Genomic DNA, 270,786 nt, shown 5'->3' on the forward strand with positions numbered 1-270,786 from the left:
AAGTGAGATTCCGATGTACCGTATTTTCCGCACTTTTTTTCATAGGTTGGCTGTTCCTGCGACTTATACTCCAGAGCGACTTATAAATGAAAATAATGTTTATGTTACATAAACACTGGACACCTTTTCTGTTCATGTTTATTTTTCATGTAGCTGAATAACCATTGTGTTAGCATATCTTACATATTACCTTTTATTGTTAGAACTTGCCTTCTGTTTTGGTCAAGTTGTTTGTAAAATAAATTACCTGCAAAAAGTGCGACTTATGTATGTTTTTTTTTTCTACCTAATTATGCATTTTTGGCCTTGTGCGACTTATACTCCGGAGCAACTTATAGTCCAGAAAATACAGTATATGGAATTGTTTGCTTTAGTGAATGCATCCATACTTTCACTGCTGCACCATTGGTGATTAATCCCTTCAGTCTTTAACTAATCTTTCTGCTAACCTGGCAAACTCTTTTCAACAAATAAGCCTCAACCTGCTGTCTTGTCATCATTTCCTCTCCATCCATCCCTGTATTCATCTTGCTTTGAACCTTCTATCAAGGATGAGAACAGATCGATGGCAGCTCTATGTGTGTGAGTCACTGCTGTCGGCTTCCCTAATGAGCCTCAAACAGTTGGGGGGGGGGGTTAGCTTATTATGGAGATGAGGAGATCCAGTTTGGCCAAAAGGTGACAGATCTCCCTAATGGGAACCCTCTCCGTTCTCCGATAGTTCCACCCAACTCAAGTTATCCAACTCCTCTTTAGGTTTATTACCTGGTAATGAGAAGTATAATGAAGTGGCTTGTATGCAACACAGGAGCAGTGGTCTCCTTCATCTTGTAATAGCCCTGGAGGGGTCAGTCGTCTTCCATATCATCACTGTTCAGCTTCCATTTGGTTCTTCTGGAGATGGCGCCTCCATTGTGTGCTTAGATGTATGTAATGCATTTCCCCATAGAAAGGTTTACTTCTACTTTAAAAGACAGCAACTTCTAGACTGCACGTGGTTCTCCATATTTATTTTTTGACTATTCAATCTGTTTTTCAATGGGTGGACCATGGTGAGTTAACCTTAGGTAAATAAGTTCCCCTGATTGTGTAATATCGAGCGCTATAGCCTCGATGACTCCTTGGGGGTGCGTGTGCTCAATAAGCTTCAGCGTGACCCCCACTGTTTCAACGTCACTCTCATTGGGTATCACCTCATTAAAGGAGAAAAGATGGTTCTGAAAGCTGCCTCGTTAGGACTGTATTCAGCATTTGATCTTCTGAGGTCCGGGGGATGTAATATGCAGCGTATGTGTCCTACTGTTCCAATGCCTAGCATGGAAAACACTTCAAATGCCAGGTGCCAACATGTACTCATTTTTCTTACTCATTTTATATGCTTGTATGATACGCTTCTGTAATCACATCATCATTCTGTATGCATTCGATGAACAAGTAAACCACCCACACATACATAATAAAGATAATTAAACTCTGTCTGTGGTGTCCCAACTCTAAAAAACAACAACACTACATACTGATTGACCGAAGCACGGATGCTTTATTTGGGCACTTTTTGGCTGTATGATGGCCGAAACGTGTGTGAAAACTGAGACATATTTTTGGTATTACTTCATCAAAAAACAAATCCTACGAAAAACGGGGTGTACAAAAAACAAAGGTCCTCTGTATAAATTTGTAGAACTCAAATATCAATATGCTATTGACTGCAATATGGATACACACTATGCAAAGAACAGACATTCAAAGCAGTAAAACTCCACCGCCATTTTACGCAAAACTCAAAGTTGAGACATTTTTTACGATACATAAGGAGTATTTTGGAAGTTATATGAATTTTGCTGAAATTGCTGTATAACGCAGTTGTGCTGTTCCGCTCAAAAACTCTTTGAGGAAGAGAAAATTCTCTACTTAGCAAGCAGAGTAACAACAAATCTCACATTGAATTTACCATAGAAACCACAGGCGGCTTAATATTCCACATATACCATGCTTACTCACGGTGTGTGGAAGTGGTAAAACATCACACAGCGACTTAATATGTGCATACAAAAGACAAGACACTACCAACAAATAATGCAGAATAACCAACAACTACATGAGCTCTAAATATGTAAAATATTTACAACAACAGCACAGTGAAGCATGCTGGGAAACAGGAAGTACTGTTTATACATTCACACACGTCACCAATATAGTACCTGGGCGACAGTTGGGCACCAAAAGCAACGTATTTAATCTTCTCAGATGGCTAAGATAAGAACTTTATTGATCCTACATGTTAGTAATAACTCACATTACATCCACGATAGAGTACAAAGTTGTGCCTTTCACTAAAAAATAAATTAAAATAACATAAATCACGGCACAAGAAACACATATGTATTGTTATATAAAATATGTAATACATTAATTATGTACTCAAAATGGCTGGGGTAGCCAATACTTATACTTTAGTATAATTTTAGTATAATTTTACTCAAGAAAAATATGTCATGTGACACATGTTGGTATCGGTTGGAGTTGGATAATATCGCCATGTCGTTTATTGCCAAAAAAGCCAAGATCAGACATCTCTCGTTCTTTGGTTTAAGCAGTGGTGCCGTAATTCCGAATATCAGGCATAAAAAGCGACTTTGGCACTTCAGAGGCTGTTCAAGAGCCAAATCAAATTCCTCTCACCGCAGCTAGATCAAATAACTCAGACAATTTATTGAAAATTATTAATAAAATGCTCCACTCTCCTGTAATTGCAGCACCCAAGGTTACTGCCTCGCAGGGATGTTTAGCGTCATAGCTGAACTCGCCGTGTGAAGTGGTCCCGATGATTAGCCCCTGTTAGCGTCGAGTCTCATCTACCTCTCTGTGTTATCCCTTAGCATTAGTCTAATGGGCCAGGAAACACAGATAATGACTCTCAGCACAGATTAGCATCTGCCTCTGCTGCCTCCGCCACCATTCAACCTCACACACACACACACACTCATTCTGTGCATGTGGACATTTGTAGGCAATTAGCTGGTGATTGTGTAGTCCCAAATGCAACAAATACGGATAAATGACTTGCACCCTTGCTCATGAGCGTTTTTTTCATGAACAGACAAAACACATTTTTACAACTAAAAAGATGATGTGTTGACCTATTTAATTCACACACATATTTGTGCTTCGTCTAAATCAACAGCCCTCGGTGTTACTACTGCTGTGCACTCGTAGGAACTCCGAAAATAGTGTGTGTGGTTTTGTGTGTTTATGTGCACAAGAGCTTGGAGAAGGCCCAAGGCTTTGGCTGTGATGTTGTCAGAAGAAGCAGGCATGTGTGGGATGCAATGCAAATGAGCTTGTCTGCGTGTTTCCCTCGCTGTGTGTTATGTGTGCATGTGTGCATGATGAATGAAGGATTCCGTACGTATGCATGGAAGTCCCTCCCCATCCCCTGCAGGGCCATGGAGTGGGCCGGAGGGAGGGGGCTTTTTCTGCTCTGTCTGAAGTCTAGCCGTCAACAAGGAGGCCTCTTCACGTGCGGCAAGCTGGTGATAGATAGTCACTTATGCTGCAGCTGACAGCCAATCTGGCATCTGTGATTATAAAGCCTTCACCTCTCCATGTGTCCCTCTATTGCTATCCCACCCCCTCTTGCTCAAACATCAAAATCCAATTTTTGTCACAGGGCATTGAACGGGGTTATAACTGTGTGTGTGTGTGTGCATTTGTTAGAGTGGACAGCACAAGTGTACAAGCATGTACCGAATACCGTCATTATTCTTCCTACTCAAAATGACCTTTAGGAAGTGGATTTTGGTGCCTTCTTCTTCCGTAATGATACTGCGGTCCATTAGCAGCTCCTCTTGACTACTTCCACTCTCTGCCTGCTCTCACTGATTCATTTTGCAGATTACGGTTTACACCCCACCTCCTTCATTCCCTTTACATTTTAGCTGAATACAGTGTAAATTCTATGGTCAAACATAATCCATTTTGGGGCGTTCCTGAACCGCTGTAGTGACATTCGGGTGTTCAGCCTAATCACCACCGAATTTGGTACACAATTTTCAAGATCTGACGAGCTTGTTTATGTAAAATCTGAGCAAAATTGTTTGAAAAATATAGCCATCATCAAGAAAAATATCTGCAGACGCACGGGTGGGACTGAGCACCATGTCTAATCATGATAAATCTTTACGAATGTCTGTATTACATGTATGTATGCTAGCTATGTCTTCCCATTTTATCCCTGCAGTGGTTCGCAATTTTGCATGCCCATGGTGTGCCAATGAAAAAATTGGTCAAATTTGTGGCACACAAAATTTGTGTGTAATAGTCATGAACGCACCACAACATCAATATCTTGTAAGTCCCCTGCAAATAGAGGAATTCATGAAGCTGGTGTGATGCCTGCTGTTGCATGGCGTCTTGCAGGTCATGGCAGGTCCAAATACAGTAAAGTCTCGTTATTTCGATATTGTCGGGAGTCAGAAAAAATATCGATATAACCGGACTGTCGATATATCCGATCCTGCGCTGAACTGCATTAAAAGTGGGCAATAATGCACTCGACATTGTTCTATAGTATAGAATAATGTCGAGCAGCTTAAATCAATCTTTGCTTAAGGATTTCAATACCAAAAAAGAACACGGCGAACGGCTGCTTCCAGTCAACTTTATTTTTCACACTTCCACCACCAGAGCACAGCACACACACCGATTCCCGCACTTCCTGGTTCACAGGTCATGCTCAACCCGCCCCACATAGCTGGCCAAACACATGCCTGCAACAGAAGAACCAACGAACGCCAGCATGTACATATGAAAAACAGTGATTATTGCAAGCGATTAAAAGATATCTGAATACAACACAATTAAATACATGTATTTGTACGCTTGTGTCTTCGTTGGAATAGGTGTGTATGCTATGTCAGTTGGTTCTTCTGTTGCAGGCATGTGTTTGGCCAGCTATGTGGGGCGGGTTGAGCATGACCTGTGAACCAGGAAGTGCGGGAATCGGTGTGTGTGCTGCGCTCTGGTGGTGGAAGTGTGAAAAATAAAGTTGACTGGAAGCAGCCGTTCGCCGTGTTCTTTTTTGGTATTGAAATCCTTAAGCAAAGATTGATTTAAGATGCTTTTGTATCGATATAAGCAGACCAAATTGGCTGGCGGGAGATGAAAAGGGCATCGTAGTAACCAGATTATCATAATAACCGGGTATCGTACTAACAGAACTAATTATATCATAAAAGACTAGAAATTTGCCGGGAAATGAAAATAGTATCGTAATAAGCAGTAATTCGTTATAACCGATATCGATATAACGAGACTTTACTGTAATGCCAACGGGGCATGTTGCGCTTACTATTGTCATGTACTAGATGTGTGCAAAACATGTCTGTATTTTCATTGCTACCCCTTTTTTACCCACACTCCCCCTCTGTCTTGTCTCTTTTTCTCTATCCCCTCCTGCTCCGGTCTGGCCGCTCCAAATTTGCATAGCAATAAACATCAAATAAAGTCAAATAAAATCTTTGGAATCTTTGGAAAAAGAGTATCTTACAAATGTTATTTGGTGGACAAAATCAGTTTATCATGTAAGGGAATCCAGTGTCACGTTCACGCTTGCGGGCTATGCGATGCGAACCCCAGGATGCAGAGAGCAGGACCAAAAGTGCAGATAAAGGGTTGAGTTCAATGCAAATACGGCAGCAGCAGGATAACACAACAGCCACTACAAACCAAAGACAATTCGCAATGAAGCCACACCCAAAAGCACGCACCTGAACTAAATAGGGATAATGAAATTAGAAGCAGGTGCGTGAAAAGAGCAGGATCAAGGAAAACGGAAGGGAACGACAAAGGAAGTGGTTACCAAAATAAGGGCATGGAAACCGGAACAGAGGCAAAGAAGGAAACTAAGAGAGCTGTCACGAGGGCGTCGCCAGCCAATCACAGGGCACATATAGACAAACAACCATTCACACTCACATTCATACCTATGGACAATTTGGAGTCAAAAACTATTTTTTTCATTCATTCATTCATTCATTTTCCACCGCTTTTTCCTCACGAGGGTCGCGGGGGGTGCTGGAGCCTATCCCAGCTGTCTCCGGGCGAGAGGCGGGGTACACCCTGGACTGGTCGCCAGCCAATCACAGGGCACATATAGACAAACAACCATTCATACTCACATTCATGGACAATTTGGAGTCGAAAACTACTTTTTTATTAAAAAAAAAATATATATATAAAAATACAGTTGAAGTGAGTTCTGTACCTTGCTAAAGACCAATTTGGCTGTTCCCGACAGTTTTCTCCGCCAACTCGTCCCCGTTTTCATTATCCTTTGTGAAATTAGAACTGATTGAAGATTGTCGGTGGGGCGTGTAGGACGTTGTTGGTGCTTTAGTCATCTATCGGCCAGTCATTTTCTGTCTCATTATCTTAGGCTATCACCCTCCATCATCTTAAAGTTTTAATTCTCATCTAAAACTGTCCGTCCTGCAATTTCTAGATCACTATCTGTCTTTCTGTGTGACACCTATAATAAAGACACACAAAGTGTATCTATAAGGCCAGTATAGAAACCCCTCTGAGACCATGACACAGACATCCATATAAGCTGTGGGCCACACATAGGCGGCTGTTTGTATGTGTTTGATACCATATGTGAGAATAGAGGCTTTTATCGTCTGTTCTGTGTTTTATGTGTGTTAGTCTCTTGCAAGAACAATCTCACTTGATCCTGAGGGAGTCTGGTGTACATTTAATGAGCCCTTGCTGGCATAGAACAAATACATCCCGCAGAAAACAGCAGTATTTTGCTTTCTGCACTATCTTGGATCAGCCAAGTGTGACGATGTGGCTCAAGAAAGCTCAGGCGTAAGGCGCTATTTTCTTCCTCAACAGTATTTTTATTTCCCTCAAATGATGTCTAACAATCTATTTTTTTAAATGAGAGTCCCTCCCAAGTATTACAGCATGTTTACATAGAGTTAAGCGCAAAATCGGTCATGTTCAATCTTTGTTGAGTTGCTTGTTGAGTTGTTCACTCTTTGCATTTCACTTCCAAGCGCATTATCCTGTCTGGTTTGTCAAGGGAACATAACGATGACACTGATTATCACAATAAATGGATAAAAGCATGCTCTTCTACCATGCCTTTTTACACCACAAGGCTGTTTAAGGTCCCATTATGCCCATCTCTGCCCACCAATGATGATAAAAGAGGTTGTTTGCAAGTGAGTGATAATGCATTCTGATGGATGTGTGTGCATGCATGGACATTGTGTTTTGGACCCATTTCTCAGTGTAAGAGCAAAACCAAAAAAAAAAAAAAAAACTGAAATCACACAGAAAGAGCTGAACTAATCCCTGCAAATATTGTAATGTTTGAAACGAGATGCGACATTTTCGCTTTTATTTTGTATGTGTTGCTATCAGAGTGTAATTAGTGAGATGAAAGATGCTGCTTTACGCACTGTGGTGTCTGACAGCCTGTTTTGTTTTGTCCCGAGAGTATGATTGCTGCCATCTTTAATTAAAGCCCCTGCAATAATGGCTGTCACAAGGGCTGCAAATAATCGGCATTATTGTGCACAACCAGGGAAAAGGACTTCAATATAACAAAGTTTAGCGGATCCGTTTGGGCAAGAGGGAACATTTTTCAAACTCCATGTCACATTTTTTTCAAAATCAATCTTTGTAAAATTCAAATTTAATTCTTACAACTAATTATGAGTGACATATGTTTCTGGGTGGGCTGCTCAAAACAGCAACTCATAAAGAATTGTGCCCTATGTGATTGGATGGCGACCAGTCCAGGGTGTACCCCGCCTCTCGCCCAAAGACAGCTGGGATAGGCTCCAGCATACCCACGAATCTAGTGAGGGTAAGCAGTATAGAAAATGAATGACTGTGCTCAGCTCTTTGTATTTTTTATTTTTGTCCCTATCAACCATTGCAATAAATTCCATTACTGGTTCTATGTTTATCATAGCTATTTTCTTATTTAACATAGTTGATACCTTTCTATGTTGGCATCCCTAAAAATGAAAGAAAAAGCAACACTGAGCTCAAGCATTGCGCAACATCATGAATGACAGCTTTTTTCGAAAATTTGGGAACACGCAAACAAGACGCATTCCTGCTGTGAGACATCAAATACCGAGTCACCCCGAAGCAGGTGAGAAAAAAAGGAGTTGAGTCATCTGACAACGTGTTTGTAGCCACAATGATTGACAACCTGCAGCTGAATAGGAGAATAAAGTAGCAGAATTCGCCCACTCACTTATCAGTCCCTGGTGGTGTAAAGGTACAGCTGCTGCTTTTAAAGCAGGGTGCAAGTTTGATCCCATTTTTTTTAAATTATACTTTTAATTTGTTATTTCATGGGCATTTTTTCAAATACAAATTTGGTTTGGCCCCCAATTTGGCCAGTGGTGGTGCTGGCCTCAACTATAAAATATGTCTTGCCTTATAAATTCTAGGGGCCCCTGTCAGTAATGGGCCCCTAGAATCACTTTTCTCCCATTTACGGGGTCCCTGACTGTAACCTCACCATCACACTCCACACACTGTACAAAATGTGCCCACTTGCAAATATATGCATAAGTTCCACACCATCACGCATGTGCAAACCGACTCACACACACACAGAGATGCTCCATATTCCCAGCATATCACACACCAATTATAAGGCCATCATAGCGGTGATAAAAATTCTCCCGTTCGCGCTGCACCCTCAGCGGGGTGCATCGTCTCCCTGTATGCCATCCCATACCTGCTCCCCATTCCTCCCCTTAGGCCCGACGAGACACACACACACTAATTGGATTAGCCGTGACAGTAATGCACTGCTGGGTCCCTGCAGCACAAACACACACTAATAAATTGTGCAGGGAGAGAATTAACGCTTTCTCTATCATTTACAGGAGATTATGAGTGGCAGAATTAAGTAAGTATGGGAGCTCTTTGACGAGGGAGCGGATGCTTGCTGACCTTGGAGCTATTGAAGCTGTACAGAAGCCTCATGCTGGACAGTCCAACATAATAATTAGCCCAGAGACAAAGTGGTACACCAGTAGACAGGCCAATAATTATGGTTGCTATTAATAATGAGAGTAATAACAGCACTCGTAATTATGACATTCATAATCATAATGATGTGAATCATGTTCAGCACTTAAATGTGTGTGTGTGGAAGTGTGTGTGTGTGTAAATAACATGAATGTGATTCATTATCTGGAGCATGTGTTTATGATTTAATACTATTAGATTGCCGGATTATCATTTATGCGATATTGGGTTCATGTTTTTGCCCCCTTACCTTTGGTAAATGTGAAAGGTGCAGAAACAAGTGCCCAGAGGGAACCCTCTTCCTGCCTGGAGGCTGGAAACAAGGAAAACAGACATACTATATTTATTGTGATGAATTTATTTATTATCGTCCCAGGCTTAGTGCCCATGAGACTTTTTTTTCTTAATTGATTCTCCATGGGGGCTGCATGGCAGCGAGTGGTTAGCGTGGAGACATCACAGCTAGGAGACCAGGGTTCAATTCCACCCTCGGCCATCTCTGTGTGGAGTTTGCATGTTCTCCCCGTGCATGCGTGGGTTTTCTCCGGGTATTCCGGTTTCCTCCCACATTCCAAAAACATGCTAGGTTAATTGGCGACTCCAAATTGTCCATAGGTACGAATGTGAGTGTGAATGGTTGTTTGTCTATACGTATGTGCCCTGTGATTGGCTGGCTCGCCTAAAGAATGATTATTTGTCTATATGTGCCCTGTGATTGGCTGGCTCGCCTAAAAAATGGTTGTTTGTCTATATGTGCCCTGTGATTGGCTGGCTCGCCCGAAAGGTTAATTGGCGACTCCAAATTGTCCATAGGTATGAATGTGAGTGTGAATGGTTGTTTGTCTATATGTGCCTTGTGATTGGCTGGCGGCCAGTCTAGGGTGTACCCCGCCTCTCGCCCGAAGACAGCTCGTCCGAAGGCTCCAGCGACCCTTGTAAGGAAAAGCGGTAGAAAATGAATGAATGAATGATTCTCCATGAATGAGGAAGTATTGGTAATGGACGACAGGCAAAAAAAGGCAGTCGACAGTTGTCATGTTTTGTTTCTTGATTTGCTCAAATACCATATAAACCAATCCGGAGCATCCCAGACATTAACAATGGATGACATATCGGGTGAGTACTGCTTACCCCTACAGAGCCTTGCAACATGGGGCCGTGCATTATCATGTTGCAACCTGAGGTGATGCTTGTGGATGAATGAGACAACATTTGGCTAGCAAAAAGTGTTGGGTTTATATTGTTATTGAGTGTAACAAAGAGCCGGAAAAACAAACACAAATTCACTCCAGCAAAATTCCACACTACCGTGTCCTTTCACAGGCTTTCATTCTTTCGGAACTCACACAGAGGCACGCTCAAGCGGATTTTATCAAAGAATAAATACAGAAAAAAAATGAAAGAGAGCGCTCACACATCCAGAAAATGAGCACCACATGACGGCTTCACACTTTAATTGCAGCCCATCATCAAGCCCTCATCAACTCAGGTATAATTTCAATCATACTTCGGTAATTTTTCTTCAGTAGAGGTCAGAGAACACGCTGTTCCTAATTTACATGGAGCTCTTCCCCCCCGCAGTGTTGCCAGTCGACCTTTTGCAGGCGTTTCTTCTCCTTGCTTTGGCTTGACCTTTTTGCCGGTTGCTGTCTGTGCTTTGGCCATTCGTTTGGTCCCAAGGTAATGTCTCACATTTACGCCCGCTGACTTATTTATTGCCGGTAGCTTGCGGGCATGAGCTCACTCAGAAAGTGCAGACAAAGCACATTTTGCTCCTAATTTGGTCCCCACTCACAGGGGATATTCTCTTTGTGGATGCTCCTCTTGCATGATGATAAAAGCTCATCACTACAAATATTCCTCTCATATTCGCTGAGAACATACATAGAATGAGTCTGACCTCTTCTATTTAAGTGCAGTAATCCTGCAGGATGAATCTTGTACTGAGAAGGAAATGTACAATTACAAGGATTTTGTGCGGAACGACCTACTAAATAGGAGACGTCCAATTTCACCTCGCTCAACTCTATTTTCCCTTTTAATCCAGTGATTCACGCTTCTGTTTTGACTGACTGACAGGCAGGCTAAGTGGCGTATGATTGAAGTTCATTGCAGCAGATTTTGGAACCTCTGTTCATATTTGCCACAGGCTTTTTTATCCACCGCTCGCTGCTGAGCTGAATTCATTAGCGTGTGCACTCTAGGTGGCAGCATCCTTCGTACGGCTGGCTACAAATACCACCATTTTGCCAAACTGAAAGTTTGCCTCAGGGCCGTAGTTCAGTTCAAGACTTTCTTGACTTTGATGTCGGAGAGACTATTTTTTTTTCTGCAGTTGATCCAAGTCTTGACTGCTTGAGCTGAACAACCGTCATAAACAACTCAGCAGAAATGGTGCCAAAGAGTCATTTAGAGGAACAGTATCTAATCATCGGAGCTTAGAATCGTTGCTGGGAAATCATGGTGATATTAATCCAGCTTGCACTAAGGTGAATACCTTCTCAACCCTAAAATCGCCTGATTTAGTGGTTTATAATACTGGGGAAGCGTGCAGGCCTCACAGCTAGGAGACCCGAGTTCAATTCCACCCTCAGCCATCTACGTGTGGAGTTTGCATGTTCTCCCTGTGCATGCGTAAGTTTTCCCAGAGGTTAATTGGCGACTCCAAATTGTCCATAGGTATGAATGTGAGTGTGAATGGTTGTTTGTCTATATGTGCCCTGTGATTGGCTGGCGACCAGTCCAGGGTGTACCCTGCCTCTCGTCTGAAGACAGCTGGGATAGACTCCAACACCCCCCCCCAACCCCCCTGACCCTCGTGAGGATAAGCGGTAGAAAATGAATTAATAACATGTATTTATCCGCCTTGTACTGTATCATTCCGTGTTGCCATTTTTTATTGAGTGCAACCGCTAAAATAACCCGTCTTGGCTGCACGGCGGGCGAGTGGTTAGTGCGCAGACCTCACAGCGAGTTCAATCCCACCTATGGTCATCTCTGTTTGGAGTTTGCATGTTCTCCTCGTGCATGTGTGGGTTTTCTCCGGGTACTCCGTTTTCCTCCCACATTCCAAAAACATGCTAGGTTAATTAGCGACTCCAAATTGTCCATAGGTATGAATGTGAGTGTGAATGGTTGTTTGTCTATATGTGCCCTGTGATTGGCTGGCGACCAGTCCAGGGTGTACCCCGCCTCTCGCCCGAAGACAGCTGGGATAGGCTCCAGCACCCCCCGCGACCCTCGTGAGGATAAGCGGTAGAAAATGAATGAATGAATTTACTGATTTTACTGATTTTTTTACTGATTTGAGATTTATACTCAGCAAGAATATAAACACAATTAGCATTCAAAGACATATTTCCTGTGTTAGATGTGTACTTTACTATTGAAAGATTCATAATTTAAAAAATTGGCAGTTGTGGTGGAGTAAGAGCTATTGATGTCCCCACATTGACCCCAATGCTATGCCAATTGTCATCGTCTTTGGATTAATTATATCCATTGATGCTGGAGCCTATCCCAGCTGTTTTCGGGCGAGAAGTGGAGTACACCCTGGACTGGTCGCCAGCCAATCACAGGGCACATATAGACAAACAACCATTCATACTCGCATTCATATGGACATTTTGGAGTCAATGAACCTAGCATGTTTTTGGAGTGTGAAAACTCCACAGAGATCCCTGAGCTGGGAATCAAACCCATGTCTCCTACCTGTGTGGCGCTAACCACTCGACTAACATGCATCCTGATCCCAGAAACAAACAATTTATACCCCAAAAAAAATAAAAATACAAAAAGCACCTATAAATGGAATATAATATCTGGTGTGACCAAGCAGAATGCCTGTCTGCATTATCACTACAATACCCATAAGCCCCAGGGTTTACGCTGTCAGCCAACCAATTAGCTCCAAATGTTCCTGTCAGCCAATTATACTGGAATAATGAAACCCACCTCTCGCCCGCATGCACTTATCTATACTCCAATGTTCATATACTGTCTGCATTCTTCCACATGCACACAAGCTACCGGGCTGCATCAGTCTGCATTGTGCGCGTGAGTGCGTGAGATGATAAAATAGCCATCTGCCACAGGCAAGCATGTGTGAATCCCAAATGAAGACGAGTGGCTGCTTCAGTAAATTGTAAATGAATGGGAATTTGGAGGTGGGAGGCAGCGTGTGCATTTGTGCCTCCAGGCTAGCCATCTTTCAGCATATGCACTTATGAAGCACCTCACACTCACTGAAATAAAGAAACATCTACCAATTACTCCCTCTCTCTTAGTTTAATCCCCTGTTGCTCCTTTCGGCTCTTTTCTTTTATTTCTCTCTTTGAAGACGATGCAGGAGGAAGTGGGTCAGCAGAGAGCAACGTCAGCTGTTTGCGAATATTTGCACTGTGTGGAAATGAGATGTGTGTGTGTGTGTGTGTTGCAGAAAGAGATTTGTATTGTGTTTGATGTGAGTAAGGCCCATGCTGATGTTCATTAAGGTGCTCTCCAAGGGTCTTGCACATTCATGATCAAATTCTGATGAAGGCCCGGCCCTAATACTTGATGGCAATTTAAGCACTCGAGCCTGAGACTATTTAGAGCTACTCCATAAAAACGGAAGGTCTGCTATTCAAAGGCATGTTTCTTGCCTCCTTTGACACCGCAAATGAAACATTTGATTACAAAGAAGTGATTCCCATTTTATTCGCTTGTCTGCCGTTTTATCGAGTGGAAGGGAAATTACATATTTGAAGCAGTGAAGTTCCACGTGGTTATAGAAGTGACATTTTAACAAAGAACCTTGGAATGAAACATGGTTGAAATCACTTGAATTTAAAGTACGGCTCTTTGTGGCGTCTCTTACATTTCATCCCCGATTCAATGCGTGTGTGTACATTAGGGTCGGGTGATATTTTTGATGTACATATATACCGGTATAGATTCTTCCAATGATAGAAAATAACGTAAACGCTAATATATACGATGATTCAAATGCTGTTTACTCAGCAGACCGCTCAATTGGCTGACTTTCCTCTTACAGAGCATGAATGTAAGCTAACGGGTTAGCTTATGTGGTTGTGTATACACGACTTGGACTCGATGAGTATATTTTCACCATGTATTTGTGTTTTATCCTAGCATCCCAGCAAATTCAAAATTGTTTCTCACCTTCTGCTGGCACTCACAAATACCTTTGGCCCCATGGCGGGTTATTTAGTAGTCACACTCAATAAAAATTGCACGGACAGTGAGTCAGCATCATGTAGGATACAGGGTAAACATTGATGATATGATCTTATAAAGCCAATACTGCTGACTTACGAGTGGGTGCAGGCAGCAGAAGGCAGTTGATCATTGTGATCAGTCTTGGGGGGTCACAATCCTTTGTTTGCTACATTGTTTCCCACCATCTGTGGGTACCAAACTTTTCAGAGTCAGACATTTGACTTGAAGCCGTGTACCCCGTATGGATACCCCGTATCCGTTCAAGGTCAACAATGGTGTCATGACAGCTTTGCTGATACTCTTTTTCTTTTTTTTTACCTTTGAACTTTTATATTATTTGAACTTGACTTTTATCTAATGGTTATTTTATACCCTATACCTTTTGTTTTGGCTCTTAACCAAATGTTTTTATATTTTTACACATGCTTATTTTAGTTTTTATTAATGTTCTTATTATGTCATTATTTCTATATATACTTTCTATATTCTTATTTTTTATGGTTTTATATTTTTTATCCCATATATCCAGTGTTTCCTCAGTGGGGGCTCTCGCGCTGGGGGCTGGGGGTGTCTCCTCTCGTGGGGCTTACCGACTGGGGTGACTGGGAGCTCTGTGGCAGTGCCCCACTGCAGCACTGTAGGTCCCATGCCTACCTTTTGGTGTGGTGGGCCCCTGAGTTGCGGCATTATGGCCTGGGCTGTGGGCAGCCCCCTGCGCTTCCTGGTTCCTCTGTACTCAGGCAAACAAACGAGTGTGTGTGTATATGTGTCTTGTTGTTGTCTTTCTTTTTTAACATGTAAAGCACATTCTATGTAAGAAAAGTGCTCTGCAAATAAAGTTTGATTGATTGATTGATTGATTGCTGGGATGTATGTCTTATCACAGTAAGGTGTTGCTTGCTGTGGTGGTGTCAGTTATCACTGCTGCATGTTTGCATTCATTTGGGCAGCGTTGACTATTTACTACAATATATACCGTAGATGCGCATATAGTTACACATCCTGCATTGTGTGTGTACGTGTGGTTGAGATAGTCTCGCTCAGACACAAAGAGGCTAATGTATGTATGGAAGGGCCTCTGTGTCCCACTCTTATGGAAATACAGTCCAGCTCACTGTCACCATACACCTTGCTAATGCATGCTGCTAAAGCCCGAATGGACCATTATGCATCTGCAAAAGTGGGAGGGTCAAGAGACCCCCAATGGAAATTGGCATGGGGGAAGCTGGGATGCATTAATTCAACTTAGGTCTAGCGAGCCTCTCAAATCCCATGTGCTCATTCCACAATGCATGCACACCAATACACACCTGCACCTATGCATATATTTACCTAAAAAGTCTCACTATGCGCACATCGGGACGTATATACTTTATGAAGGGTATATATGAATGACGACCTCTGCATTCAATGCACACACACACACACCCATATATATAGTTTTAAGATACATATACACAACAACATAGCACAACACAATGAGAAAAAATTTGATGATGATGGACATTTGTTAAATGTCCTTGACCAGAAACTCTGTTTCCGTTTGCATTCAATGCTAAATGGAGCTACATAATAGAGCTCAGCTTCTTTGTGGGCCTTAGCTAATGTTGTTCTTCTTAAACCCACACATTATTGAGACCAAATCAACACCGTGGTTATTCAGTATTCAGTGGTTATTAAGCAAAGCCTTTATCCCAACAGTCAACGCTTATTGAGGCGTTTGATCAGTGGAGTAAATATTAAACGAAGCACCGCGAATGGTGCACGTTCACAGTGTCGTTTGCTTATAGCAAAATAAATGAAAGCTCTCACATGAATCGCCTTGGAGAACTATATATATACATGCATATATATATGTGAGTGAATATACTATGTGACGGTCTATAAATTATAGCATCACTGGGGATACTTTCTGTTTCCCAACATGCTTTGCTGTACAGTTTTTGTAAATGGCTGGAAAGTACATGCTTAGTAGTAGTTGGTTGTTATTCTGCATTATACGTAGGTAGTGTCTTGACTGTTTTTATCCACCTGTTGCGTTACGGTGTGTACTTTTTTAGCCACCATTAGTAGGATAGGTATGTGACATATCACGATATGAGGCGAATAAGCGATGTACACTACGCTTGAGGACCATCTTGTGGCTCAAATGTGACATGACGCAATTGTCATTGAATGATAATCTATATATAATATAGTCAAAAAAAAGGTTGAAAGCTGTAAAAACCCCTCCCTAATGCAATCTCATCCCTGACCATTATCGCCAGGAAAGTAGAGCGTGGAAACAACAAGGGAGGGGAACTTTTTTCAGTCTATCACGTCGGACATGCCAAGGCTGAATACGACATGTCTCTTGTAATGCGGGCGGCAGTGACCAAAGGGGTAGAGCAGGTCATCAGAAGGTTGACGGTTCGATCCTCACTCCCTCCACACAGTCACTGTTGTTGTGTCCCTGCGCAAAACACTTCACCCACCTTGCCTCCAGTGCTGCCCACACTGGTGTATAAATGTGAATGATGTTTGGTGGTGGTCGGATAGGCCATAGAGCAGCTGTGCCTACAGATGTAGTTTACCATCAGTATGTGACTCAGTGATGATGATTGATTAATGGCTTCACTTTATGGTGCAGCGCTTAAAAAATTCTCTATAAAATCTAATCCATTATTATTTCAATATGTTTTGAGTAATCGTAGACCATTATGTGATTCACCTGTATTGCTACACACGCTGTACACTGTCTACTACTACTAAAGTATAGTTTCATTTCTAAAGTATTGTCCCTTGCGAAGATACACTGTACTACAAATGGTTGCTGAAATGTGCAGGGTGTCGTCAATGGCCACTTTGTGCTGGTAAGTGTGATAAGCATAAACAGTACTCACAGCACTGTGTTGCTCCATTGCTGTTACCGTCACATGCAATAAAAGCCCAGGTCTTCAATTTTTCAGCAACGTTTTCAAAAACCTCCACTTTCAATGCAATTTTTAGGCAGCGCAATGCCGTTAGCATTTAAATGAACACCATTTTTATCCGTCTTCAGTTAAAAACAGTCAGACCCCTTATCTCCGACTCTGAATCCCATGATGCACTGAGTTCCATCCCATAATCTACACTGGCCACATGCCTTAACAGATCAATGCTGTGATTAGACTAGAATGGCTCCGACTCCGTCTCTTGTCTTCTCCCTCTTTGGTCCTCTATGCTCTCCAGTGCCACCTAATCTCTCCGACTTAATCAAATTGCCAGTTAGAGGTACGGGCTAGAGCTCAAGGTTGCAGGGGGGGGATGGGGGTGGGAGCTATAGTGAGGAAGAGGAAGAGGAATGAACACAAGCAGCTTCAGAAAAAAGGGAATTGTGTTATAATGGATGTGGGGCTATATTCTCTGGCAGCATCTCGGTGCTCGGTTCTCGTGGTGGTAATACCATCGCACCTTACACCCCCCCCCTTAATATAACCTTGTGCTATCTTTGTCCGTCTCTCTTCTTGGTCACATGTCCTATCCTTTCATTTTTTTAATGTGCTTTTGCCCCCCTCAGAGACAAACTACCTCTTCCAACTCCTGTCCCCTGTTCTTTCTGTTGCATACATTTACATGCAGAGTCATCAGCATGTATTAATTGACATTTTTCATCTGCCCCCCCCCCCTTTTTTTCCCCCTCCTATCGACTGCCAGTGAGCGTCACCAAGGCAACGGCAATAGGCCCACCTGTCTATGCATGGCAGAATGGTGGGTTTTACTGGTCTGCATCTCTAAAACACACACGTTCACAGCAATCCTTTGACCTGACAGGACCCGAAGCAGCCACTAAGGGAATAGATAATAACCACAAAAAAAAAAATCTTAAAGGTGGTCTGCAATATGGGCATTTAAGCCAATTTAAGGAATTAATGAGCATTTTACGATCCCTCAGGGCAGAAAAGGTTTTTCCACAATGGTGACTTGCCCTATGACGACATACGTATCTTCCTTCGGTTCCTTGTATCCATATGGCTTTTGATATACACAGCAATTAAGTAGAAGAGACATCTCGAGATGAGAACAGTGTTGGCTAGCGGTACACTATGTTCCCATGGACAGATGGTATGGAATTCTTTTTATCTTGGATTTCTCTGTGCTGCGGATCATTTTCTTTCTTCTCTTTGTTTGCATCGTCATTCCTTTTCATCACTGTGTTGCTTCGTATGTGTGTATGTGTGTACATACTGTACATACACTTTGCAACTAATTCTTGTATTTGTGACAATTGTACATGTGACTTCAATGAAGAAGTACATAACATTGGGCAATGAATTGAAATAAATGCAGTCAATACTGTATGTATATTTCTTATATATATTTATATATGTATATATTAGGGATGATTAAAATATTTATATATTTCATTATTCACATTTTGTCCAGGGCTGCATGGTGCAGGAGTGGTTACGCACAGGCCTCACAGCTATGAGACCTGGGTTCAATTCCACCCTTGGCCATGTCTGTGTGGAGTTTGTTTTAAAAAGTATACCTTTTAAAGTTTATAGTACACCTATCATAATGAGACTGATTTGAAAAGGTTTGGAAAATCACCCACCAACTAAGTGAAATGAAAACACGGTCTTACCAAAATAAATATTGACAGCTTATGAAAAAAAATAAGTGGTCAAGTACAGCCAATAGTTGAAAGAACTAGAACTGCGCCCACATACTGTAGTGCAGTCAAGCTGTATGTAGCTTATATTTCACTTCCAATTACTCTTTTACAGAGACTTAAACATAGAGTATACAGACACACTTTTCGCACTTTTCTTGGTCTGCCGACTTCAGCAAGGTGAAAGTATGACACCGTAGCTGTGGTCAGTTTGGACCAACACAGCGGTTCAAGCACAAATGCTAAGAAAAAGCTGATTAATAATAACGATAATAAGCCCTCCAAATTGCTTTAATGAGCAGCTCATACAGACATGTTTCGATTGTGGTTCATCTGCTGAGACATTGCTGCGTTTTCTCAAACTACGAAGTGGGCCAAGGGTTAACAAACATGACTTAAAATAACTTAAATAACTTGATTTAAATGGCTGCATGGCGGAAGAGTAGTTAGCGTGCAGGCCTTACAGCTAGGAGACCCGAGTTCGATTCCACCCTCTGGTTTCTGGTTCGATTCATCTCTGTGTGGAGTTAGCATGTTCTCCCCGTGCATGCGTGGGTTTTCTCCGGGTACTCCGGTTTCCTCCCACATTCCAAAAACATGCTAGGTTAATTAGCGACTCCAAATTGTCCATAGGTATGAATGTGAGTGTGAATGGTTGTTTGTCTATATGTGCCCTGGGATTGGCTGGCGACCAGTCCAGGGTGTACCCTGCCTCTCGTCCAAAGACAGCTGGGATAGGCTCCAGCACTCCCGCGACTCTCGTGAAGATAAGCAGTAGAAAATGAATGAATGAATGAACTTCACCTAAAATAAATAGTGGCCATAAAAATAATTGCCATTTGTACAACTTGTTATTATCGTGTTAACTTTGTATATACACTGTATAGTCAGTCAATATGTTCTAATAATAATTTAGCACAGCAGAAAAGGTGTCACGGCAGCGATATGTGTCCTTTGCACATTTGCGATGAATGCGCCCCCCTTTTTGGAACAAATTAATCACCCACTGTACCACCGTCCTGTGTTTAACATCATTCATTCATTCATTCATTCATTTTCTACCGCTTATCCTCACGAGGGTCGCGGGGGTGCTGGAGCCTATCCCAGCTGTCTTCAGGCGAGAGGCGGGGTACACCCTGGACTGGTCACCAGCCAATCACAGGGCACATATAGACAAACAACCATTCACACTCACATTCATACCTATGGACAATTTGGAGTCACCAATTAACCTAGCATGTTTTTGGAATGTGGGAGGAAACCGGAGTACCCGGAGAAAACCCATGCATGCACGGGGAGAACTCCACATTAATACCAGAAAACAATTTTTAGAGCCTTTTTCTTCTTGATGCCTTAGTCAAATTCATACATTTATTTTTATTTGGGCTTTTCTTTTCCCCCACAACTTCACATTCTACTTGCTGTCACATGAGTGTACATTATTTTGTGTTCCAGGGATGACTTCAATAGTCAAATTAGGTTAAAAAGTCTATGTTAAAAAAGTCAGTGACAAAATAGTCTATATCCAAACTCATCCAATTCCTCACTAATGATGTGCCAGGCATTGATGCCAGCCAGCCAGTGAAGTCGTGCCAAACGTGAAGGCAGACAACGCAGAGGAAGGATGAAGGATCAAGCAGAGTGGTTGAAACATGTTAACGCACATTTGTGTTTTTTTCGGGTGTGTTGTCAGTGTGTCTCGGAGTCGAGTAATGAGGACGCAGACGTGCTGGAACTGTCACCATTCACTCTAGTTCAATATCCTCTTTTTTTGTGAGCTTTATTTAAACTTGTACTCGCTGCCTTGAACATACATTTATTTTTTTTTAGTCTACATTTGTTTTAGAACTGGGCGGCATGGCGGTCGAGTGGTTAGCACGCAGACCTCACAGCTAGGAGACCAGGGTTCAATTCCACCCTCGGCCATCTCTGTGTGGAGTTTGCATGTTCTCCCCGTGCATGCGTGGATTTTCTCCGGGTACTCCGGTTTCCTCCCACATTCCAAAAACATGCTAGGTTAATTGGCGACTCCAAATTGTCCATAGGTATGAATGTGAGTGTGAATGGTTGTTTGTCTATATGTGCCCTGTGATTGGCTGGCGACCAGTCCAGGGTGTACCCCGCCTCTCGCCCGAAGACAGCTGGGATAGGCTCCAGCACCCCCCGCGACCCTTATGAGGAAAAAACGGTAGAAAATGAATGAATGAATGTTTTAGAACTAAAAGTTCTTTATTTTTGGACCAAAGTCAAACCTTTTGGACAATGATGTGCTTCTGGCTTTGTGGCAACAGTTTGGGGAATGCCCTTTACAGTTCAAGAATGACTGGGATGAAGAAGAATATTCTTCATCCATTGCTCACGCTGCATTAAATGAAGAAGGGCGGAGCTGACAAAACAGATAATAGGGCGGCTGCAGCAACACCTTGTAAACACAGAGATGCTAAATTGATGAACACTGCAATTTCCGCCATGGGCGGGAATTAATGCCCCAAGCAGGGGAGATCCGGGTTTGTGATTATGGAGATATGCTTGGGAGCATATCCTGCCTTAATGTCTGCTAAAAATGCATTTATTTTGGTTGTAAAGAAATGTGACAAAAGCAGTATGAGAAAGGTTTAGATTAAGTCGGCCTTGTTCTTCTTTCCCTCAGGACCAACCTCAATTATTTCAATTAAAGTGTCACCTGTTAGTCGGACTGCTCCAGGTGATGTTTTATCATGTTGAGCCAATACTGACGATCCCTGAACCCGGAGCACCAGCGGAATTCATTTCAATCATCTCCACTGTGCTCGAATGAAGCCAGGGACTGAGACAATCCCCTAGCACATACTACCCCCACCTCTACCCAAATACACAGTCTTACCTCACCACCTCCTCCTTCCGCCTCCCTCTTGTGTCCCCCACTTTAATTAGCTCCAGATTAAATTAAAAGCTATATGTTGGCGTTAATTGATTTATCTTGCAGGGTCTATAATTACAGGTTCTCAATGGAGAGATCGGCACTGCGATGCCAGAGGCTTTCCTTGCCTCTTTGTCTACGCAAGTGTGTGTGTGTGTGTGTGTGTGTGCACGCACCGTTCAGTCGCCCCGTATTTGTGTGCACGCGTGATCGCTGCCGTAAGCATAATGAGCATTGTTTGAGCCAGTCAGAGGTTAGCGAGCAGGCGCCGCTCGACGAGCAAGCGAATAAAAGATGATGCAAATAGATGCCGTCTCTCCCCATAATGAAACACAATTACGGCTTTATTAGAAGATGTAATTACTTTGTTAGAGCGTCTCAATTTGTCCTTGTTGTGGACCGTTTAAGCCATTACACAATGTACATGCTCATCCATACTTGACCTGCTTTGTAATGTGTGACACTCATTCAGTTATCGTTGTTGAGAGTTGTTTGTATGACTCGCTAAGACGTGCAATCAGAGCACACACAAACACATGCTTCGCAGCCTAAAGACACGCAACATCTTTCGATACACTGGCACAATGTCATAAGATCCTACAAAGTTACATACTGTCCCTCCACCAAGGTCAATTAATGCTAATCATGACCATCTGACTTGAAAATGATCATTTCCTACAGTCCTATCGATGGTAACACAGCAGTAACCTGCTCTCAAACAAGAAGCAATTAAGCCAAACCCAACCCAACTAGCTATCAAACCCAATGCAACCAACAATCCAACCCAACTTGACTAGCAATCAAACCAGCCATCATACCTAAGCCACCAAAACCAATGGCTAAACTAAATCTAACTAGTAATAAAACCCAACCCAACACAAGCAACGATGACACACTACCCAACTCGCAATCAAACCCGATCAAGGTTAACTCAGCAAGCAATGAAACCTAACCCAACAAGCAATGATACATAACACAACACAAAGTCAAGCTACCAATCCTACCCGATGCTAACGGGGATCAAACCAAACTCATTCATTCATTCATTTTCTACCGCTTATTCTCACAAGGGTTGCGGGGGTGATGGAGCCTATCCCAGGGCACATATAGACAAACAACCATTCACACTCACATTCATACCTATGGATAATTTGGAGTCGCCAATTAACCTAGCATGTTTTTGGAATGTGGGAGGAAACCGGAGTACCCGGAGAAAACCCACGCATGCACGGGGAGAACATGCAAACTCCACACAGAGATGGCCGAGGGTGGAGTTTCCTCGCTGTGAGACCTGCTTGCTAACCACTTTACCATGTGCAGCCCCAAACCAATATCCACTATGAATTTAAACCCTACCCAACTCGCCATCAAACACAATCAAATAAGTAGTCAAACCCAACAAAGCAGAGCTCAAGCCCAATTTTACCAAGGATTTTACCCACAAACCCAACAAGCGAGCATGGTGAACCCAACAATGGTCAAACCCAATTAAACTGTACACGACCACAAGTCAAACCCAACTAGCAATAAAACCTAACCCAATAATAAACATATAATTAAATAACAACTCTATGACAGTGTCAATCAAAACCAGACATGAGTATTTCTATAAAGGCACAATTTTTGATTTAGCTCATACGTATCTTGGATCTCAATAGATTCAATTGAATTCATGTTCTTCTGTCCAGTCCACTGCATACATCCCAATGCAGAGTTCTGGTCATGTGTCAAGTCTAGCCTACTTGGCTGTATGGAATTAGTCTACTGGGGCTGGAGCATATGTCAAGAAGGGCTGGACATCTGGGTCAGCATGGTGGCAAGTGGTAAGAAAGAAAAGATCATGAATGAGGTGGTAGAGAATAAAGAGGAGAGACTGGAAGACGAAGAACTGGTGAGGAGAGTAAGGGAGAGAGGAAGATGGATAGCGAGTGTGAGATGAAAAGAGACATGGCTCATCTGCTTTTGCTCTTTGGCTGCTGCAAGATTGCAGGATTTCCTAGATCAGCCAAGTGTGGAAGTGAATTTTTCCATCGCTTGTCTCCCTCTCACCCCTCCCCGCTTGCCCTCACCCCAAACCTCCAGCTCTCTAGTGTACTTTCTCCCACACGGTCTTTGTCCCCCCTGGTTTCGTTTCCTGTCACAGAGCGATGGATTAACTTTCTATTTGATATGAGATTATGGTTCCTGATCCTCTTTGTGCTATCTGTCTGGGCCCTATAGTCCATATCACTCCCATATCTGTGATTTTGGAGAATCTCTTGGAAATTAGAACATGAAATCCTTGAAAGAGGGTTAGATGTTTGAAAATGAGTACACACATCACATATCAGCATTTTTTACAACAGTACATCTTCTCAAAGGACAATGCCCTGACTTAGAGACCAGAGAGGCAAGGTTTTTACTATCAATTGTTTTTTGGAGGTGGTCAGCACTGAAAATCCAATCTCAGTAACAGGACAGCAATAGCAACATTTTCAGCGCCATTGTGGGAAATTTTGGATAGTTTGATCCAAAAGTGCCCAACCGTCTTGTGTACTTAATACAAGTCACTAGCTTGTTCAGCGCACTGTTGAACGGATCACATGAAAACCAAGGCATATGAAAACCGAGGTTTCACTGCATATGAATATTCATTCATTAATTCATTAATTTTCTACCGCTATTATTCTCACAAGGATGCTGGAGCCTATCCCAGCTGTCTTTGAGCGAGAGGCGGGTTACACCCTGGACTGGTGGCCTGCCAGCCAAACAACCATTCACACTCACATTCATACCTATGGACAATTTGGAGTGGCCAATTAACCTAGCATGTTTTTGGAATGTGGGAGGAAACCGGAGTACCCGGAGAAAACCCACGCATGCCCGGGGAAATGGCCAAGAGTGGAATTGAACTCAGGTCTTCTAGCTGTGAGGCATGCGCGCTAACCACTCGTCCGCCGTGCAGCCCTGCATATGAATTTACATAATAATAATATACATATATACATAAACCAGGCTGGTGGGATGCCCGGAGACAAGTGGTGTGTTTATATTGTTTAGATTTAGATCATCACCATCAGCCACACATCTCCTCATTCAAATCAATAGAGTTTGCAGGGATGCATGCATTTGTTTCATAGAATGGGAATGGGGAAAGGGCTTCACAGCAGTAGGCAGTTACATGTTGTTACATTCCGATTGAAGTGACTACCATTCTGCGTGAAATCCATCAGCTAAGCTCCATTAGGTCTCTCCAAAACGCTCCAATTTTCTCGGCCAGTGAGTTCCTCAAACCTTGATGACAATAAGCAGGTTTCTTTTTGAATGCCCAAGTAGCCTTTTTCCTAAAGTATTCTTTGATGTGACTGTGGGGAAGTGGTTTTTTTAATGGGCTTTTAACCCTTGAGGGTAATTTAGGGTTTGTGCGTTGAGTGAATGAAAATGGGAGAATTTCTGGAGATGGTGTAAAAGGGAACATGTCCTGGACACTTGAATAAATACACCTACACAATGCAGTGAGGTCCAGTACAAGGAGAAAAAATGCATTAAGAAAGATAATGCTCAGTTTTGATATATTATTGATTATATTATTGATATTAAACTACCGGCTGAGTGGTTAGCGTGGAGACCCGAGTTCGATTCCACCCTCGAGCATCTCTGTGTGAAGTTTGCATGTTCTCCCTGTGCATGCATGGGTTTTCTCCGGGTATTCCGGTTTTCTCCCACATTCTATAAACATGCTAGGTTAATTGGCAACTACAAATTGTCCATAGGTATGAATGTGAGTGTGAATGGTTGTTTGTCCCAATAGACTTCTACACCACTATGTACATCTGTGTAATACTTGCTTTTATAGTCAGTATAGTTACTGACTCCATTCACTGTGCAATGTCTGATCAACCTCCATGTGCAATATTAAGGGCTTTAAATGCAATATACTAAGTTCTATGTGAAGTATTTCCATAATGCCTCATATTAACTCTCTAGCAAGATCTCAGTGTATAGATTGGTCATATATCTCATCTCGTTTCATATTATCTACATACTGTATTGTATATACGTAACTCTGGGGAAACTATTGATTTTGTTAATCCTTGGGTTGTTTATATTGTTTATTTTTCTATATTGTGTATTTTGTACTGCTTAACTGATTCTGTACTCTTGCTGCTGTGCAATGCAAATTTCCCCACTGAGGGACGAATAAAGGCATATCTTATCTTATCTTATCTTGTCTATATGTGCCCTGTTTTTGGCTGGCGACCAGTCCAGGGTGTACCCAGGCTCTCCATAGGCTCCAGCACGCCCGCGATTCTCGTGAGCATAAGCGATAGAAAATGAATGAATGAATGAAACAGATGATAAAACAGAAAACCCCATTTTTCCAAACTCTACTATGCAATGCAGTACAGCTGAATCACTACAACCACATTAAAGTTAACCTATGCTGTGTGGGTCTAAAATTCATATATAAAACCTCTTGAGTCGACCCTCCATTTACACAGTCATCTTGGACAGCAAACTCACCTTCTCCCAACACCTTAAAGCAGCCACTAAAAGAGCTTTTCACCACCTCAAGAACATCGCCCGCCTTCGCCCCTTTCTTTCCCTGCAGCTGAAATCTTCATTCATCATTTATCATTCATCGCCTTATGCATTGACAACTATAACAGTGTGCTTTATGGCACACCCATCAATATCCTTAACAAACTCCAATACATTCAAAATTCCTTCTCCTCACTTGAACTCATTCATAAGACCACATCACTCCTCCCTTTCAGAACCTCCACCGACTCTCTATCGCTTATCGTATACAATTCAAATTTCTCATACTCATCCATAAAGCACTCCACAACCAGGCCTCCTCCGCTCCTTAGATGCAAACCTCCTCGCTGTCTGCAGGACCAAGCACCAAAAAGAGAACCAGCTCAGTACTGCATGTATGGGACATATGGACATATACATATATATGTATATATGTGTGTTTATACATACATATATTATAGTACACACAATGCCCTGAGTATCCTTGGCCGAGAAGAGCATCACCGTGCTGAAACAACCTCCCTAGATACACCTGACCTTGCTCCATGTGACTTTTTTTCTTTTCTCCAAGCTCAAGGGGGTTATCAAGGGGACCTGTTTTGAAGATGTGGAGGCCATCAAGAGGGCTGTAACAACGGAGCTGACGGGGATTCCAGAAGAATCCTTCCAGCAGTGCATTGAAGCGTGTCAGAGAAGGATGGAAAAGTGCATTAGACTTGAGGGGGTGGGGGTTACTTTGAAGGTGAAAGCATGTAAACTGTTGTTTGGACTTGAAACCAAGCTATGGCGGCTTTATTGTTAACTCTTTAGGTACCAGAGTTACTATTTCAAAATGTTGCATCTTGGAAATGGTTAGAGGTAAAGGTATAATGTAAAAAAGAAAAATAATCAGTATGGCCCAAAATTTGTGATGGGAGTAAATCGCCACCATCCCATCTTATTCCTCTTTCCCAGCCAACTTCCATTCCTCACTCTCCTCTTCCTCCAGATGTATGGACAGCAGATTATGAGACCGGCTCTCACAGCAGTGTGTTACGCCCCATCATTTGTTAAAAGACCTATGATTAATTGCATGTTATTAACTTAACTGAGATTGTTCTCCAGATACATAGCGGTCAATAATCTCACATTCCTTGCTAATGGCCCACTATTCATAATGTGCCATTTTACTCTCATCTCTCCTTAATGTATTCCTTCCTTGTGGAAATTCCCCTAACTTGGGGATGAAAGAAATTGACCAAATAGTTTAGTTATCTTGATGATGATTGGTGATTTTGCCATAATATAACCAGTCCTTTACCTATTGAATCATGCCAATAGTATGAAGTATTTTTAATAGAATCTGATTTTGAATTTGTGTATTCATTTACTCCATCCACACACTTACGTCTCTATTACTCCTCTTTTTCCCATACTATGTCTTTTTGTGTCTTTCTTTTTGTATCCATCTGCCCAAACAAAGGCAGCGCTCACATTGGCATTGTCCTTGCTGAAGCACAACCATAAATTACTCTGCAACGACATAAACAAAATTCCTTGCCGGATGTCTGCTTGTGAAAACCCTCTCTCTTTCATCAATTAGCACGGAGGGGAGGCTGTCTGCCGCTGTTTACCAACAGAAAGACAGAGACACAGACGTATTGTTTAGTTGTGTAGCAACTGTGCTCCAATATGCTTCAGCTGATGTTTTTACCTGTTTGGATAGCCATCGCCACAGCAGGCGGCCACGGTAATAATGCTGTGTTGACATTAGCCCAGGTGGCAATATGTCAGCCTGGCATCACCGCATCCTAATTGCGGCTGCTATTGTTGTATAATTAATGTTTAATCAGGAAGCTTGCTTCAGTAGTGATGAGGTCGTTAAGAGCACCACACACACACACACACTTTAAACAAATGTTACTTTATGAAGGTAAATCATTGGGGTTTTTTTTCCTTCATCTCCTGGCCCCTTTATTTCTTTGTACTGTATAGTGTGTAGAGACAACATGCAAACTGTTCTAGTTTGACTATATCTAGGACAGGGGTCTCAAACTAGTGTAAATTCTACCTGGGGGCTGCTGGCTGGAGATAGGGTCTGGATGAGTAGGGCTCACAAACAAATTTTATGCAGAATAGTTACAGCTTTACATGTAGAAAACAATGCATGTGAATGGTGAATGGTCACCCATGAAAAAGAGATGTTCATCTCAAGAGGTTTTTAGTCTGGTAAAATAAATAATTGATAATATCTAGAACTTTCTGCATATTCAAATTCAACAGTATCTTTATGTAAATGCTGGCACTCACAACTTTCTTTGGCCCCATGGCGGGTTATTTTAGCAGTTGCACTCCATAACAATTGGCAATATGGAATGATACAGTACAAGGCGAATAAATGAATAAATACTTCATACTATACTTCATAATATTTCATTCATTCATATTCTACCGCTTATCCTCACGAGGGTCGCGGTGGGGGGGTTTGGGGGTGCTGGGCTGGAGCCTATCCCAGCTGTCTTCAGACGAGAGGTGGGGTACACCCTGGACTGGTGGCCAGCCAATCATAGGGCACATATAGACAAACAACCATTCACACTCACATTCATACCTTTAGACAATTTGGAGTCGCCAATTAACCTAGCATGTTTTTGGAATGTGGGAGGAAACCGGAGTACCCGGAGAAAACCTGTGCATGCACGGGGAGAACATGCAAACTCCACACAGAGATGGCCGAGGGTGGAATTGAACTCGGGTCTCCTAACTGTGAGGCCTGCATGCTAACCACTCGTCAGCCGTGCAGCCATAAATTCATTTGTTATGTGCAATATTGTACAAAAAATTAGTCTGTAGAAAAAGTAAAGCAAAATATTGTCCAAAAATGAATTATACGGAATTTGGGTGTACAAAAACATGTATTTCACTGTATTCCACTTTGCCTTGATTTGCTATTGTTGTGCTTATTCCTGAAATTGAATTCTTTCAAGTTGTTATTGCTGTTACATTGGCATACACTGGACAGTCTGTGATTGCATTTTAATGGGGACAGAGATGTTTTTAATCATCATTTACACTGACAGAAATGATTGGATTTGCCTGTCAACTTGTCCTGTATGTTGCTTATAGGTATCCATATATTTTTCTTCCAAGTATAGCAACTCTATCTTATTTTCTAATGATCTCTAACATGTTATTTGAAGACAGATCAGCCATTCCCTTACCCAGTCAGATATCAGCCGGATGAAGGAAGGGAGGAGACAATTCATGTGGAGGTGTAAGGTCATTGGAGATTGTGTGTGTGTGTGTGTGTGTGTGTAGGGCATAAAGAGCAGTTGGGGGGGTTGTGATGCAGAGAGCAGACAGGAGCGTGCAGCTGGAAGAGGCAGAAATGAACAGAGGCGTGAAATTGGGACTGTACCCTCCACCACCCACATCCCCCCTTTAATCTCCTGCCCAGCGCCTTCCCGTGTCCCCTCCACTCTGTTCCACCAAGGAAAGGAGCGTGTCTGCCCTGAGTCTAGCCATGTGTATGCTTGTGTGGCTACCCTCATGCGGTGCTTGTACTTGCTATGCCCAAGTGATGCATTGTCACTCCCCCCATGTAGGCATTATTAACACACATATTTGCCCACACACACAAGCGTAGCACACCTCACCATCCGTGCTCCTTCCCTGGAGTGGTCATAACTCACCTTAATTGTATTTAGTAGGTGGCGCTCAGACACAGAGTGCATGATGAAACTGTGAGAGAGCAGTAAGTGGAGTGAGGGCAAGGCACTGAGAGGAGGGAAATCCTCAACCTATTGGCCCCTGCAAAGCACACTATGCATTCATGGTACGTTGAAACTCACCCTTGGCTTGGATAAAATACACATGGGTCAATTGCAAAAGTACTATACTCATGTACGCATAATGTATGCAAATGACCATATCTGTCTGCACACTTATTTATACAGGTGTTTTTGCATGCTGTGCAACCGCATGCTGGACCGCATGGGAACTACATTATATGCACAATGGCCACTTCAGGTCATAGTTCAAAATATTAGATACAGCTCTCAGTATGATGATGCACTGCACTGCCCTTTTGCACCACCCAAACTACAACCACAGGAATACAACTTTACTGGATCCGACTGGATTAGATTGAGCAGGTCTACCTAAAATGACTATGGTTAGACTATGACTATGTTTTGTGAGTGTAAGTGGATAAAGAAGAAGATTCTAGAAGAGTGGAGGTTTGCCCTGGAAAGGAGAGCGAAGAAGATTAGCCACAGCAAGATGGTGTACATGTGTGTGAATGAGAGGGACCCAAGTGGAAGAGTGAGGTTACAGTGAGAAGAGATACAGAAGGTGGAGAAAAGTATGTACAAAAGAATGGAGAAAAGTACTTGGGGTCAACAATTCGGAACAACGGAGATTGTGAAAAGGAGGTGAAGAAGCGTGTGCAGGCAGGATGGAACTGGTGGAGAAAAGTGTCAGGCGTGATGTGTGATAGAAGAGTTTCATCCAAAAAGAAAGGAAAGGTATACAAAACTGTGGTGAGACCAGCCATGTTGTTTGGTCTACAGACAGTACCACCGAGGAAAAGACAGGTAGCAGAGATGAGGATGCTGAGGTTCTCATTGGGAGTGACCAGGATGGATAGGATCAGGCACGAGTACATCAGAGGGACATTTTAGAGATCTTGGAGATAAAGTCAGAGAGGCCAGACTGAGATGGTTGAGACATGTCCAGAGGAGAGATAGTGAATATATTGGTGGAAGGATGCTGCGTTTAGAGTTGCCAGGTAGGAGGCATAAAGGAAGATCAATGAGGAGGTTTATGGATATAATGAAGGAGGACATATTGTGCTATATATATATACACTTACTAAATACATGCTAAATACTATATATATATATATATATATATATATATATATATATATGGTCATTTACAATCACAGTAATAAACATATTATTAAATGAGTGCCACCCTGACACTTCCAATCAAATGTTAGTATTACTATCTTGTTGACTGGTGTGTGCACACACATCTAAGATCACCATTGCCCCTCAATCAAGTGATTTCCGACTCTTCCACAAATATAGTCACACACTTAGCATATGTCTATATACACACATGCTTGCGTTTCTCTCCGTGGACAGCTTTGTTAATCAGTGTCGTAGTAAATCAGGAGCCCGGGGTGCAATGATGGGTGGCATAATAAGCCATGTGACGGGTGAGAATGTTTGTGTGTTGACTTAGATGCAGCTTACGCAGTATTTCTAGATTATCCAAATCATTGTCATATTTCACTTGGATTGACAAACACCACTTAAAGTGTACAGTTTCAAGGTTATCCAACTGTGGTGTTTTTATGAATCGATAAAAAGAGAAAGTAAAAGTAAAAATCTACACATACAGTCGCCTTTGTTACAATAATAATGAGAGTGCTGATAATAAAGCGGCACTAATTACATCTTGCTTATATTATTCCCAAGCCTCTTTTCGCTATGTTTTCATCTTATCTCCTCCTCCTCTTCCTCCCGTCATCCCCCAAGTATCAACATCTTCATAAAACCTCATTAAAACAATAGATGGAGTTATAATAAATTACAACATGAAAAATAAAGCAGGGAGTCAAGGTTAATTGTGAAAAGACCTAAAGCGGCCAACAGCAAAAGTCCTTTAAGAGAACAGATTGAAGAACTAAATGTTTATGTAAAAATTCCCTGATGATTGACGTTCAGGCTGTCAATCACAGCTGACTTGCTCAAATGCCCATGCTCGTCGAACCTAGTGAACCTAGTGTCTTGCTGTAAGTAATGTCCTTCTTCCTTCACAGTGCTCAAGCGTGACAAAAAGTGTGCATAATTTCCTTGTTTGTTTTTCTTTACAATGGATAACTTATTTTTACACTTGTATGTTAAGTGTTTCCAGTAGAGTTGGTAACAGATTGACTCTGGATTTATTATTATTATTATTATTATTATTATTATTATTATTATTATTATTATTATTATTATTATTATTATTATTATTATATTAAGAATATCGCCTCATACTTCGGTATGGGACAAAAATTTTACATATTTTTAAAAAATAAAAATAATATTAAAAAATAATAATGGAAACATTTAAATTAAATTATATCATAAAGGCAGTAGGTGAACAAATGTGACAGTTAGTGATTGTAAAAGTACCAGATTGGGGGGGAGGGGATTTAATAAGCTTTGCTTCTTCTTGCTCTTTTTGGACATATGGAACTGTCAATTGATTATGTGATGCACTCAATTGTAATCTGATGCATGTTCAAATGAAATTAAACCATTACCATTACCAAGAATAGTTGGAAAATACAAACGGATTGAGTTCAACTTCCTAATCTCCACTATCAATTGGATAATAACATTGCTCCTAAATGATAAAGCTCCATTTCATGAATAAACACATAAGTTGTGGGAGCTTAAATGGCAAAGGGAGGTACTTCCCATCAGACTATTAGGGTTGATAGTAAAAAAAGCAGCCAATTGACTTTCCATTGCAGCCCACACGACCAAGAGGAATACAGCAAACTTCAGCTTTATCTCTTCCTACTTTCCTCAGTAGCCAAAAGAAGGGAGGTAATTCTTATGGGGTGCGACTTCACACCATCAATTTGTCTTTTACTGCTGCCTCCCTCTTGTCTTGTCTCAACTGCCACCGTTTCCTCCTTCCCTCTGCACATGGTGCAAGGTGATGGAGGTGTGTGTGGAGTGGGGGGGGGCACGCCTCAGGGATTATACAGCCTGCCTGCATGAAAGATTCATGATGCAAGTGTGTGTGTGTGTGTGTGTGAGTGTGCCCGCGTGTGTCAGGCATGGCTGCAAAAAGGGAACACAGACAGAGGGGGGAAAGGGAAGAAAGTGGGGGTATAGTATGTACACCATGTGAGACAAATAGGTTGTGCACAGCAGGGCTTACTCTCCAGGTTGTGATTATACCACTGAGCTCTTTGCACAAATGCACACACGCAGCGTCTTACTTAACTGGAAATACCACTGACAAAATGCATGCGGTAAAACACGTCTTCATTTTATTTAATGAGCATGCTTTCCATGTTGGGCATTCATTGCACACATTTGGACTTCTGCATTTTGGCCATCACATTAGTGAACACAACAAGTTCAGTGCCTACCTTAGAGGTTGAAGAGGCTGCATTAGTCCACCCCATGCTTACGCTGGTTGCCAGATACATGATGAAAAAACTGCTACCAGTCTCAGTAACAAGTCCTATTTTATATACTTTGGTCTGCAACATCCAACCTTCAGAAGCCCAGACCAAGTCCAAGCTACAGCGACCATATTTAAATTGGAATACTGTTTGCTTTTTGATGCAGTGATTTTTTGTACTTTATAATGGTGAAGTTTATTAGGTTATGGACTGTTTTCTGGCACTTCTCGGTCAATTGTCCTGATGAAAGGACAAATATTCCCACAGAAACAATCCAAAATCTCAGAACAGCGTTACACCTGGAAAGGAGGAACAAACTGTATTTATTCACTTTCTACTACCTGTGTGTATAACAGCTACATGTGTAAGTCAGAGTATATTACTCTAAATGGAACATATTGGCAAAAATGAAGGTTATAGTCTAAATGTTTTTTGTAAGAACAAGACAAATTCTCCATAATGTTCCACTGGTTCCAATGGTTTAGGGAACAACAACATTCATTCATTCATTTTCTACCGCATTCATTACAACCATTCCCACTCACATTCATACCTATGGATAATTTGGAGTCGCCAATTAACCTAGCATGTTTTTGGAATGTGGGAGGAAACCGGAGTACCCGGAGAAAACCCACACATGCACAGGGAGAACACGCAAACTCCACACAGAGATGGCAGAGGGTGGAATTGAACTTGGGTATCCAAGCTGTGAGGCCTGCGTGATAACCACTCGAACGCCGTGCAGCCCAGAACAAGAACATTCATTCATTCATTTTCTACCGCTTTTTCTTCACGAGGGTCGCAGGGGTGCTGGAGCCTATCCCAGCTGTCTTCGGGCGAGAGGCGGGGTACACCCTGGACTGGTCGCCAGCCAATCACAGGGCACATATAGACAAACAACCATTCACACTCACATTCATACCTATGGATAATTTGGAGTCACCAATTAACCTAGCATGTTTTTGGAATGTGGGAGGAAACCGGAATACCCGGAGAAAACCAACGCATGCACAGGGAGAACATGCAAACTCTTCACAGAGATGGCCGATGGGTCGAATTGAACTTGGGTATCCTAGCTATGTGGCCTGCGCGCTAACCACTCGTCCGCCGTGCAGCCCAGAACAAGAACATATAATGATATACTGGAACACTATAGGTAGGGTCTGGGTGAGATTGAATCTCATCAAGTATTCCACAATAACATCGATTCAACCATCCATTTTTATACTGGAGCCTATCCCAGCCGGGTGAGAGGCGAGGTAGACCCTGAACTGGTCGCCAGCCAATCACAGGGCACATATAGACACACTCACATTCATACCTATGAACAATTTGGAGTCACCAATTAAACTGTTTAACGTGTTTTTGGAATGTGGGAGGAAACCTGAAAAAACCCATGCAACCGATCAAACTTTTTTGTGCTTCTGGCTTCCCAGCATGCTTTGCAGCACTAGTTTTGTAAAGTTATGTATATGTAGAGTGAATGTAGTTGCTTTAAACTATCATTAAGTCTTACAACTGGTTCCACAATGCAGTATGTAAAATAGAACAACAAAGTCTTCTGCCAGAATAGTTCCCATTCATAAAACAATCGCTTCTCCCTTGATCTTGCTTTCATTTTCTCCACTGGGTGCATGCCAAGAAAGACGTTCTGGCAGAACGAGCAGCATTCGGAAGAAGCGTGCCATTGTGCCAAGGGTCTGTTGGTCCAGGACAACTCAATTCTTGTGTATGTGAACTGATGGAAGAAAGGATGTGTTTAATGTGTATGTGTTTATCAAAACCATCATTAGGTAACATAATGGTCCCTTCCAGGCTTGTCCTCCCTTTCTCGCATCTTCAAACACTTTTTTATTATGGCTGCCTTTGATTGAATTTCAGACTAGAGAGGTGGACAGCGGGCTAGAGAGGCGACTAGACAACGAGGGTTAGCACGGAGAAAGAGATGGATGAGGACGAGCTGGTAATATGTGAACAAGGGCAGATGAAGGAGAGACAGACAGACAAATGGAATGAGAGAAAGGCTTTAAATGAGAGATGTACAGAAAATAAGAGAAAAGTAGCCTCTAGGGGAGCATACTGTTTGGATGGTCCACCCCCCTCCTCACTGCAGCGGCGAATGGGAGAGACCGAGTCGCCACTATTCCAGTGACCTTGCAGGTCAGCTGGAGGAAAGCAGCATTAATCAAACTGACATGCAAGCTGAGGCTGCTGATAGCATATAGGCAGCAACACGCACAACAAACCCCCTCACACACACACACACACCTACATCTACCATCTTATTCCTTTCTTTCCATCTTTCATTCTATTTCTCTCTCTTTTTCCTTTAGCCCTTTGCATCGCCCCAAAGCCTCTGTGGAGCTGGTGTTACAAACAACGAATTAACCCATCACCACCCTGCCTTAATGGACTTCTAAATATCAAATCTTGCCTCTGGTTATGCCACCAACATTTGCATGGAATTAAATCAGTTGCCTTCAGGCCACTCGCAGATAGTTTAATATCGATTTGCTTCTTTCTGTGTGTGTCAATGCTTGCTTTTGTGGAAAAAGCTGGTCGGGAATAATAAAAGATTGATGCTTTTTGAAGGCGTGTGTATATAATGAATGTGCCAAGGGATGTGAAAACTGATATACAGCGCTTGATGACTGATGTTGGCCTTTCTGCGTTGCCTCGACTGGGCCCTTTTTCCTAATGGAAGGCATACATACTGAACAGTATAAATATGTACTAGAGAACCAATTTTTATTGTGTAAAGTATTTACACTAGTAGTGTTCTGGGGGAAAGATGCTAAATATTTGAACAGTGTAATGATCACTATTGTAGTAAATAGACCTCAACAACATTATATTTTTCCTCACGTGGGTCGCAGAGGTATGCTGGAACCTATCCCACCTGACTTTGGGCAAGAGGCGGGGTACACCCTAGTATAAATTTGATATATATTGGTAAAAATGTATGAAAAAACAGAATTGAATTGTACAGGTTTTTACTGGGGCGGCACGGCGGTCGTGTAGTTAGCGCACAGACCTCACAGCTAGGAGACCAGGGTTCAATCCCACCCTTGGCCATCTCTGTGTGGAGTTTGCATGTTCTCCTCATGCATGCGTGGGTTTTCTCCAGGTACTCCGGTTTCCTCCCACATTCCAAAAACATGCTAGGTTAATTGGCGACTCCAAATTGTCCATAGGTATAAATGTGAGTGTGAATGGTTGTTTGTCTATATGTGCCCTGTGATTGGCTGGCAACCAGTCCAGGGTGTGCCCTGCCTCTCGCCCAAAGACAGCTGGGATAGGCCCCAGCAACCCCCGCGACCCTCGTGAGGAAAAGCGGTAGAAAATGAATGAATGAAAGGTTTTTACTGATTTGAGATTTATACTCAGCAAGAATATAAACACAACACTTACACATCACCCAGCATCCTTCACACATTTGGTCCTCAAGGAATTTGTGACAGCATGCAATCTCAGCCAGGCGGTTAAAAATAAAGCAAGGGTGTACGTGGTGACGGTCCACTATGTCAGTCAATACAAAGTAATCGATACAACCCGCAGACACTCACTGGATGAGGTGTGTATTTTATTGTGTGTGTAATACAGAAGAAAGAGACAGGTGAGTGTGTTTGTGTGTGTCCAGGCTCGGGGGTTTGTTAGTAGGGGGTGGAGGAACAAGGGGTGGTTAGAAGAGGCTGACCGCTTGTCTGCACTGATGATAGTATTGATCTGGTGAAGATCACCTGAAGGTCGAGATATGTTGTCTCTGTTTGGACTGGCCTCTGTGCTTGCCACACTGCAGCCTACACAGTACGTATTGGCTTTGAATCCAGCAGATCCTGTGAAATTACCTTTTTTTTTTGATTGACAGTTGTGCTACCTTCATTCTCTCTAAGTCATTAGCACAACGATGAAACAGAAAGCAGACTTGTTAGACTCTTAATTAGTCATTTGAATCCATAAAGGCAATCAATTAAGCTTAAGTGTGCAATAAATCTGATTAAGCAGTCAGTTCCCAAAACACCATAAAATCCATGCAGGTCTTATACCCTGGTAATGAGTTTGCAAATAGGGAGGGGAAGGGGGCTAATAAGTAATGGTGCTCACTCACACAAACACACAAAACGTGCTGTCTGTTTGGGAGAAGTACAAGTGAGGCTTAATGTGTCTTATGTGTCTTAATGTCTGGAGAATGTAACTAAATAAAGCCAGGTCATTAGGAAAGTGGACTTATAATTAATATATTAAAACAATACTCAAGTTCAGAAACACAGTAACTAACATTTGAAATAAAACATAGAAACGTGATGTTTACTGAAGCACTGTATCATTCCTCATTATTCCCTGACACCCTCCCTCCATCCTCACTACCTTTGCTCCTCCCTCCCTTGCTGGCCTTTACTTGCTTGCTTGTCTCAGGGGAAATTACCACAGCTCCAAATCGCTGTCCTATACTGCGCTACACACACACATATGGATAAGCAAACAGACACACGTTGATAGTGCTGGCATGGCCTTGTGCAAGCACACGTGCCCCCACCGCATCACACATACACACACACAGCTGTGTGTTACCCTACCTCACCCTTGCGATGCTGTTTATTCTTCCTATTGTGTTTCCACCCATAATATGCTGCACGGTATTACACTGAGGATTATAAACATTTACACTGCATTTGTTGGGGAAGGGTCTGATCTAATAGTAATGTATTGAGTTTATATGAACGACACAACAGTTGCTGCATGCATTGTGTGCATAAATGTGTGGGAGAATTATATTGGATCTTCTCTATTGCGGCGTGATGCGATATTTATTCTGAGTGACAGTAAATAAAAACCTCTCTGGCCTTTTATCTTGCCTTGTAATTCTGCAGAGAGGCTTTATAAACAGTAAGCAACTCAGTAGTCGCATTTGATGATAGGACATAATAGGAATAGTTCAATTAAATGATTCATTGATTGTTAGGAATTCTGTCGATTGTGTGCTACTGTTAAGTCAAAATGGAGTGCACTACCTGGTTCCGACCAGCAGAGATGCTGTCTATTCAGTCTCAAATATTTATGGTCTGAAGAACAACTTCATGCATCCAACAGGACATTAAAACTCCTCTTAGCAACACGCTCAATACAACAGTACCATCAAAGAAGGAATTCAGAACATTCCGACACAGATTCTCCCATCACGATGAAAATCGGATTTAAAAAATGAAAGTTGATCTCAACATACAGTGCTTGAATATACGTACAGCAGTGTGGCTAATTTATGGACAAGTTGTAATCTCTGACATCTCCTTTACTTCAGAACTACTACTACTTGTTTAAATACTGTGTCAGTATACTGTGTGACTACTGAATACTCATGAGTCAGTGAGGAAACGGTAGCTCTGTCATTGGCAGGAGCCAATCATGACCTATCAGTGAACTCACAATGAGCTTGTCAACCCATTGGAAATCGAAGGAGGTCATTACTCAATATAACAGTCTGACTCACAGTGGCATCTTACAGAGAACACTAAACTCATCACACAGTAACTCAAAGGGGTAGGAAATCTAGAGTATACAAGATTAAAATGAAAAACAATAACAATTTAAATGTTTTCCCTTAATGCAATTAGTCCAAGTAAAGCATTTCATTGGTGCTTGCTGGGGCTCTGCAATGATGTCAGCCTCCCTCTGGGCTCAGACAGCATCCATTTATCCATCACTTGTCCTCCGATGAAATGCTTTGCTCAGGATGAAACATTTTTTTTCTTTAAAACTTATACTGTATATTACTAAGCTACATTTTGAGTGTTAAGTTGCTGTGTGATGAGTTTTGTGTTAGATGACACTGTGATTGAACGCGTACATTTGTCACTGACAAAGAAAACATTATACCAAGCAACTATCATCATGAATGGTATCGAGGGAGACATCAGCAAATTTCACAACAGTGAGCAGCTACAGATTGAAGTGTGATGTTGACCATAGAACATAAACCTGAAATTATTGCAACTTATTTTATTGTATTATTTTATATATTATTGTAGCTTTAAGATTGAACTGACGTATTTGTGTCATGTGACCACTGACCAGAAGAGCGATGACTTCATGCTGGAGTCAACTGGCATATCAACAACATGTGTTAATTGACAAATTTGTATTAAACTACAGTACTGTACTTGTTATATTTCAAGCACTATTTACATATTACTCTATTTTTACACTTTTCTTGGTACATGTGTATTTCAATCATTGTCATAAATACCAGACATTTGATTGAGTTCAGAATTGTAACCTTTATGATCAGGACTGAAGTTGATCAAAGGATGTCCTCCAAAGAGGTGGTTGTTGTCACAAAGCTAGTCACTTGCAATATTTTTTTATTGCTTCCTGGTACTTTTTATACCTTTCCTGTTGGGTTTATCCAGGCTCCATTGGCTGAGACATCTGACATCTAAGTGCACTATGTTCATTTTCCCATCATTAACAGTTGTGATGACAAATGCGGACCAACTAAGACAACAAAGGCGGTAGATGTATAAAACTGGTGTTGGTACTTTTTATACCTTTCCTGTTGGGTTTATCCAGGCTCCATTGGCTGGGTATTGGGGCATTGCTTCTTGTGTAGCGATCAAGATCAGTCAATTTTTGTTGTTTCCAATGAGAAGAAGTGGACCAAATGAAGGTTCATCCAGCAACATAATGCATACCAGCCTGTGGTCTTTTGTGATATACATTTTGACTTTAACAAAAGCAGAGGCTCTAGGGATTTTTTTGTGCAATTTTTCTGCTCACGTTTTATGAGCCTCTGTGATTGTTAATGTTTCTAGATAGGGATACTTTCCCCCACGGGAAATGTGTTAAATGACAAAACCTTGGACAGAACATGTGTATTAAATATGCATGCGACCACTGAAGACATACAGTAGCTCAGGGTGTGCATCTGCAATATGAGGCCAATGAGACCAATGTGTGTGGGGTTGGAGGGGGGGGGGGGGTTGGTGGATGCACATACATGCTTGTGAGAATGAGTGCAGACTTTGGCAGGAGGTTTGCAATAAGCCCAGGATTGTAAAAGAAAAAAAACTGTGAGTGAGGCAGTGCTTTGTCTTCAAGCGGAAGAAGTGAATGAACTTGTGACTCTTTTTTTCTTATCAGAATGTCTGGCAAATCTTTCCAGTCGGCTTGCTTCTGTCAGCAGCCTGCCTAAATGTGAAAGCAATTAGGGAAATTGGTAGAGTGAAAGAAACATCACAGAGGCTCCAAAAGGTATGGATGAAGAGGATGACTGAAAACTTCCATGCAAAAACAGCAAAGCTACACTGTTCCTATTAGGTGTGTAACGGTACGTCAAAGCCATGGTTTGCTTTGTGCCTGGTTTTATGTACAGAAGGGCCAAATTGGATGAAATGAAATGAAATGAAACGTGAAGGATGTACTCACTAAAGTCAGATAGTGTATATTGGGGATGTCTGATATGCCGATATTGTCTGACTCTCAATTTCTGATACCGATATCAGCAGATAACGATATGTGTAACATGACATATCTCCTGTGGTGGAATGAACAGAAATGAGTTTTATATAGCATTTTTTCTTTAAATCAGTTTTAATGATCTGGAAAAAAATCTGGTTGATACTGATATCAACCGATATTGCATTTTTATGCTGATATATGGAGCTACTTATAGAGTTGAATTGGTCATTTCTTTCTTCGGACAACATAAAAGCTTCTAGTTCAGTGGTGGGCAAACTTTTTGGACTCACAGGCCGCAATGATTTAACTAAATGGACGGGGGGGCCAGACTGTATATTTTACATGCCTGGAATTATTGTATCTGTAAAAGTGAGCACTTTGAGATCATTTATTTGATGTAAAGTTATTATTATTCATTCATTCATTTTCTACCGCTTATCCTCACGAGGGTCGCGGGGGTGCTGGAGCCTATCCCAGCTGTCTTCGGGCGAGAGGTGGGGTACACCCTGGACTGGTCGCCAGCCAATCACAGGGCGCATATATAGACAAACAACCATTCACACTCACATTCATACCTATGGACAATTTGGAGTCGCTAATTAACCTAGCATGTTTTTGGAATGTGGGAGGAAACCGGAGTACCCGGAGAAAACCCACGCATGCACGGGGAGAACATACAAACTCCACACAGAGATGGCTGTGGAATTGAACCCGGGTCTCCTGGCTGTGAGGTCTGCTAACCACACACCCGCCGTGCAGCCCTAAATTATTATTATTATTATTGTTGTTGTTGTTATTGTTATTATTCTTATGTGCTTGTGTCCCTTTTTTTCAGAAGCACTTTGTAAACAACAGACCACATTGAATAACAAAATTGATAAAACAGCTACTTAAACCATCAAACGGTTGGCACAAGCCATGATGCCAGGTTGTATGTTAAGTTTAAATGAAATACTTTGGAAAGGACCAAGTATTCAAACATTTGATGGGCCGGATGTGGCCCCCGGGCCATAATTTGCCCACTCCTGTTCTAGTTGAATAAAATAAACACCATTTTCAGTGGAACTGCTGATTCCTTGATTGAGTTTTTTCTAATTTTTTGTTTGTTTATTTATGTTTAGTCAATACCATTGATTCCAGTTAATTCCCATGGAAAGTATGAGACTGATGTTGGGAAGTGCAACTAAAGGTTACTCGTATAACAGCTTAAGTGGTTTACACGAACTCCAGAATAAACTACATATGCTCAAGACATTTTTTTCTGATGACACTCCCCGATGCTCTCACCCTTCTTAACCCCAAATATGGAACATCTGCTTTTTCCATTCTGTTGGTTCTGGCTGTCTCAAAAGCTTTGGGCATTTTGCCTTGAAACAGAGAGGAAAAAAAACTTTTGGCCAGGGCCCCTTGCTTTCTCATTAGTAGTCTCTTGTAGTGTGAAGGAGACCTCAGCTTTTCTAAGCAAGTACTCACTGGTCAGCCGTCCCCTTTGTAGACCGCAGACCTGACCTGTTTTGTGTGTGTGTGTGTGTGTGCATAGTCTGCACACAGACGTCATTTCCATGAGAAAGGAGTGTAGAGAATGGACAGGGGCCACATCTTCTCTCTCCGGGATGTGTGCAGATGCGATTGAGGGGGCGAAAGGGCAACTTCATCCATCATGTCGTGAATAGGCAGGAATTATCGCCTCATGTCTTTGTACAGCACCTGATCAAGTCATTCTTGACAAAAACGATATGAAAAGCTGCTAAATAAAGTTCACGATGAAAGAATATTTTAATTCTATCACGTTATATACGGAGAGGAAAATAACATCTGTTCACATACTACACTAGTACTATATTTTGTCCTTTAATATGTTATTTATTACTAATCTAAATTGCTGTTAATACATTTTCTGTCTCTTTCTTCCCTTTAGACATTTTAGCAATTAAGTGTGAGGCGACTATCACAGTTTCACATATGGTAATACACGATGTCTTGTTACACTGACATATTATTTCATATACACATCAAAGCAGTGAAATGGGCTTTTGAGCCAGCATGTGTCGATTTCCCCAAACAACCATTAGCATTCATTATTGTCTTTTTGCACATCTGACATCTAAGTGCACTATGTTCATTTTCCCATCATTAACAGTTGTGATGACAAATGCGGACCAACTAAGACAACAAAGGCGGTAGATGTAAAACTGGTGTTAGCAATCATGCTGCTACTGTACTGCATTTTCACGCCATGATAAATATCTCAGAAAATATTACAGTCCTGACAGTATCTGGTGAGACACAGCACAATATTACATTGGTATTAACATTATCTATTCTATGCTACCGTTTCATATAAATGAAAATAAGGATGAGATTCTCTGTTCTGATATTTTTCCCTTACATTTAAAAATGAACATGACATGTGAGCCATAACAGACCTGCTTTAGTTACATTAATTAATAGAGTATTAATCCATCAGCAGTTTAGAAAATGCAATGTGACTCACATTCACTTCCATGCATTAAGTTCAAATAACACGATAATGATAATGCTAGTACTGTAGCTCATATAGCTATGCTAATATTGCTAATGTTCATGTGCTCCTGTCCAACTCCTTGATGCTACATTGTTTTATGTGATATATAGCATTAGACATTGGTATTATAGTATATATGTAAAAAAAAAGGTCAAAACGTGCACAATAATGCCTGTGGGAAACACTACTTTGTTGACAAACTCATTATCATCAAAGCTACAGACATACAAAATGACATGTTCCCCATTAGTAAGGTAGCAGTCTAAATTCCAGGTTCAAGTTTAAATTTTCACAGCTGCTATACATCATTGTGGGCCTTAAAAATATTGAACAACAGTCGCGGTTAAATTTAAGTGAGTGTTGATTGTTTCACATCTTTTTTTTTCAAATACAAACGCTACTGCGTCCTGAATGTAATCCTACTGGATGAAATCTTGTGCTGCTTGGCCATCCTCGCTGGAATTTTTTGGGGGCGTCTATTTCAAAGGAGGCGGAGTTACGTTGCGTCCTCTGATTGGCTGATGGTGAGTGGCGTATCCATAGCCGCTTCCTGGTCTGACTGCTCTCCGGGGGAGGAGAGAAGCGACACTGCGGTGTTTGCTAGTCTGATCAAAATGGCTGCGAGACCACTGACGCCGAGAGCTCACTGAACGCCTACAATGACTGTGCTCTCCGCTGTCTGGACTCTCACAGAATGTATTTTCCCGGAGTCGCTTCTCACTTTGCATTCGCGGTAGCCGGCGCGTCACAAGTCGTCCCGCTGGCGACCTAAAACAAAACCTTTCTTGTTTGCACTTTAAAACAAGTTGGCCAGCTGGCTTTCGGACAGCGGTCTGCTAACGGACAAAAACCTGCACGGTTCTTTTTTTTCCTTCAAATTGTAACCTCAACCAGCTAACATTGGCTACAACAATTTAGTTGGCTTTCAAAGACATTTTTATTTCATCGTCGTTTATCATCGTTTATTTTTGTTGTGGGTGCTGACTGCGGTCTCCCCTTCCCCGCCCCTTTACTGTATCGCAACGACGTTTTAGCATTTAATATTTTGGACAAGTGCATTCTTCTTTTTAATGTTTCGAACCAGCTATACATTACTACATTGTGTTTTTGTATATGTGGCTGAGGAGGGAGCGTTGTTTACCTTGCTGCTGTCACCAAGCTGCGACAGCGGCGGAGTCTTGACTGAATCTCCTTCACTGCTTTACGGGTAACTTTGGAGAGAAGGACACCTAGGAATGAATACAAGCTGCCAAAGCCGTGGTTAACGCAAGGTAACTTTGCTTTATTTTTTATAATCACTGTTTCTAACTTCTGAATTTGTCATGCATATACTACTGTGTTGGTATTATACAGGTCCTTGAATTTGCTGCAAAATGTGCATAAATGCATGATGCCTAATGTTAGTTGCAGAATTTGTCCTTGCAATAACGTCATGCATCTTTCATTTTATGAGCATTATATATTTGTTCCGAGATAGTAGACGTGAAACTTTTGTGTTATATCATAGCTCTGCCGTGATTGGTTGGAGTGGGATTGGAACACTGTGCACATGCGAGAGTGTCATGTCAAGCTTTCTTTGACATGCGTGCGTTTGTAATAATAAAGGTTATCTATATCTGGCCATTGACTGTAATGGTATGATGGCCTTCATGTTTTATAAAAACAAATGCATGTTTAAATTCTTGATGTGTCTGTCAGTGGTATGGTGCAGCACTGTATATCTTGTGCGTTCCTCTACACACATTCCAAGTACATTATTTAACATCCTGTCTCTTCCTCTTGTGACTTTCCATGCATTGCGTTCCCCCTTTTCCTACATTCAAGTTCACCTCTGCAGACGTTAAAGTACATCTCCTAATATCTCTTCTACATGTCCTAATTGAAGTACATAATTTCCTGTTCAATTTCAACCTCCCCCTCTTTTCCTTCCCCTTCCCTCTGTCATCTTCTGTCAGAACTGTCTTATCTCAATCGTCACACACCAGTGGTGTGAATAAATGAAAAATTGGTGTGAGAATCGGTTGCACACATACAGTACATGTGTGCCGGTATTTCTCGCCGCATTACCTTTCTAGTTGTCTAGTCTGCAGGAATTTTTGACCAGGCTTCAAGTCCTGACAGTTGGTTAATGCCCTGCTGTTGCTAATCAGGTCATGAGGTGCCTCCCGCATGCCCAACTGGCTCACATACCCCACCCCACCAATACCCCTTCTCATACAGACACACACACACACACACACACACACACACTAGGCTTTTTCTTCCAGAGGGTCAAGTGGCCTTCCTTCTCGGCATCCACCCATCTTTTACAAAGACTGAGAAGCAGCACATAAAAGGTTGGCTGTGAAAAGATGTTGCAGGGTCCTGCTGCTGTCAGAGAATAGGGGGGAGGACATGGAGATAAAGCTTGTTAGGGAGAGGGAGTCTGTAATGTAAGTCCCTTACAGTCTGGCATTTAAGCATGCCCATCTGTGTGAGAGGGCCGCCCAGGTAGATAAAAAAAACCGTCTGCTTTTATGATTAATGATCGTGGCTTAAATTTAGCGGCCGTGACTGCCATAGGATCTTTAAAGTATGTCAGGCCCCTTTTTATGGCATTTTCAATGATTGGTATAAATACGTGACATATAAATCCATACATATAAATCCATGAGTCTGTAGGTCGTCATTGTCTCTAGTACTTGTTTTTTTATATTTTTTACATTCAGCAACTTGGAAATACACTTAAAAGTACTCTCTGAATAAGGCTTAATTTCTTTCACTGTGACAAATTTCTTGCTTCTTGCCTTCTGTGGAAATTTGTAAACTATCCAGCGGGAGAGCACAGATTAATTAATTAATCTGTGCCAACACGTGCAAATGTGCACTTAAGACATTTGAGTTTAAAATGAGCTCTGTGTCAATAGTGTATACAATTGATTTTATTTTTTGGCAGCAGAGTAGCGCTGTAGGCTGTTTGGAGATGAATTGTTTTTTTTTTTGTACTAAAGGCTCCTCAACAAACCCACTCCATCTGCTGTGTCTTATCAGTGTATTTCCCCCCATTGTCTGACCTTTAACAGATAATACACTGCAGCATGTCTGGTCATTACGTTGCTACCTTTCAGAATATCCCACAGGTCTGCTGTTCAGTTGTGACAGTGGGTTAGAACAGGGTTGAGGTCATCATATAATGAGCATAATTGGCTAAAAGAATGAGTAATATTTTCGAACCCCCCAGTTTTTGTATGATTCAGTTTTTTATAAAATTTTGTCTTGGTTCTCATACAATGTCTCAGTTAGCGTACAATATTGTGCGTAACAAACAGTGGCATTTTACCCTTTGGTGTTTTGAATCTTGTGGTATTAATTAAGATGTGGAAGGACGACTCTCACGATTGCTTGTTTATTCAGCCATCTTGCATCACACACCCAACACCAAATCTTGTGATTCTTACTTGGTACAATACTGGGGCGTCCTGTAAGGTGCATTTATTTGGCAAACTCAAATGAGAGAGCTACACAAAGTAGTCATCATTCTGGGCACTCGAGTGCCCAAAGAAACAATCCAATATGTTGGTGACTCGGTCCGGATGTGTTATTAATACACTGTGGGACTGTGTTTGTAACATGTAAACGTACCTGTTATTATGCTCTCAACTGGAAATCGGAACAGGGAACATTGTCCCCACCTCTCTGATCACCAGTTGACTCTGTAGTTATTTGCTAAATAAGTCTCTGCTTTTTTTATTGACGATGGCTGCAAAATAAGTGACAGGACTCCGGTACAAATGGTGGGAAACACTATTGAATTAAAAAAGGTCCCACAGTTCTTAGGTTATACATTTAGTGTTTTTGGCATATTTAGCCACTTTCCTAAGAGGCTTCACGTTTCAGTGAACAAAAAGTTCCTTCAGTCCCATCTCAGAGTTTTTGTGTTGGCTCCGGTAAATCCCACTTAGTTGTACTTCAGAAAAGTGGCTTATGTCGTCTATCCCCTTTCCCCCCATCATTGACCTTATCCCAGAGCTGACCGTGGTGGTTACTGAGCCTGTGATTATGAAGGCTTTCAAACAACTGGCACAGACCTGATAGAGAAAATGTGCAACACCACTGCAGGGTGCTGCTCCAGTCAGGGGGTGCATTGGCAGCAGAATCAGCTGGATTCAATTTGTGGCTGCAAAACGCCATTAACCTCGTCCTCTACCTCACGCCTGGCTTTTTTCAAGTATGGGGGCGGGGGAGGATTGAGTACCAGGACATTGTGATAATTGACCATAAAGTAATGGGATGTACACGATGTTGTTGCTAATAGTAACAGTAAATATGAGAAGAACCCAGTTCAAAAGTTCTAACACCCTTCGACCCGTCATTCAAATGTATGGATTTAGACAGCTTTGTGCATAGATTTTCAGCTAATGATCTAAAGTAATACCATGACAAAATGTTGGGCTCCCACTATGGATGTCCTGATCTGCATTTTTGGCTTCCAATCCATTTTTTAAAATGATTTGTTAATAATCCTGTAATATGATATTTGTTACATGATAGCTAGATTGGCCAGATCTCATGGTGGAGGCAAATATTATCTGATCTTCAAAATACAGTGGATCGACAGCCAATCCCTCTTGTCCCAAGTTCTTGCCCATATGAAAATGTTTTCTACTGTGTTTACCATGACTACATGTCAAAAACTACATATGGACTACATTCAGGGAATACCTGAATACCAGGCAGTGCCTGCATTGCATTGCATTACAAGCTCTGTGTTAAGTCCTGCTGCAAATATAGGTTTTGTAGCTATTACAGTGTAGTACCTTCCATATAAAATCCTGTATTTGACTTTGAATATAATAGAATTTCTTAAATGGCTGTACCTAAATTTAACTTTAACAACAACAGGGTTAAAATCTAGTTTAGTTTTAGCATCTGTTTTACAGCTCACCCTTCCTCAACGTGTGCGCCAAAGGAGGGGGCAGGGACATAGGGGGCCCAACAGGGGTAAGCCAGGTCAGCTTTGAATGGGTGGAGGGTAAGGAGGGGGCTGAGACCTGGCAAGCTGCTGCCTGTGAGTCTTGGCATGCCTCCAGGGGAATGTTCACTGTGTGGAGGTTTATTTGGGGCCCCAGTGCCCTCCCTCGCCTCCATGTTGGCTAATTGGAGAGACACTGTGGGAAGGCGAATGGCATCGCATGGAAGCTGAAGGGAGTATGCAGGGCATCCAGTTTAAATGTTCCCTTCTTCACTCCCAAACCAACATTAGACAGCCTTACTTATTATGTAACAGGACTTGAGCCCTACAGCACGTCCAAAGCCTACAGTTAAAGCCATGTAAATAGCACTAGCGTACACCAGCTGGTCTTATGCGTACATTGGGATTAGAGTTACAGAGATTGTTTGTTTACTGTTTGCTTTGTTTTATTGCCAACACTACCACAATGGACTAGAAATGCATTCCACCAGGCACACTCTGATTTTCTTTTTTTTATGATACTTCATATGTTTACAATATGTATTGTTAAACAAAACTGTCAAAACTAGTTCAAATAATAACGTCAACTCTGTCAGGTTGTGGGAACAAGCACCACATCTATCTTCTCCTTGGTGTTTATTATTGCTGACACCATTGTCAAGTTGTGAATTGTTGACTGACATTTTGGTGTGTGCAATGTCAGGAAGCTGTGTCAAAGTAACCTTGATAAGTGTATCCCAGCTGATTATCTCATTTGTCTTGGCGCACATCCTGTTTGTCATCTTTGGATGTCGTTGGGCTCTCTCGATTCTGACAGTTTCACACTGCTATCAGTCTTCCCACTATGTTAATTGATGCACATTCAACACATTCCAAACATGTTTATGTGTACAACTAAAAGATTGTATTGCTAAACTGTGTTTGAGTACTTCAGTACTGTATGTCTGATATGACTCTTGACCTAGATATGAATATGTGATGTTGATGTGTGAAAGGCTGTCTCCTTTCAAGCAAAAAAAAAAATTTTAAACAAAAGAACATATGGCAATTTACTAAAATCTACTATGGGTTAATTATAATTTTTACTTTTGTTATTGTTTTCTTTAAAAAATAGAAGTACATTTGTAGAACATACTGTGCGCCATTCTGCAAAGTCAAACACCGAGCATTCAAGAAAAGACAAACGTGCAAAAATGATTTGACAGCTCATCGACTTCAGTCCGCAATTCAGAAAGTCACGGCATCTGCAGCAAGTTGTCTCGCTCGGTCTCGAGCAGTTTTCTTAATGAGCTGCCACCGTGTTAAAGTCTCAGATCGACTCGCCTGCTTCCTCAGCAAAGACACAGCTCGTTTTGCAGAGACAAACCTCAAAGCTGTTATTTATAGAACCACTCTTTAACTCTCTTGCTATCTCGATGTTGGGCTTTATTTCTCTGCTTTGGCTTTTCCTTCATCACCACTCTTCACCCACCTTCAGTCAAGTCCAGTCTGTAGCAATAAAGCATCTTCGTGCTTATGTTTGCACACACCCGCTGATGACCAAGCTGGTATGTGTAGAATTCTTGTAAAACAGTGTTTGAAGGACCCTGCCACCACCAACAACATTTCTATGCTGACTTGAACGCTCACCCTCGCATCACTGTGTATAGAAGCAAAGCTATAATAATCCCACAGGTTACCACTCTTCCTGTCCATGTTTATTAGTGATAATTCTTCAAAGACTCCTGTGGGTTACAAAAATGCCACAAGAGACTGGCATGGATGAAAAGTAACGGTGGTGGCAATAGGTTTACCACATTGTGTAGCCATGGCCAGATCTTATTGCTTCACTGCTGAGATGATGCTCTTCCTCAGCCATTACCCTCCCTGCTTTGTGATTGGTGCTGTGGTCTGTGCTTGACAGCCATTCAGCACATGTCAAGCTTTGTGTCGTTCTTGTGGCATCAAACCCTTTTAAGTTTTCTTTGTCTTCCCCTTCACAGCTGTGCAGCTCTTTGCCTCACTTTTCTATGCATTGTTTCGCTTCATACTGCCATCTTTTCCCTCATATTTCGATGGTTATTAGGAATCAAGGCACGTGGATCGTTCTGTGCTTTCCAGCCTCTCTTTGCTCTCTCTCCCTCTGTCTGCCAGCCTCAATCCTTTTTCTTCCTCCTATGAGGATTCTTTTTTTCTCCCACTTCCAGTCTTGTCTCCTTTTTTGCCATGTCTGGTTCTCGGGCTTTCGTTCTTAATTGGTGTTGTTCTGTCTGCTTTCATCCTCCGCCTGTTTTTTCCCCTCCTCTCATCCGCCCACCCCATTCGATCAGTCTTTTTCCATCTACCCCCGTCCCCCTTTCTCTTCCCCGGCATCTCTGACAGAAAGACAGACACCAGATACACTTGCTACCAATCGGCTTTCTACACCAAGCTTTCTCTCTTTTTATGGGCCTGACTTTGTGAGGCTACACCCTCATGACTCCTGCAAAGTGTGTTCTTATTGTTGTCTTGATTACAGTTGTGTTTTGAACATATTTATTTTCCTTTCTTAAATATGAACATATCTGAGGTCCCACAATTGCTTGTGTTCAGTCTTAGAGAGTACACTGTGCATAGTTAGTTAATTAAGAAGGAGCAAACAATACTGGGTCACCACTGATGAGATACTTGTGTCAGCAGTACTAAGGGAGAATCGGATAGACAGGTATAAGATATGTGAGGAAGTCTGCCTGGGCTTTTACTTTGTCAGCTAAAAAGCCAAGTGTCCCTACTGTCACATTTAAAAGAAAAACACCTGCAATAAAGTCCAGCAGTTTTCTCTCAGACATGCTCTATAATTAGTTTTTGCACAAGCAGCATATTGAAATCGGCAACGCTGTATCTCAAGTAGCACATCATTTAAAACATGTAGTGATTGGACAGATTGCAGCAGTGGATCTGTGATTGACAGCATTGGAATGGGCTCTAAATATTAGGTGCTTTGTGTCAGAAATCAAGTATAACATTTGATTACAGTTAGCATCATTAAAAGGACCTTCTTAGCCCTGTCTTCCATCTTTAGCATTGCTATTTCACTATGGACTATGCTCCCAAAGGTTAGGGTGATCTCTTATGCTTGCTATGTAGCATTACCTACAGGCACAAACCAGTTTATACCAGCGATGGTAAACTCAATTCCTTTTATTGACTCAAGTTTTTATGAGTCGCTCACTAAAATTAATTGAGTACTCGATTCACTGGGGTCGGATGTCACAGCGCGCATGCACAAAAAACAAAACCTCACATGGAGATGCCCATAGACATACAGTGTATATATATACATATATATATATATATATATATATATATACTAACTAAGCAAAAATCTAATTGAGAGGTTTGTGATGTGTTAGGACCTGGCAGATCTGCCCCTTAAACAATGCAAGAAAATGGACTAAACTTTAGAAAGTGTGCAAAGTTATTGAAGGCTGGTTTTGTGCAGATCCGTTGTTTTTTCAACTGGGTTAATGCATTTATACAAATGCAGTTAGAGTAAAAGTTCAGCAATTAAAGCCACATTAGCTGTTTTCCTTTTTAATTTAGCTTGTGGCAGTAGGGTAAGTGAACGAGTTAGTAGAGATGAATACCCACTGTTAAATTCATTAAAACTGGCGACAATCAATAATCAAAAACCTGATAAGCATACCAAAAGAATAATGATAGTAATGTGATGACAAATGAGTTGTACAGAGATGTATAATAAATTGGATACGAAAAGAGAAAAAGACCCACTGTGCACAAACATACTCACTGAAGTCTTCATAGCCCCCAGCTCATGCCTCCAATAGTTTCCTGGAGCTGTCACTAAAACTGAGCCAAAGGAAATACAGGCAGAGATTAAGCAATTTACATTGTGTGGCCTGCAGGTGAGCAATATGGCGAGTTTGACTCATACCCGCTACGATAAGATCTCAGCGGGGCTCTTACTTTGTTGACCTTAACACTGTCGTCCCTGGAGGACTGTCAGTACTCAACCATCTTGCATGTCATGTTGATACTTTCACAATGTATTATACTTTTCACTTTCTTGATATGTCACTTTAATTCTTGTTTGTGTCTTTTTGTATTGTCATGTCCCCTTTTCACTCTTTTCTCTTTTCACTGTTTGTCTTGGGGGGGGACCTGCCAAGTAGATTCACATATGAAGTGAGTGTTGTTGATGGAAACTTTTTTTTTTTTTGCCTGATCCGTTGCACAGTTTTGCTCTGGCTTGAAGTAAATTCCAGAGGATTCAAGTTCATATCTGCAATGCATACACAGATGTTGTGCATCAATGTTACACATGTCTACATCTATATATGTGTCAAATCTGTTTACGTTGCAGTTGTTTACGAGGCAAAAGCCTGGAATTCTTGCCTCTCATGACTGACTCATCCATTTTGTGTTTTACAGCTGAGAGAAGCCAGCAACACAAGAAAGAGAACCATTTGATGGAAGAAAAGAGAAAGAAAAAGCAAGAAGAAAAGATCAAGAAGGACATCGCTCAGAAAACGGTAGGGATGAAAATATTTAGCTTTATTGAAGTTATAAATACAGCACACATCTCCTTTTTATCTTATAAGTAAACACCACACCACATTAAGAATGAGATAACATTATTGAGACACACGGATAATGTAGAATTATGGATTTCCAACCTTGATAAGTTTAGGGAAGGCCCCTTTCTGCTCTAGCATGGGAATTGGATGCTGCAGAGGGGGATTTTTCTTTCTGGAGCTTTTTGTCCCTATCCCCTTCACTGTAGATTGAAATCTAATTCACTGTCGATGTTACATTTTCACATTTCCTATATTTATTTCATGGAAGTCCCATTTTTGTCTCCCTTTGCAGGCTACGGAACAGAAACCCAAAGGTGAGTATACCTATTACCACCCAATACTATTTTACCACTGCATGCAGGATGACACACAGTAGCACTCAGCCTTTTGGGTTTACACACATCCCTGACAGACACACTGTGTGTGGACATGCATGTGCAGCTGTGTGCTCCACGTCCTTACGTCTGAAAAACACACACATAGAGCAGAGCTAATGCAGTGGAGTGAAATGCAGAGTGACGTCTGGTGTGCCCGCAGCAGCAGGCAGTGGAGCGTGAGGGCACCCTGACATAACACAGAGTGTTGTGGGTAGAAAGGGGGGAGGGGAAGTGGTAAAGGGAAAAAGGCACAAGGGGAGAAAAGACGTTCAGCTATAATGCCTCAGGGCTGAAAAAGCAGTGTCCTCACTTACCCTTGGTAGTATATTTAAATACAGACATAGGCATTTGTATTGTATTTTTGGCATAGTATGAGTAAAGACAATGTACAAGTAAACTGAATCATAGCATTCTGGAGCATTTGTAGGATTGATTGCCCTCCTTCCCCTAGTTTGAGAACCATTGTGGTCATCTGGGTGTCATTTTAATGAGGGTCATAACAGCCGGTCTTGACCTCTGAACTGCCCATTTTGTTGTCAGCACCCCTCACCACCTCCTTCCATCACAGCTTCACTGCTCTCCAAATTCTCTGCACAACGCCAACATCCTTCTGATTTAGATGACATTTTTAAACACTTTTAAACTTGTGGATTACAAGAAGCAAAATCCTTTTTAATTATTCTGAAGTAGAAGCCAAGAGTTCTATTCCGTCATGATGCATTAATGGATCCTACAGCTCAGTCTTCTTTTGACAATCATTGAGCTGTGCAAGTTCTCTCAGCTTTAGACATATAAGAGTTGTTCCATAAATGACCTTCTTAGCGTTATTGTATGTCTGATGTTATTGTAAGAGCTGATATTCACACATTCTTTTTTTTTAAGCCAGTAAAATTCAAGTGAACTGTATTATGTGTATTTGTCTGACTGCAGCACAAAGAAATGCAGAAGGGTGACGGTAGGAACAGTCAAAGTTGTGAATAGGGACATGGCTGAAGTGATGGAGTTGAGAGGTTATAGAACACAATGAGGCAGTAAGCACTTGCTTACTGAGATAGAAAGGATTGTTATATCTTCAGGAAGAAGGCTAAAGAAGGTAGGATTGCTGTGGAGACTAATCACTCAATAAACCACCTCTGATTTTGCTCATAACCTTATATCTCTTCGAGGGAAGGCATTATGGACTAGAATGAGTTGTTTTCATGTGTGGAACAGAATAGAGGTCTGTCTATACGTTTGTGTGTGTGTGTGTGTGTGTGTGTGCAGGGAGGTTGCAATCAGTATGCAGAAGTGATTTGTGTCTTTCCATCCATATCGGTAAATTCAGAAATTCATAGACACGTACAGATGCACGCCACCTTCCCCCATCACATCTTTTCTGCTTACCGCTCTTCAGGCCTTTTTAGTCTCCAAGCATTTCAATTTGTTTGTGGTAATCGATCTCGGCCCAACTCGTTCATATGTATGAAAATGAGATAAAGCTCCAGCACAGTGGAATTAACTTCTCTGCCCCCCATTAGGCATAGAGCTGCACACCCACATAGACCTCCATCCAGCAGGCAGCCTCATACTGCCCTGTTCAACCCCCCCATGCGTGTACACACGCACAGGATGGACCACTGATACAGGGCCCCACATCCTTTGTCCTATTCCCCATTACCTCCAAAGATATGCTGATTATTCACCCCATGCACACACACAGCTTCATCACAATCTCTCAATACCACCACTGCAATCACAATCAAGTCTGACTGTTTCACATTGTCCCCCCAACGGAACAAAAGCATGCTCCCACCAAGAGTAGGAGAACACAAAGTCAAATCACATGTACCAAATGAAGCCATAAGATGTGCACATTCCAGTGTATTAAGCAGTGTGCTTAGATTCCAGATTTGCAAAACCGAAAATATTTCAGCTGTGGTGGGATTTAGCATGCTTTTAAACTGTCAAGAATCACAATTATGCAAATGCATTGTCCAAGCAAAAGGCTACCCAAAAGCTATTTATGAAGCAGGTGCTGCAGTTCCCAAACTCTATTTTTGCTCCTTGTCAGGTCTGGCACTGCCATGCCAAAATACCAAAAAAAAAGAAACAAAAACATACATTTGGAATAACTCAGTTGATGTTTCGCAACATTAAAGTATTGGTTTGTGAAACGAGCAGCATATGGTTCCCAAAAGTTGTGGTGAAACTCCAAATCGTATCAATCTCAGGGCTTTGGTGATATATAATGCGTATCATTGGCCCATCCCATCCAGTCCTCTACACCCTCTGCATGTCATCCTCTTGTTTCATCTCATCCACGCAGAAACATCATTAACAGAGTGATAACAGCATTAATGCTTATCAAAGTGAGAGACGCACATAAACACAAGTGGAGCGCATGTTTCCGTATTGGATTAATTTGCAATTTCATATGCTATTAATTGCGTCAACACAACATGGGAATTTCATGAATCACAATCCAATTAGAGGGTAATTTATTTAAGCATCGGAACAGCTCTTCACTTCACTTAGCCACATTTATAAACACCCAAAAGAATTAATAGTGTATTGCTCGTGAATTACGTCCTGTGGATTTATGACTGTCTAGCATAATTGTTTTCCCGCTACCTCACCCCCCGTATACTTACCTCGCATGTGTGTAGAGTGTTGGAGGAGAGTGGGAGATGAAGGGAGAGCCCGGGGTCAGAGCAACAGGAAACAAGAGGGCCACACAGACCTAAACAATGCTTTGCTCTTTGTCTATTCATACAGCAGAATCACTCACAAGCTGCTGACAAGAGAGGCCATTTGATGCCTTTGGACCTTCCCTCCCCCATTTCATCTTCGCTTTCCTCCCCCACATAGTGAGATGCTTGTTGTCAAAAATCTGGCAGATTATTAATAACATGTGGCTGAGCTGCCATGAGTGACAGTTGTGCTGTGCTTTGAGGCCAAGATGTTTGCATACATGTTTATGCAGGTCAAAGGCTGTGATTGTGTTTGCATCAAGGACCCTTTTCACTCTTAGCATAAGCAAAAAATATCATTGGTCAATTTCGATTAAGTTGCAGCATTTTTATCATAAAAGACAGCAGCCCTCAGACGTTTTTTTTCACCGCAAAATGTTGTCACGTTTAATGTCACGGCATCTTGTGACACCTCTGTATATAGTAAATCAAAGCAAATTTTTGTACCGGTTACAGTATTATTATTGTACAGTATTTGTGTTTTATTGTACAGCATTTATGGATGCCAAGTGGGTTACATCGTGGTTGTCTTTTCTAGTTAGCCGGGTATCTGTGGCTTCTGAAAAAGTCTACAAACCGATCATTTGAATTTAAGGTCTTAAAATTGGTCTTGTAAAAGTTGTATTCTTTACAGTCTTAGAGTTTTTCAATTTGACTTGTTGAAACTTGCATCAACCCTAAATTAGTCCTTTCCTATTAATGAACATTAATGGACATTTAATTATTTTTTAATGGGAATATAACCTTACAGTATTATTCACTCGTCACATATTTATATATATTGGCTATAAACAAGCTCTTTGTGCTCTTTACTCTGTCGTAGTCTAAAAATTAGCTTAGTTTCACTGTTTACATTTTTGCAATTGTATGCATGTTGTGTACACAAACCAAATAAGCACTCTTAACAGTAGCTCCCACTCCTACCACATACAAGAGGTAAACAACCATGACCCATGAGAGAGAAAGGGGAGCCTGGCATTGGGATAAGATGGGGGTGAGGAGGGGGGCACTAATTAGATGGAGAAGATGGAGAGGAGGCATGGTATGAGAGAAGGTCACATGAGGCCACAAGAGGCAAATGGAGGTGCGGGGAGGCAACAGACAGTCTCTATGGTAACTGCCTTTTATATAGAAAGGGTGAGGGGTGAGAATGTTTTTGCTTTAATGTGGTGTGAGTGTGTTAGGGAGTTTTTCCCTATCAATACAAGCAGATGGGACCTAAGAGAGACTCCCACCGCCATGTAGTCTATAAACTCACAACATATAAAATGAAATAGTAAATACAAAACAAGTGATTACTACATACAATATGCAGTATAATAGAACAAATGTGGTTTAACCTTCATTTAAAGAGGCGATTTAATAGCGCTGTTAAACATACGTTAGACTGGAACCATTCAGTAGTTTTTATTTTAACCAGCTGCATTACTGTAAAATGCGCAGCATTTATAACATTTTGTACATCAATATAAACCCCTCTTTACATTATCTCTTCTTGGCTTGGGGGGATGGCACCATTGTGTAGGGCGTATAGGCCCGTACGTGCTGTCCATCCCCCACTACTACAAACATGGCTGCATAATGAAGTGATTCTGCAGACAATAGACAGAAGAGCGATGGGAACCTGCACTGCCTGGCACACTAGACTTCAGTGACTCTGTGCCACACAGTGCCATGTATGCTTGCCTTTTGTCCTCCATATTAACTTGCTCTAAAGCTGCCCAGCCCTCCATTGACCATTTAGCATGGACAAGGGCTTTCTGCACATCCTCAGCTTCATTCGATTGTTCGTCACTATCAGGCATTCCTAAATAAGTATGCACATTTACTCCCTTCAAAGAGTCTAGTTGTTTGTTTTGTCTGTATCATACGATAATAATACGATAATCCCATTTTATTCTTTGGACTAAACATGTTTATCTCTGAAGCTCCCAGTTAAACTGCAAATTCCTTTAATCCCTTCATTCATATAATACAGTCTTTTGTGCTGCATTTGTTATAATACAGGCTGATATTAGTAGCACACCAAAAGCTGTGCGGCTTCATGATTTATTAAAGCGTAATTTATGATTTGAGCCATGCGCTGCCCACAGAGCATGAATATTGCTGTTGCTAAATAAATAAGACATTGACCCAAATCAACAAAGGGAGTGTAGCAAAGCACACCTGTAATCTTTGAGGTCTCGTATCCTCCATCCACAGAGAGGCTGAACTAGCTGCTTTTGTTCAATCAGATGCAATACGCTTGTAACCACTTTAATTTAGTGTTCGAATCTCATTCCCTTTCACTGGTAGTAAGTGTAATGAGCATACTCTTCACATTGCACATTTAATCTTTCATAGGCATGCTCTTATCTGAGGGATTTCCCTACGAGTCTACTTTTTTGTGTGGTCTTTTTATGTGAAGATCAACCTCTTTAAAGAACTTGCCCACCTCATGAATTAAGAAAAGATCTGTCTCCCTCAAAATTAAAAGCACGTCTTGGTTAATATATTTCTGTTTGATCAGGGCAAAAGGGGGCTATTTCTCTCACAGGTACTGTTTATTCACTTAACATATTCGGGCTACTTAAATTCCACAAAGGAGCTTACCTTCACAAAGACACACACCAGACGAGTTATATTGGGGGGTTTTATCACATTATAGTTAATATAAATTATACATTCTTACATCCCCAAGTCGAACGCAAAGCCTGATGTGTTAAATAAAATTCATGGCTTTATTCTTGAGAAAAATCAACCTATGAAAACAGCATTGTAAAAGGCATATAAACACAATATACATCACCATGTCTTGCAGCTCTGCAGTCTTGTGTAGGTATATCACAGTACAGCTCCCATCATCATCATTATGCTTTATAACTTCTAGAAGTGCGTCAAAAAGATCACTACTACAAAATCTCGCCAAAGCGCTCATGATTGTCCCCACACTGTTAAAACAGGTACAGTACATCTATCATAGTCTAGAGGCAAGTTGGGAAGACTTAGCAGGGCCACACTGCGTGTGACCCTGCGATCCATGATGGGGTCTAATTTTTTTGTCAGGGGGCGCATTCTCGGGGACGGGCAATAGAAACTGTGAATGTAAGTGCCTGTCTCCTTTCAAATAGATACCTCCTTCAAATAAACACCTGGAGTAGAGTAAATAAACGTCCCTTTTACCAGTTTCCAGTTTACCCGATTATGTTTTTTAATACCTATTCATGAAATAAAAAAAATCCTGCAAGACTAGGAGAGACCATACTTCTCTTGCTCCTCGTTGTGATTCACAGGCTACTGCACTGTGGGAGGGGTTCAGGGTCGGCGTGAGTCCAACATGATAACAAGGTTTGAAATGTTTCAGTCCTCAAAAAGGTTGCGTGGTTTCTTGTTTTGTCACTGCAGTCTCCTGCACCACACAGCAGTGGGCGGGATCAGGATGGATGAAGGCTCAGAGGGCTGAGACAGAAATAATGGAGAGAGAGAGAGCGAGAGCAGGTGGGTTATGGAGTTGCTGTGATGGAAAGACAGAGGAGAGGGGGTGGTTGCAAATGCAAAAGGAGAAGACGGGGGAGAAGAGGATAGAAGAGGGGGGCAGGGAAGCATGTTTTCACCATCCTGTCGTCTGATTGGCTTGGGGCAGCGTCAGGCGGGCTGAGCAGAATTTAATCAGAGATGTGCGTCAGCGGCTGCAGTTCCAGGCCAACAGCCAGCCCAATACTGCTGTAGGGAGGAAGCGGGGAGGCTCGCTCTCGCAACCTCCCTCCCATCTCTGTCTTTCTGCATGTGTGTTTGAAACCAGAGAGCGAGGGAGGGACCGTGCAAACATATGTGTGCACACTGAATATTTATGTGTTCTACAAGATGTGAAGGCGTTTGAAGGAAACCAACAGAAGAAAGTGGACACTTCCTTGTCTTCCCTCTCAATGTATGAAGTGCATCTTCACGGGATGTAGGCCTACTTGTATTTTGAAGTTGTCTCCCTCCTTGTTACTCTTTCTTTGTGCAGGTAGGCAGTCATCTGGATTAGTTTTTTCTTTGCTGTGAGGGATTTCGACAAGACCTTGGCAGACACAGTGAACGCCTCTGTACTCTTAGCTTACTTGAACTCCAAGTGTGGCTTGTATAGATGTACTTGATTGGCTAACGTACATTTTCCACTCTCTTCTTTTAAAATGCAGCCTTGAAATAAACACGCGTTGTGTCTTTGTCTGTCCTCCCTTGAGTTAAAGCAGTCTCAGCTGTTGTTTCGAATGGTCTTATCTGTCTTGGGACAACAGAAAACATTATCAACTATTTATCACATTCAACGAGCCAGAATGCCAGCAAACTGATATTTTGGTGAAATAGGCAAATCAAGTAGAAAATGAACATGTTTCTGCACCTCAGAGAGGACATTTTGGCTTCATGCAGGTGTTTTGTCACCCGCCTTGATATCCAGTCATTCCAGTAATTGCACCTTTCACGTTACAGCTCCATTAGAATGGCTGGCAAGTTGGTGAGATCTAGGAGAGAATGTTGGAATATGGCCATGCGAGCAACGAAGGGCATTTGCGAGTGTATAGTATCTGTACGAGTGACACCTTTAACAACAAACAGCAATAGACATAAAAGCAAACAAACCTGTTAAACACTACAACAACAGACCAAATTGATTGAGCAGGAATGCACAACATCTCACATTTTAAAAGGCCCTTTTACACGAAGCCCCACAGTATGATACCAAAATAAGTGATATGTGCAATGATTCTGGAACCATCCAGATAGAAGCAGTATCTGTACAACCTAACCGTGAAATTAATACCTTGCTACCTGCGTGTGTCTCTTGTCTGTGTGTGTGCGCGTGCGTGTGTTGGTGTATCCATCCAGTGCCAGAGCCTGCTCCCACTTACCCCAGTCCCGGCACACCCCATCACCTCCACCCTGCCAGCCCAAAGCTGCCCCTCTCCTCCTCATTTTCTTCTGGCAATGACCAGCGCAACTCTTCCAGTAGCCAGCTCCAGAGTTCGACTCCCCCTCAGCCGCAGTGCCAGTTGTCATCTGCCAGTGCTCGCTACCCGCCAAGAGAGGTGCCCCCTCGCTTCCGCCAGCAGGAGCACAAGCAGCTACTGAAGAGAGGCCAGCCTTTACCAGCAGGAGCCTTCAGTGATCTCTCACACTCCTCCTCCTCTTTTTCATCCTTGTCACCTTCATTACCTTACTCACCTTCTACGAGTACCAGCATCACTACCCCACACTCTACGGAGGGCACTACGGGCAAACAACAGCCAGGTTTGTGCATCTTCTTAAGTCTTGCACTACAATTTTGTTTATTTGAAACATGTTAAAGGTGGTGGTTACAAGGGGGTGCCTGGCATTCATGCTGCAATGTTTTCAGTTATAGTTTTATCATGGGAGATGGGTTCCCAAAATAGCCTACACGAAGTGAAATCCGTGAAGTAGCCAGCATCATTTTTTTTGCAATTGTTGCATATGTTTTGAGGCCGTATAAAGCCATGCAGTACACCTTATACACTTTTCTCAGATAACTGTCTCATTAACATTTGCTTGCATTTATCTCATGTTTAAACACTCTCGAAGTAAACATTTTGTTAGAATTTTAATGAACAACCTATTTGGTTGGATTTAAGTGACTCCTATGGCTGTGGCGTTTTTGTGTCCTTGTTGAAGCGTGTTTCCCTGCGTCGTCATCCGTGAGCCAAGGAGTAATTTGTTCAGTACTGAAGCCCCGGGCGTCTTGCAGCCTCATGGCTTCTGCCTTTCTTTGGTGTGTCCGGGGGTCCGATTTGTTTTGCGGTGGCTGGCTCAACTTCAAGTACAGACTTCCCTCAATTGTGGGCAGGGAATTTAAATACAGACATTGCAATACTTCTAAAGCTTTTTAAAAAACCTCAACCTAAAAACCTGTGTTCTGAAGCAGTGCAGTGTCTGTGGATGAATTAACCTCAGGGTTTCTGCATAATGATGTAGGCATTACTTTGTTGGGACACCACTTTTACTGACCTAATGAGGTTACTATGGCTTAAAGGGTTTAGATTGCTTCCTTACTCAAACAGTTCAACACTAGTGTGCACACAAACACATGCACATAATGTTGAGGGTGTGCAGCTGTAGGAAAACTAGAGTAACCTAGTTGTGTCGCTTCAGATGTGTGTCTGCCTGGCAGGCCAGCTGACACTCACACCCGTGCACATATATCAAGCTATTGTGAGGATTTAGTATTTTTGTATGTTTCCCATTGCATTTTTCCAGGCCAGGCCATAAGTGAAGTGTGTGATAATATTCCAGTTGGCACAAACGTGTAACTTAAAAGTCTTAAAGGAACAACACTTATAGATTCTAGGGTATCCCTACCCCTCCTATGCAACCCTCGCACCAGACCCTTCCCCCACCCCTTGTCGTTTCCACTTGAAAAGACATGCCGATCTGTCCAGCTGACTGGGGACCATTAAGTAGTCCAGACCAGATTGGCTGCCCAGCAGCAGGTGCTGAAGTGGGGCCTTTTTAAGACTGTGGGAACTTGAGCTAAACAGCTGTTTTGTAGTGGCCCAGACAGCGTATGTAGTCATAAGTTGTGTTTAAGGACACGCTGCATTGTTTACGTAGGCTAACGTATAGGCTTTGTTCTTAGCTCCTTTGCCAAATGTTTAGTGCAACTGAAGAATTTCTATTAATAAATTTTAGTGCTGGAGGTACCAGTTCATGAACACTACACTTCTTCTAATCTCTACTATTAAATAATGTAAGCGCCTCATAAATATTTTACGTGTATATTTCAAGTCATCAAATAATCACAAAAGTGCTTTCCCAAAGGAAACCAGCATGGTTTACATTGCCGCTTTTCCTCTCATAGACACACACACTCAGAGGCACACAAGTGAAGGCCCTGGTGGCTTCATTAATCCAGCCTCCGTCAGCGAAACCAGAGAAGTCACCATCGCTGTGGTTTTTTTCTTCACCCGGTAGAGGTAAACAGACATGAATGATGAGTTTTAAACCCTCGTGTAACCGTTCCCCCTTCTTCCGGCAAAACAAATGTATGCCTCCTTTGCTCCAAGTGGGCTCTAAGCTCTCCTCAAATAGTAATGGATCAGGCCTATTATGTTATAGAAGATTAGTAACATCCACTTTACTCCTTCTATGCCCCACACTTTGACCGATCTAACCCCTGTTTTACTCGGTGCAAACTGCCATAAACTATAGGTGATTTTTGTATTTCATTTTCTTTTCTTTTTGTCTTTTCTGCTAACTGCAAGTGCCAACCTTTCCCCTAGGATCTTCATGCATCAATACGCCTCCATCTCTCTCATCCCTCCTTTCACCTTCCCATTCATTCACTTATATATATATATATATATATATATTTTTTTTTTTTTTTTTTTTATTATTTTTTTACAAACATACACATTTGTCTCCACTTTTTGGGTTTTTTTTACTTCCAAACCTTCATGGTTGGAATGTATTGGGTTCGAAATAAAGCTTGTGTCCTTTCAGATTATGATCAATGTAAAGCCTTCAGAAAATGAGGTGTGCAAATGAGAGAGAAACGCCACAAAGAGGGAACAGTAGCATCAATAGCTATTACTGATACTGTGTCTGCATGTAAGACATATATATAAGCCACTTTGGGTAGTAATTGAAAAGCCCATCTGTGTGGTTATGTCTGGTTGCTTTCTGAGCAGTTTGATTGTGGAGCAGTCTGCCAAGCATCTAATCCGTAGTTTAAGGGGAGTTTCAGTTGTGTTTACTTAACAATTGGACATGTTGGCTTTACTTTTGTCTTTAACTTTCATAATCAACTTGGGCTCTCAAGGTGGTGGGCTCTGCTCACTAATTCACGTACAGATTGCTTTTTTCTGGAATGATGGTATCATTTGTCTCCCGTGTAGCGATTGTGCTAGCATTAGGGAATATGCATGCACCATAGGCCTGATGACCTGAAGTGGCCTGTGAAATGAAGACAAATGTCAAAAGCAACACATAGCAGCATTTGTGTGTACCTGCTCTGCCCAAGCAAAACACACTTTCACTTCATCTGACTTATTTTAAGGAGTGGTTCTTCATCATAATATATATTTTTTGCTTATTGTGGAAGTAATATTCTACGTACCATTAAAGGATGGTGAAAACATTTTACTTTTTAATGTCTTTATGCTCTGGAGGTGGTCGTCCATCGGTTTAATATGTGCTATGTAACATTAAATGCTAAACAACATCTCTACAGTTTGTGTCTTTAATAATACACACAATTTTTCCTCATAATATTCATGGTGCAATTCCCCCTGCATACGCTTGCTTGGCCTGTGTGCTGGTTAGATTAATGATAGGATTTCCTATTGTTTTGAAGTGCATCCTTATGGGGCTGGCTGGCTAGTGTTCTGGGTGTTTGCATGCCGGATCAATAGCTTTTTCATCTCTCTACCTCTTGAATTAAAAAGATCATTGATTAGCTGCCTCCAATTGATTGATTTCCCTCTTATAGCACTGCTTCGATCTATTAGTAGTCTCCCTTCTGTTGCCTTTGGGGCTAATGAGATTTCTTTTGTGCAGTATAAATTACAAAATTGTTGGGGTAAGGGGTGGAGCTTTTGGGTGTCAAATGTTTTTAAACGCATAATAAATAGGTATAGATAGACTTATAGCAAGTGAATGTGCAGTATAATATACCTATACTGGACAGTAGCAGATAGTGAGAAATATTGCGCTTGGAATTTTTTTTTGTGTTGGGGGATGAGGAGGAGCATTCTGTATGATGGATGTGAAGCCATCTTGGTTTGATTCCGATAAATGAGCAGCATTCCACTTGGGCTTTCCTTTAGAGCCCCAGCGAACAAAGCAACGATGCAGACTGATGTGTCCCTACTGTGCTGTGTGTTAGGAGGAGGGAGAAAAATTAAAGAATAAGGAAATGCATTAGGGACACAAAGAAAGGCCAAGGGTGTGTACAGAGAAGCACGATCACAACAAATAAGATGAGTAAGGGTGGGAGTAAAAGAATGTAAAACAGGGAAAATTCTGATGAAAATAGGAACGCTGTCTCGTGTAGGTTTAAGGTTTAAGGTTTAAGAAGTAGGTTCCTGCACCATTTTTCAAATTTTTTCATTCATTTTCTACCGCTTATGCTCACAAGAGTCGCTGTGGAGCCGACCATTTTATTTGTCAAATTTTCTTACTGTATTTGTTCTCATTTGTTTCATTTCTCTTTAGCCATATCCCCCCAGAGTGGTTCTGCTGCCCAGATTTACCATTCGGGAGCCTCCTTGCAAGCTGACAACATTTTCGGTGCCAACAGCTGGAACAAAGGGATTATTGACGGAAGTGACACTGAAGCTTGGCCCTCCATTAGCCACAGCAGTGACCCCAGCCAACCTGCAGCACCAGAATGCCCCTTGGGCTCAGCTAGCTTCAGCACAGACAACGTCAGCGGTGTCACTACCACCAGTAGTACTTTTCTGAGTATGGCCACAAGTGCCACAGGCCAGCCGGCCCACTACACAGCTCTCAAATCTAACAATAACATGATGACAGGACCCGGGTCAGCCAACACGTTATCTAGTAACAGAGGTTGGGGGTCAGATGCCAAACAAGATGGAATGAATGGCGGGCGAGTAGCAACGCCAAATCACTGGGGCTCACCCGGTTTTAATTTGAATCTCAATCCCAGTGCAAACCCATCAGCCTGGCCTGTTCTCGGTCACGAGGGTATTCTTGGATCTAATGGAGTGTCCACGTCATCTCACCCACCAGGCAATGGGAATGGAAACCTGGGGAACGGGAGCATTGGAGGCGCAAGTGCTTGTGGTGGAGGTTGGGTTAGCATGGTTGGTGCTAATGAAAATGAACAGCAGCGCACCTCAACCAATACAAGCTTGTCCTTCAATATGGAAACTAACCGAAACACTGATGGACCAAACCACAGCAAGCAGCAAGCTCAGGAGCCCATGAGCCCTATCCATGGATTAACTGGCTGGGGAGGGCAGTCACCTACTGAATCATCCCAACTTAATGGAGACACAACAGGCAGCTCTGTATGGAGCAGTGCAGAAACCAAGGCAGCTGACTCCCCGAAGGACTCCGGCTGGGACGCAACTTCCTCTGCTGGCCTCTCTGCCTTGGGCCGCCAAGGTAGCGGTGGAGGGAGTAATGGAAGCGGTGGCTGGGGAGACTGGGGAAAATCCTCAGGAAGCGGAGATGCGTCGAAAGCTTGGGACTCTGTTGATGCCGCCAGCTCAGGTTCGGGTCAAGAGCAACAACTTGGCACATGGGGCAAACAGTGTGAAACTGCCCCAGCAAGCGAGGGTAGTGGGGACAGCAGAGATGGCCGATCTCACCACAGAGAGAGGTCGTCAAGCATGGATTGTACCCCTCTCTTACCACGACAGGACTTGGACCCAAGAGTACTAAGTAACACAGGTTGGGGACAGACTCCCATTCGACAGCACACAGTATGGGAGATGGAGGAGGCAAACTCTGATGATGGGAAAAGCAACAGCAGCTCAGACACATTTGAAGGTTCCAGCTCTAATAGTGGTCCTCCTTCTACCAATGGAGGTACCATCAACTCCAACATTGGTGGTACCAATCAGAGGCATGGATCTGAAGGAAAACGTGAAAGTGATGGACCATCAGGTTGGGGAGCCCCTACAACTGGATCTGGATGGGCTGATCCCCCACAGTCTCTGAACGAAGGAGCTAATGGGACCACCAGTGGCTGGGGAGACTCCATGCCTACCAGTGGACCTAAAAATGTAAGCATGACATCTTGGGGCTCTGAAGACAAGTCACCTAATTGGGACAGTGACATGACAAAAAAACAGTCCAGTAATTGGGGGGAGGGCCCACGTAGCTCCCGTGGTTGGGGCACCAGTAATGGGGGCTCCCACTGCTCCAACCCCAGGGATTGGGGAGAACCCGAGATCAAGAATAATGCGTCCCCCAGCAGCATGTGGGAAGGTGAGGGAGGAAATGTGGGTAATGGTGGCTGGAAGGATAGCACTAGAGGAGGAAACAGAGGAGGTGTTAAGCTGACTTCCTCTGTGAGCAGCAGCACTTGGGGAGAGTCCACACGAGCAAATGGCCCGGTGCAGGGCACCTGGGGCTCCTCTAAGCCCAATGAAAGCAGCAGCAGCAGCAGTAGCACTGGTAGCGGAGGAGGAGGTAGCATTGGGTCTTGGGGAGGTCCTGGTTCTGTGAAACAGAACACTTCCAACTGGAGCAATGTTAGCAAACAAGACCAGTGCTTGGAGACCACTGGTTGGGAAGAGCCCTCCCCTCCCTCTGTCCGCAGAAAGGTGGAGATTGATGATGGAACGTCTACCTGGGGTGATCCTAGCGCATACAACAAGACTGTCAACATGTGGGATCGCAATAATCCTAATGGTAACCAAGGAAACAGTGGCCCACCCCCCATTAAGAATGGCGGTATAATCACACCTAATAATAACAACAACAATCATTCTGGAAGTCCTGGCAACAACAATCACCACCACGGCCATCCAATGCACCACCATCCCCACCATGGTAACGCCCCAAGCCATTTGCAACACCACGGAAACAACTATGGGTCACCCAACAATTGTGCCCTGCACCCTGGTTCAGGGCCCCAGGGTAGACCTCCTCTTGCTAACCCAGGTGAGAGAACTGCATTACTGTGTCACCTGACTTTGTATGTCTGCTTTCTTATTGGATATGATCTTGGCAGGTTTAGAATGAGCTGCAATTAATACTAAATGACATGGAGTGTTGCATTGTTGAAGATCTTTTCTACTCGTACTTAGCATTTAAAGATTAGTGATAAGGTTTGTTAGGTATTCCAAGTATTATTTCTTGAAGTGATTTTTTCATAGTGATTATTAAGTGGTTTTTCATATGGTTATTGAGGCATCTTGATGATCATACATGCATCATTAATTCTGCCCAGTTAGCTGAATTTAGTACAGAAGTGTATTTTAATACAAAGACCACTAAGGATGAATTCATGTCAAGCCCAGTTCACTGGACTTATCCCTCTCAATTTGATTGAGTCAAACCACTGCCCCCTTCTGTTAAATAAATGCATTGCATCTCTTGTTACTTTTACTATTCCTTCTAATTGACTCATTGTGTGAATAACATTTTTTCCAAAATAGCATGCCCCTTTGACTTTGAGTGCATTTCATGGTGCAGTGCAGTCTGAGTCACATTTTTAAAAATGAAACTCCTCTCTCTGTTTGCCGTTCACAGGCTGGGGAGAGCTTCCTAATGTACAGCCCAAATCAGAGCCGGCTTGGGGAGAGCCAGCTGCTCCGACATCTGCTGTGGACAACGGCACCTCCGCTTGGGGTAAGCCTCCAGGGGGAGTCGGAGGATGGGGCGATGGTGGCCATGAACCCTCTGGACCCTATGGCAGGGCCAACGGACCCTCCTGCTCTGTACCCTGCAAGCCTGGTAAACATATGCCTTGGTTCACTTTTATGGAAGATAATACACAACACTATGAAGCTTAGTAGACTTGTCAGACTATTTTACTCGTTCTAATTTAGTTTTTTTTACTGTCTTAAAAATAAAATCAGTTCCACTCCTAAGAATAGATTTTAAGTTCGTTATGATGTATAGAGGACAATACAGTGTGCAAAGGAAAACAGTGCCATCAAGTGGTCACATTCAAAACTACATGTACATCCTACATTGAATAATGAATTTCTCTTGAGTTTTTCTTCAATTTTTCAATGTTTTTTACAAAACATCATTTTCTGCTCAGTGCCCAAACCTATGCAAGACACTTGGGGAAGTGGAGGGGAGGAAATGGGCATTACTACAAACCAGTGGGACACTGAAGATGGGGACATGTGGAGCAGCCCCACCTCACAGGAGAGCAGTTCTTCTTGCAATTCCTGGGGCAATGGACCCAAGAAAGGCCCGAGCAAGGTACATGTCCGACTAATTTTGCACACAGACATCATTGTTCATGAAATTATTTCAATGATTGGTTTCCTCAGGTCAAGATGAGTAACAAGCCGGATGAGACGTGGCTCATGAACCGTCTCATCAAACAGCTCACTGACATGGGATTTCCGGTACGAGCCTGATTTACTCTCAAATGAGTAGACTGACCTGCAGCCCTTTTTAAATTTTTGACGGTCCGATGTAATTAATGTGTTATAGAGAGACCCTGCTGAGGAGGCTTTGAAGAGCAACAACATGAATCTTGACCAGGCCATGAGTGAGTTTAGTTTAAATGCTGTAGGATATTTCAAGTAGATGTTTGTTTGATTATAATATGGACAAAAATGTTCTCCAAGGCGCTCTCTTGGAGAAGAAGACTGACCTGGACAAGCGTAGTATCGGCATGTCTGATTACGGCAACAGCCTGAATAAACCTCTGGTGTGTCGACCATCTGGGCTCACTAAAGATCCCTCAGACCGCACTGCCTTTCTTGACAAGGTATTAACTACATCAGCACAAGTTAGAATGTATACTTATTCATGTTTGCTACTGTGATCTGTTGACCATCCTGTTTTACTTCTCTCTTTTCCAGGATGGCGTTCTGTCCGATGATGCCCCACCATCACCGTTTCTGCCTTCCCCCAGCCTGAAGCTCCCCCTGGCCAGCAGTAGCCTTCCTGGGCAGGGTCTGGGACCAGGCAACTCGGGGCTGGCAATGCAAAACTTGAACAACAGACAGGTATTCCTGCCACCCTTAATTACCAATAAACCAATTTGCGTACCATTTCATCCGCAATGTATTGCCTTGACTTACCTTGTTACGTGCTGATTTATACCAGATTGCAGTCGACTCTCGCCACTAGAGCGTCATGTCCTCACTCTTGCGCAGTTAAAAAAAAAAAAAAAAAGATCACTGTTTTGTGGTTTAATGTGGCCTATAATTAGTTTTTAAAAATGCATATTTAATGCACATCCTTTCATGTGATATATAGTCACTGATGGACAGTGTATTATATGTATGTATGTATTATATTATATATTTAAACGCAGATAGGTGAAATATCCTTGCTAAATAAAATAATAGGGGCTCTTTGGAAGGAGTAAAATCTTTGTCTGATCTTCTAGATACCCAGTGGAATGTTTGGCAGCAGCGGGGCAGCACAAAGCCGGGCCATGCAGCAGCCTCCTCAGCCACCAGTGCCACCTCTGAGCTCCTCCCAGCCTAGTCTACGTGCTCAAGTGCCTCAGTTTCTCTCCCCTCAGGTACACAGATACACGTACATACACACACTGAAACTAGTTCTCACATCGGTCCAGTGTTTACAGACCAAAATTAACTTTTAAAGTAATTTACTGTCACGCTGTAACCCGAGGACCCGTGGGGATTCTAAAATTATTACTCTCTGACAGTGTCAATCCAAACTGTTGCAATGAACAAACATCATGTGTTTTTGTTTTAATTGTTGTGAGTCAAAACATCTATTTTTGCTCCTTATTTTTTTCAGGTCCAAGCACAGCTCTTGCAGTTTGCAGCAAAAAACATTGGTCTGAACCCTGCACTTTTAACCTCACCAATAAACCCTCAACAAATGACCCTGTTGTATCAACTTCAGCAACTGCAAATGGTGAGTTGCTTCCCCTGAAGAAGTATTCCCTTCATGTGTTTTCTCTGGCCGTATGCCCCATATACTCTTGGTTCCCTTTTCTTCAGGCATACCAGCGTTTACAAATCCAGCAGCAGATGATGCAGGCGCAACGCAGTGTTTCCGGCCCTATTCGTCAACAAGAGCAGCAAGTGAGTCAACAGTTTACCTTCCCACTCACAAAGTCCTGTGATGATAAATGTGACGAGCTGAAGCAAGACCGCATGACCACATGCAAATGACAGAACATGTATTTATACCATGATAACATTAGTGTGACATCAGTAGTTGCTCAACGGTTGTTTGTGTGTACAGTATTCTCATTGACGGTGTTTCTGCTCTGTCCATCTTCTCCCCAAGGTCGCACGCACAATCACCAACATGCAGCAGCAGATCCAGCAGCACCAGCGTCAGCTCTACCAGGCGCTGCTGATGAAGCAGCAGCAACTTCCCTCTCATTCTGCCTCCTTCTCTTCTTCTTCCGCTGGTCTGCACGGCCCCACCGGAGGGCCCGGATCTGGCAAATCAACCCTGGACCCTTTCACAGGCCCACATCAGGCCCCGGGCCTGGCCGACACACTGCACACCAAAGAGCCGCTGTCCTCGCCTAACGCCTACAGCACCTACCCTCTTTGTAAGTCTTAATAAGTAATAATACATTCAGTATTCTTTATTCAGTCGGTTTATCTGGCAACATTTTTGGTAACAGTAAGTGAAAGGGTTGGTATAATATCTGTTAGCTCGTGCTTCAAACTCCAAACAATAAATAGAGATGATTACTGTGGATAAAGGACTTGTTGCTCAGCAACCGCCTGTTCAACACACTACCATATTTTAACATTTTATTACCGGTACCTCAGACAGTGGCCAACAGCATATGTATTTATTCAAACCTTTATTGGATGTAAAGCATCTTTTAGAGAGGAAGTATTTATTTTTCAAATTTTTTGAACAAATTCTGCCATTTTCTGCACATTGCATCTGTATGTGCTTTTCTCCCAAGCTGTTAAGACTCTCAATTCTTGTGTCTTGTCTGCAGCTGGACTGAATCCAAACATGAATGTAAACTGCATTGAGGTGGGGGGTCTTTCCCTGAAGGAACCCCCTCAGCCCCAGTCCCGCTTGTCCCAATGGACACACTCCAACGCCATGGACAACCTCGGTGGCAACACCTCAAACTTGGAGAACAACCTCAACAAACACGGTGAGTTAAGAAGCATTTAGCAACTTTTTAAATAAAGTACATCAAGTAAAGAATAAACTCAGTATGTGTTTTGCCCCATATGTTAGGTGCCATATCTGCTGCCTCCACTCTGGGCCCCCCAGGGAAGCCCCCCCAGTTGGAGGACTCCTATAGTCCATACAGTCTGATGTCCAACTCAGAGTCGCCTGCCAGCCCCTTGGTGCCTCCAGACAGCTGGGGCCAAGGGAAGAACCCCAATGAAAAGATGACCAACGGGACCAACATTAACTGGCCCCCAGGTTAGGACACATGGAAATGAATAGCAGTGACTTGATTACATACTGTATGTACTCAACACTTTATTTTTGTTTCTTCAGAATTCTGCCCAGGTGTGCCATGGAAAGGCCTTCAGAACATTGACCCTGAGAATGACCCTAACATGACCCCTGGCAGCGTCCCCAGCGGTCCCACTATCAACACCAACATCCATGATGTCAACAGATACCTGCTGCGTGACAGGAATGGAGGTATGCACACCAGATGAGCTCAAACGTTTACGTAGGTTTTTGTTGGCGTCTTAGTTTCAGCCCCATGTTTCTTTTTCAGTAAACATCTGTACGTCATTTGAGTCTGTGTGCTTTCATAGGAATTTATCAGGAATTCATTCAGTTTCAAAGTATACATTAAGAAGACATGATTACTAGTTGCTTCATCTAAATATTACATATCTTTCCATATTGAAGGTAAACTGTCTGATGTGAAGTCCACCTGGTCTTCAGGGCCCGTCTCCCAGAACCAAGGCTCTCTCACTCATGAGCTGTGGAAAGTCCCTCAAGGTCCACGTGGCTCCACTGCCCCTTCCCGCCCTCCTCCAGGCCTCACCAACACAAAGCTGCCATCCTCCACCTGGGGGGGCAACTCACTCGGCCTGGTCCAAGGCTGGAGTGGCTCCTACTCCTCCGGTGAGCACAAATATACTCGCTTTGTTTTTATTGCAGTTGTAGTCATTGTACAGTGTACAAATTGTGCAGGTGTACAATCACACACACATCATGCGTTCAAAAGAAAACAACTGAACCTCACATGGTGGTGGGGGCAAGGAAAATCTTGAAAAAGCCAACATAGGTTTTTCAAGTGACTTCACTACTCCTTTAAACAAATCTGCTGTACCTCATCATGATATGATCTTACATTTGCAAGGCACCTTCGATCTGTGTTGTTTGCACTTCAAGGCTTTGAGTAGAACTCCTATCTGCTCTACGTCTTAACATACACACCCTGTTGAACTGCCATCCTGAGGTTTACCTGCTCTAAGAATACATTGTTTATCTCAACTGGTTTTGTGTCAGTTGGCCTATATTCATGCAGTGTGAAGAGAGGAAGTCTTGTTGGTTAGTACATGCCCTTTTAGTAAGCAAACGATCATATGAATGCTTTTAATCATGGCTTTTAGTCCATTATTTCTTCCAAAATGTGACGTCTGTGTGTGTCTAAATATTTCTCCTTTCCGAGTTGAGCATTGAGTAGTGTCTGTGTTTACAACAGAGGGAACAACCTGGAGTACAGACAGCTCCAACAGGTCTAGCAGCTGGCTGGTGCTCAGGAATCTCACGCCTCAAGTAAGAAGGCTGCTTGTTATTACCTTTTTATTTTTATACAAATGAACAAAGTTAATAACCCGTAGCTTATAGGAAATGTTGAGTAACTGTCCTCTTTCTGTGTATTTTGCAGATTGACGGTTCCACTTTGCGGACCCTGTGCATGCAGCACGGCCCCTTGATCACATTCCACCTCAACTTGACCCAAGGGAACGCCGTGGTGCGCTACAGCTCCAAGGACGAGGCTGCCAAGGCCCAGAAGTCTCTGCACATGTACGTGTCAGCAGTCGCTTTGCATCCTTTCACTGCACTGAAAAAGTATCAGTGGACCTACTGTAGTATTTGTGGGTTCGAATTAGGCTTTCCCTTCTTGACATCAACCAAAGTCATATTAGTCCCGGTATAAAATATAAAATATAACAAAAAAATCTTGTGCTTCCTGTGTCAGGTGCGTGCTAGGTAACACCACCATCCTCGCAGAGTTCGCCGGCGAGGAGGAGGTGAACCGCTTCTTTGCACAAGGTCAGTCGCTGGCCTCAAACAACACCACCAGCTGGCATGCTAACCCGGGAACCAATCAGAATCGAATGGGCGGGGCAGCGCCATCCCACTCCATGGGCCAGTGGAGCAGCAGTGGAGGCGGCAACGGCGGAGGAGGCAAGTCCAGCGGCGGCGACCTTCTTTGGGGAGGGGTCCCCCAGTACTCAAGTCTGTGGGGGCCCCCGAGCGGAGACGACGCCCGCGTGATCGGGAGCCCCACCCCAATTAACACACTGCTACCTGGAGACCTGCTGAGTGGGGAGTCCATGTAGGAGGATGCCACAGCCCACCTCCACTAACCACACGCAGTGTGGAGGGGGGGCTCATACGAACAGGAGCAAAAACCCAAGCAAATCATGTGGAGATAATCAGCACCATTTTGGAACTTTGTGGAACTGTGAATTGGGAAGCAGAAGGCTGAGGGTTCCCCCACATAGACCATAGACCTCAGTCTTTATTTTTGCAACATGAAAAACAAATAAACGGACGTAAAACAAAGAAAACATTTTTTTAGGAGAAGCAATCAAAGCTGCCATCTACCTTTCCCTCCATGAAGAATGAAAATCATCCCAAACAAAGCGAGCATTCCCAGCATGCACCATGGCCAATGACGTGGTTGGATGACCTTTACTAGTTACCTTTCTTTCTCAGCACTAATTAGCCTTAAGTGCTCTCCGGCCCAGGTCCTTCCCTAGCCGCCTTTCCTTTTCTTTGTGGACTTTGTGAAGTACGTGATGGAATCTTGCACAGTTTGACCTCTGGAGCCAGCTTGAGCGACGTAAGTCGACGCGCCTGGTGACCAACTCTCTTTTAACTGTGGCCCCCACCCCCCCCACGCCGGTCCTCGAATTGTTCAGTTTGTCTTGTGGACGCCGCTGACAGCTGTCCATTGTTGATGTCTGTCCCTATTTATAAGCTCTGTGCACGACTGAGTAGAGTGGCGCCAAATCACTGACAAGATTGGTCACCTCCAGTTCTTACTGGTGCTTTGTTGACTTTTTCTACTCCTCTTCAGGCCGACCATGACTGGATTGGTGGCGGATGAGGACGCAATTCCACCTTTTACGTGACGGTTTACATTGTGCAATATACACCGGAGAACTTTCTGGCCGTCCACACGCAGCTGGTTGTTTTTCTGTGTATTCGATTGTTATTGGAACTTGAAAAGACCTTATCCCCCAAAACTTGGATTCCCTTCAGAGCCCGCCCCCCCTCCCAGTTGGGAAATCCGTGCAAAGAGGAAGACGCTTCCTCTGTGTGTGCTGCACCCAACACAGACTTGATTGGACGCCTCTGGGTATCTGGTACCATACCAAATAAAAGGGCAGGGGAGCGAGTGTTGGTTCTCCTAATGCAGTAGACCTTCCGAGTGTCCCTCGGTTCTGGATCAACACAGGAAAGACCTTTTGAAAGGGTTTTTATCATAGCACTTATGAGGAGCTACTGGCTTCAATCCAATAAATCAAGACAGCTCTTCTTGGACAAGGGGAACACAAGGGAACTGTCACCCATGAACAATATCAAAGTGAATATCACTGTTACTCCAAATGTTTCAAAGCCTTGCTCTCTTTGGAGACCGGCGGCGTCTCGGCAAGCAGCGGGGCCGGGGGAAGGGGGCGCGGGAGTCAGGAAGTCCACTGAGTGCCTCTCTACTGTGGTCCACGCCTGTCCTCTTTTGTGCCACATCGGTTCCCCGCAGCAGCAGCAGCAGCACTTCCTCTACCGGGCTCAGTCTGGCAATAACCACCGCCCACCTGCCTCTCTGCTGTGGCCACGCCCACCTCCCCCCCGACTCGCCAATTCTTAAAAACACAAAAATCACTTTAGCTGGAAGATTTAATAGTCATATTTCTGGATTGATTTTTGTTTCATTGTTGTTGTTGTGTTGACATGCTACATGCTGACGTAGCCCTTCACTGTTCATATGCAGAAAACACTCGTGCGCTCGTGCTGTGTATTGAATGCAACGCTAGGATCAATACTACAGACTTTTATTGATTGTGTTCTCTACTCCTTCCAGTCCAGGTTGTTTCATGTTGTCTTTGTTTTGGTCCAAGCTGCTCCCATTGCCTAGCTGCTACGCTATCACCCCACCCCTAACCCTTTTCAACCCTAACCCTAGCCCCCAAAACCCCGCCCCCCCCTCCTGTGGGCCCTTGTACCAGTTTCTATGCAAAAGACGAGAGGCCCTTTTTACAAGCACCCCCTCACCCCCCCACCCCCACTGTGCACTTCACGATGGCCACCATTTCTCCAAAACACTGTCGCTAACTTTTTAGTCGGAACACTTTATCGACGACACTCGTGTCCAAGCTTGATCTCAGGGTCGGGAGGGGGGAGGGCGAGAGGGGAGGGGGGCAGACACCACCGCAATGATGCAGCTCTCCACGCCTGTCTTTTGTTTCTACTGTGAGAGCGCCGTCTTTACAATGTATACTCACACACCTCACTTATTCCTGGCATACAGAAGAAGCCAATGTACTGTGCCAACTTCAACAAGCTGTGTCGTACAGAGAGCACTTGTGTCCGAGGGGGGACGGGGGTGGGGTATCACACCCTGAAATGACTGAATTTTTTTTGTGTGTGTTTTTTTTTTTTATGCTTTTGTGGGACAAACCTAACCTAGCATTGGACGGGTGAGGTTCCAGTTTGCTACAGTGCACAGTTGATGGGTAATCCCGGGTACATATTTTTTTAAAACCAAAAAAAAAAACTGAAAAAAATAACATTAACATCATTTTTATGAAGCTTGACATTGAAAAAAAAATCTTCAAAAATGTAAATGGGGAAAAAAAAACTTGTCTGATATGTTAAAGCTCTGCACTTCTATCTGAAAGGTCTCTGGTGGGAAGTGTCTACTAACCCCATGAAGAAGTAGACCAGCGACCAGGCTGCCTTTTCCTTTCATCCATCTCATTTTTACGTTGATGTCCTGCTCAAAGCCGGCCCACTCATATGAACTGTACATTTCCACACAGCCAAAAATGGCTCATGGGGGGCCCACTGTATCAGCCTCACTCACAGGGCAACCAGTTGGTGTACAAAGTCTTAAAAAAAAAAAAAAGTCTAAGAAAAAGGGGACAAAGGCTACCTTTTCAGGACTTGCAGTCCTGCAGCACACAAGCAAAAATCACTATTGCCTGTTTCTGTAACTGCCTTGATCCAAGCTCAGACAGACCCAATAGCCGAGGAGTACCAAGTGGAGAAAGTCAAAAGAGGCTTTCCAAAAATGCTGCACCAGCACCGAGAGGCTCTCCTCGTCACGCTCACGTCGTATAGCAGTATATCTCCATAGCAACACGCCTCGGATTGTAGCCTCTCAAATCTTATCTTTGTCTTTGTTTCAACTCAAGATGAGCAATATGTTTTGTTTACTTTTTTTGCCCCCCCCCTGCTAATACGCTAATATGCGAAGGTAATGATGGCGTTGTAAACTGATACTTGATGGTATGAAAGCCAGAGGTTGAAATTCTGCACATTTTTTTTAACATAATGCAGTACATCAAAGCAAGTGTACTGTATATGTGGATTTGTTTTGTTTTAAGCCAGACATGATTAACCCCCCCCCCCTCAAGCTTTCAACATTTCCTTAAAAAAAAATCACATATCAAAAAAAAAATTGAATTTACTTGAATCAATGGAATACGGAGGAAGGAGGGTCACACTGGAAGGAAAAACAAAAAGAAATAATAATTTAGTCCAGAAAATGACTAGTTCTGGACAAAAAAGGTTTTATTTTATGAGGAAAATTCAAATCAAATTTTAAGGAGCTTACAATGAAAATGGTACAACCTGGCAAGAAAAATGTTGCAATCAGAAAAAGTCGCGTTAAAAATACCTAAAATGTAAAAGTAATATATACCGTATTTTCTGGACTATAATTCGCTCCGGATTCTAAGTCATACAAGGCCAAAAATGCATAATTAGTTAAAAATAAAAAAAATAAAAACATAAGTCGCACTGGAGTATAAGTCTAATTTTTTTAGGTCATTTATTTTACGAACTACTTGACCAAAACAGACAATAGAGAACAGGCTGAATAGGTGTAAGATATGCTAACACAATGGTTATTCAGCTACACAAAAAATAAACACGAACAGAAAAGGTGTCCAGCGTTTATGTAACATAACAAAGCGTTTTAAGTACAGTAACATTTGTGTTCCGTCGTTCTCGGTTGTTTTTGTAAGCTAACGTCTACTGTTAAATATTGAATTGTTCAGGAGTAGGAAATATCTGTGCGAAAGTCTATAGTGCCCTCTTGTGGCTGTCTGTGAAATTATTGAAATTTGTGAAATTTTTTTCATAGGTTGGCTGTTCCTGCGACTTATACTCCAGAGCGACTTATAAATGAAAAAAACTGTTTATGTTACATAAACACTGGACACCTTTTCTGTTCATGTTTATTTTTTGTGTAGCTGAATAACCATTGTGTTAGCATATCTTACACCTATTCAGCCTGTTCTCTGTTATTTTATTAATGTTAGAACTTGCCTTCCAAGAGGATGTAATGTCTGTTTTGGTCAAGTAGTTTGGAAAATAAATTACTTGCAAAAAATGCGACTTATACTCCAGCGCAACTTATGTATGTTTTTTTCGACCAAATTATGCATTTTTGGCCTTGTGCGACTTATACTCCGTAGCAACTTATAGTCCAGAAAATATAGACATATTTTTTTTTTTTTTCATTTATAAGTCGCTCTGGAGTATAAGTCCCAGGAACAGCCAACCTATGAAAAAAAAAAAAGGAAAATACGGTACACATTTTAAAAATAAGCTATAAGGGGGAGAAAGTTGACATTTGGAGGAGATTCCAATCTAGATAAAGGTTGTACTTTTGGTTGACGTTTTTTCGTGATTTATGATTTTTTTTTTGGGGGGGTTAAGAGTGTAACTATTCTTGAGCCATGACAGTTTTTTGTGGAAAAAAAAAGATGATTTTATAGTTGAATTCTTCTTGGTTTTCTTTGCAGTGTGTCCCTACTGGTCCTTGGTTGGAGCACCAATAAAGTAATGTGAAGTCAGTCTTTCTCTGGTCTGACAGCTACGTTGAGAGGATGGCAATGTATTGCATTAAGTTACAAATCTTTTGGAGAAAAAAAAATGCAAGTGTCATCTAAAATGTGTGTGTGTGTGTGTCATCTTCTAATGTTGCACTGAGTGTCTTGTTTCCCTCACTCAGCTAATGGAAGATAAAAGTACGGAGGGGAGACGGTGACAATTCATGTGTACATGTTTACTCAAGGACTTAATGGACTTTTTGTTTTCATTCTATCTGTCAAAAAAAAAAAAAAAAAAAGTTTATCTACCTTATAGTGGCTTTTATTGTGGAATAATCCCCATGCAGGATTATCAATGAGTATTGCACCATTTTGTTCCAATGTAAAAACAACAACAAAAAGTATAAAACAAAGAAAAAAACGGTGAAAAATAAAGACAAAGACGTTGGCCGTAGACGGCGTAGAAGGACTGGTGTTCCCCAATGGAAAAGGAGGTCATTTCAGAGGTGCCTATTGTTTGTGTTTTTTCTTCTGCAAAAGCCACCTGTTGTCGTTTACAAGCATTTCCTTTGTCGGACTTCGGAGCAAATAGGAATCTACGACAGGAATGTTGTATTTAATAAAAGAAAGTGAAAATATCCTCTTCCATCAAACATGGACATGAAAACCTTGCAAAATGAAGATTTATGCTACTTTCAGTACTCTGGGATTGATCAGTGTTGTTGTCCTATTTCAAGTTGTTGACACATGATCTCTTTTTGTGTGTGTGTGTGTGTGTGTGTGTGTGTGTGTGTTTGCGGTTATGTTAGGTCACTATCTTGCACACTTGTAAAAGATTCATGGATTTTTGTCTCAGGAAGGCCAGGGTTCCAACATCGCAACTCCTCCATTTCTTCACAATGAAGCAACAAGCGCTGATAGTGTTTTTTTTTTTCTTCTAGACTTGGAAAGACAACAAGAAATGTTTTGTAGCAACTGAACATACATATTTACCAAATAAGACTGAGAATCAACTTTGAATTGAAAGAGAAAAGAAAGTGCTTTACATGTGAAATCTGAAGTAGACATTGCTTTACATTTTCTAACCATGACATGAAAATGCTTTTTTTTTTTTTTTTTTTTTTGCTTTGTGTGTGTGTGTGTTCCTGTTCCTAGTTGTCAATCATCTCTCCGTGTAAACAGCTGGTTTTTAAATGGATCATGATCTATGCACAAAGTGGGAGGGGCAAGTCTTGGGGTTCAGGGTTTGATGTCGGCTTCTTCATTTTTTTTTTTGTATGTGTCGTGCTAACAACATCCTCATGTATGTGTCATGTTTTAGCAAGCCCTTACATCACCATGCTGTGTAACCCTTCTTAACCAATGAGCGCTTGTCCTTCTGCTAAAGCACTGTGGGTCCTACTGAGAAGAAGCCCATCATTTTAATAAGGCTCGAAGGTTGTTTTTTTTTTTTTTTTTTAGGGGAGGGAATGGGAGGGTCATGTGGGTATTTGCCTTTGCCTTTACTTTGAAAAGAAAAGAAAAAAAATGAAAAAAAAAATGTATGTAACTGAAAAACAAAGTTGTGGCTTTTAATGTTGTTCCTTTTCCTCCTCATAGAATGTGATTGTTAAGGACATGCACCGGAAAAAAAAAAAGTTTCCATGTGGATTTATGGAGCTTATTTCGGATTATATTAAAGTACAAAATTTCTTGGCTGTTACGTGATTTTGTCATGTTTTTTTTCTGCTTTTCTGCTTTTGCACCTCACATTCAAACTACACAACTTAAAACCACCAACCAGGCCAGTAATCTGTGTAGAGTGATGGACTCGGACTTGAATTTCCCAAAAGACATCAAGGCAATGACTACATCAGCCTGCTGTCACCCCGAGAACATCTCAAGGATAAAAGAGCTCAACAAATTCTGTAAAAACTAGCCCATGCCTTCATCTTGTCGGCTGGATTATTGTATCAGTGCCTTGACTGGTCTACCTACAAAAAAAAAAATCAGACAGTTGCAGCTCATTCAGAACTCTGCTGCCCGAGGTCTTACTAAGACCAAAAATGTGGACCACATCAGTCCAGTTCTGAGGTCTTTACACTGGCTGCCCAACTATCACAGGTTAGACTTTAAAGTTTTGTTGCTGGTCCATAAAGCACTGAGTGGTTCAGGACCTAAATACATGAGTGACCTCCTGACCCAGTATGAATCACATATGAACCCACAAAACTCTTCAGGTCATCTGGATCCGGTCTCTTATCAGTTCCCAGAGCCCGAAACAGACATGGAGTAGCACCTTTCTGCTTCCACGCTCGACCTCAGATCAGCTGAAAGTCTTATTTAAATCCAGGTTAAAGACCCATCTGTTCTCAGCAGTATTTACATAAAGTTTTGTTCAGGAGTTTATATATGCACAGCCTATTATAAGACTTATGATGTCTTCATTCATTCATTCATTCATTTTCTACCACTTTTCCTCACGAGGGTCGCAGGGGTGCTGGAGCCTATCCCAACTGTCTTCGGGCGAGAGGCGGGGTACACCCTGGACTGGTCGCCAGCCAATCACAGGGCACATATAGACAAACAACCATTCACACTCACATTCATACCTATGGACAATTTGGAGTCACCAATTAACCTAGCATGTTTTTGGAATGTGGGAGGAAACCGGAGTACTCAGAGAAAACCCACGCATGCACGGGGAGAACATGCATACTCCACACAGAGATGGCCGAGGGTGGAATTGAACCCTGGTCTCCTAGCTGTGAGGTCTGCACGCTAACCACACGACCGCTATGCCGCCCTCCTTATGATGTCTTCTTGTTTTTATTTAAATCTAATGCTTTACGTTTCTCCTTCAATGTTTTATGTAAAGCGATTTGAATTGTATACATGAATTGTACTATACAAATAAATGTACCTTGCCTAAATTAAACTTGTCATTTAGAGTAGTCCGTGTACAGCTGGTATACATTTCCTAGCCACTACTAAACCACTAGTAAGCTAATATGTCAATACATACATACGTACATACATACACACATACATATACATACATGCGTATACATGTGTGTGTATATTTGTGTGTGTGTGTGTATGTATGTACGTATGTGTGTATATATGTACATATGTATGTGTGTATTTGTGTATGTATGAATGTATGTGTCCATGTGTATGTATGTATGTATGTATGTATCTATATATTTATGTGTGTATATATACTTATGTGTGTACATATGTTTGTACATACATATGTACAGGTGTATGTATGTATGTATGTACGCATGTATGTGTTTACGTATGTGTGTGCGTATGTATGTGTGTATGTATGTATGTATGTACATATGTATGTATGTGTGTGTATGTATATACGTATGTGTGTATGGATGTACATATGTATGTGTGTATGTATGTACGTATGTGTGTATAAATGTATGTGTGTATGTATGTATCTACATATTTATGTGTGTATGTACTTATGTATGTGTGTGTGTATATATATGTATGTGTGTACATATGTATGTACATACATATGCAGGTGTGTATGTATGTATGTACGTATAAGATAAGATAAGATATGCCTTTATTCGTCCCTCAGTGGGGAAATTTGCATTGCACAGCAGCAAGAGTACAGAATCAGTTAAGCAGTACAAAATACACAATATAGAAAAATAAACAATATAAACAACCCAAGTATTAACAAAATCAATAGTTTTCCCAGAGTTATATACAATACAGTATGTAGATAATATGAAACAAGATGAGATATATGACCAGTCTATACCCTGAGATCTTGCTAATGAGTTAATATGAGGCATTATGGAAATACTTCACATAGAACTTAGTATATTGCATTTAGAGCCCTTAATATTGCACATGGAGGTTGATCAGATATTGCACAGTGAATGGGGTCTGGAGTAACTATACTGACTAAAAGCAAGTATTACACAGATGTACATAGCAGTGTAGAAGTCTATTGTGAGCGGTGCTGGTTGTACAGCCTGACAGCTGCAGGAAGAAAGGACCTGCGATATCGCTCCTTCACACACTTGGGGTGAAGCAGTCCATCGCTGATGGAGCTCTCTAGTGCTGTCAAAGGGTCCTGCAGGGGGTGGGAGTCGTTCTCCAACATGGATGATAGCTTAGCCAACATCCTCCTCTCTCCCACCACATCCACTTGGTCAAGGGGGCAACCCACAGCAGAGCTGGCCTTCCTGATGACCTTATCCAGTCTCTTCCTATTTGCAGCCGAAAAGCTGCTGCCCCAGCAGACCACTCCCTGGAAAATGTCTCCCCACTGTGTGTGATTGTGTGTGTGGGTGGGTGGGTGTGTGTCTAGTATGGAGGGTGGGAGGGAGGGGCTTTCTTAGTAATTGCTTTTCCTTTTAATTGAGGTAATTGTTTTAATTCTGTAAAGCCCTTTGTGTTGCATGTCCTTGCAGGAAAAGTGCTCTACAAATAAAGTTGATTTGATATGTGTGTATGTATGTACGTATGTATGTTTATGTACATATGTATGTGTATTTATGTATGTACGCATGTATGTGTGTGTATGTATGTACATATGTATGTGTGTATTTATGTTTGTACATATGTATGACTGTATGTGTGCATGTGTGTATCTACACATAAATGTGTATATGTACTTATGTATGTGTATATACATGTGTACATATGTATGTACATACATATGTAGGTGTGTGTATGCATGTACTTGTGTATGTATATATGTATGTATGTACATATGTATGTGCGTATGTATGTACATGTGTGAATGTATGTATGTATATACGTACATATATATGTACCTTTGTATGTGTGTATGTATTTACGTATGCATGTGTATGTATGTTTGTGTATGTCCATATGTGCGTATGCATGTATGTACATATGTAGTATGTGTATGTACCTATGTATGAGTGTATATGTGCATGTATGTACATATATATTTACGTATGTGCGTATCTATGTATGTATGTAAACATACACACAGTGTTTTTTTGCATGGAAAAATCCTACTTCATAAAATGTACTCTCTTTCAGACACCAAAAGCATTTAATGGATTTATATCATTTCCTTTTGCCTTAGTTTTTTCCTTTTTTCAAACCAGAATGAATGACGAAAACCAAGGTTCTACAGTCCGGCAGTCCAATGACAAACATTCTATTCACATCCAATATTACGATTCTAATACTACTTTCTGAGGGCCCCAATGGGTGTTTCATAATGGTTTTCCAGGCAGGTTCTCTTCACCCGGCAGTTTTTGTCCTCGCTCGGCTCCTCCAGATGCCCCAGTTTGATACCAAGGGGCTGCACACCAACCATCTCCTCATAGATGGGTGCTGGAGGACGTGTCTTGGAGCCGCCGCTGCTGCTGCATGCTTTCTTCTGCAAACAAATCAGTGAGATGCACAAAAATGTGAGTTTCCTGCCAATCACACCAAAATCCTCATGGGTGTTGTCACACATAAAGTTCACTACCTTCCTTATGAGAAAAAACTGTTGTGAAACTTGCGGTTAAGTTGCAAGAGGAAGTGGGGGCACACCCTCAAACTAGCAGGTGCTGGTCAACACCGACTTACTTGGTAGAGCAGCAACGATGTGAGGAGAACGAGGAGGACTGCCACGGAGGAGGACAGCGCGTACAGCAGGGTGGTGTAGCTTGAGCAGCCGCATTGACCTGTGGCGAGAAAAGAAACAAAAAGAAGCGCTGAGTCCTTGGAGGAAGGAAAAGCGGCAGTTAAAATACAAAGAGTTCAGTGGAATTGCAGAAGCCACCGAGGCCACTTCCTTCCTAGTTGCAGGCTGAACAAGCCATTGGGCAATGAGCAAGTGTTAAGATGTATTAAAAAAGATGTTAGAGGGTGTTAATTGGGGAGCAGCATGGCGATGGGCCGCCCCCGTTGTGAGGCCAGCACCTACTTTGCACGGAAACAAAGACGGCTCTTCGCCTGTCGAGTGATGTGCTACTGTCATGGCGGCCGCGCAGGAGCAGCTGGCAGCTATACAAGCCGCCATCCTCTGGCTGCAGTTGGTGGAGGGTGAGGTTGTACGTGAAGCCCCCGGGCCCCGGCGCCGACCACAGCTGGAAGCGTGAGGAGGTGGAGGAGGGTGGTCCATTGCGGTGGTGATGGTGGTGCTTGGAGTGGTACAGCAGCTCCACGGGATCTCGGCCCCTTTGCCGCGTCAGGCTTACTCCCTCCACTGGCAGGTCGTTGCCGTGAGGGGGGAGACAGGGGATGACGGCTGAACCCCCGGTGCACACTTCTAACCGCCCTATGTCCATCCATCCATTGGGGGCATCTCAAGAGGGGGGGGGGATAAAAGCTTAGACAATGACCTGGTGCATGTTTGGCCTTAGAGGTAGCAACACATGTGGCGAGACAACAGGAAATGGGCAGTGCATCTTCTTAAAAAGGATTAAATCAAATCTGCTTCTTCCTACTACTAATCAGACATATTCATTGTGTACATGTTATCGTGTACTTCAAAGTGTGTGTGGAAGATGTGTGTCCCATTATATCTGGCGTAAAAGTAACACCACATTTCAAAAAAGGAACACTATACCAACAGTAAAATATGGTGGTGGTAGTGTGATGGTCTGGGGCTGTTTTGCCGCTTCAGAACCTGGAAGACCGCTGTGATAAATGGAACTATGAATAATGCTGTCTACCAGTCAACTGTTTGTGACCAACTTGGGTTCTGCAGAAGGACAAATGATCCAAAACACACCACCAAGTCCACCTCTGAATGCCTGAAGAAAAACAAAATGGTCTAGTCCAGGGGTCTCAAACTCAATTTACCAGGGGGCCACCGGAGCTAGGTTCTGGGTGAAGCCAGGCCGCATCAAGTTTTAAAAAAAAAAAACAATCTTCAATGCTTTTGCTTCTGCTATACCCTACACTTTTTCAGTACTTTGGTTCTGGTTTTCCACACCAAAATATTGTGTATATATTATACATTATATATGTTCTCAAATATCGGAATTTTTATTTTTCTATACACAAAATAAGATAAAAAATAAATAAATAAACAAATTAAGAATAAAGACTATAAATCGATAAATCAGTAATAAATAAGTAAAATAATAAAACAGCAAATAAGAAAAACGTAAGAAACCACATACAGTTGGTAGAGAAATTACTTTTTTCAGATTCAAATGTACAGTATTAACAGTTATTTAACCTTTAACATGAACATTAATGAAAGTACCGCCCGGGACAGATGTTTGTTTTGGGTCAGTTTATGGTCCCCAAACTATTTACAGTCACGTACCCCTTCAGATATTTCATCTTAAGCCATGGATTCCATACTCCTGCACCCTTAAAAAATCAGTTTATCATAATTTACTTTAAATCAGGGGTCTCAAACTCAATTCACTTGGGGGCCACTGGAGCTAGGGTCTGGGCAAGGCTGGGCCACATCAGGTTTTCCCAAAAAAAAAAACGCATTTATTAAAAACTGAAAAATATACAAACTTTTTCAGTGCTTTGGTTCCGATTTTCTACAATAAAAGCTCTGATAAAACATTCCACTGTTCTCAAATATCTTAATTTTTTTTTCTGCACAAAATAAGATAAAAAATAAATAAACAAATCAAGAATAAAGAAAATCAATCAATCAGTAATAAATAAATAAATATAATAATAATAATAATAATAAACCGGCAAATAATACAAACTTAAGAAACCACATATAGTTGGTGGGTAGACAAATTATTTTTTTCAGATTAAAATGAACAAAGCATTATTAGAGCCCTGTAGACATGACAAAACACGACTATAGTCACATTTATACTCTTTTTATTTACAACATATTGCGCAACTGCAGGGTCTTGAGACACATGCTAACTCGCAAACTAGAGAGCTAGCCTTCAAGTTATTTCCTTTAAACTTAAATAGCCAAAAACTTACCACTTCCACACGGATAGGGAGGATAACTATTAACAGTTATTTAACCTTTAACATGAACATTAATCAAACGTAATAATTTTTTCGCACTAACATTAAACTTTCGCGTGTTTGAGACCCCTGTTTTAAATATTGCATATAATTGGTTAATTCACTTTATAGTAATTCTGGGTGAAAATATGTATTTTGGTTGTTCACATTTTGCCTCCCGTCCCCCACTTTGGGAACCAAGAGATGAAACCCAAACGTCTACCTCCTACCAGTGAGTAAGTGCAGGTGTCACTAACGTCTCTGTTGTCCAATCGGATAAAGTCTACTCACCATCATGAACAAGGAGGAAGAATTCCGTCTCTCCTGGTCGGTACTCATCCACAGAAGACGGGTTCTCCACCACAAACTCACAGACGTAACGGTCTGTGTCGTTGGCTCTCAGGTCGGACATGGTCACATTTACAGAGTGGCTGCTCGGGTCACCGCTGACCACCAGACGTTGTTTGTCCGGAGAATTGTACACATGTGCCTCCGTGTTGGTGTACTTGAAGACAACGTCATTGAGATGCAACCAAGTACGTTTTAAATCAAAGGCCAAAGGTGCGGGGCTACTGGTCTTGATGGAGCAAGGAAAGACCACCACCTCACCCACCCGCCTCTCCAGGAATTGGATGTCACCACTCACTACGACACAAAAAGTATCAGACATGTTAAAGAAACAGTATTAATTCCAACACGGGGATGCCAAAGTCCAACTCACCAAACACACTGTCAATCACCAACAAAGTCCACAGGTGACGGATCCCAATCATCTTTATTTCACTCAACACTGGAACTCAGATCCAGAGACCCAAAGTCATGACAACACATATGGAAGAACCCAAAGTGGGTTTAGAACAGCGACCAGAAATGCAATCAGGAGGAACTCTACCAAGCTCCACCTTCTGATCTCAAGGGGGAACAGAAGAGGAAGTCGTAGTTAGCCCACAGTGCAAGATGTCTCAGTTCTCAGAAAACACAAACATACGTATGTACAGGATGGGCCATACATTTCTAAACATAGGAAAAAAATGCATATTTTTTATGTTTCAGATCAGATTCCAAGATCTCTTCCCTCTTGATTTCTATCTTTGGTGGCACACAAACACACATACATACATTTATTTATATATTTACATATATATTTTTAAATATATAAACACATACATACACAAGTATAAATACACATACAATAAACAGTCAAGGAAAAAATGATTAGACCACGCTTGTTTCTTCAGTTTCTTGTTCATTTTAAATGCCTGCTACTACTTAAAGGTGCACATTATTTTGGTCGTAAAATGCTACATTATATTAATACAAATTGTCCCAACAATGCGTTGCGTTTTGAGGGATCTTTTTCTCTAGTTTCTAAATGGATCCAATAGTTCATTGGGACATTGGGTCTAGATGGCGGTGGATGGTGTTTTTGTTTAATCATAGGTCAGTTTCCTTTGTTTTGCTCAACATACCACCAGCTCTATTTTGCCATCTCTTTATGCGACTAGACCTTTGTCCTGATGCTGGTCAGCACTAATGATTCTTTAGTTTAAAAAAGAAAAGTTTATTTCAAATTAAATGTGGGGTATTACCATACATTTCCCTCCATTAATAAACAAAATATATTATTTTAAGTTATATTCACTTAAAATTGCAATTATTGTAATTACAATGTAAAAGCGAGTAGTTGCTCTAGCCACTATTGTCCACTAGGGGACGTGGATTGACCGAATGTCCCACAAACTTTAATCCAACAACTGAATCACACAAGACAGAATAATGCAGTGACTTAAAAGTTTATTAGTATAAACTTGAAAACACAGCAGGGGATTTAATACATGGATGTAATCAGCTTCAACATGCAAAACATTTATACATATGGGGGCTATATTACAGGTCGCAAACGATTTATTATTTCTAACAATTTGCAAAAGAATTACATGAAAATGGAAATATTTACAATTTCCAGTAAATTTATCAGTTAATTTTTCTATTTCCATACTGTCACTATCATTTATTTACATGAGCACCACTGCATATTTTTACCACTTTTTTCATACTAATGTAGTATAATGTGCAACAAAAATCACATCTAATTAACTTTTGTGTGCATGTTTTGTATGACTGAAAAAAACGGAGATGCAGACTTTTAGGTGGACAGCAGCACATATGTGAGGCTGTTGAGAAGACCGTTTAAAAGTCCTTTTCACTGGCGTTTACTTACCATTTCAGTCCATCGCATGGCTACCATTTGATTTGAATCAACACTCACCTGCTTGTACCATCTCAACTATCAAAGTCTGAATGAAAACGTATTTGCACCATACATGAATACATACAAGGCCTAACATAGTTGTACAGTACAGACCCACATTACAAGGAATAGCAGGTACTTACTGAGTTTAAATGGCCTGTAGCGCCAGGTGAGTGGGTACAAGGCTGAAAAGTTGAGTGGGAAGGGCTACAGACAACAGACAGATACAAAGCAGTAAGTGATCGGCAGCACCACTGAGGGTTGTCATCCTTATTAAACGCACGAAAGTATGACAAAATCATTCTTTAGGTCTTTATGTGGCCAACCTGACTGAATACCACACACAGCAAATCCCAAGCATGTGTCCAACACATGACAATGACCATGTAAGCATTGGGAATATAAAAGGGACCCACTGAATACACATACTGCAGGAAAATAAAGGTGTCCAGCTCTTTCTGGAAAAAAAAAACTATATGTGAACAGGATAAAAATATGGTAGTTTGGATTCCCATTATAACCAATTACTAATTTAAAAAATAGGATTACAGCTGGTGTTTGCTGCAGTTTCTGTATAGCTGGGTGGTATTTGCATCAAGTGTACATTTTAAACAATATAACTAAATGTCAAATATTCTACTACTGTACCATTCTTTCATGTTTTGTGATATCATGCAGTATTTTGGACCCCAAGTTGGCCATCTTAGTTCAAGGCTTTGAGTAATTCTTTAAGGAAATGTCAGGTGGGTGCCACATAAAGAGAATGATGGCCAACTTGGTGTTGCGTCTGAAACAAAAACATGGTACAAACCTTCGTGACTCACCTTCACGCACGTCACAACAAACCAGCACTGCATTTTTAAGGTGGATTTTATTACAACAGATTGATAAAACATTACAAAGGATGCACACAGGTACCCTTTAAGCAGGAAAATCTTAAAACAAGCCTGAAATAAGAAGAAAGCTAGACTCATGAGCTGCAGATTGATAACAGTTGGAATCATCTTTATCACAGAGACCCTCACCAACCAAGGTTGGGGACGCAAGTCCAACAGCACCTAAACATGCTGTGAGGGCCTCGAGTGATCTACAAAAAGAAATTCAATCCAATAAATGGTTTACAAGGTAAACTTGCCTTTGTAAGGGGTTGGTACGTTCATGTAAGTCCAGCAGCTTCAACAGAACTATGAATCACTTTAACACACTTCACCTCTAAGAACCTGAGTGAAACCTATGAGGGAAAGAATTTCATCTTCACAAGTGATGAAATAACAAAACAAGCAGTCAGGAACTTGTGTGGTGTTGGACTGTGGTTACATGAAATGTCCATGTGTTGCTAACAAATAATTAAGTCTTCACCACCACTGGGCTTACTGCTCTTTGCTTGCAGCTAGGTCAGAAAATGTACAAGGATGAGAGAAAGGTGTTAACCTCAAACCTAATGTAGTGGCTGCTTTGCTGCTTCAGTAGCGCCCAGCAGGAGACATGACAGGTGGCCTCATGCCCAGTGGGGGGCCTCCCTGATAAGGAGGAACCAGAGGAGGACCCTGCCCATACGGAGGCATCCCTCCAGGCATGTAGCTTGGCATGCCCTGTGGAGGGGCCCCATACTGACCTACAGAGAGGGCACAGGGAACAAAAAGGTTAATTTCAATATTTAACACTTAATGACACCAAGGATATCTGGAAATAAATGAACGCCTGAGAGGTTATAATGTGCAAAACCAATTAAAATTTTGCAAGTTATAAAGTTGTCAGCAGCATAAGTCAAAATAGCTCAGTTGAGTGACCAAATAATTAAGCAAGAAGATTTATTCAAAAAGAGCTTTTTAGTGTGGCAGCTAAAAAACTTCCGTAGTGGTTTTATGATGGCTGTTTGACCAAAGTCCATTATTTCCAAAATTGTTGTATTCGCAATTGTTCTATTATGTTTCTCACCATGCATGGGATGCCTCATGCCTGGCTGCTGTGGTGGAAGGCCTTGCTGTGGGGCAATCATGCCTCCTACAGCGGCCACTGGGGGAGCAGCCACATGGGCCTGCCCCGTCCTTGCTAACAGACGCTGGTACCGGGGCAACTGGGCCCTCAGCTCCTCCTGTTAGCAGAGACAACACAAAGAGCAGATTTTTACACAGAAGAATCACTGCTACATACCTTACAACAATGATGAATATTCACAAAATTGTAAAGTACCAGTGGTGGCAGACAATTTCCAACTGGGGATAATCAAGCTTGGATTCATCCTTTCCCATGCACACGTAAGAGAATCATAATATTACGTAAAGTTAAAACTATAACATAATTCCGTTTCTGTGATGTGCCCGTGAATACATACTTCTATTCATATCATACAATAGCCAAAATACTTGAATAGCCTGTCATATAAATGTTCTAATATATGTATCAGTCATTACTTACTGTGTTAAGGGCAAAAAAGAGAGTTCAAGCAACTTACCAGCGAAATATCCTCATCAGGGTGGATCAACTTACTAGTTGCACTCGAGGTGGTGAGGGTAGCAGGTTTAGTGGTCACTGTGGCTGGGGGTTTGGCCACAGTACTGCTAGATGGATTAGATGAGGAAGTGGAAGAGGAGGAAGAGACAGAGGGTTGGGTATATGCAGGGAATGTTGCCTTGGGTGGGTCGGAGGAGACTGCCGTGCTGTGGGAGTTGGATGCAGCGACTCCTGAAGCACTTTGCTGGGCCTGCACAAAGAAACGACAAGGGGTAAATGGCCAACCTTTAAAAAATGGTTCATTCTGTTGATTCTAGTAGACAACACACAAACCTACAGCTTTCTATTAAATATGTATACTGTAATCCTTGGTGATTTTTAACCCTACCTTAAATAGGCCACTTTGTTTTTGATTTCTTCCATTTTGGGTTTTTAACTCAGTACCACAATGAATACATGAGTAAGCACATCCAATCATTACTGAAACCCAGAGAGGTTCAAGCAGAAATCATGCAAGTCTGTGGCGAGGTTAAGATGTAAACTGTTGTCCCTGTCAAGTCTAACAAAGCTCATGCACGGTAACAAAAAGGAAATCACAGCCAGGTGTTGTTGGGGAGTAGTAGTCTGTGACACCAACTGTGTAAGCCCTTGCACTACACCTTTGCTGCACAAGTGGGCTTGCAAGACAAATGCCAATAGCAATCTGCCTGGCTTCCATGTTGGACTTTACAAGCAGTTAGTGAGAAAGCGACATGCAGCTGACAGCCACAGTCTGGTTTGTGAGCATACTTGTGGCGTGTTAGGAAAGGGAAGCTGAGAGGAGGCAGACTGAAGGTCTGCGGGTGGAGAGGAAACGGCTGCTGTGCTGCATTGAACACCAGAGCCCATCTGCAGCATGGTGGAAAGGAGATCACAGCATTGGCATATCACATATTTGTAAGGGTTTAAACATAAAAATTGTGGAAGTGGACGAGCTGACTACGTGTGGCAAAACAGGGCGCTGGAAAAGGTCCGCAAGTAATAAATCAAAATCCTGTATACAGGGATGGGAATGGCTTTGCTGAAAATCAGCTGAAAATAAGTCGGGGGTCTGGGGGCCACCGGCCAGGTCCAGGGCGGAGCCCGGTAGGGGGCCCAGGGGGGCGAAGCCCCCCGGAAGCTCCCAACATTTCAGCTTTTGAGGGCACTAAAACTGGCATACAATGAAAGAAATATTAAGACCTCAAACAACAAAAATAAATGAATAAAAAACATGGAACAAACTGCATTCAAAGTAAAATTAATAGATTTCCATAGGTTTGAATATGTGACTCACAATTTCCTTTTAAACACGTACGTTGAAGTCAACACCAGGTAACTTAACATAGTCGTTTTCTTTTTGCAATCAGTGCATGCAAATGATCAGTCGCAACCTTCCTCTTTTCTGCTTTTTGATGTGCCAGTCTTGCAACTTTCGCTGCCTTCTCGTTTTTTTTCTTCTGCTCAGCTCTACTCTCTTTCTCATGTTCTCTCTTTCACCGTGTTCCGCCATTACGGGTTCACCGAACGCGTTTGAAACGCGACGTGTGATTGGCTGAGACACGATACAACCAATCACAGCAAGCCTACTAAACCAGCTCATTTTCTCGTCGACTTCGCGGCCAAGATGCCGCCTCGGCCCGATCGGACACGATATACCGAGACTGTACCTACACCTACCCCCCCCCCCACCCCCCACAATTTTCTCAACGAATTTACACGAATTACGAAAATGGACTTTTGCCAGAAAAATCCGCGGAATTCCGCGGATCCGCGGAAAATTCCCATCCCTGTGTATATGGCAACCAAATAGACATGATCTCACAAAGCTGATGCACCCTGTCTAGTAGAGAGGAGGCTTGTAGGGAAGAGGCCTTCGCAAATGGGGTATGTAATCTGTTAATATGAGTCGCGACGTTCCAACCTGTGCTGCACTGGGGAAAAGAGGCTTGGTGACAGCCGGCTGAGCCGCTGGTACCGTTGGTCGTGTGGGTATCGCTCCTGCTGTTGGAGCAGGGGCCATGTGAGGCATCCCTGGCCTTGGAGCCATATGTGGAGGCATTCCTAAGCAAGGAGAAAGAACGGCCAAACATTCAGAGGTGCAACCACAGATGTTCCCCAAATTAAAGTTGAAAGTAAAAATAAAATAAGACCCAGGAACAGTGCTTGGCCTAAGCAGATGTACCAAGTGTGGTTTAAAGCGTGATTCAAATGTTCTGCTACTATTAAAGAGACTAGTGTTAGACAAAGATTCTTAGACTTGTGTGGTATCCTTTCAATTGATGACTTTCATTTCATTTGGAGCTGTTAATCCATACTGATACACTGTATGTAACTTGATTTTAATTTTTGCCTGGTCGCTCATGAATGTGGGGGGAAAACAAACAATTGTGTCTACTGTTAGGGGCTATTAAAAACAAAGTACTATAGATATGGAGGAAGCCAAGGGCCATACTCTATGATGTAAACAAATATAAAAGGAGCCATATTATTGCAGCGACTTGTATTGTTTCTGTGCAAATTGATAACTGTCTGGATCAAGGTGATCAAAGTGAATAGTGGGAAACAGTTGCAAGTGGCAGGTAATCATTTCAACCGAGATAGTTGATTGCACAATGTAGCTCATACAATTTCTGGCAACTTTGGTTATACGTGATATGAATTAGGTCACTACTACTTGTCCTAAAGTGAGCTCACCTGGGGGCATACCAGGCATGCCTGGCATCATGGGAGGCATCATTCCACCCATTGGCATCATCCTGCAAGAGACATTATGTTCTCAAGGTCAAAAGGTTTTTTTTTTTTTACAATGCCTTATTAGCATAGCAAGACATCTGAGAATAGAAAGTACATGAGAGAAAATGATCGTGAACCTACCCCGGAGGCATTCCATGCATACCAGGGGGCATGGCATGCATCATGGGAGGAACACCTGGCATCATTGGAGGCATTCCCACTACAAGAAGAGGATAGGCATCAAGAAAGTTAACATTGGATGGTTAAATTTACGTTGTTTGGCACTCACCTTGATATCCACCTGGAGGCATCCCCGCAGCACCGGTTACAGTAGGGATCCCAGGCTGAGCCATAGGTGCAGCATAGGCTGCCTGAGGCGGGACTCCAGCCACCTGCTGCACTGACGGTCCTGCTTCATCGTCATCATCATCCTCATCTGAATCATCCGGGTTCCTTTTCTTCCCTCCGTCTGAAATCCAAGACGCGATAGTGAAAGGATATCACTCAAAGTCTAATTCATTCATAACACAAAACACGGAAATTCAGTGTTTGTGTCTTATTAGATTCAGCATATATGCCAAAAGGTGTACAAACCTTGAGATTTCTGCGCTAACGTTCGTCTCCTTTCTTGCATATCTTTCTCTGGAATCCCTTCCATACCATAGATCTCCAACTCGATATCTGTTCTTCCAGGAATTGCATTTGGTACACTGTCGATTGTCTCTTTATGCACCTGAAATATATGCAACAGGAGCATATGCTACTATAGATAGATGTGCAACAGAAGAACTTATAAAAGTGTACAATGTGTTCACCCACCTGCATGCAATGAATGGCCAGACCTGGACCAGTGTATAGTTTTTTATGGCAAATGTGACATTTGAAATGTTTTGCCTTTTGATGCTGAATGAGGATCTTTTCATCATCAAAATCTCGATTGCAGTACCTTGGGAAGGGAATTAAGGTTGGTTCCCGAAAACAAGAAATGACGCGGAAAACTAAGTAACGAATTTAACGATGAGACTATTTGCTGACTTGTATTAAATTCCATTGCATTTCACCGAAAAATAAATATTACAAAATACACTGAATACGTTATTTATTATAAATTAAGGCGTTAACAGCTTACGACACACAGCATTACATTTGCATGGCAAGGCTAACGCGTTAGCCAGCGCCACTTTGTTATACAAACGAACCTCAGAAATTCACACGGTTGAGTTATGAATGTTATGAATGTTAATAATTCTCAGTAAAGATAGTCACCAGTCTATAATGACATTTTTCACGATAGCTTTGGCCTACGGAAACAATAAACATCGTTCAATGTAGTTTAGGCCTGCCTTTTGTCAGGGCGAGTTTCCGAAACACCGTGCCTTTATCTTGACGTTTGGTCGTCCATTCAAAAGGATACCAGCACCATGGCTTCATCTGCTTCTTCTTTTTTCGTCCCATTTTTACAGCGAATACAGAAAAACAAGGCCTACGTCAATTGAGTTCTTATTATCTGTTTGACAACAGCATGCTGTAATTCAGCCTCAACGCCGAAAATGGCGCCTGTCGCAGGAAGTCGCAACGGCCTGCTTAGACGTGACGTAGCGTAGACACGCCCCTATTGACTCAACTACGGTATTGCTGTCAATTCCATTATTTTCAATCGGTTTTATTTTAACATAATTAAGATATCATTGTACTAGATATGTCTTTTCATAATAACGACAATTAAACTGTAGACGAGTAGCATGTCGTCATCTTCTCGGACGCTGTGGTTCGGAGCGAGAAACACAAGTGTCCGCTAGATGGCAACAAAGTTGCACAAGTCACATGATCAGGTAAACTAGTGTGTCATGCTCAGCTTGGCTTTGTTTCCATGGGCTTAAAAAAGTTTAAATTGCCATTTTCAGAATAATAACATCAAGAATTTATGTTGTTTATTTGAAAAAATGTTTAATGTACTCCAGTATGTACATATCAAATCTACAAAATATCCACATTGTTAAAATATTAGTAATTTCACCATCAATTTTGTCACAGCCCTGATAACATATATCCAGTTACTATCTTTAACTGACGTATAAATAGGATACAATATATTGCTAACAATGCAGACGGGCCACAGAATGTACACAACATACAGTATCAGTACCTCATAGTAAAAACAATCAACGGCAAACAAGTTAAACTGTGTTTAACTACACAATAATAAGGTTTGTGCGAAGCAGTTACCAGAGTAACATGAGGTTAAAGTACAGTACTCTTTACCACTGGGGGTTGTGGTCGCCTTCCAGTCCACTTCTATTTCACTCAATGAACAATTTTGAAAGGGACAGAGAGCGCACATTGATTTCCCACTTTGCATCATTTGAGTCAGCACCAGTTGGGATGCAATGAAGTTCACACCTGTGTACTTTTCTGCTAATTTGGTTATAAGAATAAAAACCAGAGAGCTCTCCGATGCTGATTTTTTCCCCCGTAAGTCACCATTTTACCATCAATAAATAACATATTTGCTGACATTAACAATCTATAAAATAAAAAAAACACCGCAAATGCCCAATGGGACAACAGTTTGGCATCACTTCTGAAAGCTTAAAAGTCTGAATGGCACTTGTGCTTGTGCATTTATCTGTACACACATTTTGGTGCATTTACACACAAAGGTATGAGGCTCATTTAAACACTAAGACAAACAAACCCAAACTGAACTACCATCATCTCTATAATCTGTTACAGTATATTTGAGCCAAAGTTGTTATGATACCAAATGAATGCATACATTGAGAATGAGAACACTTTTAAGAGAGTGTCACCCAACAGAAGAGGTCCATGCTAGACTATGCTTGATGTACTTTCACAAAGCTTTGTGAGTAGGCACCTTCAGGTTCCGTATCAGAGGAGGCAAACATCAAGTGGACAGAATGGCTCACACCTGCGGCTATGTCCACACGTACATGGGTATTAAAAACATTTCTCCGCATTCCAGGGTCATGTACAGTATATATCGCTATCCTATACCACAAGGTTTAGGCTGTCAAGAGCATGCCAAAGCAACAGACGGCACCAATCAGATGATCACAACCAAGTTTACAAAAATGCATAAATACATAAATAAGTCGTATGAACATACAACAGTACTTTGCACCAGTCTCAGGCCACCATTAATGATTTTCATAGCAGTAATTAATAGCACAGTTAATACGGTGGAGGATGACTCAAAAATACTAAACCAATTTCCACAAACAATTGTAGTGGTATAGTGTGTAAGTTAAGGAATATATTACTGGTCATTTTTTTCTATAATATGTGTTTAAAAATACCTGTGTTCGTGTGGACATTTCTCATTCTGTTTTAACAACAATTCCGTGATAATGATTACCGGTGGGTGTGGGCTGTGGCTGTATGATCTTACACGATGTATGTAAGGCTTCTTCCAGAAATGCAGCAAATGGATGGAAATGGAGAATTTTTCATCAGCGCACTACATGCATGATGGAGATCATTTGTGACTGATTCCACAATGCGACTCAGCGTATGAGGTATCAGTATATGGATGAAAGAAGAACCCCTAAATAAGCATGTCACGGCGGTGGGGGTAATCGCACGTCAAGCAAGCTGTAGGCAAAAATGTTCCAGAAGACAGCGCAGAGCACAAACAAGGTGTAGACGCAGAAGAAGATCCAAAACAGAGACTGCTCCTGGAGCCGCTGCTCGTAGTTCTGCAGGACCACCACACCCAGCGTGAGACCTACCATCACTCCACCAAGGTGAGCAACAAAGCTGGGGTTGGGGCAAGGAGGAAAGGCTGGTGGGTAGAAGCGGAGCCACACGGCGCGCCCAAATTCTACACTCACTGTGTGAAGAAAAACAGGATTTTATTAACACAGTTAAATGTTAATTATCTCTACACTAGCATAGATGTTCATACTGATAGGGGAAAGCATGGGGTAACTAAATTATAGTACATACACAAAGGACAATCTGGTAACCTGTCAAATCTTTATTAGAAATAGGCATCTTGGTTTTCATTAGTAATCCGTTCCAAAAAGTCAGAACAAAAAAGCCAAAGCAATTTTTTCCCCATCAGAAATGATTTAAAGCAATTAATTGTGGGCTGCTTTGATGCCTTCAAGTAATCCACGGGAAAATGCACTTGTTTGTTATGGCCATACAAAAAACAAGACGTGGGGCATCCATTCATTCATTCATTTTCTACCGCCGTGCAGCCAAGACATGATATTTTCCTAAAAAATTGTAGTGGAACACCATGTTGTACAAAAAGTTGGGTGTACTAAAACTGAGATTTGACTCTAAAGGCGTGATTGGTATGATCTCAACCCGAGCGGTGCCTTGATATTGTCCACAATGAACACCATGTTCAATCATAAGGCTGCCCACATGTGCACTTGGCACATGGCCACCCTGGGTCACAGTTCGATGATTGACTTTGTGATCATGTCATCTGACTTGTAGCCATATGTTTTGAACACTTGAGTGAAGAGAGGGGCGGAGCTGCCAACTGATCACCACCTGGTAGTGAGTGGGGGAGGATGCTGGTCAGACTTGGCAGGCCCGAACACATTGTGAGGGTTCACTGGGAACGTCTGGCAGAGTCCCCTGTCAGAAGGAGTTTCAACTCCCACCTCTGGGAGCGCGTCAACCATGTTCTGAGAGAGGCTTCCATTGTCGAAGTGACTGACCAGACATGTGGCTGTAAGGCCTGTTGTGGCGATAATCCCAAAACCAGATAGTTGAATCTCGGTTTCAGGAGGTGGTAGAACTGTGGACAAACCTCGGCAGGGTCCTTGACGGTGCATGGGAGTTTGCCCAACAAGTCCAAATGTATTTTGTGGACTCAGAGAAGGCATTCGCACATTCATTTATTGTTGCTTGTTTTGATCTTCTTTTGGATTTGCTTCCAAAGATGCTTCCAAAGACTAAATAAGAGGTCAAAAGCAGAGTATTTCATTTGACTTACTGCACACCAGAGCCATGGCCATCCGGAATAATTTAAATTGACACTTCATCCCTGACCAATTCTGAAAAAAAAGAGAGCGAAAGAGATGATGGACAGCATGGGATGACAGTTATTAAAACCAAAGATAAAGACATGCTTGAAGGTCAAGTATTTCGCCATCACAAAGCGCTGTGGAATGTATGGCATGTGCAGATAGAGCCGCACCTGCTGTGCCCCGAAAGACGAAGCTTTGAGGATGGCTGCAGAGCGATGACATGACAACTGAGTGATGTTCTAATCCTCGGCAGTCCACACATACTTACGTATTTGCACAGACTCAAAAGCAAAACCTACCATGACTACATTGGCCAGGTGTGCAGAGACTAGGGCATACACGCCGCCGGATGAGCCGACCACGGGAGCCGTCATGTCGGTGACGGACACCGCCAGAGAACCTGCAGTGTTCAGAGACATCACAGGTCAGATAACCTCACCTAGCTTACAAACATAGAATATCTGCTGTTGTGATAGTAAAATTACATATCAGGGAGTATGACTAGGAATTATTTTACTGCACTAACATGTGTTTCATCAATGAATTCATTATTTCAAGAGCACTTGTGTTATCTGGCTCACTCTTTTTCTTCCCTGGCTTCTCTAGAAGAATCGCTGTCTTTCCTGTCCTCAGTTTTAAGGTTCTCTTGTTTTTTGTTCATTCATTCATTCATTCATTCATTTTCTACCGCTTTTCCTCACGAGGGTTGCGGGGGTGTTGGAGCCTATCCCAGCTGTCTTTGGGCAAGAGGCGGGGTACACCCCGGACTGGTCGCCAGCCAATCACAGGGCACATATAGACAAATAACCATTCACACTCACATTCATACCTATGGACAATTTGGAGTCGCCAATTAACCTAGCATGTTTTTGGAATGTGGGAGGAAATCGGAGTACCCGGAGAAAACCCACACATGCACGGGGAGAACATGCAAACTCCATACTGAGATTTCCGAGGGTGGAATTGAACCCTGGTCTCCTAGCTGTGAGGTCTGTCTCTTATTTTTTATGAAATAAAAAAACAATTGAGCTATGTCAACACATACAGCCAACTACAATATCATATTTCCTTCCCCTAGTCAAGGTTAGCTAAACATTAACTCAGTGCCAATGAAGTCCTCATCTCGTAATCAGAAACCTTTATTTAACAGAGACACATACTGAACAGGAAGCCTGGGGTTCCACAGGGATGTATGTTGAGCCCATTGCTGTATACACACTATAGCAATGACTGCTTCAGCATCTCATTCAACACAACATATCTCAGGACAATACAGCCATCCTTGCACAACCAACCAAAATTATGTGATGTGCTTTGTTGTCTCTGTAACGTATAGTCAATGAAGACGAATAAACTAATAAATCTAGTGTAAGGCACTGTGTGCATGATTTATGCTGTGTAACTACTAACTAGACAAGAAAAACATTGTAGGAGAGTACAAAGGACCTTAATTTATAATGCCAGGTTTCAATTCTAATCAAATTAAAATATTCTCTTAATGTTCTTTAAAGACAAAATATGAAGTGACTATGACAAAATACTATTATGTATAGTTGATGTTAATTAAAACCAACATGCCCTCTTTGAGTGTTCCTCTTTTTAAAGCACGTCTCAAACACTGCCCTCAATCTTTGTAATTACTTGAATAACGTTATTATTAACAAAGTTCAACAGTCTCTTATCTTGTCCTCATTATTCCCCAGTGAGGCCTGGTTTTTTTTCTTCTTCTCAAAAACTTAGCTTTCTTCTTAGCATAAACGTCTATGCTGAATGCTAATTTAACGTTCAATTTTTTTAAGTGCACCGTTTTATTCTCCGTCTATTGTTTATTTCCCAGGACTCAGCTGTCAACATGCAAGTTCATTCATCCTCACAAAAGAGCCAGAGTGTGTGTGCCACACCAAGAGGTTCACTGACCCCTCAATGACTCATTACTTAACCTTTGACCTGACCTCCCTGTATGTGCAGCTGAGCTCCTGAATCTGTTCATCAAGCTCCTTTTGATTATTTTCAGACGGGCCTTTTTCATATTTAAAAGTTCAACAATAAAATTAATTATTTTATATGAACCTGAAATAAATTCAATACATTAAAGTCTCGTTATATCGATATCGGTTATAACGAATTACTGCTTATTACGATACTATTTTCATTTCCCGGCAAATTTCTAGTCTTTTATGATATAATTAGTTCTGTTAGTACGATACCCGGTTATTATGATAATCCGGTTACTACGATGCCCTTTTCATCTCCCGCCAGCCAATTTGGTCTGCTTATATCGATACAAAAGCAGCGTAAATCAATCTTTGCTTAAGGATTTCAATACCAAAAAAGAACACGGCGAACGGCTGCTACCAGTCAACTTTATTTTTCACACTTCCACCACCAGAGCGCAGCACACACACCGATTGCCGCACTTCCTGGTTCACAGGTCATGCTCAACCCGCCCCACATAGCTGGCCAAACACATGCCTGCAACAGAAGAACCAACTGACATAGCATACACACCTATTCCAACGAAGACACAAGCGTACAAATACATGTATTTAATTGTGTTTTGGTATTGAAATCCTTAAGCAAAGATTGATTTAAGCTGCTCGACATTGTTCTATACTATAGAACAATGTCGAGTGCATTATTGCCCACTTTTAATGCAGTTCGGCGCAGGATCGGATATATCGACAGTCCGGTTATATCGATATTTTTTCCGACTCCCGACAATATCGATATAACGAGACTTTACTGTATATAAACTGTCCAGATTATATGCAGGATAAACATATTTATGTCAGTTTTAGGAATAACAGTAGTCGGACTATTTAAACAAACACTAAATTCATTATTTGCATATTAATGCCCTTCAAAAAACCCACTCCATTCCATTTTATAACTGCACAATAAATGTATCCGTCATAGTGTGATATAAACTAGTAATGGGATTCAAATAGTAAATGTCATTAGGGAAATACACTCTCTCTTAAGTCCCAGAGGACCATAAAATTGCCTGTAATGACACATTTATGCTGATGTTCATTCTATCACGTCTGCTCATGCCAAACAGCCCAAGAGGAAGTATCACTTTCAGCCAGACACAATGAACCAAAAACATCACAATCAATATAACCGGTCCGTCCCTCTCCACTGGTGGTCGATATCTAATTAAAATACTGACTTGTGTGTCACTGTGTGTGTATGTTAGTACGCCTGATTTATGCAGCATTTCCTGTGAGCTTAATTCTGTGGGCCACTTCAGCTGGTATCCACGGGTGTGTGTGTGTGGCTGACCCCGGCAATCCCACGACACACACACAGTTGGAGATATACAGGGATTGAGACAATTTTCATGAATATTAATCAAGTTCTCAATGGATCATTTTATATTCTGCAATTTTGTATGCTTCAATAGCTTGCATCAGTAACACACACACACCCACACACAAATATATATGTGACTAGTGTTTGGGGTTGTGGTCAAAGTTAAGTCGGAAGGATGTGGAGACTGTAATTTCATTAAAATCCATCATTGTGTGTGTGTTGTGTGTGTGTGTGTGCCCTTTTCTATATGCCCCAAGGGAAGATGTGGGGGATTTGAATGGGCACAGCACAACTTCCTGTACCCCTCCACAACTGGTAGAAATACAGAAACACAAAGCACTCTGTACACAATCAAACATTCTTATTCTGATTCTTTTACATGACAAAAACCTAACAATGCAATGGAATAACATAAATTGTATGCAAAGTGTCAATTAATGTGTGCTCTTGTCGCCCCATTCACCTGCCAGCACGCCACACACGTAGATGAGTCCGATCCTCGCGGCTCCGTGCACCATTTCTAGGGGGACTCCAACCAGCAGCTGCATGGCCATGTTTAGGCTCAGGTGTTCAATCCTATTACACACACATAGACAGTGAATAATGAGGCGCTAAAATGTGTCACAGTCCTCCCATGTCTGGGTTTCATGTCCCATGAAACACATCTGTGTGTACAGTATGCTACTGGCCCCGCCTCCACCCACCAAGACAAAGAAACTGTATGGTTTGTTCCATAGAACAATAGTTCTATGGAACAAACGCTCCAAGTTGCTAAAAAACCAATTCATAGAGTGAACCAACGTATGCACATGGCAATATATCCAAACCAGCAAAATCATCATGCTCATTTTCATTTTTTGTGTCATTAATTAATTAATTATCGTCTCAGTCCAAGTGTCCACAAGATTTGTCACTCCACATTTAAACATTTACACTGCATGTACTGTATGTGATCGGTATCGGTATCAGTAATCTCTCATGGATTATGGGGATCGGTATCGACAGCATAAAGTCCTGATCGGAACATCCCTAGTATGTATCATTTTTCATGTTAAATGAGAAAAAATATACATCCACTTTGACTTTGAGACCTCTGATCAAATGTTTGTGTTTTGGGGCTCTAAAATGCTGTTCTTATGTCAGTTAAAAACATTGTGTCAGACCCAAAAGCAGGCGATACACAACATTACCTCACAGATATTCACTGTGTCCTTGCTGCAATGTCCTTCCATCACAACCCGCATTTAGCAACAGAAACAAAACAACAAAAAAAAAACAAACAAACCAAAAGCACAGCAGCTCTCTTCTTCTGTCCCTCATTTGTTTATGCTCTCTGTCTGATGTCTGATTGAGACCTTCATCTCTATTTCATGTTTGTTTACAGCTAAATGACACAGGAAAGCACAGGCAAATATGGCCGACAGGCTGCTTAAAAGCAGTGTGTTACATCTGTGTGTGTTTTCCTCAAACAGAGCACCAAAAAAAATAATCATGGTGAGAATATGCACACAAATAAGCGCACCAACATTTCCATTGAAACAGCACCAATAATGTGTTTAGTTTGTGATAAACCCAGCACCTCCACCACACTGGCAAGCTGAGCAATCGTTCGATGATAAGGAGGGCGACAATAGGGTGTATTGATCAGCTGGGAGAGGCAAGCCCAAACATACAAGGACATCTTCAGCCCAACATCTTCTTCGTTTTGTTAATTGCACTCAAGTTTAAACATAATACAACTAAATCTATTAATGCCCAAGAGATCAGTTTCAAATTGCAAGCACTTTTTTGGTGTAAGTGTCACAAAAAGTGCAAGAAAAGACAGATGAAGACTTAATCTTTTGATATTCAATGAGATTTACTGATGCGTTTGACGTCTTCTGTGACCAGGTAGGCATATTTTTACTGACATTTTCAGATGAATTCCAGATTGTACAACCTTAGGAACCTTCAAATTTAGAGGTTCAGCTGTAATGCTAAGTTTTGAATGTCAGGGAGGTTTTCATTTAATAATGTAGCTGAAGTCCGGCATGATTGTTTGAGCGCCCTAAGGCTCACTGCAAAGAAGCAATCAATCTTAACCATTAGAAATAAATGCTTAGGTAAAAAGAAAAAAAAAATCACGGAAAAAAATAAGTCACATAATGTAACTCACCCAGTGTGCATGAAAATATAGCTGAAGTACCTCCAGGCCTGGGCCCGGAGCTGGGGGTGGTAAGGTAGAGGGCTCTTAAGGAATGATGGGCTAGACACCTGCAGAACCAGACGGTCGAGATGACATCCATAATATAAGAACACAACTACCTAAGAGAGGAAATAGACAATGAAAGTGACAATAAAAATCTATAAGAAAAAGATATAGTAATACAGATTTGACACATACTGCATCTCCATTCAATTCAATGCTTTTTACAGCCGTGAAACAATGAAGAAACCCAATGACTGTAACTGACATTCACGGTGCCTCCTGTGGATTGTGGTCAAAAGGCTTTAATCAATTAGTTTCACCTGCAAAGAAGGTTTGTTTGTCGTTTTTTACAACCCATCTTGCTCAAATTTGACATGTCAACTAAATGTGGGTACCAAATTTTGTGGTGATATCCCTAAACATTGTAAAGTTACATCAGGTGTTGTGGAGCTGTCAATCCGACATAAGGGGTTCAAACTTTGGAGGTTTAATAACAGTGCCACCATGTGGTGTTTTTTTCCGCATCAATATACAGTAGATCTGGAGACTCTACAATCATTAGTCAACACTTGACTGACTGAGACTGTAGGACCTTCAAAAGGGCTCATTCCGTTCATGCCGTTGTGCTATGGAACAAATGCGGCGTGGTGCTGAAACCAATGCACAGATTGAACTCTCGTCCTGATGTGGAATATGGAGGCCGGCAAAATGATCAGGGCTCGACAATAACGATGTACCGATGGCCCGGGGCAAGTTAAAACAAAATTCGGGCTAGTAAATCCAATCAGTGATATTTCAAGTGCACTTTGGCATGCCATACTGCAAAGAGTTTTTTTAAAAGCGGTTCTTGTTGGGTGTTGGTAAAACACGGACTGCGTAATTCCGGTGGTAATTTGCGAACCAATCCTTGCAAATCTTGAAATGGACCAATCAGAATCGTTTATTTAGACCGCGGTCCATAGTCCACAGTCCGCGTTTTACCCACACCCGTTCTTGTTCGTGATCAACCAATCAGCGATCCTTTGACTACGAAAACATCTATCATGGCATCCCTGCCAACATCGTCTAATTCTTCAACAACTTCTGAAGGAAAACAGCAAAAAGTGATGAAACAGTGCCTCCTAAACAAGTATTTTATTAGCGGCAGCAAATCAAATGATGGCACAGGTGAGTGAATCACATTGCTGTGACAATTTGAAGTGGTCACAATGAAACACCACCCATTAGATCCAATACCAAGTGCTGATTTTGCACAAGCTACAAAATCTAGCGGTTCCATTTCTGTGTATTTTTCTCACCTTTGCTTCACAAATTATTCTTTGACCATTGAGCATTTTTTTCTGGATTAAAAACACTTTACTAGTACACAAATGTGTCTATTCAATAATGTTTCATTGTGGTGCACAACTTATAAATATCACTGCTTACTACGACTACGATGTGTAAGGTAGTATGGCATGCCATGTTAACATACATCCCCACAATTGATAATCATTTAATCTTTATTTGAGATTCTCATGTGATACCACAAAAATTATGGCAGTCTTTTCATTTTACATGGGGCAAGTTCGGGCAAGTCGTTCTCACCTTAAGGATTCCCCATGGGCAAGTCATTTTTGTTTTTAATGTAGAGCCCTGAATGATGAAGTTCATTTTAATTTATTGTGTGATTAATTCATTAATTAATCATCATCCAAGGATGAGTGCCCACAAGAAATTGTTGTTTTATAACTGCTGGGAATTTTACCTCGACAATGGTGATGGTCAGGATTAGCCAGGGTGGGGGCCAGTAGTTGTAGCTGTCAAAATACCACTTGCGATCGACTTCGCGGGGCAGCGTCTCATAAGCCACGTGTCGCACCAGCCGCTGAGACAGACCCAAACCGACCTCATCTCGGAGACTGCTGCCTTTGATTTGTCTGCTCCCCTGCAGGATGGCCCGCCGAAAACTGTTGGAGCGCTTGTTGCTCATCTGGAGAAAAGACAGCGTTTGATTTCAATTAAGACATTTAGTATATTACATATGACACCAAGATACACTAAATGGGAGAAAATACTGACACATATCTCTCACTTAGTGCCACCAGAATATTCTTCAGTTCTTCATCTTCCCAAATCATTTTGAACAATTCTATGCCTCAATTCACAAAACAAGTGAGTGTAGCGTGGACGAAATTGACAAAAGAGCCCTGACCTTAAGTCCACCATAGACCTGCACAGTGTCTTTGATATTAGACAAGTGTCCCAATACTTTTGCCCATACAGTATATTGTAGTAACCTTTAAGTCAATGCAGCGCTAAAGCCTCATCACACAGCTCCCTGAGCACAGCCCACACACACTACAGAATGCCATTCTCATCGCCTAGCAACCAACAAACCCCTCCTCATCCCTGTCTGCCTCAAAGGAGTTCAACTCCAAACAAAAATGCCCTTTTTAATGGGTGGGGCATCTCAAAGTCTTCCAATTGTAGCAGACCTGATTGTTCATCTTGTACTCTACAATTGCTGTTGTTTGTCAAATTACTCATTTGGTTAAAATAAAGTTTTGTAACAGACTGCTCATTAGTGTCTGAAGAAAGTATTTGCTCCTTTGACATTGAGGCTGCCTTTCAGCATAAACTTTTGGTGTGTGTTAAAGCAGTCTCCATGACAACGTAATGACTACTTCCTCCCTTTCTCCCACAGTCTGCTTCACCTTCCATGATCTCTATCTTATTTCTATTTCATGCCCCCATAAGTCAATTCTGACTTTCTGCACCCAGTGAGTGGATGTCATATTGAGGCTGTATATTTGTGAGGACAGCATGGACTGGGTTTGACACAACACTTTCATCATATGTAGGTACATCTTTATTTTGAGTGCTTATGAAATTTATATAAATGGTGTTTAGTACCATTATTAAACCTGAACCTCGCCACCTTGAGCTATGCTTTGCTCCTTTGTTACTTATTGATTATAAAGAGGTACAGATTTGTCACTCGTAAAAAAGATGGATGGATCCGATTTTTTTTCCCAGCAAAAAGGCAAATATCGGACATCCCTAATGTATATACACACACACATCACTTCTTATTTCTCATTTCCTGCACAAGGTTTATAGTGTCATTATTTTACCATGACATTTTTTGAACACCTTCCACTCTTTTCACACAGGATGTGAACTAAATGTCCATCCATCCATTTTCTATGTCGCTTATCATCACTAGTGTTGTGGGTATGCTGGAGCCTATCCCAGCTGTCTTTGTGTAAGAATGGAATGGTCGCCAGCCAATCATAGGGCACATATAGACAAACAACCATTCACACTCACATCCATACCTATGGACGATTTGGAATCGCCAATTAACCTAGCATGAGGAAACCGGAGTACCCAGAGAAAACCCATGCATGCACGGGGAGAGCATGCAAACCCCACACAGAGATGCCAAAGCGGAAAATCGAACCCAGGTCATTCAGGAATTGTATAATTTTAACCATGTGATAACAATAAATACAATATAACATGCCATGCCATAGGGTACCCATACAATATAATAATAACACCACTAGTGATAGTATTGTGAAAGTTGCGGCCCAAGGATCTTCTGGTACTACTTAATGAGACTTTTAGTTTCTCGGTAGAGATCACTGTTTAGAGAACTTCAGTCGAGGCCAATTATTTCTGTCTTTCTGTCAGGAGAAGAGAACTGTGGGAAAATGATTACAAGTTACCATGGCCACCTGCAAAGCGTACACCAGAAAGAACGCAAGCACGTTTTTCTATCTCTATGAGAATGTTCTCAGACAAGTATTAACCTCATGAATATTCAACCAAGTCTAATTTAAAAAAAATGTCCTGCAGATATGTAAAGACCTGTGAAAATGTGCTCAATAGGATGTTTTCTGCGAGGACACACACATATACACAGACCTCCTCTGGTGTGCAGCCAATGAACCGTAAAGTCAATTCTTCATGTCACGTGAATGCAATTCCTCTCTTTTATTGTACAGGGCACAAAAAACATGTGACGTGCTGCCCGTTCAAGCACTGGCGGGAGACTGGGAGAAAGGGAAGAGGAAAGGTTAAGGGGACAAATGACAAATCAAGACAATTTAATAAGAGGGGCGAGTGTGGCAGAACTTAAGACAAATGAAAGAGATAGATGACAGGTGGAAGTAGAGAAGTCTCATATATAAACTTTCCATACAAATTAGGAGTCCGGCATGGCAAAGGTCACTGATGTTGGATCTGAGAGCGGCACAGGAGCTCTGTTCTAGCTCATTCCAAAGGGGTTCAAGAATAGTTCAAGAATTCCTTCATGGACCCTGATTTCATGCTGGAAAGCAAAAGACCCTTTGCTAAACTGCTCCCTCAGACTTGCCTAAAATGTAGTGTGGACGATAAGGGCAAACACAGTACAATGTCCAAAGGCTTCAAACACAGAAAACTAAAAACACACCATAACACAAATGCTTTGGGAAAATGTTGCAAATGCCAAAAACACAAACAAACCCCCAAAGTGGCATGAGAGAAATGCTGCAAGTTGCAAAATGAAAGTTTACTAGGCATTCAATCCCAGTAATTTTTCAAAATTTCTTAGGCTATTTAGAAATATTATATACCAAAGGAAAGATCAGACTCTCATCTTTCCGTTCTTTAGTAATCAGCAGTAGACCATAAGTAATTTTCAGGAAAATATCAGTTCCCAACTAAAAAAAGGGACAAAAATGGAAATAAATTGAAATAAATATGTTTTGCCTTTGGGTCTAGTGGTTAGCGCGCAGACCTCACAGCTAGGAGACCTGGGTTAACTTCCACCCTCGGCCATCTCTGTGTGGAGTTTGCATGTTCTCCTCGTGCGTGCGTGGGTTTTCTCCGGGTACTCCGGTTTCCTCCCACATTCCAAAAACATGCTAGGTTAATTGGCGACTCCAAATTGTCCATAGGTATGAATGTGATTGTAAATGGTTGTTTGTCTATATGTGCCCTGTGATTGGCTGGCAACCAGTCCAGGGTGTACTGGGATAGGCTCCAGCATCCCCCGCGACCCTCGTGAGGAAAAAGCGGTAGAAAATGAATGAATGAATGAATGTTTTGCCTTTGTCGCAGCTGAACTATCTAAACAACTATAACAACATAAACAACAAAAAACAAAGTTGTTTTACATCAAAATTATTTCGATTAATTATTTATAATAAATTCATTTACCGATATTACACCATGAACTATTTTCACATTTGGAATTGAACCATGTATGTGTGTGAATGTGCATGTGCTAAAATTTCCGTACAATGCGTAACCTTGTGCACACTACACTCCTCCATGCTTTCTGTCATGTGTGATTCCTCCATTGAAATGACCCTCCTAAGCTCTTTATTTATTATTATGGCTTAAAAGTGCTCTGAATTTGTAGTGCCTTAGTGCAGAGTTGCATCATCACCTCTTTTTGCCTCTCATGCAAAAAATGTAAAAAACGTAGACGTAAATACTTTGTTGGGATTGGCCGTTCAGGACATGAGGATGATGCCCAAAAAGTTGACAACGTACATTACATATAGATATTTTATGCCTTTGTTAATTATTGATCACTTAAGTAGTTGTTAGAGTAGTGTACATACGTCTGGCTCCATTGGTAGCCTCGGCCTTGCAGGCCACCATACACATGTCTTGATAAGCTGGAGAAGAAAAATTCAGGTGCAACCTAACACAGTTGCAGAAATCTACTCAAGATGTGATGCGGTATGGAGATACAAATAAGGCAACCATTCAGAGTGACATTCTACAGAAAGAGAGTCAAGCACCGAAGCAAAAGATGAGAGAACGAGGTGAAGGTAAAAGAGCGATGTAAAAAGAGGTGGAGGGGTGGGGGAAGGAGTGAGCAGTGGCTTGAACACTGCATCATCACGCAGTAGCTGTCAGTTAAAATGATAAAAGCGAGTGCAAGTGCAATGAGAAGACAGCAGAACAAATAAAGCCTGTCTGTTTCCCACATGGCAACTTGAAGACGTCGACTTTGGTTCCTGGAGAGAACTAAAAACAGAGCCAGAGAACATCCAATCAGCCTGTTGATGCACAAATGTGAAATGTGATGCACAAACTCCAATACACACATCTCCCGTGAGCTAATGTTGTAGATTTCTTACGGTATGCAAACACTGAAGCCGGTGTTTTTGACAAATCTTTTTGAAACGTTTTCCGAAACTTCAGTTTTTTAGGACAAAAACCTACGTTTGCAGGTGGGCAAGACACCAAAACTATGTGGAGATGCTCAATATTGGCTTTTTACTGATACCTGATATACTGTCCAGCACTTCATTACCACTAAGAACATTACCAGCACTTCATGCTATTATCTGCTGAATGAATGCAGATAGTACATATGATATTCTTACCTTTTAATTGTATTAACATTTTAGATTCAAACTTATCTATCTGTTTGGACAAATATAATGATCGCAGAAAATAGCTCATAAAAGTTAATATGAAGAAAACCATAGAAATGGCTTGTAAATTAGCTCTTATGAGCTTTTGTTGTCATTATTATATGTGTCCAAACAAATGTATTTTCAGTTGTACCAGGCATTAAAACCAAGAAGATTGGTCTAATCATTGTTTCTATGCAAAATACAATGTATGCAAAATATAGAGTACTGTAAGCAGTAAGCTGAAGATGCCTGAATTGGAAACCATGCAGAAGGCAGCAGTTTGAAGGTCAAACTGAAACTGGGTTAGGGTGAGCATTAAGAGGGTAAATTTATCATCCGTCAGGGAGCATTTTCCTATTAATCTTGGTAGTTGTAACTCAAACTGCAGTGACTATATGCAAAAATGTATAGCTGAACCGGGATGCTTTTTCCACTGACAGAGGCGTTACTATGGTGCAATATTTCCTATTGTTTAGTTCAGCGGGCAAGCAAAAAGTTTCCAGACTCATTAGCAATTTAGCCATTTTTTTTAGTTTGTATGTTTGCTCTCTGCAAATATGCATGTGAGTAGGGATGTCCCAATCCGATATTGATGTCGGGTATTAAGACAGCAGCAAAAAAAAATGTGTATTATATTAGCCTGCATCTCAAATTTCCAATATTGACACTCGGATACAAGATGTCGACTCCAGACGTCTATCCAGCGGTGACCGCACTGAGCTCATGCGATCACAACAGTGTTGGCTAATATGCTAACAAAGTACCAATTGGCCAGGAGTGATGTCAGGCGTGTGGCAGGAAAAAGACACTGCAGCTTGTGATGCACAAGTTTCCCCGTGGTGTCCTATCTGGTAGTGTCTTACCAGGTTGACAAAATCCTGGTAGCAGATCTTTCCATCCGAGTTACCATCTGCCAGGGCCAAGAGAACTTCAAGTTTGTGGGGGTCGAGCTCTGAGCCATGGGTTGCCAAAAGATCCCTGAACCGCTCTGTACTGATGAAGCCCGAATTCTCTGGGTCATACTGTAGAGGAAAATAAAAAGATTTTGGATTAACAGGATATGGTATATAATCTATTTCCTGAAATGACACAGAGGTGTAAATTGAATAGTTTTCCAAAAAGAATGTAATTATTACAAAGCAGCTCTCAGCATGATTTTCAGTCGCAGGTCCTTTTCATGCATACACAGAAGTAAATTAGAAGTCATTCAAACATGGCCGAAAAAAATAAAAACGATATAATCTTCATATGGCAAGTGCCAGAAACAGGAGCCCTCTCAAGTTGTGTTAATTTAGCATCAGTGCTAACATCACCGTTTAGTGATGTTTGAGTTTAAGTGATGCAGTGTAACCACAGAGAGAATGAGTCAGCAGGACAGCAGGCACCAAAATACAGGTTGGCTCGCAGCCATGTTGTATTCCCTGTGGAGAAACTGAAATAATGAACTTCAATGTAGCATCTGACATGTTGCCAATATTGTTTTGTAAGTGGTGTACCCTCACACATGCACACACACACACAACCAGTTTATATTGCCATTGAACTCAAGTGATGGTGCAGCAGACAAACAAAGATATTTCTGATACCTGTGAAGCTAAAATTAAGTGCAAAATGGACTGATTAACAAAAAAAGACTGAAAGTCGGGGTTGATAGAAAAACTGTTAAATCCAGTTTTTACCTTTACTGTATTGCAGCCCTGTAGTTTATTCGATGCTTACGCCACATTGTGCAACATGTGCTCATTCTTACAAAGAAAGAAAAGAAGTGCAGCTAATATTGAGTATATAGTGTATTTCTTCTGCCGCCATCCACTGTAACTATTCAGGACAAAAATAACATTTTTAATTAATTTATGCATAACCACAAAACATAACAAAAATGCCATAAATCAAGATAATAATAGTAATAAGTGCATGCAATTTTATATTCTCCAGATACATTACACAAATGGAAATTTTAACCAGTTTGTATCCATAGTCTGGTTAGCTATGTGATATCAGTAAACAGAATATGTGCTTATTTTGTGTGGGAGATGTACAAACTGCTGTTAGTGCATTAAATCAGTTACCAAATGCACTTGTACCAGACGTGGGCTCTTCAGATAAACAAGGAGGTTGTTTACATTTACCTTACATTTATCTGCAGCAGTGAAAAAAAAGACTTTTGGGTCTACCATTTTTTATTTTATAAAATTTCGACATTTTAAAAATCGGGGTTATTATTTAAGTTTCTGTATTAATACACAATTTAACAATATAAAATAAAGAAGAAGATGCCGCTTATCCACATTAAGGTTGCAGGGGTATGCTGGAGCCTATCCCAGCTGTCTGTGGGCGAGAGGCGGGGTAGACCCTGAACTTGTTGCCAGCCAATCACAGGGCACATATAGACAAACAACCATTCACACTTACATTCATACCTATGGACAACAATTAACCTAGCATGTTTTTGGAATGTGGGAGGAAACCGGAGTTACACGGAGAAAACTAACACCAAATTGCAATCGTGCAAAAACTTGAAATGAAATCTTGCTAGGTATTTTTGTCACACTCACATAATATTGTCCACTTGAGCCTCTCTTGAGACACCTCACAGCAAAAGCATAAGTAAAAAAAGGACCAACAAAAAAGGACCAACCGTCTCTTGCAGTAGATCAGCCAGTGTCTGCTGCAGACATTTTCCCATGATGAAGTAAAATAAAACTATCCAAGCAGTGTCATGAGCAAGGCATTGTTTTTGTTTGCATGTGTGCATCCCCATTGTTTATCCCAGACTGTGCAGGGTCATTTCCAACCAGGGCGAAAGGATTACAGTGCAATCTAAGACCCTCATCACACACCTCCCCCATTTCTTTCCAATACATGCATACATATTAACACACTCATATCCCCTTCTCCAAAACATTGTTTTCTCAATCGTGTCAGTTGCTAACTAAAAGTAAAATCAAGACACGATTAAAGATGGCTGTTATGCACTCTAATGTCATTCATCAATAAGTGATATTCTTTCACGCATGCACATCCTTGGGTACAGTTTGTGACATGAGAGCTGAGTGAGTTCTGTCAAAAGTCAACAGGCTTCAGGGGTAGAGCAGCTGTACACTCAACAATGACAGCAATTTCATGCAAGGTTTAACAGATTTCTCCCCTCTAATCCGGGATCACTTTCTACCATAACCCTCTCCTCAAAGAGCATGATATGTTTGATACACGTTCACATGCAAAATACACATTCTGGAATGGTTTTTATGTGTAAAGAAGTGGGAGGTCACTCTTTTTCTTTCTCTTTCGGCTTTTCCCTTCAGGGGTCACCACAGCAAATCAATCTCCTCCATCCAACCCTGTCTACATAAACCTCCTCTTTGGTCTTCCTCTACACCTCCTACCTGGCAGCTCTAAACGCAGCATCCTTCCACCAATATATTCACTATCTCTCCTTTGGACATGTCCCAACCATCTCAGTCTGGCCTCTCTGACTTTATCTCCAAAGCCTCTAACATGTAATGTCCCTCTGATGTACTTGTTCCTGATCCTATCCATCCTAGTCACTCCCAATGAGAACCTCAGCATCCTCATCTCTGGTACTGCCAGTTTGTTTCCTGTCTCTAGACCAAACAACATGGCTAGTCTCATGACAGTTTTGTATTAATTTCCCTTCGTCTTAGCTGAAACTCTTCTATCACACATCACAGTGGGATGGTCACTAACCTGGGGAACTTACTGTAGGTAGTCTACATAATAGGCAAGATACAGGATTCTCTCTGACCCTCCAATGTGTTTCTTGTATTTTGAATTCATCATACAAATACAAATTCTACAAATAGCTGCCTCTTTTTGTTTTTATATCTTAAGAACACACAGAAAAGAGAAATACATGTGTCCATGTCTCACATAAGGACTGTGGGTGATGGACAGAATTCTAAGAAAAGTGCCGTTTTCCTTCACTATAAAACAAAGCTTTCACATTGAAAGCATCTCATTTGTCTTGAATCACTGCAGTGAGCGGAGGCAGTGTGCATTTGGGGTCACGGCATTAAGTGGTGGTCCCAATGGGGGGGTGCATACTGAAAAGAATGCCGGGTGTTGTGTGTATTCTCATTTTCACAAACATGAATAATAAGAACTTGCCTGAAGCAATGCTTGGGAAAGTATCAAATATCCAAAAAAGAGAGTGTGAAACAATATGAAATAATAATACGTATTGAAGATGAACTGCCTTCCAATAATCTCTCAGTACAACTCAGGCTGTTGTTACCCATTATCAATGTCACTGGTTTGTTTCTGGCACTGGGAGTAACCTTTGGCCGAGTCAATTAGTTGAGTGGATAAGTAACTTCATCTCATTAGTGCTGGATGCTCTTACTCCGTTACTCCAATATGCGGTCAAAAAAGTCATACTTTTTCATCACAAAACTGTTTTTCACAAAAAAGTCAGACCTAACAATCGATGTCCACACTTTGCATGGAGATCTGCTTTGTAAAAAAAAACAAAAAAACAATGTAAATGTTGCCAGTCATATAAATAAAAAACAAATAGCTCATCGCTCCTTTCTTTTGGTCCAAGTATCTCGAAGAGTCAGAAAAGCTGAAGACCATTGCCGTAAAAGTTTCTAGAGCATGAGTAGCGGTGAAAACCATCAGAAAGTAGAGAGCGAATGCTGGAATGGAGTCACGTCTGCGCCATAAAGTCCTTGTGGGTACAGTGACCTGAACTGGGGACCATCTCAATCCCTCAGTATGACCAGGCAAAAAAGAGAAGGAAAGGCAGCAACTTCTCCAGAACAAGATGAGAGCAGCTCTGAAAGAGGAGAAGTCCATGAAAATGTGGCCATGAGATAAAATGAGAGCAACAGAGAGGAAGAGCTTGTGCCACACGATGTCAAGTTCTTGATCCAGACATGTCCTCCCCAGCCCTTCTAACCTTCACTGCTGGAGCCTGCATGCCCACACCACCATCCCCCCATTGCCAAAGTAGAGGACCTTGGAGCATATCTTGATCAGCTGTCCAAAAGCTCTTGGGGGAGACCAATACAGATGACTGCATGAACAGGTACTAAGGACCATGCAGAGAGCATCTTCATTGCCTTGTCCATCTGCCTTAGCTCCAAACTAGTACAACACACCATCAACTTAATCAGAGCATGATAGAAGCCTAGAAAAACATCAGAGGCTACATCACAGCTCCTCAAAACTGCACAGGGTTGAAGAATGTCATCATGCTGGAGCTTACTGTGCCCTTGGAAGATGAAATGGAGGAGGTATTTGACAGAAAGAGGGCCAGAGGCAAGGATGGAAAGTTAGGTGCTTACCTGCAATGGTGGGGTGCAGAGGGTTTTTGCAGAACAGTCCCTGTACAGAGCCTACACTGTACTTGGCATCACAGACAAGAGGAGGAGAAGAGCCATTAAGAACGGCAAGGAAGCTGCAGAGAAAGCCTCCAGGTGGCTGCGGATCAAGAGAGGGGATCAGTGGGAAGCTGAAAGGGTACAAGCTGAGGCTTGATCCACCTCAGCTGTGACGCCGGGGTGAGGGTGTATATGTTCAAAGATGCAAAACATCCAAAAATTCCAGGTTACATCACTGATACTGTTCCTTAGCAAAAAATCTGAAGATGTATCATCACAACCAGTAAATCAGGGCTCGACAATAACGATGTACCGATGGCCCGGGGTAAGTTAAAACAATTTCCCGTCGAGCAAGTGCACTTTGCCATGCCATACTGCAAAGAGGTTTTTTTTAAGCGGTTCTTGTTGGGTTTTGGTGAAACACGGACTGCGTAATTACGGTGATAATTTGCAAACCAATCCTTGCAAAAATCTTGAAATGGACCAATCAGAATCGTTTATACGGGTGTGGTTTTACCCACACCCGTTCTTGTTTGCGATCACCCAATCAGCGATCGTTTGACTACGAAAACATCTATCATGGCGTCCCTGCCAACATTGTCTAATTCTTCAACAACTCACTCATGACTCATGTCATTTGTTAATTAATAAGCACAATGTTTATTCAATCATGAATGTACTTTTATTTATCAAGGCAAAGTGCCTAGAAGTCTCTTGACAATCCAGATTTCCATGCAATGTCATGATCTATGTAGGAAATCAACCACAAGAAATGATAATCATTTAATCTTTATTTGAGATTCTCATGTGATGCCACAAAAATTAGATGATATCATTATGGCAGTCTTTTCATTTTACATGGGGCAATTTCGGGCAAGTAATCCTCACCTTAAGGATTCCCCATGGGCAAGTAATCTTTGTTTTCAATGTAGAGCCCTGTAAATGTTATAAATATGGCTTATTTATCTAAAGTTGTGTATTGAGATTGCATTATGAGAGGAGATGGGTCATTATTAACAATAACGACTGAACCAGCAAAAAAGGGCCAACTCGAACACAGTATGCAAGGCAGTGATGGGCATGGATCAATGTCAGTCTTTCCTCATTGTACTTTATTGGGTACAAATATTGTGCAAAGAATTATTATAATTTGCTTGCATGACCTGACAGAACAGACAGATAGGTAAAGCATAAAAATAAACAGCGGCTGCCACTGGCATAGCGAATGATTTCAAATGCCACATGTTTTAATAGTAACATCTCCCTGCAGGACTGATGCAGAATGGCAGGCATGACTGCGGTTAATCACCGTGGCAACTGGCGTGACAAGATCCACAGTGTGCATGGGCTGCCAGGAGGAAAGATATGCAAAAAATAACATTGTCTTTGCAAGTGGTTATTTGATACTTGATCAGTATGCCATCACAGCAAATCATAGCAATCCCCAGATATTACGCAGTATAGGGATGTCATCAGCGCAATGTCATAAGACATGTATAATTGCTTTCATATGATGGTGGTATCATCATAATGTTCCTCACGCTCCTTTGCCCTTGGCCTCTGAGGTAATGAAGCAATTAGCAGCTCTAATACAAAATACACTCTTGTTAGAGCAGGAGAAGCTTGCTGGTTTTCCTGCTAATTTACACTGTAGCACCAATTGAGAGCAGATGAGACCAGAAAGGAAACACAATGGAAACACATTTGCCTTCTCATGTTAATCAGGTCCTTCAGACCATGCCCTTAACAATGTGGTCGGGTGGGGTGGAGGTCTGTGTGATACTTCTAGATTCTATTTCTGTCTCACACACACACACACACTCTTTTGTCACCTTATCTGTCACAGCTGAGAGAGTACATTATCAGTGCTGTTGGCTGCCGTAAGCCCAGGGACACTCTGTGGGTCTGTGGGCTTATCGTCCGGCCCGCGCACAGACTTGGCCTCATTTAGCAGACTAGTTCAAGTTGAATGGAGCCGACAGCTTGTCAGTGGGCAGTGGATCTGAATGAGACGTGGGGGGGGGCACTGATGGAGACGCGGGGTACAGTCACCCTCTCTGAGAAACATCTCCTTCAAGCGTGAGAAGCACTGTTGATGCATGGAAACTTTTCTTAATATACAATACCAGCATGGTCATAACCGTCTCTATGAACTCATTCATTCATTCATTTTCTACCGCTTTTCCTCACGAGGTTCGCGGGGGGTGCTGGAGCCTATCCCAGCTGTCTTCGGGGCGAGAGGCGGGGTACACCCTGGACTGGTCGCCAGCCAATCACAGGGCACATATAGACAAACAACCATTCACACTCACATTCATACCTATGGACAATTTGGAGTCACCAATTAACCTAGCATGTTTTTGGAATGTGGGAGGAAACCGGAGTACCCAGAGAAAACCCACGCATGCACGGGGAGAACATGCAAACTCCACACAGAGATGACCGAGGGTGGAATTGAACCCTGGTCTCCTAGCTGTGAGGTCTGCGCGCTAACCACTCAACCGCCGTGCCATCCCTCTATAAACTCATACTGCATAATTTGCGTGCATTTTGCTGGTTTCAGTCAAATTGACCTCTATCAGAGTGTAGTTCAGACTCAAGAGCTCCTGGCACCAAGCTGGCACTGCTGCTGGCTTTGTAGCTCGCTAGCCAGTGGCTTGTTTAATTGTTCTCCAACAGAGAAATGATTCAGAGTAATCCAGACAAAAGAAGTATTGTTTAGGCGCGAAGGTCAAGATGCAGGAATGCAGCAAAGAGTGGAATTATTATTCTAATCGTATGCTACAAATGAAATCTCAGATAAGAACGCAGGACGCAGGGATGTGACAAGCTGCCATGACTTCACATCATTAATTACCCAGACATCACCTTTTCCGTCAAAAAGAACTCCTCAAGAAAAGGTCAAGTCTTTGGACTCACAAGGAGTCCAGCTTCCCATTCATGTCACGGTCCTCCCACGTCACCTCAGCCTGGTCAACGCTCTTACCACGCACATCACATGACTCACGCCTCCAACTGACTTCTAATAGCTTCCAAAATGTCACAGCTGTATGGGTTACCGCAGATATTAAACACAACATGTGGCAGCAGAGGAATATTCCATTCAGAATCCTGTTATTATGAACAGATTCCAAATATGAATATATTTTTCTTACTGCACAATTTCATACTGATTCACGCCCACTTACGTCCAGACATCTGACACCTACACTTACTCACTCTTACAGCAGTGAGTGACCATGACGCATACACCTTCAAAATAAGGCTTATGAAATGTAATAGAATAAGCATGTATTAGTCTCACAGTGCCGCACAGTGGTTGATTGGTTAGCATGTGTGCCACATAATCAGGAGATGAGGAAAACCTGGGTTTGAATCTCCGCTTGGGCATCTCTTGCTCTGCGTGGGTTTTCTCCGGGTACTCCCGTTTTTCCCATGTTCCAAAAACATGAATCTTTGAGTATGATTACTGCGGTTGGCTGGTGATCCGTCCAGGTTGTACCCCGCTGGGATAGGCTCCAGCATATCCCCTGCGACCTTAATGAGGATCAGCGATTTAGGAAATGCACAAAAGGATGGATAGTCTCACAGTGGGGACAGCTGTCCTCATCCTCCTTCTGGACCACTAAAGTCGTATTCTTTACTACTCAGTATTGAATTGGAAAAAAAAATCGGTGGTATCGCACATCACTAATGATGAAGGGGCTCTTATACACTGGAAATTCCAGCAAGTCAAAATGACAAATTTATTAAGACACACCTCTCAATCAAATAATAAGTAATCAATCAGATACTGCATCTTACCAAGACATTTGGACTGTTGAATGCAACTTTCAACAGGGGACAGCCCTTTTCTGTATGTATGCAAATTAGACACAGTCTGGATTTCAGACAGGGTTCAAACACACTGAATTACTGGCACTCTTACAATAAATTATCCGCTTATCGACTATATTAATTTGTTATTTGTGTGTTATACTTACTGTGCTGGGCTGTTGATAACAATAATCAGTGCTATTACTAAGCACAGTGCTGTGCATTATACTTGTTAATTAATGACCATGTGCTCAAAGACAGGTAGGTTTTCTTTTATATTTTCTCATGTACTCCAAACCATAATTAAAGTTTGAAAATTGTGTTCTTATAATTTATATCACATATCAAATTTCAATAGTAACAGCCTCTCACCAATTATCGCCTGCTTCCAATTAACACCCCTTCTTTGCGAGTTATGCAAATCAACACTCTGGTGACATTCAAGCTAATTCCAGCATTTATGGAATTAGAATTACAAAAATTAAAATTAGAAGTCTGATTGACAGCATCTCACCTGAAAATTACACATGCAGCAGTTTATGGGCGCCAAAGCAAAATGCTTATGAATATTCAAATAGTAATGATAATGTAATCACTATAACTAAGACATATTGAAGACGTTATCATCTCTCTCAGGGTTTAATCAGTCAAGCAGGTCACCTGTCTTTGACAGAGCTCATACTCACATACACGCCCACATGCCCATCTGAGACCATCACGGATGCACACCATTTCCTCACCAATTTGTCCGTATCCAAGCAACCACCATGCCCTACACAGGCATAAGTGCACACATACTTGTATATAAGGGATTTAAGGATGTGTGGATGGATGATACTGAGGTTTTTATATTAAATTCCCAACCTCTTAGGACTCCAGAATTTTCACAAGTGTTGAAAAATTTGTTTTGAAGCTAAAGTTATGCACAGCCAGACATTATGAGTACTTCTATGCTCTTAAAGCTGAATGAAAAAGTCCTCCTTTTATGCCGAAGGTGTGAATTTGCATCCTTTTCACCGTGAGCCAGATGACTTTATGGTGAATAACAAGTAAGAGGATGGCAATCAATGATGAATAAAACATTCTCAGGCCGCACACTGCTCTCGTTTGTGGTGAACAACAGAAACATCCATCGTCTTCACAAGGAACCGAGGACTCTGGGGGCCTCCCTTCGGTTGTGACATACATCATGCCTAGCAGTGCCAAATAACGGCATAAACGCCATAATTTACTCTACAATTTTTACACATTGTTAAAAAACAGTGTTTGTGTGACAGAGGGCAAGACAGATGGTTGCAAGGATGAAGGAGGAAGTGAGAAAGTAAGGAGTGGAGCCCCTTGGGTGCCTCCAGAAGCAAAGGGTGTCGCAGCCAAGTGAGTTGAGCGCCTCTCAGCAGGCTCTTCAGCATGTGTTCATATAAACACTTAACCTCCTGCTGCTGCTGCTTGCAAAAGCGTTCACACTGGTGAATGAGGCATGTATGCGCATGTGACAAAACGCACACATAAACACTCCGCTCTAAGATGCAAAACCCCCCACCAGAGAGACAAACTTTCAACGACGGCTGCAGTAAAAGTCACTCTCACCGAGACACAAACAGATGCTAATACCCATGTCAAAGGCATGCACGCACAAATAAAGCATTGATGAAGTGGCCGTGTCACTCAGGCAAAGATCACACTCGGGTCAGTCTGGAGACACACACAGATCGTGTGACCTTTCCCCCAAAACCTCCCATTTACAGCGAGGTGAGAACACTTCATTAGCGTCAGGAGAAAAGCTTCCAACAAACATCCCTTCACTCTGGCTCGCATTGAGCAGAAGAAAAAAGGGTGACAAAAAAGGAGGAGAAACATTTGGTTAACGAGCATTCCCCTGGCTGTCTTCCTCATCTATTCAACTGCTTCATCTGCTCCAGGCTTTGCCCTCAGGTCAACACCCACCCTCCCAGCACAGTCAAAACCTAGCATCAATGACGGCAGCAGTTCCATTCAGCGTAGATTTATGATTTCTAATAGCCTGCAAATGGACCCGCGACTGGAGGAGCCTGCCCCCCCTTCTAGTGCTGCTAGTGTAGTTGCCAGTCACATTTTCAAGGTTGCCATCTGGTCCGGGTGGGACCCTTGAAACTGCCTTGTCAATCCTCACTAAGAAGCCCCCCCCCCCATGCCTGGAGGGAGAAAGGGTGACCACTGACTATTCTATTGCTGAGTTGTTTCTGGAAAATGTTGCCTGAAGGCGCTTTTGATTGGCCACCATCAAGCAGGCTGGCAGGTAGTCCAGTGATCCTATGCCCGTATTCGGGCCTTTAATTCTGAATTCCCATAATTCCATAAACAATTAGCGCCTAACACTCAGAATTACAAGTAGCCAGGAAACCAGAGCAGAAAGGAGACAGAGCACAAAGTTGTTCATTGCTCTGTGTGCATCACATGAACAAATACGTTGATTATTTTGTGGGTTAAGACTATTTCATCATTCCATCATTTATATTGGTGCGCCAATGGCTGCACGGCGGAGTGGTAAAAACCACTTAACGTGATTGTTAAACTTAAACCCCCTTAAATTAAACTAATATGCAGGCTTAAACCATAGTCATCATGAGTGGACAAAAAAAGTGAAGTTCAAAGTTGTTTTTTCTTTCCTTCTTTATTTCGAACCTGAAAAACATCCAAAGCACAACAAACCAACCAAAATCAATACAAATAAAAATACCTATGTATATATAAAAGTACACATGTTCGAAAGGAAGTGGGAAGAAGTCAAGACTTATCTAGTCCCACCCCCCTAACCACCCAGATTCCAACCTCATCCCAACAAAACATATATTATTCCTTGTCTACACAGAATAAAAACCCCACATCCAAACACCCTCACCCAGCTTGAGGCACCCAACCACGTGCCAAGAGCAACCAGTCCATTATTAGTCATCCTATCGTACATCGTCCAATACAAAAGAAGGAAAGAAACCACTCCAACTAAACAGTCACCAATCACCAACAGTCATTTGATCGTCTATTTCATTTCATGCACCCTCTCTATATCGACACCCTCAATTCAACCCGTTCAAACAGAAGGATGTCAACATCAATCTGAACTAAACTTTGTCAGTTATGTGTTAATTCCACCCCCATGGAATAACAGCACAGCAACAACAAAACAACGAAGGACACATACAATACATGAATGTACTCATGCAAGCATGCAGAGAGACATGTTTGAAGCATTACTTTCAACTGAAACATTCATTGTGTCTGAGATGGAAGATAAGATTTCACTGTTGTTCGATCACCTTGTTTTCAACTATGTCATGTTTTATGCAACACACCATGCACACTCACACGATTGGAGCAAATCATTTCAATGGCACGCACGGTTATTTGCATTAATCTGCCAACCATTGAACAAAAATACTGAATTTGTATATGCCATACCGGAAGTGACGTGGACTGCTAAGAACAAATATGGCAATCGGTTGAAAAAACAGCCATACTGTCACAATCAGCTACTTCAGCACTTTGGCACAGCTAGCAGCCTTTGGCAGCCGCGTCCTGTAAGATGATACAGGTGCAGAATAAAGGTCGGACTGCTATGAGTAAGCAGTGTCACTCACCTTGGACGTCTGCTGAGTCGAACCGGGTTTGCAATGACAGCACTAATAACAGCAAAGCAATCAGCAAGTCTTACCACATCCTTTAATCAAAGCCATGGTCATGTATATGACATCTAACGGGGCTAAATAGTGAACTTGGAATTGCAGCAATGGTGTAGGTCAGGACCAGTGTGGGCATTGATTGGATGATACTGGATCGTTAGGTCAACAATTATTAATAACATGACCTAAAAATAACAGCAATAAAGATTATATTTATGTCACTGGCTTACATTAAGGAGTGTAGCAAGATGACCTACCTGTTATTGCATGAAAGGTCTAAAAAGAGTTACAAACTTAGAATAAGTAGTAAACTAATCGCCAGCACAGTTGCATATTACTGCTTCTAGCAAAACATATTCAAAGTATTTAAGGGGCCACCTCTCAAAATGAACTACATTCCTATTGCCTGATTAGTGATTCAACTATTTCCAAAACACAAACAATGACTTTCTTTAAGTCGTCTGATCCAGAAACTGGGGCAAGTATGTATGTATGTGGAAGCCGCTTGTGTACTCCATCTGAGCAGTCTAGCAGTGTTCACATGCAATTGCATGGAGGATTTGTTGACACAAGCTATTACTGCGTGTAACACTGTCACTAAAGGAGCCAAAACTGTCACTTTATGCCAAGGAAATAAGCAGAACGTTGACTAAAGAAACAAGTGCAGCAAAAGCTTTTACAGCCATCATGTAAATGAACACACTACGAGATGAGATGTTAGGTTTGCATGGTTTCAGTCAAGTGACAATGAGACACTTTAAGGGAGTTTTATGGACAGATGAGCAAACCTTTTAAAGAGTGTATTATAAATATAACAAACATAAAGGCATAAAGATGGGGCCTGGTGTTTGTCTGCTTTTGTTTGAGTTGATTGTTAGTGTGCCATCTGCCAGGCTTTTTGAGTTGCATTCACTAATGGGACACAGAAGATGCAGTTGACATGCACACTCGCATGCAAACATGGTTGTTGTCATGTTAAAGAGAAGGGACTACTATACTTGGGATGTGGCCACAACAAAAGTACTCTGTGTTTGAAGGGTCCTTAACGCCCCCCCCCCCATACACTATACTGTAATGTTTCTCAACTAAAGCAAGAAGCAAGATGCTTTAGGGTCCAGAAAGTGACAAAACATCACACACTGTAGGTAAACATAGCCGCCTGTTGTAGTCCTGTCGCATTTGTGCCAATTTTGTACAACAATTTTGTCAACCAAATAATTTTATGTAGGAGATTAGGATGGAAGAAAGCAACAATGGCAGTTTTTAGGGCACTTGCTGTGGAGTTTCCAAAACATCTTCTGTTCCTCACTGACTTCATCTGCCATTCATTCACGTTCCCACATGTCTATTTTGGGGAGGAATTTGTTGCCTTTCGATGATACGTATAATAATAAACATACTAACTAACTCCTTATTTCTAAAATCGCAAATACTTCAACTTGCTGATATAGTTAATCTTCAAACAGCTAAAATAATGCATAAGGCTAAAAATAACCAATTACCTAAAAATGTCATCCAATACTTCTCTACAAGAGAGGAGAAATATGATCTCAGGGAAGAACTACATTTGAAACACTTATATGCTAGGACTACGTTAAAAAGCCATAGCATTTCAGTATGTGGAATCAAACTATGGAATGGATTGAGTAAGGAACTCAAACAATGTACAACGATGAGCCAATTCAAGAAACAATACAAACAGTTGATGTTTGCTAAATACAAGGATGAAGAGTCTTGAATCAGTCATGATGTGCTACATATATCACTATATTGACACTTACTATGGTACCCATTATGTCATTGGATGGTCATATCACCTCATACTTTGGTACGTGACAAAAATAATATAAAATAAAAAAAAAAATTAAACTATATTAGGAAAGCAGAAAGTGAACAAATGTAACAGTTACTGATTGTAAAAGTACCAGATGGAGGGGAAAGATTTAATATGCTTTGCTTCTTCCTACTTCTTTTGGACATGTGGAACTGGGAACTGATTATGTGATGCACTCAATTGTAATCTGATGCATGTTCAAATGAAACAAAACCATTACCATTACCATAATAGGTGGGATATACAAAACCTGAACGTTCAGACTGCAGTAGCAGCGGATCCATATCGCATAAGAAAAAGGCATGAGTCGCATTTGTGCTGTTCACACTGACATGAAAATATAAGATACAGATCTGTTACACCATGGCTTTCCATTTCAAAATAGAGCAAAACACACTAACCGAATCTGGTCTCCTGTATTTACTACTTCTCACCATGTGACTGTGGGTCACAACACATTTTATCCCACAGGAGACTGAAGGCAGCAAGGAAACGGATAGCTGTAGCAAAGTGGAGAATGTGGAGTATAATACCTACAATTAACATTACAATGAAACTACAATTAACACATGTATTCTTGTCATTGCTAGTTATATATCCTCAAATGTTGCAAAGTAGCTTTAATGGCACACCGTATCTGTTCAACAAATCAGTAAGAAAGTCATTTCTAACCATACTACATGTGTGATTTAACTGCAAAGCCAGTGACAGATAAACACATCTTTACCAATCAACAGGCACATCAGCTATTTTTACCTCGACATAAAAGTGGGAACTGTTTTTACACTCCGCCAGCTGGAACTCTGCCTTTCAGTATAATATAATCTATTTAGAGCCCAGAAGAGGAGCAGCATGAGAGAAAAATCTGCTCAGATAAAATCTTTAAATTAAATAGTTAATAAGAGATGCTGTGTGATATTCTTTTAATGGAGTGGCACGGGTGATGTGCAGCTTTTCCAAACGGTTTGTGATCCCCAGGATTCAGTTGCCGTCAATCACTCTGGAGAATGTTGGATGAGCAGGTCAGTAGAGTGTGACCCCGCCATCTGTGCACACGTCGATGGCAATTATGCGGAGAAGCATATCAGCATGCCATAGATTATATGGACGAAGAGAAACATATACATAAGAAATGTGATATCATTCAACTCCAGTCCTGTTTGTGGCGGATGTACACACCACCAGCTGCTGGAAGTGGTGTTGTCCCACTTGGCCCCGATGCAAGCAGAAAGTGGCAAAAAGTGAGACTTATGGTTTTTTTTTTTCATCGGGGGAACTTTCCTTTGTAAATGAAAATGACAATCCATAAACAATGCATAAACCTCTCTTTGGTCTTCCTCTATGCTTCCTACCTGGCAGCTCTAAACGCAGCATCCTTCTATCGATATATTCTATCTCTCCACTGGACATGTCCCAACCATCTCAGTCTGGTCTCTCTGACATGATCTCTAACATGTAATGTCCCTCTGATGTACTCATTGCCGATCCTATCCATCCTGGTCGCTCCCAATGAGAACCTCAGCATGCTCATCTCTTCTACCTCCAGTTGTGCTTCTAGACCAAACAACATGGCTGGTCTCATCACATTTTTATATATACCTTTCCCTTCATTTTAGCTGAAACTCTTCTATCACACATCACGCCCGACACTTTTCTCCACCCGTTCCATCCTGCCTGCACACGCTTCTTCACCTTGTTGACCCCCGGTACTTCAAATTATCCACCTTCTGTATCTCTTCTCCATGTAACCTCACTCGTCCACTTGGGTCCCTCTCATTCACACACATATAAATCGTATTGCTGCGGCTAATCTTCATTCCTCTCCTTTCCAGGGCAAACCTCCACTTTTCTAGGTAGACTCAATGCTAAAGTGTGTTCTTATATACATTTGAGTATGACTAAGAGGGCTCATTTGTTATTATTATGTCTACTGTATTGAGTCATACAAGTGTGAAGGTGGCTATTAGGGTGTTATTTCATGTCTAGAGGGCTGTCATAATGTACATACTGTATTCAGAGGGTTATTAAGAGGTCTCTAAGCTTTAACTAGAGAAATATTCAATTCATTAATTATAAAATTATTAATTATTTAAATACATTATGGAAATTCACTTATTGCGATCCGGTATATGTTAGTTAGCAGGCTACTTTTGGGTGTAAAAACAACTACATAATGTTTTCTGGATGGATAGATTAGATAGACCAAACTCTAGCATTTGCATTTTAGGGCACGGGGGGTGTTGAATAGTGACTTGAATGACCAATCCAAAAAATCAATTCCATCAGCATTTTCATCCAGACATGCACCAAAATGGTATGGTTTAAGATAGGCCTTGTGGTTTGTGTAATCCAGCAAACCAGTCAAAAAACTAACATCCCCAAAAAAAACTGCATGACTGGTGTTTTTACCATGTACCTTCTACAGTCACAAGTCTTCACACTCTTTTTTTTCTGCATCATGCAAGAAAAGCCATTTCATGAAAAAACATGCAGCCATGTGAAAGTGTTTAATCACTAAGCTTGCGTGGGTGCATGCCTGGGGCATTTCCAACACTGCGGGGTGGCTGTCAACAAGAAGGCAACTGTGGCACACACACAGGGCTTTCATTCTCACTGACACCACACAATAATTCCAGCAGCTAGCGTTAAACTGCAGAAAGACCCACCTGGATGATGAAAAAAAAAAAAAAAACACTACTTCACAGTGGGAACTTCCAGTGTCAGTAATTTGCACAAGATCACTAGCAGTATCAAACCGCAAAGGGAATCTGTAGGAGATTCCTCTCTGGGGAGAGCAAATCAGATTCCCATGGGGGTGTGAGCTAAACAAGCCTGATATGGTTTATCAGATAAATCCCGGATGTGCATCAAGGTCCATTTTCAAATCCCCTGAAATCCACACAACAAAAACAACACAAGACGACACTTTAGTGAGGTCACAATAGCTCGGCACAGTTCCTTTATGTTCTTTTTTCTGCATAAAATACAGTACAGTATCTTACAAACCTGACTACACTCCTCATGGTTCAGCAAGCATTCTTACAGTATATCTTCTCAAGGGACAATATTATACACATGAAAGTTAGATTTACTTGTATAGCAGTATATAGTATATACGTATATACTGTCTAGATTGCTGGCTAGGGAGCAGCAGGGTAATTATGTCTTGCCAATAGCTACACAAGCTGTGCGCTGACTATTCTAGAGTATATCCAAGTTCCTTTTCTATGGTATTGTACCCTCTGAAGATAAACATTCATTCATTCATTCATTTTCTACCGCTTATCCTCACGAGGGTCGCGGGGGGTGCTGGGGCCTATCCCAGCTGTCTTCGGGCGAGAAGCAGGGTATAGCCTGGACTGGTCGCCAGCCAATCACAGGGCACATATAGACAAACAACCATTCACACTCACATTCATACCTATGGACAATTTGGAGTCGCCAATTAACCTAGCATGTTTTTGGAATGTGGGAGGAAAACGGAGTACCCGGAGAAAACCCACGCATGCACGAGGTAAACATGCAAACTCTACACAGAGATGGCCGAGGGTGGAATTGAACCCTGGTCTCCTAGCTGTGAGGTCTAACCACTCGATCGCCATGCAGAAGATAAACAATATAATATAATAAATGGTAACATCATACTGTAACATTATTGCAGTTTTTTTTCCAGAGGGATCGTCTGGACGGTACTTCATAAGACATCTTGCCCGCCTGGGTTCAGCTCATGTTCAAACATCCTACTACATGCAAAGCAAAGCACATACATAGCAACAAAATCCTCCTCTGGGAATGGAACGCAAAGAGCAGAACACAGCACTTTGACTCCACTACCAATGGTCTAAAACCCACATATTGATAGCAGCATGTATAGGCTCAGTATAAATCATATTACAGTATATAAATATATATATATGTAAACAATATTGGAATGTGATATAGACTTAAGATATTAAACACACTAATCTACAGCTTGTGTTTAAGATGATGGTTAGGGTTTAGCGGTTACACCCCCCCCCCCCCCGCACAACTCATTGTGAGGCGAGTTGAATAAAAGAGCGGCAGTGCATTTGTAACCGCCAGACTGGGCCTCGACCTCACCATTTGGACGAGCCCTCGCTTTTTCATACTGACATCCACTCCGACACATTCAAAGCAGCAACATAAAGGAAGACTTAAGACTTTATGTGTGTTCATGTGTGTTGCTCTATTAGCAACACACACGAGAACGCCACACTCTCCCCCGTCTGGCTTTCCCGTAATCCCATGTGACCTCCCATGTGCAGAAAAGGGTGAGCCTGACACGAGCCTCTGACTCACCCCTTAAAATCTTATATGCACACACACACACACATGCATACATTTCCCTCTAAGAGCAAATATGGTGCCCCAGGGCAGGCAGGTGCAGAGTGTGGACTGTGTGTACGTGTGTATGTGTGTATGTATGTGTGTGTGGGGGGGGCCTGTTCACCGTCTGCCAGCCCAACCTGCTGCTTGCATCAGCTGGTCTGTGTTCCCCTCTTGGTTTTACTACATGGTGTGATAGATGCATGCACCCAGGATTGTGTGTCACACTAATTGTATTATCAGGGTCAGTGATATCACCCATAACCTAAAGTGTGTCTCAGTCTGCAGGAGTTTGCTTTGACAAAGTCAAAGCCTGGTTACATTTTTTTTTAAGCGAGCCAGCAGGCTTTTAAAGAAGGATTTAAAGTAAGCAGCATGAGGCGCAATTTTAATCTAAAAATACATTTGCCTAATGAGCCTAAACAAAAACAGAGCTCAGAGGAAACAGGAGCATCCAGTCTCCAATGTTTGAGTCCTGATTTTAACATTGTTGACCTTCATCAGCGAATAAAAACTAGCACATAGGTCAAGTACACGTATAAGATATACACAAATGAGGGTACATGCACACATCCTTCAGTACATACCTTATCGAACAGAGCCTTCCATTGCTGAGAAAGGAGTAGAGAAAAGAAGAAAAGTATGAGTGAATTGGAGGAAGATGAGTCAAATAAAACTATCTAAGAAGCAGGTGCCAAAAAAATGGGACTACACGCATGGAGTACCTGTTTGGATAGGATGATGCTAAAAATACTGTCCAAATAAATAGGTTGCGTGTGTTCGCTTATTACCTAATCACTGTGTTCAGTGAGCCTCGGCCAAAGATAATATGAAAGCATCTGACAATTAGCTGCTCCCATTTGTGGGACTGCAGATAGCCAAAAGTGATGCAGGCAGTGGTAATTTTATTTTTACAATTCGCACGGTCCAATAAATACCAAGCTGTGGGCTTTTCCTCTCTGGTATCATATTTAAAGTTAATTTTCACTATCCTGTGAGATAAAAACAAAAGAAAGTCAACAGTGGTGTGCTATGTGGTCATAAGTATTGGGACAACTGGCCATTACAGCTTCTCGCTGCAGTACTTTCTACTTTCATTCATCTAAAATGGGTTTTTTCAAACCGTGGAACATGACACATTCTCCAAACCTGCATAGATGTTGACAAGGTGTGTCTACATATTTCTTGAAATTGATAGTCGCAAATTAAATGGAAATCCCATGGTTTAAATTTTTACATTATTGAGGTATAGCGATGATAAAATGATTCTTAGATAAGGTTTGGTCTTTTCTTGATTGATGACTGATGTACTTATCCATCCATCGCTTATCCGCTTATCCTCACGAGGGTCGCGGATATGCTGGAGCCTATCACAGGTGACTTTGAGCGAGAGGCAGGGTACACCCTGGACGGGTGGCCAGCCAATCACAGGGCACATATAGACAAACAACCATTCACACTCACATTCATACCTATGGACAATTTGGAGCCGCCAATTAACCTAGCATGTTTTTGGAATGTGGGAGGAAACCGGAGTACCCGGGGAAAACCCACGCACGCACGGGACTCCACACAGAGATGTGTGGCCAACAAGCTAACCAATCGGCCCAACTGTACTAAAATGATTTTCAGTGGAAGTCATTAATGATGTCCTGTTTGCAAAATATGCACACAATTTGCGCAACACACATAGTACTGATGAAGTACAGGAACTTTGGGTAATCCAATAAAAATCGTAACCTATCATGTCTGCCGCCATCACGTGTGTTAATTAGCACCTTCTGTTTTGCTTCCAAGGCATACCAACTGCAAAGCAAGAAGCTAAGCTACAGTTATGGAGTTCGCTACTCTATGTCAATAAAAGATTTAGTTAAATGTGTATTGATATAATAAATGATGTGGTGTCTAAATCCAGACAATTGTTATCACTGACATGTTTCGGTAAGTGCCACTAATAACTGCCAAAAATAACTGCCAAAAGTTTTAAGTGCAGCTCAACTGTAAAGTTTGACTCCCTTGTCAGGTTTTTTAGTCAGCAGGTTAGGAAAAAATGTCATCATGTATCTTGGCTGCACGTTGGATGAGTGGTTAGCGTGCATACCTCACAGCTAGGAGATCTGAGTTTGATTCCACCCTCAGGCATTTCTGTGTGGAGTTTGCATGTTCCCCCCGTGCATGCGTGGGTTTTCTCCGGGTACTCTGATTTCCTCTCACGTTCCAAAAACATGCTAGGTTAATTGGCGACTCCAAATTGTCCATAGGTATGAATGTGAGTGTGAATGGTTGTTTGTCTATATGTGCCCTGTGATTGGCTGGCGACCAGTCCAGGGTGTACCCTGCCTCTCGCCTGAAGACAGCTGGGATAGGCTCCAGCACCGCCACAACCCTGGTGAGGATAAGCGGTAGAAAATGAATGAATGAAAGTATGTATGCGCTAAAAAATTTTTTTTTGTGGTTGTGTTTATTTGCATTTCACATAACTGAATTTTGTCTTTATTTTTCTCAAGCTGCCATGCCGCCCCTTGAAGACTTTTAGTGCATTCCGAAGGGAGTTGTGCCTGACATTTTGAAAAGAGCACTGATGAGGTCAGCATCCCTTTATGCAACTTGCTTTGTGTACTGGGGCATAGTCATGCTGGAACAGGAACAAAAATATTTAACTATTTCCCTCAGTGTTCCTAGACAGTTGGAAGCCAAAAATGATCAAATCAAACTGACACCCTATTGATTGATGAAGAGATGTGTCCCAATACTTTTGTCCCGGTGTTAAAAGTTGACTCAGATGCTCAAATACTGTACTCACGTCCTCCGGAGCCACAGGAAGCACATCTGTGCTCTCCAACACTTCAATCTCCTCTCCCTCGGCATTGGCTGCTACAGCGGGGGAGGAGGTGACCGTCAGCTCCCGGTTCCCTCCTGCCATCCTCGGGCTGGTGTACCGCCGAAAAAAACACCTTAGCAATGATTCCTCATAGTTGTAGTACAGTCCGACATGGCTCCTTGGAGTGTGTCACACAGTACAGACGGCTTGAAAGGGAGCATCTTGACCACCATCATCATTACCAGCAACCCCACCACCATTAGATGAGTTCAAGTAGAAAACACACTGAACAAGGTACTCCCACAAAGATATCCACTGAGGAAAAGTTGACATAAAAATGATAAGTAAAAGTAGCTGTAGTGAGGACAGAAGCCGGGGAGGAGGCAACAGTCCAAGTTTGGGAAGCAGGATGCTGCGCAACAGCAGCAGCAGCAGCGGCAGCGAGGAGTCTGAAAGCCAAAAAAAATGACATCACCAAATTGTGACTCCACATGCAAACAATGTCTGAAACCACGGTCACCGCTCTCAAGCAGAATAACACTTGGTAAACACTGACACAGCATGGCTACATTCATTTTTCTTAAAGTGCGTCACAATACCTTTACACGTCTTTTTCAGCCACTATACAGCCCAGTTAAAGCGTCTGTCTGCTGCTGTCTCCACCTTGTGGAAGTCCTAATGGGGGATGACCGGCGTCCTCCTCCTCGTCCTCCGCCGCATGCCTGGTGGAGCTCCAGGAAGCTCCGGAGCTCCGCTCCGTCCCACAAGAGGGAAGGTGGGAGGGGATAATGGGGTAAGCTCTCACCCCCCTCACCCTCCACAATCACCAGATGACGGCTACTCACACCATCTTAAAGTCATGAACTGATTTTGTTTGTACAAGGTCAACATACCACGAAAACGAAACTATATTGCTACTTTTCAGTTTTATTTTCATTTATCTCCCAAACAACACAAAAATGCTGTGATAAATGCTAAAACCTAACTACTGAAACAACATTTTGGCTAGCTAGTAAAGCAACAGGTTTGCTTGGGTTATTTCCGGGTCACGTGGCAAGTGGTTGCTAGGTAGAATTTATAGGGCTCCAATGATACCTGCCCCATAGAGCAACAAAACATTTTTCATCCAAATCTTTTGATATTAAATAATTGTTTTGTGTGAAAACAATATGCCACAATAGTTCTGTCAGACACCAAGCAGTGGACGACGGCATCTAATACTAACTGAATAATTTTTTCATCTGTCTTTTTTTAATGAATTTGGTAAGAGGAATACAAAAAATACAAAAACATTTTTATAAAACAAGCAGGACATGGAGAAAAAATGCTGTGTAAAAAATAAACCTTTAGACCGGTTTACACCGGGTATTGGCATTTTATTTTCAAAAGATAAGCCAAATAATTATAATTGAAAACTTATGTCTATAGTTACAGTCACTTTATACCTCTACAAAAGTTTTGCATGCACCATATTCATCATTTTATTGGCTAATGTAGTGGTAAGTGCTCACACGACAAAGGACAATATACTGTATATGAAGTGGTTTTCGGTTTCTTAACAAGTTATGTTACAAAACCACCTCGAACTATTGATGTGGAAAAAATACAAGCCATTTTGTGAGGTTGAATATATTGGATATTATTCTGCGGAATAAGTCTGTGATTATAGGTTGCCTATTTTTAATGCAAGATATACTATTTTGTAGCTTAGAAAATAAAATAGAATAAGAAATAAGATGCTGTTATAATCAGATAAACTGCAATTCAAAATAACCGCTGGTGTTAAATCCTTCTTTAGAAGTTGAGAGGGTAGGGAGTGTCCATGCTTGTAAATTCCCGAGTATATAAAGTCCCACCCAACACCCACAACCTCACCTCCAGGAGTGGTGCAACAAAAGGTAAATGATAGGTGCTATTCAGACAAACAACCATAATTTAACTGGAGACATCAAGTACACATAATAGTGGGGTGAAAACATGTGTGTGAGGCTGGAGGATGTGACACTGATGAGTGCTACAGTGTGCACGTCAATGGTCTATTATTCGTCAAAAGTGATATGAAGTATACTGGTCACTCGGCAGCAGTAATGACATAAAACATTGAGACATTACCTTAACATTGCATGAAGTCAACCATAGCATGTCTGACATGACAGAGTGATACAATGTTCTCCCATTCCATGTGGAAGTGGTAAGGATTTATCCTCTTAAGTTCAGAAGAAATAAATTTGAGGCTAACTGGTTTGCTCACTAGCTTGTAAGCTAGTGGCCATCTCGAGTCCCTGCAGCATAAGTGTTGTAAACAAACAATAATAGAAATGTAAATGTGCCTATAAGTGTGTTATTTAATGTCTACATGCCTCTGATAATAAAAAAAAATTGAAAGTCATGAACAGTTTTCAATTTTTGTGTTTACAATATCCCATGGGCCAATAAAGAATAAGTTGCCGGCCACCCATGGCCCCCAGGCCAGACTTTGGATGGCCGTACTGTAAACATTGGCACTTAAGAGACACAAAAACAGCTTACTGTAGATTTGTTTTTGTATTTCTGCAATGCTGCCCCCACACTGTTGGAATTGACCGCTTTCCTTGTACTGTATGATGCATATATAATGATAATTGTGTTATCATTATCAATATCAGTAAGTAACAACTGGAGCAATATGATAAAACAGATTCTCTTGGGGTGAAATCCTTTGGCGCCACCTGTTGGTTGTATGAACCTTCAGACCAGGGGTCTCAAACTCTATTTACCTGGGGGCCACTGGAGCTCGGGTTTGGGTGAGACTGGGCCGCATCAGGTTTTCAAAAAAAAAAAACGCATTTATTAAAAACAGAAAAATGAATAAACTTCGCTTTGGTTCCGATTTTCTACAAAAAATGCTCTGATAAAACATTCCACTGTTCTCAAATATCTTACTTTTTATTTTTCTACACAAAATAAAATGAAAAATAAATAAACAAATCAAGAATAAAGAAAATCAATCAATCAGTAATAAATACATATAATAATAATAATAAAACGGCAAATAATAAAAACTTAAGAAACCACATATAGTTGGTGGGTAGACAAATAATTTTTTTCTGATTAAAATTAACAAAGCATTATTAGAGCCCTGTCGACATGACAAAACATGACTATAGTCACATTTATACTCTTTTATTTACAACATATTGCGCAACTGCAGGGTCTTGAGACACATGCTAACTCGCAAACTAGAGAGCTAGCGACCTAAATGGTAGCCTTCAAGTTATTTCCTTTAAACTTAAATAGCCAAAAACTTACCACTTCCACATGGATAGTGAGGATAACTATTAACAGTTATTTAACCTTTAACATGAACATTAATCAAACGTAATAATTTTTTCTGGGTACATGATACCATACAGCATCCATATCAAACTTGCGCGGGCCGCACTAACATTAAACTTTCATATCAAGGCGGGGGCCACAAACTAGTGTCCTGCGGGTCACATTTGGCCTGCAGGCCGTGTGTTTGAGACCCCTGCTTTAGACTATTTTCATCAATAGGTACAGCATTTGTGTTAGAATCTGGACCTTTGCCAAACCTCTTTAGCGAGAGAAAAAAGCACCTATGAAATATAGACTTGAGACACTTAAAACATGTATTTATTGTCAATCTCTCCCCTCCCTCTATTGCAAGTAGTTGCACATTGATAGACTGACGCTGTGTCTTCTGCACTATACATACTGTAACTATAAGATGGGACTTCAATGGAGATGTTTTGACATGACATGAGCATGTGGTAACGGTGGCAAACATCGAAGAGAATGATGAAACATGCAAACTAGTATTGCTGAATCCAATGCATCCTAACCTGCTCACAGGTTCAATGTGCATCCACACATTTTAGCCGTGTAAGGCAAAACTCATACTGTCAAACACACGTCATTTACAGTATGTACACTATAGATAATCTTAATATTGCCTCTCTCACGCATCGATTTCAACCAAAAAATAGCCATTTATGTACCAGTTAGCTTCCACAATCTTCCAGTATAAACATACGTATTATATCTATATATATTTTTTGCAGACAACCACATGAAAGCCAAATTATACTTTCAAAAACAAAATTAATAAATATTGCAACTTGCCACACTGAAGAACAGTGTATAGTTTGGAGTGAAAAGTTTGTAAGGGTTACAGATTGCACTATATGGACAAAAGATTTAGGACAGGATGGATGTGCCGTTCCTCATTTGCAGCTTGTACTCTTCTGAAAGAGTTTCTACAAAATGTCAGTTGGAGTGTGAGGTCGCCATCTTAAAAGTGTGCGATGGACATGAATGCATACAATTGTCCAAAATCTCTATATGCTTTGGGTGGTAATAAGAGTGATCACCGTGCTTTGAGCAGAACTCTGTACATGGCAAAGCCCAGCACGGCAAACACAGTAGCACCGATGCTCGCTCTCAGCCAGAAGGTAGAGCTCTTCAGGTCTGCTTGGCTCATGTGTCTGTGGGACCCAGAGAGAAAGAAAAAAAAGCATTGACCGGCTTTGTTTTCACTGCATACATGACATCTCACCCTTAATAAATACACATCAATGACGGGTTTGGGGTTAAAGATGGTGGAGAGAACGATGATGAGGCAAATAATAGATGCATGTGAAAAGATTGAGGACAGTCTATCTGACGACACAGCAGATGAACAGGTTTCAACCAGGACAGAACAAAATAGATTGTAAAGATTAAGGGAAAAAATGAAGGACAAATTCAAGGTAATGTGATTGGTGACTCCAACAAATGTGTAAGAAACAGAGACAAGCTTAATTAGAAGTTTAAAATGAAATGCTGTTAAGGTTGCAGTCGACGCTTAAGGACTTCCACCAAGGCTGCTTGTGTAGACACTTTTTTGATGAATAAACGGTGACATTTTTTAGAAGGTGAATACATTTTGGTGCGAATTCACACAAAAAAGGTGAAAAAAATCCCAATTTCAAAATAAATAAAACCACAAAAATAACAAATTAAAAAATAAACAAATAAATAAAATAAACTAAAATAATTAAAATACAAGACAGGATACAGAGTATTTGGGCCACACATAAGTAGTATAAATGAGAATAAAGTCAACGACCAATAAAATATTTATTTAATAATATTTATGTATGACTTTATTCTAATAATCAGACTTCCATAATTTTGTATAATTTTACAGTATTTGTTAAAAGTTATTTTACTGTATTTTCATTTGCATGAAAAAAATTCTCATAATCTTATATTTTCATATAATTATAACTAAATTATACAAATAATACTTTGTTCTTATGATTTTGACTTCATTGTGATTCTTTTTTTATTTTCAGTGTGACTGGTACAGAATAAAAAAATTGGCAATTTAACATGAAAAATCCCATACTGAAATATTTTTATATCAGGTTGTAATTTGTTGTTCTCATGTAGGCTCTTATTATTGCATTGTTTATTGATTCAGTGTTCCAGCCTTGGCGGAGGCCTGTACTCTTGTCGACTCATTTGACAGCATGGATGTGAAAACAGAGAATGAAGTAAAGGCGAGTCGAAAGAAGATTGTAGGGAGGACCTGCGCAGAACAACAGCATGGAGTTTGGCTCTGACCGTCTGCAGCAGCTCAGAGTTGAGGAAGTTCTGACACAAGCAGAAGGTGCACCGGTTACATGTGCACATGCAGCGCAGTCGTGCGTGGCTGAGGAGGACATACACACACACATACAGCACCCAAGAGGAAGAAAAGTAACTTTAAATGACGCCGTCTCCAAGGCAGAAATCTACCAAAGAAGTAGTCAAATGTGGTCTTGGTGCTACCAGGGATCAAACATGAATCCCAGGGTGCATGAGTTAGAAAAGGCAGAGAAGTGTGCTAATGTCTGAAGTGAGTGAAAGCAAAGTGGTGAAACATCAGCCATAACAAGCACAACTACAAGATCTTCTTGTGTCCTGTCAATGCACACTGCAGTAAAAAAATATCATGAAATAGTAACAGAAGAAGAAGAAATATCTCTTCTTAGCCTCCCACCCCTGTAGTTATAGAAATAAAAGTGATTAATTAAGGCATGGCATCTATTAAAGCGGAGTCCACTATATATATGACATTATTACTGTGCCGGCATTCAAGATGTGTAGGTGGCATGTGTGTACTTACGGGTACACGGCCATGGTGGTGAGTTTGGTGTAAATGTCTTTGCTGGGAGCCCCTGCAGTGTTACAAGTGAACGACTGTGGTGGTGGCATTTTGTGCCTCCGACAGAACTCCAAAGGACTGCAGGCGTAGAACTGTTTGGTCTCGGGTAGATCCGACTTGGCCGCGATCATCATGCAGGGGATCTTGCAGTCAATGAAGTATTGCTACGAGAGGAAAGAAGAAGATTGGGAAAAGAAACAAAAGGAAAGACAGTCACTGAATTCTACCTTAAAGACTTTGGCGCAGTAATCAAAGGAGTAAGGGTTGCTGACGTCATACACCAAGCAGACGATGTCACAGGCCAGGTCGCCGTCAGACAGGTAGTCAAAGTCAGGGAACACTTCATGCAGCTGATGAGAGGCACAACTGATCGTTAGACCCACAAGTGTTATGCAGTAAGTGTCTTATTCATAGAATAACAGGATGATATTGCACTAAAGCATCATTTTTAGCGACTTTAAAGCAAAACTGTCTATGAATCCTAAGAGAGAGACACTCACTAGAAGGTATTTCTCCTGACCGTAAACATAAGTTGTGCTGATGGCGTAGTAAGATCTGTGTTCATCTCTGATCATCTTTTGTTGCTGCTGAAACAACAACAATAAGAAGTACGTCAAGAGAATATGACATAATCATTCATGTTTCATCTTTATAATTGCGCTTTACCATCAGGTTTCTCCCCAGGAAGGCTTGGAGGAAACCACTCTTGCCGCTGCCAACATCTCCAAAGACGTTGCATCGGAAGACGCCGCGTTGAGTCTGCTTCTTCTGCAAGTCAATCTTCTTATCTCTGGTCACTGCGGGGACAAACGCCATGCACACTTCCCAGGATTAGTTTTACACCGATCCCATGCACGCCTGCAGTCGAAACGTGCATGTGAAAGTTACCGGTAATGGCTGCTGCTTGGGACTCCTGTTCAGCAATGATTGAATAGCCAAGATAGGCCAAATACTCCAGGCAACGCTGGACGTCCAGGTAAGTTGTTAACCTGTGCAAAATGATAAAACTTAATATATACAATATATATATATATTTCTTAAATATATTTAATTAAATCAACCATAACTACCGCTAATGTAGAACAAAAATAATTACACAAAAAGTAAGATTTATTCACATTTTTCATAAATAAATTCAAAGAAAATTACTAAAATGAAATTAAAGTTCAGCACAATATAATTAACTAAATATACTGTAAAAAAAAAAAAAAAAAGCTCAAATAAAATAAAATAGAAAAAAGTTACATATAAAAACTGAACAAAAAATATTTAGAAAATTAAAAAAAAACTAAACATACAAGTAGTTAAAAGTAAAGTAATTTAACTAAAGCTTAAAAAATAATACAACAATACATACTCTATACACATTACAAAATTAATTTAAATTAAGTCAAAAATATAAACTAAGTAATACTAAAAAATGAAATCCATCAACTAACAAAAACATATGTGTTTTTTTTATTCAACACAAAAGAAAAGTACATTAAAGTAGATTTAATTTAAAATTGTTAATGGTTATTACCTAGTTATGTAAGGTATCGTAATAGAAATGTGGTCACTCACGTCCACTGTGAGAGATATCCCTGGTACGTGATCCAGCCCTGGTCATTGGTGCAGACTGTGTTGTTGACATCAGGACCCCAGGGCATGTAGGGAAAAACGTCAAACAAGTCGCTCAGCTCCTCAGGTGACAAGGCGCAATCACGGTCCTGACATACACAAAGTCACATGATCACACTTACACTTTCCCCTCTAAGCTTACAGCTAATTCTCCTGTCAACAAGTGAAATCAGGACTCAGCAGGGGGTCACCACTGACCTGCAGGGGGTGAGTGAGCATTTATTTTATAGACAGTGATGCAGACTGAGCCGCTTTGCTAACAGGGCAGAGGTTAAATGGAGGATTATACCTTGTCATGCTTGTCAAAGACACTCTGGAGAAAGAGGTAGGCAGTGTGGTTGAGCTCAGTGGTGCAATCAGGAGGAATTTTCAGTCTGTAACAAAAAAAATGAACAAAGTATGTGAGCTGAAGATAGGAAAAATTATTTAAAGACAAAAGTTGGGCAAAAAATGGACTGCAAGGAACACTGGAGCTGGGTGATATTGATGTGTACGTAAATGAATGTCATCATAATAATAATGTCAACATGAGTGAGACATACGGAGGGAAGAGGTAATCTTGATTAAGCTCCAGGTCGTCATCATATCCGAACCTCCTCAGCACCGTCCATGTGGTTTCATGGCGACCTCGCTGGATGAACAGGGTGTGAAGGAACAGGAAGCCTATAGAAGCAAGTCAAATAAAAAGCACAGTTTATTAAAAAAAATGAACCATTTTCTAGGACTAAACTGTATGTATCCTGTGTTTTATAAACCTTTCAGAGTGAGGCCGTTGTGACATACACCATCAGTCATATTCTTCCTCACAACATTTTTGACGTCCTCCAAAGCTTGCGGTTCCAGTGGCATGTTGAAGCATGTTCTCTACGTGGGAGCAAAATGTAGTTTGCTGTTATTGTGATCTTACTGGAATCGTTCATAATATAAGGATACCTATGGGGTTTACCTGGAAGAGGTTGAGCTCGTTATCGTTGAGAATCCCGTCATTATCCAAATCAGACACCTTGAAGATTCGAGTCAGCGCTTTTACACAAAGTGGCTTCATCTGAGAACCCAACACGAACAGTCACAAGAGTTACTGTACTGTAATAATGGAAATAATTACAAAGTATATCAATGGGATACGATGTACAGTGGAACCCGTTTAAGTCGGTGCCCCTTGGGCTGGCTGTCGACAACAGCTGTCAATGTTTGGCACTGTGTGCCGGGATTTGATAGGCTAGGGTTATCGACATTGCACGGTTCCACTGTATTTTTACTTTACACTTACATCTTTATTCTCAGGACAGTAGAGGGGTCCTGTGGGGTGGAGAACTGCCTTTTGGGCATAGTAAAACAGCTCTGAGATGTTCTTCAGATTCTTTGCTGAGCACTGAAAACACAAATGGAAAAATCGATTGTCTTATATACACAGTAAGACTGGCTTTAATGTGTGGCTCATTTCCTTAGAAGCAAGTAATGAATGCACTTGGGCTCTACTTGACATGTAGATGAATACACAAAGGCAATGCATTGAGAACAGTCTAATGGCCAGTGTGTGTGCGTGTGTGTTCGCGCAGGTCCATGTGCCAGGTTAGACCAGACAGGGTATTAAAACCCAGAGGATCCGTCTAAGCAGCATGCCTGGTCTGATTATCCCGTCTGGTTAAAACACAACCTGTCTTTGCCATCACTGCTGCAGTGAAAGTAAAAATCAAAAACAACAAAAAATGGAAAAAGAAAGACCTTTGGCTTGATGCATGATACCATTTTTTTGATGAGAATTTACATCTACAGGCCGTGAGCATAGAAATTAGAATATTTTTGAAAAGTCACAAAGCTATTTACAGTAGTATGTTCAGCAATATGAAACTAGGTAGGCGTGGCACAACAGTGGCCACAAAAAAAAACATATCACATTCATCCACTTCTGCTGCCGTTTCTCACCTCAACACAGGTCTCAATTTCACTGTACTGGTTCATAATGGGCAGGATGGTCTCCATGCTGCTGTGCTCCACTAGGTCCGATTTGTTTCCCACCAGGATGAGAGGAACCCTGAACATATCAACAAACACAGGATGAACAATGTTGAAATGACCAAACGTTTCTTCATACAGACGCAGGTTGAAGATAATAATAATAATAATAAATTTAATTTATAACGCACTTTACATCAAATGAATGATCTCAAAGTGGAACCGTTACAATAAAAAAATTAAAATAAATAAAAGTTAACAAAAAGTGTCACAATAACACAATAAGAACATCTAAAATAAGTACAGCAGTGGAGGTGGAAATGACCAAAGCCAAACTAACACACACAGTGAACCAAAGACATTAAATATGCATTAAAATAGGCAAGCTATGTAAAAGCTTTTCTAAAAAGATATGTTTTTAAACCTTTTTTAAAAACTTTTTTTTTTAAAAAAGATGATCGCTTGAGCAAAGTCTACACCTAAAATTCAGTTCATCTTGCTCTTAGCCGTGTTCAAGCACGGTATACTTCCATGTACACAGCACAAATGTATTTCAAAAGGGGTTCACACACAAAATAGATAATACACACCAGATATGACTGATAATAGCACCCCTGCACAATAAAAATAGCCTTAACAAGAAATAATCAAAGGCACAGCAAGGCTGTGATGAAAAAAAGAAGCAGAGGGATTGCTAACTAATGTTGCAGTGAGTGCACATTAGTCCCTGTGTTAGTAATATGTCCATCCATCCATCTTCTATGCCGCTATCCTCACTAGGGTCGCAGGGGTATGCTGGAGCCTATCCCAGCTGACTTCGAGTGAGAGGCGGGGTACACCCTGGACTGGTGGCCAGCCAATCACAGGGCACATATAGACAAACAACCATTCATACTCACATTCATACCTATGGACAATTTGGAGTCGCCAATTAACCTAGCATGTTTTTGGAATGGTGGAGAAAACCAGAGTAGCTGGAGAAAGCCCACACGCGCACGGGGAGAACATGCACACATGAACCCAGGTCTTCCCGATCTCCTGACCGTGTGGCCTACATGCTAACCACTCTTGTAATATTTGTAAAGATTAATGTTAAATTTAAAATACACACCTGCTGTCCTTGTCAGTGTTGTCAGTAATGAGTGGGATCCAGTAGCTGGTCACCTTTTGACATAAAAGAATAGAAAGATGTGTCAAAACGACTTGCTTAACTATTAATGTCATGATATATTAGACCTAGAGGTCACCTTCTCTATAGATGTCTTGTTGTTGACGGAATACACAATGCATATCACATTTGCCTATGAAAGGACACAGAAGGCCATTAGGTACCTGATGCTGATCTCAACACCTTACTGCAGGTGGGACATACTGACCTTGGAGATCTCCTGCAACAACTGCTCGTCTGTCTGCTCCACTTCTGCAGGAGGAAGAGAAAGAAGTGTCATGCTGACAATATGGAAGGTTATTCAAAAGCCAACATGATGCCTTGAATGACCTGAATAGTCCACAATGTGTGTGGGGACTCTCTCTGGAGTGACATCTGCAGGTATGGTGATCTCCTCAGCTCGGTACGGAACCTGACAAAACATATTCAAATCTGGCTTAATAATGCCGATAATAATATTGACAACAATAATATTCATCCTTACCACAGTTGGGAACTCCTCGCTGACCAGGGACATGATCAGAGACGTCTTTCCCACTTTGGCTATGAATTGAGACAAGGAGGATGATTCTTACACCAATCATTGCTCTATTAAGTCTAATCTGTCCACCCATGTTGTCACTGTCCATTGAAAAGCATTCACTGTATTGCCAGTTCTAGTTATTTTTCAAAACATTACCAAGTTTGTGTGCATAAAAAATGACAATTGACTAAATTTGAAGACGTAGAGAAACACACAGTTTAAATACATACACTAGCCACCACATACTGGAGATAATCTACATAACAGGGCTACAAATACTATTAATTCTATTTAAGGGAGCTTGATTGTATTATTTAATATCTGTTGTGAGGGGGTATAAAGGCTAAATAATTCTCATTGCACAGTGACAATAATAAAAAATAATCAGTTCATAGTGGTGCAATATACATAAAAATACTACAATTGCATTGAAAATTCAGATGAACTACTTTTGACAGATCAAAATGCAAAATAAACTTCAATCAATGCATTTTAAACGAGTAAGCTGTTTGTGCACATATTAACAAAGTCTTTTCATTTACTGGCAGTATTGAGTCTAATGCGGTGAAGATAATGATAGGCTATGTAGTATCACATTCTGAGCTTAGCACTGTAAAATCAAAAACATGGGATTAACATGGGATTGTGATCATGCGCCAAATGTTATAAAATAAATAAAATACTCCACAACCAACCAACCAATCATTTGTATGATGATAACCCTATATTGGATCTCACTGGACTGTGCAAGTGTGCCTAATGCAGATGGGACACATCAACCACAACGGTTCATGCAAAATGAATTAAAAGGGTCCACTCACGCTCCCCAACAAGTAAGATCCTCACGTCCTTGCGCATCGTCGCCGGAGTCAGGATCACCCACACCACGACCGTGTTTGTGACACATGTATGCTCCTGTGTGCATGGAGGATGCACACACACACAGCCAGCTATACCCGGCCCGGTTAGCTCGCAATTTAGCTAGCTGCTACTAGCTATGTCCACAGAACCGACACATACTAGCCTGTATTCATGAGTTAAATTCTAGTGAAATATAATACAGTATTTATAATAGAAACACCTTTTTATGTTCCGCCTGACAGTGAGCCACAAGGTGACGTAGAGCCTTATGTGTGTGTGCTCATCTTGCTAATCGACGGTTGACAGCATCAGAAGGCGTTAGCTAGGCTTTTTGGCCACGCCCCTTAAAAAAATCAGCTGACCAAGAGGGGATAGCCAAAGATCGTCTATTACTGACAGACGAGCACAACTTCGCAGTAATGTAATAGAATGTAATTACAGTTTATTGAACTGTTTCTGTTAAAACCAGACCTTCTACTCATGCAACATCAGCGGCCTGATGTCACCAATGTTCTTCTGGATGCATGGACACGCTCCAAAATTGTGTAAAAAGTCTTTCCAGTCCAGAAGAGCAGAAGTTGCTCTAGCGGCAAAGTCCACCTACATATCATTGCTTCTGTTTTCACTCCCTGCAGGTGGAATGGCCTGTGCACCAATTCCTTTGTCCTCATTTTACCGTTAAACACTTGAGATGCTCACAGTCATTTGCCCCGTCTCAAGTTGGCTTCATCTGAGAAACACAAATGACACACTAAGATTTCAGCAGATGATGCCATAATGTATGCGCTGTGCTGATCTTACTAGCGTAGTCTTCAGGGGTCATGGGCTGACTTATGACCTTCCTGAAGGCCTCGATCCACTCACGTTGCTCCTGTTCCTGCTCGCACATGAACACAAACTGCCTCTCAGGAGTCTGCAAAATAATGGCGCAGTGCCAGCGGCCCCCTCTGGAGTTCCGTCTGCCTCCCTCTGTCACACAGTAGCCATGGCTCTCAGTGCCGATGAAGACGGTGCCCAACTCTGTGGCATCCTAATAGTGAGCATGGAGTTAGATTGCTATGATACGCTGGCAGTATTATATTAGCATGGCATATAATAATGTATATTAATTCAGTCTTTTGTTTCCCGTTGATTACCAATGGAGATTTACAATACAGCAGTTTCCTGTTCACTGAGCACAGTGTAAACCACCTCTTCTTGAATGGCTCCCGTTGCTGCAAACACGCACAAAGTACAACAGATTAGACCGAAACATAATAAAGAATAGCTCCGTTTCTGTGGAGGCGGACTTACTGTTGGGCCAGTTTTTTCCATATATCCTTCCTTGAGGCATTGTCTTGTTATCTGGGGTGTTAACTGTGTGGATAAAGCACACTAAGCACATTTACATGATTGCAAGATGTGCAAGGTTAACTCACCTCATCTAGTGGGAGAGTGGGATGCTTCCTCTGGAGGTACTCCAAGCGTGTGGCACGGATAGCGTTGAAAAAGGAAACAATGACCTGCGGACAGTATGGATAGAAGACAGGTATTATAATAGGGGATAAAACTCAGCACTCTTGAGTCACTTTCATTATCGAGTATTGGGCCTCACCTGTCCATTCTCATGGTAAACAAAAATATTCCTGCTTCGTTCCTCGTGCAAGTAGGAGATCTGCAGGCCATGAGCATGGCCGATCTTCTCTGGCTGGAAAACCACGTTGAGCTCCTTCATGCTGATCACAGCTTTAGGAACCCTAGACTTAGTTTGAAAGAGACCACAGTATTAAAAAAATGTCAGCTTTCCATTAATTACAATGCATTATATGTTGTGTAAAATACTACTATTTTGCAGAGGAGAGGTACTCACCTCCTCTTTGGTGAAGTACCTAAGGGTGAAGTCATTGCGGGACAGCAGAAAGATCCTTTTGAAAAAGTGCTTGTTATCTTTGCCCTTCTTCCACAGTATGACCTCAGTGGTATCTACAATAGGATGAATGGATCACACTCACGCAGTGAATGAAGGCAAATGCAGACACGATCCCGAAGTTACACAATACCTGCGTCATAAGATGGGTGAAGGATTTTTTCTCCAGTGAACTCCCTTCTCTCGTATTTAGCATGGATCCATTGGTCCTTAAGAACCCTGACAGTAAGGAATAATACACTGCTGTCATTTTTGTTCCCGTTTCAGTGATTTGTGGAGCCTTCACTGTCACTTCTACTGAGCTAATAATGATGAAATATATATGATTACATACACACAGTCTGTCTGCTGTGGCCGGTAGAAGAAAGCAGGGACACACTTTTCATATGTGGCTTTGGATACTGAGTTTCCTCCCACTCGCATGGCCTGAAAAAAACACAAAATGGGCAAATTTTTCATTCATGAACTTATGAAATCAAATATATTATTATTTTAAGTCTTTGTTAAGTCAGTGAAAAAAACATTTTAAACATATAATATGAAAACGAAGTATCAAGAAATTCAAATATTATTTAATAATATTAAATTTTGTAATAACGGTACATTTTGTCCAAGTCTAAGTGGAGCTTCAAAAAATGGAGTTAGCACTTTATTAAAAACAACCATTAAACTGAAACAGGCTGCTCATCCACCACCACCCAAAATAGAAAAAAAATGTAAAAAAAAAAAAGCATTCATCGTCAAGCTGGGAGTGTAGAGATTTAATGGTTGAAGGTATGAATTGTATTTAATCAGACAAAAATTGAAAAAAAAATATATAGGAAAGGGGTAGGCCTATTGGCAATAAAGTATTTTTAAAGTATTTTTAAAAATGAAATTCAGGCAGGCAGACCAGGGTTCAATTCCATCCTCGGCCATCTCTGTGTGGAGTTTGCATGTTCTCCCCGTGCATGCGTGGGTTTTCTCCGGGTACTCCGGTTTCCTCCCACATTCCAAAAACATGCTAGGTTAATTGGCGACTCCAAATTGTCCATAGGTATGAATGTGAGTGTGAATGGTTGTTTGTCTATATGTGCCCTGTGATTGGCTGGCGACCAGTCCAGGGTGTACCCCGCCTCTTGCCCAAAGACAGCTGGGATAGGCTCCAGCATCCCTGCGACCCTCATGAGGAAAAGCGGTAGAAAATGAATGAATGAACTGGCAAGCAGGCTACTAGAAGCAAACACAATAATGTGCAAACGGGGACACAGATAAGTTGGGAGACAAGGTGGCCTGAAGCATGGCCAGGAGCATCGGAACAATAGAATAGTCCAACGCCTTCCTGCTGCATCTGAGGTGACTAAAAGGAGGTGCTGATGGAAAAAAAGCTGGGCTCATTCAGCAACTCCCCTCGACTCAGGAGAAGCGGTGAGGCACAAGACAGTCAAAACAGTGAGAAGTAAACTAAAAATAACAAAAGGCTGATGTCGCAGCAGAGGAAGAAGATTGGAACTGATTTTTGTCGGGGGGGGGGGGGGGGGGGCACTCAAGACGGACCAAAAGAGCGAGGTTGTTCCTATATGGAATTAGTCTTTTGTCAGGCGAGTATTCTCAACTGAGAATCATTACCGAATCATTACCACACAAATGAGAGCCTTTTGACACCCCTGCACAACCTGAAATATTGTTCATTTGTATTCTGGGATAGGCTCCAGCACCCCCTTGTGAGGAAAAAGCGGTAGAAAATGAATGAATGAATGAATGAATGTATTGGTGTGCGTATAACTCCAAAGTACAAACCTCTACAAGAGAATCTTCCCAGCGGTCCAGACGTATGGATTTGACTTTGCTGATATTGGGCAAGTTCCGATGCATCCCTGAGCAGTTCACACATAAAAACACACACAGAGTGTAGGAGGCCCAGTCGGGCTCTGCAAGCACAAATAATGTTGACTTTGTCAGACAAGAAGTAAAGAACGGAAAAGACTGTAGAAGTATACAGTACACAGTAGTGGAATACAAAATCCCTGTATATAATACAGTATAGGTATTCTCCTCACACATACATTATTTAACTGCTCAGTGATGCCATTAAGTATTAAGAACAGTGGTGGCCAAACAGTGGTGCTGCATACAGGACAGTTCAAGGATGCAGGGGCCACTTTGATGTTCTTCATTTTCTTTGTTATATTTATTATTAAACACACTAGAACACTACAGTGTATGTCAATATATACTAAGATGTTACATACAATTCAATAATTACTATTGTAATGCCGTATCTTCTTCAAACATTAAATATTTTTCCTTTTTCTCTTTTCAATGTGACCTCAACTGTGATTCATTTAATGTATGTATCTTTACTCACTTAAGCGGTCATTCACACTGATGGTCGCAAACTAATACTAGTACTAGAATATCTTCATTAAAGTACAACTGTGTTGGTTAATACATCACCGCACATCATAGCAACCCTGAATGCCAAAGAAATATGCCCCCTGGTGGTATTATATCAGCCAAAATAACAAAAAAAAAGGCAGTCACTAATATGTGTACAACTCACCAGGAGCTCCGCAGTCGGCACATGTGTTGTTAAAGGGCTGTCGCACCAAATCCAGCAAGATTTTGTTGTTTCTTTCCAGGTTGGCCATAAGTAAAGGCACTATCGCCTGTCACATTCAGTCATACTAAGTGGCATGGCACAGATTTAGCAAGTGAAAACATACACGCACACACACACACACACACACAAATATGTTTGCTTCTCATAACCCACTGCCCCAGCATTTCCTCTTTGCTGCACAGCATCGTGACGTTTATTGTTCTGCACACAAACGCTTTGGTCTCAAAATAACAGAGAAAGGAAGTGCAAGAGGCGTGTTATCACGTTTTTAAAAGGGTCAGCTGTAAATGGTAGCTTAAAGGCGCACATAAGGTAGCATAGGTTTGCAGTTTACAGTGGAGTTTGATGCTGTAGGCCAGAGGTCTCAAACTCAATTTACTTGGGGGCCACTGGAGCTACGGTCTGGGCGAGGCTGGGCCGCATCAGGTTTTCCCCCCCAAAAAAAACCCAGCATTTATTAAAAACAGAAAAATGAATAAACCTTGCTTTTGTTCCGATTTTCTACAAGAAAAGCTCTGATAAAACATTCCACTGTTCTCAAATATCTTCATTTTTATTTTTCTACACAAAATAAGATGAAAAATAAATAAACAAATCAAGAATAAAGAAAATCAATCAATCAGTAATAAATAAATAAACATAATAATAATAATAATAATAATAATAAAACGGCAAATAATAAAAACTTAAGAAACCACATATAGTTGGTGGGTAGACAAATTATTTTTTTCAGATTAAAATGAACAAAGCATTATTAGAGCCCTGTAGACATGACAAAACACGACTATAGTCACATTTATACTCTTTTTATTTACAACATATTGCGCAACTGCAGGGTGTTGAGACACATGCTAACTCGCAAACTAGAGAGCTAGCGACCTAAACGGTAGCCTTCAAGTTATTTCCTTTAAACTTAAATAGCCAAAAACTTACCACTTCCACACGGATAGGGAGGTTATTTAAAGGCGCACTAACATTAAACTTTCATATCAAGGCGGGGGCCTCAAACTAGTGGCCCGCGGACAGCGTGTTTGAGACCCCTGCTGTAGGCTATAGTTGTTGTCCAGTTCACTCTCTCAGGGCAGCTGACTAACTGATCCGAGGAGGTACTAAACTCTCCCAACATGTGGAATGGTATGCCTCTACACATTAGACACTTGAAAAATTCATCCTAAAACCCACTCAAGGGCTGCACAAGTGGTTAGCGCACAGGCCTCACAGCTAGGAGACCAGGGTTCAATTCCACCCTCGGCCATCTCTGTGTGGAGTTTGCATGTTCTCCCCGTGCATGCGTGGGTTTTCTCCGGGTACTCCGGTTTCCTCCCACATTCCAAAAACATGCTAAGTTAATTAGCTCCAAATTGTCCATAGGTATGAATGTGAGTGTGAATGGTTGTTTGTCTATATGTGCCCTGTGATTGGCTGGCGACCAGTCCAGGGTGTACCCCGCCTCTCAGCTGGGATAGGCTCCAGCACCCCCGCGACCCTCATGAGGAAAAGCAGTAGAAAATTAATGAATGAATGAAACCCACTTAAAACCCCAGTACTAGGCCTTTGACTCGCTGTGATATTTTTGAATATCTATCTGACACGGTATACGACAAAGACACGCCTTACCGTTAGAGGGCGGTAGAGTACAAGCCAGTGCACACCCCGGAACAAGAAGCAATGCTGTAGTTTAAATCGGACATTTCAAAAGCGTCGGACAACAACTAAAAGGACATCTAACTTGTGCCATGCCTCAATTAACCCTCTAAAATCTAAAACAGTAGATTATTTACTATTATTGCCGAGCATGTGGGTCGCCAGGCGGGTTCTGTCGTCTGTTGCCAGTAGTCGTAAGTAACGTTAGTGAATTGTTGTCTTTCACTCGCCATTTGACTGCACTGTGGAGAATGTTTTCCTTCAACTAAATGCAATGGAACCGTAATTACTGTTAGTGTTAATGCATGTTTCGTTTTTTAGACTTTAGCGCTTCATCATTTTCAATGAAATCAATTCACAAACACGCCCAAGCATTGGAGCATCTTAATTATAAGTAGAAATATCATAGCACATCATAGAGACTATATCATGGAAAAAATGTTTCAACCCTGGCACATAAACTCGATGCTCCCACCTGCAACTTTGTTTGCTAAAATGATGAAATTGCAATAAAATACAGCTGTCGGAGATGATAATCTTGTGTTACCTTTGCAGGTCAGTATGCGGGCCAGCCAGGTTTGTTCCGCCAACCTCGGCCAGGCTGTCTCCCTGAAGCGGAGCTGCGCTACCTTCAGTGTACGTGTTGCTGGAGGAGCCGAATCCCAGTAGCCGGGATAGAGAGCCTAACCGCCGCTGTCGCTCCGCCGTCTGCGGGGCCATGCGAGGAAGAGGAGCACGGCGCTCCTTTGGACGCCTACTACACCACCGAGCAGCGCGACACCATCCTGCAGCTGCTCAACACCGCCACGGCCACGGAGCTGTCCAGTGTCAAGCTCCTCAGAGGGCGCAAGTGCAACAACATAGTGGACTACAGGAGCAAGCACGGCCCGTTTAGGACCTTGGAGAGTGTCGTGAACGTACCGCTGCTGAAGCACAAAAGCGCCGTGGTTGTCTTCAGCTCCATCCTCAACCCGGTGAAGAAGGACAAGAAAGTGCGCATCCAATTGGCCAAGTTCATCAGGCCAGAAGTGGACAGGTCCTGGTTGGAGGTAAGTCCTGATCAACCTTCTGGGACACAATGATGCTGGACTTTGGAAGTACTATAACACAATATTAAAGTACGATACTGTATATTTAAACAAAAACAGTCTGCATGTCAGGGTGTTGAACATGAATGAATGGAGGTGGTCGGAGAGGTCGTCGGCACGAATTGGCAGCCATATTTTTGTCAGAATAATGGGTTTACCTCACTGTGAAGCACTTTGGATATCTTGAAAAGGTGCACATATAAAATCTAATCCATTGTCCGCCAATACTTCTCTACAAGAGAGGAGAAATATGATCTCAGGGAAGAACTAAATTAGAAACACTTATATGCTAGGACTACGTTAAAAAGCCATAGCATTTCAGTATGTGGAATCAAACTATGGAACGGATTGAGTAAGGAACTCAAACAATGCACAACGATGAGCCAATTCAAGAAACAATACAAGCAGTTGATGTTTGCTAAATACAAGGATGAAGAGTCTTGAACCAGTCATGATGTGCTATATATATCACTATATTGACACTTACTATGGTACCCATTATGTCATTGGATGCTCATATCACCTCGTACTTCGGTACCAGGTACATTATTTAAAAAAAAACTTAAACTGTATTATGGAAAGCAGGAAGTGAACAAATGTAACAGTTACTGATTGTACAAGTACCAGATGGAGGGGTAGGATTTAATAAGCTTTGCTTCTTCCTACTCCTTTTGGACATGTGGAACTGTGAACTGATTATGTGATGCATTCAATTGTAATCTGATGCATGTTCAAATGAAATTAAACCATTACCATCATTAAATGTGTGTGCTGACTTTTGCAGGATGCCAACTCTATCGTGTCACTAGTGTGTGCAACTAATAGAATAGCCTGGGCACACGTGGACAGAGCGATGACGGTGTTGGACTGGCAGCACCTTGACTGTCCCAACTTCCTTAAGGGGACATACATGGCATCTGCCTACCTTCATGATGTGAGTCTGGTTATAGCAACACATTTAGTTCGTTTTGTACCCTTTGAAAATAGTATTTTTGTGCTTAACAGGTGTCAACAGTGGTGTCCCTCCTACCTTCAGCTGACTTCTACATCATTGAGAAACCATCCATCTCAGTCCAGAACACCGCTTTGTTCCCTGTCATGGCTCACATGAGGACGGTGGAGGCCATGTTGTTTGCTCTCTTGGAGCCCAGAAACCTCCCGTCAGATTCCAACATCCCTCCCAGGTTCAGTGCTTTTAGTTTTAAGTCCCTTAGGTGTCATCATTACACGAAAGCCAACCATCTGACACCTTCTTGCAGAGTCCTGAATATGATGCGCACTGCTGTGGGACGCCACTTTGGACTGATGGTGGGTGAGGCGCGGACCAGCGGGGCTCAGACAGTGCGGCGGATGATGACCGAGTCGGTGACGCAGAAGTTGCCGCGGATCAACATTCCACCAGGGCTGCTGGTCAAGTACAGGAACTCGTTCCAGATGAGCAGCATCAGAAAAGGAGCAGGAGGAGAGGAGCTCTGCGATGCTCTACTGCAGGCGGTTGCTTTTTACGAGCTGCTCAGTGAATCCTCTAGTTAGCGTCTGCTCATCTAGCAACAAAAACAGAAGACCACCTGAGCACTTTGGAACTTTTCTGCCCAACCGAGAAGATGCATGCCACCATTTGAACAATGTTTTTACATTTGACAGTCTATTTTTGTCCATTTGGACCATTGTAGAAAAGCAATAACCAACAGTACTTGAACTGTTACAATAAAACCTTTTTATTTATATTTCATTGTTGCACATCATTAATCTGACTGCCTTTTTACAGGCGTAGAGGTAAATAAATATTTTAATTCCTGTATAAGCTTTCTACATGAAGGTAGAAAAAGTAGTGAGGTAGTTTGCTTGGATTGCCTGACTTGTGCTGCAGAAATCTTCAGCCAGAAGTTTTAAAGTTGACTTGGACAGGTAGAGGTGTAAGTTGTTGAGGTAGTTCACACACCTAATGTGGGGAAAGGGGAGAAATGATTTAAATGCCATTAAAATACATACAGCAAACACACATTGAAAATACATGTGTCATATCGTGGACAATGGGGCTGCATGGCGGAGAGTGGTTAGCATGCAGGCCTCGCAGCTAGGAGACCCAAGTTCAATTCCACCCTCGGCCATCTCTGTGTGGAGTTTGCATGTTCTCTCCGTGCATGTGTGGTATTCCGGTTCCCTCCCACATTCCAAAAACATGCTAGGCTAATTGGCGACTCCAAATTGTCCATAGTGTCAATGTGAGTGTGAATGGTTGTTTGTCTATATGTGCCCTGTGATTGGCTGGCGACCACCCCCGCTACCCTTGTGAGGATAAGTGGTAGAAAATGAATGAATATCGTGGACAATACTTCACTGCAGAGTTTCGGGGCTATTGTGCCATTATTTGTACAAATGCATTTTATATTATTTAGACTCACTTTTACTCATACAACAGCTTTACAGATGCCATTTCTGCTCTGCAGTTGGTAAAGAGGTTTTGTCTGTCTTATGGCCAGTCACTAGTCAAGTGACACCACCCACTTCATTAAAATCCACATGGATCATGTGGACTAAACACATTTAGAACTCAAACTGTAAGCAATGATTATTGTTTTCCTCACCTGGCTGTCTTGGCATCTTGTTGCCTTAAAGAGCGACTGATAGAGCGGATTGCTGGCATGTAGTCCACGCATACCGCCTGTGTGTTTCCCAGCAGGCAAAAAGAGGGACTGTTCAACACGGCCCGGCTCAGCCTGTACCTCCTCTGGGACACACTGGGTACAGACCAACATTATACAATTGACTTTTTTTTTTTAAGCTCATCTTGGCTGGAATGTTGGTACACAGTGAACAACCACTCACATTGGGTCGCACAAAGGTCGACAGGTCAAGCTCCACCTCATGTCATCTTGTTCCTGCCTGCATTCTCCAGCTTCAGTCCAACACCTGCGATACCCCAAACCCTCCACAGCTGCCCGAATATCCAGCAAACTCTCCTGGCTCCGACTCCATCTTTCCTCCACTTCGCTTATTTCATCCAACAAGCCATCTTTTATGTCAGATCCTGTCCAAACAAACTCCCTTCTGTGTGGCGCTGCTGCCGCTGTTGCAGTTGTGTTGTCGAGGAATGACATGAGGTCAAAGAAGTCAGCTAGAGAGTTCAAAGTTTGAAATTCTATATTCTGCAGTCTTCTCTGATGTGACGTTGCCGTCAAACTGGACCCCTTTTTCCTGTTGCTAAGCTGAGGTCCATTGTGCATTGGATTAGTGTTTAGTGCTGAAGGGATAGCTCTTTCTTGTGAGGTCTTGATGGGTAAAAGCAGCTCCAGGTTGGAGTAGAGTAAAGGTACATTTCTCCTCCAGCTCTCAGCTAGCTTGTCCATGTCCACTTTGGTCCATGATGAATCCTGTAGAAGGATATTCAATACAAGAGCTGCCTTTAGATGGGCGTACGGATAGCTTGTATGCCACTGCAGTCCTGTAGGTGGCATTAAACAAAACATTCATTCATTTTCTACCGCTTCTCCTCACGAGGGTCATGGGGGTGCTGGAGCCTATCCCTGTTGTCTTCGAGTGAGAGGCGGGTAAGACCCTGGACTGGTTGCCAGCCAATCACAGGGCACATATAGACAAACAACCATTCACACTCACATTCATACCTATGGACAATTTGGAGTCGCCAATAAACCTAGCATGTTTTTGGAATGTGGGAGGAAGCCGGAGTACCCGGAGAAAACCCACGCATGCACGGTTCATGCAACTTCATGCAAACTCCACACAGAGATGGCCGAGGGTGGGATTGAACTAAGGTCTCCTAGCTGTGAGGTCTGTGCACTAACCACTCGCCCACTGTGCAGCCTAAACAAAACATATGATTGGATATTTCAATGCAATTTCCATCTGATCTACTCGATCAGAAACAGCAGTTTCATTGGTTTTGTAGTTAATGTATAACCCTGCTAACATTGTCCTTTGCACCCTTATTTAAGGTAATCAATTAATCAATTATTAAGCTTTTTTTTATCAGTTATTGCACTCTTTGAGAAGTAATAATTAAAGCCAAATGACGTGATAATTCTTAAACAAATAACTTTTTGAGGTGTACCTAATGCCAGGTAATTTACCTTTAGAGGGTTCAGAATATGGCCGACAGGGTGGAGACCCAACATGCTGGCAGTGCAACCTGCACTATGGCCAAAGCGCTGTTCCCCTTCCGTACAAGTACCTGAGAAACAAAGTACAAACAATACAATTAGCAACCAAAGGCTGAATTCTACTAAGTCTACTCTGAGTGACGCACGATGTGGGTGTTCCTCAGGGAGGCCTTTCACACTGTTCACCCACAACTGCAGCTGGAGGAGACAACGTCTGATGTCACCCCCAGTGAGCATGTGGAGGCCTCTCACGTCATCCACTTCCATTTTCACGCCCTCAGCCAAACACACCAGCTGCAGGTAGCTGCAGACGTTCACCTGAGGAAAGAAAGACTCCCGAGTGTGAGAGCTGATCCACACGCTGCAGGCGAGTAGCGCTAACAACTCACCGCTGATGGTGTCTTGAAAATGACTTCTTCTAAGCTGCTCTTGAACCTCTCTCGAAAAGTTGGATCTACGGAGAAAATAGATGTTATGTTCGATCCTTCAAAAATACGACCATTTTGAAGTACTGTGTGTTTACCATTAGTGGTAAGAACCACTGGCCTTTTAGTAGTGGTCATGAACGTCTTTATGGCTGCCAGGAAGCCGACGTCGTCTTCAAATATGACATCAACCTGTGACATACATAGCAGAACAAGTGATTTCATGTGCAGCCTCAAAAGTTAATAAATGAGATGTTCAGGCAACGATGGCGTTAGAGTTAGACCTCCTCAAACAGAATCAGTGACGTGGCTCCATTTTTCTTCTCTTGTGTTGTTCGATCAGAGCCAGAAGGTATTTTGTCTGGTGTCTCAGACGGCGACGGATCTGCTCTGGCTTTCATCTTAAAGTAGTTCTTTAGAGTGACTGCAGCTGGAGTCTCTTTTAATGTAGTTCTGAGGCCGCCACGCTTCTGTGCTGGTCGGGTCTTTGAGCGGAGGGTTACCTTTTTGGGAGCGGACAATTTTCCTGTTAAAGACAAAAATGCAAATTAAATCCCCATATTGCTCAGTACTCTACTGGGAAATATCCAACCAGCTTTCTCAGAACTGAAGAGCATTAAATTATTTTAAAGGTTATCGATTACAGGGGTGACCTGTTGTTGCCTTCGGGGCTTTTCAAAGGAGATTTCAACTCCAGTAGACGTTCAAGGGTTTATTGTATTGCAGGGTGGCCATTTGTGACCCACCGCTTGTTTTTTTTTTTGGTATTGGCCCCTGGCATATTCTACACATTAAATTAAACATGGCCCGTATTAGAAAATTTCACAAAAAACTGCAAATGTCCCTAACACCCCCTTAAGATGCACGTGTCAACCAAAATGGTCGACTACCTGTGCAATTATCTCAAACATGTTATAGTTATAGGGCTGCACGGCAGAAAAAGTGGTTCGTGCACAGGCCTCACAGCTAGGAGACCCGAGTTCAATTCCACCCTCGGACATCTCTGTGTGTGTTGGTTGCATGCTAGGTTAATTGGCGACTCCAAATTGTCCATAGGTATGAATGTGAGTGTGAATGGTTGTTTGTCTCTATGTGCCCTGTGATTGGCTGGCGACCAGTCTTGCCCGAAGACAGCTGGGATAGGCTCCAGCACCCCCACGACCCTTGTGAGGATAAGCGGTAGAAAATGAATGAATGTTATAATTATTTGATGATAATGATGTAACTTTTATGCAGGACTGAAAATTTTGAGATCAAATAATGTTACAATAATATATAATAAATCATCATAATATGTCATAATAATGCAATATTTCCTTCTATATATCTTCTTTCACTCTGGAAAGTTGTGGAATTGCCAAACGTGACATGCACTTTCCCAGAGGCAATTTGTACTGTCTAATGTTGGTAGCATTTCTTGAAAGTGCTGGCTTTTCAACTGTATTAAAAAGCAGCATTTCTTTTGTGATGCCTTTTATGTTGCTACCACTTCCATAAATTCGACTGACTGGCTCATTTGTGTTGTTGGACTCACCTTGCTCATTATTAATATTCCCACACAGATGCTGTGGGATTTAGCTTTGCAAGCATCTTTTTCCACTCCGAACTTCTACTATGTTATCTCATTCTTTTGCTGTGTGTGTTTGCTAGCAAGTCCATACAATGGACGAGTGGTTAGCATGTTGGCCACACAGTCAGGAGACCTGGGTTTGAATCTCTTCTTGGGCATATCTGTGTGGAGTTTGCATGTTCTTCCCATGCATGTGTGGGTTTTCTCCGGGTTTACTCATACTGTTTTTTGTCTGTCTGAGTTCCTAGTCTTACCTGCTAAAGTTTCACTTTTCGGAGAGCAGCTTCTTCCGGTGGTATAGCTGTTGAAGTAAGCTGGCTTCAGCATGTCCTTCCCAACTGTCCCCACCAGGTGTGACTGAGTCACCTCCTTCAGCTGACACAGGATCTCACGGCCACAGCGCTGTGAGGATGAGTTCACCTCAAACACCTGCAAGGTGAGATAAGGAATATACATTCATTTTGTGGAGAAGCTGCATGGCCTACAAGGGTGATTGTCAAACTTTCTTGGATTGTTAACCTTGAAACCAAGCTCCCGAGCGCAAGCGTACACCGACGCAGTCTTGCCAGCGCCTGAAGGCCCAGTTATGAGCATGGTGTTACACAGTGGGGGCTTCTCTGTGTGCTCCGCTGAGCCAGCATCACCCTGGAAGTCTCCACAATCCCATGAATCTGAAACAGGACATTTTAATCATGTGTCAGTCATTATACGCCAAATTAACATTGAATCTTGCGCAAAAATCCTAGTATGAACTCAAGTCTTACATGTTGCTTTCTTGCAACACTTATTCAAAAATATTGGCTATTGTCTTGCCATGCATGACATCAGCATCTCTTATGATAACTCAGTTCAGTAGCATCAAACTTCATGCATAGCTTCCTTTTACACTTGTTTGAAGAGTATGAATGCTTAAAAAATACACTACATGCAATGTGCACCACCAAAAGTGTCAGAGGTATAATACTATAAACAAAAATGTCATCTGCAATTTCAACCTTCAGTGGGAATGTCTCTGCCACCCTTTTCATTGGGTTTAATTTCCTCCGCTGGCCTCCTCTCATCGAAGTTGGCTCGTTGTTTCCATTTTTTCAACCAACTAAAAAACATAATCTGGTTTCAGTTATTCTCCACTCCTATGCATCCAAAGGAAAATGTAGGTCAGTTCATTATGTGCCACCAACCTGTGCAATTTGTTGACTTGGAGAGAATTCCCAATAAGTTCACTGGCACACTGAGGACTGTACTTGTCCGTCCACAGAACATCATCACAACTACAATCTACAGGAAAACACATGTTATTTTATAATATACAGTGCATCCGGAAAGTATTCACAGCGCTTCACTTTTTCTACATTTTGTCATGTTACAGCCTCATTCCAAATTGTATTAAATTAATCTCTTACCTCAAAATTCTACACAAAATACTCCATTATGACAATGTGAAAAAAGGTTTTTTTTTTGACTTTTTTGAATTTATTAAAAATAGAAAACAAAAAATCACATTTACATAAGTATTCACAGCCTTTGCCATGAAGCTCAAAATTGAGCTCAGGTGCATCTTTTTTCCACTGATCATCCTTGAGATCTTTCTACAGCTTAAATGGAGTCCACCTGCAGTAAATTCAGTTGATTGGACATGATTTGGAAATATAATAACTGTCTATATAAGGTCCCACAGTTGACTGTGCATGTCAGAGCACAAACACCAAGCATGAAGTCAAAAGAACTGTCTGTAGACCTGCGAGACAGGATTGTCTTGAGGCACAAATCTGGGGAAGGATACAGAAAAATTTCTGCTGCTTTGAAGGTCCCAATGAGCACAGTGGCCTCCATTATTCGTAAATGGAAGACGTTTGGAACCACCAGGACTCTTCCTAGAGCTGGCCGGCCTTCTAAACTGAGCGATCGGGGAAGAAGGGCCTTAGTCAGGGAGGTGACCAAGGCCCCGATGGTCACTCGAAAGCCGAAAGCCATCAGACCAGAGAATTTTGTTTCTCATGGTGTGAGAGTCATTCAGGTGCTTTTTGGCAAATTCCAGACGGGCTGCCATGTTCCTTTTACTAAGGAGTGGCTTTCGTCTGGCCACTCTACCATACAGGCCTGATTGGTGGATTGCTGCAGAGATGGTTGTCCTTCTGGAAGGCTCTCCTCTCTCCACAGAGGAACGCTGGAGCTCTGACAGAGTGACCATCGGGGCCTTGGTCACCTCCCTGACTAAGGCTCAGTTTAGAAGGCCGGCCAGCTTTAGGAAGAGTCCTGGTGGTTCCAAACGTCTTCCATTTACGAATAATGGAGGCCACTGTGCTCATTGGGACCTTCAAAGCAGCAGAAATGTTTCTGTATCCTTCCCCAGATTTGTGCCTCAAGACAATCCTGTCTCGCAGGTCTACAGACAGTTCTTTTGACTTCATGCTTGGTGTTTGTGCTCTGACATGCACAGTCAACTGTGGGACCTTATATAGACAGTTATTATATTTCCAAATCATGTCCAATCAACTGAATTTACTGCAGGTGGACTCCAATTAAGCTGTAGAAAGATCTCAAGGATGATCAGTGGAAAAAAGATGCACCTGAGCTCAATTTTGAGCTTCATGGCAAAGGCTGTGAATACTTATGTAAATGTGATTTTTTTGTTTTCTATTTTTAATAAATTCAAAACATGTCAAAAAAACTTTTTTCACATTGTCATAATGGAGTATTTTGTGTAGAATTTTGAGGTAAGAGATTAATATAATTCAGTTTGGAATGAGGCTGTAACATGACAAAATGTAGAAAAAGTGAAGCGCTGTGAATACTTTCCGGATGCACTGTATAAACAGTAACAATGGAACTTACCTTTTTGGATAACATCACATGTTTTGCTGATTTCTGTGTGACTTGTCCTATTTTCACCGGCAGCCTGCTGCTTGAGTTTCCGAGTACGACTCAATTTGCTCACTCTGGGCTGAGTCATCTCCATGGAAACGCAACTTGCTGTGGCAGTCGCATTATTCGATCTCAGACGTTTGGCCCCTTTCTCACAGCTGCCCAATTCTTGTTTCCTCTTCTTATCCGAGTGTTGACAACTAGAATGCAAGCGGTTCTCTCCTTGCAGAAAGAGAGTACACCCCTCATATTTCAGCAGCCATTTTATTATATCCTCTCATGGGACAACACTATAGAAATGAAACTTGGATATACCTTAGAGTAGTCAATGTACAACATGAATAGAAGTATAAAAAATGAGTCAACACAGCCATTGTTGTTTAAGCAGCTGTAACACAAGTGTGTACCTTGATCATTGTATTTACAAGCATGTCACAATACATTTTGGAATTGGGATGAACCGCAGCTCCCCAATGCAGGCAGCACTCATGCACTCACGCCAGAACTTGACGTGACCATCACGTAAGTTGTACACTGACCGCTTTAAAGTGTATCATATAAAGTAGCATGAACATGTACTGTAACGTTAAATGGCGGATTAAATGTGGGGACTGTTCAGTAACTTTTAAATAATATAGACACAGTAAATATTACATGATTTGTACCTGTTAGTCTATAATCTTGTAGCATCTCTTTGGCTTTCCTCTGCAGTGTTCCAAACACACTTTGTACCGGGAATGCTGTGTTGGATGCTTGGATGTCCTTCAAAAAGATGTGCAGAGCTGAAGGTAGATTTCCTCCCCAGGACTGAGACGACGAAGGCAATAATGGAACTTTCTGCGTAATTCTCATTTCAGCTTCACTCTGAGGAGGAAGACATCCATGCCCGTTCCTGTTACTGGCGTGCTGATGTGTAACTTCTTTAGTGCTCCTGTACCGGTACGATACATCTTCAGAGTTTACCTCCTTTAACGGGCATGCTAAGATGCTATTAGCTAATGTAGCGCCGGCTAAAGCTAACGACTTCACTTCGACTGTTTGAGGGCATTCTTCGTCAGCACATAAACTACTTTTGAGGCTATTTCTACTCCGTTTCAATTTGTTTGGCATAGCAAAAGTCAAAAACGTCAACACCAGAGCTGAAGCATTTTGAACATGGCGCCTTTATCTTGTGTTGAGTATACTGCTTCCGTTTTCTCCTGGTAACATTTTTAGCCTTTTATCCACTCGAAATAGCAATTCATTATCTGTATCTGTAAAAGTGCTGTATAAAATTACGATTATGTGACATTAACTACATAAAAAATATATTTTGAAGGTCCCATTTGGCACACTACCGCCTCCTACTGTGTGGAGAAGTACCACTATTTTTAAATGTGTCAGTCAAAACTGACATAGGCGTAAAGGCAGAATATTTGATAGAGCTGTGCAGGTGCACCTAATAAATGTACAAGCAATGAGGCTGAATTTGTTTTTATTTAAATATAAAAACCCTAAAGCCAGACTGTACTTCTTTTCACAATTATCAACAGGGTGTTTTGCAAGTAAAAAGTGAGAAAATCTCCCTTTCGGATAAAAAGGTAAGAAATCATGACTGACGTGACAGGAGTAAAATATAGAAACTGAGGTTGGGAGTGAACCATGACCATGGTCTGTTTAAATCCACTATTCAATAAACAAAAGGAAATACACAAATTAACATAATAATGACAAAACCCTTTGGCAAAAACTGCAGTGAGTCTAAAAGCTAACTCTGAGCGATCATTGACCACTACTGTACAGAGAGCCTATCAGCAAAACAAACAAAAAAAACCCCTAAAAAATAAAATGTATTTTTGGAGCCCAAACAATCTTTACAATGCCTTCGCTAAACTGTCAATTCACAGTTTCCACAGTGAGATCCAACAACAGAAAAGACTCCACTGGTGACGGAAGAGATGCTGCCTTTGGTGCAGCACTGACATAAAAAAGGAAAATCTCTAAATACAAAACATCAAGTGCTAAAATAATCCGCTATGGTTATCATGTATGCGTACAATTCATGTTAGCAGTACAGTTTTAACTGTAGCTTTGATGAGCCTCATCTATAAGGACATACTACAAGATTCTCAGCCTGTTCACACACTCATCCAAAAGACACCATCATGTTTGATGTTGGTGATTCATTTCTATATTGTTCATATTTGGTTCACTTCCAAGTTGTAAAAACTTGTTTACCTTGTATATTGGTCTGTTTGGGGTCAGACGCTGTGCTGACCACACGTCTAAGCACCAAAACGATTGGAGAGTTTATTGAAGGGGAGCAAACAGAGCAAAAACTCCCTCATGACTAATAGTTCCAAGCATTGAGCCTGCATCAGTCCGTCAGAGCGCTTTTTGTCCTCTTGCCCTGCTTCCCCGCACTGGAGGTCAAAGCGTTCCCGTTGCAGCTTCCCGCCGCCGCTTCCGCCGGAGTCAGCTCCTGCTGCTTCTCTGCATCCGGGAGATCCTCCTGGATCTGCTTGAGGCGCATCATTGCTCGGTCGATGGTGGCTGTGCCCACCAGGTTGAAGTCGTGCATGCTGACCAGGTGGAGAAGGAAGTTGCGACAGAGGTTACGCCGGACGACGTGCGCGCCACAGCTCTCCACAAAAAGCATGATGGCCTGGTTCATCTGGTTGTCTGCTATGAAGCTGCAAGAAAAAAGGACAAGCGCTTTAATATAATTTGAACACACCACTGCAACTAGTCTGCCAAGAAGTAAGACTTCAACTGAACAACAATGACAGAGTCATCAAGATACTTAAAAACAACCTTTTCTGGTCTTATGGACACTTTTGGAGACAAACGTAAAAGCTTATATTGCACTTCTCAAGCAGCAGGTGCTGCTATGCCCCACCTCCCCACACCCAACCCACGAGACAAGACAAAGCATGAGATTAGGTCCATTAGAACGCAATGAGACGAGGAAATTAAAACTGAAAACTGGTCTCACTATCCACCTCCAAGCCTAAACTGACTTCATCCTCCAGTATAAAACTGCTTTAAACTTAAACTCTGCCTGGTCCTGCTACTACTCACATATCATCTATACTGGCTCTGTCCCCAAGACACCCTTCTCCACCATCAATAAGCTCCTCAAACCCAGTGACAATATCTCGTCATCATTAACTCCGACTTCATGTAACTCCTTCCTCTCATTCCTCCAAACCAAAAAGCACATGCAATGATTTGAACATACCCGTGCTGCATGACGTGAAGGTTCCATAGCTTCATCACCTCCTTCTCACCTTCATTGACGTCTGTGAACTCGTCCAGTTGCTGCATAAAACAAAGATGGTAATAGTTATAAATGTACATAACACAGCAACAATGCTTTTGTTTTGTTTGTGTTCGAACCAAGCTGTAACATTGTTCATTTAGACAACTTTTAAAGGTGAGTTCTGTATGATGCAATTAAATGAGGCTGCCACATTTATTTAATTTAGTGCAGTGGGTTATCTGACTAATGTCCACATAAACGAAACTAGCTATTGCTTACTTGTTTAATAGTGACTTTGACCAGAGATAGATACACATAACTTCCTATCTGTATTTTGTTAGTGTGGTCAAATCTGAAACTTCTTTTGAAGATTTTCCACTAAACAAGAAATGAGTGCACGATTTTCTATGCTGTGTAATTAAACAATAGTGTCGTGCTTGGTTTCTAGTTTCACTCATTTTCCTGCTGATTTGGGCCTCAAAATGTGATGTTGACAAAAGCGTTTGACCATGTATGTCACCTTAAGCTGGCACTTTTTAGGAACATCATCATGGTGGACCTGGACTTCATGAGACACATGGATTGGCTACACAAATAGTTTCCACTGTCAAAGTGTAATTTCATAGACCACTGGAGGATTAACTATGACCCATAAAGCAGCTGTCAACAGATGAGTGACATCATAATTGGATGGCAGTTGCCGAGTTTGCTCACGGTGGCAGTTTTCTCTCGCAGCCACTCGGGGTCTCTCTCATCCTCGCTGTCCACGTCCATCTCCTGGGGCCGCAGAGGCATGCAGCTGTCACTATGGAAGTAGAGGCGGTTGTGTCCACTGACATAGGTCCTCTGCTGCTCCAATTCTCCGTCCTCAGACTCGAGGAACTCTGACAAACTTGGCTTGGTCCTCTTGGGCCTGGGAAAAGAAACGGCAAGAGCCACAGTTAATGTCTGGCATTATGCCATACATTTAAGCAGGTAATGGGAAAAGAAAACAGTTTACCTGCAAACCAGAATGTGGGTGACAGCGGTCCTTTTAACTGGGCCATTGCGACTGAAAGCAAAGCCAGGTTGGCTGTGGATGTCCTGAGGATTGCCGACGTACGAACCGTCATAACACTCATTGATGGACACGTCTATCCTTGCTCCTTTGGGGTGAGGCTGGTTATGAGGAAGAAACAACATAAAAATGCATGTCCAAAAAGAAGACCACAATGTATTCCACAAGACATTTGCATTCCTATCGGCCTCAATAAATTACCAGTACCTCAAGTACCATTACAAATCATACCAGCCTGCTGCAGTTGTTAGCCATGTACAGGAACATGTAGGCTCCTTCCTATTTCCCAGCATTCTCAAAATCAGCAATAGAATCAGATTCTCTCTCAGACAACACTGCTAAGATCCTTACCACATAGTTGAAGATGAAGCGCGAGTGGGAGAGTTTGAGGTGTTTGAGCAGGCTGTAAAGTTTGCTGCAGTTCAGTGTGCACCAAGGACAGTGAAGGTCGTCTCTTGCCTCCGTCTGTTGTCGTGTGTTGTTGTTGTACAGAAACTAGTCAAGAAAAAAAAAAAAAAGACACATAGTAGACTAACTGCCATGCCAGCCATCACATTTTGCATTATTATCCTGACGTGGCATACCTGATAAAATATTCGGAGCTTCTGGCGCGGCTCATAAGGGACATGCTCTTTCCTTGTTTGGATGTCCGTGCTGACTGACTCTTTCACTGCTGACAAACATAAGGACAAGATGTTAAACTAGTCACAGGGGGCAAAATTGCATGAATTGCTTTGGCTTAATTTTAATGCCGGATGTCCTTCCTGACACAACCTGGGTGTCCTCTGCCATAAAAGGTAGAAATGTGTACCATTCCACCAGCAGGGATCAGTCATAAAAAGACACAAAGATTATTCTAATCTTTATCAAAATGCAAATATAACAAGGCACTGAAGTCCTTATCAGTGACATCCATCTTGATGTCATAGCAGTAATCAGTGAATTATTACGGCTCTGTGTGTCTGTAACGCCTCCAATAGTTGGGAGCAGCCTGCCTGTGCAGGGAGTGTTGGAATATTTTGTGTTACATATTTACAGTTCTACAGCTTAGAATAGCAACCTTAAATGACCATTGTGTCTTACTCATGGGGGTCGCTCTATGGTGGCTGGTCCTGGTCTCCATGGGTCCAGAGGTGTCAGAGTTTCGTGTAGCCAGAGGTTTCGCTACAGGGGCAGTGGATGTCCCGCTGGCCTCGCCTGTCCAACGTAGAGTAAACTGCAACGTGGGTCCCTGAGAAAATGTTTCAAACGGTGGCAGCCTCTAAAAAGACATACACAGAATATATAGACACACTGTATACACATAAATACTGTATGCCATATGACTGTGGTTCACGACTGACATTGATCTAATGAGAAAAACACATCAAAAAGAAGCTGTAAAGCTCTTCACCTTGCCATCAAGAATAGTCTCCCATGTGGCTCGCTTCTTGTTCACAGGACTATCCTCCATCCCTTGCATGGACACCTCATACTCCCCGTCCAGCAGCTGCAACCTCCTGCAGAGGACGAGAGTGATATCAAATCAACATTTCACTTACAAGGCATAGTCAAAACTAAATAGCGTCATGGTCTCACTATTGAGATGTTGGCCTTCCAATAAATGTAATTAGGTTTGTATTCATTCATTCTCTATGCCACTTGTCCTCACTAGGATGGCGGGGGGTATGCAGGAGCCTAGCGCAGCTGACTTTGGGTGAGATGTGGGGTACACTCTGGACTGGTCACCAGCCAATCGCAGGGCACAAATAGACAAACAACTATTCACATATGTGTACAATTTAGAGTCGCCAATTAACCTAACATTCATGTTTTTAGAATGTGGGAGGAAACTGGAGTACCCAGAGAAAACCCATGCACGCACGGGCAGAGCATGCGAATGCTACCTAAAGCTGACAAGCTTAGACAGATCTGAACCTAGATTAGTATTCATCCAACTCATTAACTGAACAACTGATTGTGTTTTACGTTACGATAGGATGTGTACTTAATGTTAAGGTGAGGCTTTACCCATTGATACTCACCTATTCTTGTCAAAGACTGTCATCTGTGCAACATAGGTCTCTGTTGCATCCCCTTCTTTATGGGATGAGCATCTCTTCTTTCTACTCTGAGTATCTGTCACATCTACACACACACACACACACACAGAAAAAAAAACATGCATGTCATTATGCGTGTATCCACATGAGGCTTGAACATCAAATGGGATGTTCTCTTACCAATGTTCTCATTGGCTTCACCATTGGCCAGGCCCTTTGAGTCCCTCCTCCCTGTGCGTGACACCCTGAAGAGGAGCGAGTAGGACTTGACCATGTGACTGTTGCTGGGCTCAAACTCATTGCTGGACACCACTAACGAAGGACAGGAGCCCAGCTTGGTTTGGTTGCTCTCAGGGTTCAAAGGCACCTGCTTTTTACCTGTAGGCACTTGCTTAATTGGACAGCTGACATCCTGCAAAAAGACATACACATCTTAAAGACAGAATATTAGGTTTATAAGCATTTAGTAACCATGATACCTTATCATAAACCATATGTTAGTGTGTACCAGACCGTTTGTTTATGTATGAGATAAACACCATTTACCACTGCAGGTACCATGTATCCATAAACCTGTCAACCATCAGTTACAGCACTGTATGTATATATGTACTGTGTGTGCTGTACCATTTACTATGGCTTGCTGTACATACTTTTAAACTACTGCATGTAATTTCCCATTTACCAGAGAAAGTATACAGTTCAATTCAGTGCCACATCACATACCTTTTATGACTGCACGTACCATATTCTAATATGAATGTTCAGGATTACCTTGCGTTTTTTATGGCAGACTTTGACAAGTAGCACCTCTAACGAGACTGAATTTTGCTCATTTTCTGAATTCTGAGATGGCTTTTCTACAAGAAGAAAAGAACACATGCCCATTATGAATATTATAAACAAGATTACAAATATAAACTCTGTCAAAAGAAATGTGTGTTTACCATCCTTATGGAAGAACCCAGTGAAAGTTAAATGCAGATGTGAAGACAAGCTAGAAAGGATGTACAAATTAATGTTACAAAGTTCTACAGTATTCATTATTAAAATGAGCTTATCTGCTACTGTGAATGTTACCTGGGAGATTCCTGCTCTCCCTTCATCTTCTCTACCGCCTGCAACATGTTATCCACTTTGAATGCTTTCCTGGAAACCAAAAGAAAAAACAGACACAATGTTGAAATGTATAGAATATTACAGTTATGAAATAAATGTCTGTAAAACTTTATTTGTACCTTTTGGCATTTGATCGACCATTTCTGTGAGACATGAAGGTGAGAGTCCTGTGCAAAAATATGGGCTAAAAGGAAACATAACTCGTCAATTACTGCATATAGAATCAAATTAAAGGCTAGTAACAATGTGCTACTTACTGCAATCAAGTTCCTAGTGCGAAGAAACCGGTATATCTGAGTCGGCTCTGGAAAAAGGAAAAGTGTTTACTGGGGGGACTTCAGTTTTCAAGGCATAATGTGAGTGCAGATTGCATTTCCCATTGAGTGTCTCGTTCTCATAATCACCGACATGTGTGTTTGACAGGTCAACCGTTGGCATGCAGGTACCAGCACTTTACAGACTTTTTTGGATAATATTAGCATAAAAGTGCTGTACACTACATTTAGACACTGTTTTTTGCATATGTAACCTTTATAAATTAAACCAACGATCACAGACGCATGGGCTGGTTCCAAATTGGACTGTCTTGGTGCAATTCAGCTTCAACGCCAACAAATGCTAAAATGTATGTGACAATTAATATATTACTTCGAATTTTACAATAGTATTTGTATAACAGATAATATGGACAAATGTAGTTTATGAGCCGTTATAAAGTGAAGCATGCTGTAATTTGTTTTGTAACCAAATCAATTCCAAAGATATTAAACGCAGCCATAAATATAACAAGACTGCCTATAGCAATCATGTCTCTGGGATGAAAGTGAAACATAAAAAAGCTATGTCCACTATGTGAAAACCCACCATTACTTTTGCAAGCTCCCAAACATAAACACAAAGCATTATGGCAGCACATTGTTGAAAGGACGGAATGACAACGCGTCGAGAGTTCAACTTACTTTCGAAGGCCTGAAGGAAGAGCTCATGGTCGGCCTGAATCTGCTCCATCTTCGGCTTCTTCACGGAGTTCAACATTGCCGACGAGGCGGGGTACACGGCGCCGTTAGCTTTGCAACCCGCCCCGCTCATAATATGGCCGGAATTCTAGGAATGGGTCACATATATGTGTCAAGAATGAAAATAATAGAACAAACAAAGGCTGTACCAGCAAATGACTGTAGCTAGGAGGCAAACTGTTAGCGCGGTAGCCTAGCTAAGGCACATTGCTAACATGCTAGTTAGCCATACAGTATTTGTTCGTCTGGCGTGGAACAAATACTGAGTAATAATTAAACTTGGTTTATAACTTTAATATAGGTAACCTACCCTGGCAGATGGCATTAATTTGATAGCCTCGCTGCCCCAGCACAAGCCTTTGAAGAATCAACAGCGGAAACCCATGAAGATGAAGAGGACGCGACGAGACGCTGCTAGTTAGCTAGCACTGCTAGCATGATTTCCTGGTAAATAAACCAGTAGTACGACCGAACTGGTTAGTGCAGCCACTGATATCGGCGTATTTCCAAAATTGATTAAATACTCTTAGTGACATCAATAACGGCGGCGTTATAGGTTATTGCCGTGTGGTTTTCCTTCAATTTAGAATGAACAACAGAGCGTTGCTCGTTTGTCAGCCAATGGGAGACAGACTGGTGGAATCCAGAGCTGTGATTGGCCCACGGAGACAGGAACTGACGTTTCGCCCGCTCTAGTTTTCTACGATTTTGCGGGAAAGTGAGCGTTCACAGCCTGTCTCACCATTATCAAGTAATTGTATATAATATATAATGTAGCTTAAACGCTACATTAAGTGAATATAATATGTTGACCAGACGTTCCTATAACACGGTTGGAAAGAAATCGTTATTATAATTAATGGGGATTTCGTTGGAACATTTCGAGCGCTTGGAACAATCCATGTTTTGTAATTGATCACACTGATACCACAACGACAAAAATAACGCAAAAATAATTACATTCAACATGATTGACAATTTAGAATTAAAGCAACAACGCAAGTCTATTTTTTACGGGACTACTTGTTTACTGTCGGGCGATTTCGTGAAAGGACAGGAAGTTTAGTGAATCACAACTTCCGGCCATGCGTACAAAAATCGATCATCCCTGGTCTCGTGGCTCTTGAACTAAAAATTATCATTTTATTATATTACTACAACTGACATTCAATCAGAGGATTTAATTTAAAAAGCGATCACTACATTGGATCCTGGAAAAGAGCCAAGATGGCGGAGATCGTTCAGCAGCGGATCGAGGACAGAATTCCAGAGTTGGAGCAACTGGAGAGAGTGGGACTCTTCACCAAGAAAGAAATAAAGTAAGATAAGACCTATTCCAAATCAGCACTGAACTAATAAAAACAACAACACATTGATCAATGGGAGATTACGATTAAAACATGATGCGCATCTTCTTAGGACTCATTGAAAATAAAAATAACACAAAAAGCTAATTGTGTTTGACTGTCCTCTGTTGACAGTAACATATGTACATATTCCGCTCATTGCAAGTTATCACAAAGCTTGATTGCAGTTGTTGCTGCAAAGAGTGGCCTAACCAGTTATTAGGTTTAGGGGCAACCACTTTTCCCACACAGGGCCATGTAGATATGGATTTTTTCTCCATTAATAATAGTAATATAATAATAATTTCAATGCTAACAAACAACTTCTTTTTGGCAGAGCCATCGTCAAAAGAGTAACAGCGCTGGAATATAAACTCCACAGGCTGATTGTCACTAAAGACGACTTCATCTCATACATACAGGTATAATAATCTTTAGTACTAATTTACTGAAGTTGAAAGGACTTATTTTTATGGTGCATGTTGTTGAATTACAGTATGAAATCAATGTCCTGGAGCTGGTGAAAAAGAGGAGAGCGGTAGGTGATATCTGCAGCTACCTTCCTGTATTGTTAGTGTCCTTGTCCTGCTTCTCATCTTCACTCTTCACTTTTCCTTTGCAGCACATACACTACAAGCACAAGAAGGAAGAGATTGAGTTTGCCATCATACACAGAATCAATAGTGTCTTCAGAAGGGCAACAAACAAGTGGAAGGTATTTTATCGCAAGCCTTAACAACCACTCATTTGGTTTTATAACAAGGACAGAAAGGGAAACAATCACATCATATTTAAATTACACTAGGTTGTGGGGGTGCTGGAGCCTATTCCAGCTGTCTTCGGGCAAGAGACCCTGGACTGGTTGCCAGCCAATCACAGGGCACATGTAGACAAACAACCATTCACAATCACATACATTCCTATGGACAATATGGAGGCACCAATTAAACTAGCATGTTTTTGCAATGTGGGAGGAAACCGGAGAGGAGACCATGCAAACTCCACACAGAGATGACTAAGCGGAGAATCAAACCCAGGTCTCCTGACTGCCAACATTCCACCATGCGGCCAATTTAGGAATATACCAGATTCAATTCCACAGTAAATTTAAGTCATATGAGAATTGTCAGATTTGTATGAGACCAAAATCAGTGTTAGTAGTATTTTATACTGAATTTTGAAGAAAAAGTTGTAATGACATAAGAATAGTGAGTTATTTTTTTGCAAGATCTCACCTTGAAAAAAAGACAATGAATACATCCCAAATGTCTTTTCCTTGTAGGATGATGTGCAACTTTGGCTCTCGCATGTCGCTTTCTGTAAGAAATGGGTATGTAAACATGTTTGCCGGCTTTCAACACAGGTGAATAACAGCAGTGTAAACATGTATTCATTTAATCTCTCCTTCAGTCCACAAAGGGGCAGCTCAGCAAGGTGTTCTCCGCCATGCTGGCCATCCACCCTGATAAACCAGGTACACCTCCATTTAAATATTTTTCAGTGCTGAACATAAAATATTTGCACACTTTCGGACTGTGTTTGTTCTTTGTCGGCAGCACTGTGGCTCATGGCCGCTAAAACTGAGCTGGAAGATAGAAAGTCCTCAGAGAACGCCCGTCACTTATTTCTTAGGGCGTTACGCTTCCACCCAAACAACAAAAAGGTCTACCAGGAGGTGAGGAACAAGAATAAAGCCATATTTGCATGACAGGAAGTTAATACTCTATGTCGTCAATGTGTTCCAGTACTTCCGCATGGAGTTGTTGCACTGTGAGAAGCTGAGGAAGAGGAAGCAAGGAATGGAGAAAGCTCACATGGACATTGTGAGTGGCTGACAGTTTCAAATGTTATTCAAAATACTTACTATTCTTAACACTTTCTAGGGTGAGGATGAGTTTCCTCCTGAGATTCTGACTGGGAAGCTGGCTATGGTGGTATATAAAAATGCCACAGACAAAAACAAAGGTGAGCATGTTTGAATGCCAAAACAATAAAGCTGTTGTTGTAAATGACATTTGCAATTAACCTTTGCTTGTTTTGGTACTACAGAAGCAGAGTTTGTCATCTCACTGCTGAATATCGCAGGCATATTTGACTTCACAAAAGACTTCCAAGAGTCCATCTTGCAGGAGTAAGTCACTGCTTGGCCAGCCAAACACACCTACCCACCATCCACTTTCTATACCACTTATCCTCATTAGGATCACAGGTGAGGTGGGGCCTATTCCAACTAACTTAGGGTGAAAGGCACGGTGCACTCTGGACTGGTCGCCAGCCAATCACAGGACACAGGCACATTATTCACGGCTATGGCCAATTTAGTGTTCACTTAACTTTTGTTTGGGATGTGGGAGGAAGCTGAAGTACCTGGAGAAGTCACAAAACACATAACTACACATAACTGCAAGGTCGATAAAGTATCCTTGAGCATGTTAAAGGATCTGCTCCTATGAAAGTAACAGTAAAAACCAAGCAATGTAGTGTTTTTTTTTAAATAATTATTTCATTTAATGCTTGTATTTTGTGTTGTATTGCCTTCATGTGTACAGTGTGACTGACTTGCTAAGTGCTCTGATTAAAAAAAAAAATAAAAATTGACATATAACTCATTCACTGTCAAGTCAAGCTCCCCCACCTTGTTTTCCAGCCTGAAAACCAACTTCCTCGACGAAAGCATCACATGGGATTTCTTGGCCAAGAGGGAGCTCGAGGCTCCGGGAATAGGGGAGGAACTTCTGACCGCCAAAAGCCGGGCCTCTGATGTTAACCGGAGAGAAGAAAAATGCTGCCAAATGTACGAGAAAGGCCTTGAGAGACTCAACACCGGTAGGCGGCATCAGTGTCAATACATGTGTGGTGCATGATAGACCAAAGCTTTGAGTGGGGACACTTTTCATAGATCATAAATACCATCATTTTTATATACACACAGTACATTTGCTCCACACTAATGCCTTATTGATTAGTTTGAAGGTGCTGAAAGTTGGATATACTTATGCCATCATAAACCTGGACACTGAATTTACTTTATTCTGTTAATTGTGTATCTAAATATATATTATTAAACAATCAATTCCCAATGTATTACTTTTTATTCTGAAAAAGGCATCAACTCATATGTGTAATCAGGATACTTATGTGCTGTCACGCTGCAGAAGCCATGTGGACCTGCTATGTGGTGTTCTGCCTGGAGAGACTGAAAAGGAAGACAAATGTCCAAGATCTGAAGGACAAGGTAAATGAAGCTTTGCTCCTCATGCTGCCACTGTGTTCGAGGATGAAAAAACGTATTAGACGTGTATTTTTATGTATTATTGTATTCATCACAGAGGCAGGAGAGGCTGCTGGGTGTTTTGCAGCGCGCTCATGACTCATCGTTCCTGAAAGAGGATTATTACAAGAACTGGGTAAGATTGTACCACAATTGCGGATGACAAATTCCCTCGCTGTCGTACGTAACACGTCGCCGTCCTTCTGACCAGGTGCAGATTCTGCTCTCGTCAGGAGATGAAGAGGGTGCAGCCAACATTGCCACGGCAGCCACTGACCGCTACAGCCTATCGGTGCCAGTGTGGAACCTGGCGTTGGAGACGCTGATGAAGCTGGAGAGAGATGACACTGGGCGACTGTTCCAGGACGCGCTCACACACATCCATCCCAAGGTGAACACGTGAACACACACACATGCACAGCAGTTCCCAGGCAAGTGGGTCATCTTCAATTAGCCTCCATTCCATCTTATTACTGTAACTTATTTTGCTTTCCCTCTAGTTTAAAGAGGTCACCAAATGATTATGAACTATATTTACCGTCGCCTCCACGACAGGTGCTTTAACAACAAAGTCAACAGAGGAGATTGTTGTGCATGAGCTTTCTTAAGACTTGAGGCCTGATCAGTAGTGGTGTGAGGAGGATTACTACACATTATGCAACTTAAGTGTTAAAACGCCAGGCATCTTAAAAATGGTTTCCTCTATAGTGTAGCTGAACCTATGTTGTCTTAAGGCACATTATGGTTGGGATGCTGCCAGCCGAGGGAAGAATACTGTACCTCTTTAAATGAATGAATAAGTCTTTTTTTTTTATATAAAACTTTTTATTAATTTCAACTTTTTTTCTTTACATTGTCCCTTTATGTTCTATTTTTCTAATTTTTTGCTGTTTTCTACAGAAAAATATGCTAAAATTATATTAACTCTAGCCAAAGACACCAAAATCTTTAGTTCCCATTAATATTTTTAGTACAGCCAGCCAAAGCCCGCCAAGTTTGGGCAGATGGTTGCACTAATCTGGCACCACACGACAAGACGTGGCCACAGAGTTCCACTTAAAGTGCATATACACTGTATACACATTTATGGGCTATGATACATAAGTACATTTTTCAATTTAGCTTTTAATAAACTAGCAAGAACTGTACTAGCATATTGATGTTGTCGTTTTCTGTCCAATGTTTTTCCCTGCAGTATTGAATGCTGCATTATATTTTTGTCTTTTAGAAGGGGTAAAAATAGAAAATTCACAAAATGTCGACATACTGTATGCAGTGATAGGCAGCCATGATTGGAAGTACCATGATGACATTAAGGATAACGGCGTGGTAATGCATATTTATCTGCAGTGATATGACTAGAGCTGTCCAATCTAGTCTGACTAGTCTTGGAGCATACTGATAAAGCCTGATAAAGTCTTCCAAGATACCCTGAACAGTCCAGTTGGAATCGATTGAATGCCCTGCAAATACAGTGACCTGAATGAATGAGAATATTCACAGGCATACATCTGCAGTGCTGTATCACTGTTTTAAATAGTGTCTAACATAGCAGACCTTCACACAACAAGGCTAGACTTCAGTGCCTTAGCAACTGTGAACAGGATAAGCAGTACAGACAATGGATGGAATACTGCAATCACCTTAAATGACATGCTTGCTGAGGTGGTTCTCTCCTGTCTCTGTCCTCTTCGAACAGGAGAGCTTACCAATTTGGCAGCTGCATGTCCAGTGGAGCATCGCCAACCAGAACCCTGAGGAGACAGAAGCCATCTTTAAGGTAATTTTTTTTCTTAATGAAACACCTCAGCTGTGCTATTCATGTCTATCCACACTGAAGATCCATTAGTATGCACACAATGATTTGGCCTCAGAACACTTTATCAGACAGTTTGTTTTACCACCAGAGAGGTCTGCTGTCTGCGGTGGCGGATGTTGCCATGGCGATGAAAGAGCGATACCTTGATTGGTCGTACTCCACTGGAGGTTACAAGAAAGCTAGAAAGACTTTTAGAAGGTAAGGAAAATATTCACCGTCATGTAATTTAGAGGCTACACAGGCAAACGATGAGCTTTTCTCTCTCTTAAGTTTACAGGACAGCAGACCTTTTTCCAAGCCTTGGTTCACCAGGATGATTCTGATTGAGAAAGAACAAGTGAGTGCAACAAAATCACGTCAATCAGTCAGGTCTGAGTTGTTTGTGACAGCATTGTGTTGTTCATGAAGGATTCTCCAAGGATGAACCATCTGAGGGACTACTATGAGAGGGCCCTGCAGGAGTTCGGCTCCTCAGATGATGGTGAGATAAAGAGTGGCATAGGAATAGTTGTATTTATATTCAGTATAGTTTTATAGTGTAAAAGTATAAAGGCTTATAGTTTAACAAAGCTACAGAGATGCTCCAGTATACAATATAGACAAGAGTTGGGAAAAGTGAAAGTTGAAGAAAAGGTATAGTGTACCATATAGTGTAGTTGGGGTTCTTCCAATCTTCATCAGCTCAAAAGATGAATGTTTCTTTTACTGCTCAAGATCTGTGGCTACAATACATCCAGGAGGAGATGGGGCCCCTCGGCCAACTGGAGAACTGTGTCAAGATCCACTGGAGAGCCATGAAGTTCCTAGAGGGGGAGAGCGTGGAAAGATTCACCTCCAAGTACACTCTCCTTCAGACCGGGCGCCTCGGAGTCCACATGGGCTAAATTGAGAAATAGTTGGTCAGGTTGAGGGACCCCATGAGATGTTGGCTGCTTCAACAGGCATCCTTGGATTGTTTCACCACATTTTACTGAAGGAAAAAAAACATGTGAACTGTTTTCTCATGTCCATGTTCGAGGAAAATTCCATGTTGCTCTGCAGTTTGCTTTCAAAGAATAATGTTGAGAACATGCAGAAATCCAAGAAAGTCCTCACAAATGGACTTTTGTCATGTTGAATACACACATTTGATATCGTTCAAATAAAAAAATCCAATTCTTCTCAACAGTGTATGTAAATAATAGATCTTAGGTGCTATTGCACCCTGTCAGTATTTTAAGGTCACTTTATTGTTTCATACCTTCAGCTTTAGTAGAAAGTAAACCGAACATTATAAGTACATTGAAGTCTTATGTAACCAACACAAATACAAGTTGTTCCAGTAATAATGTAGTGTAATGTTTCCTCCTCCCATCAGCAGACTGAATAACAATTCCAATGTACAAATGCTTTAAATTAGTGCAAATACACAGGAGCATTAAAAGGACATAGAATCCATTAATATTCAGTATTGATCCCTTTTAAAATGATGGAATACTGTATGTGGAAAACCACTAAACTACCTAACCTGCATCAATAATTCTGCCTTTTCAAAGATAAAGTTTTGACATTGCTGAATTAGTCTATTATTGTGGTTGTACAGTAGTTCTATTTTGTGGCTGGTTAAAAAAACGTATACATTACTGCAAACTACAACCACCGTAGTAAACATATTGTTAAATTTTGAATAAAAACAGCATTATATTTGAGAATGCAGGTAAAGATAATGTCAGGGCCTTTGTGTATCTAGGTGTGATGTTACTGTATGCATTTCATGTATGAAATAAGTCATTTCAAAGGAATTTTAGCAGCAAGCTAGTTTTCTACATTCTAGTGTGTCTTCCTGAAGAAGCTAAAGCAGCAGTGAATTAAATTAATATTAACAAATGAAAATAAGATATCAGATTCACATGGACTGCATGGCACTGTTTGATCAACCCTGCAGCATATTTGTTCCCAAAAACCTGGATTATTGTTGCCGTTGACCACAAAGTTAGAATCCAGTCCAACTCTCAAAGCTTCTTGAGGAAGATGTAGGTGAAGAGCACCAAGATGGCTGCAGAGAGCATCCCGATGGCACAATGGTGGATGGTGGCCACCTTCTCCAGGGAGTGTATGCGCTCCTCCATAGCGGTGGTGTGGATGTAGTCATAGATGGAGGCCCCGATGCTCCAAACCGCCCACACGGCATCCACGACTGCCTTCATAGTTGGAGAGACCATCGAGCGGGGTCCCTGCAGCTGGGCAACAGCTGCATTCACTGCTTACCAGTTCCTTAATGACAGAGAAACTATTGAGTACACAATGTTAAAACATCTACTAACTAAATCATTTTGCTTAAACCTTCTGTATTTACTGTGAGTAAACCCTTTGCATTTCAACAACCGGTGCTTCTCAAATGGGGGGGGCTCAGCATGGTCCCGTCCCTTTGGGAACTGGACCATATGGCATGAGGCGAAATGTAAGAGGAAACTCAAGTATGTCTCCTCAAGACCTGGGCATCCTCGAGCGGGAAGGAGGGGTGCAGTGTGACATCCACCAGCTTAAGTGTTAGAATTAGTGCTTGCCTCAATATACCGCACCTCCCCAGTGCTAACAGCACTCATGCAGCCTCGGATCATGATGCTACCACCACCATGTCAGACTGTAGGTACCTATTATATTGTGGGGTCAGCAGCTATTTAAATCAAATCAACTTTATTTGTAGAGCACTTTCCCTGCAAGGACATGCAACACAAAGTGCTTTACAGAATTAAAAACAATTACAAAGAAAGCCCCTGCCTCCCACCCTCCATACTAGACACACACCCACCCACAATCACACACAGTAGGGAGACATGGCATTAGACGGTAATGGCTGTTTGTTGACTCATTACGGTACAGTGTATTGCTATGAACAAACATACTAAATACAGTACTTATTCAACTGTGTCAATTTAATGCTAATTAAATTGAAATAATGACTGTTTCTGAACACTACATAACTTTTTTTTTATTCTGGTCCACGTTAAAGAACTGACTGACATGATTTAGTTCAGTGAGACCTAGTTAACTAGTTCGGTTCTGAACAAGATCTCCAGCAACAGCTGATGGAACAACAAGCCTTGTATCGAGTTGGGTGGGAAGATTGGAATAAAGAGGTCCAAACTCACCGACAGGACACAAATACGAATGTGGTGACGAATATGATGAAGCACATTCGACTATATGGTTGCAGAAGTATCCTATAATGTTGTTTATTACATTGAAATACCGTCTGACTACTACTGTTAACTCGATGACAGCCGGCTACGTTAGCATCAAGCTAGCTTCAATCATACTCATCACTTCCGTTACCACATTTCAAGATAAGTTGACAGCACGTTCCGAGAACTACTAAGAAGTCAAGTCGTAACGCACTATTCGAAATATACCTAAGTGTATTTACCAAAAAAGTGTGTACAGATAAATACACTTTTACTTGAGCAATGAAGGGGGGTCGAAGTGAGAAAAGGGCCAAGGTAATATCTACTTCCGGTACTAGTGTTCGCATCTTTAGCACCAGTTTCACAAAAAGTGAAATGTAACGTTATGGGTAGAATAAAATTGCAAAAGAAAACGTAAAAATGAAACACAACGAGTATATCTTGACCAATAAATATTATGACAACCCAAAACATAATTTTGACCAACTCAAACAAGTTCACTTATATGTCAGCTATGCAATAATGTATCTCTGCCACAAGAGGGCGCGGCGCGCTACCATGCTGCTGTCCAGGGGAGGGGACCGGGGCGAGATGAACCCACGATGAAGCCTTCAGAGCCGCTGTGACACAACGCGGGGAACACCTTGACAGAGCCAAGCGCGCTGCAAAGAAATGTGTGCACTTTTAAGAACACACATTTACTCCTTGTGGTGCATTTGATAATTCCTCCTTTTTTTTCATTTGATTAATTGGGAATATAGGACCACGCGTGCTGCAACCCCCACCGCCCCCACACTTCTCAAGACGGAGTCCTATAATTGGAGAGGAGCCAGTGACGCGCTGAAAATAACCAGGTTACCACTTATCCGCTTTGGGGAGGGCCCAGCAGCTCCATATATCAGCTCCTTCTTTTCCAGCTGTTTGGGAATATCCTCGCTGCAGCATGTAGCACCACTACCACCTCTAGGCTTTCTCCGTCTGCCTTCTGCCGGGTTGGATCATGCTGACGGTGGCCTGGGTGAGGGTGTGCACCCGGGATCTCTCAGTAGGTGTGGGGGCTTTTTTTTTTTTTTTTTAAAGGGAGGATGGAGGACACTGTTGCGTGTGGACAGTGGTGAGGGAAATATGCACAAGAAGCTTCGCCCTCCCCCACCCTAAAAAGGATAATGTTGCTTAATTCGGAATGTGATCAGATGTGACTTTGGGGGCGGCGGCAGAGGATGGACGGGGAAGTTTGAACTTGCAGATGACATCTTCTGCAGAGAGCCAGACAAGCAGGCAGACACTACAAGGCTACCGTGGATGCTGCTGTTTGCCACCTGCATGCAGGTAACGCCATTGAGGCTTGACTGGGTATGTATCACTTGTGTAGAATTGTTGTTTGGAGGTAAGCTACACTTCCTTGAATGGAAGACCACTGTTTATGTGTTAGGAGCTGGGTCTTTGCGGGCAAGGTGAGTCCTCCATCTATTCAACTGGCCTACAAAGTCCCAGTTTCTGGCTCATGTCAACAGCAAGATACAGGACACGTTTGCACAAATCCAAAATATGCTGATGGAAGATATGATCAAAGTAGTAAGATGGTCTAAAAACTGTAAAACGGCACCGATTCACAACACACATCAATAAAAGTGGGCAGTATGCATAACTAAAACAAAAAATGCATTATGATTTTTCCAACTTATACAAAAAGACTTCATTGGACAGTCATGTTTGTACCAGCCAACCTCCAAAATGGTGCTACTATCAAATTATAACCTAATGATGTCTCGAAATAAGGCGTTTAGAATTGACAACCCAGTAGGTCAATCAGTGTTGCCCAAAAGAAGGCTAAAGAAGCTAAACCTTTGTCATACATTATTGTGGAAAAAAACAAAAACAAACAGGTGAGACGTGCCGTTTTTATGAGTAACATGTTTTTACTGTGGTTTTAAAGTGAGTGATGCCAAGATTAGTAGAATTAAAAAGAAAGTGGGGGTCCAAAGTTTTGCCTAGAAAGCCTCCAAATTTTGTAAAAGCTCCATTACATCCAACAGGTGGAGAAGAAGTTGCGATGGAGGCCCGTTTCTATATCTGTCCTGACCCTGGCGTGCCGGACATACTTGACTAATGAATTTAGCATCCTGACACTAGATGCTTTATGTAATTAATAGAGGAGGCAAAAGGGGGGGGGGGGTGGTTGGTGGGTAGTGCGTAATGGCATCTCCGTGCTGCAAGTGACATGTAGGTAAGACTTTTGCTAACGTGTGGTATTCTTATATAAAAGGAAAAAAAAGGCTGCAGGATTATTAAAATGAAGGGTTGTGAAAACACTTTGCAATTAAAAGCTTTGGGCTATTTATGGTAATATAATGTTTCTTTATAAGTATAAACTTTAAAGTGCAAAGAACCATATTTGGCAAGGTCACAGGAAACAGGATTTCTCTCAGCCAATCAGTGAAGAAATTTAATGATCATAATGAGTAATAGCGATCCTGTAATTAAAGTATCTTACACTGCTGTGGTACCTCGGTTTTTGTTATTAATCCGTTCCAAAAGGTCAGTTGAAAAGCGAATCGTACAAAACCAGATCGATTTCTCTTCTAAAAGAAATAATGTCAATTTAATTCATCCGTTCCGGACACAAAGATGTAAACACAAAAGACATTTTATAGAAAACAACTATAGTTTTACATTTACCTTTACTCATGTTGGCTGAGTCGAGGAGGAGGAGTAGGGGAAGAGAGTGTTTGTCACCTTCCTTTATCAACTTTCTTTGGCCCCATGGTGGGTTATTTTGACACTGTATTCAATAATAAAAGCACAGGCATGTGTCAGTTAGCAAAAAACTACAGAGTTAACCAGTGATGATGTCATAGAGTGCTGCTGGTGGGAGTTTTGAGCATGCTACCAGGGACATTTTGTTATAACGACACATTATGAACACATTTGGACTTAACTTGGTATTAACAACACAACAAGGCTGAGTCACCAACGTGTGGGATTCTTCATTGAGACAGCAAACGATTCCGTGGTATGATACACGGTCATACAGAAGTGCAATGTTACGATAACCTAGACTGTGTATGAAAACAGAGATATCCTTTAGGCAATAATTGTCGCCGAGAACCGAACCCTACGAGAAAACCAGGGTGTACAAAAACCAAGGTACAACTGTAATATTATACATATATAATATTGCACATAACAAACTAGTCTGTTTGCCATTTACTGTATTGTTCAGCAAAATCAAGTGCCCAAACAAAGCATCCTACATGTTGTTGACTCACTGTCCGTGCATTTTTTAAAAATTGAGTCTAACTACGAAATAGCCAGCCATGGGGCCAGAAAAAAAAGCTATGGTGGTGGGCTGCATGGGAGGTCGAACTGCCGCCACTGTGTTGTGCCACTGCTGCGTCTGCAAATTTTTTTATTATGACAAATAACCAGCAGAACATGAACCGAGAACATTGCAAACCTTCTAATTTAATGGCAAAGTTGCCGAGAGCACTTAGAGTCTCTAAAACAGGGGTCTCAAACTCAATTTACTTGGGGGCCACTGGAGCTCAGGTCTGGGTGAGACTGGGCTGCATCAGGTTTTAAAAAAAAAACAAAAACAAAAAACGCATTTATTAAAAACAAAAAAATAAAAAAAACTTTGCTTTGGTTCCAATTTTCTACAAGAAAAGCTCTGATAAAACATTCCACTGTTCTCAAATATCTTACTTTTTATTTTTCTACACAAAATAAGATGAAAAATAAATAAACAAATCAAGAATAAAGAAAATCAATCAATCAGTAATAAATAAATAAATAAATATAATAATAATAATAAAACGGCAAATAATACAAACTTAAGAAACCACATATAGTTGGTGGGTAGACAAATTATTTTTTTCAGATTAAAATGAACAAAGCATTATTAGAGCCCTGTAGACATGACAAAACACGACTATAGTCACATTTATACTTTTTTATTTACAACATATTGCGCAACTGCAGGGTCTTGAGACACATGCTAACTCGCAAACTAGAGAGCTAGCGACCTAAACGGTAGCCTTCAAGTTATTTCCTTTAAACTTAAATAGACAAAAACTTACCACTTCCACACGGATAGGGAGGATAACTATTAACAGTTATTTAACCTTTAACATGAACATTAATCAAACAGCATCCATATCAAACTTGCGCGGGCCGCACTAACATTAAACTTTCATATCAAGGCGGGGGCCTCAAACTAGTGTCCTGCGGGCCACATTTGGCCCACGGGCCGTGTGTTTGAGACCCCTGCTCTAAAATGATGAGCCTGACCTATATAGTACAATAGTACTACTATATGTGACGAGTACAGCAATACAAACGTGTTCTACTATTTGACACAAACCGAACCGACATCGATGTTATAATACAATAACAATGTGTGAAGTGCATCATTGGGTTGCCTCCTAAGGTGCGATGGCACAAGCATAGAGGACAGATGAGACCAATTGGGTCAAAAGTGCAGCAGAAGTGAAGTGGGTCAGTGTGAGGGTGCTAAGGGAGGTCCCCTGCACTGGAACCAGCCTGTTTTGAATAAGAAGTGCGCCCATAGTTTGCTCATTGAAATGACAAAGATATCATATGAAACAGAGTGAGCTCACATTGTTCAGAGCCATCTAGCTAACATCTTCATTTTCCTCCGACTGCTCCTGTCTCATATTCGTTGTAGACTTACTTTAAATAGACTCCCACACCCCCCCACCACCCCAACTCCCCAACCCCCAAGTTGTTTTCTGTCTAAGGCCGCCTCGTTTGCTCCAACGCCTCGCAACAACCAAGTCACGTCCAGGAGAAGCGCTGAGATAAAAGCTTTGTTTAACTTTTCCCCGTGAAAGCTGAACTTCTAATGAACAGGCCAAGCGTTCCTTCCCTGAGCCCCCCCCCCCCACTCCCCATCGCCCCCGTCCCCAACAGCGCTGCACACACCAATAAACCTCCACAAGATATACACAATTCGTAAATACCTCAAACGACATGACCAGGCTTACCTTAAAAGAGGTCAACATGCCGCAGCCGTGTCTTGCAGACACCAAAGTTGTAAGGCCTCCCCCCTGAGGGGGCCGGGAAGTGTGGGGTAGTGTGATGGGAACACTCTAGTTAAGCCAGGCAGGGAGAGAAAAGGCAGCAAGAAAAGTGAGGGACTTTTAGGGGCAGCTGTGTTTTATTAACCCAGTCATAATGCCCCTAAAAATCCTTATTGCTCTTGCAATGGTCAACAAAAGCGTTCAACAACAACCTGTTGCTGCTACCACCATTCCGTGTAGCTTGGAAATGTTTCTACGAAACACAGACGACGCTCTGCCTGGCGGGAGGTTTGCTCTCCAACTTGCACAACATGTTTGCTGATGTTGATTAGCGAGGTGGAAAATGTTCACAACTCTTATCTGGGAGCCGCGCACTCGCAATGAAAATCATCTCCCCAGCTAACAATCTCAGTGCTTGACACGTGAATAACGCTGCTGTTGCTTATTTGAGTCTTACTCAGCCATGCAAATGTCTTCTTTGTCATGTGTTTGACTGAAAAAGACAAGGATAGGACAGGTAGTGGGGTAAATAATCGCGGCTGGAGTGCTCGGTACAAGTCGGTTGGAATAGAAGGAGGCAGAGGGGAGTGCTAGGACTCATAAACAAGGAGACATCTTGACAGGCAGCAGACGAGCGTGCTGGCAGAGACAGGACAGCAGCTGTACAGAGACAGAAAATGGCAACCAAAGATGGAAAGGCATAAGGATTGCAGACTACAATCATGCTCCGCCATTGTACGTTTTCCTTGGTGCTCAGTCTGAATCAATCGCTATGGAACATCAAACATCGATTTAAATCCTGTAGGCTTAGAAATGCACCGATCCGAATTTTTTTCCATTCCCGATCCGATACCGATACTTGAATTTAGGTATCTGCTGATACCGTTCATGTCACCGTTCAACAAGAAGTTGGTCGACCAACAATTGCAATATGTGAGCGACAACCAGGTGGAACCAATATCAGCAAAGCTAGCTAGAATATCAGTGAACGCAGCTGACTCAACACATGCAGCATGACCGGTGTGATGCGTTCGCAGCTTCACATAGTTAGACAACATAGAAATCATAACATTGCACATAACTTCCATGTCGCTAAATCATCATTATTGTTGATTTCATACGAGGCTGTAATGAGCTCCTTTTTACAGGCCGGTGTGATATTGTCGTGACGCGGGAGTTTGTGTTAAGCGTTTGGGGTGTCCAACTGTTTTGTGTGGACGTGAGCTTTCAAAACTTCACACCCCCTGTAACGGCGTAAAATACGCTTTCACACAGCTATTACTACCTCTAAAGTCTGCCAATTAGTGGGTAAAAAAGGCACACCATTACTGGCTTTAACAGGCAGTGTGAAAACGGCTTGTGTTTACCTCGGCAACGGAATTGTAATGCATGCTGACATTAGCAAAACATACAGCACAAACTCTGAATATTTTTTAATTTTTTTTATGGCACTTTTCTGTGATTGGCTGGTGACCAGTCAAGGGTGTACCCAAAGTCAGCTGGGATAGGCTCCAGCAGACCCTCTGCAACCTCCTGGTGAGGATAAGAAGTATAGAAAATGGATGGATGAATATACTTATTTATTTTTTGGGTAGAAAAGGTTCATTCATTCATTCATTTTCTACCGCTTATCCTCACGAGGGTCGCGGGGGTGCTGGAGTCTATCCCAGCTGTCTTCGGGCGAGAGGCGGGGTACACCCTGGACTGGTGGCCAGCCAATCACAGGGCACATATAGACAAACAACCATTCACACTCACATTCATACCTATGGACAATTTGGAGTCACCAATTAACCTAGTATGTTTTTGGAGTACCCAGAGAAAACACGCAGGCAAACTCCACACAGAAATGGCCGAGGGTGGAATTGAACTCGGGTGTCCTAGCTGTGAGGGGTAGAAAAGGTTTTTAAAGTAAAATAAAAGTAGATAGATATTTAAAGCTTTGTCTTTAAATACAAAGTGTTGTGTTAGCATCAACATTTCAGCTGTATCTCATTGTGCCATTTACTCTATTTTTACCATTTTTGCTGTTTTTTTAATTTCTGCAGTGATGCAATGACAAATGAGCCACAGTCTGCAGATGGCCCCTGGGACGCATTTTGGATTTTCGCCGGGGCGGGGCTTCCGTTCTATGAGCGAACTACAACTCTTTTTGTCTTGCTGGCGTGAGCGAGCGATGGCGATTGAGGGCCTGCGTTACGACAATCGGTTCTAAGGAGCAGCATATTTTGGAGGTGCACATCTTTCTTTTAAGCCTAACATTGAAACTGTTTTTTACAAAGTTTCACTCAATTCAGTTTTACCTTGAATCCTTGAGAAATGCTATTAAAAGCTATGCCTGTTTAAAGTAAAAAAGCACTATTGCAGAACACGAGGCGTGCTGCAGGCTGTTTAAGTTCTTCCTTTAGGAGAGCAGAATATTGTTGCAAAGTTTGAACATGGTATTTTTTTTTATTGTCTCTGGAGTAGTGGTGGATGATACTAGATTTTTTTTAATTTTTATTTGATACTTAGTATACGTTATCACATGGTTTGTCTGGTATCAGGCCAGGTATCACGCCCCTTCGGTCTCGGGCTGATACTGACACTTGGGGGCATGATACCTGGCCTGATACCAGACAAACCATGTTATTGTCACATACTATTTAATCATGAGCTTATTATCACGTACTATTTAATCAAAAGACCATTTTGTTTCCAGAAAATGTTCAGTTTATTACATGTATTTTATCTAAACAGTGTAAACACAATAATTGCAAAAATATTTCAACAATAATATTTTATCAACAGTCTTATCTTATCAATGTCTGACAAAAAGTTCCATTAATCAAGTTTGGGTTTTTTGGTGGCTGGAGAAGCACTAGGAATATTTATAGTGTGTGTTCACGCTTGTGCGCTGTTCTCTGATTGGTTGTTTCACGGGCACGATACCAGAGCAGCACGCTCTGAGTGGACAGCTACAGGGGGCTGATACTGGACATGGTTAAACTCTATATTTTATCAGTATCACTGCCCTGGGCTTTGACACAGTATCATTTCGGCCTTTTCCCGTATCATTCATGGGCGGTTTCTAGGGTACAGGGCCAATTAATACTGTAGTATGTGATAAAATACCTTTTTCTTCATATCAATTTGGCACCACGTTAACGTGTATATTTATAACATATTAAACTCAACAAAATATTCAGCCATGTAATGTGCAATGTTGATATATCAGTATCAGTATTGGACAGTGGTATGGGGACATCCCTGCTGGAAATGATCCTTGATTCCAAAGTGAGTCACCCGGTGATCATTTGCCAGTTTTAGAGTGAGAGCAACGTGAGTCCAAGACCGTTGGTAGACTGATTTGTGCAGCAGGACTGGGTGTGTTTTGGTGTGGTGATCTGTCATAGCTTTGGTGAATGAGTCATTAAAAGTTATTCTGTCGAGCCACCCCCCTCCAACCCCCACTACCACTTGAACGGCTCGATTATTTGGGGATTGGAAGAATCCACCGACAACAGAGAGAAGGAGCGAGGGAAAGTGAGGAGGATGACTCAGGGCCATGAAGCACATGGTGATGGAGAAGGGAGGAAGGAATTACTCATCAGAGCATGTGGAATCTCATACGGCTATCACAGGACTGACCGTGTGTTTCCCCCATGGCGGCGTCTCAGCCGCCAAGCAGTCCCTCCACCGTGTCATCTCTCTCCCAAATGAAGCAGTGAGCGAAGGTGTAGCTTATCGTTGTAGGGCTTCCAGTTACACAGGGAGCATTCTATCTAGCTTCGTTGCTCCTATTTCACTCAGCTCCAGGCATCACACTTGTGATCCTTTGTACATAACTGACTTTTTATATCGTGATATCAAAAGCCAGTCACATTGTGACGCTCCCCCAAACCCCTTCAGGTCAAAGACAGTTTATTATATTATCTTCAAATATCGTTTCCCAGCTTAAGTGTAGTTGTAAATCAAAAGATGACGTGTATTTGCTGTATAAACATTGTGCAGACGGTCCCTGTCTGCTTGTATTTAGCTTTTGTTGCAAGTTGGTGCAGGTTGCTCTTCTCCTGCCGCTAATTAGGCAACACTGACAAAATATTTAAGAAAAGCAAGAACTGAAAGCCGCTTGATCAGAGCAACAAAACTTACTAACCGAGTGTATGTCAGTGTAAATATGCAATTTGCAATTAGTGGAAAGCACTAGTTATGCGAAGAGGTTGTTGGGTGCGTAAGGGCAACCCTGGAAGAATCACTCTCAGCAAAAAAACTACTGAAAAAAAACTACCCTGCTACAACCAGTGTATAATTTCACTGATTGTATTACTCAAGTTTCATACTTGACTAATTAATGACGAATAGTTTGACTAATAGTTTCATACTTTGCACTTTCCTTTGTTCTCTAAAGCAGTCGTCAGGTGTGCCGTGAGGAATTATTCAATATCACTTTTTTAATTAACATGTATCAATAATTTTCTGCAAATATGTCATTGTCGCGTGTCATTGGTGTAAAGACTGGCAGAGCAATGCAATATTTGTCCGTGTGGCAACACGTAGCTGATTGCCTCGTTCCTCTAATAGACTTAGTGATGCACGTGAGAGGTAGTGGTGACATTTTGTAACATTGTTGTTTAAATTAGTATGCGGATCAAAAGGATCTGCTGTGGTGAGTCCGTAATCAGGAAAAAGCTGAAAGAAGCAAATAACGTTGGTTATTGGTGTGCCGCAAAATTTTTCCAACGTAAAAAACGTGCTGTGGCTCAAAAAAGGTTGAAAAACACTGCTCTAAAGGATGTTTGTGCCACATAGAAATGTGCAATCCATCCATACATTTTCGATACCGCTTATTCCCATTAGGGTCGCAGGCATGCTGGAGCCTATCCCAGCTGTCTTCGGGCGAGAGGCGGGGTACACCCTGGACTGGTCGCCAGCCAATCACAGGGCACATATAGACAAACAACCATTCACACTCACATTCATACCTATGGACAATTTGGAGTCGCCAATTAACCTAGCATGTTTTTGGAATGTGGGAGGAAACCGGAGTACCCGGATTAAACCCATGCACAGGGAGAACATGCAAGCGGGGAATCGAACTCGGGTCTATAGGAATGTGCAACTTTCCAAATTGTATGCTGTTGACAGTATGAGGACATTTTATTGCCTGTTGTTGAGATAACAACAACAGTAACTAACTCAGTATTCAATTACTCAAAATCACTCTAAAAAATAACTGTTAGTGGGCCCTTTTGGTCTCTTTCTTTGTCTTGGTGGGTGAAGGCGGGGCTGGTAGCATACACACAGAGTGCAGAAGAGTGTAACGTTGTTGCAATTAAATGAGTACAATTCAATATATTGTCGTGCATCATGACACCCCTCATATATATATATATGTGGTTATTTAGAGCAGTGTTTCTCAAATAGTGGGACGGGCACACTTTGCGGGACATGGTGAACTGTCGGCACGGAGGACTTTCAATATTAGTGGAGACCTGTGAATATTCATTCATTCATTCATTTATTTTCTACTGCTTATCCTCACAAGGATCGCGGGGGGTGCTGGAGCCTATCCCAGCTGTCTTCGGGCAAGAGGCGGGGTACACCCTGGACTGGTCGCCAGCCAATCACAGGGCACATATAGACAAACAACCATTCACACTCACATTCATACCTATGGACAATTTGGAGTCGCCAATTAACCTAGCATGTTTTTGGAATGTGGGAGGAAACCGGAGTACCCGGAGAAAACCCACACATGCACAGGGAGAACATGCAAACTCCACACAGAGATGGCCGAGGGTGGAATTGAACCCTGGTCTCCTAGCTGTGAGGACCTGTGAACATGTATGAATTAATAGAACTCAGCATGCAATTTGGCTTGAATATATAAATATGCTTCTGTGCTTCACTGCTCTCTATTTTCGAGTTTCAGTCTGTACAGTACAGATAACTAAATAGATATGATCAGTTTCACTATTTCAATTCGGGGGCCGGCATGTACATGCATGTACAATTCAGTGATATAGCATGGTGGACTGGCTCGCCAGGTGAAGGGACACACCCATAAGGTGAGTTTAACCCAGGTTGCCGTTGTCAAAGGGTGTAGGCTGACAGCTTACCAACACTCAGTAAACCACTTGAATCCAACGAGCAAACAATGCAAACAAAAGCTAGAAGGCGAGGAAAGGTGGATTGGACCTGACACAGCGACTAGTATGAACATTTCTACCGGTTTCTCTGCTCTCTTCTGGTTTTTATGACTACTTCAAGTAAACACACAGGAGTGTATTAAACTGTCACATATCCATCCATCCATTTTCGATGCCGCTTGTCGTCAACAGGGTTGTTTGTGCGAGTATGATGGAGCCTGGAGTAGTGATAAAAAAAATGGCCATCGCAGTACATGCTCCTTTTAGGGCAAGCCTACACCCCCTGTGATGCAACACCCCTTAAATGTATACATGTATGATTTCATCTGCATTTGTGCGTTACACATATCACTATATTGACAGTTACTATGGTACCGATTATATCATTGTATGGTCATATCATCTCGTACTTCGGTATGTGACAAAAATAAAATAAAAATAAAAAAACTGAAACTATATTATGAAAGCAGGAAGTGAACAAATGTAACAGTTACTGATTGTAAAAGTACCAGATGGAGGGGTAGGATTTAATAAGCTTTGCTTCTTCCTACTCCTTTTGGACATGTGGAACTGTGAACTGATTATGTGATGCATTCAATTGTAATCTAATGCATGTTCAAATGAAATAAAACCATTACCATTACTATTTAGACTCAAGAATAAATTATGGAAATTTGCTTAACACGTCTGGACTGATTTTCAGTAATTCTCTCGTGACTTACAACCCCCAAAAATGCTCATCAGGCATAGTTAGATTTAGAAACACTTAAGCAATGTACAGTGGAACCTGAACACAATTCGTTCTGTGTTGCTGGTTGACTTCCAAGTGGTTCTAATTTTAAAATAATTCCCATAGGAAATGATTTAGTGAAGCAGGCTGACAATTTAGATGCATTTCACAAATACAGTATGTGGTCTTGCGGTGGCCACAACCGCCTCGAAGCCTTCATGCACACAAACATACAACCACCGGCTACAATAATGAAGGATCCTGTATGGAATAACAGTCCATGAACTATATCAAAAATGATGCAGTTCCAAATATAATAATGTGCAGTATAAATTGCCGCTGTCAGAAAGTGTTTTTTTAATTGTGGTTGCAGATTGAAATGGTGTCTAACTGAGACTTGTTTGCAGTATATTGGTTTACATTATCTATAGGACTTCTGTACAATGGTTACCATCCGAGATACCCGCTTTACACATACGTACAGTAATAAGTTGTTACGTACTGTACATGAACGATGTGCATTGGTTGCCTGTTCGCTTTAGGATTGATTTTATTGTTTGTTTTTAAGGCGTTGAATAGGCTAGCCCCCAAATACATCTCGGACCTCATCCAAATTTACTCTCCAGCACGGTCACTTAAGTCCGAGGGCCAGCTTGTGGTGCCCAATACAAGACTTAAGACCAGGGGAGACCGAACCCACTTTTATTCTCTGGCTTTTAACTCTGAGTGAGTCGTATGGTCCTGTGTCTTTTAGTTCTTTATTTTTTATTTTAATTGGTTTTATTTTTTATACTTTTATTGCTTTGCTTTTTGTTTTTAATATTTTAATATCTATTTTAGTATTTTACTTCTTATTTTTATTTATCTTTTAGTTTTGGATTAAATTCGATTTGTACCTTTATTTATTTTATTTTATTTTTACTTTTTATTTTACTAGTCTGTGCAGCACTTTGGAAACTCTGTTTATAAAATGTGCTATATCAATAAAGTGGATTAGATTGGATGTATTATTATGCTGTACATTTTATGTTTAATTATTACCTATTTATAAGTTGTCACCAACTTAGGGTCAATTAAATTGGTTTTCTTTAAAAAGAAAGGTCGAGTGGTTAGCGCGCAGACCTCACAGCTAGGAGACCAGGGTTCAATTCCACCCTCGGCCATCTCTGTGTGGAGTTTGCATGCACTCCGGTTTCCTCCCACATTCCAAAAACATGCTAGGTTAATTAGCGACTCCAAATTGTCCATAGGTATGAATGTGAGTGTGAATGGTTGTTTGTCTATATGTGCCCTGTGATTGGCTGGCCACCAGTCCAGGGTGTACCCCGCCTCTCGCCCGAAGACAGCTGGGATAGGCTCCAGCACCCTCCGTGACCCTCGTGAGGAAAAGCGGTAGAAAATGAATGAATTAATACATAAATAATACAAAAATAATAATTATAAAAATTATTTCAAAAAATGTATATATATATATAAAAATAATGTTCTTCAAAAGAAAAACACAAATGGGGAAAAAATTTGAGAGACTGTGAATGTTGAATCACAAATAGGCGGAGAGCCATTGTATTCGAAATGGGTTTGTCCTTGTGAAAAGTGGTTTTACCAGTGTAAACATCCACATAGCAGGCCCGGGGTGACGCGGTGCAGCTACGTTTTGGTGTTTCAGTCTACATAAACATGTCATATGACCCTCAGCTATACGTGTAGCAAGTCAGGCGTCGGGCCTTGTGTACACACAAACCTATAAGGAATGCCAGGCTGCTGTCGGCCATTGTGTCTTTCTGCACCGGTTGAGTTCAATCAGCAGTGCGCCTGATCCTCCTGTTTATCTTAGTGATTATGTTTGCACTTCATATTTACTGTATCCACATTTGCATTGTGTGAAACTATTCCACTAATGTAGAACCTCCAAGTGGAGATGTGCTCCCTTTGCCTGAGTTTAAGTGCCTCCTTTCTTCTGCGTCCGCCAAGCATCCAACTGAGCCACTTTGCTTTCCAGTTGTTTTCCGGCAATTTGCGCTCGGCAACGCATATATTGGCACATCTCAACCTCCTCCTTTTGCATTGCAAAATCCATTGGAGGCTGAACTCCAACGTAGTTTCTATGTGTTGTGTAAGCGTGCAGCTCCACGGGGCGATTGGCAGATGTGTGTTCAGTGCCGCAGATACAGTCACGAGCTTGTGTACAGAGTCAGAAAAATGAAAGTGGGTGTTTGCTTTGGCAGCGAGATGCTTTGCCAAAAGAGGCCTGTCGGGCTGCCAAAGCTCGCCAAACAAACCCGAAGCAAGCGGTGAGTCTTTTATGCTTCCAGCCTCTTCACTGGCATGAAAAGGTGGCCATGTTGCTCCCATCACACAGAGAGGGCAGTTTGGGTCTCTGTTGCAAAAATACAAAAAAAGTGGGCTTTTTTTTTCCAGTAACATTGTAGCTAATCAAGGCTAGGACTGAACCCCATGGCTCACTTGAAGGCCCTCTAGTTCAGAGGGTCTTTGTGCCAAGCTTGGCTCTGAAGATATTACTAAACAAAAGGAAAAAAGGGAAAACCCATTTAAAGCAAACATCTTCTTCCACTGGAAGAATATGTGTTTCTCGCTTCTATTATGGAAGTTATTCAAGCCTCTTGGAAAACATCAGCTGCTTAGCTGCTTTGCTCGGCCTTGGGAGTTTCTATAATCACATTCAGTGGCTGCCGGGACAGTTGTGTTGTTGTACTTTTCATACTTTCGTCTTGTAGATTGACACAATCTGTGTAAACAGGAACTAATTGGTGTTGTGTATGTTTATGTGTTGGGATCTGCTTTGGGAAAACACAAATAGTAAGGATGTGCCATAATTGGCATAAAAATGACATATCTGATCCTGATTTCTGATTTCTTTCGCTGCCCTAACACTCTGGAATTCTTTGCCCCATTCGCTCCGTGCTTGCCCCGACCTTCCCAGTTTTAAAAAACAACTAAAAACCCACCTTTTTAAATCTGTTTTTAATGTCTAACTTTTTATACCTGACTGCTGTGCCCCACTTTTACCCATTTTTTTGCTGTGTATAAACCAATGAATCTTGTATTTGAATGTATCTTTTACTCTGTTTACTTGCTTTTATTCAATTCCATTTTTCTGTAAAGCGTCTTTGAATATTTTGAAAAGCACTATACAAATAAAATGTATTATTATTATTCTGTCGCTACTGGTAGTGTGTGGATGCACCATGCGACGCAGAACAATGAAGCTTGCATTGTTCTTTAATGGATGTTTGTGCCACATAGAAATGTGCAGCTTTTCCAAATTGATTGTAAGAGGCCTTGTTATATTTTATAATTAGGACCGTCAAATGGTTACATTTTTTAATCAAATTAATCACGGTTAATTAATTAATTAATCACAATTAATCACCCTCATACACTATGTCTGAAATACACCCATTTTACTGATAAATGACTATTGCCTGTTGGATTATAGATACAGTATACGTATGTAATAACAGCACCAAATTAAGACATGGCACAAATGTCTGTAAATCTAACTAACACTGGTTTCTTTAATAGCAGAATATTTCAATCAGACTTCAATTGTGTTATTTTGAGCAATGAGTTGCGTTCAAAGACACCGGTGTTCAAATCGCACTGCTGTTGATGTTTTCCGATCAGAATAAAGTTATAAAAGAACGTCAGAATACGTGACAGTGGGTAGCTACGCTGGGCTACATGAGATTGGCTCTATGAGAACGGGATTACTAATTTTATTTAATTTAGACAATGTTAATTTAAATTGCTCCTCAGGAGGCTACACTCTTCTGCACTCTGTGGGTATCCTACCACCCACGCTTTCACCCATCTAGACAAAAGAGCTCACTCCGTTCATGTCATTGTTCTATTGAACAAATACTCCAATGCTGAAAGCAATACACAGTGATCTCTCTTCCAGGAATACCGACATGCAGTATATTTAGACCAGTAGAATTATCCAGTTGAATTTCATTCAGTGTGACTAAATAATTCATTATGGTCCCAGGTCTAGTGGCGTGACATTTTTTTCTCAGAGAAATGTTTGAATCTTGTGAGATTGAATCTTGTGACACCCCTGATATGGCAGCATTTATTTGTTAAATGCATACAGTAGCATCACAGTTAATGAAGAATAATGTGTTCATTCATTACACGGGATGTGACCTGACTTTAGCGTGAGGGAAGAGCGGCTGCCTAGTTAGCTTTCAGTAAGAAAGCCACTATGAAATATCTTTGAAATAGAGTTCATCTCTTCCAACGGCCACCATTGTAAAAAACACATATTGACTGTACAGCCAATTTTTAATTAACTTGCCAGTCATTGTCTTAAATGTGTAAAAAAGTGTAAAAAGAAGTTAACCACTGTTGATAGTGAAACAATACAACGCTCTACCTTTGATAACAAATGACAACGTGTATGTAGATGTTCCTCAGTACCCACTCACCTGCCTGCTGGCCACAACCAGTCTGTGTCGTATTGTTACACAGTTTGCGTGCCAAGACCCCGTCCTGCTTGAATGCTACGCTAGTTTTTTGCCACTTTGCTCATCAAGCCTCTCTTTGTCCAGGTGATCCAGCCAGTCTGCCAACCCCTTTGGAGCCACACATTCCAAATACACAACTCTCAAGCTACTACGCGGCTCCATTTTACACGGATCGCACTTGTACTGCACAACTCTTACTAGTCACATACAGTAAGTGTAAAAAGAAGTTAATCCCTGTTAATGATTTAAAAACAAACTTGTACAGTGGTGTGAAAAAGTGTTTTCCCCCTTCCTGATTTCTTATTTTTTGCATATTTGTCACATATCATATTTTAAATAGACAATTACAGCACAACTGAACACAAAATGATGTTTTTAGATGAAACATTTCATTATTAAGGAAGAAAAATTATCCAAATCTACATGTCCCCATGTGCAAAAAGTGATTCATCTCGTGAAAATGAAATTGCGATCTATCAGTATGGAAAAGGTTATAAAGACATTTCTAAAGCTTTGGGACTCCAGCAAAACACAGTGAGAGCCATTATCCACAAAAGGTGAAAACATGGAACAGTGATGAACCTTCCCGGGAGTGATTAGCCAACCAATATTACGCCAAGAGAGTATTGATGACTCATCCACAAGGTCACAAAAGACCCCACAACAACATTCAAAGAACTGCAGGCCTCACTTGCCTCAGTTAGGGTCTGTGTTCATGACTCCAACATAAGACACTGGTGAAAAACAGCTTGCATGGCAAAGTACAAAAGAACAAACTACTGCTCAACCCCCCCCCCCCCCCCAAAAAAAAAACAAAAACAGAAAACATACAGATAATCCACAAAACCTTTGGGGAACAAAGGTTGAAGGTGTGTGTCCTATTACATCTGGCGTAAAAGTAATGCCGCATTTCAGAGAAACATTATACCAACAGTAAAATATGGTGGTGGTAGTATGATGGTCTGGGGCTAATTGCAAGTTATCGCAAACACTTGATTGCAGTTCTTGCTGCTAAGGGTGGCCCAACCAGTTAGGATATTTCTTCTCCCCTAATAATAAAACGTTTCATTTAAAAACTGCATTTTGTGTTCAGTTGTGTTGTCATTGTCTAATACCTAAATTTGTGTGCCAAACATGCAAAAAATATATATATATTTTTTTACACCATTGTATGCTAATGCTGAAGTTTGTTTACTTCCCATCACTTTTCTTTTCATGTCTGTGTTCTCTTTACATCCCTTGTTGTGTGACAAAAATCCTTTACTGTGTGGATATCGAACCTGACTTTGGAGGCTTCAGTGTTGGACGAAAGCCACAGTATGCCAGTTTAAAGGGAAGCCATGTGCCTTCTTGGAAGCTCCTTCTCATTCTTGCAGCATAAGAACAACAACACAGACCGCACTTGACTCCAGGATCAACATTCTTTATTTATATATATGTTGGCTTGCCAAATATTCAAATAGAATTCCATGCTATTTATTCATGTTGACAGGGCTGCTGTGTTATTTCATGATGTCATACTTCATGGTAGTCACCATCAGCCTCTAAAGCCTCCTAACACTTTATACTTAGACTCAATATTTTGGGAAAAATATCTTTATTTGCATAGTCAGAGACCCAGAGTCAGAGGGCTTCAAAGGAATGAGCTGGTTTTGCTTTTTCTTGCTTTTTTTTTGGTGTCCAAACACAGCCTGAACAAGGGATGTTAGGAAAAACATGGGGAGAGACATATGAGTGGTTTATTGTTTTACAAGTAACAGGTGGTTCACTTCTTTTTACACTTGTAGAACAGTTATGAATGAACTACTTTGTTTTTTTTCTTCCAAAAATATGGAAAAATATTTTTTTATAGACAATAATAATAGTCTTACATGCAGAAAACAATGTGAAATAATAATAAATGACAAAGTGCTGGCCCTTGCAACTTTCTTTCTTTCTTGCAACAGTACATAGCAGTCAGACTGGTTTGTTGTACATAGAGACAAAATGATTGTGTTATTGTGTGTAGCTGCTCTATAGGAGTCCACAATTAAATACAAAAAATAAGCATAATAGTTCCCCTTTAAGTTCAATTCCACCCTCGGGCATCTCTGTGTGGAGTTTCCTCCCACATTCCAAAAACATGCTAGGTTAATTAGCGACTCCAAATTGTCCATAGGTATGAATGTGAGTGTGAATGGTTGTTTGTCTATATGTGCCCTGTGATTGGCTGGCGACCAGTCCAGGGTGTACCCCGCCTCTCGCCCGAAGACAGCTGGGATAGGCTCCAGCACCCCCGCGACCCTCGTGAGGAAAAAGCGGTAGAAAATGAATGAATGAATAAGATCCCCTTTAACATATTTCTACACTTGCATGACATTTCCTGTACAGGCATTATTGGGGAAAACACAAGTTCCACTGTAGTTTGCCGGGCTTAAAAAAATTTCATTGTTGTTTTTTGGTTCTTTTACAACACAGTGACTTGTGGGCCTATGAAATGTTAATAAAGTTATACATAACTCAGCTGTAGTGTAGTGATGTCTCAGTGTTGCTTATAGCCAGCAATCCTTCTGTGAGCTGACTGGTCAAATAAAGTATTGGCTTTATTTATTTAAAATGTATGCAGAGCCTCGGCAAGGTGTGAGTGGAGTCATAAATACAAAACATAGGTAGAGAAATGATGATGATGATGATGACGATGATGGAGAATAACCTGTGCTCATCCTCCTCCAACATCCATAGCAACCACTCTCATCACGAACCATCTAAAAGCAAGGAACCCTTTCACACAGTCGTCCCAGTGTGCAATACTGTCTAATTGGTCGTGGATTAGAACTTAATGACAAAACCAGATTCACGCACGACAGGCTTTTAAATGAAAATGTGTCAAGTCCCCCTCCCCATCTGGCTTTTTAAGCAGCCCTGACACCCCTGCCTGCGTGTCAATTACATCCACCATTTGAAACCTTACACCTAAACGTAACCACCGAGCACTTACAATGCGAAAATAACCGCTTGATTTATGGAGTCGCTTGAGACTTGCACTCAGCAGTTGGAAGCTCTGATTTAATTTTGGTACTGAATGGGACACGGATGATAAAAATGACAAATAGGTCTTTTTGGGAAGGTAAGAGATGTTACCTTTTGGCTGGGAATCATGGGAATTGAAGCACTGCCAGTCGACCAATTTCTATTTGGATATTATATATCATGATATATATATTTAGATATATTTGTAAGATAAAGTCCAAGAAGACACGTGATATGTCACAGTTCAAATTTCAATAGAATATCCCTGTCATGTGTTGTTTTGCCAACAGAGGCATTTCCTGCCAGAATGTATGATGTAGTACGTAGCACACCGGAATAACAACACTGGAATTCTCTATTTTAGCACATAAATAAGCAATTGCACTTTAAATTAATGTATGGAGGAATTGTATAAAAAATATTAAATATGTATTTTTTAAATACAATCGACCCCAGTTTACACTGGTTCCAGACCAGACTGCGATAAATGAATGTCCATAATATACAGTAGGATTCAATGTTAATAAATGGAATATTTTTGGATTGTTTTTGATTGTTAATGGCTTTCTAAATACGGTTTTTAACATTAAAAAGTAGACATAAAATAACAAGCCTATAGACACTTTTACACTCAAACTATTGCTTGTTTACAACATATTGCACAACCCTTATGCTGCAGGGACTCCAGGTGCTCTAGCTAGCATGCTAGCGAGCAAACAAGCAAAATTTATTTTCTAATTTATTTCATCAAAACTTAGAACAAAACTTAGACAAAAACTTATTTACTAATATACACTATAGTCAAAGACAAAACAGTGATCATTAAATATCATAATTATTATGTAATGTAAAATATAAAAATGTGATAAAGTGATGACTGAATATATATATATATATATATATATATATATATATTTTTTTTTTAAATTACAATACATTTTTTGTCATAGATTTCTTCCGACTTCTTTTTTCTGTTTGATAAAAAAAAAGACAATTTTTGCTATGGGAAATAATGTAAATCCAATATCCTAAAAAATACATTTTATCCAGAATAAATTGTGTGAAATAATCATAAATGACGAGCTCAAATGCACTAGTGTTTCTAACTTTCTTTATCAAATTGCTGGCATTCATAACTGTCTTTGGCCCCATGGCAGGTTATTTACTTATTTACTCAGTCAGTAAAAAAACACAGGCAGCAACATTTAGTGTGCTTTTTTTTTTGGGCGCTTGAAGTTTGGAATATTTTAGAATATTGTACAAAAAATGGTACGAAGTGTATGAAAACCAGGGCAAATTTTTAGCCAACATTTTCCACAAAAACAGAAATACAAAAACCAAGCTTTGATTGTATATTTTTGTGAAACTACCTGCTGTTTTTTCTGAGGTGTTTATTTGACAAGATAGTTTCTAATCCAAATGATTTTGCATGTATTCATTCTTTTAAATTTGAATTACTACACATTGTTACTGTAACGTCAGGACAGAATACAGGTAATGTCATGCCAGGATTTTATGTATTTACTGTATGTTATTTATTTTTAATCCTGTATTGTTTTTTGTTGGTGAATGAAATAAATGTTTTAACAATGAAATCAATGTCAAAAATGTCATTTTGTCATGTCAGTGTCATATACAGTATTGCAATTCTGCAATAATACAAAACCACCAAAACTTTTTTTTTAAGTTTGAAGTCAGTTCTGAGCCATAGGAGTCTCAAGTTGTAGAAGTGAAATGCTCCCATTCTATCGTCGAGTGTTTTGTTCCTTGTTGCCGCACGAGTGGCTTTGAAGTGGGTGTGAATGAGGTGAGATGCATGCTTAATAACTAGGAGTGCAAAAAAAAAAAAGTAGCTTGACTCGTTTGAGCAACACAAACGTTCACACAGAAGTCAACCTCACGCCGTGGGATTTGTTCAGAAGTCGGGTTAATACAAAAAAAGAGGCGTAAAATAGCTGGACGGACACATTTTTTTGCTCATATCTGCTTAATCTCACATAGTTTGAGGAAGTCCACACAGTGTGTGTGTGTGTGTATGGGGGGGGTTGTTATTTTGCTTCTTTAAACAGATGCACATGACTTGCCAGAGGGCCCATAACAAGTCCATATTAAATACGGACTTGACTTCTTGTCAGCGATACATGCAGAGCTGTATGGGATGGCCTCTAACTTTACTTTGATTTACAGCAGCAGGGTCATCGGTGGAAGTGGAGCTGGAGCCGAGTGGTGCAGAACCCCCCCTCACCTCCCCACTGCCCTGCTCCTCTCCCTCCCAGTTTATGCTTTCTTTTACTGTATATGGGTTACCAAGCTATTGTGTCAACATGCAGGTCAAAGTGCGGAAAGACATATCTCAAAGTCCCCCTCAAGTCCGAGTAGCAAGTTTCTTTCTACATCAAAAGGACTTCTTTTTACGTTTTATAACAGATTATTTTACTTTGATAACCTTTGGTAAGCAATACACTTCCTACCGAATGTTTTCTTTGTATTGAAATAAAAAAAAGTTTAATTTAATAATAAGTTGCTGTGTGATGATTTTAGTGTTCTAAGAATACGCAGTGGGGCGGCACGGCGGTCAAGTGGTTAGTGCGCAGACCTCACAGCTAGGAGACCAGGGTTCAATTCCACCCTCGGCCATCTCTGTGTGGAGTTTGCATGTTCTCCCCGTGCATGCGTGGGTTTTCTCCGGGTTCTCCGGTTTCCTCCTACATTCCAAAAACATGCTAGGTTAATTGGAGACTCCAAATTGTCCATAGGTATGAATGTGAGTGTGAATGGTTGTTTGTCTATATGTGCCCTGTGATTGGCTGGCCACCAGTCCAGGACAGCTGGGATAGGCTCCAGCACCCCCCACGACCCTTGTGAGGAAAAAGCGCTAAAAAATGAATGAATGAATGCATTCAATAAAGTAATTTAATATAAATCATAATACCAGTGAAATTCAGTTTAGCCCCCTTGCAGTTCATTAGAGTAAATCAGGATTAAATTGAGCCTCATAAGAACTGTTTCATGACCCACAGTCCAAACAGGAAACGCTTCATTTAGTCTCAACAAGCTAACTACATAGGATCTTACTGTGTTTCTTTCTGAGACACTCTTTTATTGCTCTGAGTCTTTGTTTTGGGTCATTATCAATGGTGGAACACATTTCCACTAACCTTTATCGGTGTTCTGGCTGAGACCAGGAGGGTTAATATAGTCAGCACACAGAACACACTAAAAAATATGCATTGCACTTGAACATTTATTTCGCGCAGGGCATGCAGTGCTTACTGGGAGGAAGAAAGGAGACAGAAACTGGTTATCATTCTAACCCAGAATCTGTCTGTAGTGTCCCAAAAGAACCATAAACGCATGAATGATTTGTTTCAGTGTACCATTTTTGCCTGTACGATAACCGAAACATATTTTTGGCAATCATGTGTTGGAGAAACCGAGGTTCCACTGTATTGCGCCAGTAATGCTTTCACATCAAACTTTATGTTGATGATCTTGTAGCCCATTCCAATTTTGTCCAGGTCTACGATCTTGTCCCTGAGGTCGTTTGACAGCACTTTGGTCTTGCCCAGACGTTTGAATGGAACATATGCCAGGGTTCTTTGAGCCACCTGATTATTTGAGATGAGGAGAACTTTCTTAAAGACACAGAGCTCATTTGGGTGCTTCATTGGCACAAAACCGGTCTGTGGAGGTCAGAGTGTGTGTGAACAGTTTGTTTACTTTTACGTTGACGTTTTTAAAAATGGAAATTACACTGATGGTATGTATGTGTAAAAAAAAATAATGTGTTGGTTTAGTTTTATAATGACTCTTAAAAAGGGCGGTACTGTGCAGAAGTTTAAGGCCACCTTTCATGTCTATGAAATACAAAATTATTTTGATGCAAGAAACTTATTAAAAAGTCTTATTATCCCTGTCAAATACATCTTTATAGGTTGGTAGTAAACCAAAAAATAAATTATGAAAATAATCAAGCATAACATTCGAGGGAGGCTTTCTGACTGTCTCCCAGGTAAAGTTATTTACAACCTGCTCTCTGCCAATTACTATATTTATCCAACTGCTTCACTGTTTACACATATGACACTTCAAGATGGTGGCGTACGGCACAGCTATTGCCTCATGTAATTACATAATTAGGTTCATTTTATAGGCCTCTTTTCAAGCCAGGGCTTTTCCTCTGCAAAAAGACTGGTGGGCCTCTTGATGCTAATGTTACGTTACGCTAACGCGCTTCAACAAACTGAACGGTGTGCGGTCGTGCTGCGACCACAAAGAATCGAAGACCACACAGCGGCATGGCGGGATCAGGTTGACAGAGAGCGTATTGAAAATCTGGGTCAGAGTCTTTAACCTGCCATCTAAATCTGAGCATGTTTCGTCAAATCTTCAGTCAAGTTCCTCATAACACAGAATCGTAACATCATTAAAAATGTATTTGTCTTATTATCATGTTCAAAACCATAATTATCATCTCAAAAATAGCAGCGACTAACTTTTAATTAGCGCTCCTCTCCCACAAGGAATGAAGGCATAGCCACATGATTCACGTGTATGTCAGTAGTTGTCCTATTACAATAAGCCTATTCAGTTCAGTTTTACAACCATTAACATTGACATGAAAGGCCCAGCTGCTTCTGTGGTACTTAGGAGACAAAACTTTAAAAAAAAAAAAGAATTGGCAAACAGGGCGGAAGGATCTGAATTTAGGTTTGGGAACTACATATTTGGGTTAGAAATACAAAGGAGGATGTGTAATGCTTAGTTAAGCACTGTGACAGAAATCGAGTTTTGATATAAGTCGGATCTTATACCTAAGTCACACACTGCACACACACACAAAAAAGCCAATGCAGTAGCAACCTTTCCATCTCAGTAATAAGATCACAACACTGCTGAGTTATTACTGTCACTTTCAGAGGATCATTGACCTGCCACTTACAATATTTACTACAGTGTTCAAAAGTCTATTAATTCACAACCTTTTGTAGGTCCAGGACTTAGGTCAGGTTACGTACGGACTGTGTGAAGCTACATGCAGAGATCCTTCATGACGTTCATGACAAAAACTGTGGCCAATATTGCGTCTTATACAGTTGTACAGCTAATTTATTATCATTGGTACTTGTCTTGTATAGTTGTTAGGTATACATTTGAGTGTTAAGTTGCTGTGTGATGATTTTAGTGTTCTAAGAATATGCAGTGGGGCGGCAGGGTCATCTAGTGGTTAACGCACAGACCCCACAGCTAGGAGACCAGGGTTCAATTCCACCCTTGGCCATCTCTGTGGGGAGTTTGCATGTTCTCTCCGTGCATGCGTGGGTTTTCTCCGGGTACTCCGGTTTCCTCCCACATTCCAAAAACATGCTAGGTTAATTGGTGACTCCAAATTGTCCATAGGTATGAATGTGAGTGTGAATGGTTGTTTGTCTATATGTGCCCTGTGATTGGCTGGCGACCAGTCCAGGGTGTACCCTGCCTCTCGCCCAAAGACGGCTGGGATAGGCTCCAGCACCCCCTGCGACCCTTGTGAGGATAAGTGGTAGAAAATGAATGAATAAATGAAGAATACGCAGTGAATCAGACAGACTTATATTGAGTAATGGCCTTCTGCAATATGCCTTTTTTATGATGCTTGGCTTATAGTCCAATGCAGCTCATACGTTTATGTAGAAATCTGTTTTTCACTCGAAATTTACGGGGTTTAAATTTATGGGTGCATAGCCGTACGTAACACATCACGGCATAAACCGAGAACCACCTGTACTGCAGAGTTTCAGATGAGGTGCTATACTGCTGAAGGCTCACACTCAGCGGGAAACCGAGCATGGCCGAAGGCACTTTGGAGCCCCACTGTGAACTTTTCCGACCGGCAGCTTCAACCTGTTTGCAGTCAGAGTGAGTTTCAACGCAGGATCCTAAATACATATGCACATTAAACACAATAGGTAGTACATGAGTAGATTGAGCGTTGTGTGTACCACCATTCGCAATCAGACTATGGAGACACTTAACACATTCAGTATGTAGTATGCCAGCCATCTTTTGGATTTAGCATCACACAGTAAGCGTGTTGCCATGTGCGCATACATACATACAATCATGGATGTAGTTCTGTTTAAAGTCAAGGCCCAGCAGCTGCTATCAGAAGCATGGGTCTGTCTGTGTCCATTCCAGTAAAGGTGTAGTGGTTCTGGGCTGTTGTTCAAATGCAGATTCCCACAGGAATACAATAATTAGGGATGTAAAAAAAATTAATGACTCCACCATAAACACGACCCTAGTGAGGATTAGCGGCATAGAAGATGGATGGATGGAAGGCATTTTGAATGCACGTAGATACCATGACAATATCCTGAGGTCTATTGTTATATTATTTATCCAGGCCCATCATGTCGTGTTGCAATATGATAATGCACGGCCCCATATTCAAAGGATCTGTACACAAATCCTGGAAGCATACTTAATCATCCCAGTTTTTGCATGGCCGGCATGGTCAGAGCAGGTAACTGCACATTTTGGAGCGACCTTTTATTGTGGCCAGCCAAAGGCACACATGTGCAAAGTGTTGCATTTATGGTAATGGTAATGGTTTAATTTCATTTGAACATGCATCAGATTACAATTGAATGCATCACATAATCAGTTCACAGTTCCACATGTCCAAAAGGAGTAGGAAGAAGCAAAGCTTATTAAATCCTACCCCTCCATCTGGTACTTTTACAATCAGTAACTGTTACATTTGTTCACTTCCTGCTTTCCTAGTTGAAGTTTTTGTTTGTTTGTTTGTTTTTTTTGTCACGTACCAAAGTACGAGGTGATATGACTTCTACACCACTATGTACATCTGTGTAATACTTGCTTTTATAGTCAGTATAGTTACTGACTCCATTCACTGTGCAATATCTGATCAACCTCCATGTGCAATATTAAGGGCTTTAAATGCAATATACTAAGTTCTATGTGAAGTATTTCCATAATGCCTCATATTAACTCACTAGCAAGATCTCAGTGTATAGACTGGTCATATATCTCATCTCGTTTCATATTATCTACATACTGTATTGTATATAACTCTGGGAAAACTGTTGATTTTGTTAATACTTGGGTTGTTTATATTGTTTATTTTTCTATATTGTGTATTTTGTACTGCTTAACTGATTCTGTACTTTTGCTGCTGTGCAATTCAAATTTCCCCACTGAGGGGCGAATAAAGGCTTATCTTATCTTATCTTATGACCATACAATGGGTACCATAGTAAGTGTCAATATAGTGATATGTATAGCACATCATGACTGGTTCAAGACTCTTCATCCTTGTATTTAGCAAACATCAACTGCTTGTATTGTTTCTTGAATTGGCTCATTGTTGTGCATTGTTTGACTTCCTTACTCAATCCATTCCATAGTTTGATTTAGATTTTTGTTGGGTATAACTGTATCTCACAGAAATGTTTTACAGTATGTTTGCATATGTATGTTTGCCAGGAATCGTGATAAGGTTAAGAGCATATTAGGAATGAGGCATGGCTGTGAAGGAAGTGTCCCCAAGAGCAGACTAAAAGTCGTTGAGCACTAGAAAGGCTTGACCCACAGCCGACACACCCACTCACAGGGAAAGTGCATCATCAGTACCAGCATTTTCGCAGTACAGTACAGTACAGTACAGTACAGTCGATACTTGGATGCACATTAGACAACAACATTTCTGAGAAAATGACACCAAATACCAAACACCAAATAGACTCGTCATGTCACAGCCAAACAAACACATCCTCGCTGTCTTGTGTTGCAAATGAGGAGCACATGACTTAAATCGGGTGTGGTGCATGACTTCTTATCTGGAAAAAAAAAAGTGTCCTACAACGAGAACTTAAAGACACGATTGGGGGAAACAAATGCGCAGCACCCCTCCCACCATGTCCGTGGGCAGTCATGAGGTCTCCATCCCTTTCTCCACACCACATCTCGTGGCTCAAAGGCTGTAAATTGAAATTGTTAAGGGGGGGGGGGGGGGGTCTACTGCTTCTAAAACATCCAGCCAAGGCAGCGTGTTGTCGATAAATCGGCTGCTTCGCCTCAGGAGAGCGACGTTAATGGGGCGGATGAAGTGCTTAGGACCTTTTTCTGTGGCAAGAATGAAGACTTTTTTTTTTTCACCAGCCGCCTCCTGGAGAGCAGCTAAACAAGTATACAGTCGTCCCACCCTCATTCTATGGCAGTTTTTCAATTAATTATTAAATGGTCGCTGTTTTGTAGTTGATTATGGCCTAGTATAAGTAAGAAAATATGCATATTTAAGCACATTGTGTAGAATTTTTGTCCAAATTAAGCATTTTCAATACATATTGCTGCCCTACAAGCTTTTTTCTTTGATTATATAAAATATATTGGGTAAAGAGTGTGGTGGGGTATGGATGTTATGTAATGTCTAGATGGCTCTAATAATGAAATCTATATATATAAAATGTGCACTGTGCTGTTAAAATGACTCATTATTTGAAACCATTTTACTGTCATGTTGATGATTTTGTGTGCATTGAGACTAATAACTAGCGTGTCTGCTAAAACATCTGCTAATGCTCAGGGAAAATACCTTGTAACTTTAAAGCAGTAAAAATAAAAGCTGTGTGTTAATGTGCACTGTGAGGAAAGGGCAAGGTTGTTGTTAGATACTAAGATAGATTCACATCTCTTCATAATGTTCTTTGGCTAAAGGGGACTCAAACATGGCAACAAATATGTGTGTGTGTGTGTTGGGTGTATAAGGTCGGCCATTCCATTATCACATGTCCTGATCACAGAGCGACAATACCCTAAGGCAGTGTGTCCGCCGTCCAAACGGAGCAATTTAAATTAAAGCGGTGCTCTTTAACTTTAGGTTGGAGGGTCACGCAGTCAACATATGAAGGGGGTGAATTGTCCTGCCGCGCCGCTTGTAGCTGTGTGGAAATTAAGCACAGGAAGCTTTGAATGAGGGGGCCTATATTGCATGCAACTGTGGATAATAGTGGACTGAATCGATGAGTGAGGGGATGCGCACCAAGTTAAGATGTGTGAGAAATGGCTGCTTTCAATAATATGTAATGATGCTTAAGTGTCATTTGGAAGTCTGTAAAATGTTCAACACTTGGTCGAAATGTTTCATAAAGTAGGTTGTCACATTTAGATTACCTGTGGCGCCTTTCTGTGTTTCATTTTCTATCATTGTGCACTGATGCTATAATCCATCTACCTACACCAGGGGTCTCAAACACGCGGACACTAGTTTGAGGCCACCGCCTTGATATGAAAGTTTAATGTTAGTGCGGCCCGCGCAAGTTTGATATGGATGCTGTATGGTATCATGTACCCAGAAAAAAATATTACGTTTGATTAATGTTCATGTTAAAGGTTAAATAACTGTTAATAGTTATCCTCCCTATCCGTGTGGAAGTGGTAAGTTTTTGGCTATTTAAGTTTAAAGGAAATAACTTGAAGGCTACCGTTTAGGTCGCTAGCTCTATAGTTTGCGAGTTAGCATGTGTCTCAAGACCCTGCAGTTGCGCAATATGTTGTAAATAAAAAAATATAAATGTGACTATAGTCGTGTTTTGTCATGTCTACAGGGCTCTAATAATGCTTTGTTAATTTTAATATGAAAAAAAATAATTTGTCTACCCACCAACTATATGTGGTTTCTTAAGTTTTTATTATTTGCCGTTTTATTATTATTATTATTATTATTATGTTTATTTATTTATTACTGATATAATAATATTATAGAATAATATTAAAATATATTATTCTTGATTTGTTTATTTATTTTTCATCTTATTTTGTGTAGAAAAATAAAAAGTAAGATATTTGAGAACAGTGGAATGTTTTATCAGAGCTTTTATTGTAGAAAATTGGAACCAAAGTGAAGTTTTTTAAATTGTTTTGTTTTTAATAAATGCGTTTTTTTGGGGGGGGGGGTTTGAAAACCTTTTGAAACCCAGACTCGAGCTCCAGTGGCCCCCCAAGTAAATTGAGTTTGAGACCCCTGACCTACACTATCCATACTTTTATTTATAAAAATAGAAAAGACATATCAACACCCAGTTTAGAACCGTGCAGCCGCCCTTTGTTGCATTATCGCCGTTTGATTACTGCTACCTTGTCATTTTTTCAGAAATGAATTAATAATTGATCGTTGTTTTCGTTGTACAGCATTCTGGTCACCATGCAGCAGTAATGACACAAAACATCGATGAGACATTACATCGCCTTAACAGTGCATGAAGTCATACAGTCAGCCATGGCATGTCTGGCATGTTCTCCTCCCATCCCGTGTGGAAGTGGTAAGCTAGCAGACGTCCCAGCAGCATTAGAGTAATAGGAGTGTAAAGGTGATATTTCATGTGTACAGGGCTCTAATAACGGTGGTTTTGTTGGACAGTCAGCAATAAAGGAACAATAAACTGCACATAAATAGTAGTAGTCTATCATAAAAGAACAACTGACAACAACCTTTGTCGGACAGATCACAGCCTTTTTGCTATTCCAACACTTCATGCGGTGGTCTGGTATTTTCATTGACAACACATGGCATCCATTTGTTTCCCAAAAAGGAGCCTTGGAAGGATGATTATTCTGGCGAAAATACACATCTTAACTGTGTGACGGTCCATCCCAGATGCCTGAGAGCCCACTAAAGTCCAAGTGTTGTTAAACATGTCCATCATTTTCTAATGCATTTTGAAAAATGGCCTTTGTTTTTTTGAAGAAAATCATCATAAAACGAGTGCTTTGTTTCAAATCATGTTCAGGTGTAATTCACTGCCTCCACGTCTCAACTTTTTTGGAGTACAGGTTCTAAATGAGCTTTTAGGCGAAATAATAATAATAATAATAACTAAATAATATGCTGTTGAAGCCATCACCCAGCTAAAATTTAACTTTACGCCTCCTAGGTCACATCTCTACACATCAGCTCGCACCCAACATCCCCTAGGGAAGACATTTACTGCCATACACACGAACAGGTGTTTCATTTATATCTTATTTACTCTTATGTCAACTATATTGGGTAATATGTGTTGACTTGGAAATCAGGAAAAAGCCGAAAGATCAGCAAATCACTGTCAATGCTCATCATCGCCACACATCATTCGGAGTCCAACACAGCCCCGCACACAACAAAAGTTCCTCCTGCACCAAAAGTGCTTCATAGAAATAGCCTGGTAGGCTGATCTTGCTGCCACATGGTGTCTTTGGCATAGTCAAGAATCCATTTATAATTAAGTTAATTCCTTATTTATAGACATTTCTAATCGTTTCATGCATGTAAAACTACAGTATAATTCTAGAACTACAACAACGTGTTTCGTGTTAACCTTTTTGGCTTTCTGGAACTGATTAATTGGATTTATATTATTTCTTATAGGAAAAATGGATTCAATGAGCATCCGTTTCGGTTAGAGTCAGCCCTTCTGGAACATATTAATGATGCTAACCAAGGTTCCATTGTGCTCTCTTGCACAGCTAAGAAGGGAAAAGGATATGTCTGCATGACAAGATGCCCTTTGCCCCAAGAGAGGGAGAATGTGAACAACTATCGCTCTGCTTTAAAAAAAAAAGTCCATCTTTTAATCGCATCTCTTTTCAGAGCTCTATCTGGTATGCGCTGATAAATACTGTTAGTCATGTCCGAAGAATCTGTGGTTAGTGTTTTTGCTCCTGAAGCAGTTTTGGCAAACCACAAAATTCCTTCCCCCTCGAGTGATTTAACTGCTCTGAACAAAGACAAGATACCTGTTTGGAAATGTCACAAGTTTGAATTCAATAAGTTCATTTATGACTGTCTGGGTGCTATGTGATTCCTACTTTGATGACAGGAATGAGGGATGAGGTAAGCAAAGGAAAAAAACAGGGAAACTAGCCCACTTCTACATAAAAAAAAAAAAAAATCAAGATTCTTGCAACATCCTCCTCCATAATAAAAGCCTGCAGCCCCAACTTTGGCGCTGCAACCCAAGGCCTACACACCTTTCCCAACAAGCTTGATCCAGGATGTGCATCAGGAAGTTCTGGGATCCACACCCTGTAGCTGCTCCGGCGGGATCCGTCCAAAATTTGCAAACATGCAGACACACCTTTTTTGTTGGTCCATGTGTGCCAGAAAACTGACACACACACACACACACACACACTGCTCATTTAGAAAAGAACAAAGTCACATGAACGCACTCTTACCATCTTCCATCTCCCACATTGAAAACATTGTTAACGACAACGCTAATGTGGCCCACATGGCTTGAATAAAACCCACAGCTGAAGTTTGTGAACAATGCTGGCAGCTCCACATACCTCCAGCACAAGGGACATGTTAAGAGAAATAGGAGGAGGAACTGGATCACTGTCTTGCACTGACCGGTCCCCACTGAGTGTGTTTGTGTGTTAAATGTTAAATATTCACATCCTTGGACATCCTTTGGCATGTCGCAGGAATTGCAACATGTCTGAGCACTGTGCTAACAAGATGACAAAAATGGATGCACAAAACGATGTATTTTTAATGATAAAGTTCAAATCTGGTCAAAGTTCAATTATGCAGCTTGAGTCACCCAATGGACCTGATGTTTCCACTTGGTTGACTCAACATGGAGTCAACTCACGGCTCATGGAGTGCATGCGTTTTCCCCATAGAAACAGATACAGTAATGTTTCGGATGCAAATAGAAAAAGAGGCCGCAGACGCTCTGTGGCACGCTCCCATTGCTCAACCTGTTCATCAGGCTTCACACTGGGCCAAAACACATATTTCACTATGGACAGTTTCTGTTTAAAAAGAGGTATGCAGCTTCTGCTACCTCTTCTGGCTACACTTGGATTATTTAACATGGAACCTTAACATTTAAATGTCCTTAACAACCAAAAAAGTTTATCAAAGTTAATAGATCTTTCCACACAGTAGTTTGAGGAAGTAGCGGTGACTGTGGGAACAAATGTTGAGAAAAAATGTCAAAAGAAAATTCAAAGAAAATTTTAACTGTAAATTTAGCTTCTAACCCAAAGTTATTTGTATTTACCGTCACTGTGATTGGAATTGTTACGCCGTACGCTGACTTGCCAAAGAAAAGCGAGAAGGTACTGCTGGTGTTTTTAATTGTCATTCATACAAAAGGTGCTTTAGGACTAACAAGTGTTTGTTTTAGATACAAACCATTTTTTCAGCTGATTGTTTGCTTTGTTGTGTGAGCTGGAATTTATGTATGAGTTGCTGGATCATGGCAGGCATAGCCGAAGACAGCTATTTTGGGACTTCTTTCAATGGCTGAAGAGCTAGCATTACTGGCATTAGCAGCATTACCAGTATTAGCTAGTCATCAGATAGATACTCTAAGAAAAATCAACACATCAGTAAAACTTATGTACATTATAGCGATCCAATTTATCTTATGTATTATGGCAAACTATGACAGGAACAACATATTTAAAGCACAAAATGAATACAGACAAACTATCCACCAGTACTCGCTCAGAAGTGCAAAAATAAACAATATAAACAACCCAAGTATTAACAAAATCAACAGTTTTACCAGAGTTATATACAATACAGTATGTAGATAATATGAAACAAGATGAGATATATGACCAGTCTATACACTGAGATCTTGCTAGTGAGTTAATATGAGGCATTATGGAAATACTTCACATAGAACTTAGTATATTGCATTTAGAGCCCTTAATATTGCACATGGAGGTTGATCAAACATTGCACAGTGAATGGGGTCTGGAGTAACTATACTACCTATAAAAAGCAAGTATTACACAGATGACAATGAATTACAAAATGTGATTAATCGATTCACAGCCTAGTTTATAGTTGTGTATATATATTTTTTTATGTTTATTAAAAAAAAGCATGCTGCCAGACAGCAACTCTGGCTTGGGTTTTGCAAGAGTAGGAAATCTCCAGTTTCAGCATCAATCCCTGTGGCCCACAGCGACACTTGACCCTAGCAATGCAAACACACACACACACACAAGAAAACACCCTTCATCTCTAAGACAAGCACTCCTTTTCCAGTGGTCATTGCGTGTAGCAGACGGTTTTGCCATCCTTCTCCCAAAATAGCCACCCGCTAACACAGCCAAGTCAGATGGTTTTGAAACATCCATGGCAAACGGTGCTAGAGTGGAGGAGCGGAGGGGGAACTTCTCAGAGATCTGCAGAGAGGTGGTCTCAAGTGGAGGTTTCTTTCACACTTTGGTGACAACGAGTACCGGCTAACAAAAGCGCGGGTATTTGCCTCCGTGCGCAACAGGTGACAGGTCTTTCATTCACTGCATTTTCACAGGGCGGTATGAGTTTAGTGGGTATGTCCCAGCATTTTGCACTATGCGGGGTTTTCGTTTCTTGGCGAGGGAGTTACGATCTTGGCAGGTGTTGGTTCGCTAGCAGGGTTACGCAAAAAGAAACACGTCAACATGATAGAAGTTAGGCTCAGGATGAGAAGTGCAGCATGAGCATTGCTGTGTTTGTGTGACATTCATGTACCAAGGCTTTTGAAAAAAAAATTAAACTGGGGGTGACCTGATCCGATAGTGATATCAGATATCGGTTTAACCTGCATCTAAAATCTCAGATATTCCGACACTCTGATATATTTATTCATAAACGAGGCAAATGCTAACTATAATAACAATACTCATTCATTCATTCATTTTGTACCGCTTTTCCTCACGAGGGTCGCAGGGGGTGCTGGAGCCTATCCCAGCTGTCTTCGGGCGAGAGGCGGGGTACATCCTGGACTGGTCGCCAGCCAATCACAGGGCACATACGTATAGACAAACAACCATTCACACTCACATTCATACCTATGGACAATTTGGAGTCGCCAATTAACCTAGCATGTTTTTGGAATGTGGGAGGAAACCAGCGTCCCTGGAGAAAACCCACGTATGCATGGGGAGAACATGCAAACTCCACACAGAGATGGCCGAGGGTGGGAATTGAACCCTGGTCTCCTAGGTGTGAGGTCTGCGCGCTAACCACACGACCCCGTGCCGCCATTATAAAAAGTTAGACATTAAAAACAGATTTAAAGAGGTGGGTTTTTAGTTGTTTTTTTGAAACTGGGAAGGTCAGGGCAAACACGCAGCAAATGGGGCAAAGAGTTCCAGTAGGGTGGGGGCAGCAATGGAGAAGGCCCTGTCACCCCATTAAGTTTAAATGAAATACTTTGGAAAGAATGGGCGGGCCGTATTCCAACACTTGGCGGGCCGGATGTGGCCCCCGGGTCGTAGTTTGCCCACCCCTGCTATAGAACAATGTCGAGTGCATTATTGCCCACTTTTAATGGAGTTCGGCGCAGGATCAGATATATGGATAGTCCGGTTATATCGGTATTTTTTCCGACTCCCGAGAATATCGATATAACGAGACTTTACTGTATTTAACTATATTTAACTAAATTTGGCAAAGCGATACACAAGTCTGTCATGGCTGTTTAGTAGTACAATACAGCTAAAGCCGCAATAATAAAGGGAAAAGAACAGAATGTGAGTCACTAAGAGGCGATGCATCGTTGAAACATGTTATTATCAACAGTGGTTAACAACAGAACAAGAGAAGATTGAACCATTTGCCACGGGGGGGGAGAGCAGACTAACTGCCTGGTGCTTAGTAGAGAACTTGGTCATGACTCTCTCTTTGCCAAGACTAAAGCAGCGTTTACACCGGAACTCATTTTTTCCCTCCGCATTGTCCCTCAATTGACCGCGGAATGTGTGTCATTTATTTTTGGCACACCTGAAAACATTGGCACAAAATAAATAAAACAAAATAAACACCTGGTCAAGTACTGCCTGATAGTAGTATTCACAACACGCATTATTCCTACATAAGTAAGCATTGTCACCACCACATCCTGCATCCATGAAGCAGTCAAAGGCATTATTTGGTCCCGCTGACACCATCCTTGCTTCATTAAATCCTCTATTTGCAAGAGACCTACAATTTGTTCAACTCCAGAGAAGAAAACATGCGGAAAACAGCCGTTATTGGATTTCCAAAGTTAATGTACTTTGTCAATATTATCTATGTAGCAGATATGTGACCAAAAAAATGTGCAAAGAGCAAAAAGATGAAATAACCTAGGAAAATGAGGCATGGACAGTGCCAGTGTACCACTCCAGGGGTAAAAATGCATTCAAGTTTAAACCAGGCTTAATGTACAGCCACTGTTGTCATTGTCAAAAGCTTTTATGGCATGCCAAAATGCAACATTTGTAGAAACGTTAGCTAGAAAGTAATGTGATATGACAGAATTACTCCTACTACAGGGGAAAGCCTGCCGCTCAACATGGCAACCAACATGCTGCCTCCTACAGTATAATGACTTAACCACATCAACTCTTCACCCGCTCAGCCACTCCTTCAGGCACCAAAGAATGATGAGTCACGTTGGAACAAAAAGCCCCTTTCAAAACTCTCACACACACACACACACACACACACACACACACACACACAAACTGACAAACTCCTGATCTAAACCTTTCTTCATTCAGTTAAATCACTTCATTTGCAGCAACCTCAACTCCGCCGCCTCAATCTTGACAACAAAGCAGATCGCCGTAATTGTGGCGGGACCCGATTAAACCAATGGAGTTTGCCGAAACCACTGTGATGCGCTGTCGGAAACCACCGGGAGCCAAACCTCATTAAGTCTTCACACCACATTGCAGAGCCTACAGCCAAGACATGTACTAAATGTGTGTGTGCTGGCAAAGAACATTCATTCATTCATTCATTTTCTACCGCTTATCCTCACAAGGGTCGCGGGGGTGCTGGAGCCTATCCCAGCTGTCTTTGGGCGAGAGGCGGGGTACACTCTGGACTGGTCGTCAGCCAATCACAGGGCACATATAGACAAACAACCATTCACACTCACATTCATACCTATGGACAATTTGGAGTCGCCAATTAACCTAGCATGTTTTTGGAATGTGGGAGGAAACCGGAATACCCGGAGAAAACCCACGCATGCACGGGGAGAACATGCAAACTCCACACAAAGATGGCTGAGAGTGGAATTGAACTCGGGTGTCCTAACTGCGAGGCCTGTGTCCTAACCACTCGCCAAAAAATAGTCAAAAATTATATTGATATTCATTCAATCATTTTCTACCGCTTATCCTCACGAGGGTCGCGGGGGGTGGTGGAGCCTATCCCAGCTGTCTTCGGGCGAGACTGGTGGCCAGCCAATCACAGGGCACATATAGACAAACAACCATTCACACTCACATTCATACCTATAGACAATTTGGAGTCGCCAATTAACCTAGCATGTTTCTGGAATGTGGGAGGAACCCGGAGAGGAGAACATGCAAACTCCACACAGAGATGGCCGAGGGTAGAATTGAACTCGGGTCTTCTAGCTGTGAGGCCTACGCGCTGACCACTCGTCCGCCGTGCAGCTTGGCAAAGAACAAGCAAACTATAAATAAATAAATAACCAAATAAATAAATAAATAATGAAGCCACCAAATCTACTTAAACAAGACATCCTTCCTCAAACAGTTGCTCAAAAAGTTGCTTTTTCATCCTCCATGACACATGGTCACAATCCCTCACTGGCCCTTTTCCCAGTAAGCTCACAACTGGGATTTATTCATTTGACTGACTTATGTTCACAAGGTTAAGAAATGTCTGTTTAAGTTAAGAGTGCCAGAAAAGACAATCATATTGCACATCCATCCCAAAGTAATTTAACACTGTGTGGATTTGTTTCCTCATTCGGTGTCAATGTGACAAATTCCCAACTCCCACAGGCAACGCAAAATGTCCAATTCTGCATAGACAGGTAATCCTAGCATTATGTATGGTTATGTTCCATTCAGAGACTATGATGTAAGTTGAGTTTTGGTGTAAGTCGGATCTGGTTCCTAAATTGTTGCAAAATTAACTCCTGAGTTACACAATAAAATGCTAAATACAAGACTGTTTGGCAAGGTTGTGGCCTGTTTTGTTCTTGCAATAAAGAGCTTGTTGATCGACCATCTCTTTGTCATCCTTACACATTAGACCAGAGGTCTCAAACTCAATTTACACTGGAGCTAGGGTCTGGGTGAAGCTGGGCCGCATCAGGTAAAAAAATAATAAGAATAAAATATAGACATTAAAAACGGAAAAAAATAAAAATAATTATCTTAAATATTAATAAATATAATAGTCTGCTATAATAATGCTTCTGCTATACCCTCCACTTTTTCAGTGCTTTGGTTCTTTGGAAAAGATCTGGTAAAACATTCAATTATTATAAATTATGATACATTAATTTTTATTTATTGTTAAATAATTAAATAAATGTTAATTTATTTTTCGACAAAATAAAATGGAAAAATAAGCAAATCAAAAAAAACAAATGAAACAAGTGAAACAAATTAAAGTAATTTATTATTAAATTATTAAATGAATGTTTAATGTTAATTTTTATTTTTTGACACAAAATAAGATGGAAAAATAAATAAGCAAATCAAAAAACAAATGAAACGAACAAATTAATTTTAATTTATTTTTACATTAAATAAATGTTTGTTAATTTTTATTTTTCAACACAAAATAAGATGGAAAAATAAATAAACAAATCAAAAAACAAATGAAACAAATTAACAAATTAATTTTTATTTTTGTATTTTTTATTTTTGCTTTGTGTTAGCACCGATTGGAGATATTGTTCTGTCCAGTGAACCGCCTGTTTATTTCTCCATATGTGATAGGCTCATGCCGTGAAGTATGGCATCGTGGGCCGCATTTATACTAAACTTTGATGTTAAGTCACAGCCTGCAATATATATGACTGATGTAAAATATGTCAAATGACAAAATATCTCAAATTACACGGCAATCACTTATTCCACACAGAGCCATGTAGGTTTGGGTTTTTATTCCTTCCCTTAATAACAAAACATTTCATATAAAAACTGCATTTTGTGTTCAGTTGTGTTGTCTTTTTTTTCACTTTTGCAAAGACTTTTTTCACACCACTGTATGTACCTGTACTGTAGATCCAATTCCTACATAACCTCAAGGACATAGAGCCTGTTTAGTGAGATTTCCTACAAAAACTAATTTTAATTACATGCTTTGTTTCTGTTATGCATAAATATGAAAATAATATACCCCACGCCCTCTACTACTCTGCTTAATTTCATGTGAACAAGGTGTAAATTTGCTTGGGAAAGCAGGCTGCTCTGCATAGCTGTTCCCTTTAAGGTATGTCCATTATTCAGCTCATTTGCTTTGATACGGCAAAGATGAAGGCTTGGGGAGGAAAGGTTTATCCCTCAAGGGGGAAACTGTCTGTGTCACCTATGACTGTTACCCAATCACACGCAAATGCCGTAAACGACCCTAATAGTCTCAGCATGTTATTTGTAGATGCTAGAAGACAAAACATGAACAAAAAAATAACATATCCTTTATTTACCCATACGACGTGCATGTCGTGGCTGGCCATAGAAAAGAGACAAATTGTATTCAAAGGGACAATGATAACCATGCAGCAAAGTGGAGAGCGTGGTGTATAATACCAGCAACAGGCTAAACTAACATTAGCATGAGTGTTTATTATGCAGCAGTGATTCAGCTGCTTGACCTATGAGTAACCAGCCGTTTTTTTAAGTTGTGTCAGGAGTTAATAAAGAGCCAAGCTGTGTTGATCCAAGCGTACCAGATCAACAGGGCACTGTTTCCACTGCCACCAGAAAGACAGAGGTAGCAAGTCTGATTCTGATTCAGAATGAGATGCCAGTTTGAGTCACAAAGGAATTCCCCTGTTGCATTTTTAGCTTCAGAGTCTTTTTCTCTCGTCCCATCAGAGATATGTGCCATCATGCAATATAGGTCATGCGAACCAAGACCTCGATGGAGTTACAACCTCATTAATTTTACTCACTTTTTAACCAACATGAGCCACAGAGACCTGACAGTACCAGTAGGTGACTGTGAGCAAACACAATCTGAATATTACCTAAATCTGGAGTTCACATAATCCCAAGAATCATAGATTATGAATGTGAGAGCAATAAAAGATATGTGATTATGTGTGTGTGTTTGCACATGCCTGCATTCGGGAGTACAAACTAAAAGGCAAAAGCGTTGCGACTGTGTTTGATTCCAGTCTCAGTGGCAGGCTTCAAGCAAGCAGTCGCTCTGCTTTTGTAAGATGCCCATACACACATGCACACATACGCTGCTCACGCATATGACACACACTTATCACTTACTCTGCCTGTCAGCTAACTCTGGGATTTCTAGCAATGACAGGACCGGTAACATAAAACACCTCTGAGCCTGCAGCTTTGCATTAACAACAAGCGCACACACACCACGCTGTGTGTGTGTTGCTTTTGCAACATAGCAGAGTTGGTTCATTTGGCCACACAGATGACAAAAATGGGTTATTATGTGTAACATAAATACACAAGAACAAATGGCGGGTCGGGATCCAAAAGTGGTACGCATGAACGTGCACTGTGTTCTGCATCCTGGTGCTCTGTTTTATTACCAGTAGAGGGTATTGTACTTGTGAGAGTTGAAGACGCGTGTAAAGATGTTGTCCCACAGTAGATCCAGTAGAACAGTCCTGATTGGCTAAGGTAGAACCTGCCCATTGTGCTCTAATTGGATGTCGACCAATGTCAATCAATGTCTTCCCCGCAGCACTGACATGTTTCCAGTTGTTTCCTAGCAATCATACAACAGCAAAAGTAAATGAATATTCGGTTCATGGAGGACAACAGGAATAATATGTTGTAACAAGGATACAAAAACACTACAGGTGAACGGTGCCAGAGAGAGGCGGGGTCAGGAGTGAAATACGCCTCAGTCACTTAATAATTTCTCAGGTCCAACCTAGTAGGTTGATCATTAAAATTTGAAAATTGAACTTTGAGAGTTTTTAATGTAAAATATTAATGCCTGTCTGAGAAAAAGTGTATAAAGTGTATGGTGATGGGTTTTACAGCTTTAAAACACACATAATAATTGTTTAAAAAAAAGTTGTCTACTTTGCTGAGTTCACTTATTGTGGGCTATTTACGGAACCTATCCCTGGTGATACAGCAAATGAGGGAACATTGTACACAAAAGCCCTGTTTCTCGCAAGTATCGTTCATTAATCTGTCTAAATCTGTGTTACTGAGCACTTCTCCTTTACCGAGATAATTCCTCCACCTCACAAGTGTGGCATACTATATAAAGTGTGCTGATGAGACTGCATGATGATTGCACAGGTCTGCCTTAAACTGCCCATAATAAAAAGGCCACTCCTAAATGTGCAGTTTTACTGTTGGAATAAATTCAAACAGACCGTTCTGGCAGGAAGCGCATATTACAGGAAATACAGCTGCAATAGGTACAGATTCTACAAAATAGAAATAGTTTTCTGTGCAGGTTATTGTGTGTAGCTACTCTATAGGAGACCGCAAGTCAATGCAAAGGATGTATGATAGGCCCCCTTTCAAAGGAGCTTTAGTGTAACACAATCTAAAATATTATTACCTTATATTTCATAAACATTTTATACTTTAATTACTTTTAAGATTTTCAACAGTGAATTCACTGCAACAAGTAAACTACTGTGTACATACTGTATGTTCGCAGTTTTGTGCAATGGTCCATTCCCTGAAAAATGTAAGCAAATAATGAAGTGATAATATTGTATTTCGCATAAAAACCTATTTAAACAGGGCTAACAGTGGCTGAGGTAACATGAGGTAATTCTTTGAGTGCATCACTGCCTTAAACTTATCACCAGTGTTTCACAAGACATATGATTAGCTGCATGTGTGTGTCTTCGTTGAGGAAAAGCCTATTATTTTGTTTGCGTGCGTGTGTGTGTGTGTGTGTGTGTGTTGGCCAAATGCTCAGACTCTTAACATGAGTATCATGGTTTAGCTGCATGGTGATATTTGAGAGCTGAGAACAAAGCAGATGCTTTGCAGAGAAGAAACTATGCGGGGCCAAGATACGAGCCCTGAGGGACACTCGCTTTAGAGCTGCTATTGTCGCTAGCCAAATACTGCTATATGAGAGCCAACTGTTAAATCTAATACATTACATAGTTCTGCCAAGAAAATCCACTGCTCTGTGATCGCCGCATTTTTACATCTGTGTGCAGTATGCGCTAATGCTACATTTTTTGTTGGGTTTTGACGGGCAGGAAGAGGGGGCTGATATTTTTTTTTTCTTCACAAGGATGAAAATTATGTGTTCAGAGGGTGTGATGAGTAAGCGCTCTAGCACACAGATGTTAGTGATGAATAAAGAAAGAAAGAGAATATTAAAGTTGAGTGTGACTGAAAGATAAACAAAGTACAAGATCACACACTCAGAGAGAAATAGATGATGTTTTGGTGAGAGCGGCCTCCTGCTTTAGATGGTAAGAGCTCATTAGGGAAGTAGTGAGGGTTAGAGAGGAAGAAAAAGAAACAGGAGGTGGGAGTCGAAGGCAGCAGGTCATTTAAGGTCAACCAGGGCTTCTTCTACTTCTAATTAAAAAAGAAAAATGATAATGCATTATAAATGTGAGCTTGAAATGGCACAAATGGGGCAAAATATAGTTTTGCAGGTTCCCATGTAAAATATACTATGACATAATGTACTTTGAGTTTAATTCATTCATTCATTCATTCATTTTCTACCGCTTTTCCTCACAAGGGTCGCGGGGGTGCTGGAGCCTATCCCAGCTGTCTTCGGGCGAATGGCGGGGTACACCCTGGACTGGTGGCCAGCCAATCACAGGGCACATATAGACAAACAACCATTCACACTCACATTCATACCTATGGACAATTTGGAGTCGCCAATTAACCTAGCATGTTTTTGGAATGTGGGAGGAAACCGGAGTACCCGGAGAAAACCCACGCATGCACGGGGAGAACATGCAAACTCCACACAGAGATGGCCGAGGGTGGAATTGAACCCTGGTCTCCTAGCTGTGAGGTCTGCAAGCTAACCACTCGACCGCCGTGCTTCCTTGAGTTTAATTCAAATATGTCAAAATAAAAATATAATTAAAAAAAATGGATACAATAAAATAAACCATAATAAGCTGAAAAGTCCATTAACTCTTAAGATTACACACGCGACCAACTAAACATCCAGACAGACTGAAGCAGTGGATGCTGGCTCTTAACTCGGATCCAACGACATCGCGAGGAAGACTCAACTAGATGCTCATTAGTACTCAGCATTTTCTTACCTGAGGACTATGCTGAATTTAAAGCCATCCCATCAGGATATATGGTCGTTTCCCTGTCAAGACGATTCCCCCGCCAAGCGTTCAACCACACATATGACAAGACGTTTTCCCATCAGTATCGAGTTTCCTTGTCAGACTCCAAGACACAAATTTAGATAAATTGTACAGTAGGCATTACTGATGCATGTATGCACATTCCTAAAACCAGTCTGCATAAATATTTACAATGGTTTTTATAGTTACACAGCTTCACCGGAAGCTAGAAGGGTACTCTGTTCCAGTGGTCCTGGTTGTTAAAGCAGCGGAGCCAGCCCTCCACATCGTTGTTGGTGCGAATGATGGGGAAACGTCTTGCCATATTTGTGGAAGAATGCTGCTTGACGGGTAATCGACTTTTAGTGGCTGGTAATAGTCTTGACGGGAGAAAGACCATAATGCCCATCAGTCGGGATCCCATTGAAAGTGGATTTTGTGAATGAAACATTTAGGACTAGCATCAACGCTGTAAGAATGGTTTGGTGTTTCGATATAGCTGGATGTGCCTGTCACCCAGCAACAAGTGAATAAAAGTAAAAAGTAATAGTCAGCGGCAACTGACAGAAGTAGAGTTTGTTGCTATGGATCTTAAATGTACCCGTTACTACATGGTCACAGCATGTATACAAAAGGATTAAACAGTGGAGAGATTTTAGTGGGGTTTTGGTAGAGGGCTTTATAGGTGGAATCAATGAATCTAATTACATTGCATTACATCTACTCTGACCCCACACACCCCCGGCATGGACTGTTTTCTCGCCTGGCATCGGGGAGAAGAACAACCAGGTTTAGAGACAGCTACTTCCCCCTGGCCATCAGACTGCTCAATGCCAAATAAGCCCCTCTACCTGCCCACACGCACAACCAAAACTTTAAATTATTGTTATTCATTCTAAATTATTTAAATTATTTGTACAAATTACTGTTTACGCTGTTCATTGTTGTTTGTATTTGATGTAATCTATTTATTCTCCACATTATTATTTATTATTACACGGGAGCCAGGCAACGACATTTCGTTGGCAATTTCACTGCTGTGTTATTGTACAATGATAATAAAGAAAGTCTATTACTTATTCTATGTACACTTTTTTTAAAGTCAAATGTATAGTATTTTTATGCAAAGCTCAGAAAAATGCATGACCAGACAATGAATAGCATTCATTTTGAAGGATGATATGTCCATTATCTGGAAGAACAGAACATTAGCTGTAACATTCATCAGACTCTATCATCATGTTGATTTGCTTTTTTTCCAAGAACTCAATTGGCTCAAGCCTGATAGTGCAACTACATGACAACACCATGAACCTCTTTGGAAGAATGTTTTACTTCACATTGTGAAGACAGAACATCTGAGAGAGCTTAAAAGCCTCATGCCAGCCTTTGACAAGGAACTCTGTTTTCATCAGACAGCGCGTTGTGTTTTGGCAGCGGGAGTAAAGCCAAGTGCACAAGCACATTTCTCTGAGTCATCAGAAGTGGGGGGGGGCAGGCGCAGAAGGAGGAGAAGGAGCAGGAGAAGGAGAAGCATTTGGTGGCATGTCTGGAGTTCCCCTTAAGTTATTTGTAGGCGAAGGCCCATACTGAAGCAACAAGCTGACGAACACAACCCTCAGAATTAGCTGCATCACTGTTTGAGCCGCAGGGTTCAAAACGTGAGAAAAAAGTAGCGTCTTTTTACATACAACACAAATGACGGTAATTAGATTGTGGCTTTTCCGCTGCCTGACTATGTAGAATTGACAGTTTTTCATGAGCAAAATTATTCCTAGGGCATGATGAGGCGGGGATAAACTAAACTAAAACTCCTGGTCGCTCATTGGTCCAGTAGTTTTGTCATTTCCACACCATAGGATAATTATAGATTATCACATGGTTTGTCTGGTATCAGGCCCAGTATCATGCCCCCGTGTGTCAGTATCAGCCCGAGACCAAAGGTGATGATCCATGTGATTATCTTATTATCACATACTATTTAATCATGAGCTTATTATCACGTACTATTTAATCAAAAGACCATTTTGTTTCCAGAAAATTTTCAGTTTATTACATGTATTACGTATATCTAAACAGTGTAAACACAATAATTGCAAAAATATTTCAACAATAATATTTTATCAGGTTAGCGCGCAGACCTCACAGCTAGGAGACCAGGGTTCAATTCCCACCCTCAGCCATCTCTGTGTGGAGTTTGCATGTTCTCCCCGTGCACGAGTGGGTTTTCTCCGGGTACTCCGGTTTCCTCCCACATTCCAAAAACATGCTAGGTTAATTGGTGACTCCAAATTGTCCATAGGTATGAATGTGAGTGTGAATGGTTGTTTGTCTATATGTGCCCTGTGATTGGCTGGCGACCAGTCCAGGGTGTACCCCGCCTCTCGCCCGAAGACAGCTGGGATAGGCTCCAGCACCCCGGCGACCCTCGTGAGGAAAAAGCGGTAGAAAATGAATGAAAGCAGTGCGCTCTGAGTGGACCGCTACGGGGCTGATACTGGACATGGTTAAACTCTATATTTTATCAGTATCACTGCCCTGGGCTTTGACACAGTATCATTTCGGCCTTTTCCCGTATTATTCATGGGCGGTTTCTAGGGTACAGGGCCAATTAATACTGTAGTATGTGATAAAGTGCAAAATCATGCTCCACAGTCTCTTCATGTTTTTTTTTTTTTTTGCATGTCTGACGCATTCAATGTGCATTTGCAGGCCTATTTTGAAGTGGACAAACTGACCGCTGAAAACAAAGATTAACTAAGCTGCTGTTACGGTGCATTGGAAAATCTGCCTAAATGATCAAACTACAAACAACTACAAGGAACCCACAGAGCAATTGTACGAAGCTGTCAGACTCCATAATATTAAATGCTCCAAAAATCCTGTATAATAAACATATGACATCCTCAACATCTACACAGCTTTAAACAGTGTATATAACTTCTTGATTTGTATTACCTGGAGTTTGCACCACACTCTTTTTTTAAACTCTTCTTTTGCGGCTGTAAACCAGGAATTTCCCCTTGTGGGACTAATAAAGCCATATCTTATCTTATATTCTTTGACATTGTGCATCCAATTGTGCCATTCCTTGTCCCACCTTTCACACTAGCCAAATGTGCCAGACGTCAGGTGTGAAGTGGGGCCAGAGCGTTGCACGGCACTTTGTATGCATAAACAAAGTGCTTTTTCCTAATAAACTATAAACTAAGAATTCACGCTATGTTTGCAGATGTCACTGCTGACACCATCCGGTCTGTTAAGTTTCAACCAGACCAAATGAAGGTGTGAACACAGCCATTTGTTTATCTTTAATATCACAGTATTAAGGCAAGAGGAGCTACTGTGTAAAATGTACTAAAAACACTCTGACTAATCTTATATATGCGCGTGATTAAGACCAATGAAATCCCCCTGAACTGCTTAACAAAGTCATTATTCATATAATTAACATTCATTCCGAGCTTTTCTTGCTCTGGCCTCATGTGCCACACAGTTCACACACGCAATGAAAGAAGAAGACGTCACATGATGGAAGATGTTCTCTCCAAAGTGGCTGCTCTCCTTTTACAAGTTCAAGTACACGCAGCTTCATTTAGAAGAGATTTCCACGTGAGATGCGTAAGTGGAATATTAAGTGGACGCAGCAGAACCATCTGACAGCTTGGAGTCTTCACACCAGCTGAGAGCACGAGCGAGTGTTTACGAGGGCCCGGCTCAAAAAACGATAATATGGGTTCAGTCACGGCCTCATTGTCATGCTTGTCTTGCAAACAGAAGGTGATAGCCATGATGAATGACACGGATGGAAAACGGGAATAGGGTGAATGACAGCATTGCCGCCACTTTCTTTTAGGTTGCGTACAGTCTCTTCTGTATTATGTACACATGTTCTTGTGTCCTCAGCACCCGCTGTTTGTTTTTCACTCAAGCGTGGGGGCAGAGTCGGACAAGGACGGCAGAGTCTATTTTCTCCACCTGGGAGCCTCAAACTGAGGGGAGTGAAAGGCAAGACTGGGTTTACCCACTTCCAGGAAGCAAAAGGGGAGGCCCACAGCCAGTAGAAAGGGAACTCTGTGCCAGGGTGAACCTTCTGGTCAACAGATAAGAAATACGTGTGAATGAGTGGGAGTGTTTGTGTGCTTGAGAGAGAAAATGAAAGAATAGTAAAGAGCACACCACGCTCCAGCCGAGGGATTTGCTGATGCCCACGAAGATCTGTTTACGGTGGGTGCCCCTGATGACCCTCCAGAGGATGCAGCAGTCACTGCCAAAACACACACACACACTTCCCTCCCCACATAAGACACATATCTTAGCAGACATAGATACATGGTGTATAAGCGCACCTGTTAGAAACATCCGGGAGGCAAAATTCCAAACCCAAGAATGTATCCTGAGTGTAACACTAAAAAGTCAGCCTGGAGCTGGGTTAGTCCATGAGAGTAAAGAGCAAGAGATGTTCCTCAGATTCAGACTTGATTTTAGTAAGGTTGGCAAAGGAAAGCAACAAAAAATGTCCATGTGGGAGTTTAAAAGACTTATTCCAAGGCCTGAAGGTAGGGAGACTGTAGAGAGGCTTCACAAAGAGCAACACAATGACAGATCATTGGACACCTAAGAAAGCATATGAAACATTTGGAGATATGATCCATCAGTTTAAATTGTAGATGAGTTAAATGATATGCTCCAGAGCTCCCGCTACAGTTTGTTTATGTAGCACATACACAATCGGTCAAAATTATTGGTACTCTAGTGCCAAAGAAGGAAAATCACTGAAATAATTGGAAATGGACAAAAGAGGTAAGCCATAAAAATGTACTAATGAAATCATACATTCATTCATTCATTCATTTTCGACCGCTTATCCTCACAAGGGGGGGTGCTGGAGCCTATCCCAGCTGTCTTTGGGGGAGAGGCGGGGTACACCCTGGACTGGTGGCCAGCCAATCACAGGGCACATATAGACAAACAACCATTCACACTCACATTCATACCTATGGACAATTTAGAGTCGCCAATTAACCTAGCATGTTTTTGGAATGTGGGAAGAAACCGGAGTACCCGGAGAAAACCCACGCATGCACGGGGAGAACATGCAAACTCCACACAGAGATGGCCGAGGGTGGGATTGAACTCAGATCTCCTAGCTGTGAGGTCTGCGCGCTAACCACTAGACCGCCGTGCAGCCCGGAAATTATAAATTAATTCATTCATTCATTTTCTACCGCTTTTTCCTAACGAGGGTGCTGGAGCCTATCCCAACTGTCTTCAGACGAGAGGCGGGGTACACCCTGGACTGGTCGCCAGCCAATCACAGGGCACATATAGACAAACAACCATTCACACTCACATTCATACCTATGGACAATTTGGAGTCGCCAATTAACCTAGCATGTTTTTGGAATGTGGGAGGAAACCGGAGTACCCAGGAAAACCCACGCATGTACGGGGAGAACATGCAAACTCCACATAGAGATGGCCGAGGGTGGGATTGAACTCAGGTCTCCTAGCTGTGAGGTCTGCGTGCTAACCACTAGACCGCCATGCAGCCCGGAAATCATACATTATCTTTGAAAAAATAACCCAAATATAAATAATTTTGAAGCAATTACTGTCAACAAGCAATATCTGTAACTCAATGAGACACAGTTGACAGATATTTTGGTTCAATTTCAGTTAAAATCAAGGCTAAATCAGAATAGTTCAATGTTTTGACTTTAGCCAGTGTTTTTTTTTATCATTGTCCTGTTGCTGCACCCATGACCTGCGACTGAGAGCGAGCTTTCAGACACCGTGCAACACATTTCGCTCCAGAATGCGTCAATAGCCTTGAGATGTCATTGTACCCTGCACAGACGAAATACACTCAGTGTCGGATGCAGCAAAGCAGCCTTAGAACATGATCGAGTCACCACCGTGTTTCACAGTAGGTATGTTGTTCTTTTCTCTGTATGCTTTATTTTTGCATTTGTCAACACAAATCTGATGTTACTTGCCAAAAAGTTTTTGCTTGACAAGTACGCATTTTGGCAATACATAGTATTTAAAAAAATGATTAGTGATAGTGAGGGAGGGCTAAAGTGTTTCAGTAGTGATGCATGCCAGCCAACATGTACACATTTTCTGTGCTTGGCACACATTTTGACCCTAAAATAGGTTTGTATACTTGTTGTATTTCACTGGTTTCAATATTTATGAGTTCAGTCTATGAAACCTGGACTCCTACATCCTATTTTGAATCAACATGTGAATTTACTGAATGAATCTCAATTGGAAAAACATGCAATTATGTGTAAAGTTCTTAAAATGGGCCTTTTTTTTTTTTAAACCAAAACAACATCCCCCCAATCTTAGTAGCTATAGCGATGTCACTTTGGCCATTCATCTACATTACAGCGCTATGAAGATGACACCATTACCATTGCATTCAAAACAGTCTGCATGTAAAAACAGAGGAAATTATTTCAGATGCGCAGGTACATTACAACTTTATTAATATGGCGGTAAAATAGATTGTGCTTATGTTGCTACAATGAAATGTACATGTACTACAACCTTACTGCAAAAACGACTTACATACATCAAAAGACCAATGAAGCATTAGTTAAAATCTGGCATATTGGGATAGTCATGTACATAATGTTTTATTCTAAATGGTAATGGTAAGAGCCCGGGGCAGACCGAGGACACGCTGGAGGGACTATGTCTCACAGCTGGCCTGGGAACGCCTTGGTGTCCTCCCGGTGGAGCTGGAGGAGGTGGCCGGGGACCGGGAAGTCTGGGCTTCCCTTCTAAGACTGCTGCCCCCGCGACCCGGACCCGGATAAGCGGAGGAAAATGGATGGATGGATGGATGGTAATGGTTTTATTTCATTTGAACATGCATCAGATTACAATTGAATGCATCACATAATCAGTTCACAGTTCCACATGTCCAAAAGGAGTAGGAAGAAGCAAAGCTTATTAAATCCTACCCCTCTATCTGGTACTTTTACAATCAGTAACTGTTACATTTGTTCACTTCCTGCTTTCCTAATATATATATATTTTTTTACTTAATTTTATTTTTTGTCGCATACCGAAGTACAAAATGATATGACCATACAATGACATAACTACTAGGCTAACATGCATAATGTAAAAATAATTGCTTTTATCAGGACGTTGTGTAAAAGCAGCCTCAGCTTGGGTTTAAGCAGTGTCACATGTACAGTATTAGCATAATTGTGCTAAGTACTCCTTCAAGTGTTCTCCTTCGTCCTGCTCTTCCTCTTTGGCCTCTAGATTAACACTGCTGCGATTTTCACATTTGCACATCGTTGTGAACTTTTGCGCCTGTCTGTTACATTTCGCTTGGAGGAGGCCCTTTGACTCACATGGCCGTGCAGGCCAGCTGACTCATCAACACGTCTGTCACAGGGATTAATGCTGTGTGGAAACCGTGCCTATGCTAATGCACAATAATAGGGCCCAAAACGAAAAGGTGCAAGTAGAGTTTTAAAGGTGGCTGAGACACGATGAGGTCACAGATTAACTCTGCATATAGTCTTAAATACACAGAGTGCTAGACTTATTGTAAACAATGTGGCGGTACGAGGAGAATATAGCAACAAGTCTACCCCATGTGAACATGGTGAGTCATCGGAATTAAGCCGTGTAAGATGTTGTAGGGTATGTAAATGAGTGTATGCAGGCACAGACAAGAAACAGAATGGAGAGAGATAGAGAGAGAAAGTGGGACATACTCCCACCTATCCTCCTCCATGTTCTCCTCTCTCCTTTGAAATGCAGGGGAAGCGAAGGAGGTCACCCGCACCTACGAGCACTCAATCAACCTGCAGACGACCTTGCTCGTCCTGGATACAGTGACCGTTCCCTTCTGTTTGTGTGACTGCTACACAGCCATCTTTCTGCAGCCGGTGCCAGGTTACACCGCCATGAGCTCGGCATCCACTTTTCAATGAAAGCAAGCCAAAAATCCAGCTCTGTTCTGTGTCAGTGTCACATGTTTAGAAACAACTCCTGATAGGGTTTTCAACCAAAAATGTCTATTTTAATTAACACGTCTTCGTCCTCCCATCAGTGGCCATTTTTGGCTAAGGAAAAGTGCTGAATGAACATGGAGCGTCATTAATACGTAAATTGGTTATTGTATTGGTTTTCATGGTGTTTGATTGGCGTTTTAAGCAGTAAAAATGGCCACAAGGTGGCAGAAGTACATTTTGTAAAATAGATAGACTTTCTTTATTGTCATTGCACAATAACACAGCAGTAAAATTGCCAAAGAAATCTTGTTGCCTGGTTCCCGTATAATAATAAATAATAAAAATAATAATGTGGAGCTCGCCATGCACTCGTTTCAACAATATTAATTTATATTATTATTATTTATATAGATTGTAAACCACCCTACGCATTGCTGACTCACTGTCTGTTCGACTGCTAAATACGTAACCCGCCATGGGGCCAAAGAAAGTTGCCAGTGCTAGCAATTTGCCAGTCACAGGATGTACGGGAAGTCCGCACCAACAATTAATTTCATCCATTCGTATTTTCCAGTATAATCAGCTGACATTGTAGTAGTTCTCCACATTTAAAACTATAATTATTATGTGTAAAAATTTATTTTTTCGGGTGTCTAGAACAGATTCATTAATTCTGATGGGAAAAATTGCCTCAGTTTTTATATATTTTGACTTTCATCTGACCTTTTGGAACAGACTAATCACAAACACCAAAAGTACCTCAGTATTTTGAAAAAGTTTAAGTAAAATTCAGCCTTTTCAAGCAAAAAAAAAAATCATTGTGGTCTGTACAATCCTAGCAGTTCAACCTACAGATAGCTACAGTAAATAAATAACATGGAGTCACTTAAAAAAAACTGAGCTCTCAAATAGTCATGATTCTGTGAAACAAAACAGGTGAAGTCATCCCTGCAGCAGCTACTGCTAAGGTGCAAATTAACACACAAGGGCGCAGATATCAGCTGTGACAGTCAGGTCAAATTCCTTTCTTATGTGCTTATGTGCCTGATGGGCCATTCCCTGTGCAGCATTAGTTATGACCGTAGATGCAGCTGCAGCGACTGCTTGGCGGAGCACTGCTACAAAAAGTGTGGAAAGACAACCCATAGGCATGGAGGGAAATGGTAGTGATTCATTTTATTTTTATGCAGTAGCTCGGACTAGTTGTATATGCAGCCTATGGAAGGAGTGTGTATTTAACACAGTGAATGAAAAGGTGGGAGAATCACACGGAGAGAAAAGTGAATGTAATTCATCTTAAACAGATTCCTGGTGATATATGGTGCGCAGAGTGCACGTGGGTGTGTAAGTATGGTAGATATGGGCGTGGGAGTTGTAAGCTAACTAGCTAGGAATTCTTATCGCGCCACAGAGCAATGTGGAGAATGAGGATGCTGGGTTTTACCCTCCTGATCAAAGAAAGGAATATGTCTCCAACAAAGTCCTTTACTTTCATTTAGATGTTCCAAAGCAAAAAGACGTGCATGGACACACACACACACACACACACACACACACACACACACACACACACACACACACACACACACACACACAGGACCACAAGCTAGGCAAACATTTTGTAGGTTAATGCAAGGAGTAACAGAATGAATGACTGTCCATTTCAAGTGGGTTTGGCAAAGAACTGTACTTCTTTTCTTTTATGAGTTTTGTACTTAAATGCTGCCTTCCTGGGAAATCGGAAATGTTCAAACTCCCAAAGGTCTTATAATTTGAGCATGGCGTCCCACAACAGAAAGGTCAGATAAACTATTCATATAGAAAAGTGTCTTATCGAGGATGTGAGCAGTGGACAGTCGTGGCTCAACCATCACTTTCAGATTTTTTTTCAATTTATTTATAAATGATCGCTGTTTTGTGGTTGACTACAGCGTATTATTAGTAAATCAAAATGTTTGTTTGAGCATTTTAATTTTAATTCTCGGCCCAAATTAAGCATTTTCAAGCATAAAATTGTTCTAAATGATCTAAAATACAAATACAGTTTAAGGCAATACAAGACATTGATGAACTCTAGTCTACACTGGCCACATGATCACAGGTCTTATTTCGGTCTTAAATATCTTATTGTCTGGGATTATATCTACTATATAGAGTAATATAATGTAAAGATGACTATGGGGTGTTATTTCATGTGTAGAGGGCTCCAATAATGGTAGTGGTTCTATATTATTTTCTGTCCTATATATATATATGTTATATATAGTAAGTCACAAACAGGTTTTCCTTGCGCTCACTACTAAAATATTATATTGATACTTCATGGAAATGTACTTATTGTGTTCGGGTCTGGAACCAATTAATCACAATAAAGAAAGAACTACTGTATTTTGTTTATGCACGCACGACTGGAAGTCCAAGTGTCCAATTCCCAACATACCAGCAATTTCAAATGCATTACTATACATGACTGATCATCATACATAAGTGCAAGCATTCAGGCTTAAATATATATTTGTACTCATGTAACAGGTGCCACTCAATATGGTTGTGCGGAAGCAAGTTGATGAACCTCACTCCTTAACACCTTGACAGTGGCGCTGGATGTTGAGTTGACAGGCTGGACTTTTAACTTGTTGATAAGCACTCTCGACTGTCATTCAACCGACCTTGGTTTGAGCTTAGGGCAGAACCATGTGGGTTACACTCAGCGGTTATCCGAGGTTCAGGTTCATAATGATGCTGCAGTGCGTGTGTAGAACAAAGCGAGTGTGACAGTCATGGTCTGTTTGTTTCTGTGCATGTTAAGTCCCAGTAGAGTTGCAGCTCTGCTCCTCAAACAGGACGTCTGCGTGTTAATTTAATCATGAAAAAAAAGAGCAGCAGCAGAGGGTAAGCTTCTTAATAAGCGGTATGCCTCATCTCTCTGCTTCACCGTCACTCATTTTTCTCGTTTCCCACATATCTGTGCTTTACCCACACTTCTTTGTTTCCATCTCCATTTGCTCCCTCCTTCCTTTTTGTATCAGTTTATGTATTCTTTCATGTGCCACAGCTTCCACTAAGGCTTCCCTCACCCTGTGTTGGCATATGCGAGTGGTCTGTGTGGAGCGCTTGTTATCCAGCACCTATCCTGACATCCCCTTGGCAGGGGAGCCAGACAGCCCCAAACTGGCAACCAGGCAGACAAGACAAAAGACACCCATAGAGAATGAACAGCATGGCAGCTACACAACTGCAAACTAATGGGAAGGAAAAGCAAAAAAAATGAAAGTGGGTAAGGGGATGAGTGAGCAAGCTGTCTGTCAAAGACCAAACAGGGAGGGGTGGTGATAAAGGCCAGCTTGTAGGAGGCAGACAGGTGGGCAGAGCAGCCAGACACGCAGGTCGTTACAGGCCTGCTTGTAGCTGGAAGCAGAGCTACGAGCTCAGCATCTCAACAGACCAGCCTTAATGACTGCTTGGCTGATAAATACTGCCCCTATCTGGGCCTGGGGAGGAACTACAGGATTCGGCTCATGTTGATTAGTGTTTAGAGCAGTGTTCATCATCCAGTGCACCTGATCTCTAACAGTACACTAATGTATTGTGGCACAGTTTGAGAATTACTCGGTCAGACTTTTGTGCAGAGACTGTGCAATCTTGTTACATGCTCAAAATAAGCATGACAAGATGACAAGGATCAAGGATTTAGGATCACTTTTGACCTACAATAAAGGGGTGGGTGGATCAACCCAAATATTGATAGCATGAATACCAAGGGTAGCATCAGTATCAGGTCAATATTAGTGTGATTATATTGATATTTTCAGTTCTTGTCTGTTTATCTTCACAAAATTGTTTTTTTTGTTTTGTTGTTTGTATTATTACATAGCTCATATTGACTTTATTTTGCTCAAACACAGTATTTCATAGCAGGGAATAATTGTATTATTTGTTGACATTGTTGTACAATATTTATATATATTAGTTATTCATTCATTTTCTACCACTTTTTCCTCACGACAAAAGTAAAAATACTTTTGTTGGCCTAAAATCTGTCCTGTATTTTATACTGATTATAATCATGGTCAACAAATAAAGCAAAAATCACAAAAATCATTCTAGCAAATGCAAAAAAAATACATGAGCAATGCAGGCTCTGTATTTCCTTGGTATCGGATCAAAGTGAAATCTGAAGCTCACACCTACTAAAATATACAAAAATCCTAAGACAAAGAAAAGATGGTGTGTGATGATGTCATGTCTAAACGATGATAAGAGTGTACAAAGGTTACAGACTTGTCGTACTGAAGATGCAGATAGGTTAAACTATTTCTAAAAACATGATGCTTGCTGTGAAGCCTCACTGAACTGAAAGAAAAAACAGGAAGACATTGGATGTAAAATGTACAGCTAGATGTGCTATTGTGGCTGAAGTGGTGGCCTTGTGTGATTTTGTTGCTTTTCAGATCGGAGCAATACAAAAATTAATCAATGCTCACTGTAAATTCTATGTATCTGAATACTGGGGCAAAAGTAGGTACACACGTTTATCATATTTACACATTGGTAGTAAAAATAACCAAATCAAAATGTTTAACACTATTCCAGCCTTGTGGGTGGTAGATTGAAATAAAATGGACAGGCTAAAGGGGTTAGAAAAATGGACAAATGGATGAACCTGGTCAGAAGTTGGTAAAAGCCTGGTCATATAAACCACCCAACTGCTCAGCTGAAAGTACCTTCCGAAAAGCCATCCAAGCAAACCACCATGAACCAGTAACAATGTTTACAGAGCCATGTGTTAACAATTCTAACAGCAATCACATTACTGTAAAAACGTCCTGGAAAAATACTGAGCAGACATACAACAGTAACGCCATACTCCACTTTCACAACAGGGTGAAGATTTCACCCCAGAAGAAAAACATACCAACCCCTGACTCACCGACTTGGCTAAATCTGTTACCCTTCTTCTGTTCCACCACATGTGGCAAGACTTTATTTCAGAATAGTGAGATGCAAGCACCAACTAACCTAAAGGCGAGGTTTTTGGGGGTGCCAAGAGGGATTGTCAGAGCATGCAGCTTGATTTATTAGAAGTGAGGAAACATTGTGTATTGTCATGAGGGCTTGAACCATTTCTGGATCCAGACGGCAACACTTCAACAATCCATCACCCCGATCGCGACAACCTGGCTGTATTCAGTCTGGGTCAAGTCACAATGAAAGAATCTTTTACAAGACATATACACACCAGAGAGCACGGTTTTAAAACCATCTATCAATTCGGATCAACCAATTCCAGAAAGTCAAGGAACAGAAGGCAGAGAGTCATTAGTTTAACTGTCAAATATCTCTGAAACAAAAACTCAAAAGTGAATAAAGCTAGCATGCAGTTATAGCCAAACCGAGGCACACTGAACAAGAGTTTCCATCTTTTACCAATTTTTACAAGATGACTGCAGATATCGGAATCTCCCCAAAACAACATTTACATCTGTTCTTCTACTGTTTGGACCAAATTGTGGTTAGCTAACGTCGGCCCTCTTTCTTTCTCGTACGTGCCAACATACATGACCAATCAGCACAAAGGCTCTGACGATGAGCAGACACACAGAGCAAGATGAGTAACCTCAACTGGATGTGAGTCACAGCGGAGGAAGAGGATATCACTGATGCATGCTCTTGCATGAGCAAAGAGGAATTCCTCTCTCAACTGATGGTGGCCAAATGTGATCTTGCATCATCCAGATTAGGATGGTTGCATGAAAGCAACCTGTTAACATCAGAACTTGATGCAAAGACTTATTAACAAAAGGTATTTCTCTCTACTTGGTCATTCAAAAATAGTGCCTTGTAGGTTCCCTTAATAACAAACAGCTGCATTTAAAAACTGCATTGTCATTGACAAATACTTACATTTGCTGGATAATCTGAAACATTTGTGACAAACATCCAAAAAAAAAGCAATTAGGACGTGATTTTATATATGGCCCTAACTGTACACTGACGAAAACAGGCAAACAAACAGTTCATCAGGGTTTATTAACAGAGACACAATCTGCGTGTTCACAGCAGAATTCACTAAGTCTAAATTCCAACATAAACGCATTTTAAATGCACTATTGTCAGATCTCTGAGACTTAAAACATTTGAAATGTTTAAAAAAAAAAAGATTTAGAAAAGCAGAATGGCAGTGAAGGGGGGCCATGTGTTTGCCAAGATTGAATGCAGGAAGTTGGGCAGACTGCAAAGCCTCTTCTGCCACTAGATCAATAAAGATGCAACATGTCAGGTCACACATGATGAAATAAGTTCAAATCGCATCAAAAGAGAAATAGGACCGATGCCCTGAGGCCTGCTTTCCTGACACCATTACCAAAAACGGAGGATTTTAGTGCGAGACAAATATTTTTTTATTAAAAACTTCAGAGTGGTAACCGGATAAGTATATTTCTGGGTGAAAGGCATCAAGTGTTGGAGGTGTGCACTGTAGCAAACAAAGAAAAAAAATCATCACATACAAGCACATTGTGAATGGCTCTGTGGCGTCATCATACATAGAAGGCTAAAATACTTACTAGTACTGCTACATAGAAAATCACTGCAGAAAATGCTCAGATACATAGTACAATATATCCCAACAATAAGTCTTATCTGTATTGGAATACATATTTAGCCTCTGCACACTAAATGCTGATAACATGCATGCATAAACAGAAGAATAGCTAAAATTTACTTGCAGTGGCTCATATAAAATACTGTATGTCATCACAGCACAAGGCTGTAGCTCTCACAGGAGCATAGAATAGCTCATTTTATTAATTAACATGGTGACTGTGGACATAAAGGGTTTTAATAGGATAAAAGCACCGATAATTGGCCCACTAACAGTTGCCAGTATCATTATTACGTGCTTCAAAAATGAAACTCCAGGGAGAAATGTAGTCTGTATGCAAGTGAGTCCTTGAAAATGAACCCACTCAACTCCCACTGCTGAGGAAAATGGCAAAAAGCTGCAACAGGTCTTCCATCTAGTGGCCACATATCGTCATCGCTACATAGCTCCCTTCTTAAACTGAGGTAACAAGACACCCACAGTACTTGGGAAAACTATCAAGCAAGGTTTGATCAGAACATTACATTTATTTTAGTTGTGAAAATGACAATGTGGGTCAGAACAACTCAATGACATATTGTTTCTTATATCAGGATGTGAATAAAATGGACAAATCCTAACAAATCTTAGGTAAAACTAAAGACTTAGACTCACTGGTTGAAAATTAAAAACACTTACCGCCACTAAAATGTTAGAAGAGACTAAAAAACAGAAACATTCACAAATCACAAAACGTACACAACCAGCACAACAAAAAATATTTTAAAAAAATCTTTAAATGTAATTATTTTTTATTTTAATAATAAAAAATAAAAGTTAAAAGTAAATAAAAGTTACTGCAAATAAAAAGTAATTGTTCCAATGGCAATTTTTAGATTATATTAACTCATCCTTGTGCTAACGCCAAGAACCCGAGATCTCTTCTCAAACAAATACTCTCAGCATGGATAACGACACAGAACCGTTTTGATAAAAAATAATGAAAATCCCCACACTGCCATTAACGGCCAACAAGGCTGATAGAATTGAATGACGGTGCTACTAATACAGAATACTTTGGTTTACTCATCTGCATCTGCAAACTGCTCAGGCTCCGTACTGGTGCTGGGGCAGGTCCACTGGACTGGGTGTGAGTGATGTATGGCTGGGCTGTAATTGGGTACAGTTCCCAACTCCCAGTGTTCCAGTGATAAATCCTGCAAAGCAAAATGTAGCACATCTTCTGGACCTGGGGGACGGGGGGCGAGACACAATACAGTCAAAGACATGACTAGTTTGGCATGTGACATAAAATTGGAAAATTCTGTATATCCTCAAATAATGTCCCTGCTCTGGCAGAGTACCCAACTACGGATGGTTACTTGTGACGAGACGGACTCATTACATCCTTAACATTGTCAACAAGCCCCCCTTTCCTCCCACACACACACATCCCCAGCCTCAATCTGTACAGAAAACCAAAGCATCCTCACTGCTACTTTGTTCATATTAATCAACACCATCTACAAAAAATGATTAACACACTGAATATTGGACAAATATTCTTTACCATACGGTTGGACTCCAAATTTCTTTTCCCAGTTGGCTTGGCACTCACTTTCCCAATCTTCCTCCTCCACTGGCGGTGTCAATTGCTGTGTTGGCTCCACAGGACATTGGTGCGATGAGTCTCTATAGAAGCCTTCTGATTATCATGTTGGACTAATCTCAGTGATACATTAGGAAAATAAGTGTCTAGAAAGGACTTTGTCTAAAATTAAAAAAAACATTCTCATGTGCAGGAGGAATGATTTTTGTCAATAAGTGGTAGTTATTCCATTATTTAACAAGAGGCAGAGTATGTAAATAACGTAAGAGTCGTTCCTTGTTTATCATGGTTAATTGGTTGGAAGTAGGATTAAGAATCACTTGGTGGATGGGTGGTTGGTTGGATGGATGGTGATGTGGGTTTTGATTGATGGATTGATGGATGGATGGATGGAGTCTACATACAATAACCAGGTATTACAAAATAACATCTCTAGGTTTTCAGTATTTCTGGTAGTAATACAAGACTATATTGCTTGCACTATATGGACCACTGTCTGCAATGGTTACACTGCTGCGTAGAAGGCAATGACTTTCAAACTCCAAGTATTATATTTCACCCTCTTCCAGCTCTGAGCAGGCAAGCCACGACCAACAAGAGACACACAAACACACACAGGAGCCAAGATGGTGGGGTGCCCTCCATTACAACACATCTTCAGTTGTGAAAAATCAAGAAGGTTCAAACACTTTTTCACTTTGCTTAGCGTTACTTTTACTTCCCTCAAAGCAGCTGTCAGGAATGTGACGCACCTTTTCTTATGGCTCCTTTTCCTTCTCTGGTTCTTCGCCCTGATCTTCACAGGATGTCCAGTTTCTGTTGCCTGTGGCTTGGAGGGGGTCCACACGTGGTGCCCTCTGGTTCCCCCGTTGACCAAGATGCCATGAATGCCTCCGCCAGCCAATGCAGGACCACAAGAAGTTGATAATGTGCTTTTTTGCTTTTCATGAGTCCTCGAAGGTGCTGCTTTGTTATGCTTGCCCTCAAAGCCATGCTTTAAACATCCATTGAGCACGTATGGAGGCTTGGTGAAATTCGATTCGACTGGTTTTGTCCTACTGCTTCCAGATACGCAGCCATTGAGGTCAGAAGTTTTTTTCAGCACACCTTGAGCCTGATTATTTGGAGCGTTGGCTCTACAGATGTTCTCATGAGCTTGCCTTGTTTTATCGACGGAGTCTGTAGAATACTGGAGCATCTTGAGATCTAAAATATAGTTTAATATGAGTTCACAGAAATGACAGAGGCAAACATTTCCACTTCTCATTCATTCAAAGTGAGGTGACCACGACGTTGCCTTTTAGTACTGGGCCCTCCAACACTTACTACCTACGCATTAAAATTTGAGTTGATACAAGTTTATTTTTATGTTCACATTAATGTGTCGGAATTAGAGAGAATTTATCTTTCGTTACACAGCCATTTTGAGAAAGGCTAAACTCGTGATAGCAGAGTAATTATCAGCTCACCATAACAAAAATGTAAATAAAACACTATCCAGCCTACCAGAGGGAAATGAGGTTACCATTTAGATGAACTGATGTACAAGAGTAGAAGGTGTGTTTAATTTCGTCTCACCTGCTTGTTAGCCTGAAAACTAGCACCGCCCTGTAAAATTGGTTGTCATTCAGTCGCCTTCTGGTACAGGAAGTTAAACACTAGATGGCGCCAAAACTGTGTCAAAACGACACCATGTTTGTAGTTCTATTGGGAAGTCAGCAGTTTTTGGTTAACAATAAATAAATATAAAGCCAATGACATTACATTTTTATTGCCTTGATTGTATATTATAATGATTAAAATACATCCTGTGATTTTAAAATAATTAATGTCCAATGAAAAGCCTGTATCATATTTTAATTTTTCATTTAAAACTACAAAAAATAACAGTTGACTGTTTGTATCATAATAAACATGCAAAATAATGCATTTTAGTTACTATTTAGTCACTCAATATTCTAAACTACCACCAATAGAAATAATGTGGCATTTTTACAGCTCAGTGTGCGTCTTTAATTTAAATCGTCCAAGCAGACAGAGTGAAACCAATTGTTACGTAAAACAGGACAGATATTTTTGGATTACAGTTCACTAATCATACCATTGAAAATATTGACTTTTTGTGAGCATTAACACATGAAGATGCAACAAATCCCAGTGTTATTCAACTTGTTAGACTGAAAAAACGCAGTTCACTTTGCACCATTGATTGTTCTTTCCTAATAAATCTGTAGAAAATAGAATCTAACCTGAAAAAAACTACAGTGGCACATGTTTACAAATGATCACTATGTAATTACAGCATTTACAAGTCCAGAAAAATGATTAAGACATACAATGTACCTCCTTAAGCAATTCATTTTACAACATCCACCTGAAAATTGTCCTCCCAAGGCACAGACTGAGGAAGTATGAACCATGCAAAGGGAAACCAAAGGTTTTGTGCAAGGAAGCAAAACTCAAGTTTTAGTTAAGTACATAATACAGCATATTGTTGTCCCTTCTCACATGGAGTGAATTATCAAGATGTACATTCATGATATTCAAAAGTATCACAGGGCCATTTCCTTCGTACAGGCTCCTCCCATGTATGCACACATTTCACTTACAGTGGCAACTCAGAGTCACATCCCGTACATTCATTACACATCAAAACTTTTCTGTGCAACATGGCTGAGCTTATTATTATTGCTAAGAGCAGTGTACCTTTCAAGCATGGGGGCGATCATGTAAGTTACAGTTTAAAGACACTCCTTGGCGGCGGCTTCTTCATCTCTAAAGTGACTCATTAATAAATCCAAGTCGGAACAGTGACACAGTGCATGTGTTGCAGCGTTCCTGGAAGACATATTCTCAAGAGTAAACAAATAGATTACCTTCATTTGCAAAGAAGCTACTTCACCGAAACCCTACGCCCAATAGCGTGAACCATAGACTTGCTTTCCTTCGACTGTAACCTTGATAAATTTGACCACTTTTCCCACTTTTACCAACTTGCTTTTCAAATATGCCAATTCCAAATGCTCCACATACATAACAGTACTGTTACTAAACCAGCCTAAAACATAGCATCAGTTTGCCGTTTTAGTTGCCTAGCATCTCACAGTGCTTACTCTCAGGCCTACTCCAGGCTATAATGTTCCTAATATTAGCCAAAACATGTCTGATGAGATAGGCTCTTCCAGTTTTTGTACCAGCGTGCCCATATCCAGCATAGTCTTTCCGGTTCCAAGGTGTGTCGAGGACAAGACACCAACAAGTATGTCTTCATAGCACAGACAATGTAGAAAAAAAATCCAGATGACGCGTCACATTAGTGTGACCATCAAGTCACTCCCTTTAGTTCAGCATACACCCTTTAGGATTCTTCAAACTAAAGGGGGAGATGTCCCAGTTCTCGATATTCAATGCTGTGCTGACTCCATATGGCCGCTGCTAGGCCTTGATCTCCAAGATGGAAGGGTTGTGATCAAGGATAGAGAGGATGATTTTGTCCATATACTGTCGCAGCCGCATGTTGATTTCCTCCTGCTCCTTCAGGGCTTCCATTAACTGTGGAGACAGTGTCATGTTAGCTCATTTGAAGACGTGCTAATTGAAAGAACTGCAGATTCTTTTAAGTCCAAGTACGGGAAGTGAGCTGTTTGCAACACAGATGCCCATGCTCTGTAACGTAACAGGACATGTTGCATGATAATGACAACAGCACTTGAGTAAAGATGTCATGCAATGCAGTGGCACTGACTCATCCATCCCTGTTTTCCTACGGCATTGGTCGGAATGAGACACACCAACAAAGCTGTATGTCCTCATAAGTTGCAGGTCTAAGTTGCTTCTGGTATGACACACATCAATCTGCCTACATACAGACCCAGTATCTTTGTACAGTGTTTGGCAGAGTAATGCGAATATCGGTTGCACAGCCTAGAAATGGTTTGTTCCAACTGTGCGAGTGTGTGTGGTGTGTTGCATCGTGACATGAAATACCATAATTTCCGGTGTATAAACTTTGAGCCCTGCAGCTTATACAGTGGTATGGCTATGGCTAAATTCTAATCTCATGACATCTCCTTTACTTCACAGAAGTACCACTAATCATTTAAATATCATTTAAAATCTGGTTAAATAACTAATTATTTACTCACTTAATATAACAGTCTGATTCATGGTGTCATCTTATCAAGAATTCTAAACTCATCACACAGCAATTCACACAGCAAAAGGTGTACCTAAAAATATACCAATACAAGTTTTAAAGGAAAAAAACACCAACTATTTTAAGGTTTTCTCATAATACATTGGCACTCATTGGTGACTGTCAGTGTGCTGCAATGATGTCAGCCTCCCTCTGGACTTTCTGGCTCCCTCTGGTGGACAGAGGCAGCATTGCAGTGCCATTCATCCATCCATCCATTTTCTCTGCCGCACTTCATTGTAGGAAAAATTATTTTAAACTTGTATTGATAACCGTTGGTATATTTCTTAGGTACTCCTTTTGAGTGTTAAGTTGCTATGTAAAGAGGTTAGTACCCCCCTGCACCTTTTATATATGTTATGTTTCCATCTTATTTTCCTACAGGCTGTGTAATCTTGGCGGTATATTTATCTTGTTCATCGTGTTTGTCTTTTTATAAACATGTCCATACCAAAAAAAAGATTACCACAGCTTAAAGTTCTATGGTATCTCTATCTTCTGTGTTGTATTAATTAGAGGTTTCACTGGGATTCTGCCTGGAAACAAAAGCCAAACCAGTACTGACTGTTGCAAACTGCGCTGTGGTGAGATGAACTGAACTGCTTGTTTAGAGCCAACGTAAAACTTGGCTACTTCCGCAAATGCTAATCAGACACCATGTTGTGATTTTTACCTGGTCCCTGGATGCATTATCTATCTCAGCAGCCAGAGATTGGGCCTTGGTCTGCGTGGCGAACAAATTCTTGGCTTCGTACAGGCTCAGGCTGAGAATTTGGCCATTCAGATCATCATTCTGCTCCTTCAGTCTCTGGTTCTCCTACAAAGAGACAGTTAGGGAAGAGAAATTGGTAAGAAATATATAGTACAAAAGCTTCACTCAACTCAGAAGACAAAATGCTGCTTGCACTTGGTTGGTCATCCGGTACCACATGTAGCAGTGCACATCTACTATGGCAACACCTACAGGACATGAAGCAGGTTATGAGCGTTACACCCTGCATTGCCTGCTGTGTTATAAAAGCACCATGGTGATGTTGCCCTTGAGCGCCAAACCTGAGGTGAGTTTGCTTGCTCTTGCGTGTTTTACAGTTTCATTAGTACGGGGACTGCAGCGCCAGATCAGCTCGGGCGGGTTCACTCTACTCCATTGTTATTAGTGGTTAATATTGAAGGGATGGGGGGTCGAAGAAGCAATTTTACCATCAGACTGGGACGGAGCAAAGCCCCAGACAACCCAAGCGGCTGGAATTCATGGGGAAGAAAGTCCTGGGACATAAATCGCTGCGTGCGCACACACACATACACACATAGTGAGCTCTTTTTGGTCCACCAGATTGGGAGATATACCTGCTATGCTATGTTTGTTGTTGCTTGGTTAAATACAAGTACAACATAGTGGGCCAAAATATAATAAAAGTCTGTAAGCAGTTCAGGAAATTACACTAATGGAGACGGTAATTCGCGTAACAAAGGTGAATGGAGAGGACATCTAAACACACATATACAGTAGTCAGTGTTTACTCAGCATCCGGTCTGCACAATTTACTCAGATGGCAAACAATGCCTTAGGGAACATATCATTATGTGCTTTCATTTATTTAAAAAAACAACTTAGAATCAAGTTGAACTAATCAAAATTGGGGCACTGAATCTGCCCCTGGGTGTTTTTGTTCCATAACGCTCAGGATCTTTTAAGTAACTTAAAATGACTGTGTTACTGCATCCAACCTACGAGAGGCCTTCCATATGCAGCTCAACTATCTGACCCCATTCAAAGAAAGAAAGCTATTTTCTCTTTGCCATCAAAAGATCATGCCAGTGGGAAAACCTGACAGAAAATGACATTGAATCCTCTTAAACCTTTGATCAGGTGATGAACAGCCTACAGTTATCCCTCGTTTATCGCGGTTAGTGGATCCCAGATCTGATCGTGATTAGTGAATGTTTGCAAAACTGCATTCAATATTAACAAACAGAATATTTTTGTATTTAGAGCATAGAAAACCTGTAACACCCCCATCGTCACCTTAACATGCCTATTATTTTCTGCAGGATTACTGCAGGACATAACAGACGACCTCTGCTAGCATAGCTAGCTACCAAGCTAACTGGTTAGCCTCTCCAATTTACTTATTCTAAACTTAAGAAAGGGTTTTCAAACAGAGAGGGGAAGAAGGCCAAAGGTCAAAGAAGCCAAAAATGTACCACTACCACATGGAATGAGAGGAAAAACCCTTTTCTCCACTCAAATGAGGTCCAAGTACTAGATGTACTCAAAATAAAATACTTGGTTTACATTCATACTGGTATTTTCCCCCGAATAATGGGCTCAGCTAAGTATATGCTTAAAGTCGTGCCTCGATTGGCCCCTATGTACGACATGTACATTGTCCGACCACCTCACACACCCAAAACATGATGTCTTCTGGGTCACATACTCTTGAGGACTTTCCTTTCCATGGCAGAATTTTCAGGTGACCGCCAAGTATCTTACAGTAGACCACACGTGCACCCTAATTCCCCTGAAGTTACACTTTTTCACCACATTCGGTGTCATATTGCACCTTATTTGCATTTGTCAGCCTTAAATGGGTGTTGAAAATGTATGTTAATGATGTAGCAAAATGGCAAGTGCTGACAATGCATGTCTCTACTCATTACCTGCTTGAGCCTCTTGACCTCGTACTCCAGCTCCACCTCCCTGGTCCTGTTGTTGTAGTCAGCCAGACCAGAAGAAGAGCTGCGGCCACGTCCGGTCTTTTCGACATCCAGTTTAAAGAGCTGCAGGTGTTCCAGCTCTCGCCGCAGGTCCTCCATCAGCTATATAAAGAAGCCCAGAGGAAAGCCATGTTACGTAATGCTGGTAGTGTGTGGGATGCGTCAAAGTGCCGCCAGGGTGTGTTGTGATTGTGTTTGATATTAAGTATTCAGTTCTACCTCCTGCATGGCCTGTTTCTCTTCCTGGAACTGCAGCCTGTTTTGTCTCAGTTTGTCCATCATTTTCCTGTACAGGTCCATTTCATCCTTCAGACGTAAGCTGGTGTCCTCAAGCTTATCTGTCATCCTTTGCTTCTCCTGAGCACAGAGACACATTTGTTATGTGTTTTGGAGCGTTATCACATTAGACTAAGATATGTGGAGGAAAAAAGTTACAGTATCCAAGCTGAGACTCACCTCATCCAGTTTTTCAGTCTGCGTCTTCAGTCTGGTCATGTTAATATGCATCTCATTTTTCTCATCCTCCAGTTGCTTAACTCTAAATTATGAAACATGCACAGTTATCGGTTATTGGCAGTGTCAAGTTCTTTTGCAGTTTATCTTGCCTCAACTTCAAAAGGCTGCAAAGATCGTAAGGGACGCTTTACCAACTTTCTTCACCTTTGTTCATGGTACACATAATGTCATTGTATAGTCATATCACCTCGTACTTCGGTACATTATTAATTTACAAATTAATTAATTTAACAAATTTCCCCACTGAGGGACGAATAAAGGCATATCTTAATATCTTAAAAAAAACAAAAAAAAACCTTAAGCTGTATTATGGAAAGCAGGAAGCGAACAAATGAAACAGTTACTGATTGTAAATGTAAACTGTATTATGGAAAGCAGGAAGTGAACAAATGTAACAGTTACTGATTGTAAAAGTACCAGATGGAGGGGTAGGATTCAATAAACTTTGCTTCTTCCTACTCCTTTTGAACATGTGGAACTGTGAACTGATTATGTGATGCACTCAAGTGTAATCTGATGCATGTTTAAATGAAATAAAACCATTACCATTACCAAAAAAAAAACAGTATTTTAATTTTTTTTACCGGTTGTTGAGCAGCTCGATCTGTGTCGTTTTGTCTCTCTCCATCTTGCTGAAGGCCTCTCGATGTCGTCTCAACTCCCCCTGCAGATTTTGGTTCTCCCGTGTCTCCTGGTCTTTCAGTTGTTCCTCAAGTTCATTGACCCTGAGATTATTTTGTCAATATTATTACAATTCCCATACGGACAAATGTCGCAATATGCATCATGCAACATTGTATGTTCAGACAATACCTGTGTACTAAATGAGTGTTGTCCTGCTTCAGCTTGGACTTGAGCTCATCATTCATTACAATTTCATTCTCCAGTTCTGCAACCTTCTTCTCCAAAGAGTTTACCTGGCCAAGACAAGGAGCTTGATTAACACTGTCAACAATCTTCAAAGCTGCGAACATAACTGCTACAGGATGTGGTTTGAAAGAAAATACAAGTGCATCTCAATATATTAGAACATCAATAGTGTTTGATGAGCAGCTATACAAAGATGGGGGCTTGAGTAACCTTGACTTGAAAAAGCTATTGACTTCTTACTTTGTCCTTCTTGCCAACTCTGTTTGAAAACTTTCCTTAAGTTTACAATGAAAAAATTGGAGTCTAACTAGTTAGGTCAGTAGCATGCTAATGCTTAAAATGGCTGCCGTCTATTGTGTCCCCGCAGTCATCCTGTACACTGAACGTGTGTTGTAAACACAGAATAATTGTTTTTTGTGTGCATTTTTTTTTAGATTAAAATTTAAATGACGCCTCACAACTATAAAAAGGTGCAGAAGTGCAAAAAAATAAATATAAACTTTGCAATGTACTGCTACTTTAAACACACATGTACATACAGTATACCTTCTCATTGATGTCGATGTCACAGGAGTCGATGCTATCTCGGAAAAGGTCCTCTGTGCTGCCATTGCTGCTACTCAAGTTGCTGTTGTGGAGCAACTGCCTGCTCAAAACACAAAGTGAGACATAATATATCTCCTTTGGTGTGTTTGCCAGAGTGTGACTGGAACAAAAAGCGCGAGGCTGCAAAAGTCTCTTTCTAAAGAAGGGAGAATTTCGAGGACAACGCCCTAGGCTAGTGTCAACAGAGAAAACGGTGCAAACAGAATTAAAATAAGGCACACACTTTGCTGTAGCAGCCTTGTAAAGAAGGTGTTTTTATGTCTGAAAGTGACATTTCAATTGTTATATTTGCGCCAATGAAGGACTATAGCCGCATCCCATTTTTAATCTCAAGAGGGGAGAAGAAAGAGGAAACATAACAGATAAGGAGGGCTATAAAAGGGGAAGAAGGAACCAAAGCAGACAGAGAGAGAGGACAGTGCTAGCGTCAAGCTTTATATTGAATACATAGATCAGCTCTGACAGGCCATTTTCATTCTGTCACTATAATTCACTCGCCGTGGTTGGGGGGGCGTTCAGCCCAACAGATCGTGCAGCCAAGAGTGACGTTGTTACAGCATGTGTTCTCATAGATGGCTCGATGGTTTTATTGGAATAAGTTAGTAATTAACTGGATGCTTAAGTGCAATGGTGCACAGGGCAGGGGAGAGATAAGAAGGCAGTAAACACTAATGCCGTGTATGATTGCGTGTGGCTAGTATTGTGGCTATGTAAACAAAGGGGAAGGAAACTTTCTTTGCTTCACTTTTTTGAAATCATGTCAGCTACTTTCAATGTTAATGTTAGATGAGTTCCTTGTCTTTTTTTTCCTGTTAAAGCTGCACGTGTGTTGTTTCACTGCAAATAGTGAGATATTAACAAATACACACAATCAGATTGGACCTTTTTGCCTAATTGCTGCCACTTAGAATGAATAGAAAAGTGAGAGACTGTGTTGTCTCTGTGTTGACTTAGTGTCTGAAGTGTGTTTCTTACCTTCCAAATGCCGTGCTGGAGATTTTCCTGTTAGGACTGCACAAGAAAAGAAAAAGCATCAAAACGCAATTTATCAGTAAATTGTAATGGAAATGTCTCATAGGTAAACACTGCACTGCTGGCCCTTTTATATGCTGCAAATTTCATTATGTGGTAGAAAAAAAAGACAAACTTCCTCATTTGATCCCAGCTTTCAAATATCCAGATGCGACCTGCTAAATACATCAATGCTTCACAATGATATCTTCAATTGCACTGACTGCAGATGATAAAGAGGCTCACATACAATGAGAAAGCTTTCATTTTTCCATTGAACATGTTTAAAAGACGTTCCTCCAGGTCCAATTCCAAACAATGCATTTTCATCTTCAATTCTTGCCACCCATGGCTAATTTTTATTTATAAAAAGGTCAGTGTGCAGTAAATAAAGTTGCATTAGTGCAGTTTCAAGACAATTCCTGCTAAATCTACTTCAAGTCTCACTCTGATTTGAAGATGCGTGGACATGTATGCACGCAGCTGGAATGTACGACTATCAAGGGTGACCCTGGATTGTGTTTCCATTAATAGTTTCCCTTTTGCAATGCTTGATGAGGTCAGCTAGGGAGTGAAAGCCTTACGCAATAATCAGTTAGTGCTTATATTTGGCGTGGTTTGAAAGCCTGTAGAGACACCTGTGTGCGGTATGGTTTCCTGTGTCAATGTGACACAGGAAAAAGCGCTCCCCTTTTCCTTCACAGTGCGCAGGCGTGCAGCTCCAAACCAAAACAAACATGTCAAATGGTGGTAGAAGAATAAACACTTAACAGAGTATGGTGAGTTTTCGAGACTCACAGCGCAGCAACGCTTTCAGAAGGCTACACAAGTAACCAGAAAAATTATTTAATTCATCCGATTAGATGAGCAGCCTCTCTCAGTGGTAGAAAACACTGGGATCCACCGACTGAGCTCCGGCTTGAGACCCTGTTACATGCTACCTGGATGTTTTTTGCAAGTAGACTGGCCGTTGGAGCCCGTATGACTGATTGAGACCTAGGCTTAAGTGTTAAGAAAGCTACACTTGATGTGAACTAATATCGTGTGAGATTGCATTTGATTGTGTTGTTTCTACCTGTTAGCCTTGAGGTTTTTGAGACGAGCCTCTAGGTCAGTGAGCAGGTTGACTTTTTTGCTGCATTGACAACAGTAGATGTCCATCATCTCTGCAGGGTAATGTTGTTGCACCTTACGTGGCGTCTGGCCCGCACTGTAGACACACACACAGACACACAATCTCACCATGAGTCACTCGGGGTGTAAAAGTTCAAAACGGTATGAGGATCTAACCCTGTCCATGCAACACCTGACAAAAAAGAAACCACAGACACACCCTTTAATTAATGCTATTCTCTTTCGCCCGGCTTATAATTGCTGTTGCTTTATGTTGATGGTGTCACTGATTGAAGTCATTTACAGTTAGTCATGTTGGGCTGTAATGACTTGCTTCATGCCATACATGCAATGCAATCCTGCAGGACTGATTTTTTTCCCCCTTCTTCTGAGAATCAGCGGTTGTTGCAACAGAAAAAGCACAGCTATTACTGTATGTGTGTTTATCGTAAACTGCTGTTTTGTTTATTGGCAAGATTGAAGAAAAGCAGAAGCTGGACTTGGGTTCTAATTCTACATCACTACAAACATTATCATCTCTTCAGTCTTTGTTTTCCCTTGCTCATGACTGCGCCTTTAGCCTACTTTGCACTAAACTGCACTTATTTAAAATTCCTTCCCAGGCACCCCCAACCCCCTTCAAATGTGCCATGTAAGTCTTCTAAATCCCAGGCCTCATTTGGACTACAAATCTCTTTGCCGGCTCACTTTGAGTTTTGTCTGCTTGGTATGCAGGGAAGAAACACAAAAAAGTTTTCCACTTTATCGGTCAAGAGTCTTGATCGCATTACGCAAAGCCACTGGTGAATATTAATGTGTTCCCGGAGGGCAAAAGCTCTTAAGCTATGAGTCAGGTAATGACACAGGAGTTTAAGGAGGACGGGAAATTACCGATCAGCGCTGCGTAAAGACACGCCCCCCTCAAGCAGTTTGCGTGCGGTTATCAGTCAGGTACCGTAATGTCCGGTGTATATGTCACGACTTTTCTTGCTTAAAATTACAAGTCCCATGATGCTTAGAGTGCAGCTTCCGGAAGTGAAGTGGACTGGATCAGTCTTATGCAGCAATTGTGTTTTGATCCTACTAATCTTCAAGGGGCCTTGATGTGATTCATCAACTTTGCTTAAATATGGTATATATTGATTGTAAGTAAGTTCTACATTCTTACTTTTTTGAAAGCAAACGGAAAATTCACAAAAATGTAATTTATAGTTCATGGCGCCTTGTTCTGTTACGTCATTGGGATGACAACTCTCAGGTAAAGCAGAGTAAACAAACTTCTTCAAACTTCTAGACTTGGTTCAGAATATTTTTCCTCAAAATAGTAGTCGTGTGTTGCTGGTGGATGTTCACAGAATCCGAGTGATACTGTAAGTTTGTTTACTTTTACCAGAGGAGGGTAAAAAATAGATGAAGCAAGTGCACAGAACGAGAAACGGTTCTTTGCAGTAATCATTTCACTGATGAGTTCTTTGAAGGAACACCTTTACAAGAATTTGGCTTCAGTGTATGGTATAAACTTTGAAAAGTTGACTACCTCGATGTCACAGATGATCCAAGATCAGAATATCCGTTGGTACGGCTCTCGTCTTCTGGATAGGGGCTGCTGGGAGCGTAGTCGGGCTCCTCCACTTCGCCGTAGTCCTCAAACTGCTCCTCGTTCAGAGAAGCCGAGGAACGTGTCGACAGGTCTGAGATGACAGAGTTGCTCGTGCCGCTTGTCCTGACGGCGCCACAATGTATGTAAAAAAACCGAAATAACGTCCTTTCAATATGCAAACACAAGGCATTCGATGTGACTTACTTCTCAGAGGGGAAGAAGAGATCCCCCAAGATGTCTTCCTTGTCCCCCAGTCTGGTTGGCCCTTCTGAAGTGTCGGACCCTTGGGTGCTTTCCACGGCGCTGTCTCTATCGGAATCTCTCTCCTTGCCCTCGTCCTCCTCCACGTCTCCGGGGAACAGTGGGCTGCTGGGGACGACGTCAGGATAGGCCCGTGTACACATGATGATCGGAGGGAGCCGCTCCTCGTCGCTACCCTGGATGATGATGGAAAGGAGCACCGTATATGATTATTTATCATTAAAAGATGAACCATTAACTATTTTTATACACCTTTTCCTGAGGAAAAGTGCTCAAGTGATATGACATCCAAATGATCCAAAATGTTAATTCAATGCAGAAATCCTGACAATTATTATTTAATTTAAATACTTTATTACATTATTGACCAATTTTAAGTATTTCAGAAACGGATGGCGCTTGGCTAACCTTTCTAATGGGATGTCAGCCTCTATAATCATACAGCAATATGTGAAAGTCCTCAACAAACTGTAATGGATGTGCTTGTGGCTAGTCATCAATGCAATTCCAACTGCGTTATTAATGCAAGATATTTTTTACACTGTTGTTTTGTTTACACAATCAGACAACATGGTGGTGAACAGCACTTTTATTTCGATGGACAGAAGTGTGTGTCTCTGAACGGGCATCATAAAATGCTTGTTTGCATTAAAGAAATAAGTTGGATTTGTCTCACACTGCTGGCATAGTGAAAGTAAACATGTGTGACTCTAAAACAAGTGATGGCAACATTCCTTTTAACACTAACCCAAAGGGATCCATTCATGAATCGGCGTAGACTGATGACAAACTTAAAACAGGCAGAGGTGGCTAACAATCTAAAAAAAGGAAAATCGACTTATAAGTGGGCACCTCTGTATTAAAACATGCCACTAAACATCTCAGTATGGCGTGTAAAACGCAAAAGGTTGTATTTATAACATGATCATTTGGAGCCGGAAACTGCTTACTGGAACGGCAACAGTTCCTTGTTGATGAAATGATAATTACTCTAATAAGACTTTCGGTTGAGTATGCTAGCAATCAATGTGTTGACTGGAAGTCAAACGTACTGTATAAATTATAATTGTTTGAAAGCATGTCAATGTTTTTGTTTTTTTTTTTTGTGACAGAGATGAAACAATAGGAAGAGTATGTGCAATTTTTTGGGCTAGCAGGTTCCAGTCACTGAAGTCTACATAAAGGGCAGCCTTGTTGACAACACATGCCTCTGACACTGTGCGTGTGTCACCATTAAATAAGGAGAAAGTGGAGTACAGTTAATCCTGAAATTACATTGTGTAGAACAGCATCCAGTACATACAGTACCTCGGTATTAAGGTTCATTTTGGGAGCTTTTTGGAATGGGTAACAATACAATCCATTCATCCATTTTCTATGCCACTTATGCTGGAGCCTATCCCAGCTGTCTGTGGGCGAGAGAGGTGGTACACCCTGGACTGGTCGCCAGCCAATCACAGGGCACATATAGACAAACAACCATTCACACTCACATTCATACCTATGGTCAATTTGGAGTCCCCAATGAACATGCATTGCATGTATTCATGCAATTACATGCATGTTTTTTGAATGTGGGAGGAAGGCACATTAGTTTGGCGAAAACATGGGAACAACCTCCCTGAACCTCCCCAGAAGTGGCCTGCCAGCCAAAATTACCCAAGAGCGCAGCGAGGACTCATCCAAGAGGTCACAAAAGACCCCACAAAAATATCCAAAGAAATATAGGCCTCACTTGCCTCAGTTAAGGTTAGTGTTCATGACTCCACCATAAGACAGACACTGGGAAAACATGGCTTGCATGGCAGAGTCCCAAGCCCAGAACCACTACTGAACAAAAAGAACGCTAACCCTCATCTCAATTTTGCCAGAATACATCTTGATGAGCCCCGAGACCTGGAAAATTTTGTCATGATCTGAATCCTATTGAGATGCGGTGGCATGACCTTAAAAAGGCAGTTCATGCTCGAAAACTTTTCAGTGTGGTTGAAATACAACAATTCTGCAAAAGAGAGTCAAAAGTGCATTTTGTGTTCAGTTGTGTCGACATCGTCTAACATTTTCATCATTCTAATGATAACAAGAGAGCAAGATTGTTAAGGGACACTATAAAGCAAGTTGTGATGATGATCGTAGCTGGTAGTTCGCCCATGGCACAAATAAAACAAGCTAGCAAGATGCTGCCAGCCATGTAAACAAACGTGCCAGAAAGTGGAATGAGATTGAAACGTGAGCAATCACCCACGCTGGCATAGACGGGCTTCGCATGTGACAAGCTGTCATTAATCGAGTAGACATTTTACGAGCTATTCGTTTCCCGATAATAAGAAACAAAATGAAAGTAAACTTGCGTATGTGGTCAGACATGAGGAAGTGCCAGCAAGACAGACAGGTGATTCTGGTGCATGCCTATTAAAAGAACGTGCAGTGAAACATTTTAATGACATTTGATATAGTTTTCAAATCAATTGTGGTCAATAGGTGTGTAAATAATAAGCTATTTATGGATCTATATATATACACACACAATATATTATTTAAAATGTTTTCAAGTTGAAAAAAAACAAATTTTTGAGGTGCAGCAGCTTTTTTTGTAGTGGCGTACTGCCACGAGCAATTACAGGTAGCGGAAACTCTGGAGTTGTTATAGGAAAGGTGCAAGAGCTTGGTGAGGTAGTGCAGGGTTTTCCCTTGAAGTGTCGTATACACAAGTAGAACGCCAGTGATGAATGATCGTCGAGTAAGGAAGGAGGTAGGAAATGCAAAGGCATCAAAACCCTGTGATTAAGAGTGCAGACATTTTCAAACAACTGGGTCAATTTGGCAAATCTTTTTTTTCCCCAATGGCCAGTGGCTTTGTTTACCAGTTACACTTCCTGTCCCTGACTCAATTGAACTAATGGTGTCATGGTCATTTACACAACATCAGAGGTAATACAAATGACACAATTATTACAGAAAGCTGTGTTACTTTACTCCTTGAGTGTTCGTGTTTCTACAAACACGGATCAAAATAAACAAGATGGTAAAAAAAATGTGTTTGCTTTAAAATCATGCAAAACAAAACATGCAAACATGGTGCTAGACCCGAGTGAATGAGCTTACATATCAACTAACATTGAGCAGAGGGATCCAAAGGCTTTGATTCAGTGTGAGTCAGCATAGCAAAGGGAATACAGGATGAGCTGAAGGCTGAAAGATGCAGCGAAAAGAGGATAGTGAGATGGATGCGAAAAAAGCAGAAAGACAACAGGGAAAGAAAATGCAGCAAAATGTTGGTAATAGTAACATAGCAAAGGCTTTACAGGCTCTACATCCGTATCACTCCGTCTTTCCCCTTCATCCTCTCCTCCTAGCCAGCGGGCAACTTAAATGTTGCCAACACCAAAATATTTGCAAGTGCATTTAATGCTTCAGCTCTGATGTTCAGCCCTAGCTGTCGCCAGTGGGTGCTTCTGTCATCTCACATCCCTTCAGTGGGCAACACATAAACATGCACAGTGAAACTGGAATTTCTCTACATAAAATGAGTCAGAGATAAAATCATCAACGATTTTCAATTTTTTTCCACATGATTACAATTTACAAAACATAAATACACCACATGGTGGCACAGTTATCCAACTTCTTCGTGTGAGCCCCTGAGGATTGACTAAAAAATTAGGATGTTTGGTAAAATCACAATGAAATTTGGTATCTTCAGGGTACTAGCGAGCATATGTTTGTCAAATTTGAGTTTGTTTGAAAAACATAGCTGCCATTAAACAATATGTGCATTCTGTGGCCCGAGTGGGAGTATTACATTAAGTATTACATGCATGCTAGCATGGCTTCCAATGCATTTTAACAACAATGCCATTTATAGTCTGTGACAGTACTCTTACTGTGACAGTAAGAGATTATATTTTATCCAGAGGTGTCTTGATCCGATCCGATATTGCAAAAAAAAAAAAATCATACCGCCTGGGGGTCACCCCACTATTTGTGAAGCACTGGTTTACACAGGCATGTGGTAAACGACGCTCTTATTTTGAACGACGGTCACGGATATGTGTTCCGCATGTGTGCAGAATTTTCTTATCATTGGAAGATACCGATATCTAAAAAATATCACCCAACTCTTATTGTAACATTATTTTTAAGAACTGTACAATAAAAAAGTTGCAAATATGACAATATATTGCATTCATTATTGTAATGTAATTTAATTTCTACTATGTTACACGTTACTGCTTTCTGTGTATGCTATTGGCCCTGCCTCCACCCACCGCTTACTCCGTTCATGCCGTTGTTCTATGGAACCAAAGTGCTGAAACCAATGCACAAAGTGAAGCTTCTTCCTGCTCCTGTTCGGAGGTGAGAGACAAGGAAAACAGACACACACGCACATGGCAATATATTCAGTGTTTGGTAACGTTAGATGGAAGAAGCAATAGAAAACACTGAACATAATTCTCCTGGCAGTTCCACCAATATAGACCACTAAAGTAGGTGAGCCAGGGTTGCCATGGCAACAACAGCGGAACTACTCTGCAGTTTACTATCAAGACGACAAAGGGGAAGTAATGACTCGCATTTCACTATCATTTTGTTAAAGATTGACTCACAATTGTAAGAACTTACAAGAATGATTAAACAAATAAAAGCCTCACTCTTCCTCCTAAGAGAAACTCTGGCTGCATTTTGACATAGTACAAAGTTTTTAGAACACATAGCCATTTGTTTGTTTCCAATGGGGTCCCAAGGGCCGCACGTTGCAGCTTGGATTACCAAGAATGTTGGCCTGGATAAAGCACAATGAGGGGAGGGGCTGTGGTTGCTGAGTGGGGCCATTGAGACTGAAACTCTGCTCAGGTAAGTACTGGGAACCCCTGGGGAAAAAGGAGTTTTAATTTGTCTTGTGATGCAGAAGAATATGTCCTCTTGAATGTGTTCAGATTAGGTTACATTGTGAACATATAGTACTTTGCATAAGTCTTAGTCCATCATTAGAGTAATAGTTTTAGCAATCCTACATAGACTATGTGTCATTATTTGCAGGAACCCGTCTATAATCATTATCTAAATCCAATGGAAACTTGCTAACACCCTCTTATGTCTCATTTCCTGCTTAAAGGTTGAAATGCTATTATAATAAGAAAGCTGATGCCCTGACAATTTTGCAGGTTAGTATGTGTTATAGGCACGGACAGGCCGTTAAACAAGGAAAACTTGAATTTCATTCCATCATTAAGCCCATAAGTGACAAGTCGTCATGAGAACTTTATGTCTGATCAAAAGGCAAAGGGCATGACTCCCAGTTGACATTTTACTGTCACTTTCATACAGAACATTAGTCATGCAAAGATGCCAAGAAAGGCATGTCATTCATTCATCACAGGTTTATGTCACTGAGGTGTCAGCTGAACGACAGCAAGGTTCCTTTCCATTTTTAGGTCAAAACGGAAAATGTACTTGTACAACTTTTACTACCATGGACCAGAAACAGCAGAGAAAGCGGAGCAAACAACAAAACAACCAAAAGAGAGAAAATGATCATGGCTGAAGGCCGAGGAGAAGTGGAGACTATCTTTGAAGAAATTGTTGCTAAACGCGGAGGTACCACTGTTATACAGAAGTGGTTTGGTTTCAACAGAACATTTGGAATACCTGACTAACTTAACCATATATTACCCTCACAGTCCACTAAATAACCAGGGACTGGACTTTGAAGTCATTTTGTTTCCAAACCAGGAACACACAGGAGAAAACATCGCAAGTGAGTTTGAGTTTTTTCCAAAAATGGGGCTTAGAAAAGAAAAAAACATGAGTATATACTAACTACTGACAGTTGACCTAACGGTATGAAAGCAGCTACACTCAACTGGCTTACTTTGGATACTCTCCACGGTGCCATAGATAAGCTTACTTTTATATCGCTTGCCATACTATTAGCCTTCCATCAAAATGACTTGCATATGCTAAAATAAATAGTCCTGGGTCACAGGTTGGAGTTGAAGTGTTCTGTGTCCGACGTCCTCAAATGCCAAAGCACTAAGGAAGAGGGGGGAACCTCTATCTTTGTCTTTGTTTAACAAGTGTCTTTTCTGGCAACACGCTGTTTTGTCAGCCTACAGAAAAGGGGTCATTTCATTGTCTGGCAGACCCCTTGGCAGGTGGTCAGAGCCCTGGCTATTCTGGGCCAACGCGATTCGGATTATTATCTGATTATTTTTTGCTGGCAACAACAAAACACAAACCGAGTTCTTATGTAGCTGGGAAGCATAAAGAAGCATTATCATCACAATATGGACGAATGGAAATGGCATACAAACGAATAGGTACACATTAACATTGACATTGGAAATGTCATTTATCGTAATTTACAGAGACTCAATAGCCATGTTTACATGAGTTTTTCTCTTTCCGAATGGAATCTTTCCGAAAGCAATGGTATACATGGACAGGAATATTCCAATCGCGTGTCTATATGCGACTCTATAATCAACCAGAATAGTCAATGGGGCATGCGCAGTAAAGCGTAAACACCAACATCACGTGATACCGACTTCCTCGAGTTTTCCTTTCACTTGTTGGAATAACTCCGTATTGCCAGTTTTTCCTTCGTCCAGTCTTGAAATTTAGTTTGAATCAAAAACAAACTTTCCACAGCAGTCCAGTGCCGATTGCCCGCCTCCCTCTTTTTAAATCGAAGAACGTCTTGAGCTGCGTGTTACGTCATATCTCAGCATTAGCTGAAAGAATAGAAAGAAAAGAATATTTTATAATTAAGCTAGGCACATGTTTTATATAGATATGCATTTTCTTTTTTTAATAAAACTGGACTTGTAAATGTCGCATAGAAGTGTTTAGATTCTGTTCCACAGATGTCGGTAATGCACACGAAAGCTGCTTGCCAACCGAACAACAAGAAGAAAAACACCACGAAGAAGAACACAGTTTGACAACTTTCCGATTGAGCGGGTACAAGATACCTCAATCGGAGTGGGGAAAGGAATATTCCACCCCTTTGAATCAGATTATATATTCATTTGGATTGGCATTTTTCTTTCGGAATTAGGTGCATACAAAGGTTAGATTCTTTCCATTTGAGCAAATAAACCGAATGTAATTGGAATATTTGGGTCCATGTAAACGTGGCTAGTGACTCAGAAGATGTGAATGTTTTGGTGTTGACAATTATAACGTGTTTTGTGTGAAGATTATTACCATTCTGCTCTCAGGGTATCGTTACGTCAGGTGAGATTGTACCAGAGGTGGGACCGTTTTAACTCCAGATTAGCCTCCATTCATCCAGTACAGCTCAGTAGCGTGAGTTAATCTAGTTATTCTAGTGCTAGAGTACACACAGGGACACTTGACTTGAATGTTCTCTTTGAGAGAATACAACAAAGCATAATGAGGGTAATAATCTCAACCGACATGGGAAAGCCCACAAACAAAATGACTGAAGAGGCGTTTTAAAAGCCCTCCTGTCAGTGTTTTGTATGACACAGCTCCATCTGAAGGAGACTAAATCTCATTATGTAACGTCAAGTCCAGCACCTGGAGTATACAACACGTAACACGGCAACTCAACTAAGTCACTACTACTTTTGGACTAATTAATGAGCATCAGTTGCACAGCCATGTGAGACCAGCTTTATCTAAATGAATACAAAAACGAATCATTTCATGACACAACACAGATGTTTATTTAACATCAAATCAGTGGGAAATCCTATTAGTAATGTGTATACTGTAAATATTGTTCTGGCTTAGATACCATCTCTTAAATATCCAGAAGAAAATAGCTTATTTTTTTCCTACCAACAACCAAAAGTAGGCGGCACGGCGGTCGAGTGGTTAGCGCGCAGACCTCACAGCTAGGACACCAGGGTTCAATTCCACCCTCGGCCATCTCGGTGTGGAGTTTGCATGTTCTCCCCGTGCATGCGTGGGTTTTCTCCAGGTACTTCGATTTCCTCCCACATTCCAAAAACATGCTAGGTTAATTGGCGACTCCAAATTGTCCATAGGTATGAATGTGAGTGTGAATGGTTGTTTGTCTATATGTGCCCTGTGATTGGCTGGCCACCAGTCCAGGGTGTACCTCGCCTCTTGCCCAAGACAGCTGGGATAGGCTCCAGCACCCCCGCGACCCTCGTGAGGAAAAAGCGGTAGAAAATGAATTAATGAACAACCAAAAGTTGTTGTTGGTATTGCTTGCCTCTATTAGCTATCATGTCAAGCTGACATGAACAGCAACACCACTACTTGAGCACACTTTAATGTTATATATTGATTATATTGCAACTGTCCAATATCCAAAATTTGACAAATCCACTCGACCAGGGGTTTTGTAGAAATAAAATTTAACAAAATCATGTCAGGAAATGTTTACATGTACTCAAGGCACCTAGAATACCTTTTGGAAAATGAATCAAAATGGCCCCCCATACTTCCACTTTTCATGATGTGGTCCAAGTTCGGACACCCCTGGTTTAGCATATTTGAAAAAGACGGCTTTCTTTATTTTTCTTAAGCTTATTTTTCTCGTTTAACTGGTTATTTATTATCCGACATGTCCGAAGCAACATTAATTATAAATGCCAGCTGAATGCTATAAACGCAGACCTGGAGCTATAGTGGAGCACAGAGACAAGTACAGCGGGATGTTTTAGACACACAGCTGCAGTAGACGATAGCTATACAAGCACTCATGCACCAATAATGCAGCATATTCAAACTCTAATGCCAACAGTGGGCTCTGCGGTGCCTTTAAACAGCTTTCCGACACCAGAATATACAAATGTAGCTAATTATTAATTATTATATTTGAAAAACAATCAGTGTGTTTGTGTGTTTGCCTCCCGTCATCACATCGCTTACTCACCTCGCTTCCTAAAGAGGGAGGTCCACAGTCAGCGGCCCCCCTCTTGGCTCCAGACAGACCTTCATCCACCGAAGTCATCCACTCTCTCCCGGTGCGGGGTACTCGGTCCTGCGTCTCAGCTAACAGCGGACAGACGAACAGGTGCTCCCCTCAGAGAGACAACAAGCGGCGTAGTCTTGGCTAAAAGTCCAAAGGTACCGTCCAAAGCGGAGCGATGCACCATTAGCTAAAAGAAAGTAGCTGCTCCTTGTCTCTCCGTTCGACACAAAGTAGTCACACACGTCCCAAGAGTGGCGTCGTTCACTCGGCTTGACTTCTTCTATTCATAGCCCCTCCCTCCCCTCTGTCCCTCCTCCACCTCCTCGGTGTGGGAAGTTGAGTGCAGTGGCCGTTGCTCGTTGCCCGTTGCCCAGCAACTGGTCATAGAGGCGGGGCTAATGTGTGTTAGGCCCATGCCGCTCACGCAGACTATATTTGCATATGAAGCCCCGCCCCCCATCGGCCTGTGTGTGTGGCCCATGTGAGGAGAGGGAGAACAAGTGATTGTTGTCATTATAACTGAGGACCGCTTGTGTGATGTGGTGTAACACGTAACACAACATGGATCCCAAGGGAGTGGGGGGAAGGGGGATGACAGCCAGTGAAACACGAGTGTTAAGAAATTCGATTGGATCTTTAAGCAAACTTTTTTGAAGTCCCATTTTGTACTTTTTTAAATGATTGTAAAGAGAGGTCCCCCATGTGTGGCTCCATTTGCTATAGTGCATTTCATCCACTTTTTACATGTACAATAGTAGGCCATATATGTTTACGTACAACACTCCTACCCCTACTTAGCAACACTAACATAGCTATGTGAGCTGCTGGCATTACACTCACATATTACTGTAACAGCAGCATCATGCGAGGTTAGCCTAGAAAACAAGAACTTTTTATTTTTTTAACTTTTTATATCTGACTGCTGTGTCCCGCCCCGCTTTTTCTCATGTTTTAACTGTGTATTAATGAATTAATGTTGTATTTTGGTATGTCTTCTACTCTGTTTACTTGCTTTTATTCAACTCCATTGCCATTAAAGTGTCAAAGAGTATTTTGAAAAGCGCTATACAAATAAAATGTATTATTATTATTATAAGAAAAAACACAACAACAACACAACAATCAAGCTGACAGCTCCCATGTATGAAAGGGATGAAAAATAATTGGCAAAGCTCCAGGCTTTATTTCAACATGTGTAGCAAATCCTGTTTTTTCTGCAAGCACACTAAAATAATAAAATGGTAGCTAATACAACGTTTCCATGTTGTAACTGCAAGTGATACATGAAGTGATACATCTTCTCATGCAGCAGGAATTGAGTTGACCCGATTTCGGTCGAGCTGTGCTGTATAAACTCCAACTCTGGCACAAGATTTGGTCTCATTTCTCCAAAAAGGTCACTGACAGTGATTAGGCACCTCAAAGCCAGAACTCCATTTATGTCCAATGATAGCCAAGCTCAAATGGCAGGTGGAACAATAAAAGACTCAGAAAAAGGCCAATGGCTTGTAGTTGTTTATGTGCAGTTTGTCAGGGAGATTACTAGTTTTATCGTGTCTGTGTTTCACTGACAAAGCTAAACGTGCCGATGTTATAGAGAGAGCAGAGAACACTGCAGGCATGCTGAAGATAGATAATGTTACATTCTGTTTCTGTTATTTAATGGTGTGAAATAAGATGCAATGATCCCCCTCAGAGATCAATAAAGATAATCTTCACATACCCTAAACCCTGAAGTTCATTCGGACATGAAATCAAAATCCAAACAAACAGTATTTCACTTCACAAAGTTCAGCTGAGAGCAATGATGGTATGCTCCACCCACTGCTGGCGTTTGTAGTTCAGCAAGATGAAGAATGAAGTGGCAGGAGGGAAGAGATGGCTGCACGCCAAAAGGCAAGGAAAAGTGGTACTAAAGCAGGCAGTGTTTCCCCAAGGTTTACAGATTTGGGGTGGCAGGAGCACAAAACCCACTCACATATGTGTGTGCATAATGTAGCCGACTGCCTTGCAATTGCTACACGACAGTTATATTTCTCAAAAGTTTATTATACAAAGCAATGGATTGACTAAAAATTAGTCCACAAAGTCATAATTAAGACATGTCATTTCATTATATTCGAATAAATATCATGAAATTCCTGTTTGCTAGAGCTGAAAAAGGAGGCTCGAACAGGATGTTTGCATGGTGGCTTTCACTTCCTCTATGAAAAGGTTGTTGTGGGTAGCTTGTCAGTATACGTACTCAAACAAAGCAACAATTGGTGCTAACTGGCCTAACAGAGGGAACAGCACACTGAACCATTAAAGGACTTATTGATCTTGATCGCAGTGACTAACGCCAATGCGGTAGTTGTCAACTGGGGTGCAGTCCATGGGTGAAGTCAATTTAACAGTGGTATGTAATATCTCGGTTTGATTTGTGTTAGTGGTGGGCAAAACCGTTCGTTTCAGTGAACTGGATCATTACGGTTCATTCAGTAAAAAGATCCATTCTTTTCGGTCATTTCAGTCAATTGGTTGTTAGCCTGTGATCTCCCCCTGTGCATAGACTCGGTCAGCCATGTCGATTTCACAAGTCGGTCAGCTAGTGACAGGCTGACAGCACCTGGCAGAGAGTGAACGCTTCCGCTTGGACTCAGTCCTCTCTGTTAGTGCTGTGTCGGTCAAGAATGAACGGCTGACGAGTGGCAGTCAATCTCTTGGTCTCGGTCTTTCAGTCAGCTAACCCCACCCACTCACAAAGCGAGGCGCGATGATAGGGTAAGACAGGCAAGCACGCAGATAGTCCCGCCCAGCAAAAGGAACGGTGAACTGACTCTCCAGTCAATCAAAAAAAAAGCATTTGCAACTGAACAAACTGAACGGTTATTTTAGGGGTCGTGACCTCGTTCATTCCGTTCACAAAAAAAACTAGTTCTTTTGACCCATTGACATTCGTTCATGACCGACACACCACTAATTTGTGTATGCGCATTTGTGTAATTTGTTGACGTACACAATGAAAAGCATGGGTATTAAACTTAAATGATGCCAAAGTTTCAGATAATGAGGTTGGCAAATTTGGAAGTGAGCCTTGAAAGAAGTTTGGGATGGATCAAAACACTCCGTTCTAGAGGGCGTTGCAAAACTGTTCCTTTGTGATGTCACAGAGGAGCAGGCTTCCTTATGGGCATGGCTGTAGGTCAGACACACTCTGTTTCTATTTAAGCTGGTCACAATGGCTCATAAAAAAGTGCTTGTTTGGATGTAAAGGAAAGCCACATTTGTTTACAATTCCTAAAAACACACAAGTGGTTGGAGTTCCTGATTCCCTACTAGCAAAAGAAGTGTATTTTAATCTGCCAACGGCATTTCACACTGGACTGTTTCGTCTGTCAATGGACAAGCCGACAAACTTGTTGAAGCCTGATGCGCTGATTTCCAACCTTACTTGGTCCTGTCGAAGAGTCAGAAGCAAGCAGTAAGTAACAATTTATCAGTGTCCTAACTGTGTTTATTTTTTAAGGTCTTGTCTATGTAGCATTATAGAGTGTGCATACAAAGAGCAGGGTTGCTAATAGCCGTTGCTCTACTGGAGGTTTTTAAACACCAGTAGTCCTTCAAAAAACATTACGCGTTACCGATGCTGGAGAAAACATAACTCAACTCCTATAAAGTTGGGTTCGCAGCTAGCGGCACAACACCGATGTCTTTCTAAGCACTTGGGAGTGTGATCCACCACAGTGGAGTGGACATGGAATTTTTCTGAGATCCTGGAAACTGTAAGCTTCCAATTGAAGCCAGCTTGACACTCTACATTGTGAACTACTGGCAACAGATGAGGTAACATGCATGAGTGACTTTGTTGTGCAAGATTCCGACAAAGACATTACAGCTGCCCCTGTTTGGTTTGCCACTGTCTTGCTAAAATTCTTCACTACTACCACTGCAATGAAAAAATGTCCATGACGACCATATGCATGACTGTATCTGTGCAGCATGCAAAATGGGGAGAGAGAGAGCACTGATCCAGAATTGAACTCATCTGACAGCTTTTCTATTGAGGGCACCCAATCAGCGGCCTAATTAAATAAATAAAAGGAATGGAGAAAAAACATGACCGACCAAATGGCTCCTGATTGACCGGAACATCAAAGGACACTCACCCCACAAACAACATCATTTTTTTGTGGATTTACCTTTTGAAAGTACAAGTTCGAAAGACAGGGCGGCACGGCGGTCTAGTGGTTAGCGCGCAGACCTCACAGCTAGGAGACCAGGGTTCAATTCCACCCTCGGCCATCTCTGTGTGGAGTTTGCATGTTCTCCCCGTGCATGCATGGGTTTTCTCTGGGTACTCCGGTTTCCTCCCACATTCCAAAAACATGCTAGGTTAATTGGCGACTCCAAATTGTATGAATGTGAGTGTGAATGGTTGTTTGTCTATATGTGCCCTGTGATTGGCTGGCCACCAGTCCAGGGTGTACCCCGCCTCTCGCCCGAAGACAGCTGGGATAGGCTCCAGCACCCCCGCGACCCTCGTGAGGAAAAGCGGTAGAAAATGAATGAATGAATGAAGTTAGAAAGACAGGCTAATTATGTGCCTCCTGATGTCTCTTGGAAGAGCATTTAATCCTTCTATCTGTCACTTTATGTCACTGGTAGCTGTCAGGTTTGATTTTCAGACTTTTTCAGAGGTTGAGAAGATCGATGGATAAGAATGGTTTCATATTACGGATGGGCCGATCGCTAATCCGCCACAATGTAAAAAAATCAAACCATAATTAGTTACAACGCAGTTACCAGTACAGACAATGAAATGTGGTGCAGTATTATGCACAGATATCTACTGCATATCAACAATCTGGATACTGCTTGTATGTATGTATGTATGTATGTATGTATGTATGTATGTATGTATGTATGTATGTATGTATGTATGTATGTATGTATGTATGTATGTATGTATGTACGTATGCACATATGTATATGTATGTCCAGTAGGGTGCATCAAATTTGAATGGGAAATTTTAAATTAATAATATCAATTGTCCATAGGTATGAATGTGAGTGTGAATGGTTGTTTGTCTATATGTGCCCTGTGATTGGCTGGCGACCAGTCCAGGGTGTACCCCGCCTTTCGCCCGAAGACAGCTGGGATAGGCTCCAGCACCCCCCGCGACCCTCGTGAGGAAAAAGCGGTAGAAAATGAATGAATTAATGAATTAGGCTGGCATTCCATTTTTTTGTAACGGACATAAAAATGTCTTTTGCAAAGTTTTGAGGAAATCCATTGAGATTTAGGGGTGCCACCTCACACATAAACTTTTGTAAAATTTCGGAAAATGTGCAATTTCTAGTCTAATTGCCAAAAAGTTGACCTGGAAATGTTGAGTACAATGAACTTCTATACAGCATCATTTTCTATAGGGTCATCAAAGGGGGCCCAGACCAAAGACCAAGCTGTGACTGCTAGTCTGAAAGGAACTACTAGTTGTTGAAGGCAGCATCTTAGGAGAGCTGGTGGGTTGTGCTGCACAGTGCCTAAAATAATAAATGAAAAAGTGTATATCAAGTTATGTAGGACTACAGTACCACTCTCAATAAATATGAGGCATCAGCAATACTGTCTACTCTATATTACTGTTGTTGATGTTATGCTTGCTCAGCTACTAGCTAACTGTCATTAGCAAACTGTAGCTAGCTAATGTTAGCTACAGTAGAGGCAATGAGCATTAAATACCTATAAATATGACTACAAATCATTCAAATTACGAAGACAAAACCACAAATTTGCTAGTAATATGTAATAGGAGTATAAATACCAACAAAAACATAACGATCACCTCATAGTTCTTGAGCTGCAGTCTTTGCTGACCTCAAATCTCCATGGCGACCATTGAACTGAACCACTTTATTCCACAAAAACAGATGTATGGTGACACCCCTAAATAATCATGTATTGGAAAAATATTTTGTATGTGTTGTTTCTACATATATTTTAACACTTTTAGTACCCAGCCATATCAAAATTCAATAATTGTGTTTTTTGATGCACCCTAATGTACAGTATGTATGGAATTTGCCCATCACACAAGCTATTGCAGTACAGACAACAAACAAGAATTCTTTAATGTGTTTGTATCTACTTTCTATGTACTTATTTCCGGCTTTACAACTGGTGCAACATGCAATACATTCCATCCAATCATCATCTAAGCTTGTGCTGTATGCTCTCCACACAAACACCCCAGGCAGGGGGTAACCTTTGCAACAGACGGTCTAGACCTGTGGCAACACACACAGACAGGATGAAAAGACACATGCTCCAAAGTTAAAGTAAGGTCATGTAAACTACAAGAGCAGCTAAATCCGACAAACTGTCCTCACTTCCCTCTCTGACTGCAACACTGCCTCAAGCTTGCACTGTATACTGCATTATATAGTAGTCTCACAACTGCATAATAGATGTAGCTGTAAAGGAGTTGTTGACTATTCCAGCATGGATCAGTTGAAGAAACAGCCCTGAATTATTATGCAACTATCTATGAGTGGGCTTACAGTATGTGTGCATTTTTTAATGTATTATAAAAGAACTATGAGTATTGTGCGTATTTGCATGAGCGTACAGGAGGAGGGAAAAGAGGAGAAAGGACGAAGAAAGGGTGGAGGTCATCTCAGGGTGAACGAGTGATGTTTGTGTTCATTAGCAGTCCTCCCGTATAGCTCAATAGTTACAGGATAATCATGTCACTTTGGCAGCAGTGTGTCCTTGACTGTCATTGGTCGGACTCTGCAGGGCCTCGCCTTGATTCCAGACTGTTTATGTGTGTGCGTGTTCAAAACCTAATTAACCCTTTACATTGATGCCAGAAAGTGCAGGAGAGCGTTGCTCCTTCTCTTCCAAATGAACAAAATACAATTTCTCTCCTCTTCATTCAATATATACTAATGTAGAGCAGGGGGCAGATACAGTGCCAATTCATATTCATAGAATATGTTTTAGAATAATACAATCCACAACATTGGCTAGGAAGATTTTCTCAAGATATGACATGAAGGAAATTTGCACTTTTCCTGAGTTTCCCCGGAGTCATACTGTATGTTTTCATGTGATGCAGGACCCACTAATTCCCTTGAGATACGGATTATGATAGTGCCGAATAGAATAGTGCCCAAAAAAAAAAAACATCAAGCTGTAGGGCAAAAAATGAAAATAACTCAGATAAAGTAGATTCTTTTGGCTGTTCAGAACAAGGAGGTTTCATAAAGCAACACAATTTTCCACACATTTTTTGATTCATAAAAAGTGCTAAATGTTGTTTAGGACATAAAGCATTTCAATTACAGTTGTTCTAAATTAGGTCTAAATAACACAGAAAGCAGCCTCACACCTTTACTACATCTAAATTCAAACATTTTGGGGAAAAATATGATATGCTATGCAGATTAGACTATGATGTCAATCAACGACTTCGAGGACAGCCAATAGCTACTTTTCTTGCTGAAAAGTTGGCAACAGTGCCTCGTAATCTTCTGAACTGGATGATGCAGTCAGCAGCGATGAGTGAGGAGAAAGTTTCTGTGCCATGGAAAATTTCCATTTTAAAAGCTACTTAATGAAAGTTTGAATAAAATCAAAGTTGTTTTCAACTGGAAATGGAAACAGTAATAAAGTTGGACCAGCTGGCTAAAGTTATGTTTGATATTTCATAGGAACGCGATTATCCATCCATCCATTTTCCTCCGCTTATCCGAGTCCGGGTCGCGGGGGCAGCAGTCTCAGTAGGGAAGCCCAGACTTCCCAGTCCCTGGGCCCAGGCACCCACCCTTGACCGCCACCCAACACACAATGCACCGGACCCTTGTGCTTGTCCCCGTAGGTGGTGGGTAGGTGGAGCTCCTCCCCCGGGCCTGGCTCCAGGATGAGGCCCCGGTATCCCACATTCGGGCAAGGTATGGTTCCTCCTTTTGATTTTGCTCATAAGGTTCTTCTGAATCACTCTTGGTCTGTCCCGTCACCTCGGACCTGTTTGCTTTGGGAGACCCTACCAGGGGCATATAGTCCCAGACAATATAGCTCCTTGGATCACTCGGGCACTCAAACCCCTCCACCATGATAAGGTGGTGATTTACGGAGGAGAGGAACGTGATTAATTGTGAACAATCACAGAAAGATCATGACAATGACTAATCTGTGATTGACCATGGTTAATCTATGAGGAACAATGATTAATCACAGATTAATCAAAATCACAGTAGGGAGCTTGATTAAGCACAGATTAATCATGACTATTATTAATCATGATTAACGACAGATTCGACATGTGATTAACTTGATAATTTTTTAATCGATTGGCAGCACTAATTAAAATGCCCTTTGAAAAAAATTCCTGAACATTTACAAAAGAAAATATTTATATTCCCGGGCGGCACGACGGTCTAGTGGTTAGCGCGCAGACCTCACAGCTAGGAGACCAGGGTTCAATTCCACCCTCGGCCATCTGTGTGGAGTTTGCATGTTCTCCCCGTGCATGCGTGGGTTTTCTCCGGGTACTCCGGTTTCCTCCCACATTCCAAAAACATGCTAGGTTAATTGGCGACCCCAAATTGTCCATAGGTATGAATGTGAGTGTGAATGGTTGTTTGTCTATATGTGCCCTGTGATTGGCTGGCGACCAGTCCAGGGTGTACCCCACCTCTTGCCCAAAGGAAGCTGGGATAGGCTCCAGCACCCCCGCGACCCTCGTGAGGAAAAGCTGTAGAAAATGAATGAATGAATATTTCTATTTCCATTATTTGCTATGAAAAAAAAATTCGAAATTCAACCAAATCCCAGAATGGACTGTGCCCAGATGCTCCACTCCAGATGCTCCCTCCACTGAAATGATTCCTGGGAGTATTAAGTACACTAATGGGCCCTGCCAGTCTCGACCCCATGCCTAATGAGTCAGTCATTCATCAATAAGATAAATGTGCATTTTATTTTATCCGACTCTGTTGCCCTCCTGTTCTTTCTTGTCTTTGTAGATTATTCTCCTTGGTTTCCCTTCTGTCTCTTTTTAGACAAGCTGCATTCCATCTGCCCGCCCTTATCACTTTCCAAATATTTCCAATTCACATTTCTTGTTATCATTCTACTCAAAACTTCTCCAAAGCTTTTAAAGACTTTCTTCCGCATTCATTTTTCTCCCGTCGATATAACGTGTCATTAGCGGATGTCACGGAAGGGCCACACTGCCAACACCCAGTGCACATTGATGATAAGAAACCGAGCCCATCGAAAAGACAGATTATAATGTGCAATGACAGCGCATTGGTCCAGATGCTTCACAGCCTGGCATCACACGTCATGCAACATTTCCATGGATGTCAGCAGGGCTCACCGTCAACTGGCTGATATATTTGTCTCTTGATCCTATTCGTGATCTGAATGTGAAAAATATCTTACCCTCTCTTTTTCTGCAACTAGGCTAACCTATAGCATGCATGATGTTGCTGTTAAAATGTGAGTGTAAGTGTACATCACTTTATCACATACTACAGTATTAATTGGCCCTGTACCCTAGAAACCGCCCATGAATGATACGGGAAAAGGCCGAAGAAGACTGTTGATAAAATATTATTGTTGAAATATTTTTGCAATTATTGTGTTTATACTGTTTAGATATAATACATGTAATAAACTGAACATTTTCTAGAAACAAAATGGTCTTTTGATTAAATAGTACGTGATAATAAGCTCATGATTAAATAGTATGTGATAATAAGATCATCACATGGTTTGTCTGGTATCAGGCCCAGTATCATGCCTTCGTCTCGGGCTGATACTGACACTTGGGGGCATGGTACCTGGCCTGATACCAGACAAACCATGTGATAACCTATAAGTAGCTATGTTAGTGGTGCTAACATTTGTGTCTTCTTGTCCCACTCCATGTTAGGCTATTCTATATACTGTATCGCATCTATTAATTACTATGTTGGACAAGTGCAGAGTCCTAGTGTGGCTACAGCGCACAATAGCGCTTCTTGGAGCCACATGCTCTGAGACGGGCGTGGCAAAAAACTGCCAAAATTCCAACATCAAGGCTACACTGGGCAATACACCATTGTTGTATTTACAATTGTTTTAAAAAAAATTGTACAATATGAAGCCTGACACAATTCAATTCCTTTCCCATTTGTACATCCATCTGTAACATCAAAAAAATCTAACTAAACTCATACCTGCAGCTTCAAATAATAAAATAAACAAACTGATGGAAGTAGAAGATAATATACGTGCTACACTTCCCCAGTAAAGTGGACCAGCTCCTTCTTCAAGGTAGTAACGGTGTTGTATTTCAACCATGAGTGAATATTTCAAGAGCACTTCTCCACCGAAATGTTATACAGCAACAGTGCAAGTAAAAAGACTTACTGTAGGTTCACTAAAACCTGT

General features: G+C 41.4%; 11 protein-coding genes and 2 long non-coding RNA genes across 34 annotated transcripts; 4 read left to right on the plus strand and 9 right to left on the minus strand.

The window, feature by feature from the left end:
* Positions 1-44,067: 44,067 nt before the first annotated feature.
* Positions 44,068-77,675, plus strand: tnrc6c2 (trinucleotide repeat containing adaptor 6C2). 3 transcript variants are annotated; one of them, XM_058066593.2, is made up of 23 exons: positions 44,068-44,766; positions 52,857-52,957; positions 53,295-53,316; positions 59,493-59,585; positions 60,957-61,358; positions 65,295-67,718; positions 68,310-68,513; positions 68,827-68,993; positions 69,065-69,142; positions 69,231-69,288; positions 69,368-69,510; positions 69,605-69,751; positions 70,138-70,275; positions 70,518-70,637; positions 70,724-70,807; positions 71,016-71,289; positions 71,695-71,859; positions 71,946-72,137; positions 72,216-72,365; positions 72,582-72,800; positions 73,384-73,457; positions 73,570-73,709; positions 73,885-77,675. In XM_058066593.2, exons 2-23 carry the CDS (start codon positions 52,895-52,897, stop codon positions 74,246-74,248), a joined length of 5,721 nt encoding a protein of 1,906 aa, XP_057922576.2. In that variant the 5' UTR covers positions 44,068-44,766; positions 52,857-52,894; the 3' UTR covers positions 74,249-77,675. The 3 variants fall into 3 exon arrangements, with proteins under 3 accessions (XP_057922576.2, XP_057922584.2, XP_057922595.2); XM_058066601.2 differs by lacking the exon at positions 59,493-59,585; XM_058066612.2 differs by lacking the exons at positions 59,493-59,585; positions 60,957-61,358.
* A 6,322-nt stretch (positions 77,676-83,997) lies between these two features.
* cd7al (cd7 antigen-like) lies at positions 83,998-87,799 on the minus strand. The gene is made up of 5 exons (XM_078793478.1): positions 87,618-87,799; positions 87,188-87,541; positions 84,879-85,259; positions 84,539-84,636; positions 83,998-84,344 (listed from the first exon to the last, which is right to left on the minus strand). Exons 1-5 carry the CDS (start codon positions 87,667-87,669, stop codon positions 84,150-84,152), a joined length of 1,080 nt encoding a protein of 359 aa, XP_078649604.1. The 5' UTR covers positions 87,670-87,799; the 3' UTR covers positions 83,998-84,149.
* A 901-nt stretch (positions 87,800-88,700) lies between these two features.
* znf207b (zinc finger protein 207, b) lies at positions 88,701-95,945 on the minus strand. 9 transcript variants are annotated; one of them, XR_013628127.1, is made up of 12 exons: positions 95,770-95,943; positions 95,175-95,301; positions 94,950-95,088; positions 94,645-94,824; positions 94,497-94,575; positions 94,317-94,378; positions 93,544-93,683; positions 91,603-91,851; positions 91,086-91,242; positions 90,586-90,762; positions 90,283-90,378; positions 88,701-89,354 (listed from the first exon to the last, which is right to left on the minus strand). XR_013628127.1 is itself a non-coding variant. In XM_058069421.2 (11 exons), exons 1-11 carry the CDS (start codon positions 95,808-95,810, stop codon positions 90,611-90,613), a joined length of 1,425 nt encoding a protein of 474 aa, XP_057925404.2. In that variant the 5' UTR covers positions 95,811-95,945; the 3' UTR covers positions 90,000-90,610. The 9 variants fall into 9 exon arrangements, 4 of the variants coding, with proteins under 4 accessions (XP_057925404.2, XP_057925402.2, XP_057925400.2 ...); XR_013628126.1 differs by having other exon boundaries at positions 90,579-90,762; XR_013628128.1 differs by lacking the exon at positions 88,701-89,354 and adding an exon at positions 90,000-90,094.
* Positions 95,946-96,306: 361 nt separating this feature from the next.
* On the minus strand, positions 96,307-133,914 carry rhbdl3 (rhomboid, veinlet-like 3 (Drosophila)). Of its 3 annotated transcripts, none has more exons than XM_058069423.2 (10): positions 133,693-133,913; positions 133,076-133,202; positions 130,860-130,883; positions 112,138-112,296; positions 106,615-106,839; positions 104,835-104,983; positions 103,143-103,255; positions 99,664-99,764; positions 99,331-99,391; positions 96,307-98,205 (listed from the first exon to the last, which is right to left on the minus strand). In XM_058069423.2, the coding sequence occupies exons 2-10, from the start codon at positions 133,193-133,195 to the stop codon at positions 97,934-97,936; spliced, it is 1,224 nt and encodes a 407-aa protein (XP_057925406.1). In that variant the 5' UTR covers positions 133,196-133,202; positions 133,693-133,913; the 3' UTR covers positions 96,307-97,933. The 3 variants fall into 3 exon arrangements, with proteins under 3 accessions (XP_057925406.1, XP_057925405.1, XP_057925407.1); XM_058069422.2 differs by having other exon boundaries at positions 133,076-133,542; positions 133,693-133,912; XM_058069424.2 differs by lacking the exon at positions 112,138-112,296 and having other exon boundaries at positions 133,076-133,542; positions 133,693-133,914.
* A 3,188-nt stretch (positions 133,915-137,102) lies between these two features.
* Positions 137,103-145,729, minus strand: rhot1b (ras homolog family member T1). 5 transcript variants are annotated; one of them, XM_078793481.1, is made up of 20 exons: positions 145,372-145,729; positions 144,512-144,570; positions 144,358-144,439; positions 144,236-144,279; positions 144,102-144,160; positions 143,971-144,018; positions 142,830-142,938; positions 142,174-142,275; positions 141,850-141,948; positions 141,659-141,767; positions 141,446-141,566; positions 141,193-141,277; positions 140,847-140,992; positions 140,172-140,272; positions 139,950-140,080; positions 139,784-139,867; positions 139,511-139,633; positions 139,245-139,447; positions 138,666-138,788; positions 137,103-137,577 (listed from the first exon to the last, which is right to left on the minus strand). In XM_078793481.1, exons 1-20 carry the CDS (start codon positions 145,406-145,408, stop codon positions 137,460-137,462), a joined length of 1,983 nt encoding a protein of 660 aa, XP_078649607.1. In that variant the 5' UTR covers positions 145,409-145,729; the 3' UTR covers positions 137,103-137,459. The 5 variants fall into 5 exon arrangements, with proteins under 5 accessions (XP_078649607.1, XP_078649606.1, XP_078649609.1 ...); XM_078793480.1 differs by having other exon boundaries at positions 139,784-139,870; XM_078793483.1 differs by lacking the exon at positions 138,666-138,788 and having other exon boundaries at positions 145,372-145,728.
* A 79-nt stretch (positions 145,730-145,808) lies between these two features.
* Positions 145,809-150,057, minus strand: LOC131136518 (arf-GAP with dual PH domain-containing protein 2-like). The gene is made up of 11 exons (XM_058083436.2): positions 149,860-150,057; positions 149,097-149,227; positions 147,652-147,743; positions 147,451-147,536; positions 147,261-147,373; positions 147,006-147,152; positions 146,830-146,913; positions 146,705-146,767; positions 146,548-146,625; positions 146,213-146,441; positions 145,809-146,141 (listed from the first exon to the last, which is right to left on the minus strand). Exons 1-11 carry the CDS (start codon positions 149,945-149,947, stop codon positions 146,113-146,115), a joined length of 1,140 nt encoding a protein of 379 aa, XP_057939419.2. The 5' UTR covers positions 149,948-150,057; the 3' UTR covers positions 145,809-146,112.
* A 1,528-nt stretch (positions 150,058-151,585) lies between these two features.
* On the plus strand, positions 151,586-154,383 carry tefm (transcription elongation factor, mitochondrial). Its single transcript, XM_058065391.2, has 5 exons — positions 151,586-151,757; positions 152,119-152,612; positions 153,436-153,585; positions 153,657-153,835; positions 153,911-154,383. Exons 1-5 carry the CDS (start codon positions 151,715-151,717, stop codon positions 154,182-154,184), a joined length of 1,140 nt encoding a protein of 379 aa, XP_057921374.2. The 5' UTR covers positions 151,586-151,714; the 3' UTR covers positions 154,185-154,383.
* Positions 152,922-162,828, minus strand: atad5b (ATPase family AAA domain containing 5b). 4 transcript variants are annotated; one of them, XM_078793487.1, is made up of 13 exons: positions 162,298-162,828; positions 161,603-161,851; positions 159,949-160,045; positions 159,763-159,863; positions 159,287-159,438; positions 159,022-159,196; positions 157,482-157,723; positions 157,296-157,389; positions 157,162-157,226; positions 156,743-157,090; positions 155,481-156,025; positions 155,240-155,392; positions 152,922-154,596 (listed from the first exon to the last, which is right to left on the minus strand). In XM_078793487.1, exons 1-13 carry the CDS (start codon positions 162,740-162,742, stop codon positions 154,461-154,463), a joined length of 2,802 nt encoding a protein of 933 aa, XP_078649613.1. In that variant the 5' UTR covers positions 162,743-162,828; the 3' UTR covers positions 152,922-154,460. The 4 variants fall into 4 exon arrangements, with proteins under 4 accessions (XP_078649613.1, XP_078649612.1, XP_078649611.1 ...); XM_078793486.1 differs by having other exon boundaries at positions 152,922-154,593; positions 161,603-161,854; XM_078793485.1 differs by having other exon boundaries at positions 161,603-161,854.
* Positions 162,829-163,089: 261 nt separating this feature from the next.
* suz12b (SUZ12 polycomb repressive complex 2 subunit b) lies at positions 163,090-172,060 on the minus strand. 3 transcript variants are annotated; one of them, XM_058065389.2, is made up of 17 exons: positions 172,013-172,060; positions 170,051-170,195; positions 169,349-169,395; positions 169,211-169,275; positions 169,053-169,121; positions 168,920-168,969; positions 168,747-168,832; positions 168,153-168,384; positions 167,955-168,057; positions 167,324-167,429; positions 167,014-167,191; positions 166,515-166,603; positions 166,282-166,425; positions 165,874-166,031; positions 165,588-165,786; positions 164,853-164,932; positions 163,090-164,304 (listed from the first exon to the last, which is right to left on the minus strand). In XM_058065389.2, the coding sequence occupies exons 2-17, from the start codon at positions 170,178-170,180 to the stop codon at positions 163,989-163,991; spliced, it is 2,052 nt and encodes a 683-aa protein (XP_057921372.2). In that variant the 5' UTR covers positions 170,181-170,195; positions 172,013-172,060; the 3' UTR covers positions 163,090-163,988. The 3 variants fall into 3 exon arrangements, with proteins under 3 accessions (XP_057921372.2, XP_057921370.2, XP_057921369.2); XM_058065387.2 differs by lacking the exon at positions 172,013-172,060 and adding an exon at positions 170,418-170,746 and having other exon boundaries at positions 166,515-166,600; XM_058065386.2 differs by lacking the exon at positions 172,013-172,060 and adding an exon at positions 170,418-170,746.
* On the plus strand, positions 171,160-178,462 carry utp6 (UTP6 small subunit processome component). The gene is made up of 19 exons (XM_058065390.2): positions 171,160-171,426; positions 171,791-171,875; positions 171,950-171,991; positions 172,076-172,168; positions 172,736-172,783; positions 172,864-172,927; positions 173,010-173,128; positions 173,199-173,276; positions 173,337-173,418; positions 173,503-173,584; positions 174,101-174,279; positions 174,609-174,688; positions 174,783-174,860; positions 174,936-175,115; positions 176,424-176,504; positions 176,632-176,741; positions 176,814-176,880; positions 176,952-177,024; positions 177,258-178,462. The coding sequence occupies exons 1-19, from the start codon at positions 171,335-171,337 to the stop codon at positions 177,425-177,427; spliced, it is 1,803 nt and encodes a 600-aa protein (XP_057921373.2). The 5' UTR covers positions 171,160-171,334; the 3' UTR covers positions 177,428-178,462.
* Positions 178,463-180,152: 1,690 nt separating this feature from the next.
* Positions 180,153-185,039, minus strand: LOC144899819 (uncharacterized). Its single transcript, XR_013628129.1, has 3 exons — positions 184,714-185,039; positions 182,387-182,489; positions 180,153-180,369 (listed from the first exon to the last, which is right to left on the minus strand). It is a non-coding gene; the product is annotated as an uncharacterized LOC144899819 (long non-coding RNA).
* LOC131122530 (uncharacterized) lies at positions 180,437-196,374 on the plus strand. The gene is made up of 3 exons (XR_009128627.2): positions 180,437-181,036; positions 186,798-186,983; positions 196,182-196,374. It is a non-coding gene; the product is annotated as an uncharacterized LOC131122530 (long non-coding RNA).
* A 44,456-nt stretch (positions 196,375-240,830) lies between these two features.
* rab11fip4b (RAB11 family interacting protein 4 (class II) b) lies at positions 240,831-260,644 on the minus strand. Its single transcript, XM_058091592.2, has 13 exons — positions 260,322-260,644; positions 251,390-251,622; positions 251,123-251,308; positions 249,548-249,682; positions 248,437-248,472; positions 247,402-247,501; positions 246,799-246,902; positions 246,570-246,710; positions 245,926-246,007; positions 245,689-245,826; positions 245,413-245,571; positions 243,425-243,568; positions 240,831-242,108 (listed from the first exon to the last, which is right to left on the minus strand). The coding sequence occupies exons 1-13, from the start codon at positions 260,397-260,399 to the stop codon at positions 241,992-241,994; spliced, it is 1,653 nt and encodes a 550-aa protein (XP_057947575.2). The 5' UTR covers positions 260,400-260,644; the 3' UTR covers positions 240,831-241,991.
* Positions 260,645-270,786: the final 10,142 nt, after the last annotated feature.

This window comes from Doryrhamphus excisus, linkage group LG9 (genome assembly GCF_037039965.1).
Source record: "Doryrhamphus excisus strain RoL-2023G ecotype Guam linkage group LG9, RoL_Dexc_Guam_v1.1, whole genome shotgun sequence".
NCBI lineage: Eukaryota > Metazoa > Chordata > Actinopteri > Syngnathiformes > Syngnathidae > Doryrhamphus > Doryrhamphus excisus.

Bases quoted from the DNA above. Each gene is read 5' to 3' on its own strand.
- tnrc6c2 (XM_058066593.2), top strand. From the start codon at position 52,895: ATGGAAGAAAAGAGAAAGAAAAAGCAAGAAGAAAAGATCAAGAAGGAC. The intron at 70,276-70,517 runs GTACACAGATAC...TATTTTTTTCAG, and splicing joins CTCAGTTTCTCTCCCCTCAG to GTCCAAGCACAGCTCTTGCA. The intron at 70,808-71,015 runs GTGAGTCAACAG...CTTCTCCCCAAG, and splicing joins TTCGTCAACAAGAGCAGCAA to GTCGCACGCACAATCACCAA.
- cd7al (XM_078793478.1), bottom strand. From the start codon at position 87,669: ATGATTGGGATCCGTCACCTGTGGACTTTGTTGGTGATTGACAGTGTG. The intron at 87,542-87,617 runs GTGAGTTGGACT...TTTGTGTCGTAG, and splicing joins GGTGATTGACAGTGTGTTTG to TGAGTGGTGACATCCAATTC. The intron at 84,345-84,538 runs GTAAGTCGGTGT...ATTTGTTTGCAG, and splicing joins CATCGTTGCTGCTCTACCAA to AAGAAAGCATGCAGCAGCAG.
- znf207b (XM_058069421.2), bottom strand. From the start codon at position 95,810: ATGGGACGAAAAAAGAAGAAGCAGATGAAGCCATGGTGCTG. The intron at 94,825-94,949 runs GTTTGTACACCT...CTTGGATTTCAG, and splicing joins GTTAGCGCAGAAATCTCAAG to ACGGAGGGAAGAAAAGGAAC. The intron at 90,763-91,085 runs GTGAGAAACATA...CCCTCTCTGTAG, and splicing joins CATGAGGCATCCCATGCATG to GTCAGTATGGGGCCCCTCCA.
- rhbdl3 (XM_058069423.2), bottom strand. From the start codon at position 133,195: ATGGCAGGAGGGAACCGGGAGCTGACGGTCACCTCCTCCCCCGCTGTA. The intron at 99,392-99,663 runs GTAGGTTTTGCT...CTTTTTTTTCAG, and splicing joins ACCTGGCCAATGTAGTCATG to AATTGGTCAGGGATGAAGTG. The intron at 98,206-99,330 runs GTAAGTCAAATG...TTCTTCACACAG, and splicing joins GGCCATGGCTCTGGTGTGCA to TGAGTGTAGAATTTGGGCGC.
- rhot1b (XM_078793480.1), bottom strand. From the start codon at position 145,408: ATGCGCAAGGACGTGAGGATCTTACTTGTTGGGGAGC. The intron at 139,448-139,510 runs GTAGAATTCAGT...TTCCTCTCGTAG, and splicing joins ACTGCGCCAAAGTCTTTAAG to CAATACTTCATTGACTGCAA. The intron at 138,789-139,244 runs GTAAGTACACAC...TGTCCTCCTCAG, and splicing joins ACCACCATGGCCGTGTACCC to CCACGCACGACTGCGCTGCA.
- LOC131136518 (XM_058083436.2), bottom strand. From the start codon at position 149,947: ATGGCCAACCTGGAAAGAAACAACAAAATCTTGCTGGATTTGGTGCGA. The intron at 147,744-149,096 runs GTTTGTACTTTG...TGTTTTTTTCAG, and splicing joins GGGAAGATTCTCTTGTAGAG to GCCATGCGAGTGGGAGGAAA. The intron at 147,537-147,651 runs GTATGTAATCAT...CCTTACTGTCAG, and splicing joins CCACAGCAGACAGACTGTGT to GGTTCTTAAGGACCAATGGA.
- tefm (XM_058065391.2), top strand. From the start codon at position 151,715: ATGTGGGTCGCCAGGCGGGTTCTGTCGTCTGTTGCCAGTAGTC. The intron at 151,758-152,118 runs GTAAGTAACGTT...TTACCTTTGCAG, and splicing joins GTCGTCTGTTGCCAGTAGTC to GTCAGTATGCGGGCCAGCCA. The intron at 153,586-153,656 runs GTGAGTCTGGTT...TGTGCTTAACAG, and splicing joins CATCTGCCTACCTTCATGAT to GTGTCAACAGTGGTGTCCCT.
- atad5b (XM_078793485.1), bottom strand. From the start codon at position 162,742: ATGCCAAACAAATTGAAACGGAGTAGAAATAGCCTCAAAAGTAGTTTA. The intron at 157,091-157,161 runs GTGAGTTGTTAG...TTCTTTCCTCAG, and splicing joins TTTTCAAGACACCATCAGCG to GTGAACGTCTGCAGCTACCT. The intron at 156,026-156,742 runs GTAAATTACCTG...ATCCTTCTACAG, and splicing joins ATATTCTGAACCCTCTAAAG to GATTCATCATGGACCAAAGT.
- suz12b (XM_058065386.2), bottom strand. The intron at 168,970-169,052 runs GTAACATTCACA...CATCCTTTCTAG, and splicing joins GGAGAGCAGGAATCTCCCAG to CTTGTCTTCACATCTGCATT. The intron at 166,032-166,281 runs GTAAGGATCTTA...CCTCATAACCAG, and splicing joins GCTTCATCTTCAACTATGTG to CCTCACCCCAAAGGAGCAAG.
- utp6 (XM_058065390.2), top strand. From the start codon at position 171,335: ATGGCGGAGATCGTTCAGCAGCGGATCGAGGACAGAATTCCAGAGTTG. The intron at 171,427-171,790 runs GTAAGATAAGAC...TCTTTTTGGCAG, and splicing joins TTCACCAAGAAAGAAATAAA to AGCCATCGTCAAAAGAGTAA. The intron at 174,689-174,782 runs GTAAATGAAGCT...TATTCATCACAG, and splicing joins TCCAAGATCTGAAGGACAAG to AGGCAGGAGAGGCTGCTGGG.
- rab11fip4b (XM_058091592.2), bottom strand. From the start codon at position 260,399: ATGACTTCGGTGGATGAAGGTCTGTCTGGAGCCAAGAGGGGGGCCGCT. The intron at 248,473-249,547 runs GTAGAAACAACA...TTTCTTGTGCAG, and splicing joins AAAAACCTCAAGGCTAACAG to TCCTAACAGGAAAATCTCCA. The intron at 245,572-245,688 runs GTAGAACTGAAT...TTCTTTATATAG, and splicing joins AGAAACAGGCCATGCAGGAG to CTGATGGAGGACCTGCGGCG.